Source organism: Sitophilus oryzae, unplaced genomic scaffold (assembly GCF_002938485.1).
Source record: "Sitophilus oryzae breed Bouriz unplaced genomic scaffold, Soryzae_2.0 scaffold_496_pilon_pilon, whole genome shotgun sequence".
Taxonomy (NCBI): Eukaryota; Metazoa; Arthropoda; class Insecta; order Coleoptera; family Curculionidae; genus Sitophilus; species Sitophilus oryzae.
This window is the reverse complement of record NW_022147080.1, coordinates 410,826-699,183: the sequence shown is the minus strand read 5'-3', so window position 1 is coordinate 699,183 and position 288,358 is coordinate 410,826. Positions and strand designations below refer to the sequence as shown.

Here is a 288,358-nt window from a genome sequence, read left to right as displayed (position 1 = left end):
TTTAGTTTGTTCAAAAAATGTTTCACAGTATGTTTCAGACTCTGATAATATCCTTTTTTTATTTTTTATTTCTTCTAATTCCCAAAATTGTAATATTTTATTATCTAAAAAAGAATCTTGAACGGTACTTAAACAATTCACTGACATATTAGTTTGATTATTATTTAATATCATATAACCTGCAGCTATCCATCCAAATAAGGTGTTTTGTAAAATTGGTAATTTATTTCCAAGCGATTTTTGCTCAGGCATTAAACTAGACCAAAATAGTTCGGCCCCTAGTAACAGATCAACTTCCTGAGACACATTAAAATTTGGATCTGCTAATTGAATATCAAACGGGATTTTTAAATTATTTTTATTAAATGTAAAAGGAGGTAAGTTATCTGTAATCTATTATTATCTATTTTTATATTAAAATTATTATTTAAATTAGAATTTATTTCAATGTTTACCTTTTTATTTATATTAGCTAAAGTTTCTCCAATACCTTTAACTGCATGCTTTACTTTAATTATAGGCAAATTTAATTTTTTACAAAAGTTTTCAGATATGAAATTACTCTGAGAACCATTATCTAGCAGAGCACGACATTTAAATTCATTATTATTTAATTTAATTTTAATTATTGCGGTCGACAGTAAAACTTGGGAATTATTAAAAGACGCGGCAACCTCGCACGGCCTCGCATGTGCCGAGAAACTCTCCGCCTGCGCTAGTGCACCAGCTGATGGCTCCGTCGCGTCGCCGTTTGAAACTTCGCTACGACGACGGTTTGCACCACTGGTTGTGGTCGCGGCTTTTGAATTATTATTTATTGTGTCCGAATGTAAAATTGTGTTATGAGCCTTTTGACATTTAGAACATTTATTTAGCTTACACTTCCAGGATGGGTGTGATGGCCTGAGGCAATTTAAACAAAGTTTTAGTTTTTTAACAGCATCAATTCTTTGATTTACTGCAAGATTTAAAAATGATTCACACTTAAAAATACTGTGATTTTCTTTACAATGATAACATTGATATTTAACATCATTTGAAATTGCCGTAAAACCATGACTACCAGGTCTTTTATTTTTATTAAATGAATTATTCTTATCTTTTAATGTAATTTCAATTTTTTCTAATGTTTCACACTTGGATTTAAGAAATTTGTTTATATCATTCATGCTTGGTAAATTTTCTTCGTATTTAAACTCTTCCTAATCGCGTCGTGTTGTTAAATCAAATTTATTTGCCAAGATATAAATTATTAATCGATCCCAAGAATCAGTGTTTTCTCCTAAACTTTTTAGTGAACCTAAATGTTTAGTTACTGTGTCGTATAAATGTCTTAAATCTTTGTGTGACTCATGAGTTAATTTAGGATGCTCAAAAATACTTTGAATATGATTGTGAATCATTAAGGCTTTATTCTCAAACCTATCCACTAAAATTTGCCACGCAACTTTATAATTATTGGCTGTAACTTCTACCGATTGAATAACTTCAAGAACACTTTTATCCAACGAGGATTTTAAATAAAAAAACTTTTGGGTTTCATTTAGAGACTCATTTTGGTCAATCAAACTTGTAAAGGTGTCCTTAAATTCTAACCAAGAACAATAGTGACCATTATACTTTGGCAAGGTTATGGGGGGCAATTTTATTGATGGTTTAATACATGCATTATTTGTTATACCAATATTATTTAAACTATTATTAATACTTGCTGATCCTGGAGCAAATTGATCTTGTCGGAATTTTTATCTGATTCATTATAATAAATTTTAATAATGGATTTTGCTTTACCCACTACTTCAAAATATTTTTTCTCATATTCGGCTTCTTCCAAATCAAGTTCCTCTACATTATTTATTAAAATACCTGATTGTAAAATAATTTCAGTAAACTCGTTTAGTCCAGGTTCAATATTCTCTAACCGAGTTTCAATTTCCCCGATTATTTCATCATTTAATTCATCTTTATTAATATTTTCAATAAATCTTTTAAATCTCGTTAATTTACTTTTTAACGGCGCTTTTTTAGCCTTTAAATTTGCTTCCTCGGACATTTTAAAATACAGACAGAAAAATACTTTTTATTAATTAACTTCTCACTAACCTCAATAGCCCTTCTTGAAGAACCCTTGGTGGAACAATCCAACTCCTCCGTTGCGTTGGTTTCCGATTCACAAGATGGCTTCTGCTTTTTGCTAATCGACCAACAATATCGATTTTACTGCGATTACGGCAGAACGTGGCAGAACTAGACCTTTTAAAACTGGCACTACTTATCCGGCTCGAAGGACCAATGTTTTGTTTGGGGTAATAAAACCCAAAGTGGACTGTAAACACTTTTTATTTTGACTTTTTGACGGATCGACACGAAGCACGTCTAATCTAGTTCGCCATGTTGGTTGAAGAGGACGAAAGGGTTGGCGTTCTAGACAGTGTTGCCAATTTTTTTTATAATTTTAGCAATGAGGCCTTAACAATTTTTATTTGCTATTTGCAATTTTATTTTTAAAACATATTATGTGAAACAATCACATAATATGTCTTAAAAATAAAATTGTAAACGGAAACAAAAGGAATTAAATAATCTGAAAATTTACAAAGTTTATTGATAAAAAAGTTAGGCAGGCCAAAGACTACAAAGACGGGACAGTGGGACAGAGAAACGATTTTAGAAAAAGACAGACGGGGTCGCATTTTAAAGGAACAATTTCCAAGCAATTACATTCTTGCCAAGTATAAAACAGATAACTGAATTCAATAAAGTATATCTTATTATAAAACGAATTATAATACTAAATATATAAATATCAATGCACTAAAATAATTACGTCTAAGTTATATTCATTTAGATACTATTATAAATGTAATATTTTTAGTGTTACTAAAAAAATTTTACTGTAGTAAATTATAGTTTCCTAAAATTCAGGTAAAATTTTTATACATGGCAACATTGTATTTCTATCTGGCAAGTTTATTTTCGCCTAATGTTTTGAAAGGTTAGATTACGAATTATTTCTTTAAAATTGCTTCGTTAAAAATTATTTTCCGTATGATTTGTGAACTTGTCAAGAATATATTGAATAGTTGGTGTTTGGATAGAAAAAATACCTTCGAGTCGTTTCGATCTACCCCCAAAGAATACAAAAATACTATTTTAAGAAAATATCAAGTAGGCGACAACAGGCAAGTAAAATTATCGATTTAAGTTGAATAGAAACACAGTTGAATTTAAATATTTTCGAAAGTGTAATAGCTAATTGAAGATTAAATTTTATTTAAGAAAACCAAGAATCATAGCTGTTATTTATGTACTTTATATGATGAAAATTTTCAGGAAATTATTTAAAGATGATATTTAATATTCAATATTTATTGATATTTATATGGGCTTGAAACTATAGTATATTAAATCATAAACATATTTTTACTATGGCCTTAATTTTTGTTTATATTTTTAGGTCTTTTAGTCTTAAAAAGTTAGGCTATGCAAATTGATAAGTATATTAAGTATAACCTCTTTGGTAACGCCCGGTCAACTGAACGGTGACATTAGGCGGTTCAAGCTGGTTCAAGCTCGTTCAGGGGTAGACATAACCTTATTATTTGACATGTTCCGCTTTTCGTTGTTTTGATTATCGTTTTGTTATTGTTCTTAAGATTTTTCGTAATGGATCCTTTATTAGGTGAATCAACTGACAACGAAGACTTTTTAGAATTAGTGAGACAACATGAACGGCTAAGGAGACCACAAACAGTACGATTTCGACCAAACAATTTCGAAAAATGGAATGACGTGGATTTTAAAAAAAGATTTCGACTTGCTAAACCTATTGTGAATTATTTAATAGAGGAAATTTCCGGTTTAATTGCATCTAAAACAAACAAGTAAGTTTAATTATGTATATTTACTGTATCTTATTTAAGCTTTTTTTAGAAATCATGCTTTTAACACCAGCTGACATGGTATTTATCACATTACGGTTCTTAGCAACAGGATGTTTTCTACAAAGTGTTGGTGATATCAGTGGTGTAGACAAGTCTACTACGAGCCGCGTGATTACAAAAGTAACTAGAGCTATAGCATTTTTAAGCAAGGACTTTATTAAAATGCCAATGGGAGTGGAAGATAGAAATTCAAAGGCACAAGGATTTTATAATATTTGTCGCTTTCCAAGATGCATAGGAGCAGTTGACTGTACGCATGTGAAGATACAATCTCCTGGAGGGGCAAATGCAGAGAATTACCGCAATAGGAAAGGATTTTTTTCATTTAATGTCCAAGCAATTTGTGACAGCGATTTGAAAATATCTAACATTGTGTGTAGATGGCCTGGTTCTACACATGATCCAATGATTTTTAGAAATTCTAGAGTAAAGGCTGAGTTTGAAAATGGAGTATATGGAAATAATTTATTACTAGGGGACAGTGGGTATGGAGTAAAATCCTAATAACCCCTTTGGCGAATCCAACAACGAGGGCTGAAAACTTATTTAACGAAGCTCAGATAAGGACAAGAAACCCAATAGAAAGGTGTTATGGTGTACTAAAAAGAAGATTTCCTATATTAGCGAAAGGAATCCGTTTAAATGTTGATAAAGTAGAAGCAATAGTGGTTTCCGCTGCTGTTCTTCATAACATAGCGTGTCATTTTGCAGATCCAACACCATTAGTAACTGATGAAATTGAAGCGGAAATAAACATTGGAAATAATATAGGAGATGACTTGGGTGGTATAAATAATAGTGTTAGATATAGTTTAATTAATGAATATTTTGAATCATTGTAAATATGTTATTTTACGATATAGAATATATTGCTGAGTATTAATTATTTACATCTAGAATTAATTATTTACGTCTAGAAAATGTTTCAATATTATTTTACTAAAACATTCTTAAAATGTCTTAATGTTTTAAAGTCAAAATAACTTGTTAATTAATTAAATTGTGATTATAATTACCGTAAAATAAATTACCATTACATACTCTTGTATATATTTTGATTTATGTATATAATATTAATATTTTTTATTGTATGTATAGGATTATTTTTATATTTTTGATAATTCTGATTATAAGTAGATAATTAAATAACAATAATTAATAAATGATATTAAATTAATACAATTCAGTATACTTGTTTGTACTAGATATGTAATATGTAAAAGAAATAAAACGATATAATATGTATGCATATTTTCAAAATTCATATATATTGTGTGTTAAGTGTTTATATAATATTTTTAATAATTATATATTTACAGAGTATTTATTGGTCAATTATTTTTTTTATTAGTTCCTTGCTAAATTTTAAAAATTGAATTCTCTCATCATGCTCCCTTTCTTGCTGCCTCATAAAGGCTTCTTGCTTTTCTTGCATTTGAGACATTTTTAAATTGTGCTGCTCTAGGAAACATTTCTTTTGAAGCTCAGCTAGTTCAATTTTTGAACTACTCCAATCTGTTAATTTTTTTGTTAAACCCCTTACATACCCTCTAAATATAGATTTCACTTTATATAATAATATAATATAAAAAATTCACAGTCCTTTACAAAGATGCAACCGGGGGGGCATTGAAAATGATGAATAAAAACGTAAAAATATGATTAGTGTTAATATGAGTGTATTACATACATATGTTTAAATAACGAACTTAACAAAAAACAAGAGATTTAAACATTCACTGAAAAAGTAGTAATGTTAACAGTAAAAAAAACATTATCAATAATCAATAATAATTATGCGATCGCATCTATCCGTAAAACAAACAAGCAAAAAAAGAAATTAACATACAAAACATCAGGTTAACATGATGACAGATCATGATCGATGATAGATAAAGAATTCTTACGGAAAGTTACACTTTACGATATAATTTTAACTGTTAAAGGCAAACCTATTTAGTTGATGAATTTCAAAAATCTCTTCTTATTCTTCTTTCTGTAGAATTTCATTCTTCTAGACCAGATAGTAAATGATTTTCATACAACAAATCGTTCGACATAATTTTACACTCTAAGAGGATGAATTTTCTAAAATCGCTTTGCATAACTAATTCACTAATCACTAATGTCCTTTAAACGAATCTTTGTGCTAATATTGATGTATCTAAAGCTGGTGGTAAGAACTGACCCTTAAAATATCTAAAAACTTGATATATAATCTCTATAATCTAACTGACACACCACTGACAATGACAAATAATTGATTTCTGGAGGTATTTTGTGTAGATGTTTTTCAGGTATGTTTTAATATTTATTCGTTTTACATAATGAAATACCCATTAAACGATGTAATAATACTTCATAACAAATCTAGACATATATACCTTTCATTTAAAAAAAGAATCATCAAGATTGGTGAGGCTGTTTCGGCGGGATGGATGTAACAAAAAAACCCTTTGAGATTTTATATATGTATCCCACTTCGGTCTCACAAGCTGAATTTTTCAAGGAAGGAAGTACCAGTATGTGATATGGGGACCCTTATTCTAAAAGTAGAACAAAATTAGACCGGGAAAAAGGACACTGTCATCAAAAATCGATATATTAATACCACCGTATAGAGAAAACAAATACTTATTTTTTGATCCAGTACAAAATAAAGTCTTCGTAGGGAGTAATTTTTTATAATTATTTACAAAAAAACATTTCCATTAGCGCTTATGACCGAAAAAAACTTTAAACATGAATAACTCATTTCAATCATGCGAAAATTTGGTTTAAAAATGGACTTTTTAAATATAACTTTCATTTAACGAAAAACGAAGGCCTAAATGAAAAAAAAGAAACAATTTATAAGTTTCGCTTATGTCTTGACAAGGTAACAAAGCAAACCCCATATTTTTTGCTTTTAAACTAATAAAGATATATCAATAAACAATTAGCGATGTAATGGTTTTTGCGCGCGCTGGCCGACTGCCGCCGCTGCGCCGAGATTTCCTATACCCTTGTATATATGACGTCATGGTGTGGCAAATGTAGCATTTTAATTCGATTTGGGCTCCCATATATAGGATAACAGAAACATTTTCAATGTTAAAATAAGGTATGATGTACAGATGTATTAGCTAGAACGTCTAAAAAGTAAATGAACGAATCGGTCAGCCGCGAACAGGTATTAAAAAGTCGTATTTTATGGCAACAGAAAGGAAAAAAGGTACCATAATTTATATTTTGGGAGAACCCGCCAATCAATAAAACAAACTCTTAAAAGCATTAACGCCAACTTATATAAAAACTCCAAAAGTTACTGTGAAATTCAATACCAACATAAGAAACTAAATATTGATCGACGTTCTACTGAACGCGAGTTGGTGCAACGCAATCCAAGTTCAACTTTGCCCAACAGATCAGTTGAACTCTCGTTCAGTTTATTTTGGTACAACCGGGCCTTAAGGATTTTATACTAAGGGTCGGCATTTTTATTCTAAGGGTTCGACATTTCGGTACGAAGAGTACGGTCAACAGGCTTAGTAAAATAAGATGTACTGAATAAAGACAGAAGGCGAGTATTTTCCCAAGCGCATGGAATCTAGCGTCAGATTAAGTAGTTATGTAATAAATACTTCGTATTTTTGCTCACTCCGACTTACTAGATCGTCATAACGACTCACTCCTATACATATAAACGCCGACCTAAAGGTTCGCTTGCCAGCGGGGTATATTAGCATAGATGTTATTCAGGTTTTAATATACAAATAGATATATAATAATGACTTGCCATTATAAACATATTAATCTATGAAGGTTGTTTACTATAAAATAATAACAAGAATTTCTGTTTAAATATTAACAATATTCTAATGCTACGTAAAAATGAGTTTTAAAATATCTGCTCATTTCAAGAATATTGTTATGCAGATATGCGATGCACTATGGTTTTCAAAATTATAAGTACCTTACTAATTAATTATTATTTCATTATAAGGTACTGTGAGTGTTCTTTAAAACATATTGAAAACACTGAAACAGAATTACATGACTATTTTAAAAAACAAATGATTTATTTACAAGGATATACACATATTGCTGTATCAAATACAGAATTGCCAGGAGCCAGTGATATTATTTATGGTAAACATTATGCCAGAGCTTTAGAACATACAACTGTAGAAATTATTAACAAAGAAACTATAGAAATTGGGCACAGTAATAGCACTTTTATTCATATTTTTGTGTTTGCTCAATATTTCATCGATATTGAAGATATATGTTCTTGGTTATTGGATAAGCCTCAGTTTTGGTATAGTATGAAGAAATTTCATTTTATTATTATTGATAAAGTTAAGGAAAGTAACCGTGAAATAGCAGTTTTTCTCAAGCAATTTTGGAAGTCACAGCAAGTATTAAATTATGTTTTAGTATATCTCAACAAAGATAATGCTTTAGAAATAATATCTTTTCACCCGTACAAAAATAAAATAATGAATTTTTCTCGAGAAACTCTTTTAAGCGAAGATATTTTGTTTCCATATAAATTAAAAAACTTGTACGGATATCCAATAAAAATAACTATGTTTTATATGGAACACAGATGTGTAATTTTAAACAACACATGTATATTAGGAAGAGACTGTGATGCTATGAGATATTTTTTGAAAAAACTAAATGCTACAGGAAAAATCGTTTGACCAAAGAACAAAAATTTCAAGAATAATTATTACAGGACTATAAAAGATATTGATAATGGTGTAACAGATATGTCTTTTATGGGTATCCTCATAAATTCTACTCGATATGGTACTTTTACAACAAGAATGGTTAGATATAACATAATAACACCGAAGGCTAGACCAATTCCCTTTATGGTCAGCTTACTATACATGCTCGATCCATTGACATGGTTGCTATCTCTACTTTTATTTCTTTTGCATAAAATTTTGGTGAATTTGTATCAAAACATACTGATAAAAAGATTCACGTCTGAATTAAGCAGTTTTAAACTAGTCTTACTTTTAGGCAGCTATTACCTCTTCACATTTAGCAGCATTTTTCAAAGTTTTATCATTGAAACTTTAACCATTCCTAAGTATCACAAGAATATTGACACTGTAACCGACCTTATTGACAGCAAACTAAGGATTTCCGCTGTTGTGGAATGCACTTCTAACATAAAAAAAGAGTTAGTTCCGTTATTAAATAATAATACTTCTTATATATACCAGATGAAGATAATAAAAGAACTCCAGTTAGACCAAGCTTATCTTTGTCCATTATGGTGGCTAGAGATATTATTTCGAAACAAAACACCAGATGGACAGTACTATTCAGAATACTATCACCTAATGAAAGAAAAAGTAGTTGATTTGAGATTTTTAACGTATTTGATGAAAAGAAATTCTCCTTATCGTGAATACTATCGTGATGTTAGTTTAAGTGTGTCTGAGTATGGATGGGACTTGGAATTTGGTGTAAATCATCCAGTTATAACAAAGAGCAATACGTTAGTTAAACTAAATAGAGATCATTTGGAAGGCACTCTTATTCTTTTAACTCTTGGAAAAGTGTTAGGAATTATTGTGTTTATTATTGAATTACTTTATAAAAAGTATTTTGAAAAATAAAATAACTTAAAAAATTACTAGAGCAAAAATTGCAGTAAATACAGAATAAAAATATTAGAGAATATGAAGGTTTTTATTCTTACCATCCCTCTTGACAAATCATTTATCTACATCATTATTTTTCATAGTTTTTAACTGTACAGGGTGGGTCAAATTAGACGCTTTTAAAGTGAAACAAAAAAAAAGTGTTTTTCAAAAATGTGGATTTTAAACAAATCGCTCTGCTTTTGCTATGAAAATTTTTTATTTTTATGAAAACATTTCCAAAGCACCCTAATCTACGTAAAAACGTGGAATTTAATGATTTAAATATTTTTTTAATTAATAATTTACGAGTTATCCACAGAAAAATTGATTTTTTTTTGGGACACCCTATATATTTTTAATTAACTGAAAAGGACTTAAAATTACCTTTCCAAAAATATAGCACACTTGATATTTTGATATAATCCCCTTCGAAATACAGAATTTTTAAAAGTTCGCCACTTTTAACTAGTAGGCTTTGGACCCCTCATTGATCATCTGCCCCTAATGGAACTCAAAAACATATTTTTCCAACAAGACGAGGCACCGCCTCAGAACGCTAAAGTTATCAACCAATTTTTGCAGCGAATTTCGAGAATAATTGAATAGCTAACCAAGATCCCAGCCGTTGGATGTCGAGGTCGAGACCGCCGAAGTCGCCGGACTTAACGCCTATGGATTTTTATCTTTGCGGAACAATAAAGGTTCTTATTTTAAAATTGCCCGTATAATCTAGACAAGAATTAGAAGTACTCAGCGGTTATGCGAGAGTATCTTTCACACCTACTGAGTTAATGAATTCCGCGAGAAATGTTCAAAAACGGTCCCGTCTGTCCATAGCAGAAGACGGTCAACAGGTCGAACATCTGTAGCAATATCCTGGTTTGCTATTTATTTTTGTTGTTATTAGATATAGTTTGTGTGATAAAGAGGTGCCCGGTGGCGTAGAGGTACGGGCTCTCGTCTACCAATCTCAAGGTAGTGGGTTCGAATCCCACACCCGACATTTCATGTAGTTTGGGTACCTAAGTCGACTCAGCCTTAAAAAATGAGTACTTGAGATTCACAATCCTAAGGTAATAATAAACGGTTGAAGCGTAGTGCTAGCCACATTACCTTCCTTGTATACCGAACGGCTCTAGTATGGCAAGCTGTACCTTGCTACTCCCAAGGCGTCAAACGCTATATACGGGAGCTATTATTATTATTATAGATATAGTTTAAATATGTTGAGGTTGGTAAATATAGTTTAAATTGTTATAAAATTCTGCTTGTATATGCATTGCAAATATTATTTTCGTTTTAATTGCAGGTCACAACTAAATTTTTTTGCATTACGGCCGGCTGCGGCGCACAGTGGTCATTTTGTCTGTTCTAGGTGGACATAAATGTTCTTATTAAATTTCGACAAAGTTATTATTGCATATTAATAGTAAGTATTAGTGAATTCAAATAGTGGCCAATGAAGCACAAATCTAACAGTATTACCAGAAAACAATAAAAAAATATCCCCAATATACAGGGTGTTTTTTAATATTACCACAAAATTCAGGGACGTGTTCCTTGGATGAAATGAAGCAAAAAAGTTCCTATGAACATAGGTCCGGAAATCATCGGCATCGTTTCTTAGATACAGGGTGTTGAAAGTAAAAATGTCATATTTGTATATGATTGAAAAAAGGGTACGCCACTGCTTTTTTTAGAACATATATTATTTTAATAATCTCTGACCAGTTTCTAACAAAAACGGCCTCTTGACATTTTTCTGTCCGACGAAGGGTGTTTGCGTGAGAAAATAAAATAATATAATCTACATTCCTAAAGATGCATAGGTCATGTAGATAGGGTTATTTTATTTTTTTACGCAAAAACCTTTTGTCGAACAGAAAATTGTCGGGAGGCCGTTTTTGTTAGAAACTAGTCGGAGATTATGAATATAATTTTTATTCTAGAAAAAGCAGAGGTGTACCGTTATTTCGATCGAAAACAAATATGACATTTTTCACTTTCAACACCCTGTATCTAAGAAACGAAGCATTTCTGGACATATGTTCATAGGAACTTTTTGCTTCATTTCGTTTCAAGGAAAACATCTCTGAATGTTATCGCAATATTAAAAAAATACCCTGTATGCAAACAAACATACATGAAACTTCAAAAAGTATTCTACGGGTGACCGAACATGTCGATGAGAACAAAAAAATATTGATAAAAGTTGCAAATATAATCAAAACAAGACTTTAATATAAAACCCTAAGTATATTTATAAAGCCAGAATCAAAGCGGAAATCCGCGGGAATCGATTTATATAGCTTTTTGAAATTGAAAGAAGAATAAAAATAAATATTTTTGCACGGACCACAAAACAATTATCTATATTATTAAAACCTTTCAAGTTTGAATGTGATATATTTTTAATTAATAGTACATACCTTGATCTACAACTTCCATGTTTTAAAATTTTTGAAATCTTTTGAACTAGCCAACACAAGTCAATAAAATTCACTTTATTACTGCTCGGATTTGCAAAGCAGTCCATATCTGTTTTAAATTGCTCCACACAATATATTTTTTATCAAACATCAACTAATATAGCATATCTGTTGGTGCATATTTTCTTAGTATGAATTCTTATCTTTACAATATACATAAACAAATGTAAATTAATACACCTAAAGAAACCGGATTTTTATCCACCTATAGATTTCAAAAAATGACTATTGTGCGGCGGCGCGGCGCCGCGCCGTACTAAAGGATATTTAACCCAAAAAGTTGGCCAATATTCAAAAATCTAAATGCAAGATATCAACCAACCGATACCAGGAATTATTTGTATAAACATGAATATATTCGAGGGTGGGTGGTAGGGGTCAATGACCCGCCGTGTTACACTCCGCGCCAATCACAAATTGTTCTTCGAATAGACGGGTTGTGTCGCTGTACTTTTAGAAAATTTACTTAATAATAATTATCTCAGTTTTTCTTACTAATCGCGATCTTTTATTGATCTTATGTTAGTATGGAGGGTTTTTTTTAGAATTTAGAATGAGTGGGAGGGGGGTTAATCACTTCGACCTTACAGATCCATTGTATCCCCCTTTCTTGAATCATAACTCATCATACAGTCCCAGGGCTTTGACAAAAGCCAGTATCTGGGACGGTTTTATAGAGGGTAGTTCTCCATCTCCAATATCAGTCGTACCAAAATTCATGGCACGAATGGTTGTCGTCTCGGCGCACTCAGTGATGAGGTGTACTGGTGTTTCCCCATCTTCCCCACAGAATCTGCATTCGCCGTTTCTTCTTAGTTTCAATCTACTGAGGTGTTCATTGAGGAGACAGTGTCCTGTTAAAAACCCCGTAACAATCCGAAGATTGTTCTTACTCAGACCCAGGAAGATCTGTGATTTTTCTTGATCATAAGTCCTCAGAAACTTCTTCTAGTGTCTTAGACCATTGCAAAATTTCCATTCCAGGTTGCGGATGGAATCTTCCAAGTTCTTGAGTTCCGCCTTGAGTTGGTTACCACTTGGAAAGCAGAACGGTTCTGGTCCAGTTAGTGGAGTGTTCGCTCCTTTCCTAGCTAGATTATTTGCTTTTTCATTGCCTTCTATCCCTTGGTGAGCAGGCACCCAGTGTAGGAGGACTTTGTTTTCTTTGCCTAATTTGGAGGGGTTACCTACAGGTAACTCTGTTATTTTGTAACAATATTAATCTGCTAGTTCAATAATAGATATATTATTTCATTTATAACAGAATGTTTATGTAAACTTTCAGTATGTTATAGAACCTTATCAAGTATATCAATCTTGGTGGTTTTGTAGCTTAAGTATTCCTTTAGACGGCCTTGATAAAAAATTTTGCTAATTTTTGCGAGTTTGGCAGTTACAATTTTTTTTTAATCGAATTTCGAAAAATGTAGTGTTTTTCACTTTCAATACTCTGTATCTTAGAAACAATGCATTTCTGGACCTATGTTTATGGGAACTTTTCTCCATAAAATGACCTGAGGAATCACTCCCTCCAGTATTGACATGTTATTGAGAGACACCCTGAATAAACTTATGTATTTATATTATATAATTCAATCTTAATCTTGTCAATAAAAAAACGCTAGGTATAAATTAAAATTTGAAGCAATTTCTTTATTTTCTCACGTTTTAAAAGACGGAAGAATGCAAAAAAAATAAAAATATTATTTGCCTGGTTTTGAGGTAAAATACCCCATAGTGCGCCGCACCGTTCAAAGTCTACTTATTCAAAGTGGGAGAAAATTTAAAAAAATCTATATCTCGAAGAGAGAATCCAGCAAAATATCAAGTATGCTATATTTTTGGAAAGGTAATTATAAATTCTTTTCAGTGAATTAAAAATATACAGGGTGTCCCATATAAAAAAATCAAATTTTCTGTTAATAATTCTTAAATTATTAATTTAAAAAAATATATATTTAAACCATTAAATTCTACATAAAAAGGTATTTTGAAAATATTTTAATATATAAATAAAAATACAAAATTTTCTATAGCAAAAAAGTTACAGTGATTAAAATTTGTTAAAAATGCACATTTTTGAAAAAAAAACCTATAACTCCGAAACGGTAACAGATATCGATTTGCGGTTTTCACCATCATGTTTTTGACAAAAAATGAGCTAGTCACCGATATTAGTTTTTGTCTGTCTCCTATAGAAAAGGGTGTTTCCCTTTAAAAGCTTCCAATTTGGCCCAACCTGTACTTAAATTAACTGCCTCTTTTTTTCTATTCTATACATATTTCTTGGTAGATATCATAAAATTATTTATTATAATAAAAACATATCTATCATGTAAACGCAGGAATAGGTTGACTATTATTTAACAATATCTTCAGCATTTATATAAATATCTTCATGAATTTTTATTATAGAAATTGATATTAAAAAACTCATCATTATAAGTATATCAATATTGTGAAACAATTTGTATATAATAACTCCGCCGACCCTCTATTTTACATACCATTAATAATCTTACTATCTTATTCAAAAATGTGTCTTTTTATATGAAATTACTGACGAGTATCGTTGTTGGGCAATACATAATGAATTTCAAAGTTGTAAAGATCCTAATAATAAATTATCTCATTATAAGACACTATGAATGTTCTTTAAAATATATTGAAGATACTAAAACAGATTTACATGAATATTTTAAACAACAAATGATTTATTTAAACGGATATACACACATTGCTGTTTCAAATACCGAACTGCCAGGAGCCAGTGATATTATTTATGGTAAATCCTATACGAAAACTATAAAACATAAACCTGTAGAAATTATAAACAAAGGAACTAAAGAAATTGGACACAGTAATAGCACTTTTATTCATATTTTTGTGTTTGCTCAATATTTCATAGATATTGAAGATATATGTGTTTGGTTATTGGATAAGCCTCAGTTTTGGTATCATTTGAAGAAATTTCACTTTATCATTATTGGTACAGTTCAGGAAAGCAACCATGAAATAGAAGTCTTTCTTAAGCAGTTTTGGCAGTCACAACAAGTACTAAATTACGTTTTGGTTTATCTCAATAAAGAGAACTCTTTAGAAGTAATATCCTTTCATCCTTACATAAATAAAATTTTGAATTTTTCTCGAGAAACCTTTTTAAGTGAAGACATTTTGTTTCCATACAAATTAAAGAACTTATACGGATACCCGATAAAGATAACTATGTTTTATGTTGTGCAAACGACTGTGTTGATAAATAAAATATGTAAATCAGGAAGAGACTGCGATAGTATGAAGTACTTTTTGAAAAAACTAAACGCTACAGGTAAAATAATTCGACCAAAAACCAAAAATCACAACAATGATTATTGCCAAACTATAGAAGATGTTGAAAATGGATTAACAGATATGTCCTTTAATGGTATTCTCATGAGATCCACTAGATACGCAACATTTACAACGAAAATTGCTAGAATCCGCATAATAACCCCCAAAGCAAAACCAGTTCCTTTTTTGCTAAGTTTACTATACATGCTCGATCTAACGGCATGGTTGCTAGGTTTAAGTTTATTTTTTCTATACAAAATCTTGCTGCGTCTCTACCAAAATATGCTCATAAGAAGAACTACGACTACGTCTGAACTAATCAGTTTTAAAGTCTTCATTCTATTGGGCAGTTATTATCTCTTAATATTTACAACCATTTTTCAAAGCTCTATCATCAAAACTTTAACCATTCCTAAGTATCAGAAAAATATAGATACTGTAAATGACCTTCTTGAAAGCAAACTAAGGATCTCTACAGATGCAGAATGGACTACAACCATGAAAGAAGACTTGGTCCCATTAGTAAATAATATATCTTATATACAACAGATGGACATAATAAGAGATCTTAAGTTGGACCAAGCTTATCTTTGTCCACTATGGTGGGTAGAGATGTTATTTCAAAACAAAACACCATCGGGACAGTTCTATTCGGAATACTATCATCTAATGAAAGAAAATGTTGTAGACTTGAGATTTATAACGTATTTCATGAGAAAGAATTCACCTTATCGTGAGTACTATCGTGATGTCAGTGCAAGCCTCTCAGAGTATGGATGGGACTTAGGTTTTGGGATACATCATCCTTTTGAATCGAGCAGTAATAAATTTGTCAAATTAAATAGAAATCATTTGGAAGGAGCTTTAGTTATTTTAAGTACTGGAAAGGCGTTGGGGCTGATTGTGTTTATTATTGAGTTATTTTATAAAAAGTTTTTTGATTGAATTTACCTAAAGGAATTGTATAATACAATAACACACTGTCTATTAAACAAACACAGTAAATATAAAATAAAAAAATATATATTTTAGAATATTAATGTCTATTTATACTATCCTATAGTCATGATGCTTTGGAACAGGATCTGTTATTTTCGAAACAGGTTTGTTTTGGAACTGGCTTGGAACAAGTTCATGTGCTATCCTGTGCCAGTTCCAGTTGTTCCAGATGTTTCAAAACACTGCGGCCACAAATTAGCATAGAAAAATAAATATAAAGGCGAGTGTAACTCGAACTGTTTTATTCGTGTGGAACAGTTTGGGGCTTGAAACAGTTTGAGACGTGAAACAGTTTGGGACTTCGAACAGTTTGGGACTTGGAACAGTTTAGGACATGGAACAGTTAGGGACTTCGAAGACATAGTTAAGTAAAAAGAACTGGTTTGAGTTGAGAATTGAGGTCGTATATCGCTTTCTAAGAACACTTCTAAGAATATCTTCTAAGAAGATTTAAGTATGTAACAGAATTATAAAACTATATACTTTCATATACAGGGTGAGTCTTAAATAAGTGCACGTATTTTTAGTAGTGTTATATTTCCATTCTCATGAGGTTTTTTTCGCGAAAAAATGTTTTTGAAAAGTTTATATTACTCGAAAATTTGTTGTTTTTTTTAAATTTTTAGTTAAAAGACATTATATTTGCAATATAGCAACATAGATAGTAGATTAAGTTTAGAGGAACAAATAAACAAAGAAAAAATCCAGTAGTTCTTATTAAAGGAAAAATATTTTTTTAAGAATTTTTTATATAATATTGGAATATCCCAATATTCCATGGATATAGAAGTACTTTAATATTTAAGTTTAACAAAAGTCGAGAAAAACTACGGGAAGGGTGAATACTAGCCCCACCCCTACAATAAAACAACGCCTCATCGCAAAAACTATACGATGTGGCGTATACCGGGTGCGTCTCAAAAGTGGCTCACCCCTATAACTTTTATAATTTTTCAGATAAAACAAAGAGATTTGGTAGGATAGTATATGACATAAATTGGGATTGATTGACGTATTCAATTTTTTTGGTTACTTCCGGTTTCACCGGAAATGACTACAACTTTTGATTTTTAAGTGGCACTCTCGGTATTTTTTTACTTTATTCGATAGAAAATGACACTCTGAATCGAATAACATATCATATGTCAAATTTTGACATAGTCACTTAAAAACCAATTCTATTTTAGATTGAAAATTCTAAAATTCTACATTGAAAAAACTCTAGATTGAAAATCTAGAGTGCCATGGCTGTGTTAAAAACTATATGTTTTAATCAAGGAGCCTTGGAAAACTAGATCTGATCGTCTAATGTTTTTAGTGTCTTGTCCTGGCCGGTTAAAAGATGCCCAAATTGTATTTTTTATCGTATCTAATTTTTTTCAAATGGAAAGAGGGTGGCTCATTAGCATATTTGAAAAAAGCATTTTTTTACGAATAATTTGATACCACACACTTGGTATTTTGAGTCAAATTGTCGTTATGAACCGCATGTTACAATTTCAAATAAATCATATACCAAAATGTCAAAAGTTGACATGTGACATGTCATTCGATTCAGAGTGTCATTTTTTATCGAATAAAGTAAAAAAATACCGAGGATGCCATTTAAAAATCAAAAGTTGTAGTCATTTCCGGTGAAACCGGAAGTGACCGAAAACAATTGAATACGTCAATCAATCCCAATTTATGGCATATACTAACATACCGAATATCGTTGTTTTATCTGAAAAAATAAAAAAGTTATAGAGGTGAGCCACTTTTGAGACGCACCCGGTATAGTAGGTAAATTGTGTCCAATGATCTTATTTTGATTCCAAAAATATGCAGTAGTTCTATGTCTGCGGAATATTGGGACATCTTGTATATAGTATTTGTTAAAAGCATGTTTGTAATTTTTTATTTATAAGTTTTTACGAGTATTTTTTTTTAAATCTTCACTATAATGAGTCTTTAGTTTTGAGTTATACAATATGTCTCTTTATTTTTTTTCTATAAATTATTGTAAAAATATATAAAATAATAACAATTTGTAGAAAAAATAAAAACTACTATAAAATCGTAAAATGAATTAAATTGAAAATGATTTTGTTCTATATTTAAACTGATATATTGTTAGGAGTTACTGTCTTATTTATTTTTTAATAAAGAAATGGACATATACAAATAACTAGTCATTATAAATATATTAGTTCAACAGAACAGTTTATCATACAATATAGTAGGACCCTTGAAATTTTCCCTACAAACATTCGAAACTCTTTAATATTATTCATAAAAGATTTTCATTAAATATTATACTTAACAGAATTTCAGCTTATGGTGTGTATTGTACATACAATTCAAAATGATTTCCAAGGTTATATATGTCATAATAGTAAATTATTTCTTTATAAAGTATAGTGAATGTTCTTTGAAACCTATTGAAGACAGTGAAACAAAATTGAATGCGTATTTTAAGCAACAAATGATTTATTTAGAAAGATATACACATATTGCAGCATCAAATACAGAAATACCTGGAGCAAATGATATAATCTATGAAAGATATAACATCAATTTTATGAAACGTAGACCCATAGAAATTATAAACAAAGAAACTATAGAACTTGGATATAGTAATAGTACTTTTGTTCATATTTTTGTATTTGCACAGTTATTAAAAGATATCGAAGATATATGTTTATGGTTACTGGATAAGCATCACTTTTGGTATCATATGAAGAAATTTTACTTTATCATCATCGATAGAGTTACGGAAACCAACAATGAAATAGAAGTATTTCTTAAGCAATTTTGGCAGTCACAGCAAGTACTAAATTATGTTTTAGTTTATCTCAAACAAGAAAATTCTGTGGAAATAATATCGTTTCACCCATATAAAAATAAAATTTTGAATTTTTCTAAAGAAACTTCTCTAAATGAAGTGATTTTGTTTCCAAATAAATTAAAGAACTTATACGGATACCCAATAAGAATAACTATATTTTATTTGGAACAATTAGCTGAGTTATATAATAACAAATGTAAATCAGGAAGAGACTGTGATAACATGAAGTATTTTTTGAAAAGGATCAACGCTACAGGAAGAATAATTCCAACCAATACGAACAATTCCAAAGAGGATATATTTCAAGTTATAGAAGACATTAAAAATGATGTAACAGACATAACGTTCAATAGCATCCTCTTAAGTCCAGCCATTTTAAGATACTCTACTTTTACCACAAAAATAACTAAAATTAGTATAATAACACCCAAATCAAAACGAGTTCCTTTTATAGTTAGTTTGTTATATATGTTTGATCGAATGACGTGGTTTCTTGCTTTATTTCTATTTTTTCTCTACAGAATATTGCTATATTTGTATCAAAATATATTCATTAAAAAGATCCGGTTACGCTTAGGCAGTTTTAAACTTTTTTTGCTGTTAGGTAGTTACTATCTTTTCACATTTAGCAGCATTTTTCAGAGTTTTATCATAAAAACTCTAACTATTCCGAAGTATTTTAAAAATATTGATACAGTAAGCGAACTGCTGGAAAGCAAACTAATGATTTGTGGAGACCCAGGTTGGATACCAATGATCAGAAAGGATTTAATCCCAATATCATATAATTTGTCTTATATAGATCAAATGGACAGGATTAGAGACTTAAAATTAGACCAAGGGTGTCTTTGTCCATTATATTGGATTGAAAAATTGTTTCTAAACAAAACGTCAGATGGAGAGTACTATTCCCAGTACTATCACGTAATGAAAGAGAATGTTATAGATTTGAAATTCGCAACTTATCTCATGAGAAGAAACTCTCCCTATCGTGAGTACTATCGTGATGTTAGTTTGGGTCCGACAGAGTATGGCTGGGATTTGAATTTTGGCATAAAGCATCCCGATACATCAAACAATAACAAATTTATTAAGTTAAATCGAAATCATTTGGAAGGAGCTTTGTTTGTTTTGACTATAGGAAAAGCCTTAGGCTTGATTGTGTTTATTATTGAAATAATTTATAAAAAGTTTTTTGAAAAAATAATAACTTTGTAGCTAAAAATACTATATTAATAGAAAAATATCTAGCCCTATTTCATGAACTAAAATTCTAGAATAAACGAAAGAATGGAATGTGAATGTTTTTTTCTTGTCCCATATTATAATTCCAAACTTTTTTCAGAAATGTATAGTGGAGGTTCCTCAATAAGTTAACATGTGGTGAATCTGCAAATTAGAAGGAAAAAAAAAGAGAAATGATTGTATTTATTATTGAAATAATTTATAAAAAGTTTCTTGAAAATTAGTAACTTTGTAGCTAAAAATACTATATTAAGCCGCGTCCAAGCTACTCGAACAAAATGTTCGCGAATATATATAATTAAACAGATACTAAGTGAAAATTGTGAGATAGGTAGATTTATAAATAATAAAGCCAACAAGTACAGCTAGCCTAGGCCTATTAAGGAGCGCCGAACGGCTAGCTTGTACGCCAGAGCGTGCGTCTGCCTATGCTAGAGTGCGCGCGTTCTTTTTCCGACGGGTGTCGGTAAATCAAAAGGAGCGAACGGCTTGCATTTCGGCGGACATTGTACCGGACACTTGGAAGGGTCTCATTTAATTTCGGGCGTCCATCTGTGATTTTTATTTTTTACCGAGTATTCGACAATGGGAGACGCAATTATTGACTGAAATCGTGAAAAAAATTTACAACTAATTTGTTTACACATAGAAAAGATTTTATAATTTTAATTTTATTGTGGGTTGAGTGTGAATAGCTATGTAGCTAGACTTCGTCCATATAATTTAATTTTTGTTAATAAAGACCTTTATGATTATTTTTATTAAAAACCGGAATTATTATGGCATTCTGAAATTAAAAATTACTACTTAATAGGAAGTTTAACACCGGAAATGAAATTTTACCATTACATTTTTAGAAATAAATATACCGGGTTTTTCTGAAAAGTAGTTAAAAAAATTACACGATCAAATATATGTTTCCAAAGTTCTTTGATTACAAATTAATAGTTTTAACTCAGTCTTGGCACTCTAGATTGAAATTTAAAATGCTATTTTTATTTTTTTGGAATTGTCTAAAATTGACGTATGGTATGTCATTCTATTCAGAATGTAATTTTCTATGAAATAAAGTAAAAAAGTACTTAGGATACAATCTAAAAATACAAAGTTGTAGTCATTTCCGGTGAAACAGGAAGCGACAGAAGGTAATTGAATACGTCAATCAATCCCGATTTCGTTCTATTATCTGAAAAAATAAAAAAGTAAAAAAGTGAGCCCCTTTTGAGAAACACCTGGTAGAATCGGCTGAAAATGAATACAGGTCTTAAAAGTACAGTATAACAAATAATCTACCAAAAGACCCCTGTAACCCTCCGCCTGCTAAATATTGATTCTTCAACGACAAAAGTTCTTAAACTGTTTACCGGTTAATTTATTTAATAAATGCTTGCACTCGAAATCCGCGCACTCGAAAAAACAGCGACTACCTAAACGCATCCTAGATCTACCTGCTGCTACGAGTATATAGTGTGAATTATATATGTTCGCGAACGTTTTGTTCGAGTAGCTTGGACGCGGCTTTAACGGAACAGATAGTGCTCTCCTATTCACATACATGATATAATATTTTACGTAAACGGAAGGGAAACGGAAGGTAGCTGATACGGAAGGTATAGTAAGAATCAACCTTAAAGGTTAATTCTCACTATACCTTCCGTTTCCATTCCATATCCGTTCCGTATTTTTTATTGTATTGATGCTATACGTAAGCTTCCGTTCCGTATCAGTTCCATACTTTTTGATCTAGTAATATACTTTGAAATCTAGTAAATACTTTGAAATCTAGTAAATATTAGAGGTATCATTTTACGAAAAAAACGGTTCCCTCGGTGGAGTCGGATAATACTTTTAAATTATATATATTATATTAAAATTTATGTAGGGGTAGAGGTAGTTTTCACCCTCCTCGTACTTTTTCTTGAAAAGTCAAATGTTAAAGCATTTAGTAAACATAGATACCTAAAATCTCATTCAATTCGAAATAATGGTTCTTGAAATATCTGAAAAAATGTGTTTATTTTTTTAAAGTTTGATGTCCTCTAGCGGACAGACGAAGGACTTTTATACAGAGGTAAATTGTGTCCAATGAACTTATTTTGATTCGGAAAAGAAGTATTTCTATGTCTGCGGTATATTGGGACACCTTGTATATGTATTATGGTGCCGAGTCCTGGACATTGACAGAAGCGTCCACAAAAGAACTTGAAGCCTTTGAAAGGTGGTTATACAGACGACTTCTGAGAATCTCCTGGGTAGACCACGTATCCATCAAGACCGTTTTGGAAATGCTTCAAATGGAGAACGAAATAGTGGACATTAACAAACAACGGAAATTAGGATATCAGTGACACGTAATGAGGAACCAAATGAAATATGGTTTACTTCAGTTGATACTCCAAACAATACAAAACCTGAAAGGCACAGAATTTCCTGGGTGAAAAACATTAGAACTTGGTTTTCCCTTTCTACAGGAGAATTATTTAGAGCAGCAGCCAGCAGCATAGTTCAAATCGCTTTGCTGATCGCCAACATCCGGAACGGATAGGTACACTCAGAAGAAGTATATGTATTAATATACTGTTCAATTTGCGAAGTTTAAATCTTTCATCACAGATTGTCATTCTCTCTCTTATCCATGTTTATCACATAAAATGGCAATTTTGCGTCAAAAACGCAAGTCCTCCATTATATTTCTTACATCGTACGATTATTTTTTTTTTTTTACATACGGATCACCTTCATTGGATCGTACTTCCTTGTCTAATGGGCACGAATAGAAAAAGGTAAACATCGTATTTGTATTACCCGCCGAAATCGAACAAAACGAATCGCCGACTGTCAAAGTTGTCGTTAAATTTTAACGACTCCGATAGTTTCCCGTAAATTTTTGTGGGATTTTCTGTGTTTATTTAATTATTTGGGATTTAATTTGTGTTTAAACTGCCGATGCCGTCCCGTTTTAGTGATAAAGAACAACGGCTCATATTAAAAGTTATCAAGTATTTAAAACTCGAAAAAGATGCTGGAAAACCTCTTTAACCTGTGTCGGCTGTTTCCGATGTAACTGGACAACTACCGAGTTAATATTTTTTAAATCGAAAATATTTACGTGTTTTATAGAGAGCATCGGAGGCTTTAGGAATTTCATGCTCGACTGTGCAAAGAATAAGTTCCAAAGGAATCGTCAAAGATAAAGAACAAAAAGCAGCAAAACAAGTCACAACATTCGTTTGTCCCGTGGAATCCCTTCTTATAAGATCCATGAACATATTATTAGAGGACGTAGAATCGAATGGTTCCATCATGTATCAAACGTATCGGTCCTTGAGAAGGCTAACTGCAAAAGTATTGAAGTCATGATTACAAAGTCCCGCTTAAGATGGGGTGGTCACGTATGCAGGATGCAAGAAAACCGCATACCAAAATCTCTGCTTTATGGTGAGCTTGTAGACGTAATAGGAGGCCGGGTGGACAACTCAAAAGGTACAAGGATATTTTCCACGAAAACTTAAAGGGGATTAACAAGCAGAATGAGTGGGAAGACGCAACTCACAATAGAACGGAATGGAGAAGAATTGTAAACTCAGTTGACAGTGACAACAAAAAAGTAAAGAGGCAACAAAGCAATGAGATTTTTGGATGTCCAGAGTGCGGTATAACATCACGTATCAGGCTTTTCAGTCACACAAAAACTCATGAAAGAAAACGCCTTGCATGACCATCTTCTGATGCGTGTCAAATACTCGTCAGGGAGTAATGGCAGTATGTATGTATGTATGTATGTAGAGGACGTATTTATTCATTGTATACAGCAGGTAGGCTATAATAAATTTGTCATTGTTTAATATTTTGTTATTAAATTTGTTATTGTTTACAACCAGAGATATGAACAACTCATGGACCAAGTCAGGAAATACGTGAAAACTAATATGGCGCCGAAAATGATGACGAAAGTTTCAAACTTCGCAAATTGAACAGTATATTTTTTTTATTAAAATTCTGATTTTTTTAACGACGAGACGGCTATTAGGCAAAGGCGTTAAGCTTTAAAAAAATGATTTTTTATTTCGCACTAAAAGCTTTTAAGTAACTGTTGCCTCCTAATGGCCTATTTACCGCGCCTCTATTGTTGCATTCGCCCTTGTCTTTTGTGTAAAATATATACCACACCATACTCCGCTCGAGAGTATACAAAAAGAACGAGTGAGAGAGAAAAAATAACACAAAGAAAATCAAGCGTCAGCTGAAATTGTGCTGTTTTGTTACGGAACGGGGAGCTAAACTACGTCTGGGTTTGCGAAATCGATAGCAATGGGACGGTTTGCCTGATTTTCGGTGTGTTTGTACAAGGATTTTAAAACGATATAATCTACCGAAGTACAGAAATTTATTTTATCGGCAACCGGTATCGTGAAGTATGATTTATTGTCGAGATTTGCTAAACTACGGAGAGGTTAAAAGTGATTGAAATAGTTGGCAATACTGTTCAAATTTCAAATTGGTATTTAAATCTCTTTCTTGCTGGTTAGGATAATCTGGACGGGGTCTACTTCGAACGACGCTGAATCCAAACCGCGGTCGTCGGCCATATCATGGTCAATGGCCTGCCGACTTGACATATGTCTAAATTGACTCTTGCTCACGAGATATCCGATCTCATCCGGCCTAAACCGGCGTTATGAGCAGTATGTGTCAATAGATTTTACACTCTTGCTATGAAACAACAGCACGACCAAGTTTCCACAGGGTCACCAGTCCATCCGCGTCGTCTAACATCGGTAATCTATTAGAACCGGTGATTCTATATAGAACCGGTGATTCGACGTAGCTGGGCCGTTGCCTGGCAGTACTATGTTAGACGATTTCAGAATCAATGATTGGTTACAGTTGAGGGTTGGAACCTTTGGTGTTACACAGCAAAATAAAATTACACTAAATCACCACAATACACCAAAACACTTTTACTTTTACACTGGACGCGCGTTTCGCTAACCTAATGTTAGCATCATCAGCAGATGATTATAAACTAAAGTACAATCTACAAGTTAAGCGTTTATATACTGGCCCAGTAGGTACCGAGTGGGCATGGCAAAATCTAGCCAACCGAGTCAGAGCCCACTGAGCGTAACAGTTAATTTCCGCCACTAGAGTAGTAGGAACAAAGAACTTGAAGGAACAAAGAACTTAAAGAACTTCAAACATATTTCGGATTACAATCTTTACAAGAAATTTCATAAATACCTGACCTTTCCAGTGGAGGTGTTTTATCCTTTGGATTACCTAATAATTGTTGTAATTTATTATTAGCACTATACACAAGTTTATAATTGACATTCTTAAAAATTCCTTTTAGACCACGGGATAACTCTCTATCAAACGGTATTGAAAAATATTTAGACATATCTTTCTCCACTTGAAAAGCCCAAGTGTTCCAATTCCACATACTTTATGCTACTTGAAGGAATTACTGAACGCAAATGGTCTCGACAACAAAACTGTGATTGAATATATTGAGCTTACATCGTTATGTATGAAACAAAATTGTTTTCAATTTAATAACAACTTTTTTGAACAGCGGGAAGGTACAGCAATGGGTAATCCATTGTCTCCATTTTTGGCTAATTTATTCATGAGCAGGTTTGAAGTGGAGGCTAAGAATCAGTTTGAGTATTTTCCAAGAGTATGGTTTAGGTATGTAGATGATATTTTTGCTGTTTTTGACACACATTCAGACACCATAGATAATTTTATTTCTAAGTTAAATAATCGTTTTCCTTCCATGAAATTGAGAACAACGATAGATTACCATTTCTAGATGTATTAGTTATTAGAAATACTAATAATTGCCTGGAATTTGATATCTATAGGAAAAATACCACCACACGCAGATATATTCCTAATGAATCACATTATAGTGTTGAACATAAAATGGCTAGTTTAAATTTCTTAGTTCATAGGTTACTTAGTTTCCCACTTTCCAACGAAAGATATGAAATAGAAAGAGATTAATTACATTAGGAATGTAGCTGAGTGTAATGGATATTCTCCTTCACTAGTTGATAAATTAATTAGAAAACGTAGGTATAGGTTAATGATTTCTGAAAATTCGACTTTTCAAGTGGAGAAAGATAGTCTAAATATTTTTCAATACCGTTTGATAAAGAGTTATCCCATGGTCTAAAAGGAATTTTTAAGAATGTCAATTATAAACTTGTGTATAGTGCTAATAATAAATTACAACAATTATTAGGTAATCCAAAGGATAAAACACCTCCACTGGAAAGGTCAGGTATTTATGAAATTTCTTGTAAAGATTGTAATCAGAAATATGTTGGGAAAACTAGAAGATCAATATTAACTAGATTTAAAGAACATTTAGCTCAGATAAGATATGGTAGACCGGATAAATCTTGCGTTGCCGAACATATTGTTGATAAAGAACATTGTATAGATCTTAATAATTTGAAATTAATTAAACAAGTCTCAAATTACAGGCAATTAGATGCATATGAAAGCATCAGAATTAATAAATGTAAAGATAGTATGAACAGAGTCAACGGTCCAATTCCTTCAAGTTCTTTGTTCCTACTACTCTAGTGGCGGAAATTAACTGTTACGCTCAGTGGTCTCTGACTCGGTTGGCTAGATTTTGCCACGCCCACTCGGTACCTACTGGGCGAGTATATAAACGCTTAACTTGTAGATTGTACTTTAGTTCATAATCATCTGCTGATGATGCTAACATGGTTAGCGAAACGCGCGTCCAGTGTAAAAGTAAATGATTGGTACTAATGCTATGTCGCTATGTCATATACCTTTTCGAAATTTAAAAAAATAGAGCTAGAGTATTTTTTTCAATCCTCTGCCGAAAACACTGTGATCTGTGGCCTATTGTGTTTGTTCCCTTTCTATATCTGCACCCATTAATATATTCCTGTACCCTGCATTAACTTATGCAGGTCCTAGATAGGGTGGGTTCCTCCGGTTCTAGCCTAGCTTACCCAAATAAAAAGTGTCGTTTACGATCCAGAGCCTAGGTTCTTGGATAAAGGCCTTGCTGTACCTGTGCCCTGTTTCTCCAGTGGACATGGTGCCATATATTTGGGTATTCCCAGTACTGGCTCTGGACCAACTTGGGATGCCGATGATCCTTGTCTAACTAGCTCATCGGCTTTTTCATTACCTTTTCATTGCCTTGGATGCTGCTGTGGCCCGGCACCCAGAGTTGGAGCAATAGCTTGTACACTAATAAGCTAAACTAAAATTAATATACTAGATATATCATTATCATCAATTTTAGGTTATTCAACCATTTCCAATTATAGTGTAGCCTCTTTGACATATTTAGATAATCTCTTTGTAATTGCGCCCATTAATATCAATTGTTGGCACCCGTATGGCCACCTAACCAAGTTATCTCTGCTAATTTCCTAATATCATGGTCCTATCTTAGGTTTGGTTTTCTTCTAGGTCTCTTAAGGTAGAAGAATGACATTATTGAGCAAACCTACAGTAAGATTAGTCATGAAACATGGCTAAAATACGACTACCTATAGGCACTTAGTGTTGCTGCCTTCCGGCTTCATCAATAAATCGAGCTATGTTGAGGGCGCCGCCGCCGCGCGCCGTGTACATGCAGAGTAATTCAAATTGCCGAATTCAAGGTGTTTAGATTATGGTTCATTTTACATGATTGGGGCGCTTGGATTATAGGATTATACAGGGACGGCAACGCTCTTCGACTGGACAAAGTAACGTTGCCAACCGCTCTTACAAGAAGTAGTGTTGGTCAGGAAAATGTCGAAAATGTAAACAAATAAAAAGACTAGACCATAACGTGATCGTAGAATGGGAATAGTTAGATTGTACGTTCAATTTTGCGATTTCACTAGGACGCGTCACTCAGTCAGAGCTAAGGGTAGAGGGGCCAATCGCCCCCCCCCCCGTGCCCCCTACTACTGAGCTGATTCCACCCGTATTGATGAAGCCGGAAGGCAGAAACACTAAGTCTACGGGTAGTCGTATTTTAGCCATGTTTCATGGATAATCTTACTGTAGGTTTACCCAATAATTTAATTCTTCTTTTTTATTATAGTCCCCACGATAACATCTTTTGTTTGTCTTAAGGTATATATTATGTTGACGTTTTAAAATCTACAAAATATGCTGTTTACTTTATTTCGTAAGTTAATTCCCCTCAAATTCATTATTTCACTAGTAAACTTACGAAATCTAATATAAAGTCGTTTTCTTGCTATTTCCACCTGAAAAACAGTTTCGTAGCGAATGCACGCCTAACGAGAAATTAGAACAAAAACGAGCAAGACGTCCGCCCATTTCACAACAATCCAGTTTCTCGTCTGTCTCGTATGCAAGTTTAAATCTCATTAAATAAGGCCCTCTTGATAGGAGAGCGCCGCCATCAAGTCAAGTGAATGCGGTGCTTAAGAACGCAGATCTAAGAATCCATCTCGGCCGGAGGCGTTGCATAGTTTGCCTCAACGAAAAAACAATGAGGACGGGTAAGTGGAAACGTGGCCCAGATAATACGAGATGTGTTTGAGGATTAAGCGCTATAATATTGTTAATGTGCGAATTGGGCTGTGTGAGATTTTCGTATGAGCGTAGTTAGAATTTAATTCACCTTTGTGTAACGTTATTGTGTTAATGAGCAAAGAATAAAAATCGAATTATGAAGTGATTTTATTATCTTAGCCATTTTGTCTAGGAAAAATAGAGTTAGCTGGGAACACCGGTTCCCAATAGATCACACAGATCATAATAAATAGTTTAATATGATTTTTTTTTTATTTCAGGATACGTATTTAGGTATGTAATCAATCATCGAGGTAAAGCAACTGCGATCATAATTATATTATGGGTGACCAAATCTTTTTGTAGATTTTCTTAAACTTTTACTAATTTGTACAGGGTGGGTCAAATTGGATGCTTTTAACGGGAAACACCCTTTTCTATAGGAGATTGACAAAAACTAATATGGGTGTCTGGAGCTCAATTTTTATCAAAAACATGATGGTGAAATCCGCACATCGATATCTTTTACCGTTTCGGAGCTACGGGTTTTTTTCAAATTAAAAATTTGCCATTTTTAACTATTCATAGTAGGCTTTGGACCCCTTATTGATGGTCCCCCTGTCCCTAATGGAACTCGAATACATATTTTTCCAGCAAGACGAGGCACCGCTTCAGAACGCTGAAGTTATCAGCAAATTTTTACTGCCAATTTCGAGAACAATTGAATAGCTAATCAAGATCCCGGCCATTGGCCGTCGAGTTCGCCGAGGCCGCCAGACTTAGCGCCTATGGATTTTTATATTTGCAAAATATCAAGTATGCTATATTTTTGGAAAGGCAATTTTATTTTTTTTCAATTAATTTAAAATATACAGGGTGTCCCATATAAAAAAACAAATTTTCTCTTGATAATTCTTAAATTATTAATTTTTAAACCATTAAATTCTACGTAAAAAAGTGCTTTGAAAATGTTTTCATAAATATAGAAAATTTTTCATAGCAAATGCACATTTTTGAAAAACACCCCGTAACTCCGAAAAGGTAACAGATATCGATGTGCGGTTTTCACCATCATGTTTTTGATAAAAATTGAGCTCCAAACATCGGTATTAGTTTTCGTCAATCTCCTATAGAAAAGTGTGTTTTCCTTTAAAAGCGTCTAATTTGACCCACCCTGTACAGAAGAGAAAAATCTCTCATTGCAAATATTATTTTCGTTTTAGTTGCGGTTTTTACAGCTAGAATTTTTTTGCATTACAGTGTTACAATTATTTATTCAAGTGGGCGAATTTTTAAAAACTCTATATCTCGAAGAGGAATCGAGCAAAATATCAAGTATGCTATATTTTTGGAAAGGCAATTTTATTTTTTTTTAATTAATTTAAAATATACAGGGTGTCCCATATAAAAAAACAAATTTTCTCTTGATAATTCTTAAATTATTAATTTTTAAACCATTAAATTCTACGTAAAAAAGTGCTTTAAAAATGTTTTCATAAATATAGAAAATTTTTCATAGCAAATGCACATTTTTGAAAAACACCCCGTAACTCCGAAAAGGTATACAAACAGATATCGATGTGCGGTTTTCACCATCATGTTTTTGATAAAAATTGAGCTCCAAACATCGGTATTAGTTTTCGTCAATCTCCTATAGAAAAGTGTGTTTTCCTTTAAAAGCGTCCAATTTGACCCACCCTGTACAGAAGAGAAAAATCTGTAACCCGTATATTTTTAATTAAATCACAAAAAAACAAGGCCTTTATGCGAAGAACGGCGTGGTGGTCCAAATTTTGAATTGAGTTAACTGAGCTGTGGGAATTTAGGTGTGAGCCAATGACTAAAGATACAAGGACATTTAACACCCATATACGGGCTGCAGCAGCATTTGTGCCATTTTTTTGGACATAGCGAATGAGTCATCAGCTGGTCATCAGCGACAATTTTAGTGATTTTTAATAGTTGTTTGTATGTAGTGAACTTTGTATAAACTTTATTACAATGGTAATTTGTTCAGCTTTCAAGTGTAAAAGGCCGATAAGCAAAATGATAAAAAAGAGCCAGGAGTTACGTTTTATAGAGAAATAAACAGTCCACTACACCTTTTTAGCGTTTTTTTTGAATTCGATAATTATTTTGCTGATATTATATATACTTGATATGTGCTATACGTCGATACTAGTTTTGTACCTTTTGTTAACATTTTAATAACCATAGGCGTAGTAAAAATCATTTCTCAAAAATGGAAATATCGCTTAGAGCGGCTATGTTAAGAAAAAGATGTGCCACGGCACTGTTTGGAAGAATGGTCACAGTTTGGTCTTTGGTACTATTTGTCCTTGTATTCTTTAGTCATTAGTGTGAACTGTTAGTATAACCACAATTTCCTGTTAATAATTATAGGTTATGGAAACTGAATTTCGGGAACTCGATTCCTGAACTATTTATAATCTGTACCTAAATAAATATGTACGTAACCCTCGGTGAGCGAGTCCAACTCGCACTTGTCCGGGTTTTTTCTTGGTTTTTAATTTCCGACAAAGTACAAATTCGAGTGACAGTTTCGGCACAACTGCGCCATCTCGTAGCGATTTAATTTTAATTTCACCATGACCTCTTGCTCGTAACCTCGTCGGTAAAAGCTGCCGGTGCAGAGGAAGAGACACACTTTGCTAAGTATTCATATAAGTACGCTTCTAAATATCGGGGAGAATATTAAACTGGGGACGGGCGATGGTAATTTTGCGGCCTGACAACAACGTAATTGCTACAGAAAATAAATGGCTTGAATACGTATATACGTGTGTACGTTAGGTTACATTGTTGTGAAACAGTCAAAATTTAGTCCGAGTACCGACGAAATGTAACTGTATTTTAAGTGCACCAGGATAGTTTTGGCTGGAAACGTAAAAGTTCAGATTAGATTGTTTATATTAAGATATTAAAATTTTGGTTAAAGATATATTAAAAGAATATAAACACGATGGCTCAACTAGTTTTAATGGGAGAGTTTTATAGATGTAAAGCAAAATATATATCCCGGGTGCGTCTCAAGAGTGGCTTACCCCTATAACTTCTTTATTTTTTCAGATAAAAAAAAACGAGATTTGTTATATTAGTATATGACATAAATTAGGATTGATTGACGTATTCAATTGTTTTTGGCCACTTCCTGTTTCACCAGAAATGACTACCACTTTTGATTTTTAAATGGCACTCCCGGTGTATTTTTACTTTATTCCATAGAAAATGACACTCTGAATAGAATGATATCATATGTCAACTTTTGATATTTTCGCTTAAAAGTCATATTTTAAATTTCAATCTAGAGTGGCATCCATGGATGTGTTAAAAACACTAATTTTTAATCAAGGAGCCTTGAAAAAATAGGTTTGATCGTCTAATATACAAATCGTATTTTTAAATATATCTCAATTTTTTCAAACGGAACAAGGGTGGCTGATTAGCATATTAGGAAAAAGTACATTTTACAAATAATTTTGTAGCACACACATGGTATTTCGAGTCAAATTGTCATTATGAACCGCATGGTTACAATTTTAAATAAACCATATGGGAAATGTCAAAAATTTCGGAAGTCCCGAAAGCCCTTTTTCAGAACTATTTTAGCGAGACGAACACTACAATTAGGAGATACTACCGTACACCGATTAACCAACAGTATCTCCTGATAACCGCATCTACCTACCTATCTACCGTCCCATATACCGTCCTACCTAACGTCTTACTTACCGTCCTATACCAACCGTCCTACTTACCGTCCTGCCTACTGTCCCACCTATCATCTCGGCTGTACACCGTTTGTGCCGGCGATATATTTCAAGGTAATTTAAATTAATTAATTAAATAAACCGACCACACTTCTCTCTGATTTGTTTTCATTAATTAAATAAAAAGTTAAGACTGATTAACATTATTGATTACACCCCTCAGAATCACTTATTTATTGCTTTAAGACTGATAGAATATTTTAATTTAATTAATTAAATACCATTTGATATTTCCCTTTATTAAATAAATACATTTAAAACCACTTGTTGTCTTACTGGCTTTCACCCCAAGTTCCTGGATTCTCCACTGTCTAAAATTTACCCGTACTGGCAAGAGTGGTGCCTCTAAACCACTTTAAACAATTTAGAGGTGGCGCCCGAGAATTACATATACCATAACTACAAACCGTAAGAAATCTTGGCGTTAGTGAAGGCCACCAAAGAAAGATCGTCACAATTTAAAAACAAAAAGTTGTAGTCATTTCCGGTGATAAAGGAAGTGACCAAAAAAAAGTTGAATACGTCAACAATCAATCCTAATTTATATTATATAGTAACAAGTATAATAAATCTGTTTTTTTTTATCTGAAAAAATATAACAGTTATAGGGGGTGACCCATTTTTGAGACGCACCCGGTATATACAGATATTTGTGAATTCGAGCTATTTAAAATTAAAAAATGTCAAATTTTTCACTGTGTATGTAATTTTTTTTTGGTAATAGATTTTAGAAAGCCCTTCATATTCTATACCTCTTTATTTGACCAGAACGCTTCTGCTTCCTAAGTGGTAACCAACTTAAAACGGAAGTCAAGAACCTCAAAGACTCCATCTGGAACAGAAATTCTCCAACTACTATGCTGTTTCATATAACCATTCACATATAACTTTGATAAACAAAACAAAGAAATATACAGAGTGGTCCGAATTGTATTCCGAAAACTTCGGTAGCATATTCTGCAGATAAAAATGAGTAAAAAAGTTTTTGTAAATGTGTGTCCTTAAATGCTTAGTTTCGGAGATACAGGGTGTAGAAGTTTCATTTTTATTTCGATTTTTTCCAAATAATTTCTGAAGTAACGTCAATATTTGAATGAAAATTGGTGTCTGGGAGTTTTTTGACATGAGAAATTTGATTTTGATGTCAATATGACTCCTATTTGTAGGGTGCACCACCTACATGTGTTTTAACTGGTTTGAAGAGTTATAACTTTTCATCCGTACCTGTATAATATTTTTGTAATTTTAAAGAATTTGTATTGTGTGTTTTTTGTTGTTTGTATTTTTTTTGTGATTTTGTTGTTTGTGAGTGCTTTGTCGATGAAGCTGTTTTGGCTTTTTGCACAATAAAGCGTTGTTTGTTTGTTTGTTTGTTTATAAAACTACTGAGTGAAAAAATGTGCATTTCCGTGATTTTTTACGTAAAAAATATCTCTTGGTAAAAATCGCTACGAGTAACCGTTCTCAAGATATTTAGAATGGAAATAGTAAATACATGTCTTTATTGACAAAAAAATAAACGCGTTGAGCAGATAGTTATCTGACTGAAATAATAAATTTGGGAAATTTTTATTTTTTTAAATTAATAATAAATTTTTCTGCGAAAAAATGATGATAAAACAGTTTCTGTTGGACTTTTGACACAAAAACATTCCAAATTTATGATTTCAGTCTGATAACTATTTAGTCAACATGTTTAATTTATGTCAATGATGAGGTATTGATAATTTTGATTCCAAATATCTCGAGAACCATTACTCGTAACGATTTTTACCAAGAGACCTTTTTTACGTCAAAAATGTCGCAAATGTATATTTTTTACTCAGTAGTTTTATACAGGTACGGACGAAAAGTTATTAGTCTTCAAACCAGTTACAAAATATGTAGGTGGCGCCCTCTACAAGCAGGAGTCATATTGACATCAAATTCAAATTTATCATGTCAAAAAACTTCCAATATCACTATATATAATAAACTATCCAATTCACACAAATTTTCATCCAAATATTGACGTTATTATTAACGGAAAAATTATTTGGAAAAAATCGAAATAAAAATGAAACTTCTATACCCTGTATCTCCGAAACTAAGCATTTAAGGACATACATTTATACGAAGTTTTTTACTTGTTTTTATCTGCATAATATGCTGCCGAAGTTTCCGGAATACAGTTCGGACCACCCTGTATAGAAGAAATAAAAAATTTCGCAAGGTATACACCAATATAACAGGTTAAAATTTTTGTGAAAAATTAATAACATCCCAATTTTCAATTCGCTGACGGTCATTCGAACATATTTTTCATTTCAAACAAACTCTTTACTATCGACAAAACGAAACCGCCGCTTAATAGAGAAAAAGGTCCGGCGATTTGGAGGTGAGGAAATAAATTTCGTCCGCAAACGTTTGTGGCATCTGCACCTTTTTGTTAACTGTTGCCGGTTCTGCACGACCAAGAAAGCACTTTCTGGACCTTTTCCTGCCAAAAGCAAAGTAAATAATATAATTTTCGCGGTCGAATTCAATGGACCGGTGACCCATTCTTAGGTTTCCACGTTTTCAACTTTAAATTGGAATTTAAACGTAAATATTGCAGATTATAAAAATGTATTTACTTTAAATCGATATATTTAATTTCTCAAGATATATAATAAGTTTTAATTTATAATTATATTATGCTGATTACTTAGATGTACTCTGTAAAATTCCAATCTGACTAATCTGACCAATCTGCTAATAAATTCCTGTCTTTCGTGACATATATTTTGTTTTTATTGCAAAAACAGACACAGTTATATAGGGTGTTAGACACAGTTATACAGGGTGTCTCAGAAATAAGTGCAAGTATTTTAACTGGTAGTATAGTTTAACCCCAGAAACACGTCTATGAGGATTTTTTTGCAAAAAAAAAAATTTTTGAAAATTTAAAATTTTTCTTCACATTTTTCGGCAAATTTGAAAAAACTTTTAGTGCGACTTGTTTATTCACCTGAGATTTCTCTACGGTATATCTAAACCTTGCAATGTTTCAACCTCCTATGTTATCCACATTCCTACATAGTTCTACATTTATAAATTCATAGATAAATTTCTACTGAAAAAATTAGGAATGTTAAATTTAATCAATTATCAGTGCTCATTATTAATAATTATTATAGAAAAAAAAACATTAATTATTTTTAGTACTTAACCTTTTAATAAAAACTTAACAAAAATCACCGAAAATTAACTAAAACATTACTTTTATGACGTTTACGAAAATTGTTGTTATGCTGCGAAATAACTTTATTTTGAAATAAATTTAATAAAATGATTCATCATATTATTCACAATCAGGTCAATATATCGAAAATAGCCCAACGAATAATCGATTCATTTTTGTTTTCTTTCATGTTTCTCTGTTTTATTTGAACCACTGTTTTATAAAACACCTTGAAAAGCACACATTACTTTGAATATCTTTCTGAATGAATAAATGTTCAGAATTATTGTCTCTTACCGCCACTTTACAAACTACTTTCAATCTAAGAAAATTCGTGTTTCACTCAACAATTTTAAATACGTATTTTGTTTTTTCGCTATTTTTTCGATGTATTTCGACAATTCCATCGACAGCCCAACCGCCGGCCAAGAGTACCACATGTTAACTGGTTCTTTGAGCTTTGAAGCGCCGCGCCGTCGTAGCGGGCTTGCGTCATACGACGATGTTAAGCAACGTTGCCGTAGTTACAACAATTTCAAATTCAAGACATTCGAAGCAATCAAATTCGTATTAAATTTTAAAAATAAAACAGAGAAACATGAAAGGAAACAAACAAAACAAAAATTAATTGATTATTCGTCGGGCTGTTTTCGATATATTGAATTCTGAATTACAATAAACATTTTAGAAATGTCTTTTTTGTGACCTTATCAATAATCAATTCATTTGTGTTTTGTTTGTTTCCTTTCATGTTATTTTTAAAATTCTATAAGAATTTGATTGCTTGGTTTGGTTTGTCTTGAAATGTCTTGAATTTGAAATTATTGTAACTACGGCAACGTTGCTTAACATCGTCGTATGACGCAAGCCCGCCACGACGCGTACACACGAATTATATTACCAAATAAAATCAGCGGCCTACTGGAACAAACAATTTTTCTACTTTTAAACTACTAGAACAACTTTTTACTTCTCTGTATATTACTTTATTTTCTTCTTTTATTCTAGAAGGGTGCGCCACTGGTCGAGCATCAAAACGAATGATAAACTACGACTAAAACCTAAAGTAGCAGACTTCCCCTTTTGGAAATATGAGAGATCTGATAATCCCCGTCTTTTCGGCGCGACACGTACATATATAAGAAGAAGAAAAAAACATATATTTTCTTTCTTCGTTACGCCAGAAAGAAAACACAGCGTTACGCGCTGTTTTTTGCATTGCCAATTATATCAACGTCATGTCGGCTCACGACGGCAACGTCAGACATTATTTGGACGGTGATTAAACGTATAATGAAAACCATTTTGCTTTCGGCTTTTGTTACGTCACATTATGTCAAGCCAAAGAAGCACTGGTGGAATGTAATTAGAGAAAAACGAAAATGTTTTATTTTTATAAAAGAAAATGTGTAACAAAGTTATATAGATTATGCAAAATATACTATAGTGACGTATCACTTAGTTCGTCACTATCTGCGAAGTAAAACCTTAACGCATAAATAAAAGAAACAAGTTTAGATTGGAAAGTGCCCTTAAGGACAATGTAAATACTATTGTGCTATTCTTACAACCGTCGCTCTCCAAAGCTTTTGATAATTTCGGAGCGGTTCGGCTTTTTCCGGAATTGTCGCCATATATTATTTATTCAAATTTTAGTCCAATCAGTGGGGGGCCAGTATAGGCCTTTGCCATACAAAAGATGGTGTAGTAGTAATTTTTTAATATGTTGTTAAGGTTTAGGTCTTGATCAAAAATCCAAGTTTTCGACCTTGGGGTGCGACCGCTCGAGCCGCCATCTTGAATTAAAGACACAAAAAAAATTATTTTTCAAAATATATCCACAGCGGTTAATCTTACGATCAAAATGTTGGAATAAAGGTAGATATCGATAGTTTTTCGATGTATCAATACCTTTTGCACAAAGTTGTATAGCACTGTAATGATTTATTTGCGCACATTTCCGAAAAGTACGTTCATTATGTACGAAATCACTACGGTTCACATGCAGTCGTTGTTTTTTATGGATATCCGAGTGATGGAGCGAAAGGAATACTAAGGCGGAATACTAATGTCTGCGGATGCTCTCTTCGATGTAGTAATGCCCGTTCAAGTTTTCCAGGAATTATTTTTAGCCAACGAAAACAATAAAGGCCGTTTAATTTCGATGCTAACCAAATAAATGGAGCAGGCTGCTATTACTGTCAACCAGGCGGAAGAAGATGCTGATGTGTTGATTGTCAGAACAGCGATTTCCTTGTGCCCAAAATTTGATGCTGTTTTCGTAGTTGACGAAGACGTTGACCTTCTCGTCTTGCTGACAGCATTGATACCGTCTCAAGGAAACATCTACCTCCGCAAACCAGGAAAAGGCAAAATTGCTGAAAGAATATATTCAGCTAATAGTTTAAAACATTAAAAAGTAGCTGAGAACATTCTGTCTCTCCATGCTTTTATTGGCTGTGACACGACATCGTCAATCTTCAACCAAGGAAAAATGAAGTTTTGTTCGCTTCTCCAGAAAACAGTAATACCATTAGCATCTTTAAACATCAGGATGCAACACCAGAGGACATCGCAGATGCTGGAGCACACTTTCTCGTTGCTTTGTATGGTGGTAACTTGGAAGAAGATACCTTAGAAGAAATCCGCTACCAACGTTTTACTAGATCAACCACAAAAAGTAAATCCAATGTTGCTTCATTGCCACCAACGAAGGATGCGGCGCGGTATCATTCTTTCAGGACATATCATCAAGTCCAGAAACGGTATGGAATCGAGAATAAACCTGAAGACTGGGGCTGGAAACTGGGCAGCAATGGGCTTGTTCCACTCACCATGACAAAACAAGCAGCACCCGACAACTTATTGAAATTCATTTCATGCACTTGTAGAAAAGGATGCGGCGCAGCATGTGGTTGCAGGAAAGCTGGGTTGAAGTGTTCCGTTGTATGTGGCTTCTGCAGTGGTCAGTCATGCGAAAATGTCCCGGAGGTTCACATCGACATTGAGGACGAAGATGACCAAGACTTAACAATGGAAGAGCAATATATTCCCATAAGCACCGATTACGATGAAGTGCTCAAAACTTTATTAATAACTCAAAACTTTATTATAAACACAATACTCAAAACTTTATTAATAACCGACCCGGACCATCAAAGAAAAGAAAACACTAATAAATCGCCATGACACTACTTTATTTTTCAGTTTTTTTATGTTGTGCGTTATATTTCAATGAGAGATATGAAGGTTATAACATATTTTCGCTCCGTGGCACCGTGGCATTACTTCACCAGCCGCTGCTGTTTATACCTATGTAAAAAATAGCGAGAATTTCGGAAAAATTAAAAAATTGTGAAGTTTTTCTATTTTTTTGGAAAATATGTTCAACTTTTCATCACTGTACCTTCTATCCAAGATGGCGGCTCGAGCGGTCCCACCCCAAGGTCGAAAACTTGAATTTTTTGTCAAGACCCAAACCTTAACAACGTATAAAAAAATTACTACTACACCACTTTTTGTATGGCAAAACACCACACTGACTAGACTGTTTTTTTTTCTTAATTTTTTAAATAAAATACAGTGTGTTGCATATAAGAAACTTTATTTTATATAAGGACATGTATGAAATACCTATGAAACATTAGAACCCTATATTATGTCACCATGATGGCTTTTGCAGTTTACAGTTCACTCAGCTTTTTAAGTTTTTAACTTCTTTACAATTATCCCGGGTTTGAGTAAATAAAATTTACATTAAACTCACATATCAAGACAGCAATAATTACTTTGAAAATGGACGCTTTAAACACTTTTCGGAATTTTTTCAATGAGGGCGGTTTAAATTTTAAGAGAGTTTATAATTTTTGAAGATTCTGACTTCAACAAAATAAAATGGTTTCTGTTCTTGCTGGCGGTTGTTCTTAGCAAACGCTATAGCAGCGCCCTACAACGTATGCGCTCCAAAACAATTATAAGTTTTGCCGGCATGCCAAGCATTCCAATCTAAACTTGTTTCTTCAAAAGTGTGTCACTTTATTATAATGTCAAAATTAGAAAAAAGTCTAGTAATTTTAAGTATATTAGATCCAACCATGTTTAGTTGATATTTTAGAATACTACAGGGTAACGCCACTGCATTGTCGAGCCCTTTTTCGAACTCAAGATCACGAGATGTCGACTGGTGAGGATTAAAAAGTTTTATAGTATTGTTTTCATGCGCGTCGGATGGGAGAAGAAGACCGTAGAACTCCCTCTGTAGCAATTCTAGGGGTGCTTTCCTGTCCTGAATTAAAACAAAACATTTCGACGAGGCGGCAACAATGGGCTAGGCTTGCCGAAACTAATTAAAGGCGTTTTAAAAACAGTTCAACAAACTTTTCGGTTAGTCTTTTGATAAGTTCCACGATTTCGTGGCGGCTTGAATGCAAATCACTAAATTTACTAAAAAACAGGATTTTAGGCGCTCTTTTTACTGTCTTTGTTTCAAATTTACAAAAAAAGAGACCTTCAAAAATACATAATAAGGTAATTTAAGTTAACGATTCCAATTTCTAATTTTTGCTGCCTAAGGTAAACTCGATAGGGTCTATTTTGATTAGATGGATTCTTTCCACGTGCCGCACATTTTTCTCATAATTTCCTATTATATGATTGTCAAGTTTTTGTATGAAAAATTAATTTTGGTTTAATGCATTTTTTTACTGCAATGGCTAATTTGGACTAAATTTACTTAGATTTTAATTTACACCTCAAAACAATTGTGTAAAAATTCAAAAATATTTTGTAAAATTTCAAAATTAAAGTCAATGTGAATCCAGAAAATATTAAACTGTGTTATTTAAAAAATGTATTAAAGAAATGTCCACCTAAAGAGAATAACATCTACAGTGACTTAATAAAAGGGAATAGGCCCATCGGACTCAATTTCTTTCTTTATATTTCTTGCCGTCCTTCGACAAAGAACGGCCGAAAAATCATCCTTTATTATTTGAGTCGACGAAGTTACCAGCTCTTGACAAACAGCCCGCAGGATAAAAGCATTACAGAATATAACGGCGACAATGCTCGCATTTGATTCACCCTCTGAGTTTTAAACGGTCGAATTATTTGCCCTAATAAAGAAAGGAAGGAAATGGCGACAAGCTTTTTTTCTAGAATAGGCCTCGGGGACCTTTTAGGCCAAAACTTTGACCTTTGTGCCGGAGCGAAGTGAGTTATTGCAGGCTCGGGCTGAATAAAGTCTCACAAAGGAGGGGCTTTTTCGAACAGTTCGATTTAAAGAATTAAGTAAAACTGGTTTAATTACCCCAAGCCCTTTCTTTTTTAACTTCTCTTTTCCGGGACTGCTTTTTTTTCAATTTAAGAATTTTTAACTGTGTTTTCAATCTTTGTACATTTTTTCATAATTTTCTATTATATGATTAAAATATTTTTTGTATGAAAATGAATTTTGATTTAACGCCTTTTTTGCTTCAAGTGCTAATTTAGAAAGAGGCTACTTAGTTTTCAGTTTAAATTTGAAACTATTGCACAAACATTAAAAACCTTTTTGTAATATTTCAAAATTAATGTCAGTGTCAATCCAGAAAATATTACTCTGTGTTATGTAATAAAGAACTGTTCACCTAAAGAGAATAACGACTAGAGTGACTTAATAAAAAGGAATAGGCCCCATCTGACTCAATTTCTTTCTTTATATTTCTTGCCGTCTTTCGACAAAGAACCGCCGAAAAATCATCCTTTATTGTCTGAGGCGACGAAGTAACCAGCTCTCGACAAACAGCCCGCAGGATAAAAGCATTACAGAATATAACGGCGACAATGCTCGCCTTTGATTCACCCTCTGAGTTTTAAACGGTCGAATTATTTGCCCTAATAAAGGAACGGAATGGCGACAAGCTTTTTTCTAGAATAGGCCTCGGGGACCTTTTAGGCCAAAACTTTGACCTTGCTGGAGCGAAGTGAGTTATTGTAGGCTCGGGTTGAATAAAGTCTCGCAAAGGGCAGTTATTTCGGGCGACTTGATTTAAAGACTTAAGTAATACTGGTTTAATTACCCAGCTCTTTCTATATTAACTTCCTTCTTCCGGGACGGTTGACTTTTTATTAATTTTTTCTTTCAATTTAAGAAGTTTTAAGTGTGTTTTCAGTTTTTATGTTAATGTTTTTCTCATAATTTTCTATTATATGATTGTCAAGTTTTTGTATGAAAAATTAATTTTGATTCAACACATTTTTTTTACTGCTAATTATTAATATTAAATTAGTTATTATATTAATTTTTAAGAGCTAATTTAGACCAAGTATACTTAGATTTTAATTTACACCTGAAAACAATTATTGTGTAAAAATTTAAAAATATTTTATAAAACTTCAAAATTAAAGTCAATGTCAATCCAGAAAATATTAAACTGTATTATTTAAAAAATTTAATAAAGAAATGTTCACCTAAAAAGAATAACATCTACAGTCACTTAATAAAAAGGAATAGGCCCCATCTGACTCAATTTCTTTCTTTATATTTCTTGCCGTCCTTCGACAAAGAACAGCCTAAAAATCATCCTTTATTGTCTGAGGCGACGAAGTAACCAGCTCTCGACAAACAGCCCGCAGGATAAAAGCATTACAGAATATAACGGCGACAATGCTCGCATTTGATTCACCCTCTGAGTTTTAAACGGTCGAATTATTTGCCCTAATAAAGAAAGGAAGGAAATGGCGACAAGCTTTTTTCTAGAATAGGCCTCGGGGACATTTTAGGCCTAAACTTTGACCTTTGTGCCAGAGCGAAGTGAGTTATTGCAGGCTCGGGCTGAATAAAGTCTCACAAAGGCGCTTTTTTCGAGCAGTTCGATTTAAAGAATTAAGTAAAACTGGTCTAATTAACAAGTCCTTTCTTTTATTAACTTCCCTCTTCCGGGACTGCTTATTTTTTATTTTTATTTTAATTTAAGAAGTTTTAACTGTATTTTCAATCTTTGTGCATTTTTTTTTAATTTTCTATTATATGATTTATAATTTTTTGTATGAAAATGAATTTTGATTTAACGCCTTTTTTGCTTTAAGGACTAATTTAAAAAGAGGCTACTTAGTTTTCAGATTAAATTTGATAACTATTGCACAAACATTAAAAACGTTTTTTTTTTAATTAATGTCAGTGTCAATCCACAGAAAAATATTAAATTGTATTATGTAATAAAGAAATGTTCACCTAAAGAGAATAACATCTACAGTGACTTAATAAAAAGGAATAGGCCCCATCTGACTCAATTTCTTTCTTTATATTTCTTGCCGTCCTTCGACAAAGAACAGCCTAAAAATCATCCTTTATTGTCTGAGGCCGCGAAGTAACCTCTAGACAAACAGCCCGCAGGATAAAAGCATTACAGAATATAATGGCGACAATGCTCGCATCTGATTCACCCTCTGAGTTTTAAACGGTCGAATTATTTGCCCTAATAAAGAAAAGGAGGAAATGGCGACAAGCTTTTTCTAGAATAGGCCTCGGGGACCTTTTAGGCCAAAACTTTGACCTTTGTGCCAAACCAAAGTGAGTTATTGCAGGCTCGGACTGAATAAAGTCTCACAAAGGCGCTTTTTTCGAGCAGTTCGATTTAAAGAATTAAGTAAAACTGGTCTGATTAACAAGTCCTTTCTTTTATTAACTTCCCTCTTCCGGGACTGCTTATTTTTTTATTTTTCTTTCAATTTAAGAAGTTTTAACTGTTTTCAATCTTTGTGCATTTTTTGATAATTTTCTATTATATGATTTATACATTAAAAACCGTTTTGTAAAATTTCAAAATTAATGTCAGTGTCAATCCAGAAAATATTACTCTGTGTTATGTTATAGCGTTTTTTAAATCACTACCATTGCAAACGGCAGTTTTTCATCGGAGAGCAGTCGTGGATAAGGTATTTCACTGGAAAGAAAACTAATTAATAACAATAAACAAAAAAAATATATATTGGGCGCCAGACATGTACAGAGAAAGAAAACACAGTTGTATATTACTTAAAACTAATGACTATATTTAACGCGATGTTCTTTACGGTAAATAATATTGTAAAATTTAACCCCACTCAGTGGTTATATGTCGAGGAAAGTTATATTAAAAATAGTATTAAATATGTTCAATGAAAAAGACTTATGGAAAATTACAATATAAATAAAGCTATTGAAAATAATAAAAAGGTAGCATTACTTTAATTAATTTGCAAGCCGTAGATTCTAGAATCGGTTCGGTTATTCATTTGTCAAAATGACGCAATAATATATACAGAAAGTAATACTATTACAAAACGTAATGTTTGAAAAGAAACTAAGATCTAAATCATATTTTAAATACTAATCTGACATAAGAAATTTAACCACTAAACATAAAGTCTGTACGATATTATTCAAGATGTACTTTACTGTTTCAAGACTGAAAATCTAAATGTAAAACATAAAACCAGAACTTAAATCTAAACTTAGCTGCTCGTTCTTGAAGCAATCCTGTTTCAAAGAGTAGAAGCGTGAGGTGGGACTGGTTCTCTGTACTGTCTCTCGGCTATAATTGCTAATAATACAACAAAAGAGGCCAGACTGAGGACACCATGAACCACAGCCGTAACTATCGACTAGCCTTTAAAAATAGAATAAAGCAGCATTAAATACGCTACATCCATGATCCATGAGATAAACCAGGCAATATGGACACTCGTCTATGGGACATCTTGCAATAGGGAAAACTACTCCGGGTACATAGGGCATCCAACCATAAGGCCCTAAAATACGAAACCTTTTGTTTCAAACCAAACAAGGTCTAATAAACAAAATAAACCTACCGAAACACCTGAGGGCTCAATATCAAACAAAAGAAACTGTCCTTTCTTCCATTTAACATTCTGAGGACAAAAGAAAACTAACGTCAGCAAACACCAAATACGAGTTGAGGTGGGTCAATCCATAACTCTACCCTAAAAATATTCAATAATAATAACGAATAATATCTCATCTTTACCTGTTGCTTTGAAATAGCAGCCGATTCAGATTATACAGCAAGATTTAAATAATTACCATTTCTAAAAGCCGAGATGGTGTGTTGGTGATGGCTACAGAGCGACAAAAGCAAAAGTGAGTCCACAGCGCAGAGAGCGAAACCTTGAAGCGATGTTGACAGCGCCTCCACAGAGCAGTGAAACGATAACAGGGTTGTCGACTAGAGAATGTAAAAATTACGCCAAGCGCCTCAAATAAAATATCAAGCCTCAGCGATACGGGATCCGGTGACGATACGCCAAACATCATATATCATATACAAAAGACATGTAACGAACTAAAAACGTTACAATGTAATAAAGAAACGTTCATCAAAAGAGAATAACAACTACAGTGACTTAATAAAAAGGAATAGACCCATCTGACTCAATTTCATTCTTTATATTTCTTGCTAAAGAACAGACTAAATATCAGCCTATAATATTTGAGGCGACGAAGTAACCAGCTCTTGACAAACAGGCCGCAGGATAAAAGCATTACAGAATATAACGGCGACAATGCTCGCATCTGAATCACACTCTGAGTTTTAAACGGTCGAATTATTTGCCCTAATAAAGAAAGGGAGGAAATGGCGACAAGCTTTTTTCTAGAATAGGCCTCGGGGACCTTTTAGGCCAAAACTTTGACCTTTGTGCTGGAGCGAAGTGAGTTATTGTAGGCTCGGGTTGAATAAAGCCTCGCAAAGGGCGGTTATATCGGGCGACTTGATTTAAAGAATAAGTAATACTGGTTTACTACCCAGCTCTCTATATTAACTTCATCTTCCGAGACGGTTGACTTTTTATTATTTTTTTCTTTCAATTTAAGAAGTTTTAACTGTGTTTTCTGTTTTTATGTACTTTTTCTCATAATATTCTATTATATGAGTTACGTTTGGTTTAACGCCTTTTTTGCTTCAAGGGCTAACTTGGAAAGAAACTTCTTAGTTTTCAGTTTAAATTTGATAACTAGTTACAAACCGTTTAATAAAATTTTAAAATTAAAGTCAATCTCAATCCAGGAAACATTAAACTGTATTATTTAAAAATATAATAAAGAAATGTTCACCTAAAGAGAATAACATCTACAGTGACTTAATAAAAAGGAATAGGCCCCATCTGACTCAATTTCTTCTTTTATATTTCTTGCCGTCCTTCGTCAAAGAACAGCCTAAAAATCATCCTTTATTGTCTGAGGCGACGAAGTAACCAGTTCTCGACAAACAGCCCGCAGGATAAAAGCATTACAGAATATAACGGCGACAATGCTCGCATTTAATTCACCCTCTGAGTTTTAAACGGTCGAATTATTTGCCCTAATAAAGAAAGGAAGGAAATGGCGACAAGCTTTTTTCTAGAATAGGCCTCGAGGACCTTTTTGACCAAAACTTTGACCTTTGTGCTGGAGCGAAGTGAGTTATTGCAGGCTCGGTCTGAATAAAGCCTCACAAAGGGGAGGCTTTTTCGAGCAGTTCGATTTAAAGAATTAAGTAAAACTGGTTTAATTACCAAGCCCTTGCTTTATTAACTTCCCTATTCCGGGACTGTTGTTTTTTATTATTTTTTCTTTCAATTTAAGAAGTTTTATATGTGTTTTCAATCTTTATGTCGTCACAGGTAAATGTCTTGTTCTGTTATAAAAACTCTTAGTTTTAGGATTTATTTTAGTTCACATTTTGTAACACTCAGTGATATATCTGACCAAGATGTTGTGTAAGTTTAAAGTAAATAAAGACAAAAGAAGTCCAAAATTTTTTTAGTATCACAGACTGCTTTAATTAAAACTGGCATTACTCATTCTACATCATTATAGTATAATATCCTATATATTTTTAATTAAAAAAATTAACTTATACTTCTATTAGGTTTTTTATGAACTTATTTTTTTCTAGATTTATATTTTTTCACAACTTTTTAGTATACGATTAACAGTTTCTTTAGTTTTTTTATTATTATTAATATGTCATCGGTACATATAAAACGCTGTATATGTTTTTGATATGGGTTTGATTAACATCAAACGCATGTCTTTACCCATATCATTTAGGGTTTATTTAACGTACCAACTAGATAATAGATAAGTTAAGACAATCTATATTTAAACTTTCTAAAAAAAATGTCTGTTCTCTTTAACAAAATATATTAAAAATTATATCAGACAAAAAAAAAGATGATCCATATAACTTTAAGTAAATCAAATTTAAATAAACGCTTGATTTAAATAAAAGTTTAATTTGATATTTTTAAAGCTATTAGTTCTTTCTATAGGTATAATTCTGGCGCTCTTCCAATTCATTTTATGTCCGGTATCCAGGAAACAGGTTCTGTATGAAAATTGCTTTTTGCATATAAACAGCTACATATTTTTATTTTAAGTGCTTTATTTAATTGCTTTCTTTCCAGAAAAAAATGGGGCAACGGCTCAGCTACGTCGAAACACCGGTTCCCATTAAAACACCAAAGTTAAGCGATACTAGTGGATGGACGGGTGACCGATTCGAAACTCTGTAGCGTGCTGTTGTCCAAAAAAGGCAAAAGTGTAAAATCTATTGACACACACTGCTCATTCACGCCGCGCCGGTTTGAGGCCGGATGAGATCGGATATCTCGTGAGTAAGAGTCGATTTACACACTTGCCAAGTCGGTAGGCCATTGACCATGATATGGCCGAGGACCGCGGTTCGGATTCCGCGTAAACAAAGTAGGCCCCGTCCAGATTAGTCCTGGCAGCAAAAAGGAGACGTTAACTTGAATCTTTACTTTATTTTGTATCTGTAAAAGAAAACTTAAATTAAACAACATTTTTTTAACGTTTCGAGAAGTATATATTTTCCCGTCGTCGCGTCGGGAGCAAAAAAACACAAAAAACCAAGAAAACAAATATTTTAAAATATCTAAATACTAATCTACTTGTCTAATCTACTAATATTTTTCTTTGTTACAGACTTTTTGGCACGCTCTGTATGAACAAGACAAGCTGTTTTAAGAACTTCTGTGTATTTGGGTTCCGTCAGCAATATTTACATTTCATCTTTCGCCTTCCTTTCATCAAAACGTTTTACATTTCCAACTTTAAATTGCTTACTGTTCAATCCTCAACTTTCCTGATACTACTGCATAGTGCGCTATCCATTTTGAATGATAACTTTTACTTTGGATTTACAAACATACTTTATTTGGCATCTACAAAATCCCGAGAAGACTTTAACTACTTCGGTAAAAGAAAGTTTGCGTTTTACAAGTTACTTGTGTGGAATTTTAAATGATTTTTATTCAAAATAAACAGAAAAAGCAAATATAAGCAATACCAATTAAACTTTTAGTTACGTAATGGAGGGCCCGATTATTAAATTCACTGTTGCCAACCATGGACATAATCGGCGCCGGGCTATATAACTAACTGGAATTTAAATTTCCCGCTGGGGATTTAGGTGATAGTTCTGCTGTAAAAAATGCCAAATTGCCACATTTCTTGACGCTTTAGTTTTGTATTAAGAGTTTTTGGTTTATATAAATTGTGTTCTGATACTTTAAGCTTAAACATTTTTACTAGTAGACCTTGCAGTCGAACATTGTTCTTTTTAGAACCTCTTTTAGTGCGAAGGGTACAAGATAGCTCAATAACCAATGCAAAAAACTCTTTGCAACCTTATTAGAATATTTTGAACGGGAAAGTGGTCTTATCTTAATATATAATAGTGATCTTACATCGAAATAAATTTATTTAGAGGTCAGTGATATTTACTATAAATTAACTAAATATTTTTGAATATTATTTTAATTTTTTTTATTCTTTGACATTGTAAACATTTGTAAATGTTTATTTTAAACAATAAGACTGACAATATTATTTGTATAATATTTTGTATTATTTTTTATCTTTTGTTTGCTTTTTTGTTTACCTTGTATGTTTACTTCCTTTATTTAGTTTACCTTTGTCTACAAATTGTAAATTTTTTTGACAATAAAAATTTATTTAGATTTATTGGCCTTTTATGTCCCTTGAGTGCTGTTAAGGAGGTGAGGTTTGTTGATGTAAATTAAATAATAACTGTTATGTATTTATAATTAATTTATTTTTGTTTCATAAAATATTTTGATTGAAAAAAATATGTAAAAGTGAGCAACGCTCTGACGGTCAGGCTTAATCAGGTGACTAAATGTTTAATTGGAATGAACTATACAGGGTGAGTCTTAAATAAGTGCAAATATTTTCAGGACTGGTAGATGTCGATAACAGCAACATATTTTCTCAAATAAGTCCAAAATAACCGATTTTCTGCTTAAATTTTGAAAAACAACTAGATATATTCTGTTTTTCTTTAGATTCTAGAATCTAAAAAAAGATTTCTAGAATCTGTTTATAATTTTTAGCCGACCATACCAACAGGTTATAGTAGGTTATTAAGAGGTAGGCTATTAAGATCGGCAAAAAAAAGTTTTTTTAATTTCATAAATGACCTAAATACAAAATATTTTCATGGTGTATGTCTGTCTGTATGTCTGTCTGTCCGTCCGTCTGTCCGTCTGTCCGCCTGTCCGCCTGTCCGTCTGTCCGTCTGTCCGTCTGTCCGTCTGTCCGTCTGTCCGTCTGTCCGTCTGTCCGTCTGTCCGTCTGTCCGTCTGTCCGTCTGTCCGTCTGTCCGTCTGTCCGTCTGTCCGTCTGTCCGTCTGTCCGTCTGTCCGTCTGTCCGTCTGTCCGTTCTGTCCGTCTGTCCGTCTGTCCGTCTGTCCGTCTGTCGTCCGTCTGTCCGTCCTGTCCGTCTGTCCGTTCTGTCCGTTCGTCCGTTCTGTCCGTCTGTCCGTCTGTCCGTCTGTCCGTCTGTCCGTCTGCTCCGTCTGTCCGTCGTCCGTTCGTCTGTCTGTCCGTTCGTCCGTCTGTCTGTCTGTCCGTCTGTCCGTCTGTCCGTCTGTCCGTCTGTCCGTCTGTCCGTCTGTCCGTCTGTCCGTCTGTCCGTCTGTCCGTCTGTCCGTCTGTCCGTCTGTCCGTCTGTCCGTCTCGTCCGTCTGTCCGTCTGTCCGTCTGTCCGTCTGTCCGTCTGTCCGTCTGTCCGTCTGTCCGTCTGTCCGTCTGTCCGTCTGTCCGTCTGTCCGTCTGTCCGTCTGTCCGTCTGTCCGTCTGTCCGTTCTGTCCGTCTGTCCGTCTGTCCGTCTGTCCGTCTGTCCGTCTCCTGTCCGTCTGTCTGTCTGTCCGTCTGTCTGTCCGTCTGTCCGTCTGTCCGTCTGTCCGTCTCTGTCCGTCTGTCCGTCTGTCCGTCTGCTGTCCGTCTGTTCTGTCCCGTCTGTCCGTCTGTCCGTCTGTCCGTCTGTCCGTCTGTCCGTTCTGTCCGTCTGTCCGTCTGTCCGTCTGTCCGTCTGTCCGTCTGTCCGTCTGTCCGTCTGTCCGTCTGTCCGTCTGCGTCTGTCCGTCTGTCCGTCTGTCCGTTCTGTCCGTCTGTCCGTTCTGTCCGTCTGTCCGTCTGTCCGTCTGTCCGTCTGTCCGTCTGTCCGTCTGTCCGTCTGTCCGTCTGTCCGTCTGTCCGTTCTGTCCGTCTGTCCGTCTGTCCGTCTGTCCGTCTGTCCGTCTGTCCGTCTGTCCGTCTGTCCGTCTGTCCGTCTGTCCGTCTGTCTGTCCGTCCGTCTGTCCGTCTGTCCGTCTGTCCGTCTGTCCGTCTGTCCGTCTGTCCGTCTGTCCGTCTGTCCGTCTGTCCGTCTGTCCGTCTGTCCGTCCCGTCTGCTAAAAAATTTAAAAAATCGTAACTCCAAACTTACAGTAGCTAGCGAAACGCAGTTTTCAATTTAAGATTAGGAATAATATTTGCAACAAAATTTGTAATAACATCCAAATCGGTCAAAGTCGCAGTTTTTGAGATAATTGATTATTAACATATTTTATTATGGGCGGCTATACGTGCCCTCCCAGGCGCCAATTTTTTTTAATTAAAACTAGTAATAATCATTTAGTTTTATTATAAATTATCAGAAACTAAAAAAGGCTTTAGCATATCGTCATGCTTTATTTAACTAGAACCTTATTTGGATGTTTTTGTCTTGAGGAAAATTGCCGAACTGACTATTGGTGTCATTCATTAGCTGCCCATACACGGAAAGGCCCGGCCTCTGTACTTGGCCTTGGGGCCGGACCTTTAACTTAAAGTACCATAGGTTTGTGTAAAAAGGCAAAGTCCGCGAATATATTTCAGCTATGGTATTGGGTAAAAGACCCGGCCTCAAGACCAAGTCCGAAGACCGGGCCTTTCCGTGTATGAGCAGCTATTAATTTTTAAACTCAGTGCCTTTCGATGGAGTTAAGGTTTCAACAATTAACAGCAGCATACTTACTCCCACCAGCTCTAAAGCTCATAGTACTTGCAAAACCCAATTCTTCTTTTGAATGCTCTTCAATTAACCCTTTAACGAGTCTTAGTTTCGTATTTATACTATCCGATTGAACTGAAACTTTTGGGCATTCACCTGTTAAGCTTGAACTCCCTGTGACTGTGACTACCTGTGTTGGTAACTATTGGTAACTCAAAAGATCTACATCATTTAATATATCAATATTTGAAAAAAAATGGAAGTTTGATATCTGTAGAACAAAGGCACGAAGGATTTTAACAAAATACACATACATACATACACGTACATACCTTGGAAATCTTCAACATAATTTGGCTTTGGAATAAAATGTATAAGCACTTGTAAATATTTTGTTTTTGTATAACCTCTGCCTTGCTGAGCAGAAAACGACCAAATTTGGTTGATAAAAATGTATCGAAATGCAAAGAATATATACGACCAAAAAATAATTCATGCATTTTTATATCAATTGGAATGTCTACTATTTATTCTTATCAGTACACATTTTTTGGCTTATTTCTAACCCAACGGTTTTGTCCCGCTAGATTTATCTTCCGCCGCACTGCGCGCTCGTCCGTCAAACGCAAAAATAACTGTCACTGTCTGAAATCTTTAGCTTTTTTCGTTTTCCTGTTATTACCGATTCTGAACCGTCCTAGAACTCTGCAGCGCATGCGCAAATGAAATAATGTCTCCATATTTCCTTCTGCGCATACGCATCACAGTTCTAGGACGGTTCAGAATCGGTAATAACAGGAAAACGAAAAAAGGTTTTAGCGCGAACTTCAACTCGGTCCCTAGATGACGTAAAAAAACTGACAGTATGGAAAGATAGGAATCGAACTATCCTTATCTCTATAGAATCCTTGGGCTAGTGATAAAGTGTTTTAAAAATAAACCTAACCTAAAAATAACTGTGATCTAAAGAAACCGTTTCGTATATTCGTATAACACATTCTTTATTTTTCCACTCCAAAACTTCGTATGTTTATTTTAGAAATAAAATTTCTTTCCTAGGTCCTTCTGTGTCCGTCCCACGTCTCGTTTCCAACTTTATTTTAAAAATGGCGTGAAGATAAGCGAGTACAAGGGTCCCGATTGTAAATAGTGACCGGAGATTTATATTATCCCCGAGGATTCGACCGGTAAACCAACTTTATGACCTCAGGTGTTTCGACGACAAATAACACAAGAGACGGAAACTAGCACGTCTTGTCGAACAGGGCCGTACGAATAATATTTTACAGAAAATGTTTCAAAAATTTATAAATTTATAACTCTATTCCATGTATAATATCTATATAAATTCAATATTTTAAAATGCATTAAATACTAGTTTTAAATTTATTATACACGGTGGTCCGAACTGTATTCCGGTAACTTCGGCAGCATATTCTGCAGATCAAAATATGTAAAAAAGTTCGTATAAATATAATGTCCTAAAGTGCTTAGTTTCGGAGAAACAGGGATACAAATTTCATTTTTATCTCAATTTTTTCCAAATAATTTCTGAAGTAATATCAATATTTGAATGAAAGAAGGGATCATAGTTTCGTAGTTGTCGATTTTCGAAAGAAATCAGTACCTACATCTATATTATTTCGTATATTTTTCATTTTATTGATTTTATGGAAAGCACTGTTCATTAAAATGTTGTATCCTATGTTATAGGACTAGTTTCTGTCTACAATTTCCTGTCTCACAATGTACCGTTTGTGTCGGGGAAGGCATCATATTTTCATAGTTGTCGATTTTCGAAAGAAATCAGTACATGTAAATCAACAACAATATTTCGTATATTTTTCATTTTATTGATTTTATAGAAAGCACTGTTCATTAAAATGTTGTATCCTATGTTATAGGGCTTGTTTCTCTCTACAATTTCCTGTCTCACAATGTACCGTTTCTGTTGGGGAAGGGATCATAGTTTCATAGTTGTCGATTTTCGAAAGAAATAAATACATGTATATTATTTCGTATATTTTTCATTTTATTCATTTTATTCATTTTATGGAAAGCACTGTTCATTAAAATGTTGTATCCTATGTTATTGGGCTTGTTTCTCTTTACAATTTCCTGTCTCACCAATGTACCGTTTCGGGGAAGGAATCATAGTTTCATAGTTGTCGATTTTCGAAAGAAATCAGTACATGTAAATCGACAACATGTATATTGTCTGGGAGTTTTTTGACATGAGAAATTTGATTTTGGTGTCAATATGACTCATATTTATAGGGGGCGCCACCTACATGTAATTTAATTGGTTTAAAGAGTTATAACTATTTGTCCGTACCTGTATAAAACTACTGAGTGAAAAATATACATTTCCGCTTTTTTTTAAAATAAAAAATGTCTCTTGGTAAAAATCGCTACTAGCGTTCAAGATATTTAGAGTGGGAACTGTCAATACATGTCATTATCATGTCATTATTGAAAAAAATAAACGTGTTGAGGAGATAGTTATTTGACTAAAATGATTAATATGGGAACTTTTTATTTTTTTAAATTAATCATAAATTTTTCTTCAAAAAAATGATGATAAAACATTTTTTGTTGAACTTTTGGAGCCAAAACATTTGAAATTTATGATTTCAATCTAATAACTATTTAGTTAACATGTTTAATTTATGTCAATGACGACAGATATTTATATTTCTATTCCAAATATCTCGAGAACCATTACTCGTAGCGATTTTTACCAAGAGAGATTTTTTACGTAAAAAGTCATGGAAATGTATATTTTTTCACTCCGTAGTTTTATACAGGTACGGACGAAAAGTTATTACTCTTCAAAACAGTCAAAACACATGTAAGTGGCGCCCTCTACAAGTAGGAGTGATATTGACATCAAAATCAAATTTCTCATGTCAAAAAAATCCCAGACACCAATTTTCATCCAAATATTGACGTTACTTTATAAATTATTTGAAAAAAATCGAAATAAAAATTAAACTTCTACACCCTGTATCTCCAAAACTAAGCTTTTTAGGACATACATTTATACAAACTTTTTTACTTATTTTTATCTGCAGGATGTGCTGCCGAAATTTCCGGAATACAGTTCGAACCACCCTGTATATTTTACATGTCGTAATCAAAGAAAACAATGAAGCTTTATCTTTCCTCTTGTTTCCCACTCCTTTTTCTTATTGATAAAATCAAATTTGTCTTGAAAGCGACAGGGTGCTCCGTTACGTCACACCATCAATCCTCCTGTCTTATTGGCGGTTTCTTTTTTTCCTCTTATAGAATTAATTGAAACGTCTTGTAGGGAACTGTTTTTCCCCCGTCTTTTGCTGAATATACATGATTTTTTTTGGTTCCTTTTGCTTCAAATTCTTTTGTTAAAGATATCTGTTTTTTTTTCTATATCTGTCCGATTTTCAAAGACAACAATAATAATAAAATAAATCATTATAAGTCTGCACAAAAACATCCAAAAAAGCACTTTTTTAGGCTATCAAATCGTTCACATTAAAATGCCAATTAAAATGAGTTATTTTATTAGAAGAACGTACTAGCGCCCCCAATATCGCTTGTACGAACTACGGACTAGATTGTCACGTATGGCAGGAAGTGTAAAAAAAAATTAAAAAAAAATAATTCTTTATTTATTTTTAATTATGACATACATAAAAACACAAAAAATATACAATTTTTTAAAAATATGTTTAATATCAATATCAAATATACAACACAAATTAATTTCACCACAATAAATTAATAAAATTAAAAGAATAATGTTACAAGTAGATCAAGAGACAAAATTAATTATAACAGAACTGAAAAAAAGGGCGTCATAGATGGCTTAGAAATAAAGATACATACCATAATTTTGAAAGTAAAATTATATGGGAAATGTCATCGATCGTCATTTTTAAGCCAACTGGACGATTATTTCAAACATACAAGCTGAGTTCGTTCATAGTGCTCTGAGAAATCTAGATAAACAAAGACTAATAAATTAAAAGTATTCCAAGGGAAAAGAGAGGAAAACCTGTATCGTCTTTGATATCTGTCAGGGAATTGTTGAAAGTGTTATCTTTTTGCTCGAAGTTTTCAGGTCGATCAAAAAGATGACATTTACAACAATACTTTGCCGTAACTTTCACAAATATCAAAGAGAGTACAGGTATCAGTCCTGGGATGAAAAAATATAAAATTCAGTTTGATTTGACGATTCTTTTCTATCACCTAAATCAGGAGAATGACAATGACCATGTTAAGATGAAAAAAATTATTTATCAACACTTACCTAAACGTTAGTCCGAGGAGTTTTATCAAAAACCTATATTTGCCTAAATAATTTATGTTATTATTAATTTGCACAGCAAACTGCAGCGTGTAAACTGTAGTATTGTTATAAAAATAATATTTAAATATTCCGCCTTTACCATATGTAAAATAATATATAGTACACCATCCGTTTCCGGTAGATGTATGCGCAGGCATAAGGTACTGATGGTACGACATTGTAAATTCATTCTTTCCCTGAGCGTTGAAATAAAAGTATCAAATTTCAAACTGTGTTTTACTCAGCCTCAGCAAAGTTGGAGTCACGTGGTCCAAGACACCACAAATAAAATGGCGACAAGTCAACGTCAACGATCCGACAAGGAGAAAAGTGGTGTTCCAATGACAAATTATGGGTCACCAAAAATGGTTTTTGTCTCCTTTCAACGCACGCTTTAGAAAGAAAAAAAGATGAACTCAATTACTTAAAGTACGTCAAGGTTTTATCTGTCACTCTTGTCAATAATTTATCGGTAAGGAAGATTCCTAGAAAATCGCTTGTAGTCAAGTTTTGAACCATTGCCAGTTCTCCCATAAGAAGTGTCATCCACCTGTGTACTGTTTTGAGTAAAATCTCAAATGAATCGGATAACCTAAAAACTCAATTAGCTGATCTGTTTAAATGTAGATCAAATGTTGAGTATTTATTTATCTAATAGAGGGCGCTGATTCTGAACTGTTGAAAAGCTGATATAATTGTTCATTATTTAGTTTCATTATTTCAATTTACTAAACTGCAAAAAGGGTATTTAAAATATAGTAGATGTTGCACTATAGTTAAGTGTCCATTTCACTAATCCAACTAAGTATAAGTAAAAGTAGTAGTAAAAGTAGCAAAATAAGCGTTCGGCATTTAACGTTTTATGTAAGACTGGTTAGGTATTTTTACACAAATGAAGAAGGAAAGATAAAGGATTATAAAAAAAAGATAAAGGATTATACTATATATATTGTAGCACATTTTTAGAACTTCTTTATTTTTGAGATTTTGATGGTCAAACATCAACAAAATATTTTTTATGTTTGGACTAAATTTTCTCGAAAATAAAGACATAATTCAAAATTTTGTTACTATACGGAAATAGATTGAAGTTTTGTGATTACAGTCATATATAATTTATATGGTTTTGTAACAAATTGCTCCCTATTTTATAGCAAATGCTGAAGCTCGGCAAACCTTAATCAAGCCTTAGTCAAAGCACGTGTGTTTGGAATTTTGGATGTGGCTTAAAGGCGGCATCCCACGGCGTGTGTATCGGCGATCCTGGCTCGTGGTTTGAGTTCGTCTAGGCTCGCCTAGGCTTTTTGAAATTCAATACCGTTCGCAGCAAAAGTCAAGACGACACTGATACTGAACCGAATCTCCGTATTCGTTTCGAGAATCGTTGGATCGGGTTGAACACAACACGAGCCGAGCTCGAAGAAGCTCCCCTTCCTTTGAGTATCGTCAAATTTACCGATAGAAAGCGGGTACGTCCAAGCCGCGCCAAAAATGACGAGCTGCTCCATAGCTGCCCGGTCCCACGACTCGTGTATCGGCGTGTCTTGCTCGTGGCTTGCCGATACACGCCCCGTGGAATGCCGCCTTAACACGACACGATCGGGCTAAGCCGTAGGCAGATTTCTGAAGCAAACCGAACAGTAAACTGTATTAGACTCCTAATAGTAATCAACAATGATTAAAAAATCCACAGTGAATAGAAAATTAATTAAAGTATTTTTTTGGTAGACATTTAAAAATATGAACTTATAACCTATAAACATGCAAAATATGGATAACGTAGAATGTGACAACATTGCATTTTCCCGAAGCAGTATAAAGCAATTTCCGGAAACTGAGCAAGTGGCACTAAAAAGTTTTTCAATATTTTCCGCAAAATGTCAAGAAAAATATAAAATGTTCAACATGTTTTTTTCGCAAAAAAACCTCATGGGCGTATTTCTGGGGTATAGGTCTTTACAGGTCGCCGTCTACTAAAATTTATTGGCTTTAAATATTGCACGCTAATATCATTTTTATGTTTTATCCGTTAGGCAAATTATTTTGTCCATTACTAGTAATTGATTTACTAGTAAAATACCACTTAGAAATTGACCTACGTGGGAGTGGTATCTACCAAAATAGTTTTTTATTTTTTAGATTTTCTTCTAGTGGCGAAAACCCCAGAATACTTTTTCAAAAAATTAATCCACCACGAAAGTATAGACATTACTTATTAATTTTGATTATACAGGGTGTCCCAGAAATAAGTGCAAGTATTTTAACTAGTAGTATATTTCGGCCTATGAAATACGCCTATGAGGTTAGGTTAGGTATGGTTTTTGGATTTTTTTTTAGTTTTAAGTTAAAAAACATAATTTCTTGATAATATGGCAACATGGGTAGTAGATTAAATTTACATGAAAGAAAATCCAGAAAAGAACCAGTGGTTCTCAAATTTTAAGCAAAAAAGTATTTTTTGTTTAAATTTTCAAAGTAAAACAACTTGGTTATTTTGAACTTATTTGAAAAATGGTAGAGAGAAAAAGTGTTTCTTTTGACCAGATCTACCACACCTTAAAACACTTGCACTTATTTCTGGGACACCATCCTTGTTTATTAGTCAGTGGAAAATCTTGCGTCATTTCACATCACAAACTTTGTTAACTGGACGTGTCAAATAAATACCAAAAAATTCCGGTTTATTATTTCATGTGCAGGAAGTTAAATTACAGCGCATTACATTAACCCAACGAGCCAAATAGCATACTAAAACTCTATTAAAATCTCCACGTCCTCAGAATTCATTAAATCCAGGCAGAGTTATTTTCCTAATTTAAAACTTTCTTGTTCGGTCTGTACTCGAAACTACACATTAATTTAATCTTCGAGACTAAACGAGTATAACTACCGATTTTATAACGTAAATATAACGCGGGTAAACACAGAAATTTTCTACCAACTTTCGATACGGACTCTACAAAATATTTCTGGTTTGAAATCCGAGGTGGAAATTTTATTTAGAGCTCTTGCAGACGGCCATTCTCATTTTCCGATCCCTGCAAAACGGTAAATAGCTTGATAAATGAAACGGCTAGGTCCTCTAGCTAGAGTCCATAGTTTAAAGGATTTGGAGGTTTAGCAACATCGTCGCCTTATGAACACGTAGAGTAGCTGTGTGAAAAGGTCCCTAAGCCATTAGCTTAAAATTATAGACAGCGGATGCTTATCTGATGACGAGCGAGTGTCGCTGGTAGGAGCTGGGTCTTTGTGCCTTTTATTATACAGGGATTTTGCCGTTCTAAGTCTAATTTTTACTACTTCATTTCATTCTAATGAGCTTAATGTTATTATTATTGATAATAATATTATAAACTATTTAAATAAAAATATGACTCCTGAATATTAATACAAATACACTAAATTTAGGATGCATTACTCTGTTTTTTTTTAGGTAAGATTTCGACAGACGATGACAGAAGAAAAGCAGATGACGTCCCATACCAATCTATTTATTTTACTAATCAATCTGTTTATTTCAAAAATGGCAGATCATATTTCAATTTTATTGGTTTGACGAAACGATGAACGATAAACGGACGCCGGCGCCGATGCGTATGAATTCGCCTTTAGATTTTTGAGGCTTGTCAAAAGTCTTGCCAAAATAGGTTATCATTTTGTGTCAACTTATGTCAAATATCTGCGTTTTGTAAGATGATGCATTTTGATTCGTGTTATTACGTGTGTTTTGTGTCTTTTGAAGACAAGTGGAGGAAAAAATCGAGGGAAAATTAACTGTAAACCCAGAGTACAGTTTATAGTTAATAGTTAACACTCGCTGCCCAGGCAGAAAGTCTATAATACACCAATGGAAGTTACCATCAATAAAGTTTGTATACCATCTCGTCGTAGATAAGTGCATCTCGTATATGCTACAAGGATCGTACTAACCATATACTACTGGACTAACTGTAAAATATCGACATCACACGATAGGTAAATAATGGATTTTAGTATCTACGACAGAAAAATAATGTCAAAAAGTAACTGATTTAAAAAAATTAAGATTTAAGTTAATTAATCAACCTTTAAGGTATAAAATTTGGTAAGTGTTATTATCAATAAAATAGTTTATTTTATTTATGTTGTTTTATTTATTCCTGTGGAATATTGTAAACTTGTATTTGTACAATATATTGATAAATATAATAATAAATGCTGGAAGTTTTTTGAAGCTTGAAAGTAAGAAATAGTTCTTTTTTATATTTTTTTAGTACGTGGTCTTTTATTCTTGTTTATTTTGTATTAACACATACCGTTTTTTGTTAATAAAATAACTCGATTACATTTTTTCAGTTTTATACAATTTTTTTCACAATATTTTGAAGTAATCACTTATCAGTCAAATTTTAAATATATTAATTTCCTGCTATCAAAGAATATTATAATTTCTGCTATGCGTTCCAGTTGTACCAACTTATTTCTTTGTAAAATAAAATAAACTACTTTGAAATTGAAATGACAGACACATCTATCACTGTCAAGGAGCTTGTCGTTAAACAGACAGTACATTTTATAAATCTATCAGAAGACTAACAAAAAAATAATTTGCTACTAAATGACTCTCATGTTCTGATACAATTTTCTTGGTAAAATTGTTATAAATTAATTATATACACAATTGTTATATTTACCTTACAGTAAAGTTAATTGATAGGTAAATAAGTACCTACTACAATCCAAGCAAATTATTACAAGTTAATTATCAAAAGCGGGTCAGAAATCGCTTGCTTTCTTGATTTTGCCCTGTGATTTTTTTAATATTATTTCCGTTTTATCTCAACTACATCTGTTGGTTTCTCATGGTTGGAGGAGTGACTCGTCTCAACCATGATGGTGATAACTTTTCTGGTTTAGAAACGTTCTGGGTTATGTTACATAATATATAGAAATGACCTTGCTGTGTGGCAGGTGTTAAGGATTACAGATTATTATAAAAATTAAAAATTTCTAACACCTCAAAAAAATGTAGATAATTTGGAAATTTATATGTAAATATACACTAATCCCCTTATTGCATTTTTATCATTCTCGGTTCATTTCTACTGAAACTAATCTTCTCAATCTAGAGTGCTATGGCTGCATTAAAACCACTATTTTTTATCAAGGAGCCTTGGAAAATAGATTTGATCATCTAATGTTTTTCGTGTCTTGTCCTGGCCGGTTAAAAGAGGCCCCAATCGTATTTGTAATCATATCTCAATTTTTTAAAATGGAACAAGGGTGATTTATTAGCATATTTGGAGAAAACTTTTTCTACGAATAATTCGGTACCACACACTTGGTATTTCGAGTCAAATTGTCGTTATGAACCGCATGTTACAATTTCAAATAAACCATATGCGAAAATGTAAAAAGTTGACATATGATATATCATTCTATTCAGAGTCTCATTTTCTATCGAATAAAATAAAAAACGATGTACTTAAACAGCCGTTAAACGGTAGCCTACTAAAATGCCGTTAATAGATATTGTGACGTCGTTCATGTCGGCGGAAAGTAATGCCTAGCCTTAAGCTTTTTGCAAGAGCACCTGTGGGTCAGTGGCTGAGGCTATCGCTTCGTAAGCGGATGGTCTGTGGTTCAAATTTCACGCCGACCAAGACTTTTTTATTTTATTTTTGCTTATAGTGTGATCTTATTGCATTGGTTTCACTCTTTTTGGTTGGATTGGTTTAGTTTTGGCGGGTTGGTTAGCGTGGTTATTTGGAGGGTGTTAATTCATTGGTTAGTTGGTTATTTGGTGGGGTTGGTTGATTTTTACTAATTTATATTTGTTTTTTATATTTTTTATCAGTGTCGAGGTTAGTTGCGTTGGTTAAGTTGGTTATTTGGTGGGGTGGATAGCGTTGGTTAGTCCTTATAAAATTCCTATACTTCATAAAGCCGTCAAGTGCGTCACATCAACGACGTCCTACCTATTAACGGCATTTTAGTAAGCTACCGTTTAACGGCAGTTTAAGTACAGCCAATAAAAAAATACGGGGGCGTCTTTTAAAAATCAAAAGTTGTAGTCATTTCCGGTGAAACAGGTAGTGACCAAAAACAATTGAATACGTCAGTCAATTTATGTCATATACTAAAATACAAAATCTCGTTTTGTTATCTGAAACAATAAAAAAGTTATAGGAGTGAGCCACTTTTGAGACGCACCCGGTATAAATTTTATATATTTAAATTTGTTTCAAATATTTGATTACAATAACACTCTGTCTCTTTCCATATCTGCATTATTCTACTTCTATTCACATATACGCTTACAAACAAAATGTATTTATTTTTCATACATTCCTCCGCGTAATCTTGTTGCACATAAAATTTTCATATAACTTGACGTTAATTGAACAGGGCAAAATATAATCTGTGCGGACTATTAAGGACGCTTAGAATAACATTTTCTGCCGCAAAAATTTCATTACATTACTTGCACGTTGCGAGCAGAACATTCTTTGATGTTAAAGAGAGCGGTATGCAGAAATTGGAACTTATAAACATATTAGAGGAAACGCGTTTCGCTTGAGGTTATTCGAAAAAGGAGTGCTTTATATTCTACAAGAAATAATATTTCGAAATATAAACAGTAGTTTGTTAAAAACGATGTTTGAAAAAGGATTTATTTCTATTTAAGCATTGTACTTTTATCATTATCATTGTCAGTTTATTTAACAATTTCCAAGCATGATGTAGCCTCCCTCACATATTTAGATGCTCTCTTTGTAGTTGGGTCTATTGTTCCTCATTGCTGGCTAGGCGAGCCCAAGTTATCCCTTCTAATATTTTAATATCATGGTCCCATCTCAAGTTTTGTCTTCTTCTAGGGCTCTTAATTCCTCGTCCGTATCATGCTGTAATTGTTGTGAACCATCTGTTGTCCGTCCTTCTTGCCAGGTATCCTGCCCATTGTCATTTGAGGGATTTGATTCTATCCACTCTATTCTTTATGGTCTTTCGGGGTTATTCCCAGCATATTTCATTTCATTGGGCGTTGTGCGACCTACAGTTTCGTTATATCGTCCGTTTTATAGTATTCAGGCATACATAAATCATGACTTGTAGAGCACTTTGGTCGAAAGTCTTCTTGAGATAAAGTGCCATTCTAGATTTGATTATGATTGCACTCCTTCCAACGCTATCTAAGATCATAGAAAAGTTGGTTAAAAGAAGGCTGGTATCTTTTCTGTTTAAGCACAAAATACTTACTGAACATCAATTTGGATTTCTAAGCAACAAGTCCACAAATGACGTTATGTTTTCCCTCCTTAATAAAGTTTACTCCAGTCTAAATAACCATCATTCTACAGTAACAATTTTCTGTGATTTTTCTAAGGCGTTCGACTGTGTAAATCATAAGGTCCTAATTAATAAACTGCAGAACTATGGGTTCCGGGGAACATCTCTCGAAAGGTTTAAGTCGTATCTGAGCAACAGAAGTCAACTTGTGAGGGTGGATACCATGTTGTCTTCTAGCAAGCCAATAGAATGTGGAGTACCTCAAGGCTCAATACGAAGCCCTATTTTGTTTCTTCTTTTTATTAACGACATTGCTAACATAAACATCAGTGGTAAAATATGTCTTTTTGCGAACGACACTAGCTTTACTTAGAGCAACAAGGACGTCACGGCACTTCATAGGACTATATCAAATGACTTAATCACCATTAAATCTTGGTGCGATTCGAGCCTCCTGAGTCTGAACATTTCTAAAACTAAAGCTTTGTCGTGTAAAAACTCGCTGCAGCCTTGTTGTAGACAATTCTCTAAAATGGGACATGCATATCGACGCTTTGTCGAAAAAATCAAGCTCTGCCGGTTTTGCATTAAGATGTTTCTAAGGAGCTTAACGTGTCAGTGGCTAGAACTGTTTATTTTGCACTTTTTGAGTCGCACTTCAGGTATGCCCTTCCATAATGGGGTACGTGTTGTGCGACTCAATTTGACCGCATTTTCAAGCTCCAGAAGAGAGCCGTTTGATATTCACTGGGACAAAACAGCAGAACTCATTGCCAGGACTTTTTTAAAAAGTTAAAAATATTAACTCTTCCTTCCTTATTTATATTTGAATCCGTTTGCCTAATACGTAAACATGTATCAGCTTCTCAAGAAAGGCCATCTCACACTTATACACTCATGAACGGGGAGCAAGATCTTTATCTACCTACCCCACGCTCAGAGTTAGTTAAAAGTTCAATATTATACAACTCGAAAAAAATGCACAATCACCTGCCAATTGAAATCAAATACATAACATAATTTTCTTCATTTCGCAAAGCATTGAAATCTTATTTACTAGACAAAGCTTTCTAGGCCGTAAATGACTTATATTTTGATAATCGAATTTGATCTTGTAAACACTGGTCTAATATTTGCTATGACTATATTTACTATAAACTTACTAAGCATTTTTGAATCCTATTTTTATTTTTTTATTCTATGACATTGTAAACATTTATAAATGTTTATTTTAAACAATAAGACTGACAATGTAATTTGTATACTTGTTTTGTATTGTCTTTTGTTTGTTTACTTTACCTTTGTCTACAAATTGTAAAAATTTTTGACAATAAAGGCATTTATTTATTTGTTATACGTACTCCATGCTAACTTAATTCTTCTGTTGATTTCTGGTAGAATGTTTTTTCTAAGTTACTAACAGTGTATTGTAAGCTTAATAGGCTTTTAAAGTAAATGGGATTCACAGACGAAGCCATGTGCAAGTTTTGTCAATCTAAAGAAGAAACGGCAGAAAACATTTTATGTCGGTGAGACAGATGAGACAAATGTGGGGCTGTTTGTACTAGGCAATGATAAAGCCATTGATAAAGAGCTATATAGAGTCTTCACTTCTTAAGTTGATTAGATTTTTTAAAAAACATAGGACTGGAGAATGGAGCCTAAAGATCAGAAGAGGGATCACAATGAATCTGTAAACAATCTAATAATCTAATAGATAGAAAAATAAATAAAAATAAGCTTCATTTTTGTTTCTGCAAATTCTAGAAACTAGAGCGAATTTATATAACGATAAACAAGGGTGTTTTTAAAGTTTGTGGGAAAATACATCTGTAAATTAGTTCTTCTATGAATTACAATCCGAAAACTGCGAATTCTATATCCAGAAATTTATTAATAGCCACTGAAACCAACTTTCCTAATCTCCCTCTCTATTTCCGTCTCTCTCTTTCTCTCGCCTTTATTCCGCGGCTTCTTTCTCTGGCTCTTTGTTCTATATTTCGAAATTATTAATGTTCTTCGTCGACCCTTTTTAAAGTCTGCGCTTTTAATTAAGTCAACTGCATTTAGATAATTAAACCGATGACAAACAGAAAACTTTGCCTGGGCTTTGTTTGTTGCAAGTTCCCACTTATATTTGCACTATTTTTAATCATTCTGATTTATATGCTTGTGCTTTTACAAGAAAAAACATAGAAAAAGTGTTTTAATAAGTTTTTATATGGTTATTATTTCTGGAAATAGATAGTTACTATCAAAGGAATTTCGGATTTCCATTATCCTTATTTATTTTTTTTTCTGATTAACACAACGTTTCAAGTATAAACTAATCTAATTCCTAAAACTACAGAGCTTTTATACTAGATACAGCCAGGTATTCACCCGTAAAGATGTTGGGTCCAGTCCACCGTGAGGTTGTCCACTTTGAATGCCTGCATTGGTGCGTTTTATCAGTGGTTGCCATATCGTAGATATTTTCGTACTATTATTGCTAAAGATGTTATTATTTACTATAAAAACGGCTTTCTTAAGTTTGCGCTGTTTCCGATGAGTTTCCCTGTGAACAACCCGAACGTCCGACCACTTTATATTATGCTGTTTTCACCAAACACCAACCTGTTGGTATATGTTTTTTTGTGTTCGCTAAGTCCTATATTTAGAGAATGTTTAGTCTCTTCAATATACTACTCTCACCACTCACCGCATTCACAAAGTACTTGGTAAATGCACTTTTTCTCTTGTTTTAATGATTCCGGTCTTGTTTTTGTTAGGACGCTTCTTAGAGTCGATCCAGATTTAAAGACAGTTTTAATGTAATACTTTTTGGCTAATCGCCTGATCTTTTCTGACGTTCCTTTTACATAGATACACTGTGTCAATTTTAAAACTTCCCACCTTAATATCTTTCTTGCAGTTAAAAATATGTCATCAGAAGTCACGTCAATTTTATTTGTAAGGGGGTCACTTGAAATGAATATTTTTAGCCTTTTTCTTTTAACCCCCTAGGAGGGGTAGATGTCACCCTTACAATCTTAAACGGAAATGGGGGTCAAGTGGCACATCGTTTTAAAGAGCGTTTAATTCTTTTTTCAGTGGTATCCTATTTTGTTGCTTTTTGTCCAGAGGTTTCCGAATAATCGCGTTTCAAAGTTGCAGAAACAATTAAACATGCCTGTATTGAGATTTTCGTTTTCAGGCTAGTGTTTACACATAAAAATTATTCAATGGGTCTCCTTGTAGTACAAATGATTAGAAGATTAGTGGCAACATGGACGTAGCTATTACATTTTCCTAGTGGGGGTCGAAATCCTAATAAACAGAAAAGATCATAAACATTAACGTTTCTTTTCTCAAATTCCATTATTGGACGAAAACACGCACATTTTTCGAGAGAGGCACAAAAAGTTAACGTTTGGGCTGGTATTCTTGGAAATGCTATTGTTGGTCCTTTATTTGAAGGAAACTTGACAGGTGATCTGTATCTTAATATACTTCAAGAAACTATTGATCCTCTTATTACACAAGAGCTCAAATTGATGCAGAGGGTAATCCAGTTTTACAGCAGGATTTGTTAACATTCCAGAAGGACAGTGCTCCACATCATTATTTTTTTCCGGTCCGACAGTGGTTAAACGAGATATTTCCGGGTACATAGACTGGCAGAAGGGGACCAATTAAATATCCTCCAGGATCATCGCATTAACATCCTTAGACTTCTTTCTTTAGGGATATAAACTAAAAAGATAATTAAACGCCCTTTAAAACGAGGTGTCACTTGACCCCCATTCCCATTTAAGATTGTATGGGTGATATCTACCGCTCCTAGGGGGTTGAAAGAAAAAGGCTAAAAATATTAATTTAAAGTGTACCCCTCACAAATAAAATTGACGTGACTTTACGATTTTTTATATTTTTAACTACAAGAAAGATATTAAGGGTAGAAAGTTTTAAAATTGACACAGTGTATAGAATCGTCAAGAGAAAGAGAGAGAGAGAGCGTGCTCCTCAGGTCGATGAACCAATGAGTCAGTTTTACAAGTTGATATAATTTTATCTAGGGTCTTAAGCCGCGTATAAATATGCTGAGGCAAGTACGAGACAAACCCGAAACGAGTATGAAACGAGGCTATAGCAAATTCTTTCCAAAAGGCGTACTAATATGCCGAGACGAGGACGAGACGAGTCAACCTCAAGCGGAATTCGTCATATTATAGCCTCGAGCCGAGCGATTTAGCCTCGAGCAGTGTCCCTGCCCAGTCGAACGGCGTTGTCTCGCGGCTATCCATTTTCAGTGGAGCCTTTGGCAAACCCACAAAATTCTTCATAGGGCTGTGCGATACTGAGGCAGTATCGATATTTTGGTATCGGTTGTATTGAATATAAAGTATCGATACTTTAAAATATTGATAAATATATTAAAGTATTATTCGATACCATTCAATATTTTAAAAAATTAATTAATAAATTTAAGTATAATGTGTTTTTTAATTGGATTAGGATCGAAAAAAATCAACAGAAGTCCTTTGTTTTAAATTTGTCGACGTTTCGCAAAATTTATTTGCATCTTCAGGACACTACAAAGTTAAGAGAGCAAAATACAATCAAAAAATTTTAAAAATTTAACAAACAACTTAAAACACATATCAGTGGAATTCCACACATACACAATTGGTAAAACTACCCTAATGTTAACAATTAAATAAAATATATGTATATGTTATAAACTTAAGATCGCTTGTAAATAAAAATAATAAGGGATAGGGCCAGAATATAATCAGGATATTTTCTTATTCGCATTTAACGAAAAAAATCGACGATGGTGGCACTGTTTTATACAAAAAACTACCCGGATCAGAACTAAATCAGTCATCAAACGATCTCAAATTACTAAAAGCACTTGGAAGAAAATGATAAAACACTTAACCTAGGGTTGGCAACTTTGAAAATAAAAAATAGGGGCGAGAGGATAAAAAAAGGCACAGGCGAAACATTTTTGAAACGTCGCTCAAATGTCGAGAATTTACCAAAAAGTTATATAAACGGTATGCGATAAATATTTAAAATACACAAAAATATTTATACTCAAAACTTATTAAAATAAAGCAAACCATTGTCAACAAACTTTTTTTCAAGACATAAACTAACAGTAAGTAAACATAAAATTACATAAAAGACACAGATTAACAATTCTTTAAAGCATTGTGGCGATAAACGAATATTTTTTAGATTTTGAAGTTAGTATGTAACAAAGTTTTCAATACGTGAGAGAAAAGAGGACAATCAGATCAAAAAGAGGACTGTTTCTGGAATAGAGGACGGTTGGGAACCCTATTTTAACCCCCTGTAGCTACGAATCAAAGCAGAATTGGATTGGTTGATATAAAAAATAAATCTTATTTTTACGTGAGGAACTTCCCCACGAGAGATGGGACATGTTTTTTGAAACACCCTGTATATGTTTGTTTAATTTCAAAATAGGTAAAAAAACAAGCTAGATAAATGAAAGGAATTCATGATAAATTTAAATTATACTCGGGCTGTTTACATTGAAAAAAACTGGAGAACGCCGACTGAGATACCTGGAGATAACGGCACGGCAGCGGCGGCGGCGGAGCCTTCTGCCAGTGCCGTTTTTTTAAGTCTTTAATTATTTTATTCAATAATATATTTTGTATGTGGTTTGTATATCATTAAAATTTTTAAATAGAGTAACAGCGCTTTCAGATGGAGCGGACCGTACGCGCAGAGCGTCCGCACGGATGTTTTTTCAAGATAGCTCATCCGGACGGAGCATACGCGACCCAGGTGAAATTGTTCATATAAGCTCATGGTACTTGCTCGAAGTCGCGGACGCTCCGTTCCATTTGAAAGCGCTGTAAGATAAGACCTAATTCGACTTTATTTATTTAAAAAATTAGAAATTTAAGTAATTAAGATTTAAATTATTAATTTAAATCTACATTTAAATGCCAATAACTAACATATATTGTAAATAATATATCTGCATTTCTTCATTTCTAAAGTTGTATATTTTTTCAAGGTATTCAATTCGCTACATTATTATTCTATGGCTTTCCATCATTGCAGCACGCTTATTAATAATTTTTAAAATATTATTATGTATATAATTTTAAATCTAATTCCCAGTTTTTTAAACCTTCGCCGTAATGTGCTTTCTGAACAGGGTTTTTTTAAAGCTCGGAGAGTTTTTTTTAATTATTTCTATGGCGGGAACTTTATTATTTTCATATTTGCCTTAAATTAAGTTTCTTAGTAGTCTGGATAGTTCAAATTTCTGAATTTTTCTATATCGAATCGTTCCTTTCTTTGTCGATTCCCTTTATTTATGAAAGTACCGTAAGGAACTTCTGAGAGCATGGCCACCTTTTTCAACACACTCGATTTGCCTCTCTTATCTTCTATGCATCCTATATGTAAAGAAGCTTGTTTTACATCTTTAATTCCGTTCAGCAGAAATAGCGCATAATTTACGTTTGAGCCGTTAATAACTCGACGAAAAGTTCATTACGTTTATTCATTTTTCTTAAAATTTTCATGTTTTTATAAAAGAAATCACTAATAAATCTTTGTATATGAGATTTACCTACTTTGGCTAACTTACCTATACTATTTTAGAGAAGACAAAATTGCATCTTTCTAGTTAGGATGCATTATTAACATTATTACAAATAAGGAAAGAATATTTATTTTATATAAAAATGGGATGTGGAATCCGGAGCCCCTTGAGACTCGAGGCAATTGTTCCGCGGAGCCGCGGTGTATACGCCACTGGTTAAATAGACGCCCCAATCCTTTTGATGGTTCGCCAAAGGCTCCGGAAAAAACGGAGACAACGCCGTCCGGCTGGGCATAGGCTCGGCTCGAAGCTCAGACCCCGTCCCAATATGACGAGTCAACCTCAAATCCGCTTGAGGTTGACTCGTCTCGGGTGTCTCTCGCACTCGTCTCGACATATTTATACGCAGCTTTAGAGTAACCATTCTGATGAAAATCCGTTTTAAGATTATTTGTTTCAACATGTGTGATGCTTGGTCACTGCATATTATGGTGTTTGCTCCATGACATAAAGTTTTAACTATTCCTTTCTTAAGTGCTTCAGAATGGTTTGACTGAAAACTTAAATAATGTGTATAATATATGATCTAAGGTACATATCATTTGGTATTATATACTGTTCGCTAATAACGTTATCCATCCTTAGAAAAATATTATATTAAAGTAATCTATTGCAGTTTTATGTATTATAGGTTTGGTTAGTAATCTATTGTTTTGCTCAATATTTTTACCCCGATTTTTACTAAAAGTCAAAAAAGCATGTTTTTGTAAACAAGAAGAAAGTTTATTAAAAGTAAGATGTTCAGAAGAACAAATAAAAAGACAAGAAAAAAATATAAATCAAGTAAATATAAAGTAATAATAATAAATAACTTGTTTGTGTATCGTATTTTTCAGATATTTCAGTTAAGTTATAAAGTAAATAAAATATAAAGTAAATACCGGCTGAAGTATATGATGAACATTAAAACTTTTTTATGTTTATTTTTTTCCTCCAAACTTTCGTATTCTCCTGTAATTATTTTCTTTGTCTTCAGATTAACTTTGATGGTTTTTTTTGGTAAATTATATTTCATTAACTTTCTAAAACGTAATCTTTTTTTCATACTGAAAATAACAAAGTTATAAAAAATGTCTGTTTAGTCTTAAGTACTGTGTATTTAGTAAGAATAAAAATAAATTAGTTTAATAATCTTATCACACATCACTAGTATTACTAGTATTGGAGTTACTAATTTTGTAGATAGTGTTCATTATTGTAGCAAATATTTCAATTACGAATCAATCATTTTTGTCGGTTAAGCAAATTTATTTTACTAGTAAAACATTCGACGCAGTGGTAGTTTACTAAAAATACTCTTTTTTATTTCTTACTTTTCTATTTCAGTAGCGAAATACACAGGTTTTTTTTTCAAGAAAAAAAGACTTTTTGAGCATGCAATATTTTGATTGAAAATTTTAACTCTACCTCTTGTATCTTGTATCCGTTTCAATTTAAATCCATGCAATATTACACAGAAGCGCATTCATTATGACCGCCTGCAATTCCAATCCTGTCTATTTCCCTAATCTGTTGCCATAGCCGACCTAAAGTTCCATTTGCTACACCTAATTTACAATAAATTTATTATCGAAAGCAGTGGCGGCACAGCCTGGGTAACTTATGGATACATTATGACATCTATTACTCTTAAATAATAATAGTTATTTATGTATCAAAGGATAATAATAAGAGTTCATGCTTCAGAAGTAATTAAATAGTATTATAATAGAATAGTATTCACAAACATATTTTCAATTTGCCTTTTATTAGTCATAAAACTGCTCAACTCTGCCACAATTTGTTTGATCTCAATGGGACACCCTGTACAGGTGGGTCAAATTCGACGCTTTTAAATGGAAATATCTTTTTCTATAGGAGATCTGTTACCGTTTCGGAGTTACGGGGTGTTTTTCAAAAATATGCATTTTTAACAAATCGCTGTAACTTTTTTGCTATGGAAAATTTTGTATTTTTATGAAAACATTTCCAAAGCACCTTTTTACGTAGAATTTAATGGTTTAAGTATAATTTTTTTAAAATTAATAATTTACAACACATTTAAACTATTAGATAACAATAAAACTAAATAGCAAACCAAGACATAAGATTTTGCTACAGGTGTTCGACATATCGACCGTCTTCTGTTATGGATAGACGGGGCAGTTTTTGAACATTTCTCGCGGAATTCATTAACTCAGTGGGGATGAAAGATACCCTATCATAACTGCTAAGTATTTCTAATTCTGGTCTAGATTATACGGAAGAATAAGGAACCTTTATTCTTCCGCAAATATATCCATAGGATTAGATCCATGGGCACTAAGTCAGGCGGCCACGACGGCCAACGGATGGGATCTTGGTTAGCTAATCAATTATTCTTGAAATTGGCTGCAAAAATTTGCTGATAACTTCAGCATTCAGAGGCGGTGCGTCGTCTTGCTGGAAAAATATGTTTTCGAGTTCCATTAAGGGCATATCTTCAATAAGGGGTCCAAAGCCTACTAGTTAAAAGTGGCGAACTTTTAAAAATTCTGTATTTCGAAGGGGATTATAACAAAATATCAAGTGTGCTATATTTTTGGAAAGGTAATTTTAAATTCTTTTCGGTTAATTGAAAATATAGGGGTGTCCCAAATAAAAAATCAATTTTTCTGTTAATAACTTTTAAATTATTAATTTAAAAAAAAATATACTTAAACTATTAAATTCTACGTAAAAAGGTGCTTTGGAAATGTTTTCATCAAATACAAAATTTTCAATAGCAAAAAAGTTACAGCGATTTGTTAAAAATGCACATTTTTGAAAAACACCCCGTAACTCCGAAACGGTAACAGATAACGGTAACAATCAGTCCTAATTTATCTCATATAGTAACGTATCAAACCTCATTTTTTTTATCTAAAAAAATAAAAAAGTTATAGGGGCAAGCTACTTTTGACACGCACCCATTATAAAGGGTGATTCAAACATAGCGTTCTTGATAAATATTTTAAATCATTTTTTGTGTACCCAAAAAAAGTAATTTATGAACCGCTACTGTTGGATGGTGTATTATGTCCGGCTGGTGCTAGACAGCTTCAACTTGCTTTTCATTAAGTTATTATTTAGGTTTGTTAGCAATCTGTTTTGTTGTCGGTCCTCTCCAATGACAAGTGGCTACGGCACGCTTTAGACTTGTCAACTCTGTTAGAATAACCATTATTTTAAGCCCGTTTGTCTTTATTATTGAACATTGAAGCAGCTTCAATCAATTTATGTTTAAATGTTTTTGGCAATTATTTATTATTCTCTACTTTATGGAAACGCGCTACGCCATTAAAACATGATATTTGTGTTGTAAGTAAACACATTAAAATTTCATTTAAAAAATATAACCAGAAATCCATTTTAAGTGATATTTTTTTTATTTCTTATACAAAAAAAAACATTTATCATTTTTAAAAATATAAAGACAATTCGTTTTATAATAAAACGTCGTCAACTGATCCTCCTCGGATCAATTAAAATTTCGCTCTAATTAAGAAGCATTATTAATCGATGTCATAATTTTCTCGAAAACTATGCCATCAATTAACTTGTTTCCAGATTTGGCCCTAATTCGTATGATGAAGCACCTTCGGGAAGGGTTAAATGAAAATTAATAATCCGCCCTTTTGTGTTACCTTTCGTAGACAAAGTTACTATAGTTTACTCAGATTTTATCCAAGGAATAATACATTATACCTTAAATTTAGATGTTTATTAAAACCAGATATTAAAAACATTGTTCAGCCTGTGTTTGTTGAAAATATTATATTTCATTAAGTAACTAGCGTGTACCAGCGACTTCGTTCGCGTCGAATTAATCATTTGTAATGGTGATTATAAAGCAAAGCAAGAATTTCGATTAACATACAAACTAGATAAAATTTTCTCACATTTATGTCAGCATAAGAAAAAACAATATGGCGATATTATTATATAACTTGGTAATATTTGAGGGGTAGTTTCATCTCGTTGGAATTTGACTTTCGAAAAATCCGTTTGACAAAAATAAGCTTTTTACGTCAAGCAGTTTAAGCAAAATCGTGGTTAAGAAATTATCCAACTTTTTGGAACACCCTGTATCATTTTTTAAAAAATTTCAAAATATGTAAAAAAAACCAAATAAATTATGCTTGTCCAAGCATTTTCCCGAAAGACTAACCGTTTTTTTAATAACAAATATTATAATATTTGAGGGGCGTTTTCACCCTCTTGGAATTTGAGATTCGAGAAACCCCTCCTTATCGAGCCTCTACACCCCACAGTCAATCCGTTTGCCAAAAATCAGCTTTAAACGTCAAGCAGTTTAAGCAGAATCGTGATTACTCAACTGTCATATTTTATGAAACACCCTGTATAAATTTATAAAAAATCTTAAAATATGTAAAACGACAAAATAAAATATACGTGTTTAAGAGTTTTTTCGAAAAACTCACCGGTTTTTAAATAAAAAATATTTTAATATTTGAGGGATAGTTTCACCCCCTCAGAATTCGAGTTTCGAAAAATCCCTTCTTATCGAACCTCTACACCCTAAAGTCAATCTGTTTTCCAAACAATCAGCTTTTTACGTCAAGCGCTTTAAGCAGGATCGTGATTAATCAATGATCAGATTTTTCAAAACACCCTGTATACATTTTAAAAATCTTAAAATATGTAAAAAAACAAAATAAAATATACGTCTTTCAGCGTTTTTTCGGAAACTGGACCGTTTTTTAAATAAAAAATATTGAAATATTTGAGGGGTGGTTTCACCCTCTTGGAACTGGAATTTCGAAAAATCCCTTCTTATCGAACCTCTACACCCTAGAATCAACCTGTATGCCAAAAATGAGCTTCTTACGTTAAGTGGTTTGAGCAGGATTAAGTGATTAATCAGTATGTCAGTCACTTAAGGATTTTATATATTAGTATAGATATACAGGGTGATTATCTATTCTGAAAAAGTTCCAGTATAATTTTCTCCTCTACCGAGGTGTTCATTAAGGAGTCAGTGTTCTGTTAAGAACCCCGTAACAATTCGAAGATGTTTCTTACTTAAATCCACGAAAATCTTTTATTTTTCTCGTTCGAATGTACTAAAAAATTATACTAAAATAGATATAAAAATTTTGAATGTTTTAAAATTTATATTAAAGTAGCTGGATATGCTGATTATAAACTACTCAAAACAATTATCGCATATTTTCAAAAAAAATATTAATTTGAAAAACAAGACACTTTGAATTCCCTGACTTCCCGTTTTAAATAGTTTGGATACTGTGAAAGGAAATTCGAAACAATAATAAGCCTACGCGTGGATCTGTAATTTTTAGTCGGCCGACTATTTAGTTGCAAAAGTGAAAACAATACATACTTATGGAGCCGAACGGCCGACTATCTGATTGCATGTGAGCGCGGTTCCATAGAAATATATCGGTTACAAATATGCAACTAAATAGTCGGCCGATTAAAAATTGCCTGTCAAGATATAGCCTAAGGCTACGCAATGCAATCAAATATTGGGCCGATGGGCTCCATAAGAATGTATTGTTTTCACTTTTGCAACTAAATAGTCGGCCGACTGAAAATTACATGTCAGTGCCTACCATAATTATCCTAAAAAAACTCACAATAAAAAGGCCGAAAAATGCATGCTTCATCTAGAAATATGTAATAATTACTTTATTCAAATATGCGATAATTGTTTTGAGTAGTGTATTAAAAGTCTAATCAACAACTCTACCTAAAATAAAATATATTTTAAATATAATACTTTCCTAATCAAAATACCGTACTTTTAATTGAGGAATTGAATCATACCTCTCACGACTTGTGGCGACATCTACTAGCGTTTGTCTGAAGCTAATCAAACAGCGCAGATACAAATTCCTATTAAACGTACAGTAAAGGTGATTTTATTTAGATGGCGTCATAAGAAATTTTAAATGTTTAAATATTCAAAATATATTTTTTCTATATTAATAGATTGTAATAGATGGTAATGTATCGTTTCTTTTCTAGTCTGATGCAATAACAATGATGTAAGGCATTAAATTAAATACAATATGTTAAAATACGTTTTTTACCGTAATTTACAGATGTTGTAAGAAAAGCATATTCTATAATATTGTTCAAGAGTATACAGGGTGTTTCAGACCTGAAAGCGACGATTGTAGTTAAATTGTATCAAAAACTATTGAACCAATGTAGGCAATGTATCGTGGAGGTCATTCAGAAGTTTTGTAAAGAATGAATAAAGATTTTTTTTAAATGCATTAACTGTATAATTTCAAAAAAATCAATTCAAATTTGCCAATAAATATCCAAGAGAATTAGGAGATTTTTTCCCTGTTGTCATAGTAACAGAACAAAATGCAAACCATTATTATAGCTTCGGCGTTTTATATAGTCCATAAACTTCAGACTTTTTTATGCGAAGAAAAAATCATGATACTATCCTTTTTAAAAAACAAAAGTTTTGTCAGTTTAGTGTTTCCTTACAAAGAATACAGTTACATTGGTACCCTTGGCGCTAAAAAAAACAGCTAAGAAATCAGTTGTCAGATAAGCAATTATAACTTGTTTATTCTGATTTCCCATGAAGTATTCTTCACGAAGAGAAATGCATTTTTGCATCCGTTGCACCTTCAAAATTGCGTTCTTAAATTTGCTGACTGCAACTTCTCTGTACTGGAAGCTTTGACCACGCATTTCATTCTTAATCTTTAGAAAAGTAAAAAAGTCGTAAAGACTTAGGGCGGGACTGTATGGAGGATGGTCCAACCGTTCGATGTTCTCTTGCTTTAAAAATTCGATTGTTTTTCGAGCTGTGTAGGAACTCATTTATTTATTTATTCGTGTCCAACTCAGTATATGAAAAAAAAAACAAGAAATACAAAAATACATATATAAAATATACAAAACGGCCAAATTAATAAAAAAAGGTACATCATACATTTAAAAAAAAACATAGTCAATCAATCAACATAAATAGGAACAAAACTTGTACAGAATTAGACAAACTACAAAAAAATATATATGCACACAGCGGTTATATACAGGATGCCAAGTACTGGATCTTGGCACACTCCAGAGCGTTGGTATTTCCCTCCGCCAGATCACTCTGATTGCATATGTTTGGGAGATTTGGGCATACGAGAAGATGCCTCAAATTTTGTTCCTCTCCGCATTCACAGGATACAGGTCCGTCAAGGTAGCGCCACTGGTTCATGTTTGTCTTGCATCTGCCAACCTGAGTACGCAAACGGTTCAGACTCCTCCACACCGGCCATGCCTGTTCCGCACCAAGTGGTGGGCTCTCTTTTGGCCTTAGAGCAAAATCGTTTGGAGTTGTTGAAGTTGCTGACCACAACTCTAGTCTCTTTGCGGATGCCGTGCTGCTGTCAAGTGGCTGGACGGCAGAAAGAAAACTTTTTCGAGATTTCAACCTGGGTCCGGCGGCGTATTGTCCGAAGAGCGGGTGCCGGGTATCGGAAAGAGCTTGCTGTTTCTCTTTCATGCTGGAAACTTGTCTCCTTATGTGGGGTGGAGCTATCCCGCTGAGGAGGTTTAGCTGTTGGACCGATGTGGGTTTTAGGCATCCGGTCATTAGATGGCACGATTCTTCTAAAGCCATTCTATTGAATCCTCCAGCGGCTTCGATCACCACCCAATTCGACAAAAAAACGTCTGCTACAAAGCAGGGTGCGGATGACTTGTACAAGTTGATAGTCTTTCGTTATTTGATAAATCTTATATATCAGACGGTTGTGACTTACTGTGTCATATGCTGATTCTCAAAAGCCATTCTCAATATGTTGTGTGAGGTTCAGAACTTGAGCGGTACAGGTCTTTCCCGGTCTGAATCCCGCTTGCTCCGGTATTAGCTGATCGTCTAGCTGATGTTAAGGCTGATACGATTTAATAACATTCTTTCAAACAGTTTATAGAGTGTGCACAGTAAGGAGATGGGCCTAAAATGTTTGGGGTCGTCCAAACTCTTCCCGGGTTTGGTGGATAGCGATGACTTTGCTCTTCCTCCAGACTTTGGGGATCCTATTGGATTGAAGACTATAATTAAAGAGCTTCAGGATCCATTCCTTAGTTGCCGCACCAAAATTAATGATTTGTTCGTTTCTCAACTCGTCAACTCCAGCGGCTTTTCCTAATTTTAAATCGTTTATATAGCTGCATTTGGTTCAAATATTGCGAAAGGTTGGCTGAACTCGTTATTTTCCTGTTCTATTCTAGTAAGGCGGAGTGTTTTCTTCCCATTTGACTTACCGTTCACAATGAGTTGGTGGGCTACCTCATTCGCACTTACGCTTGGTATCTCTTTGGGGGCAGTTGGGTGGTTGTCCACCTTTCTTAGTGTTTTCCATGCTTGTCGACTAGAGTGTTTCATATCGATATTGGTGATAAGAATCTGTCAATTTTGACGACGACTTATAGCAATCTCTTCTGACAGTCTATTACCGTAGTTGAGATGATAGATATGATAAGATTAACTTGCATTGTCTTAGTGGAGGATCATACGTCGTTGAGGGTTGGTTTTTCGAAACTCGGCAATTACTTTGGCAAACAATGTGTGCCAATCAGCAGTAACAGTTCTTCGATCTTGCGAGGGATTGTTGCTACATGACCCGCTTTTGAGACAAATGTCCCCATCTTTTTGGAAACATTTGGAGAACGGACTTTTACCGGTTTTAGTTCATCTCGGAATACCGAAACAATCATTATTATCGGGTTCATAAGAGTAAATCCAGGATTCATTACCATTGACAATACTGTATATATTTTTTGTGTTTCCTGCGTTAAACAGGTGTAGATTTTTTTCATACCAACTGACTCTAATTGCTTTCTGTTAAACTATTTTTTACAGATTTCTTTATGTAAAAATTTTTGAATTGAGGTCTTAGAAATGCCCAATGATGCATTAGTTTCACGATATGTAACATGTCGATCTTTTTGGATCAGCTTATCTACAACGTCGACGTTTTCCTGGGTAAATGCCGTTGTTGGTGGACCTGTTCTTGGATCATCGCTAACACTAATCCGTCCACTTTTAAATGTTTTATACCAACGCGAAATTGTGGTACTTCATTTCTGAAGACAGAAACCAACTCGGCAAAGCATTCTTATTGATACAACTGTCTTTGAAGGTTGTAAAAAAATATTGCCCGAAAATTTTCTCGGCTGAATTCCATTTTTCGATTGGCTCGTCAACTTCAAAAATTTAGTTTAGTTATAGCTTTAAACGAAGCAGTCTAAAACTTTGGCGTTAAGTTAACTAAAGATGACAGTTAATTTTGAAATTTGATATCCAGTGTCCGACAATAGTGCGTCGGGCATCTGTACCTCCTAGAATCAAAAACTTGAGAAATTTTGTTTAATTGCATTGTATTTTAGGAAAATATTTTAACTTCTATAGGGTGGCTCAAAAAAGTATGAGTGGATCGGAATAACTTTTTTTAAATAGAACACCCTGTATATTATTGCATTTTTGGTTTCCTTTCAGATCACTTTACGTAATCCTAAAATATGAGTAAATATTTTTCTATAGTTTTAGAGACAGTAATAAATAAATTAAAAATAAATATTTTTCAGCCTTTCTTAAAAAAATTATTTAAAATACGAGAATTGTCCTGAAATCAAAAAACTATATTAGGTATTAGATTCTCTGTACTTACTTTGCTATAAATATGGTAATCATAAATCATACAGGATGTTCAAAATTCTACGCCAAACTTTCTAAAATATACAATAATTTTCCTTCGTTTCTTTTTAATGGAACACCCAGTAAATTATTTTTTTATTAGATGGAGAATTAAAAAATGGACATTTTTTGTATTTAGAGTATTTCAAAATTGTTAACGATTTCGGAGATAATCGTGGTTTTATATCTCATATGGCATTTTCCACAGTAAATTTTATCAAAGCCACCCAATGATTTTTCTCTGGTATTTACCGTTCCAAATGCAAATAATACTACGTGTATCTGCGAAACCATTAAAATTTTTAAAATACTTTAAATACAAAAAAAAATAATTTTCTAACTCTCCCTCTAATAGAAAAATAATATACAGGATGTTCCATTTAAAAAAAGAAAAATTATTTTATATTTTAGAAAGTTTGGCGTAGAATTTTAACCACCCTGTATGATTTTAGATTACGATATTTATAGAGAAGTAAGTATGGACTATCTAAAGTGAATACCTGATATAGTTTTGGTTTCAGGACAGGTTCTTGTATTTTTAATAATCTTTTAAGAAAGGCTAAAAAATATATATTTTTTATTTATTTATTAATATCTCTGAAAGTATCGATACATATTTACTCATGATCTAAAAAGAAGCCAAAAATGCAATTATATACAGGGTGTTCCGTTTAAAAAAAATAATCCCGATCCACACACACTTTTTTGAGCCATCCTATAGAATAAGTTAAACTATTTTCCTGAAATACATCCTCGTGCATACTTTAGGTTTACACTTACACAAAATTATCAAGTTTTTTATTCTAGGAGCTAAAGATGCCCGACGCACTATTGCCGGACCCTGTATATGCCAAATATAAAAAACAACCCTTGTATTAATGGCGAAAAGAAAATTAAATGTCTTGACATAAAATACTCAAAAAAAAACTCTAAAGTTATTGGGCTATCTAACCGGTCACACGAAAAGCACAGCAGCATTAAAACAGCGTGAGTTGCGCTGTTCTAACAGACAACTTCGTGATTGTCGTTGAATAAGAAAAAGTTTTCAAATCGAAGAACCGCGGACAGCAAACGGACGTAAGTAGTACGGATTAAGAGGGAGTGAAATGCTTGACCGTAGCAGGCAATCAGTTGGTGGTACGCTTTAGTAGTACGCCAATACCTGTCAGTACTTGGATTAACAGAAACGCGCGTTCTAGATTTACCTACGGCGCGAGGTTAGAACAATTTGAACACGGTATAAACAAAGAACGGGCTAAAGTTATGTGAATCTGTACAGGTGAAACGATAAACACCATGTTAGTGTTGTTGTGTTTGTGTTGGATAAACAGCTCAATGGACGAAGAGAAGGCTTTGCTAAGCCTTTAACGTATCTTGTTTTGCGTTCTTCATTTACAGGTAAATTAGAAAGTACATCATTGTCGTCTAAAAACGACAGTTATTTTTCTATAATGACATGTTTTGTATACAGGGTGTAAATGAAACTAGAGTTTCCATACAAGTTTTTGAAAAATCCGGACAAAAAAATGTATTTATGTAAAGTTTGTCTAAGGATGTTGTCTTGGATGTCATCTGAAGATATTCTTCCCTGACTCAATAGGCAGGCGGGCAAACTTCACTTTAGAAGAAAAATTAAAGATAATTATGAAAGTACTTAGTATACTCTTTTATCCTTTGTGAGCAGCACTAAGATTTTCACTGCATATACCGGGTGCGTCTCAAAAGTGGTTCACCCCTATAACTTTTTTACCTTTTCAGATTAAAAAAAAACGAGATTTGTTATGTTACTATATGACATAAATTAGGATTGATTGACGTATTCAAATGTGTTTGGTTTGGTTGACTACAACTTTTAATTTTTAAATGGCATCCTCGGTATATTTCTATTTTATTCGATAGAATATGACATTCTTAGTAGAAACACACATCATATGTCAACTTTTGACATTTTTGCATATAGTTTATTTGAATTAATCAATAGTACTAATTATGTATGCCACCCTCGCCTCGTTCCATTTGAAAAAAATAAGATATGATTAAAAATACGATTTGGGCATTTTTCAACCGGCCACAACAAGACACAAAAAATATTAGATGATTAAATCTATTTTTCCAAGGCTCCTTCTACAAAAATTAGTGTTTTTAACACAGCCGTGGCACTGAAGATTGAAATTTAAAATACGATTTTCTTAAGCAAAAATGTCAAAAGTGACAAGAATAAGCAAAAATTTTTAAAACGACATATCGTCCTATTGCTGCCAAAAGTCACTAACTAACATTTTTTCCGAACAACCAAATTCAATCACTAACTATGTTTTGAATCGGAGAATCGATTGCAAAAGTCATTAACTACGATTTCTGGCTATTTATGTTTTATTTTAATACCGAATAGTTACTAACTATAACATTTTTATGCAATGCAATTCATCTTTAGACGCATTTTTCTCGGAAGTAATAAAAAGTAAGTTAGTGACTTTTGGCAGCAATGGGACGATATGATATGTCGAATTATCATTCAGTTTCTATCAAATAAACTAGAAACATACGAAAGGTAGCATTTAAAAATTAAAAGTTGTAGTCATGTCCTGTAAAACAGGAAGTGACTTAAAACAATTAAATACGTCAATCAATCCTAATTTATGTCATATACTAACATACCAAATCTCGTTTTTTTAATCTGAAAAAAGTTATAGGGGTGAGTCACTTTCGAGACGCACCCGGTATACGCTACAAACGACATCAGAAGTGGATTATCTCTTTTTAATGGAACAGAAAACTTTAAGCATTTTATTGGTTACTATACACTTCGTTTTGGCATTATCAAATGCTTAATTTTATTGGTAAAATTTAATATTGCGATATCCCCAAACCAATTTAGCCGTTGCATATACAATTAGTATAGTTAAAGTCTGTCCAACGAATCAGGGAAGATTTTGACAGATGACGTTCAAAAAATGACGAAAAATACAATTTATTTGTGAACTCGTTGGACATACTTATTTTCATAGAGCGCACCTAATCATAACAAAAACAAATTATAGAAAAATTAATTCACGAGTACACCAAAAAGCAATAAAACTGCGATATAACATAAAAACTAATGAATATAAAAAAATTGGCGCCGGGAAGCACGTATAGCCGCCCGTAGTAAAATATGTTAATAAAAAGTTGGCAGGCAGTTCTTTTAGTTTCAAAGTAAAGGAATTTTTCCAATTTTTTTTTATCTCAAAAACTGCGACTTTGACTGATTTTGATTTTATTACAAATTTTGTTGCAAATATTATTCCTAATCTTAAATTGAAAACCGCGTGTCGCTAGCTACTGTAATTTTGGAGTTACGATTTTATAAAATTTTTAACCCCCTCCCATACCCCCCACCCCCACCAAAAGCTAATGGCCAGATTCTCGGGTGCCACAGTATTTTTGTGCCAAATTTGGTTAAAATCGGTTTAGCGGTTTTTGAGTTATCGTGTTACAGACAGACGGACAGACAGACAGACACCATGAAAATATTTTGTATTTAGGTCATTTATGACCCATATAACTCATTAAGCCTACCATACCTGTTGGTGTGGACGGCTAAAAATAACTATATGATTAAAAAAACGGCGTCAGAAACGGCTGGGACTGACAATGGATAACATTTTTGGCGAGGCTAATCTGTAGACGTAATTCACTAAAAATTAGCATGAAACTTGTCAAAAATTAACACTAATTATATAAAGATTAAAAAATGTCAAAACGTTTCTCGAAACACAAATCTATTTCGAAAAAAATATTTTTCTCTAATTTTAAACAACACCATTTGAAAATAATTTTTAATCAATATAAAAATAAATTATAACTTTCTTAAGGGCATCTGACAGTAGCAAATGACGGCATTTCTCCATTCGTTACGGCCAACATGACCTCTAGGGCTTGACCTTGCCAAAATTATCATTGATTGTCAATCCCCAGCCGTTTTTGAAGCCATTTTTTATCGTATGTTTATGCAATAGTTATAATAGGAATTAAAACCAATTTCAACTTTATCTAAAGATTGCCTTTAAGGTATTTGCTCGTTAGTTTCATTTACACCCCGTACAATAAGCGACCGGTTGATCTACTTATACACTTGTTAACTCACCGTGAGCAAGAACCGCTTCTGTATGCTGGCATTATTTCAGCGTGAATCGCCTTCATTTTATATAACAGTAGCCGATATACCGAGCGCCGATTTCTACGATCTACATAAAAAAATGCGAAGAGAGAGTTTAATGAGACAGCTAAACAAACAGATAATCGCCACGGTGCCATAGATTACTCAATTATTACAATAACCAGTGGCGGTACCTCAATAAGGGCACACGTGCACAAAAAAAAATCTTGATTAAAAAGATAAGATTTTCATTAAAAATTAGTGTTTTTAATAGCGATGGGAACTATCGAATGAATTAGACTATCGAATGGTTAATGAATGAATGATTTCAACTATCGAATGGTTTTATTCGAATAAAATCATTCATTCATTTGTATACTAAAGCATATGTGACAACCTCGCCGTGCGACTAAATGGTTATCGTTGAGCCACGGCTATCGAATGCTTTTGATAAATGAAATTTAGTATTCGTTTGATTTTTGTATGCGTCAGTGCATTATTAGTTCTTCCAAATTTTTATAACTTCGCCGTATAAATACTGTGCTATTTTTGCGTTTATTAAAATAGTTAAAATACTAAAATAGTAGTTATTTTTTAATTTTATTTATTGACGATTGTGTGCATGTGCAGGTGGTCAAAATTTTTCCGAAAATTTGTGTGGTTTTCCGTAGTCCGATCTTTCAATTATTTAATTTTATATGGTATATGGTCTATTTTTTAATGGGAAATTTTGAGAAGTATCAATTTTTAAGAGAGATGAGATGAACTTACAATTAATTTTAAAAATACATATTTGTATTTTAGATGTTTTAATAATATGAATTAGTTAAACTTAATAATCATATTTAAGTAATGTGGTTGTATAATCATGTTTAAGTAAATGGTTATCGAACTCAAACTATGGGGTGAGAAAATTAAAATGAAAGTTTTACACGTGCCAATTTAAAAAAAAAGTTAACGATGTTTGTATTTTGTTTATGCTAATTCTCTTACATGTAGTTTTTTGCGAAGAAAAAATATTTCATTTATTTTTTAAAGTAAATGCCAGTAAAAGTAAATATAATTTTTAAATAGTAATATAAAGCACCTAATATAAATAATTTTGATTTCTAATTTTTTATTTATATTTTCCTTCCATTACACTGCATGCTTAGAAAATTAATAAATGTTTATATTTCATGATTTTAAAATTTGTTGTTAATATAACAAATTAGTTCTGTAATTATTATTATTTAATAAACCAACGTTGCCAAAAAATTTAGAGACTATATTATTTTTAAATAGGATCTAATATAAATAATTTTGACATCTAATTTGTTAGATGAAATATACATCTATACATCTAATTTGTTAGATGATAATAATATAAAGAAAATATTTATATTAAATGATTTTAAATTTTGTTGTTAATAGGTATAACAAATTATTACTGTTATTATTATTTATTTGTCGATGTCTTTGCTAAAAAACATTAAAAATAATTTTCCTACATCCAAAATAACAAGTATTATTGCAGTGTAACAACAGAATATTAATAAAAGAAATGCAGAATGTATAGTATGTCTATATATTCCCTAATTAACTAAAGCCAAACATAATATTCTTTGCTAATATCAACTAATACCAAAATATGGCAACAGCGCCTTTCATAATGTATTTTCTGTGTAAATACCAGCATCTCAATAAAAAAAATAATGTGTCCTTATCTATATCTGACTCCGCAAAAAATCAAAGATGCCGGCTTCTTTCATAGCATTGCCACCGACCGCTGTCGGGTTTCTCGGAAAGAAACCTACGTCGCCGGGCGACAACTAAAATTCAGTTAATATTTTATTATAATCGATCCTGACGAATGAATGAATTTCATAAATGAATGAATTTTATAAATGAATGGTTTTTGCTGCCGAATTACTAGAATACAATATTTCAAGGCAGATGACGGATCTATTCGATAATTTTTATTCGAATAGTTTTCAACGAATGTTTTCTTACTAACTATCGAATTATTCGAATGAATTGCAACTATCGAATGTTTCGATAGTATTCATTCGATAGTTCCCACTACTAGTTTTGTTTTTAACACAGCCATGGCACTCTAGATTGAAATTTATAATACGATTTTTTCTAAGCGAGAATGTCAAAAGTTGACATATTATATGTCATTCTATTCACAGTGCCATTTTCTATCGAATAAAATAAAAAATATACCGAGAGTGACATTTAAAAATCAAAAGTAATTTCCGGTGAAACAGGAAGTGACCGAAAACAATTGAATATGTCAGTCGATCCTAATCTATGTTATATACTGACATACCAAATCTCGTTTTTTTATCTGAAAAAATAAAAAAGTTGTAGGGGTGGGCCACTTTTGAGGACGCACCCGGTATATAAAACAACCCCAGAGTTCCCAACTGGCAAAGGAGTAGGGTAAGTCCGGTAGAGATGCCCCACTTTTCTTTTAGGGCTAATAATTCATATTGGTAGTTAATTTTAAATGAAACTAATGATGCAATCCTAAACTATCTTTAATAATAATTCATAATAGGACTAAGATAGTAATATAATAAGTAAGTATATATATTTCCAACATGGGAGAAATACCCCGCAAAAAAATACATATACATACTGGTTAAATATTTAAGGTTATTTTTTATTTTTTTAACTAATATCCAAATGTTGAGGATGGCCCTATGCTTGCTTCTTCTGTGTTGTTGTTTACCTCCCTACGTCTCAAAGTCCTTATAGGGATTCCAAAAGCATGCATTATGCTTTTATGCCCATTTGGTCGGTATTAATGGCTTGCAAAGCAGCAGCCAATGATTTTTCAAAACACTGAGCGCTTTCGGGACATTTTATTTTATATTTAGTAGGCATGATTAAAAAAAGTTACTTTTTAGTAAATGAATTAGTAGGGCATCTTTACCAGCTTTCTATGTGGCATCTCTCCCAATACGATAGGAGAGATGCCCCATCGCAAGGTTTTAAAATGCAGCGACATATGATTAATTTTTTGAAGTTATGATACTTCACGAAGCATGTATTTTAATATAAAATGGCATGAAATACCAAAAACTTACATAATATTACGTTATTAAACTCACCCTGTATAAAAACAGTTCTTTGTAAAAACTAGCCTGTTTTTTTATTGACATTGAAATTATGTCAGACCATAATAGCAGCAGGTGAACTACTGCCGTATCTGGCGAGAAGCAACTGATAAGTCACATGATTAGAAATTTACACGCTGTGGCCATCTCACCCGGTGGGGCATCTGTACCGGACTTACCCTACGACAGGGAGACGCGATATCCTCAAAGCTGTTTACAGCAAGAAATCTTCCGTCAACTGAATTGGACCAACAAAGGATTAAAAATAGATGGAGAATATCTTAACCATCTACTTCGATACCATCTACTAACCATCTTATTCACTAATGACATAGTCCCAATATATATATTTGGGACAACTAATACACAGCTCGGGATCTTTTTATTGAAAACAATTTTATTGCACCCAGAATTCAAAAACAATACACATTAAGCTAGAAATTACTCATTGGCGTAACTACAGGGGTGCCCGGGGGTGCTGGTTAGGTTAGGGGCACCCCCCAGAGAAATCCTGAATTATGACTCTTGGCTACGAATTAATTTTTATTTGCTGGTGATGCAGTAAAAATTACATTTTCTTGATAGAGAAATTTATAAACGTTTTATTCAAAAAATGTGTTTTTTAAAATTATTTTTCATTTTTAAAAAACAAAAGCTCTTGGCCCCCACCCCTGAGTTCAAACCCAGCCCCCCGGCCCCCACCAGGTCCACCCCAGGATAAATTGCTAGTTACGCTAATGAAATTACTATTCTTTCCCTAATTTTATATTTCGGATTCTGTGTGTTCTATATACAGTGTGCTACAAATTCGAGGTACGAGCATTGGTATCTCGGTAACCGTAATAGATACGAACATAGTTAAATTGGGGCAAAGTTGCCGCTTTGGAATGTTCACACAAGATACCATAAAAAAAGTTTTAAAACTTTCAAGGATTGCTGAGTTTTTTGGAAAAAACGATTTTTTTTGAAAATGAATTTTATTTTTTCCTGTCGTTACTTTAAAGAAAATCAAAAAACTAATTACATGTTCTCATAGCCACTTTATAAGGGCTATTTGATAGTATTTTTAGATTTTCAAATTAGCTGATAATTTGTGAGATAGAGAGGCCAACTTATTTTTTTTAAATACGGACCTGCATTTTTTATTTCAGGTTTTGAAAGAACTCGGTCTCCTGAGTACAATGATATGCCATACTTGATATTTTTTACCTTAACAATAACAAAACTATTTAATTGTTATTTAAAATAATTTCAAATCCGGTTCTGTTTTTTTAATTTATTTAATCTGATTATATTCATCACAACAATATTGATCAGCGCTAATTAACATTGAATAAGTAAAATCATTAAAAATTGTTTTAGACATTTGAAATCAAAACATTTTAATATTAAGGGTACAAAAACAATTAACGAGTAATAAAAAACAATTAAAGAGTACAAAATGCATTAGGAAGTATAAGAAGATCTGTTCAAAGAGCTATAAATAAGATTGAACGAAAAACAAATATGTGCATTATGGAGGGTGGTAACCCTTTCTAACATGCAGAGCATTAGAAACTAGTTTGTAGAAATTGAATTATTTATAATAACTACGATTAATATTATGCATATTATTAGATCGTACACTGAGATTTAAAATTCACAATAAAAAAAGTTAAAAACAATAGATATCTTTATATAAATTGCTGACCTGGATATTAAATATTTTAATCATTCAATTGGCGTGATTTTTCTTATTCAATGTTAATTAGCGCTGATCAATATTGTTGTGCTGAATATAATCAGATTAAATAAATTAAAAAACCAGAGCCGGACTTCAAATAATTTTAAATAACAGTTACCTAAATAGTTTTGTTACTGTTAAGGTATCCAAAACAAAAAAAGTATCAAGTGTGGCATATCATTGTACTCAGGAGACCGAGCTCTTTCAAAATCTCAAATAAAAAATGCAGGTCCGTATTTAAACAAATTAAGTTGGCCTCTGTATCTCACAAATTATCAGATAATTTGAAAATCTAAAAATACTATCAGATAGCCCTAATAAAGTGACTATGAGAATGTACAATTATTTTTTTGATTTTCTAAACAGTAACGACAGGAATAAATAAAATTGATTTTCAAAAAAATCAGTTTTTTCCAAAAAACTCAGCTATCTTTGAAATTTTTAAAACTTTTTTGATCGCAACTTGGTGAACATGCCAAGGAGCAACTTTGCCCCAATTTAACCATCTTCGCATATATTTCGGTTTTCGAGATACCATTGCTCGTACATCTAATTTGTAGCACCCTGTATAGAGTATTTCAGTACAAGGTGCCACTGATTTCCACCAAAATTTCAAGATATTTGAACGTTTTCAGAATTTTTTTTTGCAAAAAATGTTCAAGCAAATATTCAGGCCATTATTACAATGAACTGTGTAAAAACAAAGTCTTAATATACACCAGTGTTTTAATTTTTTTATAATTATATGTTTTCCATTCACTGGTTCAATTAGAGTAAGCGTGTAGTCGTAATTTTATGTTCCAAGGTTATTACGTAGATATCTACGTAGTAATTTGTTTCTGCAAATATTGGTCAAGACGGTCATGTTTGACGTAATGTCATACAGTTCAAGATTATTGATTATCAATGTACCAAAATATCGTCCATTGGTCAGTGTCAATTTCATTCGATCATATTATGACACTGACAGTACCTAAAGTAGGATTGCCAACCGTTCTCTATTCCAGAGGACAGTCAGTCCTCTTTTCTCTCACATATTGAAAAAGTCCTCTTTTTACATACCAAACTCAAAATCTAAAAAATATTCGTCTATCGTCACAATGCTTTAAAATTTGTTAATCTGTGTCTTTCACTACTCCCACTCGTTTGTACAGAAAAGAAATCGAAGAAATATTTGTGTAAAAGAAATATTTGTGGAAGCGATAAACATGGTTTAACTATTTTATGTTTACTTATTTGTGGCTTACGTTTTGGAAAAAAAGTTTTGTTGAAAATGGTTTGTTTTATTTTAACAAGTTTTGAGTATAAATATTTTAAGAAAGTAAGAAAGATCATCAAATGCATACCATTGACATAATTTTTTGGTAAATTCTAGACATTTGGGCGAAGTTCCAAAAAATGTTTCACCTGTGTCTTTTTTTACCATCTCGTCCTCTATATTTTATTTCGAAAGTTGGTAACCCTAACCTAAAAAAGCGTCTTAACAAAATCAAGACAGGACACATCCAAACAAGATAATGAGTATATCTACCAGGTAGCTGGTGAATGCGGTAAGTCGACAAAAGCTAGTATCTGAGGTGGTAGAGGTCATGACTCTACATGACTGAATCATACGTCTACGATATCAGTCACAGGGTCGGACTGGTCATATAGTCAGGGTGGCGGTTGCCACCGGGCTCCAGCCTCTGCGGGTGCCCCTGTCTTAGGATCTACATGTAAAATAGTTCATTATTTATTCTTAAATACTGTATCTCTCGAAATTACTGCTGCATTTTGTGTTTAAAATGGTACTAGGTATCACGTTGTAGCTTTTATTTCTTTTACAAGGTCTCCAAAATAGTTAAATAGGTATGCTTGATTTTATACGAAAATGTGTGGTGGCAATTCTCACCATTTATGTCAGATAATATTCAGATTGTACTCATTGAAATTTAAATGAAAATCATTTTTACAAATTGTAGCACTACTAACTATTTTGTTGATACAGTTTGCTGTTACTAGAAAACTATTGTAAACTGAGTTGGGGAAGAATAATAACTCAGCTAATACAACAATTGTGTATCATATCTTTACAAAAATCTAAGTACAATCTGTGGTGCAAGGTTGTAGTTTTTTCTTTTTACATGTTTTTTTTTTCAATGTGGAAATGAAACGGAAAAAAGTGACGGTAATATTCTGAGGTTATTTCCAAAACTTTTTTTTGGATTAATAATATTTACATTTGCATTGCATTACAGGTAGCTTACTGATTTCAAATACTAACAACAAATCAATATGGGGAGCAATTGACCCAACCCTGATCACTCGTACCAGATTAACTGTTCTTGAGTCGTACCAAATTTATAGCAGTAATTGCTGTCCTCAATTAGCGAATTTCAAGTTCCAGAACTTTACGCCCTGGGCTACTCAGAACTGTGATGATCCACTAGGTACATCGTCAATCTTGAAGTTATTGATGTAAATTTGTTATTAATATATTCTACAGGTGATGTTTTATTAAAGTTTTACTCGGCTAAATGTTTGAGATTTCTGCAATAAAATTATTTATTTTTTGAGGTTAGAATACAGCTTTCCTTAATAAGTCTAATAAGAGTGACAAGGAACATGCAGATTTAGGTTTATTTGTCTTTTGCTCGCGTCTGCGTATATCGCTGGCGGTAACAATGAAATACTGAAAATCGGAATTTTGTTTTATTTATACTTTCCTATTAATTATGAAAAATAGCGGTAGCGATATTAAGCTGATAAGAATAGATATTATATTTTGATCTGTGTTAAAGGTTGAGAAGAGGATCACAATGATAAAAACGTCCGCCGTAACTGAGTTTTGATTGCATTGGTTACAACATTCTTTTTGGGGGGTTTGTTTTTGGTGTTATTTATGGACGATCCGCACTTTTTTGTTAGAAAATGTCATTATAAGTGTTCCTCTTATCAATTATGTATAGAAAATTTTAAAATTTTGACGTACCTAAAGTGGACCAGACCCCTCAGAACGGTTCTGAAAGAAGCTGTGCGCGATAGCTAGCCTGGTGCCTCCATATGGCGCGGAACAGTTCTGAACTTTATGACTCAATTGAATGAAGTGAGAGTTATCGAACAGTTCAGAGCTGCACAACTGCGTGAATGGAGGACAGTAAATGGCTGTCGTCTTCTCGGTGATGAGATGTTCTGGTCTTTCCCCATTTTCCCCATAGAATGTGCACTCGCCGTTGTTTCTTCTTAGCTTCAATGAAAATGTTCTTTGAGTGTCTTAGACCGTTGGAGTATTTCCTCTGGAGGAGCCCTGGGCTACTCAGAACGGTTCTGAAAGGAGCTGTGCGCGATAGCTAGCCTGGTGCCTCCATATGGCGCGGAACAATTCTGAACTTTATGACACAATTGAATGGAGTGAGAGTATCGCGTTCTTGAACAGTTCCCAGCTGCACAACTGCGTGAATGGAGTAAATGGCTGTCGTCTTAGCGCACTCGGTGATGAGATGTTCTGGTCTTTCCCCATTTTCCCATAGAATCTGCACTCGCCGTTGTTTCTTCTTAGCTTCAATGAAAATGCTCTTTGAGTGTCTTAAACCGTTGGAGTATTCTCATTCCAGGTTACGGGGGGAGTCTTCCAGGTTCTTGAGTTCTGCTTTAATTTGGTTTCCACTTGGAAAGCAGAACGGTTCTGAAACAGTTAGTGCAGTGTTAGCTCATTTTCTAGCTAGATATTTTGCTTTTTATTACCTTCTCTCCTTTGGTGAGCTGACACCTAGAGTAGGAGGACTTTATTTCCTTTGTCTAATTTGTTCAGCTTCTCCAGGCATTCTTTACCATCTTCGAATTGATGGTTACTGAGTTGATCGCTCTTAAAGCTGCTTGGCTATCCGACAAAATGACTATTTTATTTCATAATTCATTATTGTCCTAGCATTTTCAAACAAAAAAATCAATACTGGTAATTTTACGTTCCAATATAACGTTATTATGATATAACTAGATGTTAATCATCATTATCATTAAATTAATAATTTTATTAATGCCAAAATTGAACGAAATTATTGTTGAATCGATTAAATAAAATTAAGAAACAAATAATATACTGGCTATTAACTCCAATCGTTCCTTAATTATTGCAAATTACCGACAATTATCTTTCATTAAAATTTTTAACCGTTCTATGTCACCAAAGTTATTAAATTATTTATTTTCGGCCCTCAATAAATCATCAATTGCAACATTTCATTTGCACGATTTTATTTATAGCTTTAGAAGAGAGATACTCTTATATCTCAAAGCATAATAAACAATAAAAATCAATTAAGTTAATGTTTTTCTCGGCCTTATTTGTTTATGTTGTTGTGTTATTTTTGTATGTAGAAGGCCACAATAGTAAGCTTCCTCTAACATTGAAAAAGAAATTAACTAGGTCTATTTTAAAATGTCGTTAATTTATTCAAAAGATGAGAGATAGGTCAGTTGTTTAAAAAATACAATAAAGTATTTTGACGCGGCCCTGCATTAAGGTTTCCAACCGTCTTTTATTCCAGAGGACAGTCCTCTTTTTGATCTCACTGTCCTCTTTTCTCTCACGTATTGAAAAAGTCCTCTTTTTTACATACCAAACTCAAAATCTAAAAAAGATTCGTCTATCGCCACAATACTTAAAAAATTGTTAATCTATGTCTGTCGCTACTTCCACTCGTTTGTACAGAAAAGAAAATGAAGAAATATTTGTGAAAGATGTTTAACTGTTTTATGTTTACTTATTGTTTTGTTGGAAATGGTTTGTTTTATTTTGACAAGTTTTACGTATAAATATTTTTAAGAAAGTAAGAAACACCGCTGACATAACTTTTTTGTAAATTCTAGACATTAGGTTTCAAAAAATGTTTTGCTTATGCCTCTTAGGACGAGAGGGTAAAATCTCGTTTCTACTGATAGATACTTAATAAAAAAAATAGTTTCTACTGATAGATACTTAATAAATTTATTTATTCTATAAATAATAATTTGCTAGAACCTCATTAATTATTTTATTAAGTATTTTTCAAGCTTAACATTTTTTATTACTCACTAATTATTATCTGATTACAAATGGATGTTTACCAAACACTGTTTTATTTAACAATTATCGTAAAATTTACTAAACCAGAAGTTCCTTGTCACTTTGATTTATTATATAATAAAATTATCATTCTAGTACTGTTATTGCCAAATATATAAACTTTTATTTTCGTGTACGAACAGGATATACCGAAAGTTACGAGATAAAAACGAAATTTGTTTATACTACGAAATGCAAATGTCCTGTTAGGTACCACATTTCATCCTGTTAGCAATTTCTGAAACTCATTGATTCGCAATAAAAATGTAGATAAATATTTGAATGAATGCTATCGGTTACTTTATTTGATTTTAACAATTCTAGTAATTGTATACTTGATATGATGTTTTTATTTATAAATAGGCAATTTTATATTAATTAAATAAAACCAAAACTTTATCAGTACCAGCACCAGCTGGTCATAATCGCTTATTTTTGAAGCAATCTAACTGATAGTGGAGTGCTTTAAGCCCTTACGAGATACAAACCTCGGAATTAATTTACTGTGAACGAATTTTTATAAAACTTTTTGCATTGTATTGTTAATAAGATATATTACAAAGTTTACCCATTTAAATTCGTTGCTTTCACTTTAGTATTTAAATAAACACACATATACAAATGCATACATACAAGACGACTCCGTGTTCCGAAAAACATCTGTATCAGGATTCCTATTTGAGATTTTCACTCCAAACCTTTTACAAAATAAGCATTTAATGGTAGTTCACATTTCAAAAATATTTTTATAGGTATATAGGGTGAGTCAAATATATTTTTACACTTTTAAAGTTTCAGTTTTTCAAATGAAATCTTTATATTTGTTTAGTTCAGTAAATTTGCTATAAAATTCCGGGGTTCCAAAACTACTGAGTGGTTTTTGAATTATGACAACGTCCATGAGGACGTCAATCTAGACGTTCAGGAAACTTCGTATGAGAACTTCTAATCGAGGCGATCGACTTATTGTCAGTTTATCGCTAAGAAACCGCCGTTTGCCAGCTTTCAAATTTATAATGAATTGCACCTAGTGAACGTATGTATATACATATTAACTAACGGACTATAAGAAGAAGACCAAATGAAGCAAATCTTATCTCAAAAAAGATTGCTTCGGGATCAGAACGAAAGTTTACAGAATAAAACATAATATATTTTATTCTGTAAACTTTGCCAGAACTTACTAGATCTGTTGACTAGGACCAAAAGCAAAAACATGGTCTTAATGTAAAAATTACGAAAACATGTGAGCCTCAAAGTAATACATTTGAACCTTAAGGTACCTCCACCAAATAAATAGAACAGCTAAGATCAAGTGATAAGGATTTGGCAAGACTCACACATCAGATTTCCCTAACGGACTATAAACCTTTTCAACGCGGATTGCTACATGCAAAACACAACTTTCTATTATATATAAATTAAAATTAAAGGTTAGAATGATATAGATCCGGCAAAACTCTGGAACCTGGATATATGTCCACAAAGCTTGATGTAACTCCGGAACCAACTCTTTTAAAATATCGGATCTACCTATCTCTAGTAGAGTATTTTAGCGCTGTCTGAGAAGATGGCCACTGAACGGTGTGTTCTTTGAGGCCTTATTATTTCTTCCTCGCAATAATGGTTTGCGATTATTTCCGGCTAGAAAGTTGTGATATCCTTGGGTAGGCTTACGGGGAAAGCTCTTCCTTGTTTCGACCATACTATTCCAGCTCCCATTCGCCTTCCGACGTACTTGAGCCGTCTGTATATCAGGTTGCCTCAACTTGGATGGGCACAAGTGATGGTAAATCGACAGGCTGGTTATGATTAGGCTATGGTTCACACATATCTTAGCAGACTATAGGACAAAGGTACCTGTAATGAGATAAGTGTGGTAACATTATAAATAGAATGTTTTTGTTTTTATTATCCTATAAATAATGCCCAGTGACGTCTTTGTGCGTAAAAAGAAAACATCCAGTAAACCTGTTTCAAGATGACTTTTCATGTTTATTGTCATTGCGGGGGAATTTTAAAAAACTAATTTAGTTTTTGTTGACTTAGTCGCAGATAATTATAAAATATAATTAAATTTAACTGTTGTTTTAACATCTTAATTTATGTATCTGTAAATCAGAGTCTGTAGTTAATTTGTTCAATTGAAATATTAACTATTAAATTGATATATTTTCTCTATAATATAACTTAATACTTCATTCAAGTAAGAAGTACGAAATTTTATTGCTGTAAACTTTTACTTATTAGAATCTTTTATTGTTATGGGTTCTAACCTTGTCTAAAAGTCCGTCTACACGTAACGTTTTACCTGTCAGTCTTACTTGTTCAGTCAAGACGTACCAAGTAAAACTTCGTGTGTTTAGGTCCTCAACAGCACACTTATAAATTAGTGTTTATTATTATTATTTAGTCAGTGTCATTGAAAAGTCATATTATTATGGTTTATTTAAATTTACTCTAGTAGAGATGGTTTTAAGTTATAAAGTATCGGCTATTGCTGTCATATACTGCTGACTATATTTAATTGATCATGGTAGAGATTACAACATCTGGACTTAAAACCATATCTGCTAGAGTAACTCCCAACACAGACAATAATAATATGACATAAATCATAAATGCTATTTTATAGGTCTGTTGATCAGGACCAAAAGCAAATTCATGGTTTTAATATAAAAAATACGAAAAAATGACGACTTCTTCAAAAAGCAAATGTCTCCTAAAAATAAAGCTATTGAGATGAATCAAAAAACAAACTATCGAGAAAAGATACACCTAGATGATAAACTTATTTTTAAATTACTTGCTTTGTTAACTTAATGCACAGGGTGTTTCAAACTTTCACCAAAATATCAAGATTTTATTTTCCCTCGTATAATTTTAATTTTTTATTTAGAAGGCGGTACTAAAAAGTCAGATAGTTTAGCTACAAATTGCTTAAAAATAAACAAAATCAGTCCACTAGAACACAATATAATACTTTAAAATACATGAAATTTTTAAGGTTCCCGTTTTTCGGACCGGTGTGACTTAATTACAAAAACAACCCATAGCATTTAAAACAATTTAAATAAACTTTTAAAATATGAAACTGCCTTTACTTTGAAAAAAATATATTTTTTAACAAATCAAATTTACAGATCTTAAATCCGTTTATTGTATGCTATGCGGTCAAACATGGTTCTTATTAGTATAGCTGTGTCAATATGCATTGTTGACTCGTTTAAACATTTATTTTTAGATGCATATGAGATTTGAACCATATAAGACTATAATACGGATTCAAGATTCACTGTAATTGAACTAACAGAGAAAAAAAATCAATTATAGCAGCAGAATGTATAACTATATAAAATTTAATTACGGGTGCGTCTCAAAAGTGGCTCACCCCTATACCTTTTTTATTTTTTTATTAAAAAAAACGAGATTTGATATGTTAGTATATGACATAAATTAGGATTGATTGACATATCCAATTGTTTTCGGTCACTTCCTATTCGCCTTCCGGCTTCACCGGAAATGACTACGACTTTTCATTTTTAAATGGCACCCTCGCTATTTTTTTTTTGCTTTATTCGATAGAAAATAACACTCTGGATAGAATGACATATCATTTGTCAACTTTTGACATTTTCGCATATGATTTATTTCAAATTATAACTTGCGGTTCGTAACGAAAATATGACTCAAAATACTGAGTCTAAGTGTGTGATATCAAATTATTCTTAAAAAATACGTTTTCCAAATATGCTAATGAGCCACCCTTGTTTCATTTGAAAAAATTGAGATATGATTATAAATACGATTTGAGAATTTTCTAACTGGCCAGGACAAGACACTAAAAACATTAGATGATCAAATATATTTTTCCAAGTCTCCATGATTAAGAATTAGTGTTTTTAACATAGCCATGGCACTCTAGATTGAATTTTAAAATACAATTTTTTATTAAGCGAGAATGTCAAAAGTTGACATATGATATGTCATTCTATTCAGAATGTCATTTTCTATCGAATAAAGTAAAAAAGGTGCCCGGGGCGTAGAGGTACAGGCTCTCGTCTACCAATCTCAAGGTAGTGGATTCGATTCCCACACCCGGTATTGCATCAGCCGACTATTTTTATTAAAATAAAAACAGTTTGGGTACCTAGGTCGACTCAGCCTTAACTGAATACTTGGGATTCACAATCCTGAGGCTCTGCCTGAGGTAATAATGGAGCGGTTGGAGTGTAGTGCTAGCCACATTACCTTCCTTGTATACCGAACGGCTCTAGTATGGCAAGCTGTACTTTGCTACTCCCAAGGCGTTAAAAAATGTATATTAAATAATTACTAGCTTTAAACGGCAATAGCGTATTTAATTTAAATGGAACACCCTATATATTTTGCGTGAATCAGATGCACAATGTAATTGTTTATCAAATTGTATTATACCATTTTTTACCTATCTCTTCAAGTTTTCGTAGAAAATGCATTTTCTTATAATTTAGACCTCATTTATCACTATACCCATGGAATATTGACATTTTAGATTATTTTTAAAGATGTAACAAATTTTCCAAGAGTACAGATACTAATATTGTCGATATAGCTCGCTTATTTCATAAAAAAAATTAAAAAACTGTTTAAATATTTTTGTTAAAAAGGACCAATTAATATGATCCCAGTATTCAGACTACATTAATTGACTGTTTATGTTGATTAATAATAATTGCTCCAAATACTAAAAAACTGAATTTTGTGTGTGTATTAGACAGTGTGGTAAAAAGTAACGCCTTATAAATTTTATTTCATTTTTTGACGAATGCTGATTTATAAAAACAGAGACGTTTATTTTCATAATTTATTAATATATTGATTTCTGAGCCAAATCCACATTTATTTAGAATACTTTATTAATTAAAACAATTTAAAAGTATGTAATTAACTAATTTTTGGTCGGAAATAATGGTGGTATATTTAATTCGTATACTCCTTTATAAAGATTTAAATAGTTTTTTTGGTATACCAATAGGCTTGCAATATTTACCACTTGTACATTTTCTGCATATATGTTGCTTAAAAAAAATCTGAAATGTCAATATTCCATGGGTATAGTGATAAATGAGGTCTAAATTATAAGAAAATGCATTTTCTACGAAAAGTTGCAGAGATAGGTAAAAAATGGTATAATAAAATTTGATAGACAATTAAATTGTGCATATGATTCACGTAAAATATACAGGGTGTTCCATTTAACTTAAACACGTTATTGTCGTTTAAAGCTAGTAATTATTTAATATAAATTTTTGGACAGTCTGTATAAGGTAGTAAAATTTTTATTATTGCAACACAATAGCTGATCAATAAATAATCTTCAGTAAATAATTAGTATTAAAAACTTTGATACTCTTGGAGAAATGAAACATTAAAATTTTTACTGCAATTTCTTAAAATTGAAAATATTTCAAAAACGGTAAGGTTTAAGTGTGATAAACCTTAATCAAATTTACCATTATTTCAATCGTAGAATCCAAAAATAGAATAATATACAGGGTGTTCCATTTAAAAAAATACAACTATGATATTTTTTACTTATTTGGGACACTCTGTATCTTGTAAAATATTTTTAAATTGTAGCCCTAATAGTCCTTCAACGAACCCAAAACTTACAATTTGTAAAAATCTAATCGTTTAGCTACAATACTCCGTGTCGTATGTGGTGAACAACCCTGTATATCTGACAAAATAAAAAAGTTATAGGGGTGAGCCACTTTTGAGACGCACCCGTTATACAGGGTGTCTAAAAAATAATAGGGTACCAAACTTTAATAGTACTATTTCTACACAATAATTTTTAGACCAAGTTATGATTGTTCAACAATATTAACAATATTCTTTTGATTGCAGGTTCCCGATTGCGGTATGCCTGCTCTTCGCCTCTTTGGTAGGAAATGGTTAGCTGCATCGGATGACCTTGTCTTTCCTGGATTATTTGAAATTGCCCTTAGAGTTATATGGTAAGCTTTCAAAATAATAATACAGGGTGTCCCAGAGATAAGTGCAAGTATTTTAAGGGGTGGTAGATCTCGATAAAACAAACATATTTTCTCTTTATGGTTTTTCAAATATATGTAAGTCCAAAATAACGGAGTCCAAAATAACGGAGTTAATTTACATTGAAAATTTTCTAAAAAAAATGATTTTTCACTCAAATTTTGAGAACCACTGTATCTTTTCTGGATTTTCTTTCTTGTAAATTTAATCTATGATTAACCTATGTTGCCGTATTATCAAGAAATTATGTTTTTCAACTAAAAACTAAAAAAAAATCCGAATTTTCAAAAAAAAATTGGAATTTTTACTCGATTACGAATTATGATGTTTTCTGTGTATTTTTTATAGAATTAAATTCATTTAAATTCAGCTGTTCTTTTATTATGTTTCTGCAACATCATTATTAAAACGCTTTACTCTACTTTTCTACATATCAAGGCTTTGCAGTTTTTCGCATATTAATGTACTATTAACATAACAATAAGCTTGTCATTGTACTATCACATTTACTTTTATTTTCATTTTGTTTCAGGTTGATATTGGTAGTATGCGTTCATATAGAGTATTACGCGGATACATGGAATTGTACAAAAGGAGGAGACTATGTACGAGCTTATATTATAGGTAGTTTTTTAATATATTTTACATATAAAAATACAAGGAGTAGTATCACATGATTTTTTTTGCCACAGAATTAGTAAAAATTATCTTATAATGCAAATTCTGTGGTAATATCACAGGCTAGTCATTAGACAGAATCTGAATAATATACTGGGTGTTTATTTGAAATAAAAGAGTAATTTGCTCGTAAAAGTGACCAATGTTCAATATTAATTTAGACGCACCCTGATTACATTTGCGGGTCAAATTTTAATTAGATTTAAAGTACAAAAGTTATTTTAATTGTATATTAGCCCTAGTCTATACCGGGTAAATTCGAATTTATCCTTGATTGAAATTTAAAAGCAATGTCTACTTGGCAAACATAAAATCTGACGGCATTCCTAAAACTTTTTTTGTTAAGCAATCTTTAAATGTATTATACTGTAAAATAGAAACGCGTGTTCCAACAATAATTATTCTTTTTTAATTAGCAAAAACCACGCTGCTAATAACCTTGTTTCGAAATTAAAATTACTGTGTGCATACAATGTTGATGTACTTACCCGTTTAATAATGTTATTACTACCGTTAACAAATAATACTGCAGTGGATTTTGCTGAATGCACAAAAAACGACAAAGAGTTATTTTGTAACCCCGTTAAAAGCATAATATTTAACAATAATGTATAACATATATAAGAAATAATTCAAAACAAGTCTAATTATATTTATTTAATATACCTACTCCATTTTCTTAGAATTATAAATAAATCTAGCAACTATAAATAAACCGATTAAAATAGTTATACACTAAAGTCTTGACTTTTTTTGTGATTTTCAAAACAAAATTTAATAATTAAGCTTCATTCAGAACCTTGCAATTAGTGGAATAAATTAGTGGTTTCAATTACACTTTATACTATTTAGTTTACTTTATTCACAATGTTTAAAAAAACAATTAAAATTAATAGAATATCCTAGCAACAGCTTGCGTTAGTCAGTTGTATCCATAGAGAAAGCTTAATATTTAGCTCATAAAACAATCAACTTTTGATTTCTAACCACAATTTCTCTTGACGGAAGATAATCAAAGTCCAAAATGACATTTCTCGCAAATTTTGAAGTATAATTAGTGGAAAAGTTAAAAGTTTGATAACTTTTTCTACTAATTGAAAATGTCTACCACTAATTTTGACGTTCTGAATGCTTACATTGAAATTAAGAGAACAAACTTCTACGCTGATTGAAGCCACTAATTTATTCCACTAATTGCGAGCTTCTGAATGAAGCTTAAGCATTGAAAACGTCAAAATTAGTGGTAGTAATTGTTCAATTAGTAAGTGTAATAAGTAGTAATTGTTCAATTAGTAACAAACTTTTAGCTTTTACCACTATAATTACACTTCAAAATTTGCAAGTAATGCCATTTTCGCCTTAGCTTACCATCCGTTAAAAAGAAATTGTGGTTAGACATAAAAAGTTTATTGCTTTATAAGTCTTACATATAACGTATAATTGAAACCACTAATTTATTCCACTAGTCTAATATGACAATTGTCTGTCATTTTAAATCACTGTCATGTCAAAGAAATCACTACATGTCAAAGGCTTTCCTAACTAATTGGACAAACTTTATCAATAACATAGAAAGTATTATAGATCATATGTCTTATGATGTGTATCAATGTATCATAATGTCCGTAGGTATTATGGTTTAGTCTACATATTCGATATCCCAAGTAATGCATTAAAAGCTGAAATAAAGCTAAAATACAAATGAACAAAATACATTAAAAGATAAAATATGAAATAATGTTGATCTCTAGAGGAACTTAAATATGAAAAAGAGATAAGTTTTAAATTAAATGTTTTGATATACATACGTATATACACACACCGGAAAAGTCTAGGGATATTACAATTTTATCCACCCATCGTCAGTAATTTTATTATTTACATTTCTGATATAATAAAATTAAAATAAACAAATAGTTTACAGGACGTATTGGAAATAAAAATGCGAAATTTACCGAATTTTTCAAATTTAACGTGATTTTTATTGAACTCAAAAAAATACACACATTTTTTTTTATTCTAAACTGTGAATTAAAAAAAAAGATAAAACCATTTTTACTTATTACAGTTGAGGGTTGGAACCTTTGGTGTTAAACAGCAAAATAAAAACACTAAATCACCACAATACACCAAAACACTTTTACTTTTACACTGGACGCGCGTTTCGCTAACCATGTTAGCATCATCAGCAGATGATTATAAACTGAGTTTATAATTTTATAACTGAGTTTATCATCTGCTGATGATGCTAACATGGTTAGCGAAACGCGCGTCCAGTGTAAAAGTAAAAGTGTTTTGGTGTATTGTGGTGATTTAGTGTTTTTATTTTGCATTTTTACTTAATAAAGGGTATGGCCTCCTCTACTGTTCATTACAGCCCTACATCGTCTCTCCATGCTCCTGATCAGGTTGTCGATCTCTTCTTGAGGTACAGCCTGCCACGCTGCATTCACGGCCCGAACCAGATCCCTACGAGTTTCACGAGGCATACCCATTCTCAAAATTCTTCTTTGGACCGCGTCCCATACGTGCCCGATGGGGTTGAGGTCAGGAGATTGTGCCGGCCAGGGTAAGATGTTATGGCATATGGTAACACGACAGGCTCAAGAATTAAATCACGATATGTGATTCCTGTTAGAAACCTTTCAAGAAAAACGAGATCGGTTTTTCGGCCTAACTGGACTCCTCCCCAGACCATAACTGTTCCACCTTGATAAGGGTGCACTTCCTGAACATGATCCAACCGAATAAGATTTCCCGGTTCTCTCCATACCCTAATCCTTCTCGAATCCGGATGAATTCCAAAGCGTGACTCATCCGTGAAGAGAACATGGCTCATTGTTCATTCGACCACTGAACATGATCTTGAGCCCACAAATATCGTACCTCTCAATTTCCTCTCGTTAAGGGTTGAGCTCTCCAGGGGCGTCTGCTTCTTAAGTTGACCTCTCTTAATCTATTGCGAACAGTTTCAGGACTAACGGTTACATTATGTGTTTCCTGGAGAATTAAACTAAGCTCTGGTGCTGTAAGAGTCGGTCGGCGTCGAGCATTTAATTGTAAAAAATGATCTAGCTGAGGGGTAGTAATGCGATGTCGCCCTGTGTGCCTTTCAGCAACATCACCACTTTCACGGTAGCGTGCACTTAATCGCGATATTACACTTTGCGTTGTATTTAATGCTCTAGCTACGTCGATTTGGCGCATTCCAGCTTCGAGCATACCCTTGGCATTTCGTCTCTGTTAAGATGTCTACGCTCCATAATGTCGTTTAATACTAAACAGAGTTATTTGAATGAATTCTGGCCAGTTATCATAAAAATATAGCCAGTACAGGTAAAATTCGAACAATTGATGCTAGGTGCTTTTTATACATTTCACAAAAAATGCACAAACACTTCTGCAAATATCCCAAATTTAGAAATAACTAGTGTGACTACTTCGTTTCAATCGAAGTAGAAAGAATCGGCCTACAAATGAGTGGTTGTTTATTCAAAACATTTATTTTTAACTCTAATAAAATGATATCCCTAGATTTTTCCGGTGTGTGTATATAGTACGAGAGCTAGCAACGTCGGAACAACAAGTATTTTAAGACGTCTGGCTCTTTGATATATCTTTTACTATGCTCTCTAGAACAGAATGCGGCCCGTCTGGCTGCCGGTAAACATTGCGTTCCCTACTGCGCATTGAAAGAAGATCCTATATTTTTATTAGTCGTTTAAATTCTAGTATTGAATATAAATCGAACATGTCTCCATAGCGCATAGTGCGTAGAGTTTCCGACCATGAACCGAAGATTCAGAGTTCGAATCCGGGTCGGGGCAAAGACTTTTTTATTTTATTTTCGTTTATATTCTGATAGTAAAGTATTAAATATTTGTTTTTATTTAATTACCAGAATTATTTAATACTTTACAATCAGAATATAAACGAAAATAAAATAAAAAAGTCTTTGTCCTGATCCGGATTCGAACTCTGAATCATCGGTTCGTGGTCGGAAACTCTACGCACTGCGCTATGGAGACATGTTCGATTTATATTCAATACTAGAATTTATAGAACTAAATTAATAAAAAAATATAGGACCTTCCTCCGATGCGCAGTAGTGAACGCAACGGGTATCGGCAGCCAGACGGGCCGCATGCTGTTCCAGAGAGCATAGTAAAAGATATATCAAAGAGCCAGACGTCTTAAAATGCTTTCTCTAAAACTTTTCTAGCTCTTAGACTAATATATGTATATCCAAAATTGTAATAACGATATACAGGATGGTCCGAACTGTATTTCGGAAACTTCGGTAGCATATTCTACAGAAATAAGTAAAAAACTTCGTATAAATGTATGTCCTAAAATGCTTAATTTCGGAGATACAGGGTGTAGAAGTTTCATATTTATTTCGATTTTTTCCAAATAATTTTTGAAGTAACGTCAATATTTGGATGAAAATTTGTGTCTGGGAGTTTTTTGACATGAGAAATTTGATTTTGATGTCAATATGGCTCCTATTTGTAGGGGGCTACATGTATTTTAACTGTTGTGAAGAGTAGTAACTTTTCGTCCATACCCGTATAAAACTACTAAGTGAAGAAATATACATTTCCGTGATTTTTTACGTAAAAAATGTCTTTTGGTAAAAAACTCTACGAGCAACTGTTCTCAAGATATTTTGAATAGAAATAGTCAATACATGTCATGATTTACAAAAAATAAACATGTTGAGTAGATGGTTATTTGACTGAAATGATTAATTTGGGATTTTTTTTAATTAATCATAAATTTTTCTTCAAAAAATCTTCTTTTAGTACAAAAACATTTAAAATTTATGATTTCAGTCTAATAACTATTTAATCAACATGTTTAATTATTTATGTCAATGATGAGAGGTATTGATAATTTCGATTCCAAATATCTCGAGAATTATTACTCGTATAGATTTTTACTAAGAGATCTTTTTACGTAAAAAACGTCGTGAATGTATATTTTTTTACTCACTAGTTTTATACAGGTACGGACAAAAAGTTATTACTCTTCAAACCAGTTAAAAATTATTTAGGTGGCGCCCTCTGCAAGTAGGAGTCATATTGACATCAAAATCAAATTTCTCATGTCAAAAAACTCCCAGACACCAATTTTCAGCTAAATATTGACGTTACTTCAGGAATTATTTGGAAAAAATCGAAATAAAAATGAAACTTCTGCACCCTGTATCTCCAAAACGAAGCATTTTAGGACATTTATACAAACTTTTTCACTTATTTTTATCTGCAGAATAGGCTGCCGAAGTTTCTGGAGTACAGTTCTAACCACCCTGTATAATATAGAGTATAGAGATATATTTTTTGTTTTAGGAATGATGGTCCTGTTGTCACTTGTCATCCTTGTCCTAGTGGCATTGGTTAATCACAGCGCCAAAGGATCCATCACAAACGTGGATGCCAGAAAACTAGTTCCTTCCATACTGTTGCTCAAATTGTTCCTTATCGTTCCCGAAGTGATTCTCAATGTTTTCGGGACCATGTGGGCCTTCTGCAAAGACCTGGTGGTCTGCCCATATGAAGGGCACTTTTCCAGAACAGTCATTGAAGGTAAGCTATAGTGAAATTGTGTTAGAAAAAGCACAGATTAGGTATCCTATAAGTATACAGATAAAAATCTTGTCCCTAATTCGTGGTACGAAAATTGTTTTTTATGACGATGAGCAAACGAGTAAAATTTCCTGTACGCAAAAATAAACGCGCGTTTAACTTAAACAGCGTAATAACTGTGCCGGTCAGGCGCTGAGCACAATTTTAGAGGCCGTAATGGGCGTTCTATGTGCGCAAACTAGTAACCTAACTATAGTGTGCGACTCCGAAAATTGGAACCACGAAAAACAATGCTTTTGACGATAAGTTTATAATCTGGTGGAAAAAGTAACAAATATTAGAGCAAATCTAGTTTTCCTTATTTCTCTAAAGGTTGTCTAGTAATATCATAGGCATGTACAGGGTGTCCCATTTTCGTGTGTTTTGTATCGAGTAGAGATACAAAGATACGGTTTTCACATTACTTTGCTACTTTTTTATTAAACTAAGGATGCTAGACTAGACACAGCTTTGTTCTAGCCCTGTTAGTTCATGAAATACAGGGCAAAACAAATAAATAATAATAATAATAACAAAACAAAAATTACAAAATAATTAATTAAATAATTAATTAATAAATATTACATATCAATAAATAAAAGTCAATCTGTAAATAAAGTGTAGCAAAAAATATTTTATTGTTGAATGAGCTACTATAATCATTTATAATAGTCAAATATTATTATATAAAATTTATATCTGGCTTTATATATCTAGGGTTATTTATACAAGGTATTTTAGATAAGTGCAAATATTTTCAGCGCTAATAGGTCCCGATAAAAAAAAGTATATTTTCTCTTTGCCGTTTTTCAAATAGGTAAAAAATAGGCGTGTTATTTTACTGTGAAAATTAAAGAAAAATTGTTTGCGTAAATTTTGAGACCCAAAAAATTTCCGATCGAACCCCTAAAAAGATTTGCAGTTATTTAAGATTCACGCTGTATTATTTGTCTGAGGGTAATACAATTGTTTAATTAAAATATAATGCTTTAATTTATGAACTTTTAAAAAAAATACAAATTAAAGTAGCCATAAATGTTTATAGGAACACGTGTAATAAATATTTTATACATTTAATTTCAAAATTTGTGTGAACGTAATATTTTGTAATTGAATAAAATTGTATCTGACTAATATATTATTGCGTGTAATTTCATTAAACTTGTATCGACATAATACATTTACTATTATTCCATGTAAAATAGTAGTTTTTAGACTGAAATTAACCCGTTAATATCGATTTCTCTCAAGGTCGACATACAATACGCCTTTGAACTCTTTTAAATAAATTATTAATTTCCATGGATATGTCAAAGAAAAAAACAGTATTTACCTATTTCTACTTTAAAAAGAATATCGTGTGCTACGATACTAAAATATTAAGTATAGAACCACCCAATATTAGATAACGAAAATATTTTAATTAAACTGTGGTAATAGATAACTAATAAACTATTTTAAATAGATAAATCTGCAATAATAACAACAAAACCACAAAATTAGAATAGGATCAGAAATATATGAGAAATATTTTTTTTTAAATGAGATGATGTAACAAAATGTTTCACTGAATATTTTTTTTCTAAATATTATTAAACTTTGTCTTCCTTTACCACCTTACACAAATTAGTACAAGATCTCCAAATAAGTGTGTTAAAACAGAATTCCGATATTTTATGACTCAAAAATACGCGCAGACCTGCCATTCACCGAAAAATTATTATATAATCGAGACATTGAACAGCTTTCTTTTAAATAACATTAATTTCTCTTTATGGAATTTCAGTTGTGTAAAGTTACAGGTAAATAAAGTAATATGGATATTTTTAAAATAGGTTTTTGTGCTTTATCTTTTTTAAAGAGATGGCAGATCTTGAAGTTTCAAATTAATGTATAGATATAATAACTTACCTACGTTTTACAGACACCAGTTACTTTTAAATAATGCCTATACCTTTGTGGCGGCTTCATAAGGAGACCGAAATCGACAAAATATCAAGAGACAACTTTTAATCGGCATTAAACGATCTACACTATTTTGCATTCTTGAAAAAAGTCAGTGGCGTACATGTTTTTTTTCAGAAAAATATTCCATTGATAACCCACATGCACGTCCCTGGTGAAAATGTCGACACTTTTTAACATTAAAATATGTCGCACCTATAGTAACTATTACAGTCAAACTTTACATATATACATATACAGCCGTTACTCGCTGACGAGTATTCGACGCACATAAAGAAGATGGTCACGCAAGGCGTTTTCTTTCATGAGCTTTTCTGTGACTGAAAAGCCCGATACGTGATGTTATCTGCCTACCGCACTCCGAACATTCAAAAATCTCATTGCTTTGTTGCCTATTTACTTTTTGGTTGCCGCTGTTAACTGAGTTTACAACTCTTCTCCATTGAGTTCTATTGTGAGCTGCTTTTTCCCACTCATTCTGCATGTTAATTCCCTTTAAGTTTTCGTGGAAAATGTCCTTGTACCTTTTCAGTTCTCCCCACTCGGCCTCCTCTTACCGTCTACAAGCTCACCGTAAAGCAGAGATTTTGGTATGCGGTTTTCTTGCATTCTGCATACGTGACCAGCCCATCTTAAGCGGGATTTTGTGACCATGACTTCAATACTCTCGCAGTTAGCTTTTTCAAGGACCGATACGTTTGAGACATGATGAAACCACCGGACTCGTAAGAGTTGTCTAAGGTGTCTCTGTTGCAACTTGTTTAATGCGTTCATGTGTCGGCGGTACGGCACCCAGGTTTCGCTCCCATATAACATTGTGGGGATTATAATTGCTCGGTACACTGCAAGTTTTGTTTTTGTACCCAAGTCGTGATTGTAGAAAACCCTGTCTTTTAATTTCCAGAATGCTCTTGAGGCGCTACTAATCCTGTGCTGAATTTCAGAGTCAATATTAGCCTTTTCCGAAATCAAACTGCCAAGGTAATTGAATTCCGCCACATATTCCAATAGTTCTTCTCCGATTTTTATAGCATTGTTGCGATCTTCCGGGGGAGTGCACATGATTTTAGTTTTGTCGATGTTTAGCTTAAGGCCCAAAGCCTCGTATGCTCAGGTATATGTGTTCAACATTTCTTGTAATTGCTGTACAGTGTTTGCAACTAGAACGCAGTCGTCAGCGTATTGAAGTTCTATGATAAATTTTGTACGTGTTTTTGCCCTGAGTTTTTTTATATTGAACAGACCGCCGTCATATCGGTATCTAATGCCCAATCCTTCCTCCTGCAGTTTGCTGTCCACTATAATGGAGAGCGCTGCCATGAATATGTTGAATAGGAGAGGCGCTAAGACACATCCCTGCCTAACTCCTGTATTTGTTAGGAATGGGCCGCTCAGTGATCCATGATGTGACACTCTTGACTTGTTGTTATGGAGGCTTTTACACACTGTAAGAAATTTTTTGGGTACTCCGAACTTTTTCAACTCAACTCAAACTGTCAAACTTTATAGTAACTAAAACAGTCATTCAAATCGCTGAAAGCACTAGGAAGAAAATTATAATAAATCGAAAAAAAATTAAGACTTTAACCCCCTGTAGCTACGAAACAAAGCAAAATCGGACCTATCTTGATATAAAAAAAATTGTGTGTGCACTATGTGCGCATATCAGCGGCGCATATAGGGGAGGGGTAATGGGGGTAATTACCCCTCCCAAGAAGAAATTTATGAATAAGATAAAATGTGTGTTATAAATAAAATTGTCACAAAAGAAGTTAATAATACCAATCAAAATAGAAAATCCAAACCTATCAAGGTACAGTACGTCTGTCCGTTCTGTAGCTACGGGGTATCCGAAGAGAGGAAACGATATTTTCTCGATGTTTTTCGTAAAAAATTAGACGAAGCGTCTCATCAATAAAAATTCGACAAATTTACAAGCGGAGCGATTTGCGGTGACGCACTCGTCAAATCGACGTATAAAATATATTGCTGTTTATTTAAATGTTTTTTGTCCGCATTCCTTTCATAGACACAGCAGATGTACTGCAGATGTACTGTATATTTCTTTCCACAGTCACAATATCTGTCAGAGAAAATATTATTTAAATTTAGTAATTTATTTAAATATTGTCACTACCCCGCCCAGACTCAATCTCTAGATACGCCACTGGCGCATATTTGAAGTGAAACTTTTTACTAACATCTACAGGGTGATCCGAACTGTATTCCGGAAACATCGGCAGCATATTCTGCGGATAAAAATAAGTACAAAAGTTCGTATAAATGTATGTCCTAAAATGCTTAGTTTTTGAGATACAAAGTGTAGAAGTTTAATTTTTATTTCGATATTTTCTAAATAATTTTTGAAGTAACGTCAATATTTGGATGAAAATTGGTGTCAGAGAGTTTTTTGACACGAGAAATTTGATTTTGATGTCAAAGTGACTCCTATGACTCCTGTTTGTAGGGGGCGCCATCTACATGTGTTTTAACTGTTTTGAGAGTAATAACTTTTCGTCCGTTCCTGTATAAAACTACTGACTAAAAAAATATACATTCTCATGACTTTTCACGTAAAAAATGCCTCTTAGTAAAAATCGCTACGATCAACCGTTCTCAAGATATTTAAAATGGAAATAGTCAATACATGTCATTATTGACAACACAAAAAGGGCACACGTTGAGTATAGTTATTTGACTGAAATAATAAAATTTTATTTTTTTAAATTAATCATAAATTTTTCTGCGGAAAATGATGGTTAAACAGTTTCTGTTTATGATTTTAGTCTAATAACTATTTTCAGTCTAATAACATATGTTTAATTTATGTCAATGATGACAGGTATTGATAATTTCGATTCCAAATATCTCGAGAACCATTACTCGTAGCGATTTTTACCAAAGGACCTTTTTTATGTAAAAAAAGTCGTAAATGTATATTTTTTTACTTACTAGTTTTATACAGGTATGGACGAAAAGTTATTACTTTTCAAACCAGTTAAAAATATGTAGGTGGCGCCCTCTAGAAGTAGGAGTCATATTGACATGAAAAACAAATTTCTCATGTCAAGAAACTCCCAGACACCAATTTTTATCCAAATATTGACGTTACTCCAGAAATTATTTGCAAAAAATTGAAATAAAAATGAAACTTCTACACCCTGTATCTCCGAAACTAAGCATTTTAGAACATACATTTTTACGAACTTTTTTTTTCGAACATACATTTCTACGAACTACGAAGTTCGGACCACCCTGTATATTAATAATAAATAATTAAAATATAAATATTTTTGATAAACATGTGAACTGTGACACTTTTCGTCTCGCTAGCTTGTGTGTCACGACCATGAATTTTTACTCCCAGCGCCCGTAAAAAAGTTTCACTTCAAAAATAAGGAGAGGAATACACAAGAGGTGGTACATGTTTTTTTAAACACCCTGTTTAGCATGGAAAAATCCTAAGCTGCATAGAAACAACTGCATCAGTACTTACTTAAACTTAATTATTTAATAAGCTCAATAGGGTTAGACGATTACCTTGACCAGGAAATTTTATTAAATTACTGATTCATTCGGCCATAAAACAATACGCTGTTTTGCAGGCTTTCTTTGCTCATTATATTGGTAAACCATAAAAAATAATTTGTTTAACAGTAAAAAATTATTAGATGCGTTTTTTTGTTTGTTAAAAGTAAATTTAGTATGAGAATTGGTTATGTTGGAAGTATATTAAATCAAATAATATATTTTGTTATATATCAAATATATTTTGTATACTATAGTTGTTACTTTTAAGTTTATCATAAATTATAATAATAATATTGGTCACCAATGTTATATTGCTGTTCTTTTTTGGGAACTAAACATTTACAGTTCATACCAAATAAACTTTTAGTCACGTGATTAAATTTGACCGGCACAGCGTTGTCCACTTGTATATATTTTCTTTTAATCAAAATATTTTAGGAAACAAAAATAAATTAATTATAAATATACAAACAGTTATTATTTACATCAACAAAACTCATTTTCTTAACAGCACTTAAGAGACATAAAGGGCAATTACTACCGCTTTCCCGTTTAAAATATTCTAATAAAGTTGCGATGAGGTTTTTACGGCTATTAAGCTATCTTGTACACTTCGCACTAAAAGAGGTTCTAGAAAGAACAATGTTCGACTGCAATGTCTGCTAGTAAACATTTTTAAGCTTAAAGTATCACAACACTATTTATTAAAACCAAAAACTCGTAATACAAAACTAAAGTGTCAAAACGAATGACAATGGCAGGAAATAAATAAATAAATATGGCAACTTGACATTTTTTACAGCAGAACTACCACCTGAATCCCCAGCGCGAAATTTAAATTCCTCAATGACTAAAGAATATAAGGACATGTAACGCCCCTATACGGGCTGCAGCAGAATTTGTGACCTTAGACGCCTTTTCTTTTGGTGGCAAACAATGATTCATCAGTTGGTCACCAGCGACAATTTTAGTAATTTTTAATAGTTCGTGTGTAGTGAACTTTGTATAAACTTTATTACAATGCTGATTAGTTGTTCAGCTTTCAAATGTAAAAGCAGCAGTGACAAGAAAGAGCCGGGAGTCAGAGCGGGAGTTACGTTTCATAGGTAAATAAACAGTCCGCTCCACCTTTTTAGCGTTTTCTTAAGTTTTCTTATTGAATTCGATAATTATTTTTCTGATATTATATGTACTTGATGTGTGCTATACGTCGATAGTAGTTTTGTTACTTTTTGTTAACATTTTAATACGTTTTTTTCGTAATTAATTTGTTTGAAGCCGCCGCCTACACCATAGGCGAAGTCAAAACATTTATCAAAAATATAAATATCCCTTCTACTAGCTAAGTTAAGAAAAAAATATGGCCATGGCACTGTTTGGTGCCATAGTAACAATTTGCTCTCGGGTGTTATTTGTCCTTGAATTCTTTAGTCATTGAAATTCCTGTTAGTCAGCACGGCGCTGCGCTGAATATGTCCATGGTTGGCAACAATGAATTTAAAAATCGCGCCCTCGATCACGTTATAACTAAAAGTTTAATTGATATCAAATATATGTAGAAATTACGTACATGAAATTTTGACTTGGTACGTATAAGAATAATTGAAGCCCTCTCCAGCTAGTTAAACATAGCCAGTTCAAATAGTTTTTTCTGTATTTTTTTGTCATTTTTGTTTTTGGCGATGCTTCGTCAGAGGAGTTATATTAAAACATGACTAAAAATATTTGCTGGTTTTATTTCGCATTATTATACCATAAAAACTAATTTGGAAGTATAAATCACACCCTTAACAGATTTTAAAACAAAACTGAAATTCTATCTTCTTTTTCAGCCCTTGTGATCTTCAACTGGGCTCTATTTGGTCTGGCTGTCTTCGGTTTAGCCATGGTATTCGATCCACTGGGTTCCAAGCGATACCACGAGGTCCAAGAGACGCCCAGTGCAGGAGAGTCCCTACGTCACAGGAAGGGAACCAGCATATGGAAGAGACGGTTTAAATGGGCTTTTTGCTGGGTCAGATCAGATGAACATGGTCATGAAGCCTTTCAACAAGTAAATTTAAATTTTAGTTATGTTTGTCTTCCAAGAAAATAGTGTTGTGTTAAAGATTTCGTGGATCCTTATATTTAGACACACGATATAACACCTAACTAGTCTATAACTGTGGAAATTTAATAAACAATTTTTATGTCCGCCTATCGAATTATATAAAGGTTTACCATGTTTATGGCAAATAAAATTCATGAGTACAGCGATACTGTAATACTGCTATTTTTACTGTAGAAAAAAAATGTTCTTAAACTATTAGTGGGTGTGGGTACACTCAGTTAACTGTGCTATAAAACAGCGTACGTGCACGACATACACTAATATAGGTCATATTGTGCAAACTTGCCTGCACAATCAGCCTGTGCTACAGAACTGAGCATCTATGGGGGTTCTTAGGCTTGTTCGCTTCGTACATTATCGAGAGATGTCGCTAGTAGTCCGTAGTCAATTTAAATCAAATCAAATTATCTTAGAATAAGTGCTAAATTTTTCAATTTTCTAAGCATAAGTAGAATTGCATTTCTTTATAGGTTGCCGCTTTACTGAGTGCTCTATTTCGAAGTACTGACCTGGTTCCATCAGACATTTTAGCTGGATGCATTCTTCTGCGAGTCAAACAAAAAAGAGAGACTAGAGAAATGAGACGAATTTACATGCTATCCGCCGATGAACCAAAATACTCTACTGGTAAGGGTTTCAGAAAATTCTAAAAATAGAAATATTTATAGTGAGTATTTATACTATTGGTTTGTTTCCAGATATCAACAAGGTGTTTTCCATAGCACCCAAATGGATGAATCTGGAAAACGCTAGACATTTCCTAAGATTGTCAATGGCGGCCTACGGTTGGCCCCTGGTCATGTACCTTCATTGTGGAACTGGATTTTTTCGACTGCTCAACAACATTTCATGTTGTTCGTGTTTCGGGAGACCCGAGTACACTTTGGTCGTGGATGACAATTGCTGCTTTTGTCACATGGCCGGTGTCAAGTACATTTCCAAAATCAACGAGCAAGATATCTTGTTTGCATCGTTCAGGAATCATGTTTTTGAAGTGAGTACATACATAAAAATAAATATTGGCCATTGACAGCCAGAAAATAATACTATAATTTAAGAACAGTCAGGTAAATTGAATTTTCTGTCATTTTTTGGATGTCCTCTGTCGAAATCTTTCCCTACTCATTGGACAAACTATAGTAACAGGTTGTTTCAGTTCCTTAAATTAATTTGGCCAAGTTAATTCATTATAACTGGAAATTTAAATTTTCTTTATTCTTTTTTGATCATAATTGCAAGATATCAATATTACTCATATTTTTTGTCCTTATTTTATTAAACGTAGATTGTGCTGATAAAGCTTTGTTAAACGCAATCCAAAACAACCTTTTATATTACGTAAGTCTTTCTACGTTCGAACAAAGCGGAAATAGTATATCGAATAGCAAATAATGGAAATTTTTGCAATACGGTTTTATCGTTTATATGCAAATTGCTTGTTTAATTTTGCATAACGCAAAAATTAAATAAAGCTCTAGTCCATTGAGGAATGTTTGAAAACAAAGAACCTTAAATTTGTAAATACGCCTAATGGTATTTTATTTTTACGGAAAGATTATACAATTATTAATAATACAATATAATGAATTAATATCATACTAGGCGAAGGAACTAATATTTTAGCTTTTGTTTTTGAATGAGAGTGACATAAGCTTTGTTCGGGTTCTTATTATTACCGATTCTGAACTGTCCTAGAACTGTGATGCGTATGCGCAGAAGGAAATATGAAGACATTATTTTACTTGCGCATGCGCTGCAGAGTTCTAGGACGGTTCAGAATCGGTAATAACAAGGGTTATATTTTTGGATTCTGAACTGTCCTAGAACTCTGCCGCGCATGCGCTAATGAAATAATTTCTCCGTGTTTCCTTCTGCGCATGCGTATCACAGTTCTAGGACGGTTCAGAATCGGTAATAAGAAAAACCCGAAGTGAGCTATAGCTATAGCTTACTTCGGGTTTCTCTTATTACCGATTCTGAACCGTCCTAGGACTGTGATGCGTATGCGCAGAAGGAAATATGAATACATTATTTTACTTGCGCATGCGCTGCACAGTTCTAGGACGGTTCAGAATCGGTAATAACAAGAACCCGAACAAAGCTCTTAATTGATGTTCGAATGGAAGTTTGACACTACTACTACCATTACTCGCTGACGAGTATTTGACACGCGATACGCATCAGAAGATTTTCTGCGACTGAAAAGCCCGATACGTGATGTTATCCTTAGATTATATTAATGTTATCTGTCTTCCGCACTCCGAACATTCAAAAATCTCATTATTTTGTTGCTTTTTTACTTTTTGGTTGTCGTTGATAACTGAGTTCTTCTCTATTGCGCTCTATTTTGTGCGCTGCTTCCTCCCACTGATTCTGCATGCTTATCCCCTTCATAAGTTTTCATGAAAAATATCTTTGTACCTTTTGATTGACCACCCGGTTTCCTCTTACCGTCTGCAAGCTCACCGTAAAGAAAAGATTTTTTGATAGGCGGTTTTCTTGCATCCTGCATATGTGACCAGCCCATCTTAAGCGGGATTTAGTGATCATGACTTCAGCGCTCTCGCAGCTAGCTTTTTCAAGGACCGATACGTCTGACATATGGTAGTACCATTTAATCGTTTCGGAAGTTTGATACAACAATTTTCTATCAATATATTTGTCTTTCAGTAAACTATGCGCATAATTAATTTTAACTGCTTTATTATTTTCTATAGCTTCCGTTCTGTGTGATTGCTGATCACAAGACATCGAACATCGTGGTGGCGATACGGGGTTCCATATCTCTCAGAGACATCTTCACAGACCTGACAGCAACTTCTGACAAATTTGAAGCCGAGGGACTTCCACCAGATACCATGGCCCATAAGGGCATGATTGCTGGAGCAAATTATATAGCGAAGAAGCTTAAAGAGGTACTATAACATGCTGTCTATTAAGCAAAAAATGTGCTACACTGCTACATGTGCTCCTACCAAAGACTTAAAAAAAAAAATTACATACCACATATAATCGAAAAAAAAACAGCGTCAAAGACGGCTAGGAATGACAATCGATGATAGTTTTGGCGAGGTCAAGCCCTATACGTCATTATTTGACCCGTACTCTTCTTTATTTTTTAATGGCGCTTACTGGCAGTTTGCCTAACAAGGTTGCAAATTATTTTTATACTGAGTAAAAATCATTTTTAAATGGTGTAGTTTAAAATTCGAGAAAAAACATTTTTTTGGAAATAGATCATTTGTGGGTCTGGAAATGTTCTATCCATTTTTAATCTTTCTATAATTAGTGTTAATTTTTGACAAGTTTTTTGACAATTTTTAGTAAACGACGTCTAGAGACTGACCTCGCCAAAATTATCATCGATTATCATTCCCCAGCCGTCTTTGACGCCGTTTTTTTCGATCATACGGTACTGCTTTTACTATAAAACTACAAAACTACAATAATAATAAATTTCATGAAATCTAATAAAAGATGTTATACACCTTCTAATAATCTAATGTTGATAACCTAGATATTTTGGTTTTAATTGAACTTTTAGGCTGGTATTTTGGAAAAGTCTCTGGCTTCCTATCCAGATTATGGATTGGTGTTAACAGGTCACAGTTTGGGGGCCGGAGTGGCATGTCTACTGGCCTTCAAGGTTAAGCCCAAATATCCAGATCTCAAAGTCTACGCTTTTGCTACTCCAGGTAGGTAATTATTTATTTTTTACAACTTTTATTTTACATGCAATGTTTTTCGCATGTAAGTTTTTTTGCAATGCCATTTTTCAACTACTAAGAAATACAGGGTGTCCCTAATACATAAATGCAAGCTTTTTTATAATATTATATAAGGGTTTCTTATAAATAGTCTAAAAAAATTAGGGTGTGATTCCTTATATTTTTATAAGAAAAAAAATGTTTATACGGAGACTAAAGTATTTAATTTTTAATCTAAAGGGTGTTAAAATTTTAATTTATTTAAAATACTCTAAAGAAAATAATTTCTGGTTCTTGGTTATCAATACTTTTTTAACAAAATTGATCTCTTGAGTTTTTCTTTTCTTTTTCATTGAACGGTTTTCGAGTGGTGAGTCTTAAACATGTCTTAAATAAGTGCAAATAATTTTAGGGATGGTCTATTTCGACCCTAGAAACACGTCTGTGAGGTTTTTTTTGCTAAATTTCGCATTTTTCGAAAAATTGTTTGGAGTTTTTTTTAGTTTTTTGTTAAAAATCATAATATCTTAATAATGTGGCAACACAAGTACTATTTTAAATTTAGAAGAACGAAAACCCAGAAAAAAATCCAAAAATAACATTTTTTTAAAATGGTTTTTCATCATTTTCAAATCATTTTTTTAAATTTTCAAAGTAAAATAACTCCGCTGTTTCAGACTTATTTGAATAATGCTAAAGAGAAAATATTTTTTTTTATTATCAGCTCTGAAAATATTTGCACTTATCTAAGACTTACTCTGTATATGTAATTTACTTATTTTTGTTAAATTTATTTATTCAGTTAGAAATATATTGGTTTTATTAGCATGAGTTGACTCCACGTAAAACGAGACTACGATATTACTGAGTGTATCTTATTTAATATTTTAACTTATTAAAATATTAAATAAGTAAAAGTAAAATGGAACGCCACTGATCATCCGGAAGTGAGAACAGCCATATTGAAACCCCTTCAAAGTCTCGGCAAATTCTTTTTTCATACTCCTTTCCATTTTTTTTATTCGATATATGGAATACTAACGAATATTCTTTATATATTAGAGCGCCTCTTAATTTACTAATTTCGCTGTGATCCCACTTATTCATGGTTTACCACTGTCTGGTTTTCAGCTGGATTACTTAGTAGAGAGGCTGCCCGACTGACGGAAAGCTTTGTATTCACGGTTGGACTTGGAGACGACTTTGTCATGCGGCTTGGAGTTGACAGCATAGAAAATCTGAGGACTGGAATTATCCAGACACTTCATGCCAGTAGATTGCCCAAAGTAAGACACAATTTTGTTTCTCTAACTCCTTTAGCAGCTTTTAATATTACATTAAAGTAATATATAAACTGGAAATTATTTTAAAAAAAGTACACATCGATTATAAACATTATTCTACTGTTATGTAAAGATTTTTTTTATTTCTTTATTAGTATCGAATTTTACTGAATGGTTTTGGTTACGCTTTGTTCGGTGTACCTCCGAGAGACCTGGAATCAACCTGGAGGGACGAAATGATTCCAGAGACTGGAAGAGCTCCTCTTCTGCTATCCAGAAACATTCCAACAGTAGCCGCATCGACAGTAAGAACCTATATACTCCACCAAAATTGGTTTAATCTTATGTTTTCTCTATATTGTAGGAAGCAGCACTCTTATCCAGAGATTTAAGTGTCAGAAGGTTTTCAAAAACGCGCTTGTATCCTGCTGGTAGGATTTTGCACATAGTGAGCAGAAAAAAGTCAAAAACAGACAGGTAAATACAGAGCGCCACTAAGAAATTTGAAAATTTTATAGTAAATAGATATTTTATTATAATTATATTAGGCGTCTGCATTTATTTTTATTTTTAAAGTATTAGTTTTTTAATAAAAACATAATATGATACACCTTCTCAATTCTCTAGAAAAACTGGTAATGGGGCTTCTAACTACGAAATGCGCTGGGCTGCGGCTGAAGACTTCATGGAGCTAAAGGTCATGCCACGCATGTTACTCGACCACTTGCCAGACAACATTTACAATGTGCTAGACACTATTTTAAGAGAACAAAAAGACAATGTTAGTGAAATTATTTAAACGTTAGTTTATTTTTTGTGTATTTGATTGTAATTATCTTGATTTAATCTTCAATCGAATTTGTTTGTCTCTCTAAGAAACTTTTAAATGTACATAACGAATTTTGTTTTAGATTTAAGACCAAATAAGATATTGTAAAAAGGCATTTTAAAGTATTATCGGGTGATATTTTTTATAAACATTCCAAGTAGAGTAGTCTCCTTAAACACATACATATATAAAACCAAATTATATTTATAGAATGAATAAATAAAAACACTGACTGATAAGTATGTTGTTTTATTTGTTGAATTCCTGATTTTGCGTTTTGTTTGGTTATTACTATTATTTTATTAGCGTACAAAACGAAAACAAATAATTTAATACATTTTACATTTATGAAGAACATAATAATTACTGTGATTATACATATTATTGTGATTACATCGCTAACGTAGACAAAACGAAGGTCCTACAAATTGACTGTAAGTTATAAGAATCTTTATCTTTTTAATCTTTTTATGATTTGAATTTTCGTGCTTTATATTTTATAATAGACTCGAAATGTTAATATTTTTGCAAATTCTTGTGAAAATGTGAAGTTTATGTTTTTGTTTTATATTTGAAAAAGTTTTATATTTTTAAGATGTTTCTTGTTGTTCCTATTATTAATATTATAATATACATAATTATTTTTTTGTACCTTTTGAAGAATAATGCTTTTATTTCGTTTACCATAACTGTTTTTTTTATCATCTTTTTTGTTATTTTAATAAGAGAAATACGTTTTCGTTTATTTAACTTTTGTTTTTATATCTGTTATGTCCAGAAATTATTGTTTATTTTACCGATGGAAATAAATTTATTTGATTTTAATAAACGCTTTTTAATTAAACATCCTTGTCTAAAAGGCTACTACAAAATACACAATCCATAAGTAAACCGTCCTCGTCTAAAAGGCCAGTTGACGCAAGCGCGGTAATAAACTCTTATCAAACTTGTTACCGTTTTGCAGTACAGCGTTGACGCGTCTTGCTTTTGTTAGTTTGTCTATGGTTTTAGATTTAAGACCAAATAAGATATTGTAAAAAGGCATTTTAAAGTATTATCGGGTGATATTTTTTATAAACATTCCAAGTAGAGTAGTCTCCTTAAACACATACATATATAAAACCAAATTATATTTATAGAATGAATAAATAAAAACACTGACTGATAAGTATGTTGTTTTATTTCTTTTATCCCTTGTAAAGTGTTTTAATTGGATTAAAAAATTTGAAAACTCTTTTGTTACCGATCCTTTCGCTGCTAGAGAGGAACCCAGAGAACCTCTTTGGGGAACCTACTTTGTTTACGCGAAATCCGAACGGCGTTCAAAGTAGCCGGATGCAACTCAGCACCAAAACTTAAGACCAAAACGCAACCGTTCATTCGTCAATATGATCCTAGCAGATAAGGCCTTTAATTTAGAAAGGAGGCCAATTTCAATATGAACTGTCATTACCAGCCTTATAGTCCTGGCAGCTTAAGCCGCAAAACCAATCAACAAAGAAATAAGAAAAAAATTGTCATCTGTCACCATCAAGCTTATTTATTTTGTTTTGAGTTTTGAACAGTTTATTTGTTTTGATTTCCAAATCTACAATTTTTTGTTAAGTTTAAAAAATTGAGTATGTTTTGATCTTAGGTGTTGATAATGTCTGTAGATTTGTTAGTTTCTGAACAATGTGGTTCTACAGAAGATGTAATTTCGTATATAAATGGTAATATTGCGTTTATTTTTTAAATTTTTTCTACACATGATGTAATTTCCTATATAAACAGTAATAATACGATTACTTTTTAAATTCATAGTTAAGTAGTATCCATATTTTGAAATGATTAATTTAATTATCTTTAGATAACAATGAAATTCGGTCGGTGCATCAAGGTGGAAGTTTTCTCCATAATTTTCGAGGCATAACTGAATTTTTTAAAGAAGTCCTTCTACCATACGGATATCCCGAATCAGTTAGCGAGGATTATTTAGAATACCAAATATGGGACTCCTTGCAAGCCTTTTGCAGTACGATTATAGGAGCTTTCACTACCCGAGCTGTTTTAAAAGGCGTAGGAGTAGGTGACAGTAATGCTAATGCTTTGTCAGCAGCTATTACTTGGATCATGAAAGAAGGTACTGGAATGATTGGTAGGATACTTTTTGCATGGTGGAAAGGGTATAAAAATAATCTTTTACCTTACCTAAAAAAAATATTTTGTTTTGTTTCTGTTTGCAGAAGCGGTTTAGATTGTGACTGCAAGAAATGGAGATTTTTTGCAGACATTTTAAATGACTCAGCAATGCTAATAGAATTAGTTTTACCATTCTTTAAATCATACTCAATGCACATTTTATGTCTTACATCGGGTATGAAATCGATTGTAAGTCAAGAAATTGGAGGATTAAACAGTATCTTTCATGCAAGATATTTCAGGTTGGAATTACGGGTGGAGCAACTAGAGCTTCTATAACCCACCATCAGGCTATTAAAGATAATATGGCAGAAATATCTGCCAAAGATGGCAGCCAGGAAACAGTTGTAAATTTGATTGGTAGTTTTGTCAGCATTTTTCTATTAAATTACTTCACGTCATCTGTGTATGTTAGAACTAAAAAAAAAGATATATACATATCTTAAAATAATATCTAATATTTTCAGATCAGAATGGGCCTTACTCTTATCTCTCATGTGTCTACATCTATACACAAATTATTTAGCAGTAAAAGCACTCATTTTTAAAACTTTTAACAAGCAAAGATTGGCACTAGTATTGAGAACATATTTTACAATTGGTACAGTTTTAAATCCATATAAAATAAATGAAAGAGAAGCAGTTCTGTTAGGACATGGTTTAAAAGGTATTAGAGAATAAAACAATTTATAAAATTGACTTTGTATTAAAAGTAACTTGGTTTCAGTGAAAAGCATATGTGGATTTGATGTAGTACTGTGCCATTCATTGAAGAAGGCTCTGAAATATTATAAGGCTGTTGATGTAAAAGAGCTTTGTGATATATACATGAATAAAAATTATTTACTATTCGTCTGTGGTAAAAATAGAACCATATATGTTTCATTAAAAAATCGGGAAACCACTGAAGATGTCGTAGCAGCGTATTTCCATGCTGTTTGTCTTGGTATAGCGACCAGTATTTACAACACAATTGAATTAGTAAGTAAGTCTAATAAAAAATATATCTTTTAATATCTAAGAACGTTTAGGATATATATTCGAAAAGACAGTTACATCATCCCACTCCTATAACCAGATTGTTCACTTATATGAAATCATATGAAAAATTCCAGAATAATTTTAGAAACATTCCATATCATTATTTGAAAAGTTTTTACGAATTCGTCAATCAAGAAAATGCGATGTTTTTTACTGCTCTACGCATCAACGGTAAGTTTTCAATCTTTGAAAAACAATCAAGTAATTTTTTTTTTCTGCAGGCTGGAGTATGAATTCCCATTGTTTAGAAATTGGAAAATATCGGGTGGATTGGGAAAATAAAAAGCTTTTATAATTTATTTAATATATATTTATTTTTGAATAACTGGATCTATAATTTTTTAAAAGTAAAAAAGATCTATTGTAAAAAGTTTCATTTCAATTATAAAATATTTTTGCAGTTTTAGAAATACGATAATAGTTAATACCTTTTTATGCTTTCAGTAACTTATTTAATCTGCTATCCTGATTTTTTAAATATATTTATTTTAATCCTAAAATTCTTTTGCGAATATTATGATTTTTTTTATAAGAAACTGAAAAAAGTTTTTCAATAAAAATAAATATTTTTTAATTATCTAGAAAAACTGGTATTATAGTAGGGTTTCTAACATGCTTCTAACTACGAAAAGTGTTGGTCTGCCGCAGAAGACTTCATGGAACTTAAAATTTCTCAAAATTTATTTAAATTCAGTCCCTAATTATCTCTGCCTATGGAGTGTAGAGGTAAGGAGAAATAACTCTTACGGGACTTTTATTGAAAAAGTGGTCACAAAATGGGAAGAATAAGGGTTCGCCAAATAACCACAGTGGCGCTAAAAACGCATGATTCTAAAAAATGAGACTACACTATTTACATCTCAACGCGGACAAACAACCTTTTTTGTACACATGTTTACTTCTGGGTACAGTCGACCGAGCCTTCCTCATCCAGCCTATGTTGTCACGTCTTTAATATTATCAATATTTTTTTCTTGTTATACACATATATTGAGATATTAATACTACAGTTTAATAAAGTAGGTTTTAATATTCCATAGATGTATTAAATAGTCCTTATACTACTAAATTATAAGTCGGATACTGTTTAAAAAGGATAAGTTCTTTACAATATGATAACACCGATTAGAGGCGAGGGAGCCTATTCATTCATTTATTACCTTGTAGTACGCGTGGCAAGTGTGCGGTAAAGCTTTGATGCCGCTATGTCCCCGGCTGTATTAACGCATTTTCTTAGTTTGTAGTCCTTAAGTGTTTATTTTATTGACTTTTTCTGTTCAAGAACTATAAAATATGGTTCGCCAGTGCCAAATTTGCAAGAAATTTGACTTAAATAATCCATTTAAGTCTTGAAACGACTTTCGACCGGTAGACAACTCTCAATTTGCCCATTGGGAGCCAGTGGCGTTGTTGTAGAAAGGCGCTTATTTAGATAATATTTTAGTAAAATGTAAAATCTGAATTTTTTCTCATTACATTATTTACTTACTTACATTGTAACAAAGTCATAATTATAACCCTGTTAATAATTAATAATGATTTTATTAAAAATATGGTTTATTCTAAAATTATCTTGAGCATATAAAATAACATACAAGAATTTTAAATTGATATTACATTATGAAACAATATTTTTTAATATACCGGGTCGTCTCAAAAGTGGCTCACCCCCTATAACTTTTTTATTTTTTCAGATAAAAAAAACAGATTTGTATGTTATAGGTATATGACATAAATTAGGATTTATTGATGTATTCAGTTGTTTTTGGTCTCTTCCTGTTTCACCGAAATGATTACATCTTTTTATTTTTAAAGGCAACCTCGGTATATTGCTACTTTATTCGATAAAAAATGACACTCTGAATAGAATGACATATCATATGTCAACTTTTGACATTGTCGCTGAAAAACAAATCGTATTTTAAATTTCAATCCAGGGTGCCATGGTGTTGTTAAAAACACTAAGTTTTAATCAAGGAGCCTTGGAAAAATAGTTTTGATCGTCTAATAGGTTTCGTGTCTTGTCTAAGTCGGTTAAAATATGTACAAATCGTATTTTTAATCATACATATGTCAATTTTTTCAAATGGAACAAGGGTGACTCATTAGCATATTTGGAAAAAGCATTTTTTTATGAATATATGATACCACACACTTGGTATTTCGAGTCAAATTGTCGCTATGAACCGCGTGTTACAATTACAATTAAACCATATGCGAAAATGTCAAAAGTTGAACCATATGATATGTCATTCTATTCAGAGTGTCATTTTCTATCGAATAAAGTAGAAATATACCGAGGGTGCCGTTTAAAAATTAAAAGTTATAGTCATTTCCGGTGAAACAGGAAGTCAATCAATCCTAATTTATTTCATATACTAACATACTAAATCTTGTTTTTTATTTGAAAATATAAAAAAATTATGAGGATGAGCCACTTTTGAGACGCACCCGGTATAATAAAGACAGTACCGAGTTAAATAAATGTAGTTTTATTTTATCCACTTCCTATCACCTTCCTTGCTTTAATGGAACCGATTTATGTTTTCTCTAATTTACATAATAAGACATCACTTAACCAGAAAAAAATTACAACAATCATATTTTTTTCTCTCTCCTGTCGCCGATTCTATTATATCTGTGGAATAGATCCTGTTTTGATTAATATTAGGGGTTGTAAATGTTTGACTAAAATTAATAATTTATTATTAATTTCAAAAATTACCTAATTTCGATTATAAAATTTCTTCTATAACGTGTATTTTATTATTTTTATCCTTTTTGGACTCTAAGATGTTTTTTCTAAACTTTTATTTAAAAAACCTGTTCTAAATCTTAATAAAATATAAAAAAGTTTAAATACGATATATTTTTAATTTAATTATAGCTTCATTAAAATAAAAAAATTACCCGGCTATGATACAGAGAGTTCAGGTGTACTTGAGAAACGAAAGACAGTGTTGTGTTTCTCGGCAGAGTCGTCAGGGAACGACCGTTACGACAGAGACAACCTATCTATCGCTCGTGTCGCACTCGTTATAACCTAAAACAATAACAAGACAGTGTCTGACCGCATGTTCCAGCTATTTATGAATGAGATGCTCAGTCTATATTTTATTTTAAGTCTATGGCTCGACCGCTCGACCCTCTCCATCATCTCTCCATCCTTTGTTACCAGTTGCCATGTGAGTTGCCACGCGTGTTACCTCCAGGGGGGTGACAGTAAACCGGAAAATTGGAAACAGTTGTGGCGCGGTTCTACCCATGTTCTACCCAGGCAGAAAATGGCCTTCTAGACTGTCCTAGACAAAAATCTGAATATTTCTATATGATTTCTGTCAATTTCTGCTACGGAACATTTTTATGCACGTCGGCGTCCTGTTCTTTTGTCTTTTGTCTGTGTGTCAGCGTCAGCTCCCGAGGCCTCTGGCAACATACTATCTGGCAAAGTCGGGCGCCATTTTAATTTTTGCCGTTTAGATTTGATTGGAAGTTTGTTTCTGATATTTCGGCTGAAATTTATAAGTACAAAGATGTTTTTTGATATAAAGTTCCTTGTTAACACTTTAATAAAGTATATATGATATTAATTACATGAAGAAAATGATGAAATCGACGTTTCTGCGTGTAATAGGTATGGGCCATATTATATGTAAAAATAGATAATATGTTAACTGTTTTTATATTTTTTTAGCTTTAAACCCAAGGATTTTGGGATATTCTTTGCCAAGGATTTTTCCGTATCTCTCCTTTAAAGACTGATCGGTGATTTGAAAGCAATTGAAAGCAAGTTATACAAGGTAAATTATGATTATTGAACTATTATTAGCCTATATTAATTTTCTACAAGATGAACAGAAATGCGTGATTACATATCACATAGGTACCTATTATGTATTTTCATAGCAATAATGCTATAAATCTATGTATGTAGATTATTTTTAAAATACAAATGAGGTATTAGATGTATATGTATTATATTTTTTATTCATTTTATTTTCATTCAAGTCCTGTTTGATTTAATTCACAAAAGTCTTATGTACCTATATTTATGTTTTTTACATATTTTTTTTGATTCCAGGTTTTGTGTGGGTTCCTGGTTACCTTTTTCCTGCTTCCAGTTATTCAGTTTTATGCCCGTGAAGCTGTGAAAACATTTATTTATCTTCAAGTTTCTGTAAGTCAATGCACTTAATTCACTTTAACACAGCATCTCTGATATTATTTAAATATTTGATATTGATACAGTAGTTTATTGGTTTATAGCTCTTTAATTGTGTTGATTTGCATATTTACATTGTTCTAAATTCCAAATAAATATTTTTGAGTAATTTTGTTGTATTATTTAGTACTAGAAAGAGTAAAAAGTATATTAACCCTCATTTAAACCTCCTGAACAGCCCGCCATTAAAAACCGGAAACGGAAATAAATTTCATAAAATTGAAATTGTCATGTCTATGTCATGTCAAATGTCCCAGCCGCCATATCTAAAAATTAGTTACCCAGGCAGCCACGCTGTTTCCATAATTTAACATTGACTTGACACTTCTTGTATTTATTATTTTATGGTTACCTCTACCTAACACAGGTCTTAACATGCAACTCACTACCCATACTCAACCGTTCAGGCGTTGAGATAGTCCTAGCAGCTTAAGACCTTAAATTAAAAAAGAAGAACATTTAATGAACTGTCACTGTCAAGGTTATTTATTTTTGTTTTGATTTTCAAATTACAACCGTGTTACAACGTTCATAATTTTTGTTAAGTTTAAGAAATTGAATATGTTTAGATAATGTCTGTAGATTTATTAATTTCTGAACAATGTGGCTCTACACATAATGTAATTTCATATATAAACGGTAATAATACGATTATTTTTTAAAATTCATAATTAAATAGTATCCATATTTTGAAGTGATTAATTTAAATATCTTTAGATAACAATGAAATTCGGTCGGTGCACCAAGGTAGAAGTTTTCTGCATAATTTTCGAGGCATAATTGATTTTTTTAAAGAAGTCCTTCTGCCATATGGATATCCCGAATCAGTTAGTGAAGATTATTTAGAATATCAAATATGGGACACCTTGCAAGCCTTTTGCAGTACAATTATAGGAGCTTTCACTACCCGAGCTGTATTAAAAGGTGTAGGGGTAGGTGACAGTGATGCTAATGCTCTGTCTGCGACTATTACTTGGATCTTAAAAGAAGGTACCGGAATGATCGGTAGGATACTTTTTGCATGGTGGAAAGGGTATAAAAGCAATCTTGTAATTTATCTAAAAAAATGTGTTGTTTTGTTTCTATTTACAGAAGCGGGTTAGATTGTGACTGCAAGAAATGGAGATTTTTTGCAGACATTTTAAACGACTCAGCAATGCTAATAGAATTAGTTTTACCATTCTTCAAATCATACTCAATGTACATTTTGTGTCTTACGTCAGGTATGAAATCAATTGTAAGTCAAGAAATTGGAGGGTTAAACTGTATATTTCATGCAAGATATTTTAGGTTGGAATCACGGGTGGAGCAACTAGAGCTTCTATAACCCACCATCAAGCTATTAAAGATAATATGGCAGAAATATCTGCCAAGGACGGCAGCCAGGAAACCGTTGTGAATTTAATTGGTAGTGTTACCAGCATTTTTCTATTAAATTACTTCACGTCATCTCTGTATGTTAGAACAAAAGAAATATATATGTTTTAAAATACTTAATGTTTTCAGATTAAAATGGGCCCTAATCTTATCTCTCATGTGTTTACATCTGTACACAAATTATTTAGCAGTAAAAACACTAATTTTTAAAACTTTTAACAAGCAAAGAATAGCACTAGTATTGAAAACATATTTTACAATAGGTACAGTTTTAAATCCATGTAAAATAAATGAAAGGGAAGCAGTTTTATTAGGACAAGGATTAAAAGGTATTATAGAACAAAGCACATTAAAAAATTCACTTGATATTAAAATAACTTGGTTTCAGTGAAAAGCATATGTGGATTTGATGTAGTACTATGTCATTCGTTGAAGGAAGCTCTGAAATATTATAAGGCTGTTGAGGTAAAGAACCTGTGCAATATATACATGGATAAAAAGTATTTACTATTAGTCTGTAGTAAAAATAAAACGATTTATGTTTCGTTAAAAAATCGAGAAACTGCCGCAGATGTGGTAGCAGCGTATTTCCACGCGGTTTATCTTGGTATAGCAACCAGTATTTACAACAAAATTGAATTAGTAAGTTAAAACTAATAAAGAAAATATATTTTAATATCTAAGAATTTGTAGGATATATATTCAAAAAGACAGGTACATCATCCCACCTCTATAACAACATTGTTCACTTTTATGGAATCTTACGAAAAATTCCAGAACAATCGTAAAATATATATTCCCCCGCTTAATTATTTCAAAGGTTTTTACAACTTGGCCAATTCAGAAACTGAGAAGTTTTTTACTGCCCTTCGCAGAAATGGTAGGTCTAAAGGCCCCCATATATCTCAGTTATTTTGCTTGGTTTTAATGGTGCAGTTAAAAAGGCGCAAGTAGAAAGAACCGGCAAGCAACCTCCACACATTGTCTCGCGTTTTGTCTTTTGTCCAGTTTATTTAATCGTGTCATAGACAAGAACGATGGATTCGAGAAAGAGATAGCTAACAGTGGCGGCATTAATTGCTATAAAAAGCAAGCCTAAAAAAAGTGGGCGAGCACCTTAAAGAGTCAATTTTCCTCTTTACACTTGGTGAAGACAAATATTGAACGAACGGGCAAAATAACCAAAGTATATGGGGAGCTTCAAATCTTTGTAAAACAATTGAGTAAAACCATTTTTTTTCTATAGGCTGGAGTATAAATTCCCACTGTTTAGCAATTGGAAAATATAGAGTGGATTGGGAAAATAATAAAAAACTTCCCTAAAATTATTTTATAATTTTTATACGTTTATTATTTAGAAATAAGTTTCTATTTTTTATAAGTAAAAAGATCTATTGTAAAAGTATCTTCAAAAAAGCAAGTGAGAAAAACAAAAATAGTTAATAACTTTTTTGCTTTCAGTAATTTATTTAACCTGCTATTCTTATTTTATTTTTAAAAATATTTATTTTAATCTTTTGAGAAAAAAATTATATTTTTTTTATAAGAAACTGAAAAAGCTTATTAATGTCAAAGCACGAAGCTGTCCAAGCGAAGGCGTCCTTCATTTTCTGTAAGAAACATTAGATCGGCCATTGTTTGTTCACAAATTGCTTCTTCTCCTTTTTCAGACATCTAAAAAAAAAACATTAATTAACAATATACAGGGTCACCCAGTCTCAAAAACCACTTGAAAAGTTGACCTTTTCGGAGACATTGAGCAAAAAATATACACCATTTAAAAATACAGTTTTTGTTTAAAAATATATTTAAATCACACTGTATACATCTAGGTTACCCTGTATAATATTTATCTTATAAAATTCTTACCGGTCTCCAATTATATTCATTTGTGGAAGGTGGATACTTAAAATTGGGTCCAAAATTTACAGATACAGTTACGTTTCTATGCAAAGATAGAGTAGGATAATAAGACCCTTGGTATAGCTCTTCAAATGCCACTCCCTGGCATTCGCCATTTTTAAAATGGACAATCTTACTTTTAGGCAATGGAATTAAAGTTTTTAGTCTTTCTTGGACGTTATCCTTTTCCTCGTAGTACAGATGACTTTTAAATTTAACTAGAGGCTAAAAGAAATATTTAAGGATAATAATCAATAATAATCAATGACAGAGTATCTGTTATACAGAAGTGGCAGTAAACGTCGGCTTCTTTAAAGTATCTAACTCAATTTTTTGACAAAACATAAAAAAAAAGAAATTAAACTCACTGGTACAGTGAAAAAAATTCTAGAATTTTACTCTACTCAAAGAAATTTTTAAAAACACTGAGAAAAATAATTTCCGTATATACAGGGTGTCAAAAAGATTGTGTACTAAATTTCAGTGGACGATTCTACTGATAAAAAAACAAAGTTCCTATAAATATACAGGTTGTTAATTATTCGCGGCAAGAGCTTTATGGTTGAAATATGGCAACCTCGGCCCGCTCGTCGACAGACTACGCGACGGGACGAGTCAGCAGAAAACCCTATAAGTGCATGCGTTCTCAATAGGCAGTGTTGCCATTCTGTTCCTCTATAAGTAACTGTCCAGTTAACAACCTGTATAGTCAATAGGTTAAGTATGAGTGGCTCATAGAACCAGACTTCGCCTTTTAATAAGGGAATATGTATGTATTTCTGTTTTTAATAAAGTTCTTTATTATTATTATTATTATTAATATATGCCTTCAAATAGTTTCTTCTGGAAGCATTTGAACGCAGAAGGTGTAAGGTATACATTGGTATACATAAGGTAATCATTGAGGAATATTGTAGATTGTATTGAGATATACCCGGCATATTCCTGCTATTTTTTATGCGGTATTATATTTTTTATTGTATGCCGAATTTAATAACATATTATTAAAATTTGTTGGAGTACCTTAAATTAACAAAGTATACTGGTCTATATAGCGGATATAATGGTTTGTACCCAAATTAAATATACCCTGTATTTGCATTGTGTGAAAGACCTTGGGTATTTACCCAAATTTCAATATGCCGGGTGTTTATCACTATATTTAAGTGATAGCTGTAAGGGCTGTAAAAACTATCAAGGGATGTAACTTCCTCTGAAAGCATTTTATGACATATGTTCCTAGGAACTTTTTCTTTTTTTTATCTGTAGAACAAGTTTGGTACACTATTTTTTGACATCTTGTAGGATGTGATGATTTTGTAACGCATTTTATTGTGAAGTTTTATTTTTTACTAATTATTGTAAATACTAATTTAAAAAACAGCAATTTAAATAATCTTAAAATTTGATCCACTAAAAAACGCCCGTGTCGCTTCTATACAGCTAGGTAATTCTGTACCTATAATACAGAGTAAAAAAAATGAAAAATATTACTTAAACTTACCCTATCCTTGTAAGTATTCGGTACAAGTTTTGTTGTATTATTCTGTGGTAAAATTATCATGAAACCCACTGTATCTCCTTCGCCGTAACCTTTACCATAGCGTTTACCGTGCGATTCGTGAAACTTTGTGCCTTTTTTCGATCTCCACGAGTACCCGAACTTATCGTACCCCAGAGGCGCTTGCAAATTAGCGTAATCCTGACCCCAGCCCAGTCTTGTAGCCGAGCCTTCAGGCATCTCTTCTATTGTCGCTTCCCAGTACCAACATCCTTTTGTAACACCTGTTTGAAAAAAGTAATTTTTGAACAGTTTATAACAAAGACTAATAAGGACACATAACGCGCATATACAGGCTGGAGCAAAATTTGTGAAATTATAGGACGTTATTATTTTGTGCCAAACAAAGGACAATTTTAGCGATTTTTATGTGTGTTGTAAACTTTATTATAATGGTGATTTGTTCAGCTTTCACCTTGTAAAAACCGCAGCGAGAAGATAGAAGAAAACACATTTCTAGGTAATTAAACAAAAAATTAATTTTGTGCACTCCACCTGTTATTGGTCCTTGTATTCTTTAGTCATTGGTTTATAGCTTGTTTTATGCATAACTTACAATGTGTAGCCCTAATAGTGGAGTAACCCTTCTCTCCTGTTGTCGCCAGACGATCTTCTGATACCTTCAATTGAGGAGCTCGATCATGCAAAGCTAGAAGTACTGTACTTGGTATGGATGTCCGGTATAACCATCCCGGAATAGGCTTTCCAGCCCAATCTGAACTTTCGTCGAACTCCTGTCGAAATGGGGCGTGTGGATCTGGTTCTGCCAGCAAATACCTGTATCCATCTTTGTTAAATGGGTGATCGAGTGGATAGCCGTGAGCTGGTAATTTGGGAGTGGATAGATCTAAGCTTCGGCTCTTTTTACCTGGACCACCCAATTCGCCAGGGAATTTTCTTTTTGTATTCCTAGACTTTATCCCTGAAGCTTGAAAGATAAAATTTTATAGTATATAGTAGACATATAATGTAAAATACATTTAAAAATAATCACAATTGTTAATTTTACTTACGTGGTGGTCGATTTACAACTTTTATTTTAGCCATTGTATTAATAAAACGCCAATAAAAATAACAAATGAATAACACAAACTAAGCCTACATGATGACAAATATAATTTGACATACCATGTTGAATGCCCATTTCAGTAACTTTTAATGTTCCACCTTTTATCATTGCATCATAATTTGGTTTAATATGAGTCAAATCAGTATTTATCAGGCCATACATATGTCCTTCGGGACTGTCCTCATACACAAATATCACACGAATATCCTTAATCAATGTTTTGGTTACTGTAATATGCCAGGACTGAGTCACTCTCCTTGAAGTTGTTGTCAGTGCTTCCCAGTGATACTCAATGTAAGGAATAATTTCTTTATCTTTATTAAACATGTATTTTTTAGTTCCGTCTTTTGCACTGGCCTGCTGTAGATTGGCTATTGCAGTTATACACATTTGAGTTATTTCTAAAATATAATCAATGGAAAAGGGATTACAAGAGAGAAAGTCTTAATACTAACGCGCTTGGCTTTTTCTGAATGTTTCTAGACCTGTGGTTGAACAATTTTTACAATGAAAGATATAATTTGAAAGAAAAGGTACAAGTTTCCCCAACTGGTAACCTATGCATGATTCATGATACCATTTAGAACAATTTGCACACAAAAGCTCCACAATATTAAGATTCCTGTCTTTTCCACTAAAAAGGAAAGAAAAAACATACTTTTTAAGAAAAAATAACAAACTTTATTACCAATAGCAGTGTCCCTGCTCATTCATTTTATCTCTTTTTTCATCATCAGTAGATTTAATGCCGTTATCTGTTACGTTGGATAACATAGTTTCGCTATCAGTCTCGCTATTTTGAGGTCTATCGTCTATATCTAGTTGAGTTGAAGATTCAGTCTCATTACCATTTTTACTAAAAACATATTTAAACTACCAATACGAAATAATATATTTATTACTGGTACCTAAAATTATCCTCGGACATTGTTCAGTATAAAGATAAAGGTATATAAAGCTTTTGGGAAAAAAAGATGTAAATATTTATTGTAAATTCTAGTTGGTGATTTTAAACTTTCCAATAAAGTTTCCAATACATTGTTATAAAAATAAAAGGGTTACGTTCTCATTTCTCATCTATCTTCTTAAAAATATTTGCTATATAGCAGCCGACAGTGTAACCAAGATTAAATATTATGTGCTAACAGCAGCTAACAGTCACAATTTGCAAAAGAAGAATATTTTTCTTCTTTTAAAAAATTGGGTCAAAAGTAAAGAAACTGACGCCGGATAGCCTTAGCGGCTGTGGTGAATGATTTGAATTTGTAAAAAGAAAAATACATGTTAACCTATTTGCGTTATTCTTTTTTTTTAGAGTAAATAAAATAAACGTTTGCAATGGCGGATGCTGCAGCAAGACAGCTCCAATACGAATACAAAGCCGTAAGTATATTATTAAGCCTTTTTAATTGTTTGAAAAGTTTTTAAAGCTTACTAAGATTAAGACTTTTTCGTAGAACTCCAATTTAGTTCTTCAAGCCGATGTTCGTCTAATCGAACGTAGAAGTCGCGATGAAGCCACCGGAGAAGTTATGTCCCTTGTGGGCAAATTATCAAACACGAAAATGGGCGATAGGGCTCAAAGAACCAAACCGGGTAAAGCGGAGGAACGTAAAGTTAAGTAAGTATCGTTTGGTGTAATATTGCATAATTTGGGAAAGCTCTACCTTAGCGTTCATTATATTTATTTGAAATTTTAGACGCCAAAAGCGAGATGAAGCTCAATATGACTTTGCAAGAATGAAAGGGGCAACTTTGTTATCTGAAGGCGTTGATGAAATGGTTGGGATTATTTACAAACCAAAAACACAAGAAACCCGACAAACTTATGAGGTTTTGTTAAGTTTTCTACAGGAAGCTTTAGGTGATCAGCCTCGGGATATAATATGTGGAGCTGCAGATGAGGTTCTCTCAGTTTTAAAAAATGATCGACTAAAAGAAAGAGAAAAGAAAAAAGAAACTGAACAACTGATTGGTAAGAAATAAAATATTTGATATATTAAAAGTAATATATTTTTATTTTTTTTAGGGCCTATTGCTGAAGAAAGATTTGCTTTACTAGTGAATTTAGGCAAAAAAATTACAGATTTTGGATCAGATGATGTAAAAGCTTCCGTTGGTGAAGAAAATATTGATGAGACTTATGGAATAAATGTTCAGTTTGAAGAATCAGAAGAAGGTATGTTTTTATATTTAATTAATGGAAACTTATATATAATAAAAATATACACTATTTTAGAGGATGATGAGGACATGTATGGAGAAGTCCGGGAAGAGTTGGATGAGGAAGAAGGTGAAGAGGCTAGAGAAGATGGGGCTATACATGCAGAAAATGTAAATATTCTAAATTTTTTCAAATAAGTTAGTTTTAATAAATTACTATTTTTAGCTTGGAGTGAGTGTTGAAGAATTGAAAAAGGAAAAGGCCCTTCACCCCATGGACATTGATGCCTATTGGCTTCAAAGGAAGCTGTCAAAGATTTACGATGATGCTATGGTGTCTCAAGCTAAAGCTACAGAAGTATTAAATGTGCTTCGTGATGCAACAGATGACAGGGAATTTGAAAACCAACTGGTTTTGTTATTAGGTTATGACTGTTTTGATTTTATAAAACAGTTAAAAAAACACCGCAAAATGAGTAAGTATAGAGAATTCAATAAATGTTGGCTTGCAAGCCATTAAATTTCTAATAAATATTGATTTGTTTGAAACTTAGAGCCCACTTTTTCCTTCTTCTATTCTCATATCCTTGTTTAAAAAGGACAGCACACTGTTGCATTGAGTCAACAAATTGGCTTATGTTGGTAGTCATGGCAGATTTTTCTTTTTAAATCTGATATTTATCATTTTCTATTTCATTAAATTTTTTTCTAACCTGACATTTTCAATTTTATTTCGATTTTTCATTCACAAATTTGTAACTAAATCTGCTTTTTGTTTAGTTAAAACAATTTTTCATTGCAATAAAATGTCAAGACCACTAAATACTCACAACTTGTCTTGTCACTACTCAATTATTTTGAACAGGAAAGAGTCATGGCGAGTCCATTTTGCCATTAAACAGCGTTAGAGAGGTTTTGTGGCATTTATTGAATATACATAATCTGTCAACGTGTTTCAGCTCCTCTCAGTTTCTGTTTAGTCTTTAGACTGAGTAGAATCTCATAAAAATTGAAGACTAATGTTAACCAATTAGAATTAACATTAACATTTTTATTAACATTACATTTTTCATTCAGAAAACTTGCTAATAACTTCATTTAATTAGAATTTGAGTAATAATCATAGACAAAGTAATAATGTATGTAGATATAAAAAAAATTGTATATGTATTGTGTCTAAAAGTGAAGTGAAAAATAAAAAATGAAAAGTCCAAGTAAATAGACTAGCCGTGGCAACATTGCGACGTGCATTCGTCGAATATTTTAATGACGTCTCCGCCAACTTTTATTGATTTTCCTATATTTGTATTTTTTAATCAATATTGAAGTATTAATTTTAATTTTAAAACTTGTTTTTAGTTTTGTATTGTACCCTTTTGGCAAAGTCTCAGAGTGAATCTGAACGTCAGAAAATCAAAGACAAAATGTCGGAAGATCCTAGCCTTAGTCGCATATTAAAACTTTTAGAAACAGGCAGAGGTAGGTTATTAGAATTATTTATTAAATAAAAATAAATGTATTATATGAATATTAATTATTCGCAGGTGAAGATGAAACTGGTGATGACGAAAAAACTTCCAGATCCAGAAAACGGAAACACAGTAGCGACGATGACGATGTTGATGATCATGAAAAGAAACAAGTAGCTGGAAACCGCAAACTTATCGATTTTGAAGATTTGCTTTTTGCTCAGGGTTCACATTTTATGGCGAATAAACGTTGCCAACTGCCAGATGGTTCTTTCAGAAAACAAAGAAAAGGTTAGTACATAATGATAATATTCTGTGTAATGTAAATTTTTCTCTTAATAGGTTATGAAGAGGTGCATGTCCCAGCATTAAAACAGAAACCTTTTGGCGAGAATGAGAAATTGCAGGCAATTGATCAGCTTCCAAAATATGTGCAACCAGTCTTTCATGGATTTAAAACGTTGAATCGTATTCAGAGTCGATTATATAAGGCTGCCTTGGAAGGAGACGAAAATATATTGCTTTGCGCACCTACTGGAGCAGGTGAGTACTAGGGATGGGACTTTTCCCCGATATATCGATATATCGAATAGCAATAGTTTTGTCTTTAAAATTATCTATATATCAAATGAATTTGAATATGTGTCGGTTGAATATTATAACAGTAGCGGAACGCAGCTCATAGTGGATTTTTCGATATATCGAATAACAATAGGTGGCTTCGAAATTATCGATACCTATTCATAGGTATCGATAATTATCGACATATCGATAACTAAAATATATCGGTGAATTTCGACAACTTATCGATAGGTATATCCGTTATCGGTCATTTCTAGTGATTACTAAGACTCAAGCTCCCATAAATTATTTTCGTTTTCATTTTACAGGAAAAACAAACGTAGCTCTGCTCACTATGATGCGCGAAATAGGCAAACACATCAATTCCGACGGTACGATCAACGCGGACGATTTCAAAATCATCTATATCGCCCCTATGCGCTCGCTCGTACAGGAAATGGTGGGAAATTTCGGTAAAAGACTGGCCAGTTACAACATAACGGTGCACGAACTGACCGGCGACCATCAGCTGACCAGAGAACAGATAGCCGAAGCTCAAGTGATCGTTTGCACACCCGAAAAATGGGACATCATTACCAGGAAAGGGGGAGAGAAAACGTTTACTTCGCTGGTACGGCTGATCATTATTGATGAAATCCATTTGTTGCACGATGAAAGAGGTCCGGTTTTGGAGGCTCTAGTTGCTAGAACGATCAGGTAGGGACGTCAAAGAATATCGATATATATTTTTTTAAATCGATATTTATTTCTAAAATGTCTATATTTTTCTAAAATATCGATACTGAAAGTATCGATATTTCGCATTTTCGGAAATTTCTTAAGCATATGAAGTACGGATATCAAAAATCAAGCATAAAAGTTCTTTAAATTTGAATTTTAAGATTGTATCAGTTTTCGTAAAATACGAGGATTTTATTATCGATGTTTTGTAAATTTATCGAAAATTAATTTATAAAACCAGAGGTTTGGTTTTAGAAACTTTCTAATAGGGATGTCAAAAAATATCGCCATAATAAATACTGGAAGTATCGATATTTGTTGTCTAGTATTAAACGTATTAAGCATAAAATTCCTTTAAAATTCAATTTTACGATTGTGTCAGTTTTCGATCAAATTCAAGGACTTTATTATCGACGTTTTGTCAATTTTTCGGGAACTTATTTGAAGAGAATTAAGAAATTACAGAGTTTTTTAGAAATTCTCTATAGAACTATGAAGTATAGATGTGAAAAACATCGACACGAGAAATATCTATATACGATATATACAATATTTATTTTTGACAAATAAATGTATTGAACATAAAAATTCTTTAAATTCGAGTTTACAAGTGAATTTTCGACAAAAGATGAAAGAACTTTAAAAAATTTTCAATGTTCTATCGGTTTCTCCGAAATTTAATAGAAATACTAGAGAGGTTTGGTTTTTGACGCCTCTATAGGACAATGAAGTAGGGAGGTCAAAAATTATCGATACTGCATGATGTGACTATTTTTTTCTGAAAATTGACATTTTACTATTAGGACTATCGAATCTACTCAAGAAGACGTCCGTCTAGTTGGATTATCTGCCACCCTGCCCAATTATCAAGACGTTGCCGCTTTTCTTCGCGTCAAACCTGATTCCGGACTGTTTTATTTCGATAACAGCTTCCGACCAGTGGCTTTAGAACAGCAATACATCGGCGTCACAGAGAAAAAGGCCACAAAACGCTGTCAAATAATGAACGAGATCGTTTACGAAAAAACAGTGGAGCACGCCGGAAAAAATCAAGTTTTGATTTTCGTCCATTCCAGAAACGAAACTGGTCGGTATATTTTGATAAATTAACAATTTAAAGTTAATTACATATTTTTTAGGTAAAACTGCAAGAGCTATTAGAGATATGTGTCTAGAAAAAGATACTTTAGGTCAGTTCCTTCGCGAAGGTTCGGCCTCCATGGAGGTACTACGAAGAGAAGCTGAACAAGTAAAAAATAATGAACTCAAAGATTTGTTACCATATGGTTTTGCTATTCATCATGCCGGTATGACCAGAGTGGACAGAACGTTGGTGGAAGATCTGTTTGGAGATAGGCACATTCAAGTAAGAATTTTCTATATTTCTTATGATATTTTATGATTATTGTTGTTTAAAAGGTCACTATGATGCCGTTTTTTTTTCAAATATAGATTAATGTTTCTTAATCTTTTAAGGTACTTGTATCTACCGCCACACTAGCCTGGGGTGTAAACTTACCAGCTCATACCGTAATTATCAAGGGTACTCAGATATATGACCCTACTAAAGGGCGTTGGGTGGAATTGGGGGCCTTGGATGTTTTGCAGATGTTAGGTAAGTTATTTTTTATTTTCATTTTAGCCTATTTTATGAAATAATAGAATACTGCATGATTGAATAAAAACAAAGTCAATGTAGGCATAGAAATAGCATTTATGCTCACGCCTTACTATCTATGAAATTCTTGATGGTGGCGATGGCGTTGAAAGTTTTTATTACAATTTTTTTATTTTTCTATTGCGACGTCTTTATTTGATCATAAACAAACATTTCTACATAATGCAATGGATACTATATATGTTTAAATTATGCAAGTAACCAACTAAAAATAATTATAATAGCATTTGATCGAAAAAAAAACGGTGTCAAAGACGGCTGAGGAATGAAAATCGATGATAATTTTGGCGAGGTCAATCCTCAACGCCAATTGACATAAAAATTGTCAAAAGTTAATTATATTTTAGACAGATTAACCCTCAACTGGCGTGGTGAATTTTTGTAACGCTTATGGCATGCTGGGGTCCGACGGAGCCCAATTTTTTTTTCGTATTAAAATACATTATGAAGAGATTTTATAAAAAGCTTGTTATTTTAACACTGTTTACAATATATTTAAACTTGTGAACAAACAGTTTCATTAATTTTCAACAAATTAATAAGAACAGACACAAAAATAAAGTAAAACGCATTTTTTAGGATTTTTTGACAACAGAAAATATAACTTAGCTAAGGAACCCATAGAAATTAAAAACATATATATTTTATGATTTTACCGTATCATTAAAAGTACAAACAACTGAAATGTGAAGCTAAAGTAATAAACATAAATTATTTTCAACAAAACTGCAAACCTTGAATGTGCATAACTTTTTCAAATACAGTTCATGCTAATATAGGATCTGCATTTGCCGCACATGGATCGTGCACATTTGATTCATGAGATTTTTGTTTTTTTGTCATTTCTTGACATATGGTTGCCATATACCACATCTCTTCCTTTTCTGGTATTAGATTATTCAATTTTCTCTTTTCTATAAGTAAGAGATTCAGAATCAGAGTTATGGTTACTCTTCGGAGAAAAATCAATGTCTCGATGGTCTTCATCTCACATAAGCCTCTTTAAGTTCATCAAACCACTTAATTAATGCTTCCTCAAAATTAACGTCCCAGTGAGGCACACTTTTTAGACTACCCACCATCATAATAATGTAACATTCTTGGCGTGATGGTGGCACACAGACCCCAATTAAACTTTAGTTTAGCCTCCGCTGATAGGAACAATAATTGATAAAATCAAGTGCGCCTTTAACAGTTGCATATTGGTACCCTAACTTAAAGGTAAATGGCGCGGCGAGGCCTAATTCTTAAACGTAAACATTTTACAGAGGTTTAAATAGTGCTTGGGGTTCGCTGGACACCACCACGCCAGTTGAGGGTTAAAAAAGGATAGAGATATTCTAGACACACAAATCTTTTTCCAAAAAAATTGTTTCCTGGAATTTTAAACTACAACATTGAAAAATTATTTTTACACAATATAAAAATAAATTACAACCTTAGGCGCCATTAAAAAATTAAGTAGAGAACGGGCCAAGTAACAGGCTGAGCTGACGTCTAAGTCTTGATCTCGCCAAAATTATCATCAATTATCATTCCACTGCCGTCTTCAACGCCTGTTTTTCGATTGTATGGTATTTGTTATATACTCTAGCGTATATTTTGGCATCACGTAGATTGCGATGTGTAATGTTATAATGACATGAAAAGACCTAAACTTATTAATTTGTCAATTTCTAACCTTACAAAATTCTAGGTCGTGCCGGTCGACCTCAGTACGACACCAAAGGAGAAGGTATACTTATAACTAATCATAGTGAGCTCCAATACTACTTGTCTTTACTCAATCAGCAGCTTCCCATCGAGTCCCAGCTTGTATCCAAACTACCCGACATGCTTAACGCCGAGATAGTTCTCGGTACAATTCAAAACGTTCGCGACGCTGTCACTTGGCTGGGATACACCTACCTTTACATCAGAATGCTACGTCAACCGTCACTGTATGGTATTACACATGATCAGATGAAACATGATCCATTATTAGAGCAGCATAGGGCTGATTTAGTACATACAGCCGCTATGCATTTAGACCGAAGCGGATTGGTGAAATATGACAGAAAACTTGGACAGTTTCAAGGAACGGAATTAGGAAGAATAGCTTCACAGTATTATTGTACTCACGAAACTATGATGACGTATAATCAACTTTTAAGACCCCATTTGAGTGACATTGATTTGTTTAGAGTGTTTTCTTTGTCAGGGGAGTTCAAAAATATAGCCGTTCGTGAAGGGGAACCCGGGGAATTACAGAAATTGATGGAAAGAGTCCCTATACCAATCAAGGAAAGTATGGAAGAGCCTAGTGCTAAGGTTAACGTGTTATTGCAAGCTTACATATCGCAATTGAAGCTGGAAAGTTTTGCGTTAATGTCCGATATGGTGTACGTCACTCAGTCTGCTTCACGACTTATTAGAGCGATATTCGAGCTTCCAACTTTGGCGTTAAAGTCTCCCATCACGATCATCATGTCTGATTTTTTTATCGCATTAAGGGTAGTGTTCAGTGTTTCATAAAATATGTCTTTGTCTTCATCGGTGGAGGGTTCAGTTGGAGCATAGCACTGTACAATTGTAAGATTTCTGACTTTGGTTTTGAATCCTGTTATCAGGATTCTGTCATTTATTGGATTCCATTCTATAAGGCTTTTGGTGAGGTTTTTAGTTATGAGAAGAGCCACTCCGTTTGCATGTTTTTCATTAGGTGGTTTACCAGAGTATAATAGTAATTCTCCTGAGGCTGAGTGATGTTCTCCAAAGCCGTTCCGACGCGACTCGCATATTCCCAAAATATCTAGACGATAGTTGTTCATTTCATGAATGATTTGTGCCAAACGAGTCGCTTCCAGCATAGTTTTGACGTTCCAATTACCAATTCTTGCCCGTTTTTTCGCGCCAATGTTCGTCATCGTAAGATCAATCCGGTTTTCTCTCTTTTCAGTTTCAGGAATCAATAGTTTTAAGATGGGCAGGGGATTAGCCTTCCGCATCCGGACGTCTAAGTCTTGACCTCGACAAAATTATCATCAATTATCATTCCCCTGCCGTCTTCAACGCCTGTTTTTCGATTGTATGGTATTTGTTATATTTGACATTACCGCGATACACATATAACTGTATACTCTAGCGTATATTTTGGCATCACGTAGATTGCGATGTGTAATGTTATAATGACATGAAAAGACCTAAACTTATTAATTTGTTAATTTCTAACCTTACAAAATTCTAGGTCGTGCCGGTCGACCTCAGTACGACACCAAAGGAGAAGGTATACTTATAACTAATCATAGTGAGCTCCAATACTACTTGTCTTTACTCAATCAGCAGCTCCCCATCGAGTCCCAGCTTGTATCCAAACTACCCGACATGCTTAACGCCGAGATAGTTCTCGGTACAATTCAAAACGTTCGCGACGCTGTCACTTGGCTGGGATACACCTACCTTTACATCAGAATGCTACGTCAACCGTCACTGTATGGTATTACACATGATCAGATGAAACATGATCCATTATTAGAGCAGCATAGGGCTGATTTAGTACATACAGCCGCTATGCATTTAGACCGAAGCGGATTGGTGAAATATGACAGAAAACTTGGACAGTTTCAAGGAACGGAATTAGGAAGAATAGCTTCACAGTATTATTGTACTCACGAAACTATGATGACGTATAATCAGCTTTTAAGACCCCATTTGAGTGACATTGATTTGTTTAGAGTGTTTTCTTTGTCAGGGGAGTTCAAAAATATAGCCGTTCGTGAAGGGGAACCCGGGGAATTACAGAAATTGATGGAAAGAGTCCCTATACCGATCAAGGAAAGTATGGAAGAGCCTAGTGCTAAGGTTAACGTGTTATTGCAAGCTTACATATCGCAATTGAAGCTGGAAAGTTTTGCGTTAATGTCCGATATGGTGTACGTCACTCAGTCTGCTTCACGACTTATTAGAGCGATATTCGAGATTGTTTTACATCGGGGATGGGCTCAGCTTGCTGATAAAGTCTTGACCTTATGTAAAATGGTTGATAAGAGGATGTGGCAGTCCATGTCACCTCTGAGGCAGTTTAAGAAAATGCCCGAAGAAATAGTGAAGAAGATCGAGAAAAAGTACTTCCCTTGGGAAAGGTTATATGATTTGGGACCCAACGAAATAGGCGAATTAATCCGTGTACCGAAACTTGGCAAAACTATCCACAAATACGTTCATCAGTTTCCTAAACTTGAACTGTCCACCCATATACAACCAATAACCAGGTCCATGTTGAAGGTGGAGTTGACTATCACGCCGGACTTTCAGTGGGACGAGAAATTGCACGGTAACGCTGAGGCCTTTTGGGTTTTCGTCGAGGATGTCGACTCGGAGGTGATACTGCATCACGAGTATTTCTTGCTGAAATCGAAATACTGCGAAGACGAGCACTTGATCAAGTTCTTCGTGCCCATTTTCGAGCCGCTGGCGCCTCATTATTTCCTCAGGATCGTCTCAGATCGTTGGATTGGGGCGGAGACGCAGTTACCGGTTTCATTCAAGTGAGTATTGTTTTGGTACATTTGAACTACTGCTGTTTAAAGGTCTGTACGACGATCGTTTAACGTTACATCATCGTTATTTGTCAAAAATATGTTTTAGAGTGTGTCTGAGATCACTTCATATTGTTTAAAAAATTTCAAGTACGTTCCGAAATTAGTAATAGAGCGCATTCCGAAGTTAGTAGTTTTAAATAGGTATATTTGGTCTTTATTCATTTTTGTTGTGTTTCAATTTAGAATTTTAGGCGCACGTATCAGTTTTGTCTACAGTTTATTTTGTCACGTTTGCAAGTGAGAGAAAGAGTACGACAATGTATGACTGAACGTTGAACGATCGTTGTACAGACTATATTATGTATAAAGCGTTGAACAAAAAAAACAGGAGTATATCAACAAGTTGGCAAGACAGTGTGACTGATTAGACTTATTGATCAGTGGCGATTTCTTTTAAATCAAGATTTTTCTTTCAAAATACAAGCTGTATAGAAAAGTCAATAGTTGACATGCACATGATTAAAATATTTAAAGACTGAATGTTGCAATGTTGCCACTTTTTTAACTCTCACTTATACAAAGATTTTTTTATATCTACATTATTACTTTATGTAGATATAAAAAAATCTATTACTATTATTACACAAACCATTTTTAATCAAATGAAGTAATTTACAAGTTTTCGGAATGAAAGCTGAAAAATGTAAAGTTCTAATTGGTTAACAATAGTCTTTTAAGAGGTTCTACTTAAAGTCTTACAATATTTTTACCTCTCTAATGCAGTTTAACGACAAAAGGGGGTCGATATATCTCTTTCCTCTTCAAAATAATTGAGAAGAGACGAGACAAGTTACTGATTCCGACTATTTCGTGGTTTTGACATTTTATTGCAATAAAAATCTATATAACATTTTTAACTAAACAAAACGCAGATTTAGTTTCGATTTGCCAAAGAAAGCTCAGAATCAAATTGAAAATGACAAATATCAGATTTACAAAGAAAGATCTCTTGATAACTGGCAACATTAGCCATGACTACCAACATAAAGTTTTTTTATCGGTCAAATCATTAACTTGATGCGAAAGCGTGCTGTCTTTTTTTAACCAGGATATAGGATTATAAGAAAAAGGAAAAAGTGCGCTCTCTAAGATTTAGACGAAATTTTATTTATTAGAAATTTCATTTGGTAATAATTTCGACGTATTTGATGATGTGCACGCATACTTTTATTGATTTCTCTGTAGTTTCCGTCTTTATCCTTCGAATATAAAAATAATACTTGACTATTTTCTCAGTTTTTTTTTGTTCACTGATTATACAACATACATAAATGTTTTTTTTTCTACTTAGACACTTGATTCTACCCGAGAAGAACTTCCCTCCCACCGAACTTCTCGACTTGCAACCTCTACCCATCACAGCCCTAAGAAACGAGAAATACGAGTCCCTATACACCGATAAATTCCCCCAGTTCAACCCCATCCAAACGCAAGTCTTCAACTCGGTCTACAACGGCGACGACAACATCTACATAGGCGCTCCCACAGGCTCGGGCAAAACCACAATTGCTGAATTTGCAGTTCTCCGCCTGTTCGAGAAGAACCCCGACGGCAAATGCGTCTATTTGGTGCCCAAAGATGCCCTGGCCGAACTCATATTCGCCGATTGGCATCACAAGTTCGGACAGAACCTGGGCAAGAGGGTGGTGTTGTTAACGGGTGAGACGGGTACCGACTTGAAGCTGCTGGCCAAGGGTCAGATCGTGATTACGACGGCGGAGAAGTGGGACGTGCTGTCCAGGAGATGGAAACAGAGGAAGAACGTGCAGAATGTGAATTTGTTCATTGTGGACGAGTTGCATTTGATTGGTGGTGAAGATGGGCCTGTTATAGAAGTCGTCTGTTCCAGAATGAGGTATGTTAGAAGCTTACTTCGTTTTTTTTATTGCTGATTATTTATTTTTCCAAAAATACATAGAGGCACTATTATGAGTATAGAAACAGTGTCACATAATCCAAAACAAAAAAAGTATTAACAGTTAGCAGCATATACATACCGGGTGTTTTTCAAAAGTAACTCGCTCTTATAACTTTTTTAAATAAAAAAACGAGGTTTGGTCTGTATGTATATGATATAAATCTGGATTGATTGGCGTATTCAATTAGTTTCGGAAAACTTCTTTAAAAATTTCAACTAACTTCCTGTTTCACCGGAAATCACTATAACTTTTGATTTTTAATTGGTTCGCCCTCGGTACATATTTAATTTATTTGATAGGATCATATGTGAACTTTTGACATCTTCGCCTGAAAAACAGTATTTTAAATTTCAATCTAGAGCGCCATGGATGTGATAAAACCACTAATATTTAATCAAGGGGCCTTGGAAAAATGGATTTGATTGTCTAATGTTTTTCATAACTTTTCCTGACCAGTTTAAATATACCCAAATCGTATTTTTAATCATAACTCAAAATTTTAAAATGGAATGATGGTAGCTTAGTAGCATATTTTTGGAAAAAGCATTTTTCAATGAATAATTTGGTACCAAACACATGGTATTTCGTGTCAAATTGTCATTATGAATTCAGCCATTGCTCTGTAGATTGACATTTTAAATACAATTTTTTTAACCGAAAATGTCAAAAGTTGACATATGGGATTATTCTGATTGTCATTTTCAATAGAATAAAGTAAAAAATATCGAGGATACCTTTTAAAAATCAAAAGTTGTAGACATGTCAGATAAAACAGGAAGTGACCCAATAGAATTGAATACGTCAATCGATCCTGTTTTATGTCATATACTAAACTACCAATTCTCGTTTTTTTCGTTTGAAAAAATAAAAACTTATAGGAGTGAGCCACACCCTATTATTACTAGTTGAAAAACACCCCGTGTACAGAAATACAAATATATAAATAAAAAATTCTAGACCTGGCAACTATGGATTATGTATCAAGATGTTACTTAACGCTCACAGAATTACTTTTTAGTAATTTATAATAGCTTACTTCGTGTGTTTCTTATGACCGATTCTGTACCAACCTAGAACTCTACAGTTCATGTGCAGATGAAGAAAATTTTTCCAAAAAATGTACTTTTTTATAGATATATCTCGTCTCAAATCGAGAAACCAATCAGAATCGTAGCCCTCAGCGCTTCACTCACCGACTACAAAGATGTAGCTCAGTGGCTGGGTTGCAACACCAACGCCACCTTCAATTTCCATCCCAGCGTACGACCGGTACCACTCGAATTCCATGTGCAAGGCTTCAATTTAACCCATAATGCCTCAAGACTCATCGCCATGGGTAAACCAGTGTACAATACTATCGTCAGGCATAGTCCACATAAGCCTGTTATAATATTTGTGCCTACTAGGAAGCAGGCCAGGCTTACAGCTATAGATTTATTGACTTATGCTGCTTCAGAAGGTCAGTCCAATAAGTTTTTCCATGCTGAAGAAGAGGACATCAAACCGTTCTTGGATAGGATGACTGATAAAGTAAGATAATGTTTTTATTATTTTGTTAAAGGTTGAAATAACCTCTTGTACATTTGAACTACTCTCAGATAAACATCTTTTTATATATGTCTACGATTGCTCTAACATCTTGTACGTTTACATAAGTTACGCTGTTAATACTACTGTTAATAATCAAATTTATTCTTTTTCTAGACTTTGAAAGAAACTTTATCACAAGGAGTAGCGTACATGCACGAAGGTCTTACCGCTGCAGATCTACGTTTAGTGGAACAATTATTCGACTCTGGAGCAGTGCAAATAGCCGTAGTCACTCGCGATTTATGTTGGGCAGTCAATATATTCGCTTATTTGGTCATCATCATGGACACGCAATTTTTCAATGGTAAAATCAAATATTTTATATTTTTTTCTCAATTTAATAACAATTTTTTTTGCAGGAAAAATTCACGCCTATGAAGATTATCCTATCACTGACGTTTTACAAATGGTCGGTAGAGCAAACAGGCCTCTGGAAGACGACGATGCCAAATGCGTGCTGATGTGTCAGTCCTCAAAGAAAGATTTCTTTAAGAAATTCTTGAGCGATCCTTTACCTGTGGAAGTAAGTCTTTCAACATTTTTTATGATCAAGAACAAATAGATCAAAGTTTTTTTAACAAATTGTATAACTTTTAATATATAGTTTTTCTCAAATAACTATTCCCATTATGGCGGAACACTGTTTTTTAATGTAATACCAGTATTACCTCAGAATTACCTACTACTTACTGTCGCTTCTATATAGCTAAGGTATTCTGTGGTCTATTCAAGATATCAAATGTTAAAAAGGGAAAATTTTAGTGATTTCTTCATTAACTCATCATAAATTATTTTCAGAGTCATTTGGACCACAGATTACATGACCACTTCAACGCCGAAATCGTAACAAAAACTATCGAGAACAAACAGGACGCTGTCGATTACCTAACCTGGACGTTCCTCTACAGGCGTCTCACGCAGAATCCCAATTACTACAATTTACAGGGCGTCAGTCACAGGCATTTATCCGATCATCTCTCTGAACTGGTTGAGAACACTCTGTCAGATTTGGAACAGTCTAAATGCATCAGTATCGAAGAAGAAATGGACTGCGTGCCTTTGAATTTGGGCATGATCGCTGCCTATTATTACATCAATTATACTACCATTGGTAAGTCAGATATAGTTGGATTTATTAAAAATACTGCATGATAATAAGTGAGATAATAAGGTACGTTCAGAAATTAGTAATGAGCGCGTTCCGATTTTATTACTTCGGTATGTTTGATTTTTATGCATTTTGTGTTTCAAGCTATAATTTTTGGCGCACGTTAGTAATAAACATTTGTTACAAACGAGTTCGAATTTTGTTTGACAGCGCAATTGATTACTGATCTTGACACTAATATCTTAAAGGTTCATAACAACAAAAATCAAATGTCAGTTGCTAGAAGCTATGATTGTTGTACAAACTTTAATTTCTAATTAGTAAAAATTTAAAGCTTAAAATAAAATAATCTGTAGAGTTTAGACTATTTTTTTACTTGTTCTGGTTTGGTCTAATATTATAGCTGAGTATTTTTCACATGCAACAGCAGTTAAAGTCTATTCAATGAATCAGGGAGGATTTTGACAGACGACATACAAAAAATGACAGAAAATATAATTTGCCTGTGAATGAAAATGACAGACACCACTGTCACCGTCAAGGATCCTCCCCTTGGGCGGATTATACTTTGCTAGGCGATCCCCAACATTAGGTTGTATCCTTGTTAATATGTTAACTAGTTATTCAGCGTGAGTTAGCTCTGGGAGTTCACTGATAAATGGCTACGAGAATTGCATCGCGGGTCTTTCAAAAATTTAAATTACTAATTAAATGGGACAATCGCAAGAACGGTAAACTAATAAGAATTAGTAACCTATAGTCTGTCCAACGAGAAGATCCTTGACAGTGATAGATGTGTCTGTCATTTTAATTTCAAAGTAGTTTATTTTATTTTACAAAGAAATAAGTTGGTACAACGTTGGTACGCATAGCAGGAAATTAATATATTATGTATTTAAAATTTGACTGACAAGTAACTTCAGAATATTGTGAAAAAAACTGAATAAAACTGAAAAAATGTAATCGAGTTATTTTATTTAATAAAAAACGGTATGTGTTAATACAAAACAAACAAAAACAAGACACCACATACCAAAAAATATAAAAAAGAACTATTTCTTACTTTCAAGCTTTATGAAACTTCTCGCATTTATGATTATATTTATCAATATAACTTATGTACAAATACAAATTTGTAATATTCCGCAGGAATAAATAAAACAACATAAATAAAACAAACTATTTTATTAATAATAACACCAAATTTTATACCTCACAGGTTGATTAATTAACTTTAATCTTAATTTTTTTAAACCAGTACCTTTTGACATTATTTTTCTGCAGTACTAAAATCCATTATTTACCTATCGTGTGATGTCGATATTTTACAGCTACTCCAGTGTTTAGTATGGTCCTTCTACCATACCATATTCGAGATGCACTTATCTACGACGAGATGGTATACGAACTTTATTGATGGTAACTTTATTGGTGTTTAAGACTTTCTGCCTGGGCAGCGAGTATTAACCATAAACTGTGCTCTGGGTCTACAGTTAATTTTCACTCGATTTTTCCTCCACTTGACTTCAAAAGACACAAAACACACGTAATAATACTAATCAAAATGCAGGGTATTTAACAAAAGTTGACACAAAATTATAACCTATAATTTTGCAAGACTTTGACAAGCGTCAAAAATGACAAAAATCTAAAGGCGAGTTCATACGCATCGGCGTCCGTTTGTCGTTCATCGTTCCGTCAAACCAATAAAATTGAAATACGGTCTGTCATTTTTTAAATAAACCAATAAAACTAGATAAAAACAACAAGACACGACGCATGACGGATTTATATTTAAACCCATCCATAGATAACTTAAAAATTATTAGAAACTTTTTTTAGTAAAATAAATAGATTGGTATGGGACGTCATCTGCTTTTCTTCTGTCATCGTCTGTCGAAATCTTACCTGAGAAAAAAAACAGAGTATAATAAGTTTACCGTTCTTGCGAATTAGTTTACCGTTCTTGCGATTGTCCCACTTAATTAGAAATTCAAATTTTTGAAAGACCTGCGGTGCAATTCTCGTAGCCATCTGTCAGTGAACTCCCAGAACTAACTAACGCTGAATAGCTAGTTAATATATAAACAAGGGTTATATTAATTTAAATCGGAATAGTGTAATATATTAATAGTGAATGAATAAAGTATTATCATTATTACTGATTACGACTTTCAGAACTGTTCAGCTTATCGTTAAACAGCAAAACAAAGATAAGGGGGCTGTTAGAAATCATATCATCGGCTGCAGAATACGAAGACATTCCAGTAAGACATCGCGAGGATAATATTTTGAGACAGTTAGCTCAAAAGTTGCCCAACAAGCTAACCTCGGTATCTGGAGGACAACCGAAGTTCAACGATCCTCACGTTAAAACCAATTTACTTTTACAAGCCCATTTATGCAGGTAATAAAATATTATATTATTATTAGGTTATGCTGTTGTAATGAGTGATTCTTTGAATGTTTCTTTCATATATATGTGATTGATTGTTGTATTATCATTTATATAGGCTACAGTTGAGTGCAGAACTACAGGGTGATACGGAAATAGTCTTAGCCAAAGCCATAAGATTAATCCAAGCCTGCGTCGACGTACTAAGTTCAAACGGTTGGCTATCACCAGCTGTAGCCGCCATGGAATTGGCTCAAATGGTTACGCAAGCCATGTGGAGCAAAGATTCCTATCTTAAACAACTACCCTACTTCACACAGGACATTATCAAAAGATGTACAGACAAGGTAAACACATTTAAATAATAAATTAACGATTTTTTTTCATTTAAAATTTGATTATAGAGCGTGGAGACTGTTTTTGATATAATGGAACTGGAAGATGAAGACAGAACGAAACTTTTGGGTCTGACAGATAGTCAGATGGCTGATGTAGCGAGATTTTGCAACAGATATCCTAACATTGAGCTGACCTACGAGGTGTTGGATAAGGATAAAATCCATTCAGGATCGTCTGTTCATGTAGCCGTTCAACTAGACAGAGAAGATGAAGTCAATGGCCCAGTGATTGCACCATTTTTCCCACAGGTATTGTATTTTATGGTTTAAAAATTGGCTGTGAATTTTACCTTTTATGATAATTTACACGTTTAGGTTATGCTGTTGTAATGAGTGATTCTTTTCACAGTTAACCTGTCCGTGATATTTTAATTACTGCCACTTTTAACCTTTGGTTGTCATGCTACTCTTGTAGTTTTCTATATTAACTAGGGAATTCTTTCTCATAGATATATACTAATTTAAACTCACGATAAAATACTTAACGAATTTATTTTTTCTCACTCTGTACACACAATTTATGCAATACTATTACTCTAACTTTTCTGGCACCTTCGCCAATTAATTCACATTTTAAAACGCGGTATTATCAAGCTTCAAACTGTCTTTGAAGACAGTTGACTGCCGAGCGCGGGCTTTATATACTCTACTGACTGTTTCTCGAACCTTCTGTAATTTTCGATACTTTTCTGCCATCTACTAGTAAATTTTATTGTCTGATTCGCTTACTTGTCGACTTGATTAAGAGATGGCGCCTAAAAATGTCTTTTACTTTCTGGTGAATTCGCCAGGTTTCTCAATACACGCTGCGGTTTAGTTTTCCACATACACCTTAACAAAATTATCTCTAAATTTTTTTGTTTTTTAAATTAGTGTTTAATCGTAAATACATGATTAATAGATAAAAGTAACTTCTACCACAGATTAAATAAAATTGTTTTTTATGACAATGTGCAAACGAGTAAAATTTCCTGTGCGCAAAAATAAACTCGCGTAAAATAACAATAAACAGCGTAATAGAGAGATATCGCTAAACCGAATAGCGTGCATGAACGTTAATAAGGCCAGGTGTTATTTCCTTTACGTGAGGTGGTATTAACTCTCTTCATTTATAGTTATCGGATCGGAAAGAATTCTGTTCGCGTCGCGTCCGCTATTTAAACTTAACCTAACTTTGAATTTAAAACTTTGAAATTGTTTTGTTTACTAGGTATTTTAAAACTAAAGGGCTAAGTGCTTATTTCCAGTGCTTTATTGTTCAACGTCTGCCAGTGGGTTTAGGGCAACAAGCAACAAATTCTCTTAGAAGGGCTAAGTCGTCATCTGCTGTAAACCTAAGCCTCTTTGTAGGTTCTTTAATATTGGAAGAGATGGAATCCATATTTTGGGCCATATTTATTTAATTAAAACTAATCCCAGCTACTTAAATATCAAATTACCTAATAAAACTAAAGTAATAATTCAAAACAATTCAAACATAACCTAAAATAAAAGATCTCGCCGGCCGGTCCCGGTTGTCAAATACCCGCACATGTCCATTTAAGCAATTTTTAAACGTTATTTAGAAATAGCGCTTGGTGTAATTGATCCAAATTACGTCAGGCGGTAACGTTATTAGCGGGCGTTGCGTTAAAAATTGACTCGCGCATATCGTAACCATGATAAGGTACGCATAAATACTGCAAGACGCTATTCGGTTTTCCGATATCTCTTTAATAACTGTGCCGGTCAGGCGCTGTGCACAATTTTAGAGGCCATAGGTGGGCGTGCTATGTGCGCAAACTAGTAACCTAATTAGTGCCCGATTCCGAAAATTGGAAGTACGAAAAACGATAAAGAAAAAACAAAGTTTATAATCTGTATAATCTGTGCTTCTACTCACTCTACTAACATTAAAAATAATAGATAATATATAAAAGAAAGTTAAAAATCACAAGATTGAACTAGAAGCATTCTACTTGAACGAGCTAATTCTGTGCATACGGCGCGTAATAGTACGAGAGCTAGCAACGTCTGGAAAACAAGTATTTTAAAGTTTACTCCGAGCCGGTATTGAACTCTGGACTTCTCGCTTTATAGGCTGAACGTTTTCGCGCCACGCTATGGAGACTTGTTCGATTTATATTCAATACTAGTATTTAACGGAATAAATAGAAAAAAATGTAGGATCTTCTTTCGATGCGGAGTAATGAACGCAACGTCTATCGGCAGCCAGACGACTCGCACGCTTTTCCAGAGAGCATAGCAAAAGATATATTAAAGAGCCAGCTTTCTTAAAATACTTTCTCGAAAACGTTACTAGCTCTTAGACTATAATGCAATACTGCCCATGTTAATCTTATGGTGTTATAGGATTTTCGACTTCACGACTAATGGCGGATGTTATAGCCATTCAGAATTTTATTTTTAAACTGTTAACAGCTTTGACTACTTTTATTTCACTGTGACACTATTAGAAGCAGTAATTTTCGGCCTATTCTCTACATAATACATTTTGTCAGTATCTAATATAATAAATTAATTTCAGAAACGTGAAGAAGGTTGGTGGGTAGTTATCGGTGACCCAAAAAGCAATTCTCTCTTATCTATCAAAAGGCTGACGTTACAGCAGAAGGCCAGGGTAAAACTGGACTTCGTAGCACCCAGTCCGGGCCATCACAGCTACACCCTGTATTTCATGAGCGACGCTTACCTGGGATGCGATCAAGAGTACAAGTTCTCCATCGAAGTTGGCGACTTTGAGTCGAGCGCCAGCGACTCTGACTAGTTTATTATTTAGAAATTAAGTGAAATATATATGCATTTGTATTTTATTTCGTTCTTTGTAAACTAAAAATATATAAGAATATAGGGATAGTAATTAAGAAAGCCGTTTTTTATTTTATGTGTGTAACTTACAGTACGTTTGTCCGTTCTGTAGCTACGGGATATCCGTGAGAGGGGAAATGATATTCTCTCGATGTTCTTCGTAAAAAATTAGACGACGCTTCCCATAAATAAAAATTCGACAAATTTGCAAGTAGCCAATAAAATGAGTGGGCGGAGCGATTTGCGGTGACGTACTCGTCAAGTCGACGTATAAAATATATTGCTGTTTATTTAAATGCTTTTTGTCCGCATTCCTTTCATAGACACAGATCCAGCAGACATACTGTATCTTATAGCCATGGTATTCTATAATAGGCGTAGATTTGACAAATGCTGACAAATTATGTTGCGTTACTTTTATTTATTTTTTATTTTTGAATCTAAAAAAATATTTTTTTTTTAGTTTACCACTCATAAATGTTTTCTAAAGCTCATACAGATTATTTTCATTGGCCGACTCAAAATCTGTTCACTTTAGCCTACTAAGACGTTGGTCTCTCTCAATAGTCAATCACACAAAAACAGTCGTTGTATGGATATGACATAAATAAAAGTAGTTTATTAAATTTCAACACCTTTTGTTCAACAAAAAAAATATTCTGTAATAAAAAATTATAATATCTATTAACTGTTACCTAAACTTGAGTGAAATCTCATATATCACAACTTGTGCCTGAGTTCTTGTTCTTCAGGCAAATTGGCAAAATAACTATTAACTAATTCATCTGTAACTTCTTTTAAAGTTGAAGGTTTCCATTTTGGATTCTGGTCTTTGTCTATAAGCAACGCTCTTACTCCTAAAAATTTTGTATTAGATTTTTCAAAAGTAAACTAATATTAGGTAAAGGTGAGTTTACATACATCCTTCATGCGCTGTCCGTCGTTCCGCCACGTTAAAGGTGTGATTTCCTAGTGAGGCGCCCGCATGTCGCCGCACACTGGTTCGTTTTTACGAACGTACGTGGCTAAAACCTGTATTTATTTTATCAATGAAAGGTAATGTACCGTTTTATAGGGAAACAAACCAGTGCGCGGCAGACCGCAGGTGCCAGATGTTGCTAGAAAATCGCATCTTAAGCCATTAATTACTCCCCTCAATACCAGAAAAAGACATTTGCCTAGTTTCTGTAGATGGCGAACAGCCAGAAAAACTTCGCTTAAGAATATCGCCAGGCTAACGGCGGTATATACGGGACACTGGCCAGTTAGTGTTAGTGAACATGCTTCGTGAATGGGCATCCCTTTTAACTAAGGTCGCCGAAGCTGGCAAGGATTCAAAAGAGGGGGAAACGGTCATACATTTACTATACCGACGACCGGATTTGTATAGGAGCTTACGGGTCAGTAATGCGACTACGAACTATACCCGATTTTGGCGCGTTTTCCATTCATTTTACTAGACTGCGTTAGAGACATCTTTACTGTTGAACTAAGCCTGTGGGCGGGGCTTGGAGACCTTATGCTCTCTACATAGTATATTATGGAAATACGGGACCCAGAATTGTTTCTATAGTTTGGTATATCTTGGAGATGTTGCAGAGAAGAGCATAACGGAAGTCATCCGTTTCCTCAATGCCATGAATAGTTTTAGACACTTAAAAATATACCATACCTAGGCACAGGGTTCCAGACTGAGTGCTATCAAAACGACAATTCTGCTAATTATAGTTCGACAGGCCGTCATATATGCCAGTTTGACCAATCAACCATGATCCGATATTTTGAAAATAAACCAAGAAGATTACGTAGAAATATTGACTGACGACGCATTACGGATGCATGTAAACCCACATTCAGTCTATTAAACATGTCTGGAAAATATTGACAGACAACATCCAAAAAAGACAGAAGATACAATTTGTCTGTGACATATGTCAGTTTGTCAAGTAATTAAAACGACAGGTAACGACAGGCTAGTGCCATGTTTCCCCTAGTTAGACGGACTAAAGGTGGGTTTATAATCTTGTTTATATGCACGCGTTATGCGTCGTCCATGACGATGCGTGACGGATGCATATAAACCAATGCCTATACTATAAGTTTCTATTAAGTTGCACAATCAAAAAATAGTCATTACCTTCTGGAAAATCATGATTGTTCACACAGTTTACAGCTATTCGATATTCCATTCTTAAACAATCAAGTAAATTCAAATTTTTTCCAATCTCCAATTCTTTATAAGCTATCTTCATACTGGTAGGCGACATCTTGTTTAGAGTATTTATTGTTTCCTCGGCCCACTTCGATCCATCTTTTTCCAATCTCTCATAAACCTCCTCCACTGTTGGAGCCCCAAAACAAAAATTAATTTTTTCTAGATATGGTGCTAGAGAAAATTCACTTTTATTATCTTGATGGAACTTCGCCAATGCACTGTTGATATCATTATTTTTACACTCTAATAAAGCTTTTTCCACATTTTCTATATCTTTACTGTTAACGATATGTGTTGCTACACCAGCCCGTAACACATCAGTTCCCTTTAATCTGTATCCAGTCAAAGCTAGATACCATCCGAGCCTGCCCTGTAACCTAGACAAAAAATGTGAACCACCTACATCAGGGAATAGGCCTATTTGTGTCTCAGGCATGGCAAACAGTGTTTTTTCCGTTGCTATTCTATAGGGTCCGTGTACAGATAAACCTACTCCACCTCCCATGACAATTCCGTCTATTAATGCTATATAGGGTATTTTATAATTTCCTATGAGTCCGTTATTGGTATATTCTGCACGGAAAAAATCGTGTCCAAGTTTGTCGCCTTTAAATGCTGCTAGGGCTATGGCTTTAACATCACCTCCAGCACAAAATGCTTTACCTCCAGCACCTATTAACGTGTTTTAACATTTAATGTTAAAAAGATAAGGGTAAGTATACACAAACCTTTTATAATCACCAAAGACTTTTCTGATTCCCATTTCTTGAGAGCAGGATAAATTTTGTTTACCATCGATAAATTCAAAGAATTTAAAGCTTTCGGTCGATTCAGTATTATTATTCCTTTGTCTCCTACTTCTTGAGTTATAACGTCGCTTTCCTCGGTGGACATTTTTCGAATAGTTTTGAGGAGGCCTGCGAATTTTGGTGTTCTAGCCGAAAATATTTGTCTGGACAACTAAAAACAAATGGAATATTTAACAAAAATTATTCAAAAGTACTTGAAAATGACAAACCATCATGAAGGGTTTTGACTCTATTGATAATTAACTTAAAACATTAATATTTATTTTTCTTTCATTAACCTTCGACCATTTCAAAATTTGAGGCACAGATTTGAGGTTAACATTTTAATTGTTGTATATCTTTTTTATGACGGTCTGATGTAATTTTTAAAACAATTTGGGTAATTTATATTTTAAATACCCAATATAATAATAAATGTTACGTAAATAATATAATGTTTTTCTCATATAATCAGTTCAGATTTGATGTAACAAATTAAGCAATATTTTATTTCATTATCTTCTAGCAAAATTCTATATTACCAGAGATATTACCATATTACTTACTTTTTCTAGCTAAACTTTTATTAAAAAACTTTCTGATTCGTCACCAATCATGTAGTTAAATATAAATAACTTCTGCCCTAGTTTTTTAGGTAATCAATGAATGAGTTAATATATTTTTTTATAGGTAATTTCTATTTTAATAAGCCTTGTTTATATAAGATGTTAATCGATATTTTTGTGTCGAAGGAAGTAGAATTCTCCTACATTTATTAAATATAGAAAGAAAAACCCAAATTTACACTTCACACAAACTGCCTTTATTTTAAACTTAATAGAAAAGTTAGATTACAACAAACTTAAAGTACGTCTCTTAAAAGCTAATTAATATAAAAAAAACAGTATAAAAATAATTTATGACTTACAAACTAAACAAAATGGAAAATATATGAACTTATATTAACGAAGGAAACAGCTCAGAGACGCTCTGATCCCACTGGTCGACATCAGAACAACTCTGAGGCGAATCTATCGATTCATATCCCAGATCGGACTTAGGTGACAGATCTCCTTGGTCGTGCCGTGGAACAGTCAAGAGAGTACTCTCATTTTGAGGAGTATTTCCTTGACTCAACACCGCAAAATCATCACCGATCACCACTTCGTTTAGAGGAATGCTGTCTTCATTGATCAATATTGTAACTGGTTGTAATGTTCCATAAAGAACTTCAGATTCGACAGGCATCTGGACGATTTTCCTATGCTTTGGTCGGATAGTTTTCAGTTTTCTTATACTGGGTGTTGATTTAGTGCATCGAGACGTACTTTTTGACTTTCCCGTTGGTCGGGATTTGGCGTAGTTATGGTGAAGCAGTAGGTACTCTGAAATATCTCGTTCCAGAGTGCTTTTCGACTTGCTGTCCTCTAGCTTTTTACTTCTACCGGGTTCCAAGACTTCTGATGCCGTCCCCACCATTTGCCCAACTTGATTTTCTGATCTAATGGCATTTGCTGTGTGTTCCTGCAAAAAATAAACAATTAGTTTATGATTTTAATCAAAAGAATTACTGATTATTATTACTCAGTGACTGTTTAGAAAAAATACAGTCTGTCCAACAAGTCGGAGAAGATTTTGACAGGTTTAGATTTGACAGACATACAAAAATTACACAAAAAAAAATTACCTGTGAAGCCTCTCAAGCCCCGTTCTCAGAACAGCGATTGTCGCCAGCGACACGTCAAAAGGACCAATGAGATTTGTACAAAATTCAAACAGCTGTCAATTTTAAATTTAGTACAGCTCTCATTGGTTGTTTGAAATGTCAAACTGTGTCGCCCAACGTCATTCTGAGAACGGGGTTTCATTTGCTGTCCTCCATTAGCGACTTTCAAGTTCCAGAGCTTTACGCCCTGGGCTAATCGAGAACAGTTCTGAAAGGAGCTGTGCGCGATAGCCTGGTGCCTCCATATGACGCGGAACAGTTCTGAACTTTATGACTCAATTGAATGGAGTGAGAGTATCGCGTTCTTGAACAGTTCAGAGCTGCACAACTGCGTGAATGGAGGACAGTAATTGTCAGAGCTATTTTATGTCGACACTTCAAAGGACCAATGAGATTTGCACATAATTCAAACCGCAGTCAAATTTTAATTTAGTACACCTTTTATTGGTTCTTTCATGTGTCGCCAGCGACAGAACGTGTATTAAAATTACAGACACAACTGTCACTGTCATGGATCTCTTTCGGACATACTATAATTCACAAAATCTGTATACAGTATAATTCATGCTTATACAAGAACAAAAACAATAAAAAAAAGTGTAATGTGTTTGTGTAATAGACGAATACATTATGTGCAACTTTTTGATTTTAAACTTAGTTCTTATTTGATTCTTTTACCTTTCCTTAAAAGGATTATTTATACCGTCAACACATCTAAAAGAAAAACAAGAAATAGCAGTGTTTTATATGATTGTGTAAACTGTAGGGTCTTATACTAATGGCCCCCATAGACTTCAGTTATTTTGCTTTGTTTTAACTATGCAGTTAAAACTGCGCAGGTAGCACAAGCACGGGCAAGCAACCTCCACCACTGTTAAGAACAATAGATGGCTAGAAGTGGCGGTGGTAATTGCGGTAAAAAAAAATCCAAGACAGAAATAGAAGAAAATGGCGCAATGCGCTGAAAAAAAATATCAATATCAAAAAAATTTGTATCGGGTAGGAACGACTGGGTCGAACCGCATCGCGTGGTTAAAACATCTGGCGAAGACAGGTATTGAGGGAATGGTCAAAACTGGACCAAACGCTCTCCTACACGACGTTTTTACAACAGTCCAACCCTTTCAGTTAAAATTGTGCAAAATAACTGAAGTGTATGGGGGTTACTGAAAAAAATAGAGAATATAACGAACCTGTTGAGCTGCTTTTTCTGAAGCACTTTCGAGATCCCTCGCAATGTCTTCGAGCAGAGTCTGTGTGAGCTGTTCGAGGGCGTTGAGATCGACCGACTCTGTGTCGAGCTCTTCGAGGAGGTCTGGTAGAGAAGGCAGGCTGCCAGGATCACCTTCAATAGGGCCGCTTTGCGTCGTCTCTGCTGCGCCAAAACCGCTGCTGTGTGCATGACCGTTCCTCTCGGCCGAAGGAGGGACTCTGTCGATCCTCTCTCGGTCTTGCACACGACAGGCCGGTTTTGGCAGTGACACTGTTCGATACCCTGGAAAAAATAAAACAATAAATATATACCATCTTGGATACTTTGTACTTGTAAGCAAAAATAGGCAAAAAAAATCAACAGAATATTTTTTAAATCAGTGTGACAGCCTGGCAAATATGTTTTTTTGTACATACTAGGCAATGACAGGTGATTAACAAAGATCTATATGGAGAGTTCACTCTCCAAGATCCCGGACTTTTTGAAAAGGATAAGACTGGAAATGCAGGAAAAGATCAGAAAAAAACCACAATAAATCTGAAAAGGTTGCAGTGGAACAGGCTGATAGGCACCTTGAAAAATCCTATCTAACTTTTACCTGAAGCCTTGCCTTCAGCTCTGCATTCTCTGCCTGTAACCTCTCGTTGGCCAATTTGAGTTGCTCACATTCTGCCAAAATTGTCTCGTTCTTGCTGAACAACTGTTGAATAGCACCTTCCATCTGTTCTAATTTCGCTTTCTTTCTGTCTCTGGATGTTTGAGCAGCTACTCTGTTCTTCAGTTTCCTTTAGTAACAGATGACATGATCAATGACTTTAGTAAAGAACATGACACCAATAACATAATTAGGAAATTATAAAATCAGTTTCACACTCACTTTCTTTGTATTTTTTCCTCCCAGCTAAGATGATCTAGGCGTCTTTTTCTCGCCCTTTGAGTGGGTCCATCCATATTTTCGTTCATAATGTAGTTATTATTATCGTCGTTCAAGATGTTTAAAATCGCAGGGACAGGTAAAACATTGCCTGTGTTCATCATGGTTCTGAAATATTCTTTTAAATTTCCACTATAACACTTCTAAAATTAATCGAACAATAAAAAAAGACAATATAAGGACTATTTCTTTGGCAAAATTAACTTTAATAAAATACGCTCTTGTCCTATCAACGCAAATTTTCTGACGCAACTGAAAAAAAAACAATAATCCTCTTCCATAAATCTGACGTAAACTAGTAAACCACCGTGTTCTATTCTGATTGGCTGAAAGGGAATGGTTTCAGTTATTTCAGCCAATCACCTAACGTTTCTAAGGCGGGACAATTGAAAAAATCAATTCCTATCGATCCTAGCTGGCTAACGACGCGACGCATATATTATGAATTGCACCATGTTGAGTCACGTATAATAGTAGTTTCGTTTTGTTAACTTACGAAATAGATTGAACGGCTTGAAAAATATGGTAAATTGGTTGCGTGTCGCGGGGCGTAGCCTTGGACTGACCCTGTGACCTCCTGGGAACGGCCGGAGGTCCATAATAATGACACCAAAGGATTTCGGCAACATATAATTAAGAAGATAAAAAGCCGAAAAGGTACCTTTATCGGTCGGAGATATTGGGGGATTGTTGGGATCGATATAATAAGTATTTTGGGATATCTTCATCGCGCACCGTTATTTCTTTGAGCGTTTAAAAAATAAAGATAAACGAAGCTGTATTCAAAAAGTGTCAGTTTGAAAGCTATCGCAATTGGCTTTAAACAATAATTTAATTACCAATTAAAATTAAAAGAATTTGAATTCAAATTATCATTTTTTTATTTGCTTATCAAACTCGAAATATTTTTTTCTGTTCGTATTGAGATTAAAGTTGAAAATTCTTAAGAAATTGATATCATGTTTATAAAATTTCCAAAAATGTAAGTGGCGCTTTTTGTTATCCTATTAAAAAAGTACCTCTTGGGACGCTACTGGACCATATCATTAAAAATATGCATTTTTTAAATAAAACGCTAGATATATATTCTTTTCGCCTGTTCATGCAATTTTCATTCCAAAAAAACCTACCATCATATCATTATCTATATCGATTGGTTTCTAAAATATTGACTATTTTTTCATTCAATATTCTATATACATTTAAAGCAACTTCAAAGTTAAAAATATAATAAATCGCTAATAATTATTGATGCTTTTTAACTCGTCGACTTTTTTAATACCTATATTTATACTTCTTCATAATAAAAACAAGCTAAATTTGTTATTATATGCAATCAAACCTAGACATGATGTTTTTCTCCGACACCTATGACCTATATTTTAAATAAAACACAAAATTTTATACTTATCAACAATGAACACAGCTTTTATCCAATATCACATTTAGGGGTTGGAACTTTTGGTGTTACAACAGCAAAATAAAACACTAATTTACCACAATATACTTACTTTTACACTGGACGCGCCTTTCGCTAACCATTTTAGCATCATCAGCAGATGATTAAAACCACAGTTATACTCTGTTATCTTTGTAAAACTGTGAGAAATGAAGATGATGCCGAAACGCGCGTCCAGTGCAAAAGTAAAGTGTTTTGGTGTATTGTGGTGAATTAGTGTTTCATCCAATATTTGTATATTTTTTTAAGTACTAAGTTTTCTATCTATACTGGGTGTTTCAAAAAATATGTGCCAACTCTCTTGAATAGATTCCTTTTGTAGAGATAAGATTTATTATTTTAGATCAACATAGGTTCGATTCTGCTTTGTTTCGTAGTTGGGTGTTAAAGTCTTAATTTTTTTAGATATATTATAATTTTCTTCAAAGTGCTTTTAGCGAATCGAATAAAATTTTGATGGTAAAAATTACTACCCATATAACACAACACAATCCTATAGATATCTTGAGGATATCCACCAAGGATATAGTAAATATCTTAGAGATATCCAAAAACCAGAGAGGAGGATATTTATGGGATATCCAGATGGGACAAAAAAGTCATCTTCAAGACATCCCTAGGCAAGCCTTTTACGATTATTTAGGATATTTATAGGATAATACAAGGATGATGTTGGGAGCATTAAAGAATATTTTTAGGACATTATATGAAGACTGTTATTTGACAATACTTACTTCATCCTTAGTTTATAGTAAAAACGTTCGCGATTTAGTTATATTTAGCCACATTTTGACGTTATTCATTGGATATTTTTATTAACAGCTCTAAAATATACCTACATATTATGTCAATGAATTTTGCGTCAAAATTTAGAAGTTTATTTGTATGAGTTAAGAGCTTTCAATTTATACTGTACCATCGAGAAAAAAAACGGCGTTCAATTGGCTTGAAAATTACGATCGATGACATTCCCCATATATTTTTACATACAAAATAACAGCAATCTTCATTGCCAAGCCACCTCTTACGCCGTTTTTTTCGATCGTTTGGTATTATACCAGATTATACTACCCTTTATGGAGTCTAGCAGTTTATGTCTAGCAGCAACAGTTTACATCAAAGTTAGCACACAAGATACAGGTATAATTTCTAACACCACACATTCCAGAAACTCACAATTTAAACACAAAAATAGGATTTCTATTTGAATACATCAAACACGAAAATGGGCTTAGGGATGAAGAACAATTGAAGCAAGCGTAAGAAAAAGAAGCATGAAAAGCGCTTTTCAACAAATTTTCATCTATAATTTTGTCACAAATTTTTCATTGTGAGACCCTAAGTCGTTCGTCGTTTTTCGACATTAGTTGAGGTTAGGATAGAATTTCTGCTAGAACAACGCTAGAACTATGAGTATAAAAAAAACTAAGTCAAACTCAACTAGTTTTGTTAGTTTGAGTCATTTTTAAGCCCATTCAATATCGACAAACGACCTAATTCACCTCGAATTTCACTAAATCAAAGAACTGAATAATACACGATATAAAAACAAACAACTGTCGAGATGGATTGTGGGAACTTTTTTGCACGGGCGTTTTAAATTCTCTGTATTACTGGGAGTGGCCAAGCTCATAAATATCCAGATTATCCAGAAGATACCAACAGGATATTGTGTTGCCTTGATGTAATATATATCTATCTGTATGATTTATTGCATTTTATGTAATATAAAAAGTAGTACATTATTTATTTTTCCTAAATATCTAGACGATATTGTTAGGATATTTTATTATGATGAGCATGTTTGGATATCTCAGCTGGATGTACATTAGATATACAACAGAGATATCCATAGGATATTCTATTCTGAGACATCTACAGGATTTCAGGCTGTCTGGAGGATATCCTATAGATGTCTTTATAAGATGATCTTATAATGGGACATTCCGACATTCTATGAATATCCTGCGGATATTGTGTGTTATATGGGATATATTCACAATATTTGCAAAAATCCACATTATTTCCATATTTAATTGAAGATGAACTAAAAATTTTTCAATATGAACCATGAAAAATTTGCGAACTTTCTTAGCATATTGAGTTTCTAAGCTCCTCTTCGGCTACCTACGTAGAGTGGAAGGAATTGCGTGTGACGTCAGCAGCACTAGCCGCATTTATCGAAAATCATTCTGGCCCAACAATGCTGGCCGCATTTTCGTCGATGCAATTCGTGCGGCTCTGGATAGTATGCGCACCTTCATTGAAAGTAACACAAACAATATTTTTCTTCCTTCGATGCGGCGCGTGCGGCTCTGGTCAGTGTGCGCGTACCTTAAGTGCGACATATTTTAATGCTAGAAAAATGTCGACATATATTCACCAGGGAAGTGCATATGGGTTATCGCTGGAATATTTTTCTAAAAAAACATACGCGACACTGTCTTTTATTGCTTTTGTTAGTGTTAGCAAAATTGTGCAGATTGTTTAATGGCGAATAAAAGTTGTCTATTGATATTTTGTCGATTTCGATCTCCTTGATGAGGACCAAAATGGGGAAAGATTTTTAGTAGCCGGGTAGTGTCTTGGGTAGTTTTTGCCACTAAAAGAGTTACTATGATGTGTTACTATTAAGTAGCCTACTGGTGAATGCAACTTATCCGTTACGAAACTGCCTAGTCGCAGGTTCGTGGCAGCCAGAGGCGGATACAGAAATTTATTTTAGGGGGGGCCCAAAATAAAAAGTAATGTAGAATATGCTTTTTAGGGCGCCATTTTTAACAAAAAAGCCTAATATTTAACACAATTTACAAATTTTAGGGGGGGGCCGGGACCCATGGGCCCACCCTCTGTATCCGCCACTGGTGGCAGCCAAGTGTTAGCCACCGACAAAGCCACCGACATGTGGAACTTTCGTTAAACTGTTGAACTTTATTCGCAGCGACCTCTTCATGCAATTTCACATTTCATAAAAATAAATGTCATGATGGAAAATAATTATGGAAGCCATTATTATTTATTTATTATATTATTTGTTATTTACCGTGCGATTTTAACGCCTTTTTTAGGTAAATTCCAGAACGCAATCAACTTTACTGAATAAAATAGTTGGTTTATATAACAAAATTTTCGAGCGCTTCTCAAAATATTTCAAATTATTATATTATTTGCAATAGAAACTCATGTTTGTAATTCAAATATAATAATAATTTGCTTGAAACTGGGGTCAAACTTTAAAATATTAGTCCACCGTCAGAAATAACAAAATAACTAAGGAAAAAAAGTTTTAATCTAGGTATATTTAGCTTAAAAATGCATAATGTTTGAGCCATTTGACTGTTCGTCTAAAAATTCATGAAAAAAATATGGCCGTTTGAGTTCCATATGCTTCCACAAAGTACCGGGAACAATAAACATATTAGGCCAGAGATTAGGCCAACGACCCTACCTGTTTGGACCTTTAGAATCTTCGGATTGATAAAGTGACAATTGTAGCTATCCAAAGGCGACTTTATAAAAACAATAACTTTTTTGGAACTACATGGTCAACGATTCTTTGGAACCATAGAGTGATTTTTCCAAGAAAGTTCCCTGTGCCACCAAATTGCCACTTAATTGGAGCGTTGCTACACCGATCGCGGTGGCGGCGACTATACATTCCATTGATGCCACTATAACGTTCCGCCTTGCCCTTTGATGTTATTTTTTACTTATTGTGCATTTTCTATTATTAGTGTTTCTATATTATTCAGAGCTACATGAGGTATATAGTATTTTAACGCCCACTCTTTTAGCTCTTGTTTTATATTGTTGGTTCTCAAATTAGTTCTCCTCTGAGATTCAGTTTCAGATGAACTAACACTACACTCATCTACAGAAACAGCTTCAAAAATGCCTCAGTCACTACCTGATTTATGATGTTCATAAGTAGGATTATAGGAGAATGTAGTTTTTGTTTCTGATGTTGATGCATCGGCTCGCAGTGATTCCTTTTGTTTAATTCTTCGGTAGAAAGTACTAGAATATCTAAATTCCTTTTTATTCAACTTAGGGAATTTACAAAATTTTAATAAAGCTTAAAAGCATGTAAAAGAAAACATTAAAACAGAGCAGCACACGATGCAATCTGAGACAATTACATTTATTAGGGTATATTAAGTTACGGTCACTATAAAGTAGCCGTTTTTGACTCCCGTGACTTTTTAGTGGCAATGGATGAGCGACGGCTACTTTATAGTGACCTAGGAAGGTAGCAGTAACCATTTTGCTACTTTCAATGCTACTATAAATTAGAAGTAACTAGGTGTCGTGGCCGCGACTACCCCGTAACTTAAATTGTTACTATAAAGTAAAAAAAAACTTAATGGAGGCATTATGGTAACACTTGTTGGTAACCCCTACTTTGAAAAGTTACTATAAAGTTTTTGGTCTTTTATGGTGTCATATTCGAAGATTTCGATAGTTCCAGCCACTTCTTTAAATTACATGTTTGCGACTTGCAATCGGGGTGTTTATTTTCCACTTTTATGGTAGGTAGGGATAATATGGTAGTTTTGATAATATGGCAACATAGGTATTAGATTAAATTTACAAGAAAGAAAATTCAGAAAAGATTCAGTGGTTATCAAAATTTCAGCAAAAAATATTTTTTTTTGAAAATTTTCAAAGTAAAATAACTATCCGTTATTTTGGACTTATTTGAAAAACGATAAAGAGAAAATATGTTTTTTTTATTAACCCTTAAAATACATGCACTTATTTCTGGGACACCCTGTATAATCGTTGATTTTTTTTGAATATATATGTATTGTGTCACAGGTATATTATATATTTGTAAAAAACTGTGTTATTGTAGTATTTTAAAGTGGTGTTACCAAAACTATTTTATTACTTTACTCTAGTTGCAAATTGTAATTATTTTTTAAAGCTTTTTTCAATGCGGTTCAGAGACCTGCAAAGAATTGTTTTTTTTTCTCGAAAACAGTTCTAGATAGCCATATGGTACAAGAGAAAAAAAGAAAATTAGATGGATATGAGGGCGTCAAAATAAATAAATGTAAAGATAATATAAACAGAAGTTAATGGTCCAATTCCTTCCAGTTCTCTCTTCCCAATATCACAGCTATTACTCTAGTCTAGGAATTATGTAATTCTCTCTTCCCAATATCACAGCTATTACTCTAGTCTAGGAATTATGTAATTGTTAAGCTCGATTGATTTTGACTTGCTTGGCCAATTCTGTCACGCTTCGTCAGTACCAACTGTGCGCCTATATCGGGTGCGTCTCAAAAATGACCTACTCTTGTAACTTTTTTGTTTTTTTTTCAGATTAAAAAACGAGATTTAGTATGTTAGTATATGACATAAATTAGGATTGATTGACGTATTCAATCTTTTTCTATCACTTCCTGTTTCACCGGAAATGACTACAACTTTTGATTTTTAAATGGCACCCTCGGTATTTTTTTACTTTATTCGATAGAAAATGACACTCTGAATTCCGAATAGAATAACATATCATTATATGTCAATTTTTGACATAGTCGCTCAAAAACAAATTGTCTTTTAAATTTCAATCTAGAGTGCCATGGCTGTGTTAAAAACACTAATTTTTAATCAAGGACCCTTGGAAAAATAGATTTGATCGTTTAATCTTTTTAGTGTCTTATCCTGGCCGGTTAAAAGATGCCTAAATCGTATTTTTAATCGTGGCTCATTAGCATATTTGGAAAAAGCATTTTTTACGTATAATTTGGTACCACACACTTGGTATTTCGAGTCAAATTGTCGTTATAAACGGCACTTTACAATTTCAAATAAACCATATGCGAAAATGTCAACAGTTGACATATGATATGTCATTCTATTCAGAGTGTCATTTTCTATCGAATAAAGTAAAAAAACACCGAGGGTGCCATTTAAAAATCCAAAGTTGTAGTCATTTCCGGTGAAACCGGAAGAGACACCGAAAACAATTGAATATGTCAATCAATCCTAATTTATGTCATATACTAACATACCAAATCTTGTTGGTTTATCTGAAAAAATAAAAAGTTATAGGGGTGAGCCACTTTTGAGACACATCCGGTATAAACGATCAATTTGTAGATAATAGTAGTTTTAATCATCTGCTGATGATGCTGTTATCCTTATTTTATTATGGGGAATCAGTCCCTGAAACTTGGTCATGTATTTCTCTAATACCATAGCAAAGATTAGCGCCAAAATCCCAACCTGATATGAACCTTTTTTGGTACATTGTGCCATCCTGTATAGTCTCTCTGTGATTTTGTCCAAAAATATCGGACGAACCAAAAAAAAAATGACTAGCATAAGCAGCGTGATAGCATGTTACGTCCATCAATCGTGGCCATGGTGGCGTATTCGACGGTATGGATGCTGATCCGTCGACGGGACGATAATCTTCCGCGAGTGTGGGAATTCTGAAAAGAGTCACGATCAACGAGGACGATCGAGAGGCTGAGCTGGGACCCTCAGTCGGCGACTACCCGTCCGCCGTAGCGATTGGGGCCCCCGTTTCGGGACGCCACTGACATTTACCCGATTAGTTTGCGCGCTTTTCCGAATTTCCGGTACCAGTGATCACAGTGGCATTTTTTTAAATAAATATGGGTAAGTACACTTTTTGTTATTTTACCAACTACATGTTTTAAAATACTATTACGATCTAAAAAAAACGGTGTCAGAGTTGGCATTTTGTATGTAAAAATATATGGTAAATGTCACGGATTATTATTTCAAACCAGTTTGACGCGGTTTTTTTGGCCGTATACGTACTAACAACTGAAATAAAATTACTTCTGTTTATTTCAAAAATAACGTTATTAAACTACTATAGGAGCAAAAAACAGCGTCACGGTAGCCTCTTTAATATGACAATCGAAGCTAAATTCTGGCGTATAGACCTCTACAGGTACATATATTATTTATTAATATAAAAATTGTCAATAAATTCTGTGGTGTAGATATTATCTATTAACATATTATTAACAAAAAAATATTTTTTCTTGAAACTTTTTACTTTTCTGTAAATTAAATATTAATTTTTGTCAATTTTTCATGACAATTTTTGATAAATGACATTTGTATACAGATCGGCCCGTCCGAAACTATCATCAATTTATCGTTTTAAAAGCCACTCTGACACCATTTTTTTTTATTACACGATACAACACGATTAAATACTAAATAAACGTATAGCAAAAAAAGCATTAAATTGGCTTGTAAACAACGATCGATGACATTTGCCATATAATTTTACATATAGGATGATAGAGGTCGTCGTTTCCAAGCCAAGTCCACGCAGTTTTTTTAACCGTGTGGTACAGGGCGAGTCTTAAATAAGTGCAAATATTTTCAGGGTTGGTAGTTCTCGATAAAAGAAACATATTTTCTGTTTACCGTTTTTCAAATAAGTCCAAAATAAACGAGTTATTTTACATTGAAAATTTTATAAAAAATAATGATATTTTGCTTAAATTTTGAGAACCACTGGATCTTTTTTGTTTTTTTTTTCGAAAAAAAACACATTATAATCGTGTTTCTGGGGCCTACACCCTGTATTTCTCCATCCGTAATATTTTTAAAACAATAACTTTTGTGTTAGAATATATTTGAATCATCCTGTATAATCATGAACCTAATTTTAAGCTTGCGCCACTATTGTCTACATGCTTTATAAAATGCATTGAAGTAAAAATCTCATACAGAAAACTAATATGATGCTTTTTCCAAACAATGGTTCGCTCTGTATAAATTTCGACCATTAAACTAGGAAAGAATAGTGTTCCCAATTCCATCGGTCACAAGAAAACATTAGAACGTCTCTAGATATTTTCCTGGGCTCTTTTTTCGATATTTTAATTGAAAAATTCCAGTATTTTACGACCATTCTAGCAGTGGCGTAGGAGCTAGGTTATCAAAGGCGACGCGACGGGACTAAAAAACTGAGGCTCTATAAACTGTATTCATATAAAAACATAATATATTGTAACTTTAAAGTATTTTTTCTACGACTAGCCCAGAAAATGCAGTTGAACACACGGAAAACTCGATCTGAAATTGGCGTTTTGCAAACTGTTGCGTGCTAAGGATTTAGCGCACGACATGTGTCATTTTGCACACGACATGTGCCAATTTTAACATTTTTAACCTTCAACGCAGCCGTCAGAAAAGTGTCATCATTACATCGCAAATTATTTCACAAAACTGGCAAAAACTGTGTGAGTCTGCTGCTAATTTGTAGTCGTAGAAAAAATAGCGTAAAAAACTCGTTTGAAAACTTCTTTGTACACTCGTTCGACTTGTGGCTCTTGCCTGTTGCCTACGGCTACAAAACATCCCCCTTTAGAACTTTTTCTTTAATGGCAACGATGGCAATAAGCGGGAGTAAAAGCCCAACCGCCCGAACAAACACTAGAGGCGCCACCGGTCATCCAATGGTGTAAAAATTGCGAAAATTTAATCATCTAATTTTGACACAAGGGGTCGCGCTTAACTTTTTCAATTTTAATTCAATATTCATTGTTTTCAAACTATATTATTAGACCTCCTTCTGCGCATACGCATCACAGTTCTAAGACGGTTCAGAATCGGTAATAACAGGAAAACGAAAAAAGCTAAAGTTAGTTATTGTCCTACGGGATACCTACTGATACTCTGTGCGAGCTCCCAACCGTGCTTCACTGTTCACTCCCAACCAAGTTAGATAAAGATACTGAAGATTGCAGCCTTGAGTTGGAGTATGGCAAGGAGTATGGAGTTAAATAAATTATTATGTTCTTACACAGTATATTATTTATAGTTTTTAATGCTTTAAAGTCTAATAATAAATTTTCGCTGTCAACAAAATAAACTAAAAAAACTACGAAGATTTCTTACTATAAACTTGAAAGATTAAGATTCGGTTCAAATATACATTTAGATTTTTGGCGCCAGTATATAGGTATGAATGCAACCTACTATATCGATAATGCGCTCGTAGTTCGGGTTAGACGCCAAAGGCCGCGCCACTAACACAGTCTTCAAAAATTAACGTGATCGGTCCAGTGCCTTCTATTAAAAGATCTTTTAATAGAAGGCACTGATCGGTCTCTCTCACTTTAGTTATTAGTGTTCTCTCTGGTTATTGTCAAAAGTAGTTAAAATCATATTAAAATTTACAAGTTATAATTAGATATTTTATATTATTTCAACAACAAACACATAATAGTACAGCGTAATGTTGATATGCAGGTCCAAAATAAAAAGTGCCGTTATATTTTTCAGTTTTCGTTGTCAGCCGGGGAAGTTTCAGTGATTTTAGTGTTGTCGGATATTTTTATTTGTGAAATAGAAATATTGCGTTTGGATTGCCAAACTAAAAGTGGAAGTTTTATTGCAATGTAAGTAAGCGTTTGTTCATTTTATATTTTAATTTTTTCATACCTACGACAAATATACATATATTGAAATTTTATAATTCGTTTTATTTAAGAAATGTTAGAAAACAAGCTTGTAATCCTGTAATTGACATAATTGTTATGTAATAATATTCCATTTAAATGTAATATTTTACTTTACAATTAAAAAAAAGTAAATTTAAAAAATATATTAAAAATATATACAGGCATTAATTGAAATTTTTTGAGTGCGAACAAACACGAGAGGCGCTTTATTATTTACTTTCGTTCCTTAACATGACAGAAGAAGTTCTAAAGGGGGATGTTTTGTGCCTGCGGCTCAAGCCAATAAACTGTCTCGCTCGTGTGCCATAGCTCGTGTGCAAAACGTCGTTTTCGAAACTCGTTGTTTAATATATTATTTAGGGCTCCTATTTTATCATCAGAATTTTTACTAAAAAATAAAACTAATTGAAGGGTCTATAGGGGAAAAACTTGATAAGCACCAATTTCTTAATTTTAAGATTTTGCAATATTATAATAGGTCTAACTGGTCCCTACAAAATGTATAAACTCAGGCAGAAACTCTGCAGGACAATTAGTTGTTAAATCCTATGATATATGCCTAGTAAAATTCTAGAATACACGGAAAGAACCTGATAAAATGGCGCTTATCACTTATCATGTTTTTCCCCTGATGGATCCTTCCTTATCACTAGATCTCTGGTTCAATTATTAAACGAGTTATCATTACGCTCATTGACAGGCAACATTGTCCCAATTTTAGCCATTCTGTATCTCTTACCGTTCCCAAGATCCCAATGGGATGTGAGTCGAATTTTATGTTATACAGGGTCCGGCAATAGTGCGTCGGGCATCTGTAGTAGCTCCTAGAATAAAAAAATTGGGAATTTTGTTTAAGTGTAAACCTAAAGTATGCACGAGGATGTATTTCAGGAAAATATTTTAACTTCTATAGGGTGGCTCAAAAAAAGTGTGAGTGGATCGAGATGATTTTTTTTAAATGGAACATCCTGTATATTATTGGATTTTTGGCTTCCTTTCAGATCACTTTGCATAATCCTAAGATATGAGTAAATATATTTCGATAGTTTCAGAGATATTAATAAATAAATAAAAAAGTATATTTTTTTCAGCCTTTATTAAAAAAATTATCAAAATACAGGAACTGTCCTGAAATCAAAACTATATCAGGTATTTACTTTAGATAGTCTATACTTAGTTTGCTATAAATATCGTAATCTTGAATCATACAGGGTGTTTAAAATTCTTCGTCAAACTTTCTAAAATATAAAATAATTTTTCTTTCTTTTTTTAACCGGAACATCCTGTATATTATTTTTTAATTAGATGGAGAGAAAAATACAAAAATAATTAAATACAAAAATATTATTAAAAAATAATATTTTTGTATTTAAAGTATTTCAAAAATTTTAATGGTTTCACAGACACACGCAGTATTATTTCATAAATATGGCGTTTTCAACGGTAAAATACGAGAGAAAAATCATTGGATGGCTTTGATAAAAATTTACTGTGGAAAATGCCATATGAGATATAAAACCGTAATTATCCGCAAAACCATTAACAATTTTGAAATACTCTAAATACAAAAAACGTTAATTTTTTAATTTACCATCTAGTAAAAAAATAATATACAGGGTGTTACATTAAAAAAAAAACAAGAAAAATTATTTTATATTTTAGTTTGGCGTAGAATTTTGAAGATGTTCAATTATGTATGATTTTCGATTACCATATTTATAGCAAAGTAAGTACAGACCATCTAAAGTAAATACCTAATATAATTTTGATTTCAGGACAGTTCTTGTATTTTTAATATTTTTTTTAAGAAAGGCTGAAAAATATATGTATATATTTTCTATTTATCGAAACTATCGAAATATATTTACTTATCTTAGAATTAGGCAAAGCGATCTGAAAGGAAGCCAAAAATCCAATGATATACAGGGTGTTCCATTTAAAAAAAATCATCTCGATCCACTCACACTTTCTTGAGCCACCCTATAGAAGTTAAAATATTTTCCTAAAATGCATCCTAGTAGGTATGGCTATTGGCTATTCTTTAGGTCTGCACTTCCCAAGTTTTTATTCTAGGAGCTACAGATGCCCGACGCACTATTGCCGAACCTAGTATATATTATGTATTTTTTTTAATTTCAACACCCGGTATAGCCCTTCGATAGTTACGCCACTGCATCCTCGAACATACATATATAGTGGCGTCAATTAAAGAGACGAATGGCCTGCGCGGCTTATCGCCTAGAATTAATTCGAATTTTCTTTTTTAAATAGTCGCCTGCTCGTTTCACGGAATGCGTTGAAATGGGTAAAAGCTGGCTTTTATAGTGAAGCAGCAGCCTACCAGGCCTACCTACTGACCGGACGGGATCTAGGATATAAATCGAGCGGGTTTTCAAATATATGCGCGCGTGTTGGACCTCTTTTCTCCAACCTGAAGTGACCAGCAAAATATACAGTCAAAGATGACAGAAAAAAAAACAATTTAATTGCATTCATGGGATCAAAATTTGTGAAAAAAACGATAGTTTTTTTTCTGTGTAGTTCTTCGTACCTTACTGTCTTAAGGTTTGTTCTCACAGCGTGTTCCCTACATGTTTGTGACTTCTTCCAAACCGGTGTTAATGCGCAGGTCTCAAATAATGCAGTTTCTTGTCGATTTCAAACTGTCTCTCTGTGCGAACAGCGAATCCCCTACTCTTCTTTTTTTATCTAATAATACCACTAATTTTAACTCCTACGTAATACAGAATAAAGAAGAAAACGAATAGGGAATTAACCAAAAACATCTTTTAATGTTTTTGGTCTTGTTCTTTTTAATGTTTTGTAATTTTGACTCTTGGGCCTGACCCGTTCCTCCATCAGCTCTTCTAGGTCTGTGTCTGTATCCGAAAATTCGAACGCCTCAGATTCTTCGGAAGGTTCAAAATCGCTCATTTCTTTTCTTTATTTTTTGAAGAAAAAAACACTAAACAAAATCAACACACGTTTTGTATGTTAATGTTAAGTTTACCAATTAATGACGTCGGATCGCAATACCCATGAGCCGGACACTTTACTTGCAAAAGATCCGCGAACAGGTCTGACTGTCAGCTAACAATCAGAATTTTCTGTGCGAACAGCGTACTGTTGGTTGGAAACCAATCAAAAATTTCTGTGCGAACGCGTTTTACCCTATTGCGCATGATTATCTGTTGGAGATATGTTTCTTACAGCTGTGAGCACAAACCTTTAATGGTGCGTTTAGACTTGAGCACAACTTGAGCTGAGCGTACGCGCACGGCATTCGTTCGCGCTCTCGTCTCCGTTTAAATTAAAAACTTATTTTTCGACGAATGAAGTGATCCATTTATGCGCGAACAGCAGAGTTGTGTTGATGAAGGCATGGACGCACGCAGACAAAACAAATTGCCACACATAAAATCCCTTTGAGCACGGACCAAAAACCGACACCAAATGGCTCACGTTCGCGGCTGCTCGCGCACAGACAGATTCAGAGTGAGCCGTTTACACTTGAGCATTCGCGAAGGATCAGTGCGTGCGTGCTCAAGTCTAAACGCATCATAAGAGTCTATTTACGCTCTACTGTTCGGGACGCTCTCAGGGGTCGGGTAAAGCGGGTGTGTGGCCGAAGGAGATATACAGGTTGTTAACTGGACAGTTACTTATAGGGGAACAGAATGGCAACACTGCCTATTGAGAACGCATGCCACTTAGGGTTTTCTGCCGACTGGTCCCGTCGCGTCGTCTATCGACGCGCGGGCCGAGGTTGCCATATTTCAACCATAAACCTCTTGCCGCGATTAATAAAAAAATTAACAACCTGTATATTATATTTCAGATATCTGCCTAAGGCTTAGCCCGATCTTGTCGTGTTAAGCCACATCCAAAATTCCAAACACACGTGCTTACTGCTTGGATTTAGGTTTGCAATGCTTCAGCATTTGCCATAAAATACCGAGCAATTTGTTACAAAACCATATAAATTATATATCACTGTAATCACAAAACTTCAATCTATTTCCGTTATATAACGGAATTTTAAATTATATCTTTATTTTCGAGAAAATTTAGTCCAAACATAAGGAATATTTGGTTGATGGTTGACCATCAAAATCTTAAAAATAAAGAAGTTGTCTAAAAATGGGCTACAATACGGATATATTATAATCCTTTATCGTTAATTTCCTTCTTTATATGTGTAAAAATACCTTGGCAATTTTTCACATAAACGTTAAATGCCGAACGCTTTTTCGTACTTTTGAAATGGACTCTTAAGGTGCGTCCAGACCTGACGAGACGAGAGCGAGACATCTTCTATCCATTTTTTGAGGCAAGCCTGCCACGAGACAAGCGAGTTGGATCATAGTGAAAGGAACCCAAACACATATTAAATTGTAATTGAATATAACAAACGATAGTCAAATAATAACGTAATTTTTCAAATAAAACGAGGGTGGCTCATTAATAACACAGTAATAAATTTTTGTATCTTTAACATGGTATTTTGTTCGTCGTATTTTATTCATCGTCGGTTTTTTCCCTTTTGGTTGTTTTTCCCTATAACCCTTCCTTTGTTTCGAGACACGACATCTTTTACAAAATACGTTTTTAAAACAAAATGTTATATAGAAAAGTTATAGGGAAGGTTAAGCACATTTTAAAATTACTGTAGAGTATACAAGGTACATAGTTCAAAAAAGTGTTGCGCATATAACATATATTTTTTAATGGTATATAATACCCTATTTTTTATTTGATTATTCTACGTACAATTCGGTCACTTTTTTGCATATGATATTATACCGGGTGCCTCTCAAAAGTGGCTCACCACTATAACTTTTTTATTTTTTCAGATAAAAAAACGAGATTTGATATGTTACTATATGACATAAATTAGGATTGATTGACGTATTCAATTGTTTTTGGTCACTTCCTGTTTCACCGGAAATTACTACAACTTTTGATTTTTAAATAGCACCCTCGATATTTTTTTTACTTTATTCAATAGAAAATCACATTTTTTAATAGAATTATATATCATATGTCAACTTTGACATTCTCGCTTAATAAAAAATTGTATTTTAAATTTCAATCTAGAGTGCCATGGCTATGTTAAAAACACTAATTCTTAATCAAGGAGCCTCGGAAAAATAGATTTGATTGTCTAATGTTTTTAGTGTCTTGTCCTGGCCAGTTAGAAAATGCCCAAATCGTATTTTTAATCATATCTCATTTTTACCATATTTGGAAAAAGAATTTTTTTACAAATAATTTGATACCACACACTTGGTATTTCGAGTCAAATTTTCGTTAATAATAATAATAATAGCTCCCGTGTATAGCGTTTAACGCCTTGGGAGTAGCAAAAGGTACAGCTTGCCATACTAGAGCCGTTCGGTATACAAGGAAGGTAATGTGGCTAGCACTACGCTTCAACCGCCTATTATTACCTCAGGATTGTGAATCCCAAGTACTCATTTATGGTTGAGTCGACCTAGGTACCCAAACTATTTTTATTTTAATAAAAATAGTCGGCTGATGAAATGCCGGGTGTGGGATTCGAACCCACTACCTTCAGATTGGTAGACGAGAGTCTGTAGCTCTACGCCACCGGGCACCAAATTTTCGTTACAAACTACAAATAATAATTTCAAATAAACCATATGCGAAAATGTCAAAAGTTGACATATGATATGTCATTCTATTCAGAGTGTTATTTTCTATCGAATAAAGTAAAAAAATACCGAGGGTGCCATTTAAAAATGGAAAGTTTTAGTCATTTCCGGTGAAACAGGAAGTAACCGAAAACCATTGAATACGTCAATCAATCCTAATTTATGTCATATACTAACATACCAAATCTGTTTTTTTTTAACTGAAAAAATAAAAAAGTTATAGGGATGAGCCCCTTTTGAGACGCACCCGGTATATCTAAAATTAATACATATTGTAATAATTCAATTTGTTTAAAGAAATTTTAGATTTCGGTACGGTAAAAATCGTGGGTAAAATTTATCAGTGACGCAAAATTTGTACATTCTATCAGAACAAACGATAATACATACGGCGTACCATTTAAAAAATTTGAGATTATTTAATTTTAAATAGTCGAAATTCATAAATCAGAGCTAATATCTCGCAGTCGAGCGAGCCAACCAAAAATACGGCCAGACCGTGCCGCGAGCTTTCTTTAATCGGCCGTCGCAAAACCCACAGAGGAAGGATAGCAACGAGGCTCCATGGCTTGTCTCGCGAGGCTCTCGCGATACACGTCCACACTTAGCGAATTTGGAATGTCTCGCGCTCGTCTCGTTAGGTCTGGACGCACCTTTATAATCGATACATTGATGGTTTACATTAGTAGAACAACGATTTGTGGCATAAATATGTCATTCAATTAACAAAAAATTCAACAATCATAGTGAATTAACTTTTCTATTGTTTTTTTTCTGTGTACCTAGACCGTCCAATCAAAGTATCGAGAATTTCCCGATGAAAGTGCGATAAATTACTGCTAATACTTATTCAAAAGTACAGTAATTGTTCTAATAGACTCGATCGGATATGAATAAATAACATATTAAAACAGCTGCAGTTAAAATTCTTACGATGTGTTTAATTACGGCTGTTCAGTTATATCCAACTGGTTTTTTTTCTTCTTGTTTCCTCTAGCTTTTCTCCTCGTTTTATTTTTTGTGTCTTTCGTGTGGATTAAGTCGGTTTCTAGTTTACGCTCAGTCGCAATCGAATATACAGGACGTAAACCGACAAATTAGCTCGTAATAACTGTCTTATTTAACGTATAATTAATTAGTAGTATTTTTTATGTCGTGTGTAAGTTATTTTAAAAATAATTGATTTCCTAGTTTAGAGAAGGAAATCAATGAAATAAGATCTGTTACAAAGTAATTATTAATAGTGATGAGCAAAAAAGACTCCCTTCCTCTTGTTCTTGGTCTTGCAATCTAATCAGTAGTCTTGGTCTTGCTGCAAGGCTCTTGTAAGTCTTGCATTTTTAATAGAGTTTTACTAGAGGCTAAAGGCACATTCTACATAGAAAATCTTTGAATAAGCAGTATTTTAAGAGTCCATTTCACCAGTCCGAAAAAGTAACAAAATAAGCATTCGGCATTTAACGTTTTATGTAAAACTGGCTAGGTATTTTTACACAAATGAAGAAGGAAATTGAAGATAAAGGATTATACTATATATGTATTGACTGTATTGTAGCACATTTTTAGACAACTTCTTTATTTTTAAGATTTTGATGGTCAAACATCAACAAAGTATTCCTTATGTTTGGATTAAATTTTTTCGAAAACAAAGACATAATTAAAATTCCGTTACAATACGGAAATAGATTGAAGTTTTGTGATTACAGTGATATATAACTTATATGGTTTTGTAACAAATTGCTCGCTATTTTATGGAAAATGCTGAAGCTTAGCAAACCTTAATCCAAGCAGTAAGCACGTGTTTGGAATTGTGGGTGTGGCTTAACACGACAGGATCGGGCTAAGCCTTAGGCAGATTTCTGAAATATAATATACAGGGTGCTACTAATTCGAGGTACAAGCATTGGTATCTCGGTAACCGTAATAGATACGAACATGGTTAAATCGGGGCAAAATTGCGTTTTGGGATGTTCAACAAGATGCCATCAAAAAAGTTTTAAAAATTTCAAGGTTTGCTGAGTTTTTTGGAAAAAACGGATTTTTTTGAAAATTAATTTTATTTTTTCCTGTCGTTACTTTTAAGAAAATCAAAAAACGAATTACACATTCTCATAGCCACTTTATTAGGGCTATCTGATAGTATTTTTAGATTTTCAAATTAGCTAATAATTTGTGAGATACAGAGGCCAACTTATTTTTTTTAAATACGGACCTGCATTTTTTATTTCCGTTTTGAAAGAACTCGCTCCCCTGAGTACAATGATATGCCACACTTTATACTTTTTTTTTGTGTTGGGTACCTTAACAACAAAAAACTATTTAATTATTATTTAAAATAATTTCAAGTCCGACTCTTGTCCGACTCTGTTTTTTTAAAATTATTTAATCTGATTTTATTCATCACAACAATATTGATCAGCGCTAATTAATATTGAATAAGGAAAATCGAGCCAATTGGAAGATTCAAATAAATTATATATCCAGGTCAGCAATTTATACATTGTATTATTTTTAACTTTTTTTATTGTGAATTTGAAATCTTGGTGTGCGATCTAATAATATGCTTAATATTCATCGTAGTTATTATAAATAAATCAACTTCTACAAACTAGTTTCTAATGCTCTACATATGTTCGAAAGGGTTACCACCCTCCCTATTGCACAAATTTATTTTTCGTTCAATTTTTGTTTATAGCTCTTTGAACTTTCTACTTATACTTCCGAAAGCATTTTGTACTCTTTATTGTAAATGTTGAGATGTATTGATTTCACTTTTCTAAATGACGTGAGGTAATAATGTATTCATTTCTATATTATTTTTTATTATTTTATTGCCTTTGATTTTCCATACTCAATGTTTTACCCCACGTCATTGTTAAATTTGAAAGCTTATCAATATTGTAACGATGAATAGATTAAATATTTAAAAAAAAACAGAGCCGGACTTGAAATTAGTTTAAATAAATTGTGCAAATGACCGAAACAAAAAAATATTAAGTGTGGCATATCATGGTACTCAGGAGGCCAAGTTCTTTCAAAATCTGAAATAAAAAATGCAGGTCCATATTTAAAAAAAATAAGTTGGCCTCTCTATCTTACAAATTATCAGCTAATTTTAAAAATCTAAAAATACCATCAGATAGCCCTATAAGGTGGCTATGAGAATGTGCAATTAGTTTTTTGATTTTCTTAAAAGTAACGACAGGAAAAAATAAAATTAATTTTCAAAAAAATCCGTTTTTTCCAAAAAACTCAGCAAACCTTGAAATTTTTAAAACTTTTTTGATGGCATCTTGGTGAACATCCCAAAACGGCAACTTTGCCCCAACTTAACCATGTTCGTATCTATTACAGTTACCGAGATACCCTCGGAGATACCAGTGCTCGTACCTCGAATTTGTAGCACCCTGTATATTTCCTTCGGCCACACACCCGCTTTACCCGACCCCTTAGAGCGACCCGAAAGTACTGCGTAATAGACTGTTAAGATATTTAATGCGAATAAAACTTTAAAGAAAGGAACATATTTATTCGACGATTTTTTTATTTTTCAATATACAGGGTGTTTCAGAATAAGTGTCCAAAAATTCAACTAATGGTAATTTATGAAGTATTTTTAAGTAAAAAAAATGTGTTCTAAAATGCTTAGTTTTCGAGATACAGGATCCCCATTCATTCTAGAACAAATTATGTATCTTAATTTCTTGCCAGAGGAACGGTTTTCGCCTGAGAAAATAAAAAAAATATTTCAACGCATGGGAAAATTGCAAAAAATCGATATGATGTTAAAAATTTGAACGGTATTGGAAAAAATTTTAGAAAATATTTTTGAAACGATTTTTTTTGTTAAAACTTTGACATCCTGTATCTCAAAAATGAAGCATTTTAAAACATATATCATCCCCTTAGATTAGAACTAGTCTATGCCCATTTTCTTAAAAGTTTACATGGGCAGAACTATGTAATAGGGACTTGTGGATTTAATCTAGAATGTAGAATGTTTAGGAGGGGAGTTAATCACCGTGACCTTACACATTCATTGTGTTCCCCTTTCTTGAGTTATAACGAACTATAATTCATCATACAGTCTCAGGGCTTTAACAAAAGCCAGTATCTGAGACGGCTTTACAGAGGCAGCTCTCCATCCTCGACATCAGCCGCACCAAAATTCATGGCGTCTCGGCGCACTCAGTGATAAGGTGTTCTAGTGTTTCCCCATTTTCCCCACAGAATCTGCATTCGCCGTTGTTTCTCAGCTTCAGCCTACTAAGGTGTTCGTTGAGGAGACAGTGTCCTGTGTAAACCCCGTGACAATCCGAAAAAATTTCCTTAAATTAAGCAAAAACTTTGATTTTTCTCGGTCGTAAGTTCTGGGGAACTTTTTCGAGCGTCTTAAACCGTTGAACACCCATTCCAGGTTACGGATGGAGTCTTCCAGGTTCTTCAGTTCCGCTTTCAGTTGGTCCCCGCTTGGAAAACAGAACGGTTCTGGTCCAGTTAGTGGAGTGTTCACTCCTTTTCTAGCTAGATCATTTACTTTTTCATTGCCTTCTATCCCATGGTTAGGAGGACTTTGTTTTCCTCGCCTAATTTCTTGAGTTTCTCTAGGCATTTTTTGAGCAACTTCGAATTGATGGTTACTGAGTTGATTGCGTTTAGTGCTGGTGCTTCCTTGGTCTTTTTGTTCAACGAATTAGTCCTAAGGACTTTACTACTGTATCAAATTTAAAATAAAATAATATATTAATACAAAATTTTTCGTGGGACACCTTGTATTTATACTATTTATTTCTCTATATCCTGTAGAATTAGCGGAAAGTTTACCTGACATAGACTTGTTTTTATTTTATTGCCAATAGAAATATTACATTAACTGTTATTTTATCTAGATCTAGCTCGTGTAACTGACGCAAAAAACTAATAATGTATATAATTTCGCGACATGTTATTACTTTTTTACTTTAGATATGATTAAAAAATGCATACAATTATACAGGGTGTCTCAATATTCCGTAGACATAGAACTACTATGGATTTTTGCAATCAAAATAAGAACACAAACCTCTATACAAAATTGCCTCGTTTGTTCGTTAGAGGACATCAAAGTTTTAAAAAATAAACATAATATATTTTGTAATATATTTCAAGAACTTTATACATGTAGATGTAAATTTTGTGTATTTTGTTAAATCTCTTTTGATTCTAAAAATACGTAGTAGTTCTAAATGTCCACAATCATACAATCAAAATAATAGATTTTATCCATACAATAAACTTTTTTCTATTTTCAGAGTATTACAAATCCCAGCTCGTGGGTAGATAAGCACCATTTCCAATGATATGGGCCAGCAAACGTCAAGCCACCCGAAAAATCTCTTGTTGCATCGAAAACTGTCAGCGTTCCTCTTGTCCAGGTCCCGCAGGACCACGCGTACCCCTCACCCCGCTCAACCCATCAAATTCCAGTACAAAACTGCCCGGAACAACAACACCAATGGTGTTACTACCATCAAAAACGACAAGCAACAAATTAAACCCATTGACAATTTGGCCTCTGTTAAAGACAAAAATATTTTGGCGGAAGAAATCAAAAATACTGAAGAAAAGAATGTTAAAGTCGGTGTGAGATTGCCTTTGAGAACCAAGAGTGAACCGAATATAGGATATGAGAGACCTAGACATAGGAGGAAAAGTAGGAAAGTTAGTAAAGGATGTTATGAGAGTAAGGTGGTGCAACCATTTGGGTATGAAATACAGGATGTGGATGCTTTCTTGGCGAAGGTAAGTGAAAAAAAAAACATTAAGAATTTTCTTTTCTTTTTGGCAGTTTAACAGTAAAACAATTAATAACAAAAAACGGTACCTGTTAATTTAAACTATAATTTTTAAATATTACTAAATAACAGTGGAACTTATTAGAAATAACAGTTGGTACTGTAATTTAGAACAATAGTTTAATACACTCTCCGTTTGAGTAACCTGTTAAATTAAGCCAATAACTTTTATACACATATAGTAGTACCTAAATAACAGTGGAACTGTGTATCAAAATAACAATTGAAACTCTTATTTAGAAACAACAGTTTAATAGACATCTCTCTTTTAGTAAACTGCTAAGTTAAGCAATAATTTTTATACATAGGTATAACAGTACCCCCTAAAGAACAATACAACTGATACCTCAAAATAGCAGTTGAAACTGTTATTTACAAATGGCAGTTCAAATTATTATTTAGAAATAACAATTATTTGTACTGTAGTTTAGAAACAACAGTTTAATACACATCTCCGTTTGAGTAACCTGTAAACTTAAGCAATAATTTTTATCCACTGCAACCAAACTGTAACCTAAATAACAGTGTAACTGTTATATCAAAATAATAATTGAAACTGTTGTTTAGAAATAACAGTCGAAACTTATTTATAAACGACAGTTCAAATTGTTATTTATAAAAAACAGTCGGAACTGTTATTTCTAAATAACAATTGGGACTGTAAATCAGAAATAATGGTTCAACTAGTTATTTCGAAATAAAAAACAGTGGACAGTGTTATTCCGAACAGTCGGAACAGTTATCTAGAAATAACAATTGAAACCGTTAATCAGAAATAACAGTTGACACTGTTATTGAAAACAATCGGAACAGCTATTTAGAAGTAACAGTTGACACTGTTATTCAGGAATAATATTTGGAATGGGTTTTTCGGAATAACAGTTGGAACTGTAATTTTGGAACAACAGCTTAATACACCTCTCTTTTAGTAAAAAATCACAAACAATAAAAATATATTAGCATAACATTTCATATTGCGTGAATAAGTACTTAAGACGTACAATTTCCATTTTAACGATCTAGGTATGTTCCTCTTAAGCAATTAAATTCTACTCTAATTAATTAAACAATCTAAAGGATTTATAATTAGTTACTTAGTAGCTCCGCTCTTATCTTGTCTTAAATAAAATAACTAAACTAATAAGAAATATCGCTGTAAAGATCGTTGTCCTTTTCCGATACAAATTCGCTTGGTTAAGTAGCGATCTAGTTGAATTTTTGCAGGTTCTTGGGTGAAGATACAGTCATAAAGGCACCGGGAACGAGTAGCGCGACATTCTTCCTAGTATATAATCGTCGCTATTACGGGGAATCTAAATTATTTCAGCTCGTTAGCGACATTTTCGGTACCACACGAAACAATTAACTGTGGAATGGTCCCCTTCTGTGGATAACTCTATCCGGAACCGTTAACATTCCAATCGGTATAGGTTCAGACACTTTTTGTAATGTTTTTTCTTAATTACTAACATAAGAAATCGGTATTTTGCATCATTCCTCCTATCCTTATCTGTATTTTCATATTTACTTCAATTTTTAAAGTAGCGCTCATTTTAGAAATAAATAAATAGATACATGTACTAAGTGATACAAATATACAGGGTGAATGCAAGTAATTTTAGGGGCAATATATTTCGACCCTAGAAACAAGTCTGTGAGGTTTTTTTCAAAAGTGACTCGTCCCTATATCTTTTTTGTATTTTCAAACAGAAAAAAACGAGAATTGGTGTGTTTGTATTTTGTATATGATATAAATCAGGCTTCATTGACGTATTCAATTATTTTCGGTCACTTCCTGTTTCACCGGAAATTACTACAACTTTTGATTTTTAAATGGCACCCTCGATATTTTTTTTACTTTATCCGATAGAAAATGACATTTTGAAGAAAATTACATCTCATATATCAACTTTTGACATTTTTGCTTAATTTTTGTTATTTGTATTGGAGATAATTGGTAGTTATGTAATATCGTTATTGCGCTTATTTAAAAATAGTATTTCTTATACAGGGTGGTCCGAACTGTATTCCGAAAACTTCGGCAGCATATTCTGCAGATAAAAATAAGTAAAAAAAATTGTATAAATGTATGTCCTAAAATGCTTAGTTTCAGAGATACAGGGTGTAGAAGTTTCATTTTTATTTCGATTTTTTCTAAATAATTTCTGAAGTAACCTCAATATTTGTATGAAAATTGGTGTCTGGGAGTTTTTTGACATGAGAAATTTGATTTTGATGTCAATATCACTCCTACTAGTAGAGGGCGCCACCTACATGTATTTTAACTGTTTTGAAGCATAATAACTTTTTGGCCGTACCTGTATAAAACTACCGAGCGAAAAAATATACATCTCTGTGACTTTTTACGTAAAAAATATCTCTTTGTAAAAATCGCTACGAGCAACCGTTCTCAAGATATTTTGAATGGAAATAGTCAATACATGTCATTATTGACGAAAAATAAACACGTTGAGTAGATAGTTATTTCATTGAAATAATAAATTTGGGAAATTTTTAATTTTTCTAAATTAATTATAATTTTTTCTGCAAAAAATGATGATAAAACAGTTTCTGTTGAACTTTTGGCACAAAAACATTTCACATTTATGATTTCAGTCTAATAACTATTTAGTCAACATGTTTAATTTATGTTAATAATGACAGGTATTGATAATTTCGATTCCCAATATCTCGAAAACCAATATTCGTAGCGATTTATATCAGTAGTTTTATACAGGTACGGACGCGAAAATTTATTACTCTTCAAACCAGTTAAAAAATATGTAGGTGGCGCCCTCTAGTAGTAGTAGTAGTCATATTGACATCAAAATAAAATTTCTCATATCAAAAAACTCCCAGACACCAATTTTCATCTAAATATTGACGTTACTTCAGAAATTATTTGGAAAAAATTGAAATAAAAATGAAACTTCTACACCCTGTATCTCCGAAACTAAGCATTTTAGGACCTACATTTATACGAACTTTTTTACTTGTTTTTATCTGCACAATATGCTGCCGAAGTTTCCGGAATACAGTTCGGACCACCCTGTATGATTAAAAATACGATTTGGGCATCTTTTAACCAGCCAGGAAAAGTCACGAAAAACATTAGACTATCAAATCTAGTTTTCTAATGCTCCTTGATTAAAAATTAGTGGCTTTATCACAGCCATGGCACTCTAGATTGAAATTTAAAATAATTTTTCCTAAGCAAAAACGTCAAAAGTCCAGTGAAAACGGAAGTAACCGAAACTAATTGAATACGTCAATAAATCCCGATTTCTGATATATACATAAATACAAAATATCGTTTTTTTATCTGAAAAAATAAAAAAGTTATAGGGGTTGAATCACTTTTGCAAAACACCCGGTAGGTGTATGGATAATTATCCGGCGGTATAAACAGGAAGACCGTTCAAAATCCACATTTTTTCCGGTGTTTGTTTAATTTAAGGGATTTTATTAAATTTTAATTAAGCTGAAAAACGACGGGCTGACACGCTAGTCCCCGATAGTTTATTGCTAGCCGACCGAGTATATACTTTACTTTGTAATTAGCCATTCGAAATCCCCTTCCTATAATTACGGTATCGGCGAGTCTAAATTATTTGCGAATAAATTGTTTTTAGCGTCGGCCGCATATCATTCAGTCAGTGGCGTAACGTAGATCGGGGGAAAACTACCAAGAATAATTAAAAAAAAAATTAATTTAATTTGAATGGATCCAGCTTTCAATAAAAAGGAGAATTAATCACAGCGACCGGATACACGGTGTTTTAAAAAACATGTACCACCTCTCATGGGGGAGATTTTGCTTTGTTTCGAAGCTACAAGGGGTTAAAGTCTTAATTTTTTTTCGATTTATTACAATTTTCTTCCAAGTACTTTTATCAATTTGAATGAAATTTTGAGGGTAAAAGTTACTATAAGTGCTACATATTTTAATGCTAAAAAAGTGTCGATAAATTCATGAGGGACGTGCATATGGGTTATCACTTGAATATTTTTCAAAATAAAAAATTAATGTGCGCCACTGACTTTTTTCTTTTGATATCAAAATTGTGTAGGTTGTTTAATGCCAATTAAAAGTTGTATCTTGCTATTTTGTTGATTTCCATCTCCCTTATTGAGATAAACGCAATTTTATTCAATTAATTTTATTAATAAATTATATATTTTACCTAATTTATTATTAAATATTATTACTATTAGTTATTGTAATATATTTGAATATTAATTTGGATAAATCTTAAAATGAAATATATTAGTTTGTAAATCGTGAATGTTTTTTATAGATTTAAGAAATTTGGCCTGACTAATTTTTATATGTACTATTATTGTATCGATATATTTTAAACCAGAATAAAGCACCTCTCATTTTGGCCTTCATTGTGTTAATGCCTATAAATATAAATTATTTAATATATAAATTAGTTCAACTAAATAATAATAAATTACATAAAACCTAAGTATTTTACAGTTATTATTATAAAAAAATTTTTATTTAAGATAACTACAAAAGACCTAATTTAAAAAGTTTTAACATCCTGTAACTCTAAAACTATGCATTTCCATACCCATGTTTATAAGAATTCTTTTCATATTTTTTTGAAATAAAATAAACTTGAAAAGTCCAATTTTCAGAAATCATTAACCTATACCTACGTTTTCTAATTATTTTATCAACTAGTGAAGGAGAATATCCATTACACTCAGCTACATTCCTAATGTAATCTCTTTCTTTTTCATATCTTTCGCTGGAAAGTGGAAAACTAAGTAATCTATAAACTAAGAAATTTAAACTAGCCATTTTATGTTCAACACTATGATATGATTCATTAGGAATATCTGCGTGTAGTGGTATTTTTCCTATAGATATAAAATTCCAGGCAATTATTATTATTTCTAATAACTAATACATCTAGAAATGGTAATCTGTCGTTGTTCTCAATTTCATGCGTAAATTTAATGGAAGGAAAACGATTATTTAACTTAGAAATTAAATTATCTATGGTGTCTGCATGTGTGTCAAAAACAGCAAAAATATCATCCACATACCTAAACCATACTCTTGGAAAATACTCAAACTGATTCTTAGCCTCCACTTTAAAACTGCTCATGAATAAATTATTTTCTAGATGTATTAGTTATTAGAAATAATAATAATTGCCTGGAATTTGATATCTATAGGAAAAATACCACTACACGCAGATATATTCCTAATGAATCATATCATAGTGTTGAACATAAAATGGCTTGTTTAAATTTCTTAGTTCATAGATTACTTGTTTTCCACTTTCCAGCGAAAGATATGAAATAGAAAGAAATTACATTAGGAATGTAGCTGAGTGTAATGGATATTCTCCTTCACTAGTTGATAAAATAATTAGAAAACGTAGGTATAGGTTAATGATTTCTGAAAATTCGACTTTTCAAGTGGAGAAAGATACGTCAAAATATTTTTCAATACCGTTTGATAGAGAGTTATCCCGTGGTCTAAAAGGAATTTTTAGAATGTAATTATAAACTTGTGTATAGTGCTAATAATAAATTACAACAATTATTAGGTAATCCAAAGGATAAAACACCTCCACTGGAAAGGTCGGGTATTTATGAAATTTCTTGTAAAGATTGTAATCAGAAATATGTTGGGCAAACTAGAAGATCAATATTAACTAGATTTAAAGAACATTTAGCTCAGATAAGATATGGAAGACCGGATAAATCTTGCGTTGCCGAACATATTGTTGATAAAGAACATTGTATAGATCTTAATCATTTAAAATTAAGTAAACAAGTCTCAAATTACAGGTAATTAGATGCATATGAAAGCATCAGAATTAATAAATGTAAAGATAGTATGAATAGAGACAACGGTCCAGTTCCTTCAAGTTCTTTGTTCCTACTACTCTAGTGGCGGAAATTTAACTGTTACGCTCGGTGGGCGCTGACTTGGTTGGCTAGATTTTGCCACGCCCACGCGGTGCCCACTGAGCGAGTATAAAAACGCTCAACTTGTAGATTGTATTTTAGTTTATAATCATCTGCTGATGATGCTAACATGGTTAGCGAAACGCGCGTCCAGTGTAAAAGTAAAAGTGTTTTGGTGTATTGTGGTGATTTAGTGTTTTTATTTTGCTGTGTAACACCAAAGGTTCCAACCCCCAACTGTAATCCTGCTTTTGTCTCAAAATCGTGTTTACTTTTTGTCGCCATGGTCTGGACCCGGCATTAGATCCAATCTTCTGAGGTGTTCAGTGTTCACTGAGGAGACAGTGTCCTGTTAAAAACCCCGTGACAGTCCAAGATTGTTTTTTGTTAAATTATGGAAAATCTCTAATTTTTCTCAATGGGAAGTTCTGAGAAATATCTTCGAGTGTCTGAGACTGGGTCTGGAGTTCTACTTTAAGTTGGTTCTATAATATACAAAACATATGGCACATTCCAAAGCAGATAAAATAATGAAAAAAAAAAAGAAAACGGGAAAAAATGCCGGTGAAAATTGGTATTAAATGAAGTGGGTCGAGGCAAAATACAACCCACGGTATAATGATAGAGCACGTCCGTCCGAGTGTCTCCCCCTCTCCCCTCTTCTTTCGGGTCCCACCCACGATCTGGGGGCCGCGACTTATCGATATTTATTAATCTAAATTACATCTTGGAGCCGACATCAGCGATCGGATGAGGGGTAAAGTACGAAATTGCCCAAATTAGTCGGCGAGGGGCCGTACCACTTCATTACCTTAGGAATGTCCACGATAAAAATACATCGATTTTTTGTGATATGTGATGCATTGTTATACAAGGTTCGTTTACAAAGACCGTTCTTTTTTGGATCTAAGTGTTTAAAAGATTTTTAATTTCATATGGTCTCAATTTGCTTATTTTTAAATACAGGGTGAGTGTTAAATACGTGCAAATAGTTTTAGTGGTAGTATATTTTGACCCCAGAGACATGTCTGTGAGGTTTTTTTCGCGAAAAAAAAATTGAAAATTTGGAATTTTTTGAAGATTTTTTTTTTAATTTTTAGTTAAAAAACACAATATCTTTATAATATAGCAATATAGGTAGTACATTAAATTTACAAGTACAAAGAAAATCCAGAAAAGATCCAGTGGTTCTCAAAATTTAAACGAAAAAGCAATTTTTTTGAAATCTTCAAAATAAAATATCTGGGTTATTTTGGACTTGAAAAAGGGTAAAGAGAATATGTAGTTATTTTTTATACAAGACGAAAAATGGTATTTTATCGTCGACCGAAAAGATTAATTCACGAGCAGTGAATTAACTTCGGGAGGCGATAATGCAATTTTATCGTCGTGTATAAAACAATATTTTTTTCCATAGTGAGTTACGTTTTAAAAAATATTCAGAAATTATTATTTCAAGGAATTTATTACGAGTAGAAAAAATATTGTGCTGGGTTGGCGTTGGTTTCTATGTAATTTGACAAATAAATAAAGCTGTCTCTTGTTGTCAGTTTTGAGTCAATATTTTTTAATTCTCTTTCGTGTCGATTGCTGATTGAATTGGAGCCAGAAATGGCTCAAAACAAAATAAGTAAATTACCAACAGATATTCAGGCTGAGGCGACAAAACCCATATCCAAACTACTTCCATTTAAATTCCTAAAAATAATTTCCTGGAATACATCCTATAATACATGATTTTTTTTATATACTTTATATCTGCACTTAACAAAATTTATCTACCCCAAAGAATATACCTAGCTAGATTATCTACCCTTGCGGTTAAAGTACATACTATTTTTGATAGATATAAGTCAATTTTAACAGTTGCTATGGAAAAAAATATATTTATCGAGATCGACTAGCCTTGAAAATATTTGCACTTATTGTAACTCACCCTGACTCATCCTGTATAAACATCTATAGAGGGTGTCCTAATATTCCGTGGACATAGAACTAGTACCTACTACGTATTTTTGCCTCTATACAAAAGTGCTTCGTTTGTCTGTTAGAGAACATCAAACTTTAAAAAAATAAACACAGTTTTTAAGATATTTTAAGAACCGATACTCCGATTTAAATGGTATTTAGGGTGTCTATGTTTTGCTAAGCGCTTTAATATTTGACTTTCACAAAAACCAAGAATATGTACGGGAAGGGTAAAAACTACCCCACCCCTACAAAAATGTTAGTATAAATATTTTCCAACTCCACTGACGACTGATTTTTTTTTCGCAAAATGGTCTTCTAAGTATTTACTACATTTTTTGTCTCTAGTAAAAATAAACGCCACATCACATCGCATAGTTTCTGAGAAAAAAAAATTGGAGAATGACCAATTAAACATTAACAGGTTAATGTTTGGGTTTGGTTATGTTTTTGATTGTTTTGTTTTGTATTATTCTCGAGATTAACCGGTTAATTTCGACATTAACCGGACATCGGACTTTAACCGTAACATATACACAATTTACATACAACTAACAATACAACTGACAATTAAAACTATCTTTTGGCACCTTCGCCAATTAGTCCACAATTTTTCTATTACGGAGCACTATCCAAAAACTGACTGCCCGGTCGAGCGCGGGAAGCGCCTTATATACTGTAGCGGCTGCTTCCAGAACTTTCTGTAATTTTCTATAACATTCTGCCCTCTACCAGTAAATTCTGCTGTTTGGCTCGAAATTACAAAACTCGCTTTTCCTCTATTCGCTCGTTCCCCGACAGATGTCGCCATACACCTTGACAATAAGATAATTGCACACAATTTACCTTTATATAAAAGTACTTCGTTTGTCCGTTAGAAGGCATCAATCAAAAACAAACCAGAACATCAATTAATTTAAAATATAATTTGTGATACTAACGTAAAATTCCATATTCCACTGTACACACCACAAACCAAATCTTTTTTTTTCTTTTTAGCTTCTAATTTAGTAAATCCCCAATTAGCATCTTGGGCTTCGCTACTATAAGTCAGAGAATTAATAGTATTTAGTACTATGACTTTAATCTTTTTTTTAGGCGACTCTACATAAACCAGCAAATATACCGGTAGTCCTAGCTTTCCCCAGCGTGCTCTACCAAACTAGAGTGGGGGGCTATCAGGCAGAAATTTCCCTTCCTTTGGGCATGGTAGTCAATGCCATATTCAAGAACCAAAATTGGCTGTATGTCCAAACACCTCACGCGGAAGAAGGATATGTTAGCTACTCCGCTTGTCTACCTCTAGGTGAGACCACATATTTACTTATTTTAATAATAGAAGAACAGTTAAACTTCCTTAAATTAAAAATACATCTTTGGTTATTACGTCACAGATTCCCTCCCTCTTCGAATTTTTTTAATTTTCAAAACTTCATTTTATTGGACATAAAATTGCGAAACTTTGTCTCCTCGAATTTGGGATAGCTTATACAAGGCAGGTACATACAGGGTGTTAAGAACTTTTTGTCATACTTTTAGGTATTATACCATCTCCTGAGGACGACAAATTATCGCCATGTTGGGAAAAATCAACAGACGTATTCCCGAAACCTTCCGGCAACATGACAGACACAGAAAAACTTAGTTGTAAGTCCGAATGTGGCGCTGATGTCGAGAAAAGTTACTGTAATAGGGAGAGATACAGAAGTGCCTTTAGTGCGTGTGGAGAAAGGAGCGTGGATAGGCTTTATCTCAGAGCTACTGCTATCGCGAAAGGTATAATTATTATTTACAAAAAATAAGAAACTAATTATATTATACAGGGTGATCCGAATTGTATTCGGGAAATATTCATTCATAAATGTATGTCTTAAAATGCTTCGATTCGGAGGTACAGGATGTAGAAATCACATTTTTATTTTGTTTTTTTCCAAATAATTTCTGAACTAACGTCGATATTCGGATGAAACTTGGTGTCTGGGTATTTTTTGGCTCGAGAAATTCGATTTCAATGTCAGTATGACTCCTACTTGTAGAGGGTGACAACTACATGTTTTTTAACTGTTTTAATGACTAATAACTTTTTGGCCGTACCTGTATTACACTACTAACAGGAAAAATGAATCAATTTTTTTTTCTAGAAAAATTCATAATTACCTTAAAAAGATAAAATGTTCAAGAACGATAAAAAAAATCTCGAGTACGATTAGCGATTTTTACCGAGATATATAAATAATAATATAGAATATATTACCGAAGTTTCCCAAATACAATTCGAACCACCCTGTATATAGGGTGATTCAGAGTGCATCCACATCATCCTCGAAAAAGCGGAACGGCCGGCGTATCGGCGTAACGACCTTATCGATTTCCAGCAATTCTATTGGCTGACATTTTTCGACAATTCGTCTGTCAAAAATGTCAGCCAATAGAATTGCTGCAAATCGATTCAAGGTCGTTACGCGGATACGCCGCGCGCCGTTTCGCTTTTTCTAGGATGGTATAAATGCACCCTCAAGAGTGTTCCATTTAAAATAACAAATGCTTTTATGTAATAAACTTAATTTTCCAAAAAAATTATCACAAGTTCTCCATAAAACTCTAACCTGCCATCGCCGTGAATCACCCTGTATAAACCTAAACCAAACCAAATCCCTAACCAGAGCGATTAGGGATACTTCTTGGGATAAAAGTATATGGATAAATATTCCTAAAATACTTTTTTTACAGGAAAAGGAACAAGACATACCTTGCTAGTAATAAATGAAGACTATGAAGGCTCAGGTAAAGGAACCATATCAGTTGAAAAAAATGAGGTTGTGTTCCTTCTCAATGCCAGCATAAAAGGCTGGTTCTATGTGAAAAACAAGGACGGATCAGAAGGGTTCATCCCATCTGTCATAGCAGGACACGGATTTTTATAGAAATAGTATTAACTTAATTTATTATTTAAAAAATTGTAACATAAATCTAGATTGTTAGAAATACAAACACAATTGTTGATCTTTATAAATAAAATTAGTGGATATATCGATTTTTGGACTAGAACCCGCTATACACATTATTTTATAAGGGTCCACCTGTTTTACCATTGAATATGCTGTGGGGCCACTGATGGGAATCTCACTTATTACATTACCATTTAAACTTGCTTGGTAAAATAATTTACATCGACCTCCGGCAAGTACTTTGTCATCATGTATTTGAGCCACGTGAATGCCTTTATCTTCGAATGGAAAAATGGTGGATTGAGCTAGAAAGCGATAGTGAAACAAAGATAATCTTGGACCACCTCCACATAACTAAAAAAAAAAACAACAAAAAACTAGAGACTCAAAAGATAAATTAAAGTTACTTACAATGTAGTCTTCATTACAGTGTACAGCACCTATCCATTTTCCTAAATCAGGTCTTTCAATTTCCTTATATTTAAATGGCTCAATTTTATTATGGGCTTTATTAGTTCTTAAGTCCCAAATATTAACTACTCCATCTTCTCCACTACTCAGAAGATCAGAACCACTAAAATTTTTGATAAAATAACTGTTTTTGATCTCTATATAGTAACAAATTCATACTTTTTTGTGAGACAATGGATATAATCACTATGACCACTTAAAACTTTCAGTACATTTCTGCTTTCTATATTCAAAATATAGATATTATTATCTCCACACCCTGCAATAAGATTTCCATTGTCTTCATCATAAATTAATGCATTTACTTCAGCTTTATTCAACTCTTCATGACCGTTAGGAATTTCTATGGACCAGGCCACGTGAATACTTCTACTGGATCCTAAATATAATTTATTAAGTAAATAACTTTACTGATGTTGAAGTGATGAATGAAAATACCTTTTATACTTTTCCATGTGTAAGCATAAATTTCTCCAAATCCACCAACTAAGAGATGGTTTGGTGTAGTAACTAGGCTATTTATTTGATAATCTGCTTTTACTGTAATTTTTATTTTAGGAGTTAATTCCTCTTTTGAAAAATTTACATCAGGAGTTAACACTTTGGATACACTAAAAATAATGAAGAAATTACATGTACGTGTACCCCTTTGTATAATTATTCAAAGGTGTACCCTGTAATTATTTCATTTATATTCAAACTGCAACACTTACTTGAAAATCGCTAAATTTCCATAAATGTCCCCTGTGACTAAATAATTTCCACAAGGACTGAAAGCCTGAGCCAAAATGGTATTATAAAAATCTTTATTTATATTATTTACCATTTTTAATAAATTTTACAACAAGCAAAGCTTTCAAAAAATTAACTAACCTCAATAAACAATGATTCTCTTCTTTTTTATTTGACGAAAAAATATCATCGAAAATGTAGGTCTGTGGTTGAATGAAAAATCGATACAAGCAAAAAGTCATCACAAAAATTAAATTGTTAATACTGGCCGTATAGTCCTGGCAGCTTAGGCCGTAAAACCAATCAAGAAAGAAAATGTAAATAATGAAAATCTCTTCTATGGTCAAAGGTCGCAGATAAATGTTATTTTGAAGTTCAATATGAGTTATCAGATAAATTTTATCTAAAAATGTTTTAAATTTTAAAGGTATCCATACCTGAAAAAGCCTAAAAATGCTTTTAAAAAATATTTTGGCCACATCAGCTTCTATCAGTACCATTTTACAATTTTCAACGGGTTTGTAAGTATTCTTATTTTAAGATCTTAGAGGATTTTGTATATTAATTTTAAAATATTGTAATGTTTTTTAGGGTAACTGCTAGGAAAATTGCTAAAAATAAAAGTACAGGAGATATTTCATCTTTTCCATTTATAAGTGGTTTGCTCTCAACATCCTTATGGTTAAAATATGGATTTTTAATTGAAGATAATTCACTAGTTTTAGTGAACACTATTGGGGCATCTATGTTTTTCTTTTGCGTTGCTGTCTTTTTCATTTACAGTATTAAAAAGGTATATTTAAACCAAAGGCGTCTAAATATTTAAACCCATAATATCTAATCAATTTTTTTGAGGGTCAGATAACAGTATTTTATACATATTTTTAACAAATTGAATATTTTTTAGGCCAGTATTGCCAGACAATTTTTATTATGCTTAATGATCTTGATAATAGTCCTAATGAGAATACACCGTATTGATAATCTTGAAGAGAGCAGAAAATCATTAGGTCTAATAAGTAGTGGAGTTACCATTTTATTTTTTGCATCGCCATTCACATCACTTTTTCACGTAATTAAAGTGAAAAGTACTGAAAGTCTACCCTTTTACTTAATTGCTTCTACATTTGTGGTGAGTCTACAATGGCTAGTTTATGGTGTTATTCTGGAAGACTCATTTATTCAGGTATATACCCATATTTAATACGTGTAAATTTATTATTGTTAATTTCTGTTTGTTACAGATTCCTAATTTTATTGGAAGTTTATTGTCTCTAATTCAATTGAGTTTATTTGTGATATATCCTAGTAAAACTCCTAGTAAGAGTTACCCCAGTAACATAATATAAGTTTTATTTTTTGATGTGGATTGAGTAACAAGTATATTTTGCATACAAACCAGTTAAATTTTTGAAATATTTAAAGACTGAATGGTATTTTTAAAGTAACCATTGTATGTGTCAATTCTGTGTTAACTAAAGTATATAATATCAGATTGTTGTATGGATATATGTGATTAATTTTAGTATTATTTTTTAAAAACCAAAAATAATATATTTATTTATATTTCTTTAAATAAAATTCATAAAATATAAAGTCTGTTGCCCGCTATTAATTCCTAAAATAACTATTGATATCTGAATTAGATGAGGACATATACAAAGTATTCCAAAAATGCACAGCAAAAGGAGGATTAACCCAAACCTGTAGACTTTGTGCATTTCAGTTGATTTCAAAATTCCGACCGCAGCGCTCGATATAGCAGAAATTAGAAGTGCCCGACTTTATTTCACTCAGTCCCGTTACCGTTCATGTCTATTTCATTGAAATAATATTGAAATCGTGGTTTATCATAATATTTAAGTATTTTAGTTTTTACTAGTGCAGTTATTGAAACTATAATCTTCTCAGGGACGAGATTTGTGTGATGTAACGCTATCTCGGATAGTAAAAAATAATTAAAAAATAACCCCAACTGGACGTTCTGTTGTGACAATTTCAAATGTTAATAAACTTGGCAAAAAAATGTTAACACGTAAAGGAGGGCGTAAATATGTGATTGTTGGATGCAGTAACATTCAATAACTCAACTTTTCCGGATATTCAATTCTCCTGAAACAACATTTTATAGCTTCATAGTTCCTCAAACCGATTTGATCAAGAGCAAAAATGGATTCAAGCAGTTCGATGAAACAAGTGAGTAAACAAAGTGCCCATTACATAATCAAAAAATTAAAGAAGCATATGAGATGTTAAAATATAATTTGCAATATTAATGGTATACTTTTTTTAGTCAACTAGTGTGTTTAATTTTTAATGAACATCTAAAATTATAAAAATGTACCTTTAAAAAATTACGTTATAGCCGAAAACGCCCGTAAATCGAATGATCTATGATTGAAAAAAAATAGCGTCCAGTTGGCTTGGAAATGACGATCGATGACATTCCCCATATAATTTTACATATAAAATGACAGCGATCTTCATTTCATAGCCATCGCTGACGCCGTTTTTTTTTAATCATACGTTACTTGCTATTCCTAACACTTTCGCTATTTAAACCCGTGTATGTGTCCGCTGTTTACGGTAGTTTCTGATGGTGGCAGCACCGACGGAGAATGCACCAATAAATAAAAAATAAACAGTTTTAAAGCTATTTTTCATTTTATATTACAAACTATCAACTATATTATACAAACTGTTGCATTAAATTTTACACATGTATTTATTTACAACAAAAAATAAAACAGGAAATAAGAAAATTTATCATAGAGAAGAGAGAAAATTCTATCAACATAATTAAATAAATTCTATTAACAACTATTTCGACTTATGAAAAAATAGGAACAAAATCAAGCAAATTAGAACATACGTAGGTATTCTCCTTTTTTTTCAAGTATGTAACTATTTAAAATATTGAGTTTCTTAACTATACAAACTGAAAATAACACACATGTATAAAATTCTATCTTTAACGTTGAAACCATGCATTGATTTATAATAATAAGACATCCATTTTTGTTTGTAAATAAAAGAAACCGATAAATTCATTTCTGGGATATTGCCGCATTATATCTACGCAATAAAAATAATTTTCTAAAAATTTAACAATCTTTTCAATCTCTACAGGAACTGTCTCTGATTTTTCTCCCATTTTCTAATAAAGATACAGCAATATTTGTAACAGGATCATTATTTTTATTTGTTTATCTTTTAATACATCAGTTGATAAAAATTCGATATTTGGCGAATGGAAAAAAATCGATACTCTTGATCATCCCTACTTGTAACCATATTTTCACGATATTTGGCTGCTTTAACGCCTAAAATTCTTTAAGGAAATATGACAGGGGAAATATTTTTTCTGTTAACCTAAATGATTGAATTTTTTGCTCTACGAATATTTTACTACAAGTTACTAGTATACAAGTCTACAAATTAACGTCTTAGTGGACTTTAAAAAAATAAAAGGATGTCAGTTACATCCCCCTGCACCACAGCGTCATCAATTATTAGTATTATCATGGTTTTTTCTATACAAACAAGTGGATATATGTAATCCCTAAAATTTTTATAGTTTCGCTCATGTTCAAAATAGTGATTAAAATTGAGAATTGTTAAAATATTTTAGATAAAAAAGTATCGATAGTTGGCATCGTCCCTTTTCTAAAAATCGATTATTAAAAATATCGATACTTATGACCATCCCTACATTGAACCGCCATCGTTAAAAGAACCATCGATAAAAACTAAGGAATACATTGTAGATGAAAGCTAAGTCTTGCCGCTATTTTGAAATACCATTTTTGTCACTTTTAATCAAATTTTATGTTGACATATTTAAATTTTCGCGAGTTTGATGTGCTTTTCAATGTTTATCTTATGTTGTTTGGTTTTATGCGAAGTATTTCTGGAAAGACATCATGTCAGACTTTGAATTGGGATTTGCTTAAATTTTGAGTAACTTTTCTGGGTTTTCTTTCTTGTAAACTTAATCTACTTCCTAGGTTGCCATATTATCAAGAAATTATGATTTTTAACTAAAAAAAAAAAAGATTGAAATTTTTTTTTCGCGAATAAAACCCTCATAATCGTGTTTCTGGGGTCGAAATATACTACCCCTAAAAATATTTACACTTATTTAAGACTCACCGTGTATATTTGAATTTAACAAAACAAGAATATTAGTTAGTGAATCTTATTTTATTACATGTAAAAAAGGTAATCTCAATAGTTTTGTCGATATACTCCTTCCTTAGTTTTGTGAATTCAACTGCCACGATAATAAAAAATACATTATGGATAATTATAAGAAAAAATATCGATACTTTTGACCATTCCTACCAAAAAATCGACACGTTAAGGCAAACTATTTGCTGATAATTATTTATTAGAAAATGACGACAAACCAGAACTGAATCTTCCTTTTCTTTCAAAACAGTTTGAAAATAGAAAATTAGTGTTTTTCGATTCGGCTGTCCACCGAAATATAGAGAAAATAATAGTAATATGTGTAATTTGTTGTTTTGACTCGATTTTCACAACTACCGCGAGATGGCGTAACTTGTATACGTCTCAATCGATACGCTGACAGACGCATTGGTGTGTGTAATAATTTAAAATGGGTTTTAACAATTATTAATTGGTTTTTGTAGTTGTCTAGAATTGAAAACCGCCCATCGGCACCGATTGGTCCGAGCTGAACTGGTACTGGTCGTGGTTCGCGTCGATCGCGGGCGCTATGTTAGTATCTTCCTCTTCCGTGCCGAAATAATGTTCGATAATGTCGAAAGCTTTTTGGTAGATCTCGATATTTTCGTGCGATTGGAGGAATTCGATTTTGTCCAGACCTGCAACAATGAAAACATATACAATTAGAGATAATAATAATAGTAATAATATAGTTTATTGTCTAAAGTAGTGATAAAAAAGTAAAAAGTAATCGTAATCGTTGTCTAGTGATTTGTAATTTTAATAATATCTCAATTTTTTCAAATAGAACGAAGGTGACTCATAAAATTATTTTAAAAAAGCATTTTTTAAGCGAAAATGTCAAAAGTTGAGATATGATATGTTACTCTATTCAGAATATACTTTTCTATCAAATAAAGGAAAAAACACCCAGGATACCAAGTAAATTTCCGGTGAAACAGGAAGTGACCGAAAATAGTTGAATACGTCAATCAATCCTGATTTATATCACATACTAACATACCAAATCTCGTTTTTGTCCGAAAAAATAAAAAATTATAGGGGTGAGCCGTTTTTGAAAAACGCCCGGTATCTGTCTGGGCCACAGATGAATTAAACTCAAATCTTACCATAGCACTCCTCGATCAGCACGGCGTAAGGATTGTTTCCACTATGAGCCCTGGATTCCTGTTCGCCAAGCCTGAGAATATTCTCCAAACCGTTCAAGGCCACCTGGACTATCTTAGCGTCCATTACTGTCAATAGATTGCACATGGGCCCTATACATCCCTGATTCACTAAATATCTGCAACAAATTAACAAGAAATAATTTAATTTTCTTTATTCCATTTTTTTAAGAAACGAACCTTATTTGGTCTGGTGTGCCGCCGCTGGTAGCGTTAGTAATAGCCCAGGCTGCCTCTTTTCTGGTTTTGAATTCGGCATTGCACAGGACTTCTATTAAAACGGGGAATATATTGTGATCGATGACAGCCTGCGTTTAAAAGAAAAAAAAACATTAAAAACTTCTGTAAACATTAAGACTGGATGCACACAGAAAGAGTTTTGCACTGGCCAGCCTTATTCTCCGCTTTTTGTGAAAGACACCAGTAGTACACTAGTAGACACCAAGAGTACCCAGTCTCGCTCATCACTAAATGTCTGTCCTTACCTGAATTTGTGACCTATTTCCGGCAGTTATGTTACTAATAGTCCAGCAGGCTTCCTTTCTCACACTTTCCTTGGTGGATGACAGTAAGTGCAGCAAGCAGGGCAGAGCCGCACAATTCAGGATAACCTGAGTCTGTACGTCGTCACCGGTGACGATATTTCCTACAGCTCTCAGTGCTGCTGAAACTACATTGGGCTGAGGTGCCATCAGATGTTCAACTAACCTTCTACACACGCCCGCATCTATAACTGCCTAAAATCAAAAATAATTTTAAAACAAATTAATTTATTTCCTTATATTCGGTCTTTTTGTTGACATTGCATATTTTTATTTAGTACAGAAATCAAAATTTATGCCAAAATAAATGAAATCATATGTTATATGGATAGGGAGAGAAACGGTATTTATTAATTATTTAATTATTTCATCAAAACGTAAAAAAAGACACTTGGATGCCCATTGCTGGTGAATATATCCCCTTTTAGTCCCTTGTAATCACGTTTATAATTTAATTTTAAATTGTATTTTTTTCTCATTTGTATTCATCAAATTTAGTTAAAAAGAAACTATTAAAAAAATATTTTCTTTAGTATATTTAGATAATTCAACAAAATGTATGCATTTTTTTCAGTGTGCATTTTTCAGTTTTGAGTTTTCAGTGAGCTTGCCAAAATATGCGACTTCAATATAAAGGAACAACCCTTAATACTGGTTTACACTGGTTATCCTCTACTAGAATAATGTAAATAGTTTGTGCTAGTGACAGCATATGTGAAATAGTACACTCTACACTCTACATGTCCACTAGACTAGTTTTAGCAGTGGAGAGTGTAGACTTCTTCTTGTGCTTGCCCATCTTTTTGTTATTGAAAGTAAATTATTCAAATTACTGGAAACGTGTTTACTGTTACTCTACCAAAATGGGCAAAATAAGACCATTTTAGAAAAAAAAGTATGCTACGTAACTCTACTACTATTAAAACCCATGTAAACAGGCCTTTACTGTCGCTTTTATATAGCTAAGGCAGTACACGACTATAGTATTATATATACAGATTGTTAACTGGATGGTTACTTATTGGGGACAGAATGGCAACACTGCTCACCCATCCAATTCCAAATGAGTACTGAGCTAAGCTGCTGACTCGGAGCGGGCCGAAGTTGCCATATTTCAACCATAAAGCTCTTACCGCGAGTAATAAACAAATTAACAACCTGTATATAGTAGGGTTCCCAACTTGAGCATCGGCGATTCCGGGACAATTATTTTTAAGTTTTTAAATAATTAAAACAAAACATTAAATATTAGACATTCAAATATATTATATGTAAATGTGATTTTTTTGGTCCCGGCCAAGGCAAAATTTTCGCCGGGACAAACTTTCTGATTCCTGGTTAATCCCGGTCAAACCGGGACGGTTGGGAACCCTAGTATATAGTGTTGTATAATATTTCATACCTGTATTTTTTCATTTGGTCCATCTGATAAGTAACTTAATGCCCAACAGGCATCGGAAAGCACGTCCGGATCAGTGTGAAACAGTAACCGGGATAAAACAGGAAGGCAAGGAGACACCTTGGAGAATTCCGGGGGAGGATTTTTGCCTCTGCACAGATTTGACAATGCCCAAACTGCGTTCCTCATCATCGTAATGCGAGAAGATTTAGCCAGTAACCTTAAAAAAATAAAAATGAATATCTTCTAAAATACAAACAAATAAAACTTACTGAAGTAAAGGAACTAGAATGCCCGAATCCAGAACATGGTCTCTACATTCCGCCGAGTCTCCTGCGATATTTCCAAGTGCCCAAACAGCTTGTTCCTTAAAAAATAAACATTAAACAATGTAGACAATACCGTCTGTTGCATCGCCGAGTTGAAAATAGGAAATCTCATGTAAATTTAAAAAAAATTATAAATATAAGTTAGCCATTTTATTTGACAGAAAAATGTATTTGAAAATGTTAAAAGAACTTGTTAAAATGGACCAAAATTCTTAATTTTCAATAACTTAATTGAGAAAATAATTGGGCCCTGATTGGAATCCCAAACATGCCTTCAAATTAAATTTTTTAAAGTCAAATTAATATTATTGTTGGCAAAAAAATATATGAATTATACAAATAATGAAGAAAACATTGTAGTTAAGTGGTATTATGGAGGAAATAGTCGACAGGCTGTAAAAGGTTTACTTTCTGTAAGCTTATACTGGTGCAAATCAACAATTAAAAATTTATATGAAGCAACAAAAACGGTTAATAAAAGACTGTAAATATAAAAAGAATGATATTGACTGAGATCATCGAAAAGTAATGAATGAAAATAAATATTCTGTCACAAGTGGAAGAAAAAATACTAAAAGTTTAAAATACCAACTGTTTAGTGTTTAATAAATTTTCTTTTTTGAAAAAGTGTATTTACTTATCTGTAAAATATATTTAATTTTTTAAAGATTTTATTATGTTTACAATGTACTCTTTGTAACTTTTCATGGAGAAGTTTGTCATATTGTTACATAATTTGTGATTGTTGTTTATTTGACCAAGACAAGATTATTTTAGGTTTTCGGTTAATTTAGTAGTTTTTAGTAGTTTAGTAGTATCTCTCATAACTCAAAAACGAATTTGTAGAAATTATTCAAAATGAACATTTTGCTTCATTTTAAGGAGTTCTTTAAAAAGTTTCAAATAAGTGTTTCTGACATTCATTTTTTAAATTTACATGGTATATCCTGTATCCTGTGTTCAGGTTGTAGAAATTCAGGTAAATGTTTAGAAACTAACCTGAACATCCTCATACTGACTGCCTAACAATGCAATAAAAATTGGAACCGCTCCTGCATCGATTACCATCCGAGTTTGCTGAGATGTCCCAGAAGCAATGTTAGTTAATGCCCATGCTGCTTCAAACTACAATATTTTAAAACATATCATAGTAAAATAATTACAAACTTTTTGGTTGAATATTTTATTACTTGTAGCGTGCAATTGGTAGTGTTTTGTAGAAACTCTACAAACCGAGGTACAATACCAGTTTGAATAACTTCATCGATAGGAGGATTAGGTTCACGACTCAATAATTTCCTAAACTTCTGTGTGGCAGCTAATTGTAATTCAGGATCTGAGCTATATAAATCCTGTACCATTTCTTGAGATATTGCCGGAACTACAGGAGAAGACATGTCTCCTTCAACCTACAATCAATATACAAGGTAAACCAAACAATATTTTCACTTCAATCTTTTTAATTCCCTTTTAGGAAACCCTTATCAGGAAATGTAATATGGGACTCTTTGGGACACGTACCAAAAAAATATACTTTTCTCTTACCTGCAACGGGTCATCTTCAGGTAGTACTTGATTAACATTAACATTTCGCCGTTTACTCAACTGCTGATCTCTTTTCTGCTTTCTGAGCTGTATACCCTCCTCTTCCCTACGTCTTCTTAGTTCAACACTATCCAAAGCAGTGTTCTTGTAGCGATGCTTATGTCCTGAGCCAGACATCTGTAAAATATATAACATCACAGCTTTAATTAGTCCATACAGAACAATTTAAAACACATATTGCCTTATCTGAAACGAATACTATCCAGTTTTGAGAAATGCAAATGTTAAAATTTGCAGGAAATGTACTAAATGAGAAGGTCAAATGATTCATTCGCAGTATCCTTAAATGCCTTAAAAAATTGTTATTTTTCAAATAAATTGTGAGATTTCATCTTTTACGTATCTTTTATGATAATTTTACAACGAAATAGATAGGAACTGCTGACGATCACTCACAAAAATGTGGACATACCATAGTTCAAGAACAAAGTTTGAATATGTGTAAAAAGTTTGTAGGCAAGTATGGCTCAAAATAATTAGAATTTATACCTTATTTTAATTATTGTGACTAATTACAAAGAATTATTACCTCGAAAAGAATTTTTTCCTGGAAAAAAATTCGTTTTAGAACCTACAATGTCAATTGTCATAAATTAAGTGACATTTGTCATTTGTCAATTTTTACAGGATACCAATTTAAAAGTAGCGAAAATCCCTAGAATATTTTTAGAATTTAGGATTTCGATCAATCAAATTGTCGCGGATTTATATTACAGGAGCCTGCAGGTGCAAAATTTGACTTTCAATTTTGACACGAGATGCTGGACGTTAAACAAAAAAGGGAAAACAAGAACAACAAATGGCACGGTGATTTAAATACAAAAGGCGCACTCCAGAAAATCAATAGCGGCAATAAACATTTTATCAATGATAGCAGAGGAAATAAGTGTTTAATATATTTTTAATAGTGTTATATAACCTTTTTTTACACCAGAAATAAAAATGACCTCAGAAGCTAGCGAATCTAATTCTACAGATGTGAGTACAAACATTAAAAATATCCATTTAGTTAAAAAAAAATCTTGTTAGTGTAATTTTTGCGATTAATACAAACATTAAAATTTCAATTCTTTCAGAAATTATCGAGTAACGAATCCGTACAAGTTATTGTGAGATGCAGACCTTTAAGTCTTCAGGAATTGCAGCAGCAGTGTACAAGTGTCGTAAAAATATACTCAAACAGGGGTGTTATCGAGGTAGAAAATCCAAAAGCCAGAAGCGAAAATGAAAGGAGTAAAATGTTTACGTACGATGCCGTGTATGACGAAAAGTAAGTCAATAAATTCATAGAATTTATATTTTTCATACAGCTCTACATCATTTTAATGGGAAACCCAAATTTTATTTTTTTGGCAGCTTAATTTGAATATGTAAATCATTTCTTTTCTTTAATTTAAAATACATATGTCCCCCAATATATCAGTAATTTATTTATCAATATATATAACAATAACAGATGAGATTACTACAAATACAATAGATTTTATGATAATTCCTTTTATTTATCTCATATCTGTCTTGATAAGGCTAAACTATAAGCTACTTAAAAAAATATTTATTTTATTTAATCATCTCTTAATCAAGCGGAATCCTTGAAAATAAACATTAAGGTGACATGTTTAAATAAACAATACAAGGCGCGCTGTGTTTCCTCTGGTTTCCTGTTAATTTTGGTTAGCAGTATTTATTTGGTATAAATTGACGGAATTAAGCCTATTTAATTCTAAAAGATTATGCATTAATTAGGACTATATACAGGGTGTAGACGAATAATAAATGGGTAAGCAAGGATGGGTTTTGTCTTATTTTTCGATTCGACGTTTTCTTACATTTTTTAGGATCTAAGATATTATTGAATGTGTTTTATTAAAGTTATTTCTAGAATAGATGCAGTTTTTCTTAAATTTTAAAATCAACTTGTCCAGAATTGTTTTAATTTGGCATGTGTATTCAGCATATACGCAGAGATTTTTAAAAAAACCTATTTACGGTTTAGCTGGGGCAAAATTTGCATGGATTTCCTTTGTTTCAAACGACGGACGATGCACCACCCGCTATACAGGGTGAGTTTCCTACGATGTTCTCTATGGGTATCTCGGAAACTACTAGAGATAGAGAGTCGGTTAAATGAGAAAAGAAGTGCATTTGTGGGGTCATAAACATGCGCTTTTCAGATTTTTGAAAAAGTTCATGATTTACTAGATACTTCGAAAAAAACAAATTTCGCTTATTTCAAAAATTGTCCCTAATTCTATTATAATCTATTTTAGACAAAAAGTTTTCAGATAAAAGTTGTAGATAATCACATTCTTAATGAGATTGTGTCCTGCGTTTTTTTCTAAAGCCTGGCGTTTTTGACATATGACACAAACATATTTTTTTTAAATGGAAACCATATTTAGCCATGACTTCATAAAAAGCGCCATTTTTTAAGCTTTTCAGCGATATAAGCTATAATATGTTTCTTTCGAAAAATTACTGAGTTATAGCCAATTCTTATAATTTTTAAACAATTTCACTTAGTTAGCCATGGGAACAAGTTCAATCGTCGTTGCTTCAGTAATGTGAAACTGTCACATCCAAACTTTGTAAATTAAAATAAACAATTCTTGTAAATATGAATTTTTCAGATAAAGAAAAGCGTGTAGGATTATTGGTTCAACTTTTCTTGGCCATACATTTTCGACAATATGTTGACCGGTGAACGTTACTTTCGTTTTTTAAAATTTAGATACTCGCGCATCAATAGAATGGTTCCAACATGATTTTCATTATGACACTCCCCCTTATAATGAAAGAAATGTTAAAAATTATATATATCATAATTATGCAAACTCAGGGATAGGAGGAGGTGGACCAATTGCATGGACCTCCTCGATCACGACCTGACCTATCCATTTTAGATTTTTTTAACAAGGTTTACAAAAGAACTTATGAATTAAGAGAGGCACTTGAAGAGGCGGTAAGGGAGAAGTTTATTAAAGTCGACCGGCCGTTCTGTGGGAAAAGCTTGTAATTCAGTTTTAAAAAGATGCATTTTATGTACTCAAAACTCAAAACAATGGCGGTTTTTTTAACATTTGCTAAAATAACTTAAAGTGTATGTAGTGATATTAGTTTTTTAAGTTTTAGTTTGTGTAATGTAAATTGTAATGAGCCGTTTAATAAAATATTCTGTCTTTTTATAAGTTATACATCATAACAGGATAAGAACACCATGCCAACTAAGTGAAATTTGTCAAGAAAGATAAGAATTGGTTATAACTCGAAAAAAACATATGTAATTTTTCGAAAAAAAACATATTATAGCTTATATCGATAAAAAGCTTAAAAAAATGCCCCTTTTTATGAAGTCATGGCCAACTATGGTTTCCATTTAAAAAAAAATGTTTGTATCATATGTCAAAAATGACAGGCTTTAGAAAAAATCGGAGAACACAAACTTATTAGGGATGTAATTATATCTACAACTACAACTTTTACCTGAAAACTTTTTGTCTAAAATAGATTATAAGGGAATTAGGGACAAATTTAAAAAAAACCCAAAATTTGTTTTTTTCGAAATATCTAGTAAGCCATGAACTTTTTCAAAAATCTATAAGTCGCATATTTATGACTCCACAAAACTGCAATTCTTTCCTCATTTAACCGATGACTCTCTATCTCCAATAGTTTCCGAGATACTCATAGAGAACATCGTAGAAAACTCACCCTGTATATTACGTTATCTAAATTATAAAAAAATCGATATTTTTTAAAATAAAACTGTATTTTCTGTCGTTTTTTTGATGTCTTCTGTCCAAATCTTCCCTTATACAATGTGTGTGGAATGGCTATAATATTCTAACTAGACATGGCGACAAAAACATTCTTTTGATTTAACCAGAAGTAATTAATACTTTTGTCACTTATATTGAGACAAAAAAAGAATATAAAAAACATGTCTATTATAGATCCACACAGCAGGCCTTATACGACGAGACTATTCGACCACTGGTCGCTTCTGTGCTGGAGGGGTACAATTGTTGTGTGTTCGCCTATGGTCAGACGGGCACTGGCAAAACATACACGATGGAAGGTAAATTAATAGAAAAAGCATTAACTAGAAAACCTATTTATTAGTCATGATTACAAAAATACCTCGCAATTTAATGCATCGCTTCACAAGAAGGTTTTTTCAATTTTGTTCTATTGCATATTCGGACAAAATTCGTGTTTAAACATTTTTAAAAAGAGAAATTTATATAAATTCTAATTTTGATTGTTATTTAATCAATTCAGGAACGGAATTTGTCCATTTTTAAACTAATTTAAAGATTTTTATATAGAGATAATACCATATGAGCGAAAAAAAAACGGCGTCAAAGACTGCTAGAGAATAACAATCGATGATGATCTGTGTCCGGAAATGTATAGTATCACAGAATATACAGGGTCCGGTCATAGTGCGTCGGGCAGCTGTAGCTCCTAGAATAACAAAACTTGGTGATTTTGTTTAAATGCAGACTTAAAGTATGTACTAGAATGTATTTTGGCAAAATATTTTAACTTCTATTGGTGGCTCAAAAAAGTGTGAGGGGATCGGGATGATTTTTTTTAAATGGAACACCCTGTATATTATTGCATTTTTGGCTTCATTTCAGATCACTTTACATAATCGTAAGATGAGTAAATATATTTCGATAGTTTCAGAGATATTAATAAATAAATAAAAAATATATTTTTTTCAGCCTGTCTTAAAAAACTTATACAAAACTGTACTATATCAGGCATTTATCTTTGATGGTCTGTACTTACTTTGCTATAAATATGGTAATCGTAAACCATACAGGATGTTCAAAATTCTACGCCAAACTTTCTAAAATATAAAATAATTTTTCTTTGTTTTTTAATGGAATACCCTTATATTATTTTTTCAATAGATGGGAGAATTAAAAAAATAACATTTTTTAAAAAATGTCTATACCCAATCAATACCTATGTGGCTATATTAACATTTTTTGTGTTGTTTAGGTTTGCACTTAAACAAAATTCTCAAATTTTTATTCTAGGAGCTACAGATGGCTAACACACTATTGTCGAACCCTGTATAGCGTAGCTATATATTCTGTGGTAGTATCTATTAAAGATACAGGATGTGAAAACTTAAAAAAGTAGTTTTTTTAAGTAGCACTGAATATCAATGACATAAATTGTAGTTTGTTATCAAGCATTTTATTACCTGAATTATTTTTTTAAATTTTGTGTAGCATCTTTAGTTTCATAAAGAAGTAGGACAGTGATGTGAAAACCACATCTTTGTATTTTTACTCATAAACGAGAAACCCCATAAAACACAGGAAAATGGGACACCCTGTACTCTCTAACTTACTGTAACACACAAAAATCGGCACCGAAAACCAGATTTTGCTGACTCTGTATATTTCAACTGAACCTATTATATTGAACTTTATTCTCTAAAATATTATTACAGGGTGTGATGGAGAGGATATTGGTATAATTCCAAGAGCATTTGATCAGATATGGTCTCACATAGCCAGAAAAACAGGCGTTGAATTTTTGGTGAGCGTCAGATATATGGAAATTTACATGGAGGAAATAAGGTATTGAACGCAAAAAATATTGTTTAAGTGTGTTGATGAATATGCAACCAATCATACAAGTCCTAAGAACTCTATTTAATTTTCGACTTCATGTTGACTATAGGCTTGGTGCATTTCAGTTGATTTCAACAAATACCGACTGCAGCACTTCAACGGCAAAAATCAGAAATTAATAGTACCTATTTCACGCCGTCGCCGCCGTCATGTTGATCGCATTAAAATATTATTGAAATCGTGGTTTTGCCATAATATTTAAGTATTTTAGTTTTTTGCTAGTGCAGTTATTGAGATTATAAACATTCAGGTACGAGGTTTGTGTGATGTAACGCTGTTTCAGGTAGTAAAAAATAAGTGAAAAATAATTCGAACTAGGGGTCGTGTTGTGTTGTGACAATTTCAGATGTTAATAAAACTGCCGAAAACATGTTAACGCGTAAAGAAGAGCGTAATTAAGGCGTTGTTGGGTGCAATAACATTCAATAACTCATCTTTCCCGGATATTCAATTCTACTGAAACAACATTTTACAGCTTCATAGTTTCTCAAACCGATTTGACCAATAGTACAAATGGATTCAGGCAGTTTCGACGAAACAAGTGAGTAAACAAAGTGCTCGTTACATAATCAAAAAGTTAAATAGACATATACTATGAGAGGATAAAATATAATTTGCAATATTAATGGTATACTTTTTTTAATCAACTATAGTGATTAAATGTTTTATGAACATCTTCTAAAATTATAATTATGTACCACCTTTAAAAAATTTCGTTATAACCGAAATACCCCCAATTACCTATGCCCCACTAGCAAAACCGGTGATTAAAACTATGCTCGCTACCGTAGTTGAACTCATCTAAAAAGTTTTTTTTAACTGGAATAATAAATTATAATAAAGTTAGACCATCTAAAGATATCAAAATATTTACTTCTTATTTTTATTTTTAAAATTTTCACATATATACTTCCTAACACTTTTAGAATAATTATATAATACATTTTTCATATACTCGCTATTTAAACCCATGTATTTGTATATACTAGTTGTTAACGATATTCTCCGATGGTGGCAGCACTGGCGGAGAATGCACTAAGCCTATACTTAAGGTTGAAAGCACAGTTGAAAGTAAACGTTCAAATCGATAGGACTCTGTGTAATGTTGGTTGCATAAATTGTTACATTATTAACTGGGTCTTTTATTTTATTTTTCAGAGATTTGTTAAAAATAAAGAGCACCAAAGTACACGAATTAAGAGAGATGCCCGGCGAAGGAGTGGTGGTTACTAATTTGCACTCTCACAACTGTCAAAGCGCGAAAGACATGTTGAAAGCGATGAAAACGGGGAACTTTAATCGAACTACTGGAGCGACGAATATGAACGAGCACAGTTCGAGATCGCACGCTATTTTTCAGGTTTAAAATCCAAAAAAATTGATTGAATAACGAAATTTTCTAAAATTTGTCATCCTAGATAATAATTGAGATGGTGGAAGGTCACTCAAAGTCTATGAAAGTTGGCAAATTGAACTTGGTGGACTTGGCAGGCAGCGAGAGGCAATCCAAGACTGGGGCGACAGGAGATAGACTTAAAGAAGCTACCAAAATTAACAAGGCCTTGTCCTCGTTAGGTAATAATGATAAAAACAAACATTCCTTATTTGCTTTCGGCTCATTTTATTGATAGAAAATCGTAAAGCGTAACAGGTGTAAATCCGCGGTTATTTGTATTGGAGATAATTGGTAGTTATGTAATGTCGTGATTGCGCTTATTTAAAAATAGCATTTCTTATATAAATATAAGCTGACGTGTCATACAATAATAATAGTTAATATTTGCGAATATTAGCTTAAGTTATTTTTACACTTAAACAATAAAATTTTAAAAAAATATTTACCAGGCAAATATTTTTAACATTTTTTTAAACGAACATGTCCAAGCCTATTCAAAACATTATGTACCTATTTTTAGGTAATGTCCCCTCGATTTGAGGACATAAAAGTACCTAATTTTAGTTAATGTTAACAATTGCCTAAATCTTGTAATTCTATTACCTAATTAAAAAAAAGTAAGTAACATTACCAAATTTAGGAAGTATTTGAGACATTACTACTATTTTAGGCAATCCTAATAAATAAGTTGGTAATATTACCTAATTAATGACATTGTCTAAATTAGGTAATGTTTGAGGTATTACCTATTTTTAGGCAGACGTTTATGTATTATTTTATTTTAGGTGATGTTGGCTAATGAAGGCTAATGTTAGCATCATTAAGCAATTATTACAGTTAAATAGTCAAGTTATAAAATTTAGGGTATATGGATTTTTCTACTTATTAATTTTTCAGCCTAATACCATAATAATTATTTTAACTATAACAGATATAGATAGAAAATAACATATAACTAACTTAATGATTTCTGAGTTTTGGATATTCCATCTTGAAAAGGATTTGATAATTTAATAAATTTTTCAAACAGTTAAAACACTTCTCATGCTTTTTATATGGGGTATGGGTAAATATCTGAATTTTTCAGTATCATTAGATACTGGTTTCCAATACACGCTCAAGATTACTACATCTTGAGTAATGTTTCGATTGGTTAAATGTTACCTAATTTTGGGTAATATCTAATAAAACAACACTTTATTGGTATTAGCTTAATAAACCTTATCTAATATTAGGTTTTGTTTTGGCTATGCGATTCAATAGAATACTACCCGGTGTAGGTAATATTCTAATGAAATAGTATATAAATTAAATTTTGGCCTAATTTTAGGCAATATTATAATGATTACATAATTATATGTAATGTTTAGTGACATTACTTAAGTTAGGTAATGTTTTTGCTGGGTGATTCAATAACAAACTACCTGATGTAGGTAATATTCTAACTAGAAACATTACATAATTTTAGGTAATGTTTTATTGTCATTACTTAATTTTAGGTAATGTTATCTACGCCCTGGCCGAAAACTCCGCCCACATTCCCTATCGCGACTCCAAACTCACCAGGTTGTTGCAAGACTCCTTGGGCGGTAACAGCAAAACGATCATGATAGCTAATGTGGGCCCGGCCAGTATGAACTACGACGAGACTATCGTTACTCTGAGGTACGCCTACCGCGCCAAGAGTATCAAGAACAAACCGATCAAGAACGAGGATATTAAAGACGGAAAATTGCTTCTGATGCAACAAGAAATCGAAAGATTGAGGGCTCTGATCAGTGAAAAGAGTAACGGGGTCGATATGAACGGGTAGGTTTTTTTCGTAGTAGGAATGTGCATTTATATCGATGTATTTAAATATCGATATACACTGGCCGACACCCATCTCTATTAGGGATGTGCCAAAATGTCGATATAAAAGATATCGATAAATTTAAAAGTTTATCTCTTTGAATAAGAAGACTAAGGAAGGAGCATATCAAAAAGCTTAGGTCCACCGCGATGGGCCTCAAATATGGTCGACTTAAATTCCGGTTTATCAATGCCGTTCTAATTTTATTTAAAAAATGTAAAACTATGATGTAGGGTAGACGTGGGGTAGACTCAATAATATGTTGTTTTATTTGACGTTGTGAATAAATGTTGGTAGTTATTAAAATTGTTACAAAAATATATAATTCTTATAAAAATAGATAAGTTATAATAATTATTTATTAACACAAACATCCGATACGCTACTGAAGCAGGTAAATCTGGTAAATCAAATTGACGTATCTAAATTCTTTGACATCTAATCTTTGACAAGTAGTAAATAAAAGCAAAAATGCAAGAAAAAATATATAATTAGTTAATTTAAGTGAATTTCATAAATGATTGGTTTACTACTCGTATGTATATTATATAGTCATTCACTCAATTTTTGCCGAGATCTACCGCACGCTACACAACCAACTATTTTAGAGTCTTTTTCGATAAATCACGATAGTGTTACTGTTAATTTAAGTTCTGCCACAATTTCCATCTAGATTTACTACCTTTATACAACTATCAGTAGTAGAATAAATAATAAATAACATAAAATAAGCTCCGTAAAGACTGACAAATCCATAAAATTTCAAATCACATTCAAATGTGTCAAATGAATCGTCAAACAGAACTGTCAAGGATCCCCACCCTAGAGTGCTTTTTCCGCCCACCATGCATGAATACAATATTACATAGCAATATGCTCCTTCCTTAGTCTTCTTATTCACAGGTTTATCTATATTTCAACCCATACCTATTAGGTAAGTGTCAAAATATCGATGTAACAGATACCTGATGTTACAGATACAAAAATAGGCATCTTAAAATTTTCATATATTTTAAAGTTCGATTTATTTTGTTCTGGGTGGGCCAATTTTGATAATTGTTTAAGCAGTTTGTAGGGAAATTATTTGACTTTTTAGTAAAAAAAGTTAATGTCCACATCTGTATATTATACGAGGAAAAACAAAATGTTAATATTTTAGCGAACGTTTGAAACTCCTAATGGAATAGTTTAACAAAGTAAGGACTTTAAAAACCACTTTATCATTACGGTGCATCTTTTTTCGATAGTTTGTTTTTTGATTCATCTCAATGGCTCTATTTTTATTGGAGATATTCGCTTTTGAAGAAGACTGTAAGGATTTACAGCAATTTTGGGCATTGAAAGCATGTCTTTGCTGTCCTCATCAACACACCTATAAAATAAGAGTTTATTGTTTTTCTAATGATACTGTCACGAAGAAGTCATATTATTATTATTTGTTGGCAGTTACTCTAGGAGAGATAGATTAACTCCAGAAGTTGATCTTTACCATGTTCAAATAAAGCAAAAATATCCAATAAAACTTCTGGACTTAAAACTGTCTGCTAGAGTATCTATCAACAAAGAAGAATAATATGACCTTTCAATGACTTTACAAAAACAATACAACAATATACACAATTTCATAGGTGTGTTGATAAAGATCCAAACAAAGGCACACTTCTAACGCTAAAGTCTTCTTCAAACGCGAATATCATCAACAAAAAAAGCTATTGACAATTCTAATAAGGATGAGCTGAAATATCGACGTGTCTTTAAAACTATCGACAATTTTTTATATCGATATTTTGAGACATGCCTAATAGAGATGCCTTAATTACTCGATTCTTCGTTGTTTTTTATTCTTACTGAGCAGCTTGAATGGACAAAACGCGGAAGAATCTGATAGTGACGAGAGCGATAATGTCGAAAAAGAAAAGCAGTTAGAGCTGGGCAAAATGGAAGTCGATGAGCTGGCTAAAAAACTTAAAACCCTGGAAAAGCAAATGGTTCATGGAGGAAAAGATATCGTGGACAGCGTGAACGAGAACGAACTGAAATTGGAACAACAAAAAGCCGAAATTGCTGACAGAAAAGTGAGCTTAATATATCATTAATACCTAGGAAAATGAATAAAAGTTGACATGCATTACCAACATAAAACTTTTTTTATCGGCCAATCTGTTTACTTGATGCGACAGCTGCTTGCTGTCTTTTTTAACCAGGATATAAAGATTATAAGGAAAAGGATTTTCAGTCAAATATCTTTTGACTTGAAAACCAGTCAAAAGATATTTGACTGGTTTTACGTGGTTACCTGTTCAGTTTTGGTTTAAAAATAGATGCAGTTTTTCTTAAATTACTTAAAATCGGCTTGTCGAAAATTGGTCAAATTTGGCATGTGTTACAGTATAAGCAGACCTTTAAGAGTCTATTACGCTCTACTGTTCGGATCGCTCTCAGGGGTCGGGTATAGCGGGTGTGTGGCCGAAGGAAATATATATTATCTATATTTCAGAAATCTGCCCAAGGCTTAGCCCGATCCTGTCGTGGTAAGCCACACCCAAACTTCCAACACACTTGCTTCGATAAATATAAAATAGCGGGCAGTTTGTTACAAAACCATATAAATAATTATATATCACTGTAATCACAAAACTTCAATCTATTTTCGTATTGTAACGGAATTTTAAATTATGCCTTTATTTTCGAGAACATTTAGTCAAAATATAAGGAATATTTTGTTGCTTTTGGACCATCAAAATCTTAAAAATAAAGAAGCTTTCTAAAAATGTGCTATAATACGGATATAGTATAATCCTTTATCTTTAATTTCCTTCTTCATTTGTGTAAAAATACCTAGCCAGTTTTACATAAAATGTTAAATGCCGAACGCTTATTTTGCTAGTTTTTCGGACTAGTGAAATGGACTCTTAAAAAACCTATATGTGTGACTCAGCTGTAAAATTAATAGGGAAGCCAATATTGGACAGTTCAAAATTACATCCGATTTCCTGTTTCCAACGACGATACACCACCCGGTATAACTGGTTTTTTATAATATTGATAAATATTTATGATACCTACAAAAAACGAATTTCTTAAAAATTTCACTCATCGCTAGTCGACATGCGTTTATAAAAGCATAAGAATCATTTTTAAAATGAGTGAAGCATCTAACTCAATAAATTCACATATGGATATTATAAAATCTGATATTCGTCATTTAAGAGAAGGATTGGATTTATTAAAACAACAATCTCGAATATCTAACCTTATCCTAGACCTAAAAATGCAAGAATTAAAATTGGAAAATTTAATTTTACGCCAAAAAATATGGCATTTTGTAATTATTACTTTTGAGCATCTAAATGCTTATAATTTAGTATTTTTTATTTGTAGAAAAAGAAATTGAGATGCAACAAAGGATCGAGCTTGAGGAAGAGACTTGCAGCGAACTGAAACAAGTTTTCGCTAGTTTACAGCAACAAGTTGACTTTAAGAGAGATAAGTTGAAGAGAATTAATAATAAATTGCAATCAATCAGACAGGAAATTAAAGATAATCACGAGGTGTATCTTAAGGATAGACAGGAAATTGAGAATGCCAACGACGAAGCCACAGTGTAAGTAAGAAAGGTTTACACAATTTTGCTAACAAGAGAGAAAAAAGTCAGTGGCGCACATTTTTTTTTAGAAAAGAATTCTCGTGATAACCCATATGCACGTCCTTAGTGAGTCTGTCTACACATGTTTAGCATTAAAATGTCGCACTTATAGTAAATTTTACCCTCAAAATTTCATTCGAATCGCTAAAAGCATTTGGAAGAAAACTATAATAAATTGAAAAAAAAAACAAGACTTTAACCCCCTGTAGCTACACTCACTACAAAGCATAATCGGACCTATTGTAATCGCAAAACATTTTCCGATGCACGTCATCAATCATATCGACATTGACACTAAAGTCTATAAACCTGACTAAATAAAATTTTGGCAAAAATGTTTAAATTTGTTGTATAATTTGAGATACCGAGCCGCTCTTTCTTTTACTTTATAGAGCAAATGATTGTAACAGATATTTAATTTAGATTAAAGCTGCAACTGCCCTTAAACCAAATTTTATTATCGCTATGTTGGTCACATTGCGCCGTGTTCAGCACTAAATTTTCGAGTTTTTGTATTGCATTTCTTGAAATTGTGTGTTGAAAATATGCTGAAGCATTTAAACAGTCGAAGCAAGGGGCTTGTAGCTTCCCTGTTTTTTTAAAACTATTTTAACGAGAATGTGACAATAAAGGTTCTTTATTACCCTTGACTGCAGCCAGAAAAGTAAGTTTGATTGATAAGCACATTATACCACTTTCAAAGTTAGTTTTTATTAAATCCTGTGATTTTTAGTTTGTGCATTAATAGCACCCCCATACTTGTTATTACCACTTATGGCGTTGTAAGATGAAGATCAATAAATAAATAACCCATAATAACGTTTATAATAATCTTCCTAATGGACTAGTTTTTGCCAATATGTAATAAGTAAAATAAGCTATAAAACAAATAAATCAATCACTAAAATATTAGTTATTAAATTAAAAATAAATCGTAAAACTCCTCATAAATCCATCACAATCTGACAGCGCTGTCGCCATCGCTTGTCACTAAAAGTTGATCGCGTGCATCGGAAATTGTTTTGCGCTTACCATATGACCCCGCGAGAGATGAATAATAAATAACTATTTTTTTTTGTTAGAATTACATAAATCTAAGTTAAAGTTAAAACCGACAAGAACAATTAATTATTAATATGATAATTTTAAAAATAAAAATGCTTTTAATATTTTTTTGCAAAAAATAATTATAGGCCTGTTATTGGGGTATAAAAAATAATTTTGTTTGTTAGAAATCTGAGACAGGCTTTTCTGATCATCGACAATTTCGTACCCTCTGAAGAAAGGAGCAGGATTATTAGTTTGGCTCAGTTTGATGAAAATTTGGACAATTGGATCATTAAGAAAGAAATCGAGAAGATATTACCTTCAGAGAGACCGAGGGCACACAATTACAGACGTCCTATATCAGACTATGCCATACAACAGGGCCAACTCAATCCAAAATATAGAGTAAGTACTAACATACGATTGAAAAAAAGAACGGCGTCGGTGATAATTTTGGCGAGGCCAAGTTCGATTTTTTTAAATGTTGGGTAAAAATCATTTTTAAATGGTGTAGTTTAAAATTTGAGAAAAAATTATTTTTTTGGAAATAGATTTTTGTGTCTGGAAACGTTCTATCATTTTTTAACCTTTCTGTTAATTAGTGTAAAAATTCAAAACCACAGAACCCCTAAAAGAATATCTAACATAACCTCACTTCAGTAGAAAATTATATAAAATAATTATATTGACAACGTCGCAAATAGCATGCGAAGGCCGTCGATCTGAACTGTCAATCAAAAAGTCAATGGTTGCTAGCTCGGAATATTGTAAATACATATATTTTCTTAATTTTTACGCTTACAAAGAGGTTTTCTTGACTTTTTGTGCTTAAACTAGGTCAATCCACATCTATATAATGTAGTAAAGTGCTAATATTAATGCTAAGGGTGTTATTTAGCATAACACCCTTAAAGGAAAGGAGGCAGTTCAGTGATGTGTCGTTTGTATTTAGTATTATTCACCAATGTGTTCCTGTGCCGGACCTACTTGGAATGATTTATTATGTAGTACCTGATTGTAGACTAAGGAAAAGGCATGTAATTTTTAAGATCTCGTTGGTTAGTTCACCATTAAACAGGTGCCTAGAGGCGGTGAATCAGTTTGCCCTAGATCACATAGTTGTTAATATTATTGAGAGTTCTTCTTTTTTATTGTATATTTATTTTTGTATTTTTTAATTTGTATTTACTGTACTGTTGTCATGGGAATATTTTTCTGTTATAAGTGCAGTCTAAATAAATGATTTTGATTTGTTTTTTTGATTTTGAATATTCGATGTTTCTACCTAATCTGTATGGAAAATTTAACGTTTTTAGTGTCCGTAATATCGACTGTAACCGTGTTAATATTGAAGTTTTATATCATTTTTTAGTAAATGACGTCTAGAGATTGACCTCGCCAAAATTATTATCGATTGTCATTCCCCAGCCATCTTTGACGCGGTTTTTTTTTCGATCATACGGTATTCTGCTATATTCTGTGATATTTGTTTTATTGTATTATTTACTTATCTACGAGATATTTATATTACGAGATATTGTATTATTTTACTTATCTACGAGATTTTTTAAAGATTTTATTACGGTTTCTGGGGTACTTTTTGTAAGTTTTCATAGAGAATATAATTTAGGATATTTTTGACAGATTTGTAGAAGAAAATCATAATAGATTTGTCATATTGTGACATAATTTATGATTGTTATGTTTGTTTGACCGGGACTGGATCATTTTAAGATTAAGAAGAATATTAAAACTATTCAAAATGAACATTTTGCCTAATTTAAATGCCTTTAAAAAGTTTCAAATAAATTCATTTTTCTCTAGTGTTTCCTATGTTCTGGTCGGCAATGCAACACACGGTATACAGAGTGTTCTATAAACACAGGCTAATATTTAAGGTAGTGATTCTTGGACCTTTTCTAAGAAAAATACTTCATATGAATGTATGTCCTAAACATTAACTTCTGATATACCTCTGATGTTATTATAGATCAAAATACCTTTTTTGATGTACAAACAATTTTTTTTAATTTCAACCAGTGGCATCTGTACTGGTTTTACATTGAATAGTTGAAAAAAGAAATGGCACGCCACTGACTTCTCTTAAAATAAGCATTATTTTCAAAATCTTTATTCATTCCTGAACAATTTTCATCTCTTGATTTTTTCGGCTGGCGCATCTTGCTCAAAAAAAAGTAATCTTCAGGATCAAATTGCTAAAAATTTCGACGTGGTGACTGTTGTGTGGAAAGCTTTTCTGCGTCAGCTCGAAGGAAATTAAAGGATACAACATTTTTTTTGTACATCAATATAATAACAATAACTAACTAATAATAGAGTTACTGTGAAAAAACTTTTTTTTATAAAATTTTACCAACCAGTATCTCAAAAGTTAAGATGTTAGGACATACATAAGTTTTTTCTTAGAATAGGGCCAAGAATCAGTCTCTTAAATATTCGCATGTCATTAAGGTACACCCTGTATATTGTAGACCGTGCATATTTCATATACCCCGTATCTACAGGGTGAGAACGTCTTGGACCTAAAACTGGACATGCCCTTGAGAACGACGCAGGACTACGTCCCTCCCGCCATCTGCCCTCAGATTAAAGCTCTAGTCAATGACGTCATAAAGAAAGAGATGGACAACTGCCACGTCACTATCAAGATGGCGCCCCATTCGATGTCTCGAAGCGCGGGAGGCGTGTCCAAGTTGGAACAGGAGGGGAAGTACAAACAAGCTCTCAGAAGTTTGGTGGATGTTAATAGTCTCAAGTAAGTTTACAGAAAGAGACATTATTCTTTCATTTTCATTACGTACTTTTGCCATGATATTGGGAATGTCGAAAAATATCGATAAGAGTGTATCGATTTGTTTCACTACACAATTACCTGACTATAGAAAAATAAATAAAAGTTATCAATAACGTCATCAAACTAAATCAATAACGTCATCAAAAATATCGAAATGATTACTAAATTAAATTTCTAATAAATAAAAAATCATTTGAAACTTGGAGCGCACTTATTCACTTTTTTCATAATCTTTATATCCTGGTTAAGAAAGGACAGCACGCTGTAGCAGCAAGTATCAGAATTGTCTATAAAAAAGGATTTATTTTGGTAGTCATGGCAAATGTGGCCAGCTGTCATGAGATTTTTTGATGAGTATGAGATTTACAAATCTGATACTTGTCATTTTCGACGTTATTAATTCTTTCTAATCTGACATTTGCCAATTTTTATTCTGTGTTTTCTTTGATAAATTTGAAATTAAATCTGCGTTTTGTTTAGTTAAAACTGCGATTTTCATCGCAATAACATGACAAAATCACTAAATAGTCGGAATCAGCAACTTTTCTCATCTCTACTTGATCATTTTGAACAGAAAAATTATCATGGCAGGACCCTTTTGCCGTTAACATGCGTTAGAGAAATAAAAATTAATGTTGTTTAAAATAAAATCTTCAAAGCAGCCGACGTTTTCTGTCGCTTCTATATAGGCAAATATTCTGTTAGTCATACATTTAGGGATGTCCAAAATATCGATAATTTTTAAAATATCGATATTGTATCGATGCATAACTCGATAAATATGCTTTTTTTAAGTTGACATGATGATATTTCCGATCTTAAAGAAATAAGTGAAACATAGAGGAGCTGTAACATAAAAATGAATACAGGGGAACTGATTTTGACTACTTTTACAACTCTTGACGTTTTTAATAAATTAATTTAACATGACAAAATACTTTCATATCCCTCTAAGTTTACTTATTTCTCTGACGATTAAATTGAATAAAACTTGAAAAAAAATTGTTTTCAGGGCTTCAAATAAACCTGTACCGCCAAGGTCAGCAAAGTCAGCCTATCACTTGAAATAGTAGGCCTCTAGTTGACACTTTTAGTTATTTTTTTTGTGATATTTTTTATTGTTTTTTTATTGCTTTGTATTTATTGCTACGTTCTATACAGATTTATTTTTTATACACAATTTTATTTAAGTAGCGTTGTTAGAAAATAAAAGAAAAATTGTGATGATATTCGTCGAGCGCCAAACTTGATTTAATTATAAAAAGAAAAAAATGTTTTGTTAAAGCTTTTATGAGTACATACTCAAATTTCAGTTATTTTACGTTAAACTGTTTAAAAATGCATTTTTGAACTGCATTTTAGTGCAGAAGAATATTTTTTTTCTGTTCAATCTGCATTTATGCTTGAAAATTTCAGTTTTTTATGCACAAATAAATATTACATTAAGAATCTTAGTCGAATCTTATATTTTCCAAGCTAATAATAGAATAATTCTTAATACAAGTCTTGGAAAATCAATATTTGAAAATTTAGAACTATTACAGGGTGGCATAGTGTTGAGGAAAAGAAATATCTGATATGGAAAATTTTAGGCCACCCTGTATAAAACATAAAAACAAGATTACCATTTTGTTGTCATTTTGAAACGTTCTAGTCTTTTCTTACGTATTATGGAAATGTTCCTGTGATTTAAAATAGAATGTAATAGTTTATTAAAATAAATAGCTTAAGCGAATATCATTTGTGTTTTATTGTTTCATTTACCTTTTCAGGATAATAACAAAATAAATATTCAAATTGTGATTCATTTTTTAATATTTTCACCATACACACCAAGTTGAACATTAAGCTAATTACATTTAAATAGCTTTAGAATTGCCTCATATTTATCAGTCCTGTGTTTAAACTAAACAAAAGCTATGTAAAATTAAGTTTTCACAAATGGAATGAACATTTTTTTTTATTTTCTGTGAATACTTTAAAACAAAATTCAACATGAAAAATCTATCATACCTCTCATCTAAATAAATTATTTACACAGTACTCCTAACTCCTTGGAACCAATTAAAACGTTAGCGACCAGCCACAAACGGTTTTCTATCATTGAAAAAGTTCTTTAAAATATACACCTGAGTCACGCCAATAGTTATCATTGCTACTGTTTCGAATATAGACCACCACTGCACTCTCTCATTTAAATCCTCCGCCCTTTTTCTACCTTGAGCTTCACGCAGCCTATGATGCGTCTGTAGGTCTATTATTAAATTTAAGTATTTGTGGATATCGACAGCTGAAGATTCCATCTAATAAAAAAAATGTAAGAGACTAGCCTAATAAGATAAGAATTATTTTATACCTGTGTAAGAGCTGTTACATGATCACCTATACCCGGAAGTGGTGATTCTTCACCGACTTGAAAGTCCATGTAAACAATTTTATGTGAAAATGTCGAGAACTCATTGCTAAAGCACGCACTGTATATTCCCGTTCTTTGGGCTGTAAAACTGTGCGAATCGAACTGCATTTTGGCTTGCTGATAGATTACTTGCTTCAAGGGGTCTTGTAAAGTAACATCAACATCGTACTGGCCTCCTGTAACAACCTATGAACCAAGTTAAGAATATATTAAGATATCGCCAGTATTATTACTAAAGCAAAGACAAAAATTGGTCCTGTAATAAGGTATACCTGAAACTCTAACGTGGCTGTGGTATTGGCTTTAATCTCCTGGAAAAAACATTCTTTTCCGTTATCGGGTAGTTCGAAAGTTATTTCGGAACTGAACACATTTAAAACGACTAATAGAAACGTAAGTAAAGTGAAATACCAATAAATCATGTTGCGATAGTCCTAATAATTATTTTCAAAAGCCTTTTACTATATTGGTAATATCATACCGATAAAATTTATAGTTTTTGAAAATTTTACTGACGTATCTATTCGATTAACAATACATAACCTAAAACGATGATGTGGATGTGTCAGAAAAAATGGGGTTTATATTATCGAAATCCTAAATTTTAAAATTCAAGAGGAAAAACTAATAGCTGTGCTAATAGGGATGGGCAGAGACAAATTCAGGCAATGAAAACTTTAGTATGAAAAGAACCTGGGCGTAAAAAACTAGTTTTTTACATACCCTGTCCTGCATCGAAGAATAGCAAGGAAATATTAAAAATTAAAACATCTTTTGCTGGTTAGATATTTTTATTTAACAATAACAATTATTATAAAGCTAGTAAACTACAAAAATACATAATATATTTTATTGTTTCACATCTAAATTTTTAGAAACAGTATAAAGCATAGAATTAGATTTTTTTTTACTTTTTTTTTACAGTTAAAGAAAAGGTTTTTATTTCACTGACGACGCTAGGTATATATAAATAATTTAAATATAATATAAATTAAATAAAATTTAGTGTTAATATCAAAAACTAACTAACTCTAAAATTAATCTACTGAAATAATTGACATATTTGTAGTAAATGAATCATTTTCTAATATACAACTTTAAATCTACAATGTGCCGAAAAAGTTTTATAATCAAGCGCGCATTGTATGATGATGGATATTTTCATTATTTATAACTGTCAAAGTCAAAGCCTACTTGATCACAAAACCTTCTTATCAAAAACACGATTATCTGTCAAAAAATAGCCCTATTGTCAAAATCTTAATAAACTACTTTAAGCACCTTAAAAATTATTCGTGTTTAAAACAGAATGATTGTACTACACAATTCTTTCATCTTAAGTCAATAAGATTAATATAATACACAAAAAATACAATAAAATCGAATTTAGTTAGAAATAAATGCATTATATAGAAATTGATTAAATACATTAATAGAGAAAACTTCAAGCTTATGAAATATTATTAAAAAGCGTTATAAATACAAGCTTGTATTATAATTATTTTGAATTAGGCACTTTTAAGTTATTATAATGTATATAAAACTACTAATATCTATATAGAAAGGCCTGTTAAAAGGCAGTAATTACATAATATAGGGATGTCACTAACTATGCAACCAGCAATACATTAAATCTTTATGTCTAATTTTAAATGTTGAGAGCTCAAAATAAGCCAAGATTTAGGATTCGTTGTATTTTCAGTTGCATATATTGCCGCTAAATGTTCAGATCCAATATACAATGTCGTATTTAGACATGTATGTTTGTAATAATATAATAAATTGGAGAAATTTTACCTTTGAATAAAAATAATTTTATTGATTGCTGCCTATCAACAATCTGGTGTTTCAAAACGTTTTTTTTTTAGATTATTCGACTGGAGTAGGTGCTCTTTTTGTGCTAGCTTCATGCTGTCTCCTCAAACGATTTCTCAGCTCCTTGGGAAATCTTTCGTAGCACTTTTTGCAAACCGGTTTCAAATCACACTCATAGAACTTGGTCTTCTCGGTCATTTTTTGGTCGCAAATTGAACAGGCGAAATGGTGGAAGCACCAGGCCTTGTTCAGAGCCATAAAAACTGAAAATTGTAAAAAATTCAAGTAGGTAAAGGGGTAGAAGTATCGAGATATGAATAAATTTACCGTCGCCAGAGATGACTTGATTGCAGGAGTAGCATAAGTTTCCAAACAATTGATGGTAGTGAGTTTCGCAGTAGGCCAGGCCTTTTTTCTCGTAGTGGCGATGACCAAAAAATGGTTTCTCGCATTTGGCGCAGACAAAATGCTAAAAAAATACTGAATTTTTTACCTCATTATCAAAATAATTATAGAGTATATCATCTTTTTAGAAAGCTCACAACAAGACAAATAACATAAAAAATAATATAGAGGGTGTTCCATTAAAAAAAAATTGAGTCACAGTTTGAAAACTACAGCTCGCAGCGAAAAACTAGTTACATCACTCGACTGTACGTAAAAAGATCTACAATATTCAGTTTTCAACTTTTCAATAAGTTATAAAAATAAGTTAGAAATAATAATAATTGCCTGGAATTTGATATCTATAGGAAAAATACCGCTACACGCAGATATATTCCTAATGAATCATATCGTAGTGTTGAACATAAAATGGCTAGTTTAAATTTCTTAGTTCATAGATTACTTAGTTTTCCACTTTCCAGCGAAAGATATGAAATAGAAAGAGATTACATTAGGAATGTAGCTGAGTGTAATGGATATTCTCCTTCACTAGTTGATAAAATAATTAGAAAACGTAGGTATAGGTTAATGATTTCTGAAAATTCGACTTTTCAAGTGGAGAAAGATACGTCAAAATATTTTTCAATACCGTTTGATAGAGAGTTATCCCGTGGCCTAAAAGGAATTTTTAAGAATGTCAATTATAAACTTGTGTATAGTGCTAATAATAAATTACAATAATTATTAGGTAATCCAAAGGATAAAACACCTCCACTGGAAAGGTCGGGTATTTATGAAATTTCTTGTAAAGATTGTAATCAGAAATATGTTGGGCAAACTAGAAGATCAATATTAACTAGATTTAAAGAACATTTAGCTCAAATAAGATATGGTAGACCGGATAAATCTTGCGTTGCCGAACATATTGTTGATAAAGAACATTGTATAGATCTTAATAATTTAAAATTAATTAAACAAGTCTCAAATTACAGGCAATTAGATGCATATGACAGCATCAGAATTAATAAATGTAAAGATAGTATGAACAGAGACAACGGTCCAATTCCTTCAAATTCTTTGTTCCTACTACTCTAGTGGCGGAAATTTAACTGTTACGCTCGGTGGGCTCTGACTCGGTTGGCTAGATCTTGCCACGCCTACTCGGTGCCCACTGAGCGAGTATATAAACGCTCAACTTCTAGATTGTATTTTAGTTTATAATCATCTGCTGATGATGCTAACATGGTTAGCGAAACGCGCGTCCAGTGTAAAAGTAAAAGTGTTTTGGTGTATTGTGGTGATTTAGTGTTTTTTATTTTGCTGTGTAACACCAAAGGTTCCAACCCTTAACTGTAATAAGTTATAAGATAACCAAGATACAAAGGGGGTCGAAAAATGCAAAATTTTAAAATTCGCCCTGTACTTCAGGAACTAAAAAGGCTAGGACAAATCTTTGTGTAGCATCTTAGTTTCATAAAAAAGTAGCAAAGTAATGTGAAAACCACATCTTAGTATCCATACTCATAAACAAGAAACCCCATAAAATACACGAAAATGGGACACCCTGTACAGACTCTACCTACTTCTACATGCCAGTGTTTTCCCAAAGCAGTAACCACTCTCTCCTCTATGGGACGTCTACAAGCTCCGCAAATGGGCACGCCCATTTTATCGTGACAGCGCAAGCAGTACAGCTCGTTGGTGTCGTTTTTGGCCAATCCCGGCCTGTTCCTAACTTCGCGCGCGTTAGCGTCAAGCTCGACACCGCACGCCGTACAAGTGAAGTGGTAGGGATGGTACACTTCGCCCCTAAATCTCAAGGGTTGATCGTCGATAATGGCACTGAATAAATAAAACAAAAAAAAATACAGTCTTCAGATACAGTTCGGATACATATCAAAGATTTGTACACTCAGATGCAAAAAAACACAACGGAGACATTTTAATTGGTAAAATGGTCAAATTTATTGAAAGTGTTATATTTTTGTTATTGTTAGCCCTATTTTCATGAATTTTTCAGCAAACTGTATATAATTATATCAACTTTAATTCGTAAACTAAGTTTAAATTAAACTTTAGTATTTTGCATATTAACAGGGTTAATCGAGGGGTTGTTTTTTACCCATACTTTAAAACACCCTGTGCAATAATTTCGTGTGTATATTTTCCTAAAATATAATTTTACGATCAGACCCATGACTCCTGAGCATCTTGTTTTTTCATGTCAATACATGCTTTGGTTAATTTTTAAGAGCGGAATGAATTGATCGCGATCAATTTGAAGTTTTTTTTAATTATCATTACTTTTTGATGTAATTTTTTAATATGACGAGATGGTTTTTGTGACTATTGTCGTAACGTCATATTACGCCTGTATTGGATACTCTATACTAAATTAAAAAAAAACGTTAAAGACTAACGATACAATCCTGGTTTAAATAAACATTAATAACGATAACAGAACTAACGATATTAAAGAAAACATCTGTAATACTCAAGTATACAAACAGAAAAAAAATTGTAAAATATACTGCCTGTATACGTCCGTTCATACTGTCATTGAAGCTGAATATATCATATTGCGTTATGCTTTCCCATTCTTCTTTAAGAACCAAGTGAAGTTCATTTAATGAAGCTGGTACCTCTCCGCGACCTCTTACCCTCCTGCCAAGCTTTTCCCAAACGTCGAACATGATGGGCAGTTCATAGTAGTATATAGTTCACAACAATCACCAAAGCGGGCTTGTCATATTGAAAAATAACTTCAAAAAGAAATAATAATTGAAAAAAATTGCAAGTTGTTGGGGGCAAGTTCGTTCCACTCTTGAAAATTAACCAAAGCATGTATTGATATGATTTAAAAAATAAAATGCTCAGGAGACATGGTTCTGACCGTAAAATTATATTTTAGGAAAATTTACACACGGAATTATTGCACAGGGTGTTTTAAAGTTAAGGTAAAAAGCGACTCCTCGTTTAATCCTGTATAATATGCCAAATACTAAAGTTTATAAAAAACTGAGTTTATGAATTAAAGTTGATATAATTAAACACAGCTTGCTAAAAATTTCATGAAAGTAGGGTTAAAAAATAACAAAAATATAACACTTTAAATTTGACCAAAAATTTCTCCGTTGCGATTTTTTGCATCTGAGTGTATAAAAACTAGAAGAAAATACACTTACTGACACTTATGACAAACGTATTTGCCCAGCCCTCTGGCCTTGACCTTGGCGTTACATTCATGACACAAGGCCCTTCCTCCATTTTTGATAAAGCCTGTATCGGCCAGCTCCAAGTTGCACATTTCACATCTGAAACAGTCGGCATGCCAAGAGGCGTTCATGGCTTTTATTACTCTACCGATGATAAAGGTGTTGCATCGTTGGCAACACGGCGCGAACAAGACATGGAAGTCATGCTCGCAGTATTTTCTACCGTCGTATTCGTAGAAGACACCGTCGGCAAACTCACGAAAACATTGAGCACACCTATAACAAAAAATGATAATTAAAATAATTTTCCCTAAACTTTAAAGGGTAAACTTAAGACATAAAAAAACGGTTTTAAAAAGTGTCATATTATTTTTCTATACTTGGCGTTAGCTGTCAAAAATTAATTTAAGAAAATTTCATGAAAATACTCACACAAAACAGTGTTGATGCCACAACTGTCCAGTTGAATTTACAATCTTCTCTTGAGGTTCAAATCCTTCTCCACATTTTGAACAAAACATGGTATCTCGAGACATGTTGGTAATCCTGCAAAAAATAAAACAGTTACTTTGAAATTCAAAAACAAACAAATATCCTTCAATGAATCACCCTGTATATTACTAACAATTTGGCTAATAATAAAACTATGAAAAACACTATAAACATTTAGTTACAAACATACCATTGGAACTTAGGAATAGTTTGACTAACAGGACTATCATTATTTCGAATGTGCAAAGGCACATTATCATAAATCTCAAATCTAACATAGCTCTCTTCAGTTCTAGAGGCCCGCCTCTGAGCCAGTCTACTATTTTTAATGGCCCCAATAAGAGGGATGTTAGGAGACCTATCGGTCGGATTCATTTTTCACTAAATTATAAAAGCTATTTGATAGGTGTCCTACTAGCCATTAAAGTATTGACAATTCTTATCTTTATATCATTTATCTCTTGATTACATTCAATTTTTTGCAAGATAAGAAACCCTACAAACATTGATAACTAATTTTGTCTAGATAAATATTGCCAAGCAGTTTGTATTACTAGAAACAGATAATCTTATTCAAGATACCTAAGAAAAATGTAAGTAAAGATTTTTGTATTTGTTCTTATCGTGTATGAAACTAGTTGATTACATACTAATCATATGTTAAGATTAAGCCCTAAAACTGTAAACACTGCAAGCATTTCCAAGCAAGCACAAGCTACAAGTAGAGTTTGCTTTAACTTTAACTTATCCAAACACCAAGAATTTTAGTTAAAAATCTGTAAAACAATAACATGCTTACCCAGGCATAGGCAAAGGCGTCGGTGACATAATAGAAGATTTGGTAAGATTTTTCTGCGACCCAAAAAAGAAGGAAAAGCTAATTCAAACTGAAAATAAACAACTCGGTTTGAAACTGGCTATGTACAAAGAACCAAATGCTTTAACAGTTAAATATACATGAATGGTACAAAAAAATCTAAAAAATGACCTGGAAAACTCACCAAAATTCGATTAAAATGAAAAATAAAAAAATATTTTTCACTCAACACACCCAATTTCTGAAGAAACTTAACCTTCAAGAAGAAAAGTCAACATTTATCAATGGTTGACAGTGATTTGTTGCCCTCTTTTTCTTTACCAAGTTTTTAAAAAAAGCGAGAAACATTTGTTGACACATCGCGGACAGCTGGTGACCAATCACAAAAGACTTTACCATTTAAAGGAAGCACAGGGCTGTATTACAGATATTTATTTATGCAATGTTGGGAGTAATTTGAATAAAGAAATTATAAACTGTTTTATATTATTTTATTTACACATCTTATAACACTAACAAAAGAAAAATTTACATATACAATTAAATTATCACTTAAACATCATTTCTATAACACACAAGGTGTAAATCCTCATTTTTTTACAATATTCTAATGGAATGATGACAAAAAGCATTTGCAAAATACGAATTGTGACAAAATTGATTCAATTAAATACATTGAGCTAAAATTCTTGCGCTACAATACTGAAATTTTAAAAATTTAATTATCTTTCTTCATCCTAGTGCTTGTCATCCTATAAATAATTGAATCACGACCTGGATCCATAGTAGCAGTAGCGACACAAATGGCGAAAATTGAGAAAAAAATAACCACGCAAAGCCAAAGAATAATGTTGAATATGACGGGAAAGTCCTTGTTGTACTTGGCTGCCAAATTGTATTTATTTTTCTAAAAAGAAGATAAAAAACAGCATTATGATAGCATTTAACACTGTTTATTAACTCACAAGTTCTTGTTCTTCTTCGGTGGCCAAAATGTTCCTCCTAACTCTGGTGTGACTAGCATCACTTGTCATCACATTCACAAAAACATGATTTCCGTATGCTTTGGAAAATACATCGCTTAGATGAGTAATAGTGTCTTGAAGCAGCTGTTTAGCTTCTTGGGTTTGGGTTGAATTTTCACCGTGAAGATCAGAGAGAGCATGCAGGGATGCAATACGGAACCAGTATACATCTGGTACAAAATCTTCCTTCACAACACCTTCGCTAACCTATAAATATTATTATATTTTATTTTTTAATAATATTTATTTTTTAATAAATATTAATATTCTGAGTAGTTTAAAGGGCGTTTCTACATACTCTACATACCTTTTGTGCAACTTGGTTGATAATCGCTATATCTTTTAAGAAATCTCTGTCTTCTTCAACATCCAATTTCAAATGCTTGTGACTGACATGCTTAGGACTGTCACTTTTTATGCCATCAAAAATGCTGTATTGTTTGACCTAATAAAATCAAAATTTAGATAAAAAAAATAGTAGTATTAAAAAGACTTACATCATCTAAACCATTGGACAGATCGATTCTAACTAGTGTAGGTTCTTCATTAGGGAATCTTTCAGTGATTCTTTTAGCCAAAGACCTGAATATTCTTGCTTCATCGTCGTTAGTTAACAGAGGGTAGTGGTGTCCTTTATTTTGACCGATATCCTTGACACCGTCTACAGCAATTGTAACGATTGCTTCAGGGATATTGAAAGGGTTTTCAATATAGAATCCCTGCCAGTGCGAGAAGTGTTCAGTGGAGAACCCAAGGGCTGCAGTGTAGACTTCGGGAAGGGTGCTTTGTTTCACTGAGTCGTGTCCTCTGAAAACTATACTCCCTGGATGGTGAATTATAGAGAATTCGCCAGCTCCATAAACTGAAATGTTTCGTTGTTAAAAAGCTGCTAAATATAATTAATAAGGAAAAAAATTACCTGTTGTAGCCAAAAAGAATAGAGGTAATATCGACCACATCGTTAAATGGGTAAAATCGCTCCAATATTTGCAGATGACCGAACCTTAAAAATCATATGACGACGATCGATCTGTCAAACTCACATGGGGTCATGTGATTTAAACAAGAGCTGCGTTCAAAAATTACTCTCATATTCTAATTTTAAGGATACTTTATCTCTATGCATTTTTATAATACTTTTTAAGTATTTTCCTCAATAAATACCCTTGTTTATAAATACATATGCAAGACCAGTACTTTAAACTCTAAAACACGTTTAAAAAGAAATAAGTTGTCAATAGTCAATCTTCTATTTAAATTTGTTTTATTTTCAATTCGTCATGTTTATATAAAGTAACTAACTAAAAAGTAGTGTAGATGTAACAAAAAAGTTTAATATTTGAATAAAAAGACTATCAAAGGGTTACATTAGTTATTTAACTAAATTAAATAATAAAATACAAATCTATGTGAAAAATTAAAATTGACTGCTGTAACTATAGCTGTAACGTAGTGTCAACCACAGATCATACTCATGATACAAAGAATACAAGGTATGATATTGCGCAGGTTGGTCACTACGTCACAGGTGATAAACGGTACCATTGGTCGGCAAGCTTTACGCGCCAATTTCAATTTGTCAAACAGATTGTGTCATCTGTGAAATTTGATTGTGTCAAAATATAAAAATAATTTTTCAAATGTCAAGCTCGATGATTTGACATAACTTTTGGGGTTATGTCCTAATTCTTCCCTATTTTAGGTCTTTTTTTATTAGTGGCGATTGAACAATATGGATATTTTTTGTATGGCGTATGACGTCACAGGTGGTATGCGCAAACTTAACGAAATTGAAGTCGCTATCGATCATACCTTGTTTTCTTTGTACCATGGATCATACTTGTAAACAATTTTTTGTTTGAATCAAAGCGTTGCCAAAGTTTACGACTTCGGCGTTGCCATAGACGACGTAACCAACGTAACAGCGCTTTCGGATGGAGAGCGTCCGCGACTGTGTCCGCGACTTCGAGCAAGTACCATGAACCATAAGTTATGAGTTCATATGAATAATTTCATATGGGTCGCGTATGCTCCGTCCAGATGAGTTCGTCGACGGCTATCTTGAAAAAACATCGGCGCGGACGCTCCCTCTATCTGAAAGCTCTGTAAAATGGCAAATAGAGAAAAAAAAATACACGAGATGAGAAATACCTACTATTACAATAAAACAGACTACCTTATTTGAATATTTTTATTCCATATTCTTGTTTAAATATCGATTATAATAAAAAAAAAACATAATTTTATGTTATTTAACGACCCTGTGCACTCTTCGCAATCTGTTCCTTCAGCACCAAAATGCTATTCCTTTGTTCCAGAGGTAACATAGCGATCTGCTCATCAGATAATTGAAGAACTTGCATAATAAGAGCAGCCTAAAACGCAAAAAACACGATAATCAAAGTAAATATTTTCATAATAACGCAAAGAACATACTTTTTCTTGATCAGAAGTACCCGGATTGGTGGCCCCGCTGACAGCTGACGCTACGCTGGCTCTCGAAGGCTGGTTTGACGTGGGCGATGACGTAATCGAGGTGACAGGAGGCGGTCTGACAGATGGAGGAGGCACGGCCGTTGGAGGCGGAACTATAAAAATAGCAAATAAATGGTATAAATTAGTGTAAGGTAAATCAATCAAAAGTCCGTCGAGCAAGAGAAAAAAATTGACAGAAAATACAATTTACTATTGAATTAAAATGACGGACAGACTATAAGTGCTTACCCATAGTTTTCTGTCTAGGATCAGCTCTTGCTGCTTGTCTAGGATCAGCAGGAAATGACTGACCAACTGCTCTTGGATCGCGTGGATCTCTTGGTTCTCGCGAAAAACTAGAATATATATTATACTTGTAGGATAATCAGTAAAAGTTGGTGGACACATCATCAAACTACTTTTTTACATTGACTTTTGGCAAGTGTCAAATTATATTCATAATTTTGTCACCGATTTTTCAATTCATTTTTAGACACCATATATACATGATTACTTTGTCTATGATTATAACGAATTATAATAAAAATCGCAGTTTTAACTATACAAAACGTAGAAAATGACAAATGTGAGTTTAGAAAAAATAATAAAATTGAAAATATATCAGATTTGCAAAGAAAAATGTCATGACAAATGGCAAAATTTGCCATGACTAGCAACATTAAATCCTTTTTTTATCGGCCAATTCATTTACTTCATGCAACAGCGTGCGGTCTCTTTTTGACCAGGATATAAGAGTTCAAAAATTTCAAAAGAATTTTTAATTATTAGAAATTTGACTTTGTAATACGTTTGACACCTTTGATGACGTGCACGCCAACTTTTATTGATTTCTCTATATGCACTTATTTTATTCTATGTGATAGCTGATTGGTATGAATATGGTGTATATGCAACCAACAATACCCTAAGTCATATATTAATCTTTAAAAACATATAAATGTCGCACCCACTTAGCGTAATTATTGTCCGTTTCATGTATGGAGTCTAGAGGTTTCATGAAATGGATATCCACTTAACCACACACCTAACCAAACCAAATAAACTTTTATTCCTCCATCTAGTACCAGTTCGTGAAGTGGATATCCATCAAGAACAGTTAACCTAATAGGACTGCTCATTCAGCCAAAAGTGTCCGCCAGGTGCATGCGAAAACTACTCGCTTTGTGACGTCATTGTAGCCCTTGTCATGGTTATTAGTCCTTATCCGGCAACCAATAATACACACACGTGCATTATTGGTTACCGAATGCAAAACGTTCATTATTTAGTTTATTTATTTAAACACCTTTATGTATGCAGTATAGAAAATTAACTGTATAAATCGTATTAAATACTCGGATAATGCATTTTTAAGAACAGCAGTTCCCAGTGTATCACCTTTTGCAAGCATTCTTTTTAGAGTACTTCCATATTTTGCTTTAAAATAATTAATAAACAAAATCGTGGGCACTTAGTATGCACTTTGTCACAATCCACAACACAAAATGAACGTATTTATACACTCCATAGCTCTAAAAACTTTAAAGACACCTTTTTCACATTTAAAATTGACAAAATAATTAACTCAAAATTTCTCAGCTGTTATTTTTATAAGTTTACCATAGGCAACTAATAATACACACTATCATGACAAGGCCACGAACGCTTTGACAAGGGCTACAATGACGTCACAACTGTCAGCTGAAGCGCGGGAAGAGGCGAACGTACGTCTTATGAGAATGAGCAATCCTATCAGTTTACCGTTCTTGGATATCCATTGGGTGCGACATAAATACAAAATCGACTGGTGATATAATATCATTCTCAATCTTATGTTAAAAATGTTTAAGGTTGAAATTAATGGAGCAAGAAAATCATTAGGGTTAGGAGTATAACTGGTTGCATACCCTGCAGCGCCATTGATACTAATTCAAAAAATCAACTTTTTACCTGTCTTTAGTCACATCCGGTGATTTGAGTATAGAAAGACTGCTTGTAAATAAAACATTTAACGCAAAAAAAAAACATAAATATAAACAACATTTATACTTGTATAACATACCTTTCAGCCACAGGTGGAGGTAAAGGATTAGTAAGCTGAGAGGGTGGAGGTAACTGTCTCATATCCTGATCTGCCATTCTGCCCAGTCTTGGATCTGAGGTACCACGAGGATCTAGAGATCTTAAGTCAACATCTTGGCCTGTAAATACGGGGGCGTTATGGGAATTTGGGTGCATAATTGGAGCAGGAACGGGTTGGAACTCTTGTCTGGGAGGTGCAACTGGAGTTGGAGGCTGTTGGAACTGAGCACTAATTGGTACCTGAACAGGAACATTCTTGTCTCCAGGCATCAGAGTAGCTGGCACTTGGTTTACTGGATGCAGAAGTGACTAAAAAATATGATATATTTATTGAATGTTGCTTAAAAAAATTGGTTATAACTTACAGCTGCTGTATGAGGGTCAATAATTTTCATAACCACCTGAGCTTGTAGCAAAGCATATGCAAGTTGTGGATTTTGTAATAGCATCTGTCTAGCCTCTGTAGGATTATTCTAAAAGCAAACAATAATTTTGTAATACAAATTATAGGTTTTTTTAAAACATTCCCTGAATAAAATATAAATAATAATTTACTTGAATTGTGCTTTTCATTTGCTTCATAAGTTCAAACATTTGTTCAGGAGGTAGTGAAGCCACAGCTTTGCTGATAGCCTCTGGAGCTTTTTCAGCTTGAATAGGCTCTCCATAAGGATTTTCCACTGGTGGCTGATTGAGAAGATTCTGCATTTCCATTCTTGACTTCTCTGTACAAGCATTATCAACTCTTAAGTTTCTACCGCCTATTTCGTAGCTGTTTAAGTTCCTCATGGCACTAAGTGCCGTTTCCTGGTCACGATACTCGCAGAATCCATATCCTTTGGGTTTGCCAGTCTCTCGATCAAAAACAAGTCTAAAAAATGTTGTGTTTTATAAAAATGAAACTGGTAGCTACATTATTCATACTTGAACGACAAAACTTGACCGACCTCACCAAAGATATCTTTGAGTTTTTCTTCGGTGGCTTCATAGGGAATATTTCCCACTAAAAAAAGTTTGTGAGAGAACATATAGAAAAATATTAAGCAATATTCTTACCGAAAACGGATCTCATAGACTTGTCCATGATATTGGCTTCTAGATTGTCCATGTTGAATTTGTTTCAGGATTTCAATAAACTTTAAAAAATCTAGTCGGCTTTGGTACTTATTGAATTTCAAACACAGATTTAAAAATTAAGGACGCTTTGAGGTTAGGAAAACATCTGTCAAAATTTTAATGAAGTGCTCGACTGTCCGCTAAGCGGATGAATAAAATAAATTAATCGACCGTTTATGTAAAAAAGATGTAAAAGACGTAGCTCAAAAATACTCAAAAACTAGCCCTGAGCAGCTTGAGTTAGCTTCAGTCTTAGTTCTTATTATCATTGAACACATTCAATACTAGAAGCAGTCAGAATATGAGACATATTTAAAATCAATCAAATTCAAATGTAACCGGACGAATAGCCATATCCAGGCCATATCAAAAAAGACATTTAAACTTTTTACCGGTTAAAAATTAAAATTTGTTTATGATTTAATTTTATACTGTTGTAGATTTTTTTGTGTGGTATTATGAGTCAATAACAACTTACAATACGAAATTGGTTGTATGGAGTTTAGTTGAGTAAACATTACTTTTAAATGTGTTGTCTCTGGTGTTGTTTAACAAATGACTTTGCATAGTCTCTGTATTCTTTTGGTACTATCTTATAAATTATTTATTGTTCGACTTCCTCCTGTTTTGTTTTATTTTTATATTTCTGTATTGTTTTTATTCTATTTTATTTTCACTTTATTTTGTATATGAAAACCTCCTATACATGTAACCATGTCAAATGGAAATAAATTAATAAATAAATAGTCATTGAAAAAAAACCTTTTAATATTAATTAATATATACAAGTTTAAAATACAGTTTAAAAATAATCAGACATTTTTTTATTAAGTTTGCCAGCATCAGCAGAGAGTTTCCTCAACTTTGTGGAAGAAGGTAATTTATTGGTTTTGGTACGTTTAAAGCCGGAAGAGATTTTTCTAGGACTAGGAAATATATCTTCTTTACTAGAACTACCCAAACCATTATAACACATACAGTCATTTAGTTTGCGCTCCATTTGTAAGGGTTCTAGTTGTGATGTAGATTTATTTTTAAAAATTGAGAACTTATTTTCGTGAGAATTTGGTACTAATGGCTTAGTTCTTTGAACTCCAAAAGGTGCTAAACTTCGGGCAGGTAGAGGTGAATCATTAGGAGGATTCACCAGCTCTACATGTCTTATCGTACGGGAACTTTTTTGTTCTGGATGTGATGAAATAAATGATACTTCTCTTATATCTCTATCTTTTGGCTCAGTAACAGGCACTGGTGGTGTTCTATGACAATTTACCGGACTCTCACTTACAATTCTTCTAATACTAGTATTTACAGAATCATTTAAATTATTTCTAGACATTTTTTCTTCCAGCTGGGTAAATTTATTTTTTAAGAAATTAACTTCCCTCTCATAATTTAACTTTAAAGCTTCTAATTCCCTTTTTAAAGATTCATATTCACATTTTTTCTCTTCCATATCTTTCTTATACCTGGTAAAATCAGTTTGAATTTGTTTAACTTGAAATTGTAACTGTCGTTTCTTTCTGTCAGTCTCTACAAGCGATTTCTTTAAAGTTGCTGCCAGCAAAGCCAAAGACTCCATTGAGTTTTCGTTTCTAATTATATCATCAACATAGCTCCTGCTAGCAGTTACAGCTGCTTGTACGTGTTCCAAATCTTTCAACTTATTTTTTAACTGACTAACTTGTTCGATCAATGAATCACAATTTTGAGATTTAGTTTTGAAGAATTTGATTTGATCTTTTAAGGCTGCTATAGCTGATTGGTGTGTTACTTCCTCTAATTCCAATCTTTTTATTTCTGATCTTAAGGCCACATTCTGTTTATTTAATTCTTTTTTCTTTGCCTGAAGATTGCTTATGTCTTTGTCTTTTAATCTCATCTGGAATTCCACACCATCTAACTTATGTTGCAGTACAGTGGCATCTTCAGAGTTATCTGAACTCGTCACATTTATATATAGCCTCAAAAGGGAGTTTGTCGTGGTTTTAGTTCTACATTGCGGACATGTTTTAGAATTATCTAACCAATGTATCAAACAGTGATAATGAAATATATGGCCACACGGTGTTGAATAAATATCAGAAGTTGGTACAAATAAATCACTACATATTATACAACTCAAATTCATTTTTCCTTAATATTTATGGATCCAAACAAACCCCTATAATTAAGGCAAAAAATTATTTTAAATTAATAACAATTTTGAACTTAGTTAAATCCTAATAGTCAGCTCACCAGGGTTGTTCCTTCTTTAAAGAATTTAATCGGCTTCATAGGTCGGCTTTGGTACTTATTGGTACATAATATACTTTGGTACTTATTAAAAATTTTTAAATTTGAAATGCAGTTTAGAAAATCAAGGACGCTTTGAGGTTAGGAAAATAAATATCTGTCAAAATTTTGACGCAGTGCCAACTGTCTAGCTGTCCGCTAAGCGGATGATTAAAATAAATTAATTGACCAACTATTGAGAGATCAAAAAGCTTACGGCACCCTGAGCAGCTTCAATTGACTTCAATCTTTAGTTTTTATTATCGTAGAACAAATTCAATAATAACTGAGAAAAATATTGGAAGTTGGAAGCAGTCCGAATATGAGATCAAATTCAAATGTAACCGGACGAATATATTCATTATTCATCCGTTTAGCGGACGATTACTAACAGCCATATGAAAAAGTTTGACAGATAACCAAACATGAACCTAACTTTTTGCCGGTTAAAATTAAAATTTAAAATTGTTTATAATTTAAGTTTTTCACCAAGAATATAGTTATATTCGTATTTCCTACCTCTGTAGATTTTTTGTAGTAGTTTACTAGAATAAGGAAAGGTATTATGAGTCAATAACAACTTAATCTTTGATTAAAATTTGGAATCTATCTCACATTGAACAAATATAAATATATATTACCCCGGATCTGTAGTTGTCTGTAGTATAACGTTTTTCTAGGCTACAGTATTTTTACAATCTTCAAGATGTCTCACACGATAAAACAATTAGAGGAAAAAAATGTTGTTAGCGAAATTAGTTGTATGGTATGGAGTAATCGAATGGACTTAGTGGCTTTAGCAAACATTAAAGGTATTTTGTGATACTCATTTCTACTAGAATATTTAAATGACTCAATGTCTATAGGTGAAGTAGCCTTACACAGACTGACATGGACTAAAGCGTGGGTGTTAAATCCACCAAAAGATGTCAAAGCCCAAACAGTCAAAGGAATATCTTGGAGGCCCGATGGAAAAGTATTGGCAGTAGCTTACAGCAATGGAACCGTCCTACTTATTAATATCGAAACAAAGGCTATTGTTTTAAGCTTCAAAGTAAATGATGAAATATCGTTTTTATCTTGGGTACAAGAAAAAACTGAAGTTAAGCAACAAGATGTTTTTAATTTAAACGAAGTGGAATCTGAACTTTTAAAATCAATTGTAAGTTGACAAATATTTATTTAAATTGTTTATTGATGTTTTATTCTAATACTAGGATTTATCTAAACCATATCTTAGAGATCCTCCACCTGTATCTCCTTTGGAGGATTCAATAAACTTTGAAGACATCAAAGGTTTAACCAGCTTTTTACAAGAACAAGCTGAATTTAACTTGCTTGTCATTGGAACTAAAGAAGGACTAGTGCATTTGAGAGTATTCGGCTGTTGGAAGTGTCTAAGTTTAAAAGTTAGCGATTACTTTGGGTATCAATGTTCAATAAAAAATGTCCACTTCACTGAAGACTTGAGTAAAATGTTTATTACAGTAGAAGACAAAGAAAATGTTACAACAGTTTTATTTAATTCTGAGATATTTAAAACCCACAGTACTGAATTATATCACGTTACAATGAAGTATATAAAATTGTACGAGCTTGTATTGTATTTAAGTAAAATTATAACAAATATCACAGAGACTTGGGAAAGTATATTGTTGCAATTTGATCAGAAATTGTCAAAGTACGCTAGTCAAGTACCGGAGGGGGGTGTTACGGCGGATTTTTTGGAACTGCTCATGTTTGGAACGTTTACTGAACAAATGGAGGAATTCCTGATGCATGATTTAACTAAAAAGGGACTGGAAAAATTCGGACAGACCATGGAATTTAGTTATTCAAATATACAGTCGTATTTGATTAAGCATATTATTAAATATGCGCAGAATGGTACATATTACTTGGCTGAATTGAAGGGAATGTCTCAATTTGAAGAAAGATATGGGGTAAGTAAAAAAAAATCAACATTTCTGTAAATTTGTCATATTTTTAAAGCTAAATAGCTACTGATTGCGGCTTCATCATCAATGATTTAAAATGCCTTGAAACTCAGTAAATTTATATTTATTGATGATTTATTGAGTTTAAATATTGTGGTTTTCTCACTTTAAAAAAAAATATGTATATAAGGAACCAGCCTCTTAAATTGCGTACTGTACTTATTAAACACCCTGTATATATTTTTTGCAGTATTGTGATCTGTGTTCCTAAAAATATACAGAGTTAACCAGTATAAAATGATATGAGGAACAAGGGGTGGAACTCAAATAGCGATCGGTAGCGATGAAGAATACTGTGCTTACTGGCTGTAGAAACTTAGAAACTAAACAGCAAGCGACAGTATTCTTCATCGCTACCGATCGCTATTTAGTTACAGAGTTTCTCCTCAGACTAAACTTACTACCCATACCTATACGATGTACTACCTGTACCATACTTATGAAACACCCTGTATTGTATAAAGGTGCGTTTGCACCCGCTGCGCTGCTCCGCGCCGCGCCTCGCAAATCATTTTTTTAACATATACTTTTGTGCGCGCTAAAAAAAATACACTTCAAAAGTACAAGTTAAAAAAATGTTTTGCGCGGTGCGGAGCGGCGCAGCCGGTATGCACGCACCTTATTACTACTAACTGTTTAGGCATTTATTTTCAAACATTTTATCGACAATTACATCGTGATATGGAAGCTTAAAATAAAGGAATTTCTATTGTTCAAATCAAAGGAATTTTGACGTTTTTTTATTCTTTTTTGGGGATTCCCAAAAATCCGCGTTTCACTCTATTTATTTCGGTGCTTGAACACCTACAGAATTAATTCTAATAATGATCCTAAGGCAATTCCTAAAAAAATATACAGGGTGGACCAGTATTAAATCTACCAATATCCGAAAAATTTTCTGTATGAGATTTTTACTCCTGTTTTGTTTACAAACCTACGAGGAAGTTAAAAGTATAAACAATACGAGGTAGCGAACAATTTAAAAAGATTTTGGGCATATACAGGGTGATTCAAATATATTTTACACTAAAGATATAAGTTGTTAAATGCAGGGTTGTATGCCCAGTGTCCCATATAAAATCACACTACGGGGATCTCATAACCCGAAAGTATGATGTCCCAAGTGGAATGATCATATTTTTACCGAAAAATTTGGATTATTTCATAATTAACAGGCAATATGTTGAAGAGAGATAAATATTTGAATCACTTTGACAGTAAAAATATATTAAATTTTACTGTTAAAATATACCGGGTGTTTTTCAAACTTTTTATTTTTTCAAACAAAAAATCGAGAGTTGGTATGTTAGTATAGACATAAATCAGGATTTATTGACGTATTCAATTCTTTTTGGACACTTCCTGTTTCACCGGAAATGATTACAACTTTTGATTTTTAAACGGTACACTCTAGGGGATTCAATCCCGGGATTTCGGGATTCCGGGATCCCGACGTTTTTTATCGGATTTTTTCAATCCCGGGATCCCGGGAAAATAATAACAGATCCCGGGATTTTATATAATATAGTAAAACGCTATTTTTAAGATTGTATATGCAAAAACTTTTTAGTTGAATTTCTTATAGGGCCGCGGCACTAACATATACGTATTATTTACAAATATACTCAGCCTAATCTCCAAAAAGTGAAGCCCAAACAGTGAAAGAACAATATGGAATTCTGCATAAGTCTATTTCACCCGGATATTTATTTAACTGCGCATGCCTCACCTGAAGAAGTTTTCATTGGTCGATGTTTTTAAAGGGAAGTGGTTGACTGACATTTCCCCTAACCTTCAATTTGATTTATATTTTTATTATTTATAACACATTATCATGGAGTTGGAAAAATATAAAAAAATAGTTGGAAACAATAAACTAAACAAAATCACTCTTTTACGCGCACAAATAAAAAGTAATCCAAACAGAACTAAAACAACAATCAATCGGAGTTTGGCGCAATCGCAGTTCAATCCATATCCGGGTGAAATAGACTTATGCAGTTTTAATATGGAGCTGGGTTATGTTGTCTTTTTCTTACGGCACAGAAATTGCACACGGGGTTAAATAGGGAACCCTGAGTATATTTGTAAATAATACGTATATGCGCACTAAGGGGTATTTAACCCAAAAAGTTGGCCAATATTCAAAAATCTAAATTCAAGATATCAACCAACCAATACCAGGAATTATTTGTATAAACATGAATGTATTCGAGGGTGGGTGGTAGGGGTCAATGTCCCCCCGTGTTACAATCCGCGCCAATCACAAATTGTTCTTCGAATAGACGGGCTGTGTATCGCTGTGCTTTTACAAAATTTACTTAACAATAATTATCTTAGTTTTTCTTACTAATCGCGATCTTTTATTGATTTTATATTAGTTTGGAGTATAATATGGAGTATTACTCTTTAGTATAACTGTTATTTTGTAGTTAGAACAATATTAATCTGCTAGTTCAATAATAGACATATTATTTCATTTATAACAGAATGTTTATGTAAACTTTCAGTATGTAATCGAACCTTATCAAGTATATCGATCTGGCTGGTTTTGTAGCTTAAGTGTTCCTTTGGAAGACCTTGATAAGAAATTTTGCTAATTTTTGCGAGTTTGGCAGTTACAATTTTTTTTAATTGAATAAAAATGTAGTGTTTTTCACTTTCAACACCCTGTATCTTAGAAACAACGCATTACTGGACCTATGTTTATGGGAACTTTTCTCTATAAAATGACCTGAGGAATAGGACATTCAATCCCGAAAGAAATTTTCAATCCCGGGATTTCGGGATTATAATTTTTCGATCGGGATCGGGATTCACGAAAAAATTAATTACGTTGGAATTATATTACATTTTCTTTCTTTACAAAATTTTATTGAACAAAAAAAACATTAACATAAATTAAACGTCATCCCCACTACAAAACAACATAACATATAAGTTTATATAACAAAAAAAAAACATAAAAGGAACTAAAATATACATTTTTTATTTAATTTACATAATCAATCGAATACAGCATAACACAGGATTACTAAGAGATACTAAAATAACAACTTATGCAGTAACAAAGATGAGGATCTAAACATGGTTTTTTTGGTTTTTGAAGAAATTTCTTAAAAAAAACAAGCCGATCAAGAGTATTATCACTCAAACTAGATCTTCATCATCTTCAAACTTGATCAAACATTCAGGGTTGTTTATAAGCGCATATTGTACTATCATGAAAAACTTGTGTACGATTTAAATTAAGGAAAAAATGTAATGATGAATCCCGAAAATCCCGGGATTAAAGAAAAGACAATCCCGGGATTTCGGGATTGAAAAAATGTCCGGGATTGAATGCCCTACTGAGGAATCACTCCCTCGAGTATTGACATGTTATTGTCAATACTCGAGGGAGTCTCGACTTAATCTTGTCAATAAAAAAACGCTAGGTATGTATTAAAATTTGAAGCAATTTCTTTATTTTCTCACGTTTTAAAACGCGGAAGAATGCAAAAAAAAAATAAAAATATTATTGGCCAGGTTTTGAGGTAAAATACCCCATAGTGCGCCGCCGCGCGCCGCCGACAAGCGATACGTCGGTGATTCCCGGAATAATAAAAAACTTTTGAAACAAGAAGTAGCAAACCTCTTGAAACGACTAGATATAACAAGTAAAATCATATTAGATTCTTCAGATAGTTCGGAATCGGATGAGGATTTGCTAATTGCTACTATTCAGAACAGGTACCAGGCCTTAAATGATGACGTGTCATTTTCGGAGAGGCTAGATGAAGCGTTAACCAAAAAAATGTCAAATCGCATGACAGTGCCACCAGTAACAAAAACTGAAAACTTGAAAGCCCAAATAAAAAATGAAATGGATACGTTCCAGAAGAGTGGACAACGTGGAACAAACTTACAACTAGCTTTTGATTTTTTAAGTACAATGCCGCCTACAAGTGTAGAATCGGAAAGGGGTTTTTCGTCAGCAGGCTTGATAGTTACAAAATTTCGTTCTGCTATGGGAGATGACACAATAGACAATATTATATTTTTGCGCTATTTTTTTTTAAAAATATGGAATAATATTATCAGTCCAGTTTCTTTTTTGTTTTGTTTGAGATTTTTAATTTTTGTTTAATGTTGTTTAAGAAGAATATTTACTTATTTTTGTGTTCCAAAGACTTTGTTTTTGTTTTAACTAATTAACGTTAATTTTAATAAAATGTTCTTTGAAAGTAACATTGGTAACATTATTACTGAAATCCCGGGATTGAATCCCGGGATCCCGAGATTCGGGATTAAGAATCCCGGGATCCCGACAACATAAAATTGTCCGGGATTGAATACCCTAGTATAATCGGCTTCAATCGTATTTTTAAGGATGGCCCATTTTAGAAACAGCAGTTTAGAAAAAGCATTTTTAACGGATAATTTGGTACCAAATATTTATTGGTATTTCGAGTCAAATTGTTGTTATGAACACAGCCATTGCACTCTAGTTCGAAATAATTTAAAATTCTATTTTTTAAGCAAAAATGTCAAAATATGATGTGTCATTCTATTCAGAATGTCATTATTTTTTATCGAATAAAGTAAAAAAAATGCCGAGAGTACCATTCAAAAATCAAAAGTTGTAGTAATTTCCAGTGAAACAGGAAGTGACCGAAAATAATTGAATACGTCAATCAATCCTGATTTATATCATATACTAACATATCAAATTTCGTTTTTTATTTGAAAAAAAAATTATAGAGGTTAGCCACTTTTAAAAAGAACCTAGTGTTTGTATCACCCCCTATATATTATATATATATGAAAATATTCTAAAAGTACGTGTTGCTATTGACCGTATATTTGTTAAAAAAAGAGTAAAAATCTGACACAGGAAACCTGATAATAGAGTTTTCTTATTGTTATATATTTATTATATAATGTCATTGTTTGATCACTCTGTATAGTAACAGACGAAAACACAGACAATGCGGAGCGTTATTACAATAATAATTCACAATGAAAATGGTGTTATTTTATTTACTACAAATCAAGGATGCCTATAGCTTTTAAAATAAAGTAAAATACTTTTTTTATATTGATGCTCGCGCAAATTCTCTGAAACGTTTTATTCGTGAATCTCTTTTCATATATAAAGAGGGAAAAAGCTTAGCTTGAACCATTACAAAATGAAGACTCTTTTTTACGGGTTCATTTTAACCTTCATAGTGGTCAAGGGTGATGAACCACCCTGCAAGAACCCCAGTCTATCAAGTGTAAGTGGTGATAGTGTTAAAAACAAAAGTCCTTGCTCCGGTGATTTGATTTTCGACGAAGATTTCGACAGTTTTGACCTCTCAAGATGGCAACACGAAATCACACTGTCAGGTGGAGGTAATTGGGAGTTCCAGTACTATGCCAATAACAGATCAAACAGTTATGTAGAGAATGGAACCCTGCATATCAGACCTACGCTGCTTTCTGATGATTTTGGTGAGAAGTTTTTGTGGTCCGGTACTCTGGACTTGAATGCTGGTACTCTGGCTGATGCTTGTACCGATCCGTCCTTTTATGGTTGCGTTAGAGCAGGTACAGGTCTAAATTTTCTGAACCCTGTTAGAAGTGCGAGGATAAGGACAGCTGAATCATTTTCGTTTAGGTAAATTTTCCCTTATGTTTTTTGTTCTAAAGTATATTGCCGGATTGTCTTAACAAGAGGAAAAAACTTTTTGAGAAAAATGCATTCTTTATAAAAATTTTTGCTTGTTTTAAAATGGTTAATTCCGTTTATACTTTTCCAAATTTCCATACCGTTTTAGAGAAAAATAAAAAAATATCAAAATATACTTGAATTTTTTTGAAGTGTTAATTTTAAAATGTTAAAAAAACAAAATTTTTAATCACCTTTTTAGTAACATTGAACTATCATTGAACTAAATAAATTTTGTGCTTCTCTAACATATTAAAACAGCAACAAATATGACCTTAATCAAAATTATTAATAACCATTTATCAAAGAATGAAATCGAAATTAATATATTACCACAGAAACGCCTTTTTATTTTTAGGACTTATATTTTCATGGTTTTATTGATTTGGAAAACTCTAAACGGGATTAACCATTTTAGAACAATCAAAAATTTTTATGAAGAATGCATTTTTCTCAAAATATCAATAGTAAAAGTAAGTAAATAAGAGAGAGAGTCTCTTGTAAAGACAATCCAGGGACATACTGTAAATGTTAACAATAATTTTTTTTTGATCTAGAAATGATTAGTGTTTAATCAAAAAGTGAATGTTATCATGATGTTATCGTTGTGAAAATTAGTTTTTCTAGTTTTCTATATTCTAAAAATACTGGTAAGGGTTCTAACTCACTGACGACCAGGTCGCAATGACCTGGCCGTCGGCTGGCCGGATGTATTGCGTTTATAGCTGCGGCCAGATGAACGACCAGTTTCAACAGAGTTGTCAGATCTAACGATTTTTTACGTTTTACGAATTAGAAAATATTGTTTCAGAATTTCATTCGCGGAGGATCAGTGCGTGCGTGCTCAAGTCTAAACGCACCAATAGACGTGTTTCTGTTCTGGGTTCTATTATTAAAACTTACCCTGTATATGTTTCATATGTGCGCAAGCGCATACTAGAATATTCTAAAGACAAGTAGAAGAAGTAGAAACGACATTTTATTAAGGTTCTTAAGGTTTTTTAGGTTGTTTCTTAGGGTTAATGTTAAGGGTAAGGTTAGGACTAATACGAATTATGAACATTATATTATATAATTTCTTAGTTAAATAATTGCAAATTCTTCAAAATTGGAAACTTAATGAAATTTACAATATTTCTTATTTCGGATCAGGTATGGACGTGTCAAGTTCCGCGCAAGAACACCTAGCGGCGACTGGTTATGGCCTGCAGTCTGGCTGATGCCACGCTACAGTGTCTACGGAAAATGGCCATCTTCCGGAGAAATCGACCTCCTCGAAGCCAGAGGCAACAGAAACCTTACAAATACTCAAGGCACTAACGTAGGAACCCAGCAAATATCCAATACCTTACATTGGGGCCCTTATAATGAAGCGAATAGATGGTCTAAGACACATTTTGAATACAATGATCCCAAAGGCTTTAACACAGACTTCCATGACTACGAATTCATCTGGACTCCATCGTATATAACTTTCAATGTTGACGGTGAAGAAATAGGGTCAGTAACGCCACCTAGCGGAGGCTTTTGGGAACTAGGGGGTTTTGACAGCGCCACCACTGATAACCCTTGGAAGGGGGCATCGAACATGGCCCCCTTTGATCAGGAATTTTATATTATTATTAACTTAGCCGTGGGCGGTATCTCGTTCTTCGACGACAGTTTTGTGAATCAGGGTGGTAAACCTTGGTCGAATAAGTCCCCTGTGGCTTTTAGGGATTTTTGGAGGAAGAAGGAACAATGGTTGCCGACTTGGAATATGACAGATGACAGTACGCATTTAGTTTTGGACTATATTAAAGTATTTGCTTTGTAAGACTGATATTTTATTGTTATTTATATACAGAGTGTTTCTGTTTCATAAATACTTTTTTTTTCAGTTTTTTAACCAGGGCTATTCTTATGGATAATACTATGGGGTTTTAAGAATTTTCGAACTAATATTTGACATGTTTTTTTTTTGACGGATTATAGAAGTTAATATTATCCATATTTTTGGACTTGAAATGATTAATTTTTATTCACAAACAAGTGAATGTCATTTTGAAAAATAGTCTCGCTAGTTTTAAAAATTTTAAAAATATTTGTAAAGTTAGGTTAACTGAAAACATATGCTTCATATGAGCGCAAGCGCATACTAGAATATTCTAGAGATAAGTAGGGGAAGTATGAACGTTATTTCCTTAAGTTGTTAGAGTTAATTTCTTAGCTTATGTTAAGGGTAATACTCGAAGTATGGACCAACCATAAGACTGTTACTTTATTGTATATAAAGGGTGTTTCATAAATAAGTGTCAGAAGTGGTAGATTTGGATAAAATAAGTATATTTTAAATTTTAATTTTTTTATACCAGTCTATTTATACCAGTTAAAATATTTGAACTTATTTAAGAAAGACTCTGCGTAATGTCTTTTTTTAAAACCTTAGTTTATAACACTAAAATATATCATAAATAAATACTGCATTTATAATATTTTTTGAAGTATACAAATTTAAAAAAAATCTTAAATAACAGATTGTTTTTTCTGCTTTGATAGATTTTTCACGCTATGATTAAATAATAACTGACAGTATAATAATTATTGTTATTTTTAATTATAAAGTATAGATGTTTTATGACTAAACAATATTTTTTGTTGCGCTACAAGCAAACAGTTTTGATATGTTTTGATTATAAAATTCATTTTTTAAGTGTTTTTCAACTAATTTTACAAGTGGGATTTAAATTTTTCTCAATGATTATTATTCATTTATTCAATTATCTCTGAAATGCTGTAAATAATATTTTATTTATAGATAATAAAAGTAACATCTTCCTGATTTTGATTGTTTAATTTTATCTGAAAGTAATAATTGTATAATTCGACTTTGGATTATATGATTCTAAAAATAGATTTTTTAACGCTATCAAAAAATCAGAAATAATTGCTTTTCTAAATAACCTTATGCATGAATGGAAAGTTGTATGAATTCTAAGCTGTTGTTTTGCCAAGTGTTTTGTTATGCACCATTTTATATGTTCTCAATGATTGTTTAATTGTTTTTCAAGGGCTCTTAACAATAATTATAAATAACACCTGGATATTATTTTTTTGTTCGAAAGTAATATTTTCTTCTGATTATTTCATTATTTTTATCCTGAAATTTTCTATTTACAAATCATAAACCTGAACGTAATCTATAACAAAGTTAGTATTATCGCCACTCCATGTTGGTTCCCATTGGCTTTTTCCCACCCATGTCCTTAGCTGACGTAAGCGAGGTGTTCGATCATGGTTTTCTTCATCTGGGAAATGGTGCACTCCACCAATTGCCAAATTGATGATCAAATAGAACTCTTGATCGAAAGGAGCCATTTTAGTAGCTCCTTTTCAAGGATTGTCTATATTTGTCTGTGCAAACCCTCCCCAAACCAAAACACCCAAAAACCTCCAGCAGGTGGCGATACCGACCCAAATTCTTCATTGTCCAAGTAGAAAAAAAAACATCAGGGTTCTGGAATGGTTCCGGACTAACTTATAGGCGTGGAAGTTGCTGTCGAATCCAAAAGCTTTGTTTTTCTCCTAGTGGGTCTTCATGTATTGGTTAGAACCCACTGCAGGTCCCCAATGAAGAGTGCTACCCATTTGTTGTGACCCAGTGTTCACTCCTTAAGCACTAACCAGGTTTTTGTGGCCTCTGCTTTTCAAATTTTCTTTCTATTTCTCTAGAAAATGCTCAAGTGCTTTACGTATCTTAGCGAGGAAGAAGCCAAATAACAGACTAGATTAGTTATTAGTTGCATCCAGGTGTTTTGACAACCGTTAACTGATTATCTATTGGTCTGCTTCTAGTGTTTTTGAGTAGGTTAAAGGAATAGACTTATAAAAAAGTATCAAATTTTAATGAAAAAGGTTTTATTCTATTACATAATTCCTTATTTACAAAGCATAAACCTGAATATAATCTATAATAAAGTTAGTATTATCACCACTCCACGTCGATTCCCATTGGCTCTTTCCTACCCAGAAATCCTTAGCTGACGTAGGCGAGGTGTTCGACCATGGTTTTCCTCCAGGATTCGTAGCATCATCCGGGAAATAGTTTACTCCACCCACTGCCAAATTGATGATCAAATAGAACTCTTGATCGAAAGGAGCCATTTTGGTAGCTCCTTCCCAAGGATTGTTTACATTTGTCTGTGCAAACCCTCCTAACTCCCAAAAACCTCCAGTAGGTGGCGATACCGAGCCAATTTCCTCATTATCTACGTAGAAAATGAACCCATCGGGGTTCCAGACTACTTTGTAGACGTGGAAGTCGCTGTCGAATCCAGAAGCGTTGTTTTTTTCCCAGTGAGTCTTCATGTATTGGTTAGAACCAACTGCAGGTCCCCAGTGAAGAGTGCTACCCATTTGTTGAGACCCAATGTTCACTCCTTGCGCACTAACCAGGTTTTTGTTGCCTCTGCTTTCCAAAAGGTCGATTTCTCCGGAGGATGGCCAGGTGCCGTAGGTATTGTAGCGGGGCATAAGCCAGATGGCAGGCCATAACCAATCACCGCTAGGGATTTTTGCACGCGTCACTACAGAACCGTACTTGAAGGAGAAGGAATCTACTGTTCGGATTCTAGCGCTCTTGATGGGGTTGACGTAGTTATCTGCGGTGCCTGCAAGGGAAATTGATATTTAGGAACAATGTCAGTATATTACAAACTATCGATTCTAGTACCTGTTCGGCTGCATCCATAATTGGCCCCATTGGTACACTCATCAGTAGGATCATCTCCGTTAATATCCAGAGTACCAGAAGACAAGAACGATTCACCGTAGTCATCGGATAAATATGTGGGCTTTATATGCAAGTTTCCATCTTTGGCGAAACTGTTGGTACGATTATTGAGGTAGTACTGGAACTCCCAGTTACCGCCACCTGATAGTGTTTTCTCGTGTTGCCACTTCTTCAAACTGAACTCCTCGAAGTTGTCCTCGAAAATTAACTGTCCAGAACATAGCTGACCGGTAGGCGCGAGGGTACCACTGACCGTTGTTTGACTTTCTGTACAGTCTTGTGAATAAGTTGTACCGATTAAAGCAGCGCAAGTACTGAGTAAAAACAGAAACCCTTTCATTGTCGCAGTTGTATTGGAACTACTACGATATTTCGCGCATTTTGTTTTATATACCTTTGTTATAAATATTTTATATAGCTATCTTGAGTGTCACATTATTATCTTGGAAAACCTTTTAACACAGTACATTATTCATTTATTGTTGATAGTTTTTTGTAATTATCAATTGCATAATTGTATTGTATTTTGTGTACATTTTTAGAATTCATGATGGATTAGTAATATTATAAGGTGATTGTATTCGTTAATTTTTTTAATGAGATTTGGAATTTTATAACAATTTCATTTAATACATATTATTATTGTATTTTATGTTAAAAATAAATGTTCAATCTATAAAATATCGATAATTAGTTACTGTCCATGTGTGTTTTACAGGGTTTCTCGTATATGAATGAGATACATAGATGTTGTTTTCACATCACTGTGCTACTGTTTTATGAAACTGCTTGAAGCAGATTTGTCCTGACCCTTTTAGTACCTGAAATACAGGGCGAATTTGAAATTGTTGCATCTCTTCTCGTATCTCTTGTTACTCTCCTCGTATCTCGGATGACTATTAACTTATCGAAAAGATGAAAACCGAATCCAGGTACGGTCAAAAAGTAATAACTTTTCAAACCAGTTAAAAAGTATGTAGGTGGCATCGAAATCAAATTTCTCATGCCAAAATACTCCCAGATACCAATTTTCATCAAAATATCGAGGTTAGTTCAGAAATTATTTGGAGGAAATAAAAATAAAAATGAAAATTCTACACCCTGTATCTCCCAAACGAACCAGTTTAGGACATAAATTTATACGAACAGTTTTACTTATTTTTATATGCAGAATATACTGCCGAAGTTTCCCGAATACAATTCGGACCACCCTGTATATTTTCAGTCAAGAAAAATCCAAAAAATAATAATTTTTACCTAAAAAATACGTACAGAATCTCATATGATGCAGTCATTAGACGAACATTTTTGTTTTAGGTCATCGGATTGAACACTGATGAGATCCAACAAGCCATCCGTTCGAATGGGGCTTTCATAATCAAAGCAGGCGAAATGCAACAGATCATAAACCATTCCGTCATCAACTACAAGGCCTTCTTCCGATGGCTGTACGGCTCCATTTTACGTCTCATGGACGAACACGTGCCTTCAGAAGTGCAAAAAATGACACAACAAGACCTGTCCTGCATCGCAGAATTCCTACAACACTTTGACAACTACGGTAAAGTTGGCAACAAGAAAGGCAGCACGTTTATTATGGAGAGAATCAGACAGTATATGGTCGATGATGACTTGACCATTAAGCCAGATATGACTGGGAACGAATGGACTCAATTCCTTGAAGAGAATAACTGTTTAAAGTCTAACGAGAACGTTCTATGTCATTATCTCGACAAATCTCTTGTGCAGGTGTTTAACGAAATGAAGAGAAGCGTCGAGAAGGTTTTTGAAACGCCTGTTCAGAAGATTTCAGAGAAAGTTCAGCCAGTTAATACTTTTTGTAGCTTGAAGTTGCAACCGATGATTGCTAGAGTCTCCTCGATTAACATTTCGAAGGATATACTCTTGATGGCGTTGCAGAAATCTCCAAAAAGCTTGTATTTTTTTCAGATAAACATCGATAACTCCTGTCAGTGTCTAGTTCGTTGTGGAAACATATTTTTCACCAAAAGTCCATTCCAAGAGTGTGAATTCGACGAAATACTCAATATTATCGATGTTAAATTCTATTCCACTTCCATTCTGTCTCTATTGCTTCAAGAGGGACCCAATTCAGATAGAGCAGTGCTTCTGCAACTTCCAATGTCTCCAGTTTTGCAGCAGTTGGCCGAAGTCGATATTTATGCAGGCATAAATGAATCTTTCGTTCCTGACATCAACGGGTCATCAATCGAACAGAAAGTGTTCAGGAACGTAGATATGCCCGTTGCTGAGTTTTCAGTGTCTGGAAGCAGGAGGGTGAGCATCGTTCTGGGTGAGAACAGGAGGAAAATTAAGTTATTTGAGATGGAAAGTGAGGAGGACGAAGAGGAGGACGCGGAGATGACCAGTATGATTAAGGATGATAGTATGCAAGACAATTTTTCTAATGTTTCAGTTGAGTAGTATAATAAAATAACTTTAAGTAATAATAATAATATGCTTCTTTATTTTAAATCCAAATGAATATAAGAACCAACGGATGGAGTCAGTTTCTGAAAAATAGTAATTGTTTAAAATATTAAAAGACCGTTCTATGTCGTTATCAACCATTCCGTCATCGACTACAAGGCCTTCTTTCGATGACTGTACGGCTCCATTTTACGTCTCAACACTTTGACAACTACGGTACAGTCGCAACAAGAAAGGCAGCACATTTATTATGGAGAGAATCAGACAGTATATGGTCGATGATGACTTGACCATCAAGCCAGATATGACTGGGAACGAATGGACTCAATTCCTTGAAGAGAATAACTGTTTAAAGTCTAACGAGAACGTTCTATGTCATTATCTTGATAAATCTCTTGTGCAGGTGTTTAATGAGATGAAGAGAAGCGTCGAGAAGGTTTTTGAAACGCCTGTTCAGAAGATTTCAGAAAAGGTTCGGCCCTGTCAGTGTCTAGTTCGTTGTGGAAACATATTTTTCACCAAAAGTTCATTCCAAGAGTGTGAATTCGACGAAATACTCAATATTATCGATGTTAAATTATATTCCACCTCCATTCTGTCTCTATTGCTTCAAGAGGGACTCAATTCGGATAGAGCAGTGCTTCTGCAACTTCCAATGTCTCCAGTTTTGCAGCAACTGGCCGAAGTCGATATTTATGCAGGCATAAACGAATCTGTCGTTCCTGACATCAACGGGTCATCAATCGAACAGAAAGTGTTCAGGAACGTTGACATGCCAGTTGCTGAGTTCTCTGTCTCTATCGTTCTGGGGAGAACAGGAGGAAAATCAAGTTGTTTGAGATGGAAAGTGAGAAGGACGAAGAGGAAGACGCGGAGATGACCAGTATGATTAAGGACGATAGTATGCAAGATAATTTTTCTAATGTTTCAGTTGAGTAGTATAATAAAATAACTTTAAGTAACAATAATAATATGCTTCTTTATTTTAAACCCAAATGAATATAATAACCAACGGATGGAGTCAGTTTCTGAAAAATAGTAATTGTTTAAAATATTAAAAGACAGTTCTATGTCGTTATCAACCATTCTGTCATCGACTACAAGACCTTCTTTCGATGACTGTACGGCTCCATTTTACGTCTCATGGACGAACACGTGCCTTCAGAAGTGCAAAAAATGACGCAACAAGACCTGTCCTGCATCGCAGAATTCCTACAACACTTTGACAACTACGATACAGGTCGCAACAAGAAAGGCAGCACGTTTATTATGGAGAGAATCAGACAGTATATGGTCGATGATGACTTGACCATCAAGCCAGCTATGACTGGGAATGAATGGACTCAATTCCTTGAAGAGAATAACTGTTTAAAGTCTAACGAGAACGTTCTATGTCATTATCTTGATAAATCTCTTGTACAGGTGTTTGGTTTGGTTTGGTTGTGAGTTTTTATGAGATGAAGAGAAGCGTTGAAAAGGTTTTTGAAATGCCTGTTCAGAAGATTTCAGAAAAAGTTCTGCTAGTTAATGCTTTTTGTAGCTTGAAGTTGCAACTGATGATTGCTATATAGGATCTCCTCGATTAACGTTTCGAAGGATATACTCTTGATGGCGTTGTAGAAATCTCCAAAAAGCTTGTATTTATTTCAGATAAACATCGATAACTCCTGTCAGTGTCTAGTTCGTTGTGGAAACATATTTTTGAGATGACCAGTATGATTAAGGACGATAGTATGCACGATAATTTTTCTAATGTGTCAGTCGAGTAATATAGTCAATAATTATAATCTCCTTTGTTTGAAATTTAAACCAACAAGAATCTAGTAATTTTTTTTACATAAAGCAGGACAATATTACTGGATGATTGCGTTAGAAATATACGTAGAAATTTAATTTATTGTGGTGATAACTTTTGTTGAAATTTGTTGGTAATTTTTTACTAATGTAAATTACCCAACTTTTCGTATAGAAATTCTAGTCACTAATATTTCCGACGAAATTGAAAAGCTTTGGAAAATACTATCACGTAATGTCAAATGTTTGTACATTTGATAATCTCTAGTCTTGAAAATATAAAATTTTCAATTTCTGGAATTGGCTAAAATAATCCTATAATTTTCACTATTTATTTTTTAAAATGTGGCTAGAATTTTGATATTCCAATGTGAATCATGGATCTACTAAGAAATATGTATACGTTGTTGTAAACATAGGTATTTTAATAATTTTTATGATAGTCAAACCAAATAGATCGTAAATGGAATCAATATTATACAAGGTGAGAATCGGTTATTGATTTTTTTTTTTGAAAATTTGCTGAATCTTACATAAATGCATCTGCTCCGTTAACGCCAATTAGTTCTAGAGTTACAGTGTTGCCATGTTATTTGAAAAGGTGTAGCATCTTTAATTTTATACACCCAGTATAATTGTTCTATTACATTTAAAAATAATAATAAATCTTAAAAATAGATCTTGAATAACTATATATTGGTAAAATCCATTGTTGTCATAGCTACCCCATTCGGTATTTGTAAAACAATCTAACTCGCTCTGGGTAACAATCTGTGCTATACGCGGCTAAGAAAATCACTATATTAAACTTGATACTGTAACTGTGTACCAATATCATCTGTTGTGTGGTAAGAAGTAAATTTGCATCGATAGGTTTGTAGCTTCTGAATAACAGTCTAGGTAAAAAATCTAGCTCATTTGCTAGCTCAAAATTTACTAAAAGAATTAGAATTATTAGAGTTAAGCAAATCGCATTTTCATTGGAGAACATTGACATATTTATTTCAAACCAATAATCAACGAGAATATTCGTATAATTTAATAAAATTACTAAGGTTCGACCGAATCTGGATTTTTAGTCTCGGTCGAGATCGAGAGAAAAAGAAGTTCTCGGCCGAGAACGAGACCCAGACACGATGCAATATTTATTTAATAGTTTATTATATGAAAAAACATCTGATAATAATGTAATAAAAACGTCATTTTCGTGCAGAAACGGTTTTATTGGCATTTAATACTATAAAATTAGTAATACTAATAAAATTACTTTTTTAGTCTATGTTATTGGCTAAAAAAGTTTTTCAGCATTGAATCCCTTCAAATCATGCAGTGTTTTATCATACTCTTTCTAAATAGTTGTTTGCTAGAGACGTTTGTTGGTGGTGCAGACTAGAAATTTATAAGCTGCTGGTTTCAGATCTGTGTATGGTATAATTACACACAAAAATTTTACTTATTAGTAGGATATACGAGTAATTCATATAAAAGGACAATTTTGTTAAATTTGTAAAACTTACATTAATAAGACACTAACATTTAACATTTCGTTCATTGTTTACTCATCGAAATACGATAGCGACTCTTCAGCCGTCCGGGAAATCCCTTTCGTGATTCGATCAGATCATATATGGATTCTTTTTTTTCGACTTCAGACGAGTCTTTCATTCATCCACGCATCGATAGGTGGAGCGATATGCTCAAAAATAAGCTAATTTGACGATCGTGAGTAGTCTCGGCAGTGGCCGATAATCTCGGATCTCGGCCTTTTTATGCCGAGAACGAGACCGAGATCTCGGCCTGATTTTAAGCCGAGAATTACTATAACCGAGACCGAGATCTCGGTCGGACCTTAAAAATTACTGTAAACCACTATAAATACGAATTGTTGGCTAGGTTCAAAATTTTTTCTCTTAAATAAATTTAAGCGTTAACATTATTAGGCATTTGCATAAAAGTGTGTATTTTCGGTGGTATTCCTCAAAATTTGCAGGCTATTGAAAAAACAGAAAATGTACAGATCACAGAAATAAACTGAAAATAATATTTATATTAAAACAGCATTATATGTCACTTTTTCAAACATGTCCTTCAAATCCTTCAATTTAATAGATGTTAGTAAGAAGTTTCACTTAAAGCGGCCCATACATTATCAAACAAATTGCGCAACAAAGCGATGCGCAACGTTGCGTTGCAGAACTGATTCAGCGGTCCATACATTATCAAACAAGTTGCGCAACAAAGCGATGCTAAACGTTCCGTTGCACAACTGCCCCGCCCATGCAATTAGTAAAATTTTGATCAAACTTTTTATTAAAAGTTGTGCATTGTTTGAGAAACAATCATGTCCTCAATTTCCATTGCGTCAATTATTATCGTGTATACCCTAGATGATGTCAATGATACCAAAAAACGAAAAAGAAAACAAAGAATTTGGATGAAAGAACTAAAATATTGCACAACGAAGAGCAACACACACATACACTACAAAACGCGATGCGCAAACGCCTCTGTTGCACAAAAGAATTCAAACATTCTTGAAACTTATCAAACAATTGCGCAACGCATCAAACGTTACCATACATTGGCAACTCGATGCGCAACAGCATGTGTTGCGCAGTTTGTTTGATAATGTATGGGCCACTTAAGATATGCACACATAGTGCACACACTGTTTTTTGTCGAGAACTATTATAAAAAAATAGAAATGACAGGGTTGTCAAAATGGTAATATGGTTTTCAAAAATGTAATAATACATGTACTGGGTGTTTCATATTTAATATAATAAAGATGCTTGATTTGTTTTCCCAAAAAGAGGCATTAAATTTAGGGTGTTCACGTATACATATTGAGACACAAAATAAGTAACACTAAATATTATTTATTGAAAACGTTTAATAAAATAAAGATATTTCAACATTCATATTGGTAACTATTTCAAAATCTTCTAACAAGTTTAAATAGCCATATAGTAAGTAATTCCAAGAAATTCTCAATAACAATTTTTAGCTTCTCAACACCAGAACTTCGTAGTTGCTGTGTCCAACTTCTTTGCCATCGAATGGTACGTAGCACACTCCATGACTTGGATGGACCTAATAATAGAAAAATAATAATGAAAGAGATGATTAAAAAAGTTGCATATGCTTTGTCGTACTTTTCCTATGGATAAAGCACCGTCATGGTAAACTCTTCCGATGAACAAAGACTCGCCGTCTGCAGTTCTGCCTCCTTCTACGGCACCGGGAGGGATGTTTCCACCTCCTGAGGGAAGCCAGTCAAATCTTTGTTCACAAAGAACCTAAAACACAGGGTGTTATTAAGAATATGATCAACTAGGACAAATAGTAGAAGAAGGGGAGCACAAAATCAGGGATTTTGGGATTTACCCAAGCGCGGAGAATAACATTATGAGGGAAACCTTGCACCCTGTTAAGTATCCTCTCCAATATATGAAACTTTTATACAGGGTCGTGCGTGTAGGGCACCCGACCAGAGTAGTAAAAAAACTGATCGTTAGAAAAACTCGAGCAAGGTGAGTTAATTTCATGCACAAAGGTGTCCATTTAAATAATCTGGCGATTTAACCGTGACATAAGGAAATTGGAGAGTCACAAGTTGCAAAAAGTACATCACTTCGACATTCTCGAGCCTGGTTATACCGTATGATCGAATAAAAACAGCGTCAGCGATGGCTATGAAATGAAGATCGCTGTCATTTTATATGTAAAATTATATGGGAAATGTCATCGATCGTCATTTCATAGCCATCGCTGACGCCATTTTTATTCGATCATACGGTAGTTTTTACTTTTGAAGGAAATCATTCAGAAATCACGGGAATGACATAATCTGCTGATTTCCACATTTGGCTGAAATCTCTAATAATGTGTGGAGCTGAGAACTATGCATTTCTCTCTGTAATACCAACAATTTGTAATTAATTAAACATTAGGTATAAAAAGTTAATATAAACACATTTTTAATGTTATTTCCCAAGAAAATAGGATTACAAATGTGAAAGTAAACTCACATGAAATTTTATGTCAAACCTAAGTTAGTCACACTGTTGTAAATCAATAGGTATCTAATCACACAAAATCCCTATGCATATTATGATGTTTACAAAAATCAATTATCAGAAAGTAAATATATTTTTTCTTGTTCTATTTTTAGAATATCCTATGTTATTATTATACGTAGAAACAGAGCATATTTCAGATTTTTTAATTATATTATATCTATATTTAGAGAGGCGTTCAAAGATGACACTTGTTTGATCAATAAAAAAACATCTCTATCACTTGCATAGCGTTGGATCAATATTTAAGATGTGTCATAAATAATTTGTCATTAAACACAACTTCTTAATTTAATATGATTAAATTATAATGAATAAAATGATAAAGCCGGTTAGGCAATATTGCAAGACTCAGGAGAGATACTAAAAAGTTTATTTTAAAACTTCCCACGAAATTTACAGTTCTAATAAAACCCAGAAAAGGAAACAGGAATATTGTTTAATCAATAATGACCCTGTCTGCCCTAATTTAGTACGTTTGGTCAATAATTTCTTAAACCTACTCCATAATTCACATGTTCTCTTAAAAAACTGCAATTTTTTCGTAATGCAACAACGAAGTAAAACAGGCTTAACTGCCAGTCCGACGAAAAAACTACCCTACAACCCTCACCGACAGATTCAAATTCAACTAAAAGCCATCGCAGTACCCGCGCCCTTCAATTGGAAACCTTATTCAGGTTTCTTTAATCCTTACGCCCCTGGATGTTCATTATTATGCAACCATCCGATCGACCAACAAGCCAAGGAGTTACTTAGAAAAGCGAAGGATAGCTGGAAATGCAGCAAAAACGAAGAAATCGAAAGCTTACGGTCAGGACTGAACCAGCTCAGCCACAGAGATAAAAATGACGAAAACTACTGTTCACAAATCGAAAGCGTACCCGAGGAACTGTTCCGGAGGTACACTGAAACCGATTCAAGACCTCTAACGCCCGCACCTACTTTGGCTAGTGCAGCGACAAGAGCCTCAGCTACCCGAAGATGCGTCACTCCGGAAGCCAGTACCGGAAACGGTAGGGCGAGGTTAGTTTTGGATCTGCGCAGAACACACAGCCAGGAAACCATATCTTACAGCGCATCGCTTCAAGAACCGCCAATAATTCGAATCCAGCACGTACCTACTAGGACTGTAAGTCTGGAAAATTTACCCCAACCGAAGGTATCACCATCCAGAAGAAGTTTACCTGTACATTCGCCGAGGAAAATCAAGTCAACTAATGCTAGCGTCAGATGTCAGGTCGCAGAGCCTATAAAACTGGACGGAGAAGAGAAACACGAAGAAGATGATGAGGATATTGTTAAAAGAAGAGGTAAAAAGAAAAAGAAGAAAGGACGAGATGCTTCTAGAGGTCCGCCAGCTTTCCAGGCTTCTTTGGATCCGGAAACGCAAGTAGCTACTATAGGTAACGATTCTAACAATCCAAGTGCGAGGGCTTCTCTGGTACCTGGACAAGAAGCTGGTGAAGGTCCCACTTCTGCCTCTTCCGAGCACAAAAAGAAACATAGGTACCATAAAAGCTTGGATATAGATTCGTATCTTGATGCTGAAATCCTGAAACACCTTCGTAGGGAGCTGAACGAAGAAATAGTCGATAGCGAGTTAAATATAAAGCGTCGCATGGCTTTAATAGAGGCATTAAAAGCAGTGCCCAAGGAGAGAATTGATTGCGACGAACTCGTTACTCTACAGAAAGAATTAAAGGTGCCTCCTTTAAACAGCGAAGTCTGGATATCTTTACCCAGGATATTCACTAGATCCAGTGCCAGATTTGAATTGCCCATGGACAGTAGATCTCTATCAACAATAACCCCACTGATTTACGCAAAAGAACACGTCAGTATCACTTCAGGAAGAAAGCTTCTCTTCAATTGTGTATTCAACAAATTCAAAATGGAAACCGACATCGATGACGCCTATGAAAGAAAGATGTCTGGTGCGAACCTACAAGAAGCTCTGGATCTTTTGATGGGCCGTCCAATGACAGTGAAGGAAACTGAATATTTCAGGAATTTGGTTGGTTGGAAAGACTGTGACGTGTTTGATTTTAAACTATTTTGCGGTGTTGCCGCTGTGTGCGAGAGGGTAATGGCGCCATGGTATCAGCCCAGGTTGCCAGATCGGAAGGAAGATCCTTGTCACGAGATAGAAACCGCGGATTTTGAAGTGTTGGAAAGGAAATTGTGCAAGCAGAGTGTGGATGAAAATGTTTTGGAATTATTAAAATGTATTAAAACTTTATGAAATACAATTTATAATAAAATATTTTTCTTTTATTCTATTTATACCTGATACTGAGTGAGTTCATGTTCCGAGCCTCCATAAGCTACATAAGCCACTTGCTTATTAGGAACGACTTTAGCGGGTATCCAATCGTTTTCGTGGAAAGCTCGACCAACATAGATTGCATCCCCATCGACGTCGTGTCCTCCTAGCAACGCTGTTGATGGTATTCCCCCAGGATGATGGACATCTACCCAATAATACGCTGAAACAAAATTAATTTAGTCTAATATTTATTTGCTCTACCTTTAAAACAAGTTGGATACACAAGTTTTTCAATATGTTTAACTTGGGGTTTCTATACGTTCGGATTTTCCAGGACATGTCGGGAAAGTATTTGAAAAATGTCCTGGAAATCTAACAGTAAAAATGTATAGTACTTACATTTGTAGCCACCCATCGAAGGAGGTGCATTAGGAGGTTTAGACACTACATATGGTTGTGGTGTATAACCATGATTAGAATTACAAAATTGAGGATTGTTGATACTATCTGAATAATGATGATGTGGATCAGATGGGTACAGTAAAGGAGGTGATTTCCAATGAACTGTTCCAGTGGGACTGTTGATGCATTTGGGACATTGCTGACGTGTTATAAATGTGTTGCTGTGACATATGCATTGCGGAGGTTCTGAGGTGGGTGGAGGTGGATACCACGTGTCCTTGAAACCGTATCCAGGTGGCCCTGGAACGGAAATTAAAGGAAAATTAAAATTTTTATTTGGATATAATTGTAAACCTCCGCAATACAACCTCTTTTCTCAACGGGAGTTTGGCATAGGATATTAGATATAGAGAATGTATTGGAAATAATACGAAATTAATAATTTCAGGCTTTATTATCTGTCCTTGTATACAGGGTAGCCTATAATATATGAATACACACTTCAGAGGGATCTCGTAAAACAGGAGAGATACAAAAATAATTAAATCACATAAATAGGAACTATCGGAAAAAATAGGAACTATCGGGAACAGGAAATAACTATCTTATCCGATAGTCAAGCAGCACTAAAAACGATCAACTCAGTAACCATTCGAAGTTGGCCGAAGAATACCTAGAGAAACTGATCAAATTAGTCAAAGAAAATAAAGTCCTCCTACTCTAGGTGCCCGCTCACCAAGGAATCATAGAAGGCAGTGAAAAAGCAAACGATCTAACTAGAAAAGGAGCGAACACTCCACTAACTGCACCTTCTGCTTTCACAATTTAAAGCGGAACTGAAGAACCTGGAGAACTCCATCCGTAACCTGGAATAGGAATCCTCCAACGGTCTAAGACACCCGAAAAAGTTCCTCAGAACATACGCCCTAGAAGAATCAAAGATTTTCCTTGATTTAAGTAAGCACAATCTTCGGATTGTCACTGGGTTTCTAACAGGACACTGTCTACACTGTAACACCGCAGTAGAATGAAGCTGAGAAACAACGGAGAATGCAGATTCTGTGGGAAAAATGGGGAAAGATGGAAACCCCAGAACACCTTATCACTGAGTGCACCGAGACGACAACCGTTCGTGCCATAAGCTTTGGTACGGCCGATGTCGAAGATGGAGAGCTGGCCTCTATGAAGCCGTCTCGGATAGTTATAACTCAATAAAGGGGAACACACAATAGATCTGTAAGGTTAGGTTAGGCCAACACTCTACTAACCGGACCAGAACCGCTTTGCTTCCTAAGTGGAAACCAACTTAAAATGAAACTCAAGAATTTTGGATAACACACAAACTAGAGATAATCTACACTTGGATTCCTCCCAGATGATCATTAAAAGTATAATTATATAGCAAATGAACCTCTTAAATTTAGTTTTAAAGCAAGAAACTAGATATGGAATATGGAACGTTTTAGGAACATCAAATCACTCAATTATATAAGTATATTGTACATTGTACTGTCATTTCTTAATCTTTGTTAGTTAATCTCATAATCTTAAGTGTTTTTAAAAAATCAATATTGAAAAAATAAACAATTTTGAGAGTTCTGTTGTTAGCTGATAATTTTGAGGTGTGTATGTACTTATAAAATATTATATTTAACCTTTTATCCCGAGAAAATATATTAATTCCTTAGATCATTTGCCATTTATTAGTATTGATTATGGGACATTTTTCTATGAACTTATCTCAATGCTTAACTCAGAAAGATGTTAATTTCTCTGAATATATAGGGTGTGTCCTATATATAAGTATTGTAAAAGGTTGTAGATCTGAACAAAAAAAAACGTATTTTCTATCCATAATTTTTAAATAAATTGAAAATAGGTGAATTGTTATAGCAGAAAATATATGTTTTTTTCCCAAAAATACGATTCTATTGTGTCTGGGATCGAACTATACAGGGTGGTCCGAATTGTATTACGGAAACTTCGGCAGCATATGCTATAGATAAAAATAAGTAAAAAAGTTCGTATAAATGTAGGTCCTAAAATGCTTAATTTCAGAGATACAGGGTGTAGAAGTTTCATTTTTATTTCAATTTTTTCTAAATAATTTCTGAAGTAACGTCAATATTTGGATGAAAATTGGTGTGTCGGAGTTTTTTGACATGAGAAATTTGATTTTGATGTCAATATAACTCCTACTAGTAGAGGGCGCCACCTACATGTATTTTAACTGTTTTGAAGCGTAATAACTTTTTCCGTACCTGTATAAAACTACCGAGCGAAAAAATATACATCTCTATGACTTTTTACGAAAAAAATATATCTTTGTAAAAATCGCTACAAGCAACCGTTCTTAAGATATTTAGAATGGAAATAGTCAATACATGACATTATTGACGAAAAATAAACACTTTGAGTAGATAGTAGAAATTTATATTTTTTTAAATTAATCATAAATTTTTCTGCAAAAAATGATGATAAAACAGTTTCTGTTGAACTTTTGGCACAAAAATATTTCCAATTTATGATTTCGGTCTAATAACTATTTAGTCAACATATTTAATTAATGTCAATGATGACAGGTATTGATAATTTCGATTCTAAATATCTCGAAAACGATTACTCGTAGCGATTTTTACCAAGAGACCTTTTTTATGTAAAAAACGTCGTAAATGTATATTTTTTACTCAGTAGTTTTATACAGGTACGGACAAAAAGTTATTACTCTTCAAGCCGATTAAAAAATATGTAGGTGGCGCCCTCTACTAGTAGGAGCCATATTGATATCAAAATAAAATTTCTCATGTCAAAAAACTTCCAGACACCAATTTTCATTCAAATATTGACTTTACTTCAGAAATTATTTGGAAAAAATCGAAATAAAAATAAAACTTCTGCACCCTGTATCTTCGAAACTAAGCATTTTATGACATACATTTATACGAACTTTTTTACTTATTTTTATCTGCAGAATATGCTGCCGAAGTTTCCGGAATACAGTTCGGACCACCCTGTATACTACCTAACTGAAATACTTCCAGTTATTTGAGAAACATCCTTTATATCATTATTTATATAATATTTTAAGGTATACTAAGTAAGGCACTGATACAGCACTATATGTATTTAAATTAAAAATACAAAACTATTATGCTAGATTACCTTAACGTGGCAAAAATTTTATCTTTTTTATTAAAATTTTAGGAACTGTTATTGCACATTATTTAAAATTCGCGTATTCTTGTACCGTAATTCAAGGGTTGAATTATAATTATTTATATTCATTTCCAAAAACTAACTACGAAATATGTAATAACTAAAATAATAATATGGAGTTTTAATACTTACCGGCCATTTTTTTTTAAATTTCCTAGCGATCTTCTTTCCCAGAAATTTGAAAACCAAATGTTAAACGTATAATAAATCTTTTCATTATATTTTATCTTATCTCATCTTCGTAACAACTATCTAATATTTACTAATAAAATCTGTCATAGGAGCAAGAATTAATTAATATAAAGCATATAAATCACATGATCGATACTATAACCCGTCTAATACAATGTGTTCAAAAATTTTGACATTTTTTTTTCTATACATATTTTCACCCCAATCGTTTTTTTCAAAATATGCTGGCACAGTAAAAAAAATCGTCGATATACAGGGGATTCAAATATCTTATCTAATTATCTTATTAAAATATTTTTAAATTATATATAGATTTATTAGTTTTTTAAATGAAATGCTGTATATTTTTATAAATATCGATCATTTTAAACTAAATTTTCTACATTTAAAGCTCTTTCAAATTAATAAATTAGCAAAAAATCAAGATAGCTGTGAGCGTCAAGATGCCTTTGTGTCGATGTCAATGTCAATCTTATCGAATTCATAATAATTTTTAAATGTATGTGTACTTAACTTTTTTTTATTATTTTTACCGATATACGTGCATTCAAACACATAATCAATTAAAAAAAATGTGATAAGTGTACAAAATAAGTTATACCGTACGATCGAAAAAAAAACAGCGTCAAAAACGGTTGGGTTATAGATGATAATTTTAGATGATAACTTTAGAAAGATTAAAAAAGGATAGAACTTCAGACACACAAATCTCTTTCTAAAAAATTATTTTTTCTCGAATTTTAAAAATCATCTTTACCACAGCTTTACTCATATAAAAATAAATTACAATCTTCTTAAAACCAACTAAGCGTCCTTATAAAATAAAGAAGATTACGGGCCAAGTAAATATCGTCTTGGACTTGAGCCGTCTTTGACGCCGTTTTTTTTTCGATCGTGTGGTAGTTTTAACCGAGTTCAAAACTAAATTTGATAATTAAGACAAGAGATTTTAGGAGAATGAACCGGTGGAATTATTTTTTTAATTCCCCGGAAAATGTAAAAATAAATTTAAAATTATCTATAATTTTTTTGCCAAAAAAGAATTCATGGACGTGTTTCTGGGGTAGAACTATACGCTGTATCTATAATAAAACATTTTATTTCATAGATATAACGAGAGTATCTAGGACAGTGACAGTTGTGTCTGTCATTTTTTGGATGTTATCTGCTAAAATCTTTCCTGATTTGTTGGACAGACTATAATTACAGACTATAACTGCAGCTTACAAAATATATTAATAACATATAAATATTAGAAATAAGCAATTAGTGACGTTGAACTAGAACTTCGTAGGTCTTTTAGAATGTTCCTGTCCTCCAAACGAAATGTAACATGTATGATGACTGGGATGTATCTAAAAAAAATAAAACAATTTATAAATGAAATTAGTGTTGTTTTTAAAGCATTTAATCCATTAAAACAATTTGTGTTATGTAAATAATTATATTTTTACTAGTCGTGGGAACTATCGAATGAATACTATCGAAACATTCGATAGTTGCAATTCATTCGAATAATTCGATAGCTAGTAAAAAAACATTCGTTGAAAACTATTCGAATAAAAATTATCGAATAGATGCGTCATCTGCCTTGAAATATTGTATTCTAGTAATTCGGCAGCAAAAACCATTCATTTATAAAATTCATTCATTTATGAAATTCATTTATTCGTCAGGATCGATTATAATAAAATATTAACTGGATTTTAGTTGTCGCCCGGCGACGTAGGTTTCTTTCGAGAAACCCGACAGCGGTCGGTGGCAATGCTAGAAAGAAGCCGGCATCTTTGATTTTTGCGGAGTCATATAAAGATAAGGACACATTATTATTTTTTTATTGAGGTGCTAGTATTTACACAGAAAATACATTATGAAGGGCGCTGTTGCCATATATTGGTATTAGTTGATATTAGCAAAGAATATTATTGTTTGGCTTTAGTTAGTTAGGGATAGTATGTCTATATATTTTGCATTTTTTTATTAATATTCTGTTGTTAGGTTAGGTTAGATAATAAAATATTTTGGATGTAGGAAAATGATTTTTAATGTTTTTAAACAAAGACTGGTTTAATAAAAATAATAATAACAGTAATAATTTGTTATACCTATTAACAACAAAATTTAAAATAATTTAATATAAACATTTTTTTTACGTAGTAGCAAAATATAAACAACAAATTAGATGTCAAAATTATTTATATTAGATCATATTTAAAAATAATATAGTCTTTAAAATTTTTGGCATCGTTGGTTTATTAAATAATAATAATTACAGAGCTAATTTGTTATATTAACAACAAACTTTAAAATCATGAAATATAAACATTTATTAATTTTCTAAGCATGCAGTGTAATGGAAGGAAAATATAAATGAAAAATTAGAAATCAAAATTATTTATATTAGGTACTTTATATTATTATTTAAAAATAATATTTACTTTTACTGGCATTTACTTTAAAAAATAAATGAAATATTTCTTCGCAAAAAACTACATGTAAGAGAATTAGCATAAACAAAATACAAACATCGTTAACTTTTTTTTTAAATTGGCACTTGTAAAACTTCAAGTTCATCTCATCTCTCTTAAAAATTGCTACTTCTCAAAATTTCCCATTAAAAAATAGACCATATATACCATATAAAATAAAATAATTGAAAGATCGGGCTACGGAAAATCACACAAATTTTCGGAAAAATTTTGACACCTGCACACGCACACAATCGTCAATTAAAAAACTACTATTTTAGTATTTTAAATATTTTAATAAACGCAAAAATAGCACAGTATTTATAAGGTGAAGTTATAAAAATTTGGAAGAACTAATAATGCACTGACGCACACAAAATCAAACGAATACTAAATTTCATTTTTCATTTATCAAAAGCATTCGATAGTCGTGGCTCAACGATAACCATTTAGTCGCACGGCGAGGTTGTCACATATGCTTTAGTATACAAATGAATGAATGATTTTATTCGAATAAAACCATTCGATAGTTGAAATCATTCATTCAGTAACCATTCCATAGTCTAATTCATTCGATAGTTCCCATCGCTAATTTTTACGTAGCTTTAAAATCACATAAGAAATTCGCCGAACTTTTTGTATAATATATATTTTTGTATGACGAATCGTTTTCTGTCAGTCTGTTCCATAAATTTAATATCTATGACCAATCGTTTTTTGAATAAATAGAGTTAATGAAATTCCCGGGATTGGATTATATAAATACCGATTTTTCATGCCATAGAGTAAATTGCTTAATTTCGGAACTAAATAACTTAATATTTCCCTAATTAAATCAGAAATAGAAAAGCTTGTAATCAGACTAGAGCTCGACAATTCATCAGATACTTCTAGAAGAGGAACCAGCAACGACAGCGAAGAGGATGAGCTTCCCATTGCCGAACTTCTGAGAAGAGAAGATAATGATCCTTTTAAAGGTTAAACTGCAGAAAGCATTACAACAATCTTCAAAGCCGATAAAAACCAAAAGAAGTAATAAGACGCGATTGTCCGACATTATTGCCCAAGAAATTGGATTATTTTCAAATGGTGGTAGTCGGGGACGTAATCTCCAAAAAGCTTTTGAATTTTTATCAACCATTCAGGCACAGAATATCTAGCTACGCAACAGAAAAATACTCGAAATGAAAGAGCTGAAATTGCACAAATAAAATACTAGATGGCGCGACAATATCATAATCTGAATATAATTGGAAATTTTCGGTTTTGGATCAACGACATGTCGACGGCCTTGAAGCTCGGCTAAATATGCACAGTTGCCAGATTCAAAAATACTTTAATTGGCATCCCATTCTTTTTCTGGTGTATAATAATTTCTTTCTATTCTTCGTTTCTTGTCAGATACACTTATATTAATTATTCGTTTGGCTTTTAAAATAGTTTTAAGTTTAAGTATATTATTAGAAAACATATGCTTACAAAATACATTTTTAATATATGTACACTACTTTATTATGTTAACTAAGAAAATAACTTTACTTACCTTTAAAATTAATATTATACAGGGCGATTGATAGTGATATTTATTAATGCTGAAACGTTAGTAATGAAACTACCGCATCAAAATATCTGATTTGGAGACAGGCTTTAAAAGCCTGTCTCCTTTTGATACCTACGATTTTATACGTGTAACGAGGCTTCTGTTGCGTAACTAGATATTCTGTGATTCAGGCCACCAGCGTGGAATCTGAAAGATGTTTTTCTTCGGCAGGGATCTTGTGTAATAAGATACGTTCAAGACTGGGGGATGAAACTTTGGACGCATTAATATTTTTGCGCTATTTTTTTAAAAATTTGTAGCTATAATTTGTTTGCTAAAATTTGTTTGGTGCTCATATGATTTTTTTAAAGAGTTTTTTTGTTAATTTTCGTGTTTTGTTATATTTATATTAAATTTTTTTATGATATTAGGTATTTCATTGATAATTTTAAACCCGGGATTTGCCGTTCAAATCTCGAAAATCCCGGGATTTTGAATACCTTTCGGGATTGACATCCCTAAAAAATACCGAGGATGTCATTTAAAAATAAAAAGTTGTAGTTATTTCTGGTGAAACAGGAAGTGACCGAAACTAATTGAATACGTCAATTAATGCTAATTTATGTCACATACTAACACACCAAATCTCGTTTTTTTTATATGAAAAAATAAAAAAGTTCTAGGGTTGAGCCACTTTTGAGAAACACTCGGTATATAAAGGAATCAGATGATATATCTCCTAGTAACTCACCTTTCCTACGGTTAGAGAGTTTCCATGCCTTGCTCTACCTATGTAGAGATTCTCACCCGAAGAAGTCCTACCACCAATCACAGCATTTGGAGGTACTTGACCATTAGTAGATGGTATCCAGTCAAACTTTTGCTCGCACAAAACCTACAAAAATGTAATAATTGTATCGAAATTATATTATTTGATTTTCTCTAATGTATATACCGGATGCATCTCAAAAGTGGCCCACCCCCATAACTTTTTCATTTTTCAGATAAAAAACGAGATTTGATATGTTAATATATGACATAAATTAGGATTGATTTTCGTATTCGACTTAAATACGACTTTGGTCACTTCCTGTTTCGCCGAAAATGACTACAACTTTTAATTTTCAAATGACTCCCTCAGTATTTTTTTACTTTATTCGATAGAAAATTACACTCCGAATAGAATGTCATATCATATGTCAACTTTTGACATTTTCGCATATGGTTTATTTAAAATTGTTGCAATTAAAATACAGTACATAACGACAATTTGACTTGAAATACCAAATGTGTGGTACCAAATTATTCGTAAAAAAATGCATTTTCCAAATATGCTAATGAGCCACCCTTGTTCTATTTGAAAAAATTGAGATATGATTGAAAATACGATTTGGGCATATTTTCACCGGCCAGGATAAGACAGGAAAAACATTAGACGATCAAATCTATTTTTCCAAGGCTCCTTGATTAAAAATTAGTGTTTTTTTTGAATGTGTTTTGTGAAATTTAAAATACGATTTTTTAAGCTAAAATGTCAAAAGTTGACATATGATATGTCAATCTATTCAGAATGTCATTTTCTATCGAATAAAGTAAAAATATATCGATAGTACCATTTAAGAATCAAAATTTATAGTCATTCCCGGTGAAACAGGAAGTGACCGAAAACAATTGAATACGCCAATCATTCCTAATTTGTCATATATTATATCATACCAAGTCTCGTTTTTATCTGAAGAAATAAAAAAGTTATAGAGGTGAGCCAGTTTTGAGGGGCACCCGGTATATTTAAATATTCAACTATTTTCGTAGTTTGTAAAAAACGCCTATTTTATATAGGAATGTGGTATGTAAAAAATTAGTTTTTTTCATATTGTTATTTTTGTTAACTTTATAGTTAAGACCAGAATTAAAGCCAGTTTACAGTACATTTGCTGGATCTGTGTCTATGAAAGGAATGCGGACAAAAAACATTTAAATAAACAGCAATATATTTTATACGTCGATTTGACGAGTGCGTCACCGCAAATCGCTCCGCCCACTCATTTTATTAGCTACAGTTCGTCTGCTGGATCTGTGTCTATGAAAGGAATGCGGACAAAAAACATTTAAATAAACAGCAATATATTTTATACGTCGACTTGACGAGTACGTCACCGCAAATCGCTCCGCCCACTCATTTTATTGGCTACTTGCAAATTTGTTGAATTTTTATTGATGGGACGCGTCGTCTAATCTTTTACGAAAAACGTCGAGAGAATATCGTTTCCCCTCTCACGGATACCCCGTAGCCACAGAACGGACAGACGTACTGTACTTGCAAATTTGTTGAATTTTTATTGATGGGACGCGTCGTCTAATTTTTTACGAAAAACATCGAGATAATATCGTTTCCCCTCCCACGGATACCCCGTAGCTACAGAACGGACAGACGTACTGTAATTTGAATACTCAACTAACAGCGCTTTCAGATGAAGCGGACCGTCCGTCGTGTTTTTTCAAGATAGCCGTCGGACGAAATCATCCGGACGGAGCATACGCGACTCATGTGAAATTGTTCATATAAACTCATGGTACTTGCTCGGACGGTCCGATTCCATCTGAAAGCTCTGTAAGTGGTTTTATTTCAAATAATAAATACCAAATTATTACAAGAACATTACGAATAAACAATAATAATACCGTCGGTTGCATCGCCGACCCGAACACAGGAAATCCCATGCAAATTTTAAAAACGATAAATAAAAGTTCTCTATCTCATTTTACAGGAAAAGATTTTTGAAATTTTTTAAAGAATTTATTAAAATGAAGAAAATTGTTCATTTTAATAGCTTCTACGAATTCCTTCTGGAGTCGGGATAAAAAAAATACTAAATTCAAAAAATAATCCGATCCTGATTGGAATAACAAATTATATCAGCTTACTTGGTATTTACTGACACAGATTTCTTTGCCAGCGTAGGATAGGTATGCAGATCTTCGTCCTGGGACAATTTTAGCTGGTATCCAGTCGCCGTCATGGTATGCCCTGCCCACGTAAATAGGTTGGCCATCTACATCAGACCCACCCAATACTGCAGAGCTTGGAAACGGACTATTATGAGTACATTCTACCCAATAATACGCTAAAAAATAGTTTTAGAAACCTAATGTTATTCTAGGAATATTTCACAATTAATAAAAGTACAAAATAATCTACTACTTATCTAAATCTTATACAGTATGTCCCCGGATTGTCTTTACAAGAGGAAAACCTTTTTTATTATTGACATTTTGAGAAAAATGTATTCTTAATAAAAAATATTGCTTGTTCTAAAATGGTCAATCCGTTTATACTTTTACCAATTTCCATACTGTTTTAGAGAAAATTAAAAAAACAATATGAAAATATAGTTGAATTTTTCAAAAAGTCATAAAAATCAATACGCGTGCCTATTTCGTGTTCATCCTTTAATTGATTGTTATTGATAGAATTTTAATTAACGTCATATTTTTAGCTGTTTTAAAATGTTAAAGAAGCAAAAAAATATATAGTTCAATGCTACAGAACGAGTGATTATAGTTATCGAAAAATGTAATACTTTAACCATAACAACAGTAGAAATATGACTTTAGGGCAGGGGCACATATACAGGAGGGGTAATGGGGGTAATTACCCCTCCCAGAAAAAAATTAATTTATTTTAATTATTACTTTCGAAAATCGACAACTATGAACCCTTCCCGCACACAAACGGTACATTGTAAGACAGGAAATTGTAGAGAGAAACAAGCCCTATAACATAGGATACAACATTTTAATGAACAGTGCTTTCCATAAAATAAATAAAATTAATAATATACGAAATAATATACATGTACTGATTTCTTTCGAAAATCGACAACTATGAAACTATGATCCCTTCCCCGACACAAACGGTACATTGTGAAACAGGAAATTGTAGAGAGAAACAAGCCCTATAACGTAGGATACAACATTTTAATGAACAGTTCTTTCCATAAAATCAATAAAATGAAAAATATACGAAATAATATACATGTACTGATATCTTTCGAAAATCGACAACAATGAAACAACATCGACACAAACGGTAGGTACATTGTGAAACAGGAAATTGTAGAGAGAAACAAGCCCTATAACATAGGATACAACATTTTAATGAACAGTTCTTTCCATAAAATCAATAAAATGAAAAATATACGAAATAATATACATGTTCTGATTTCTTTCGAAAATCGACAACGATGAAACTATGATCCCTTCCCGAACGCAAACGGTACATTGTGAGACAGGAAATTGTAGAGAGAAATGAGCCCTATAATATAGGATACAACATTTTAATAAACAGTGCTTTCCATAAAATCAATAAAATGAAAAATATACGAAATAATATACATGTGCGGATTTCTTTCGAAAATCGACAACTATGAAACTATGAACTCTTCCCGGACATAAACGGTACATTGTGAAACAGGAAATTGTAGAGAGAAACAAGCCCTATACAATTACCCCTCCCAGAAAGAAATTAATTAATAAGGTAAAATTTGGTATAAAAGAAAATTGTTACAAAAAAGTTAATAATACAAATTAAAACAGAATATCCAAACCAATCCAAGTAGATTTTTTCCACAGTTACAATACCTTCCAGCAAAAATTTAATTCAAATTTAGTACTTTTTTGAATATTCACACTACCCCTCCCAGATTCAATCTCTAGATGCGCCACTGCTTTAGGGTGTATTCCGTTGCTTACCTTGGTTATGGTTTTATGTTCCATTTCTATCGGTTTCCTGAAAGTTTTTTTTATTACGGAACACGGTTCCTGAAAAAATTGGTTATCACTGTCACCAAACTAACCAGCGCGAGAAGGCTGGTTTTTCTGGTTTTGTTTGTCAATCAATGTCATTTATGTGACAGAAATCAAGCAAATATTGGAAGTTCGAGTGAAATTCTCATTTAATTTCTAAAATTTGTAATAATATTTTGTATTTACATCCAAAAGCAATGGAGGTAAGGTAAATAAATTTCATTAACTAAATAGAATTACTTTTTAGTACCATTTAAACTTATCATGCAGCCATTGTTTCTTAAAGTCAGGAACATTTAAAGAAAACAAGAAAAACAAGACAACAAGTAATCGTGAATGTTTTGTAAGCTATAAGAATATAAATGTTGATTAGATTTGTTTATTTATTATTGATCTGTTTTAATATTGGACCTGCAAATCTTCTCTTGAGTCTAACGATTTAACAGTTTATTAATAAAGTACTTTTCAATATTAAAAATGCATAAAAGATACATTTTATAATAGAGGTATTGAAATTTAGAAAACGTCAACATTTGACGATGATTTGACGTTTCCAGTATTTTACCAAACCGTTCCGTATCAAACCGATGTTTTTCAGGAACCGCTGTTCACCGTAATTTACCGGTCTGGTTCGCCTGGTTTTGCAACGGAATACAGACTTAAGCCGGAGTCTCATGCATCCGAAATCCGATGACACGACGATCCGACGGTGCTCCTATTGGTCGAAATATTTTGACAACAATTTTTATCCGATAATTTTAACTAATCATCCGACGTCGTATAAAGTTAAATTTTGTTTAACTTTTCTGCGATATCGTGTGTTTTTTAACCTCACTTTTTTTGAAAACATTTGTTTTTAAAAACAAGTTTAGTGGGAAGTGGGCAATTTCGGGATATTTGGCGAGGAAGTTATTTTTATAAGTGTTTCTCTAATAAAACATGACATGAATCTCTATTCAGCGCAGCAGAAAAATGTTAAAACTGTCAAATTTCGGAACGAACTTTCGGATGTATGTGACAGGCTTTTTTTATTTCACACGATAACTTCAAATTTCGGATGTCGTACCATCGGATTTCGGATGCATGAGACTCCGGCTTTAATCTAAATTAATAATAGCCATCTATCAATGAATGAAATTGAAATTGTATTACCACAGAAACGCCTTTTAATTTTTAGGACCTCCAAAAATTCAACCATATTTTCATGTTTTTCTTAATTTTCTCTAAAACGGTATGCAAATTTGGAAAAGTATAAACGAGACTAACCATTTTAGAGCAAGCAATTTTTTTTTTATAAAGAATGCATTTTTCTCAAAATGTCAATAACAAACAAGTTTTTCCTCTTGTAAGGATAATCCGGGGACATACTGTACATTAAAATATACAGGGTGGTCCGAACTGTATTCCGGAAACTTCGGCAGCATATTCTGCAGATTAAAATAAGTAAAAAAAATCGTATAAATGTATGTCCTAAAATGCTTAGTTTTGGAGATACAGGGTGTAGAAGTTTCATTTTTATTTCGATTTTTTCCAAATAATTTCTGAAATAACGTCAATATTTGGATGAAAATTGGTTCTTTGACATGAGAAATTTGATTTTCATGTCAACGTGATTCCTACTTATAGAGGACACCACCTATATATTTGTTAACTGGTTTGAAGAGTAATAACTTTTCGTCCATACCTGTATAAAACTACTGAGTAAAAAAATATACATTTGCGACTTTTTTAACATAAAAATAAGGTCTCTGTAAAAATCGCTACGAGCAATGGTTCTGGAGATATTTGGAATCGAAATTATCAATACCTGTCATCATTGACATAAATTAAACATGTTGACTAAATAGTTATTAGACTGAAATCATAGATTTGAAATCTTTTTGTGTTAAAAGTTCAACAGAAACTGTTTAATCATCATTTTTTCGCAGAAAAAATTATGATTAATTTAAAAAAATAAAAATTTATTATTTCAGTCAAATAACTATACTCAACGTGTGCTTATTTTTTGTCAATATCGACATGTATTGATTATTTCCATTCTAAATATCTTCAGAACGGTTGCTCCTAGCGATTTTTACTAAGAGGCATTTTTTACGTAAAAAGTCATGGAAATGTATATTTTTTCAGTCAGTAGTTTTATACAGGTACGGACGAAAAGTTATCAGACTTCAATTCAGTTAAAACACATGTAGGTGGCGCCCCCTACAAATAGGAGTCATTTTGACATCAAAATCAAATTTGTCATGTCACAAAACTCCCAGACACCAATTTTTATCCAAATATTGACGTTACTTCAGAAAATATTTGAAAAAAATCGAAATAAAAATGAAACTTCTACACCCTGTATCTCCGAAAGTAAGCATTTTGGGACATACATTTATACGAACTTTTTACTTGTTTTTATCAGCAGAATATACAGCCGAAGTTTCCGGAATACAGTTCGGACCACCCTGTATAAGATTTTTTTAAGATGACGTTTTTAAATCTTGGAGGAATACAATTACCGATTGGCTATATTATCAACAATAAATGAAATAATTATAAACTGCAAACGCTACTTGATATCAAGAGGTGGTTAAAATTCAATTTAATTAGAATTAGATAAATTAAAGATGGTAATAAAGATATATTTTTAGAGTTACACTAATATATAATGCATTATAGATAACAATCCAGATAAACCATGTAATATACTTATTTATTATATATATATTACTTTATTTTTGTTTGGATATGTTATACTTTAATGCTTTTATCTTTTTATCTTTATATAGGCAGACATATTTGCCAATTTCTAATTAGTTGTGTTATTTCATAGAAAAACAAATACTCCTAATATAATAGAAATATTTGACAGATGGAAAAATATATTTGAAGCTTTTTTAGAAAGCTAAACATGTTCTTGGTCAAAGTATCTGCAATCAAGAAACTATAAATTCATTACCTATATAGCCTATCTGGTAAAAAAATACATAATATTTATTTCAAATGTAGATTGTTTTTTGACTGAATATTTTAATTTACAAACTCATTATGATCTATTTTGTAGTTTTTTTTAAGCAAAATATAATATACTTAGGTTCCCTTACCTGCCATTACTAGGACTCTCAAAAAACTCTGGAAACAAACTCAATGCGACAAACTGAATGATATATCTATATAATCGCTTTCTCCTTTTTATTTATTATTTTATCTTATCATCACTATCAATACGTTTACCCTTATTTTATTAGTGCGAATTTCAATCTAAACAAACCTACAAAACGACAGTAGTAAAACGAAGTAGCCAAGATCTGCCAAAATAACTAGATATAAAGTACGTCTACTGAATCTGTATGAAAGGAATGCGGACAAAAAACTATATATTTAGAGTTAGGTTAGGTTGTAGTTTTATTTTCAACAACACAAAAATATTGTTGTTTCTCCATGTAGTAAATTTTTGGCACACCCTGTATAGATAAATGGTTAGTAATAAAAATATTTAGGTTGATAACAAAAATATCTATAGGTACTTAGGTAAAGCGTTTAATAAACAAAATTTAATAACAATAAACAAAAAAAAAATATAATGATAAATATACCTTACTATAGAGAAATAAATTTATTTATTCTTATAATCTAATTGGTTGATCATAGACGATATTTTTTGTAAGAGTTGAGACTGGCCCGAGGCTTTATACTGAACGCTCGTTAAACTTGGAATGTCTCTTTGCTGAAAAGCGATTTCAGCTGCTTCTTCTAGCAAACTGAAATAGAAATCAAACTTAAATTGTTTAATAATATACAGGGTGGTCCGAACTGTATTCCGGAAACTTCGGTAGCATATTCTGAAGATAAAAATAAGTAAAAAAGTTCATATAAATCTATGTCCTGAAATGCTTCGTTTCGGAGATACAGGGTGTAGAAGTTTCATTTTATTTCGATTTTTCCAAATAATTGCAAAAGTAATGTCAATATTTGGATGAAAATTCCAGTGAAATTTTAGTGAAATTTTTTTTCTTGTGGGCACCCAACAGCGAATTATACTGGAAATTTTGACGTTTGCATAATGACAAGAATATATCTTTTTGAGAGTCTGGTTTTTATTTGTGTACATGATAATTTTGATACATTTCAATTATAAAGCTGAGATGAAAGTTTGTAAACTGCTTCCATACGCTTGACTTCGGTTTCCTAGTATTCGCGGGTATCAACTGCTTAATCTCCTGGCGAATATTTTCTTTGCTTTCATGACCGAAGCGTACGCCACTGGATTGTGCTTAAAAAAGTGCCTTAAGAACGTCTAACGAATTTTATTATTCCGCAAAATAAAAAAGTTATAGGCAATTTTCAAAATGGTAAAATATTCAAAAAGACCTCGTATCTCTGTTGGCAATGAAAATATCAACAGGCGGTTTACTCCATTAAACGTATCGCAGTAATCGAGCCCATGACATCTATGTGGGTTTTGCTCTATCTAGTCAGGAAATAGGTTTTCTCTGTTAAAAGAGACCAATTTCGACCACCCTGTACATCACTTTAGTTTTTGCTAAATTTATTTTGAGACCCACTCTATTGCTGGCTGTATTTAGTTCATTATATTGTGCTTGTTGTTCTTCAGGACTATTGGTAAATAGGACTATGTCACCAGCGAATCTTAGATGGTTTGGTTTGGTTAAGTTTAAGATATTCTCCATCTATTTTTAATCCTTTGTTGGTCCAGTCCATTTGACGGAAGATTCCTTCTAATGTTGCTGTAAACAGCTTTGGGGATATCGCGTCTCCCTGTCGTACTCCTTTGCCATTTGGGAACTCTGGGTTTGTTTTATATACCATAGTTCAGTCATTGGGGATTTTTGCTTGGAAAAAAGTCCGGAAGTTTTGCAACTTTGCAGGTTTATAGGTTTTGGGGTCCCTAACTAAAATCCATAAAATGCACACCTTCAGACTTGCCGCCGGCCCCGCCATCTTGCCAAGATGGCGCCCAAAATCGGTATTTTGTGAATATCTCGAAAACTATGCGTTTTTCGCGAAAATTTGAGGAGAGCAAAATTAAAGAGAATAAAATTTTCTATAAAAAAGGTTTTATGAAAATTTTCGCAGTCAACCGTTTAGGCACAAAATCCCTGGAAATTTTACAATTTTGCGTAAAATATGATATATTATGTATAGTCGATTTTCCGAAATCAAATGTCGATTAGGGTTTACTAAAACTAGATTTAGTTTAGTTCCTTCAATTTTGTTATAAAACAGTGGCGTATCATTAATTTGCTCTTTAATTTATGAATAATTAATTTTAATTATTGAAAATGTGTACTTGTTTCCATACCACCCAAGAGGTAAAGTATATGGCGCGTTTATTTTAACGTGGTCTCCCCGGAGGCCTACTCCACTAGATAAATTAAAAACTTTAGCTTATCTGCACAAACCCGACGGATCTGCCTCATTGATGTCAAAGTCGATCGTGTCAGCTGTGCTAGGCTCATCAGGGTGGTCTCTCAATACGTCCAACTCTTCATTTTCAGCCGCCAGAGGGATATCTACAGGCAAGTCCAACTCCTCTTCATCGGATTCGTCGAGTGACACTTCAGTGACGTTGTCACGGGATTTCCCATTGCAGTATGCACAAATTATTGAACATTTTAATCCAGCTTTTCTTCCAACCCCATTCTTCGGCATCTTTGGTACAACCAGACCAATGCTGAACCTCGTGGTAAGTTCGCAACGAATGCTGTCCAGCACGACAATTAATTATTTATAAATTAATGAGCGAATTAATGATACGCCACTGTTTCATGACAAAATTGAAGAAATTAAACCAAAACTAGTTTTAGTGAACCCTAATCGACATTTGATTTCGGAAAATCGACTATACATAATATATATTTTACGCGAAATTGTAAAATTTCCGGGGATTTGGTTGACTTTAGCGAAAATTTTCATAAAACATTTTTTATAGGAAATTTTATTCTCTTTAATTTCGCTCCCCTCAAATTTTCACGAAAAACGCATAGTTTTCGAGATATTCACAAAATACCGATTTTGAGCGCAATCTTGGCAAGATGGCGGCGCCGGCAGCAAGGCTGGGAATGTGCATTTTATGGATTTTAGTTAGGGACCCCAAAACCTATAAACCTGCAAAGTTGCAAAACTTCAGGACTTTTTTCAAGCAGGCCCCTTTTTTGATCCCCAGTGACTGAACTACCATTACTCTTTCTTTAGCTTCTTTGTAAATATTGGCGAGAGTTCCTATATTATAGAAACACCCTGTATGTTAAATTCAAATACTATTATTTTTATTATATTTTAAACGTCAATTGTCGAAATAAATGGGTCTGGCGTTCCGGCAAAACAAACCACCAAATTCTATGGAATTAATTAGTAAATTTTCCGGATCGCAGGTAAATTCGCAAATTGTTATGTAAATCTCCGTGTCATTCTAATTGAAATTTAAATAATTAAAAGCAAAGTCAAACAGACAGTAAATAAAATCGTCCACAATACATAAAATTCAAACCAACAAGTCAGTGACAAATAGAGCGGGCGCCTCCTATATCGGGAACCAGGCCATGAAATTCACCAAGCCATACGGTTCTAATAAAAAGATGAAAACTTCACAATTACTCTATTTCTTTTATTGTAACCTGCGCTGCGTAAATAATTAATATTAATTGCATCTGACGGTGTACATATACACATAAAAATTAGAATATGCATTTTAACTAGTTTTGTTGAAATCTTTTTCTAAAACTCGTAATTTTTCAAAATGGCAAGATACTAATAGTTTTATTTCTGGTTAGTTTACGAGATGATAAAATTGTAGAGATAAAAGTAAAAAAATCGTATTATGTCCTAAAATACTTCAGTTTCATTTTTATTTCGTTTTATTTTAAATAATTTGTGAAATTAATGTTCATATTTGGAGGAAAATTATATTTTAGTATTTTATTAAAATCTGATTTCTCTTTGGGTCTACGCAGTGGAATTTTACAAGAAACAAATTCCTATATTTTTTAGATTTCAAGTTTAGTGACTAAATATCTCGCCCCGCAGTTTACTAACATATTAATAATTATTGATTGCTGTGTTGAATTTTGTAAGGTTTATATACCGGGTGCGTCTCAAAAGTGGCTCACCCCTATAACTTTTTTATTTTTTCAGTTAAAAAAACGAGATTTGGTATGTAAGTACATGACATAAATTAGGATTGATTGATGTATTCAATTGTTTTCGGTCACTTCCTGTTTCACCGGAAATTACTACAACTATTGATTTTTAAATGGCACCCTCGGTATTTTTTTACTTCATTCGATAGAAAATAAAACTCTGAATAGAATAACATATCATATGTCAACTTGTGACATTTTCGCATATGATTTATTTGAAATTATAACTTGCGGTTCGTAACGAAAATTTGACTCGAAATACCATGTGTGTGGTATCAAATTATTCGTAAAAAATGCTTTTTTCAAATATGCTAATGAGCCACCCTCGTTTCATTTGAAAAAATTGAGATATTATTAAAAATACGATTTAAGCATTTCCTAACTGGCCAGGACAAGACACTAAAAACATTAGACGATCAAGTCTATTTTTCCAAGGTTCCTTGATTAAGAATTAGTATTTTTAACATAGCCATGGCACTCTAGATTGAATTTTAAAATACATTTTTTTTATTAAGCTGTAGCGTTTTTTTTTAAACATTATCACTGCGAACGGCAACTTTTTGTTGGTAGAGCAGTCGTGGATAAGGTATTTCACTGGAAAGAAACTAATTAACAATAATAACTCGAAATTATAAATATTGGGCGCCAGGCATGTACAGAGAAAGAAAACACAGTTGTATATTACTTAAAACTAATGACTATATTTATTCATGATGTTCTTAGATGGTACATGACATTGTAGAGTTCTAATAAATATATAGTGGTTTATGTCAAAGAAAGTGGTGGTAAGAGTCGTACTAAATATCAATGAAAACAACTACGATAAAATACAAGACATGTAAAGTTTAAGAGAATATATGAAATGTAGCATTACTTTAATTAATTTGATATATTCCATATGATGCTAAATCGAAGATGTTGCAACCTGTAGATTCTAGAATCTATGTTTGGTTATTCATCTGTTAAAATAGTGCGATAATAATATCTATAAAAGTAATACCATTACAAGATGTAATGCAATGAAACCTAAGATCTAAATTATATTTAGTATTAATTATTATATTAAATATTAAATCGACATGAATGTTCTTAACAATCTAACCACTAAACATAGTCTGTACGATATTATTTAAGATGTACGTTATTGTTTAAGACTGTAAATGTTTTAAATGTTAAATGTAAAACTAGAACTTAAATCTACACTTAGCTGTTCTTTATGTAATCTTGCTTTAAACAGTAACAGCGTGAGGTGGTCTCGCATCTCTGTACTCAGCCATCCAACACAACCAAAGGGGCCAGAATGAGGACACCATGAATTGATACAGCCGTAACTAACTAGCTTATAGCTGGGAACGAAGCAGCATGGGACTCAAGCTACATCCACGCTGTGGCACTTATATGTAAGAAAAAATGCTTACTAGGGACACTCGTCCACCAGGACATCCGTACATAGACACTACCCGTACCTTGGACCCTAAAAATGAAACTCTTGTTTAAAACCAAACAAAGGTCTAATAAACAAAATAAACCTACCTCAAATACTTCCCAGGGCTCAATAAATATTAAACAACCTGTCCTTTCTTCCATGTGACATTTTGGAGGACAAAAGAAAGGACGCGCATTGCCAGCAAAATACAAGCCTAAGTTGGGACATCGTAACTCTACCTAAAAATATTCAATAATAATATCGAATCTATAAAGGTAATAATATCTTTACCTGCTTAGCCTCGAAATAGCAGCTGATTCAAATTATACAGCAAGATTTAAATAATCACCATTTCACAAAAGCTGGGATACAACAGAGCGTCAAAACAAAGTGAGGTTAAGCACGGAGAGAGTTATTGCAGAAGCGATATTGACAGCGCCTCCTCAAAGCGATAACAGGGTTGTGTCGAAGACGATAACGGGGTTAACGACTAGGGAACGTAAAAATTACGTCAAATAAACTATCCGGCCTGAACGAGAGGAATCCGGTGATGATAGGCCAGACATCATATATTATATATATAAAAGACATGTAACGAACACAAAACGTTACAAAGCGATAATACCGAAAGCGGACATATAATATGTCACTCTATTTAGAATGTCATTTTATATCCGAATAAAGTAAAAAAAACCGATAGTTGTTTAAAAAATCAAAAGTTGTGGTATTTCGGGTGAAAAAGGAAGTGACCAAAAACAACTGAATACGTCAATCAATCTAATTTATGTCGCCTTACTACCACACCAAATTTCGTAGGGATAAGCCACTTTGAGACGCACCCGGTATATCCAGTAAAATTAAAGTTACATCTAAAAGCTGGTGGTAAGGCAATTAGAACGTGTTATTCGTATCCAGATATATTATGTAAAATTCGGAAATTGCAATACAGGTATTTTAAAATCGTCACCCTGCATATATATTATAACTTCGCCTATTAGTCTAGTAGGCCCAATCATTGGTGCTTTTTCACTAGGCCGCATCCGTCTCGTTCGGATTAAAACTGGAAAATAGAATAGGCAGAGGACGTGGCGTCGCGTCGCGCGTAATGAATGTATTCGCCGCTCTCGCAATTACATAGTTTAATTTGGTGTAATTTATAATTCTGCATTGTCATGCATGTGATGCGCGCTGCCCGCTAAACGACGCACGGATATTTGGCCGTGTGCACGGCGGAGGTAAATTGTAGGTACGGCCGGTACCTTAAAAAACACACGCCGGCGGACCGTGAGCCCCTGCTCGTGCTCCGCTCTCCGCAGACTCTGTTGACAAATGCATGCGAGCTGGGTTTCAGAATAAATTCGTTCGTTCGGTGTTTCTCTCGTAACTATTACAATTTCGGACTGTCGGTATATCAAATCAATAACTAAAAGCAAAATAATGAAACAAATTTACCACCGGGTGAAAGACCGAGGATATTACATAGTTATAATTGGTCGACCAAATGTCCAGTTTTGGCCAAAGCCGAGCTGAAGGTTTAATAAGACTTAGTACTACTTAATATCAATGTTGAGTGCTTACAATAAATAAATTACATTTCCAAAAACGATAACTCAGTTTTTATTTTTTATTCAAAATATGTGTTTATTAAAATATATAAAGACATAACATCCACCACACAAGCAAAACCTGATTTCCTGATTTCTAAAGTAAATTAACCGTCATTAAGCAAATTATAAACAAAAAAAACAATTGTAAATAAAATAATAATAGCTATTCCAAAAATCAAACAACCTAATGTTAATGTAATGTGAATTAGCTCTTCTTTCGTCATAGATTTGCCCTGCAGAACTGAACATTTATTCACTAAGAACACTAATTGGGAGGAGATTATAAATATTTGGTTGCTATTGGTTTAAGTGAATATACGGACTGGAAGCTCAGTACTCAAAAAATGTTAGCAGTTCCTAAGCAGCAAAGGCGTAATTCGTAAATATTTCGTTCGGTTTCGGCGGCTGGCTTGGATTTAAACTATCGGCTTCGCTGAAAACCTTCCGCTATTCTATTGGATAGGAATCGGAATGCTATTCCGATTTCCGAATATCGAATTCAGGCTAACCGAAGTTTTGGTCGGACTTTATTTATAATATTTCATAAATTAAATATCTAGCTTCTTTCTGTATAGTGTTGTGATCTGAGTTGATTCCACCGCACCAATGTTAAGAAAACTCGCTGCCACCAATGTAAGAACTCGCTGTAATACCAATGTAAAGGAATCTGTCAATGTTGCAGATCTGCTTCTTATGTTGAGGATGAAACTGCTTCTTTTAGTATTGAGATTCTTCTACTGCTTGTTGCCTTTTTTGTAATAACTTTTCTTAAATACTTTGTACTTTATTTTTTGAGGAAACTTTACAATTAGTTTGGTTTGGTAACAAGTAAATATAGAAATTGCCGAATGTAGCTGTCAAGAATACGTCAATAAAGAGAGTATATTTGTTAAGGATACATCTTGGAAGAATTTGAGAGTGAACAAACCATATCTGCTAGAGTAACTTCCCAACAGACAATAATAATACCATTTTTTAAAAAGACTGTGAGATTACACAAATCATAAACACTATTTGATAGGTCTGTTGACTAGAGGACATTAATTTAAAAATTCAAAAAAATATTAGTGAGTTCTTCAAAAAAATAATGCTATTAAGATGAATCAAAAAACAAACTAACAAGAAAAAGACCTAGATGGTAAGAGTATTTTAAATTTCTTGCTTTATTATCGGCTCTACTCACAGGGTGTGTCAAACTTTCACCAAATATCAGCATTTTGTTTGCCTCGTATAATTGACAGATGACATTTCATTTTTAATTTAGAAAGGGATATTACAAATTCATCAACAATCAGAGAAACAGGAAGAACGAAGCCAGTTACCACAGTAAGATATAATTTAGAAAGTCTAATGCATGACAGCGTCAAATATCTTTACCAGAACAGGCTTGATGAAAAACTTATAGAAGATTCGGAAAGGGCCTTTTCACCTAACATACAATAATATAATTGACAGTATTCATGGAGCCGCAGAGGAAGCATTAGGAATAAAAGCGAGACGAAAGAGCAGAAAGTTGTGGTGGACTGATGAACTTGAAAAACTTGTAGAGGAAAAAAAAGATACTGTATTTGAAATGGCTAAATTCGAAATCTGATCTAGACAAGCACACTTATAATGACAAGAAAAATGAGGTGAGGAGAATGATAAAAGAAGAAAAGAATAAAGTATGGGATGACAAATGCAAAGAAATTAATACGTATATAGGCGGAAAAAGGAATACAGAAGTATGGAGATTTATAAAAACAACAACAACTGAAAAACAGGAGTCAGCCCCTATAGAAATAATAACCAACAAAGAATGGGTGAAATATTAGTCCAAATTGTTGTCAGAGAACAGACCTGAGTATCAAGAACCGCCACAGCTACAAATAAACATTGAAGGAGAGGAAATCTACGTGGATACCAACAAAATAAAGACCGCTATAATGTTTTTTAAGAATGGAAGAGCATGTGGCCCAGAGGGAGTATATGCGGAACTCATAAAATCTGGAAGCAAAAAACTGTTTAGAATGTTAACAAACATAGTTAACCAGTGCTTAAATGGTCATCCAGTATCTGAACAGTGGAAAAAAGCATATATCTCCTCCATATATAAAAAGGGCTCAAGGAAGGATCCCAATAACTACAGGGGAATTTCGGTCACCAGCACTATGAGTCGCCTCTATGGAAGGATACTGAGGAACTTAATTGAAGAGGAATACTCCAGCTACGAAGAAGGAGAGCAGAATGGTTTCAGAAGCGGAAGATCATGTACAGATAATATCTTTGCATTGAAACAGATCATCGAGAAGAAATCTGCAATGAACCAGGAAGTTCATATAACATTCATCGATCTACAAAAAGCATATGATACAGTGCCAATAATAAAATTACGGGAAGTATTGCACGAATCAAGAATTAACGCAGCTCTGATAAAAGCTGTACAAAATCTTTACCATGGAGGAAAATCACAAATAAAAACGGCCAACGGTCTCTCAGAGGACATTTCTATCACTAAAGGGCTCCGACAGGGTTGCTGTATTGAAAATGTCTAAGTATGACATGGAATATATGGGCGGAAAATAATTGAAGAATATGCTAAATGGGGTCTCACAGTAAATGCAGAAAAAACAAAATACCTTCCAATTGGAGCTAATACAGGAAATCTTATTTTAGACAATAATATGGAAATTAGGGCATGTGAAGATTACAGGTACCTGGGATCGATATTTACAGGAGATGGAACGGACGATAGAGAAATAAACAACAGAGTAATACAGGCACGAAGAGTTTTATCAGATGCGTAAATGGCATTCTATGGAGCACTGATATTACAAAAAACAGGAAATATAATATATACGAGACACTAGTTAAAAGCATATTACTCTATGGATGTGAAACATGGCGACTCACTGAAAGGAATAAAAGGAAATTAGAGACAACAGAAATGGGCGCGATTAGAAGAGCAATGAGAATTTCACGGAGGGATCAGATCAGAAATGAAGACATTAGACAACAGATGGGAATAGAGGGAACAATAGTAAACGATATAGAACAAAAACAATTAATATGGTACGGCCACCTTCAGAGAATGCACAATGAAAGAATTCCAAAACAAGTGATTCATTGGATACCACCTGTAAACGAAAGAGAGGTCGTCCCAAGAAAACATGGATGGAAGGAATAAGAAGGTCGATGAGCGAGAAAAATCTGACCGAAGATCAATGGGAAAATCGCACAGGGTGGAAGTTAGGCATCGGACAACGTCGTATGACGTTCTGACCTGAATTTATATATATTAAAAATTCAAATAATTTGGCTACAAATTGCTTAAAAATTCATCAAAATCGGTTCACTAACACGGAACATAAAACAAACATAATTTCTCTTTACCGTTTTTCAAATAAGTCCTAAAAACCGAGATATTTTACATTAAAAATTAAAAAAAAAGGATTTTTCGCTTAAATTTTGAGAACCACTGTACTTCTTTTTCTGAGTTTTCTTTCTTGTAAATTTAATCTACT

The 288,358-nt window shown here is 33.0% G+C and overlaps 22 protein-coding genes across 30 annotated transcripts; 9 read left to right on the top strand and 13 right to left on the bottom strand.

The window, feature by feature from the left end:
• Positions 1–80,308: 80,308 nt before the first annotated feature.
• LOC115886783 (sn1-specific diacylglycerol lipase beta-like) lies at positions 80,309–119,335 on the top strand. Its single transcript, XM_030906068.1, has 13 exons — positions 80,309–80,674; positions 99,220–99,329; positions 99,899–99,990; positions 105,396–105,632; positions 113,000–113,220; positions 113,748–113,904; positions 113,976–114,271; positions 115,995–116,192; positions 116,822–116,972; positions 118,116–118,270; positions 118,423–118,572; positions 118,632–118,744; positions 118,895–119,335. Exons 2-13 carry the CDS (start codon positions 99,235–99,237, stop codon positions 119,064–119,066), a joined length of 2,037 nt encoding a protein of 678 aa, XP_030761928.1. The 5' UTR covers positions 80,309–80,674; positions 99,220–99,234; the 3' UTR covers positions 119,067–119,335.
• A 1,287-nt stretch (positions 119,336–120,622) lies between these two features.
• On the top strand, positions 120,623–129,413 carry LOC115886782 (RUS1 family protein C16orf58 homolog). 2 transcript variants are annotated; one of them, XM_030906066.1, is made up of 14 exons: positions 120,623–120,808; positions 120,946–121,261; positions 121,322–121,466; positions 121,520–121,683; positions 121,745–121,944; positions 122,005–122,258; positions 122,309–122,489; positions 127,258–127,573; positions 127,633–127,777; positions 127,831–127,994; positions 128,047–128,246; positions 128,306–128,559; positions 128,611–128,797; positions 129,164–129,412. In XM_030906066.1, exons 1-14 carry the CDS (start codon positions 120,742–120,744, stop codon positions 129,238–129,240), a joined length of 2,670 nt encoding a protein of 889 aa, XP_030761926.1. In that variant the 5' UTR covers positions 120,623–120,741; the 3' UTR covers positions 129,241–129,412. The 2 variants fall into 2 exon arrangements, with proteins under 2 accessions (XP_030761926.1, XP_030761927.1); XM_030906067.1 differs by lacking the exon at positions 120,623–120,808 and having other exon boundaries at positions 121,101–121,218; positions 129,164–129,413.
• Positions 129,414–129,460: 47 nt separating this feature from the next.
• Positions 129,461–133,506, bottom strand: LOC115886784 (set1/Ash2 histone methyltransferase complex subunit ASH2). Its single transcript, XM_030906070.1, has 8 exons — positions 133,358–133,506; positions 133,138–133,305; positions 132,905–133,083; positions 132,509–132,850; positions 131,937–132,308; positions 131,324–131,604; positions 129,787–130,044; positions 129,461–129,591 (listed from the first exon to the last, which is right to left on the bottom strand). The coding sequence occupies exons 1-8, from the start codon at positions 133,375–133,377 to the stop codon at positions 129,487–129,489; spliced, it is 1,725 nt and encodes a 574-aa protein (XP_030761930.1). The 5' UTR covers positions 133,378–133,506; the 3' UTR covers positions 129,461–129,486.
• A 238-nt stretch (positions 133,507–133,744) lies between these two features.
• On the top strand, positions 133,745–153,915 carry LOC115886781 (putative U5 small nuclear ribonucleoprotein 200 kDa helicase). Its single transcript, XM_030906065.1, has 23 exons — positions 133,745–133,832; positions 133,907–134,070; positions 134,150–134,424; positions 134,479–134,628; positions 134,689–134,783; positions 134,839–135,088; positions 135,972–136,091; positions 136,157–136,372; positions 136,424–136,624; positions 136,972–137,359; positions 138,187–138,470; positions 138,523–138,749; positions 138,860–138,998; positions 142,288–143,587; positions 144,933–145,496; positions 146,694–147,090; positions 147,265–147,454; positions 147,510–147,673; positions 147,949–148,261; positions 150,437–150,665; positions 150,772–151,000; positions 151,058–151,300; positions 153,579–153,915. Exons 1-23 carry the CDS (start codon positions 133,788–133,790, stop codon positions 153,816–153,818), a joined length of 6,423 nt encoding a protein of 2,140 aa, XP_030761925.1. The 5' UTR covers positions 133,745–133,787; the 3' UTR covers positions 153,819–153,915.
• Positions 153,916–154,456: 541 nt separating this feature from the next.
• LOC115886785 (3-hydroxyisobutyryl-CoA hydrolase, mitochondrial) lies at positions 154,457–157,447 on the bottom strand. Of its 2 annotated transcripts, none has more exons than XM_030906072.1 (4): positions 157,429–157,447; positions 156,803–157,034; positions 155,997–156,746; positions 154,457–154,716 (listed from the first exon to the last, which is right to left on the bottom strand). In XM_030906072.1, the coding sequence occupies exons 2-4, from the start codon at positions 156,966–156,968 to the stop codon at positions 154,580–154,582; spliced, it is 1,053 nt and encodes a 350-aa protein (XP_030761932.1). In that variant the 5' UTR covers positions 156,969–157,034; positions 157,429–157,447; the 3' UTR covers positions 154,457–154,579. The 2 variants fall into 2 exon arrangements, with proteins under 2 accessions (XP_030761932.1, XP_030761931.1); XM_030906071.1 differs by lacking the exon at positions 157,429–157,447 and adding an exon at positions 157,093–157,401.
• A 621-nt stretch (positions 157,448–158,068) lies between these two features.
• LOC115886788 (X-box-binding protein 1) lies at positions 158,069–161,010 on the bottom strand. The gene is made up of 4 exons (XM_030906075.1): positions 160,679–161,010; positions 160,400–160,586; positions 159,782–160,083; positions 158,069–158,386 (listed from the first exon to the last, which is right to left on the bottom strand). The coding sequence occupies exons 1-4, from the start codon at positions 160,837–160,839 to the stop codon at positions 158,290–158,292; spliced, it is 747 nt and encodes a 248-aa protein (XP_030761935.1). The 5' UTR covers positions 160,840–161,010; the 3' UTR covers positions 158,069–158,289.
• A 7,554-nt stretch (positions 161,011–168,564) lies between these two features.
• LOC115886786 lies at positions 168,565–194,100 on the top strand. Its single transcript, XM_030906073.1, has 5 exons — positions 168,565–168,827; positions 182,628–183,117; positions 192,171–192,378; positions 192,612–192,848; positions 193,803–194,100. The coding sequence occupies exons 2-5, from the start codon at positions 182,677–182,679 to the stop codon at positions 193,994–193,996; spliced, it is 1,080 nt and encodes a 359-aa protein (XP_030761933.1). The 5' UTR covers positions 168,565–168,827; positions 182,628–182,676; the 3' UTR covers positions 193,997–194,100.
• Positions 193,997–195,374, bottom strand: LOC115886787 (THO complex subunit 6 homolog). Its single transcript, XM_030906074.1, has 5 exons — positions 195,205–195,374; positions 194,930–195,102; positions 194,651–194,870; positions 194,432–194,594; positions 193,997–194,374 (listed from the first exon to the last, which is right to left on the bottom strand). The coding sequence occupies exons 1-5, from the start codon at positions 195,315–195,317 to the stop codon at positions 194,051–194,053; spliced, it is 993 nt and encodes a 330-aa protein (XP_030761934.1). The 5' UTR covers positions 195,318–195,374; the 3' UTR covers positions 193,997–194,050.
• A 204-nt stretch (positions 195,375–195,578) lies between these two features.
• On the top strand, positions 195,579–196,808 carry LOC115886743 (sugar transporter SWEET1). The gene is made up of 4 exons (XM_030906016.1): positions 195,579–195,744; positions 195,815–196,016; positions 196,131–196,409; positions 196,468–196,808. Exons 1-4 carry the CDS (start codon positions 195,677–195,679, stop codon positions 196,570–196,572), a joined length of 654 nt encoding a protein of 217 aa, XP_030761876.1. The 5' UTR covers positions 195,579–195,676; the 3' UTR covers positions 196,573–196,808.
• A 1,523-nt stretch (positions 196,809–198,331) lies between these two features.
• LOC115886748 (importin subunit alpha-7) lies at positions 198,332–205,093 on the bottom strand. Of its 4 annotated transcripts, none has more exons than XM_030906022.1 (10): positions 204,658–204,826; positions 204,417–204,593; positions 204,062–204,280; positions 203,871–203,996; positions 202,815–202,909; positions 202,546–202,762; positions 201,087–201,338; positions 200,782–200,909; positions 200,545–200,720; positions 198,332–200,073 (listed from the first exon to the last, which is right to left on the bottom strand). In XM_030906022.1, exons 1-10 carry the CDS (start codon positions 204,745–204,747, stop codon positions 199,883–199,885), a joined length of 1,671 nt encoding a protein of 556 aa, XP_030761882.1. In that variant the 5' UTR covers positions 204,748–204,826; the 3' UTR covers positions 198,332–199,882. The 4 variants fall into 4 exon arrangements, with proteins under 4 accessions (XP_030761882.1, XP_030761884.1, XP_030761886.1 ...); XM_030906024.1 differs by lacking the exon at positions 204,658–204,826 and adding an exon at positions 205,006–205,093 and having other exon boundaries at positions 199,882–200,073; XM_030906026.1 differs by lacking the exon at positions 204,658–204,826 and adding an exon at positions 204,966–205,062 and having other exon boundaries at positions 199,882–200,073.
• A 93-nt stretch (positions 205,094–205,186) lies between these two features.
• On the top strand, positions 205,187–222,250 carry LOC115886752 (kinesin-like protein Klp68D). The gene is made up of 13 exons (XM_030906032.1): positions 205,187–205,454; positions 205,553–205,746; positions 208,430–208,554; positions 209,950–210,079; positions 211,292–211,493; positions 211,552–211,708; positions 213,029–213,338; positions 215,237–215,456; position 215,789; positions 216,763–216,985; positions 218,260–218,479; positions 220,600–220,850; positions 221,902–222,250. The coding sequence occupies exons 1-13, from the start codon at positions 205,419–205,421 to the stop codon at positions 221,957–221,959; spliced, it is 2,127 nt and encodes a 708-aa protein (XP_030761892.1). The 5' UTR covers positions 205,187–205,418; the 3' UTR covers positions 221,960–222,250.
• A 430-nt stretch (positions 222,251–222,680) lies between these two features.
• Positions 222,681–223,872, bottom strand: LOC115886751 (transmembrane emp24 domain-containing protein 7). The gene is made up of 3 exons (XM_030906031.1): positions 223,578–223,872; positions 223,246–223,491; positions 222,681–223,192 (listed from the first exon to the last, which is right to left on the bottom strand). Exons 1-3 carry the CDS (start codon positions 223,725–223,727, stop codon positions 222,962–222,964), a joined length of 627 nt encoding a protein of 208 aa, XP_030761891.1. The 5' UTR covers positions 223,728–223,872; the 3' UTR covers positions 222,681–222,961.
• A 216-nt stretch (positions 223,873–224,088) lies between these two features.
• On the bottom strand, positions 224,089–230,427 carry LOC115886749 (LIM and senescent cell antigen-like-containing domain protein 1). 3 transcript variants are annotated; one of them, XM_030906028.1, is made up of 7 exons: positions 230,213–230,427; positions 230,011–230,098; positions 229,152–229,265; positions 228,690–228,995; positions 227,088–227,346; positions 225,448–225,589; positions 224,091–225,383 (listed from the first exon to the last, which is right to left on the bottom strand). In XM_030906028.1, exons 2-7 carry the CDS (start codon positions 230,037–230,039, stop codon positions 225,175–225,177), a joined length of 1,059 nt encoding a protein of 352 aa, XP_030761888.1. In that variant the 5' UTR covers positions 230,040–230,098; positions 230,213–230,427; the 3' UTR covers positions 224,091–225,174. The 3 variants fall into 3 exon arrangements, with proteins under 3 accessions (XP_030761887.1, XP_030761888.1, XP_030761889.1); XM_030906027.1 differs by lacking the exons at positions 230,011–230,098; positions 230,213–230,427 and adding an exon at positions 229,402–229,619 and having other exon boundaries at positions 224,089–225,383; XM_030906029.1 differs by lacking the exon at positions 230,011–230,098.
• Positions 230,428–230,502: 75 nt separating this feature from the next.
• On the bottom strand, positions 230,503–232,132 carry LOC115886750 (renin receptor). Its single transcript, XM_030906030.1, has 5 exons — positions 231,973–232,132; positions 231,551–231,915; positions 231,361–231,498; positions 230,994–231,260; positions 230,503–230,935 (listed from the first exon to the last, which is right to left on the bottom strand). The coding sequence occupies exons 1-5, from the start codon at positions 232,010–232,012 to the stop codon at positions 230,747–230,749; spliced, it is 999 nt and encodes a 332-aa protein (XP_030761890.1). The 5' UTR covers positions 232,013–232,132; the 3' UTR covers positions 230,503–230,746.
• A 1,107-nt stretch (positions 232,133–233,239) lies between these two features.
• LOC115886734 (cleavage stimulation factor subunit 2) lies at positions 233,240–237,073 on the bottom strand. Of its 2 annotated transcripts, XM_030906006.1 has the most exons (9): positions 236,667–237,073; positions 236,535–236,613; positions 236,166–236,481; positions 235,976–236,083; positions 235,591–235,919; positions 235,479–235,517; positions 233,778–233,884; positions 233,490–233,641; positions 233,240–233,428 (listed from the first exon to the last, which is right to left on the bottom strand). In XM_030906006.1, exons 1-9 carry the CDS (start codon positions 236,716–236,718, stop codon positions 233,306–233,308), a joined length of 1,305 nt encoding a protein of 434 aa, XP_030761866.1. In that variant the 5' UTR covers positions 236,719–237,073; the 3' UTR covers positions 233,240–233,305. The 2 variants fall into 2 exon arrangements, with proteins under 2 accessions (XP_030761866.1, XP_030761867.1); XM_030906007.1 differs by lacking the exon at positions 235,479–235,517 and having other exon boundaries at positions 236,667–236,860.
• Positions 237,074–237,472: 399 nt separating this feature from the next.
• Positions 237,473–239,126, bottom strand: LOC115886733 (E3 ubiquitin-protein ligase TRAIP). The gene is made up of 2 exons (XM_030906005.1): positions 238,965–239,126; positions 237,473–238,890 (listed from the first exon to the last, which is right to left on the bottom strand). The coding sequence occupies exon 2, from the start codon at positions 238,855–238,857 to the stop codon at positions 237,529–237,531; it is 1,329 nt and encodes a 442-aa protein (XP_030761865.1). The 5' UTR covers positions 238,858–238,890; positions 238,965–239,126; the 3' UTR covers positions 237,473–237,528.
• Positions 239,127–239,353: 227 nt separating this feature from the next.
• Positions 239,354–253,932, top strand: LOC115886731 (anaphase-promoting complex subunit 4). Its single transcript, XM_030906003.1, has 5 exons — positions 239,354–239,560; positions 239,681–239,812; positions 239,867–240,162; positions 240,218–240,943; positions 252,778–253,932. Exons 2-5 carry the CDS (start codon positions 239,707–239,709, stop codon positions 253,903–253,905), a joined length of 2,256 nt encoding a protein of 751 aa, XP_030761863.1. The 5' UTR covers positions 239,354–239,560; positions 239,681–239,706; the 3' UTR covers positions 253,906–253,932.
• Positions 246,132–249,253, top strand: LOC115886735 (beta-1,3-glucan-binding protein-like). The gene is made up of 2 exons (XM_030906008.1): positions 246,132–246,638; positions 247,842–249,253. The coding sequence occupies exons 1-2, from the start codon at positions 246,169–246,171 to the stop codon at positions 248,503–248,505; spliced, it is 1,134 nt and encodes a 377-aa protein (XP_030761868.1). The 5' UTR covers positions 246,132–246,168; the 3' UTR covers positions 248,506–249,253.
• On the bottom strand, positions 250,559–251,857 carry LOC115886736 (beta-1,3-glucan-binding protein-like). Its single transcript, XM_030906009.1, has 2 exons — positions 251,401–251,857; positions 250,559–251,338 (listed from the first exon to the last, which is right to left on the bottom strand). The coding sequence occupies exons 1-2, from the start codon at positions 251,798–251,800 to the stop codon at positions 250,611–250,613; spliced, it is 1,128 nt and encodes a 375-aa protein (XP_030761869.1). The 5' UTR covers positions 251,801–251,857; the 3' UTR covers positions 250,559–250,610.
• A 4,636-nt stretch (positions 253,933–258,568) lies between the features above and the next one.
• On the bottom strand, positions 258,569–265,923 carry LOC115886738. The gene is made up of 5 exons (XM_030906010.1): positions 265,804–265,923; positions 262,453–262,755; positions 262,074–262,273; positions 258,861–259,004; positions 258,569–258,798 (listed from the first exon to the last, which is right to left on the bottom strand). The coding sequence occupies exons 1-5, from the start codon at positions 265,808–265,810 to the stop codon at positions 258,709–258,711; spliced, it is 744 nt and encodes a 247-aa protein (XP_030761870.1). The 5' UTR covers positions 265,811–265,923; the 3' UTR covers positions 258,569–258,708.
• LOC115886732 lies at positions 259,011–262,064 on the top strand. Its single transcript, XM_030906004.1, has one exon. The coding sequence runs from the start codon at positions 260,332–260,334 to the stop codon at positions 262,027–262,029; it is 1,698 nt and encodes a 565-aa protein (XP_030761864.1). The 5' UTR covers positions 259,011–260,331; the 3' UTR covers positions 262,030–262,064.
• Positions 265,924–267,047: 1,124 nt separating the features above from the next.
• LOC115886739 (natterin-4-like) lies at positions 267,048–277,869 on the bottom strand. The gene is given in 5 exon segments (XM_030906011.1): positions 267,048–267,164; positions 267,167–267,218; positions 270,623–270,766; positions 272,797–272,996; positions 277,767–277,869. Coding segments are annotated over 5 exon segments (438 nt in total). The 5' UTR covers positions 277,774–277,869; the 3' UTR covers positions 267,048–267,129.
• Between the last annotated feature and the right edge of the window lie 10,489 nt (positions 277,870–288,358).

Coding starts and splice junctions, on each gene's coding strand:
- LOC115886783 (XM_030906068.1), top strand. CDS start 99,235: ATGCCTGCTCTTCGCCTCTTTGGTAGGAAATGGTTAGCTGCATCGGAT. Junction 99,330..99,898: donor ATTGCCCTTAGAGTTATATG/GTAAGCTTTCAA, acceptor ATTTTGTTTCAG/GTTGATATTGGTAGTATGCG. Junction 113,221..113,747: donor GTCATGAAGCCTTTCAACAA/GTAAATTTAAAT, acceptor ATTTCTTTATAG/GTTGCCGCTTTACTGAGTGC.
- LOC115886782 (XM_030906066.1), top strand. CDS start 120,742: ATGTCTGTAGATTTGTTAGTTTCTGAACAATGTGGTTCTACAGAAGAT. Junction 121,262..121,321: donor CTTTTTGCATGGTGGAAAGG/GTATAAAAATAA, acceptor TTCTGTTTGCAG/AAGCGGTTTAGATTGTGACT. Junction 122,490..127,257: donor TACTGCTCTACGCATCAACG/GTAAGTTTTCAA, acceptor AAATATCTTTAG/ATAACAATGAAATTCGGTCG.
- LOC115886784 (XM_030906070.1), bottom strand. CDS start 133,377: ATGTCCGAGGATAATTTTAG. Junction 133,084..133,137: donor GAGCAGGGACACTGCTATTG/GTAATAAAGTTT, acceptor TTTCCTTTTTAG/TGGAAAAGACAGGAATCTTA. Junction 129,592..129,786: donor ATGAATATAATTGGAGACCG/GTAAGAATTTTA, acceptor TTTTTTTTTTAG/ATGTCTGAAAAAGGAGAAGA.
- LOC115886781 (XM_030906065.1), top strand. CDS start 133,788: ATGGCGGATGCTGCAGCAAGACAGCTCCAATACGAATACAAAGCC. Junction 136,092..136,156: donor ACTTTTAGAAACAGGCAGAG/GTAGGTTATTAG, acceptor AATTATTCGCAG/GTGAAGATGAAACTGGTGAT. Junction 136,625..136,971: donor TTGCGCACCTACTGGAGCAG/GTGAGTACTAGG, acceptor TTCATTTTACAG/GAAAAACAAACGTAGCTCTG.
- LOC115886785 (XM_030906071.1), bottom strand. Junction 156,747..156,802: donor GTCTTTGGTGATTATAAAAG/GTTTGTGTATAC, acceptor ACACGTTAATAG/GTGCTGGAGGTAAAGCATTT. Junction 154,717..155,996: donor CAATCATGATTTTCCAGAAG/GTAATGACTATT, acceptor CAAAATTTTTAG/GAGTAAGAGCGTTGCTTATA.
- LOC115886788 (XM_030906075.1), bottom strand. CDS start 160,839: ATGATGAACACAGGCAATGTTTTACCTGTCCCTGCGATTTTAAACATC. Junction 160,587..160,678: donor GAGGAAAAAATACAAAGAAA/GTGAGTGTGAAA, acceptor CTGTTACTAAAG/GAAACTGAAGAACAGAGTAG. Junction 160,084..160,399: donor AGCTGAAGGCAAGGCTTCAG/GTAAAAGTTAGA, acceptor TATTTTTTCCAG/GGTATCGAACAGTGTCACTG.
- LOC115886786 (XM_030906073.1), top strand. CDS start 182,677: ATGGGCCAGCAAACGTCAAGCCACCCGAAAAATCTCTTGTTGCATCGA. Junction 192,379..192,611: donor CTCCGCTTGTCTACCTCTAG/GTGAGACCACAT, acceptor TCATACTTTTAG/GTATTATACCATCTCCTGAG. Junction 192,849..193,802: donor AGCTACTGCTATCGCGAAAG/GTATAATTATTA, acceptor CTTTTTTTACAG/GAAAAGGAACAAGACATACC.
- LOC115886787 (XM_030906074.1), bottom strand. CDS start 195,317: ATGGTAAATAATATAAATAAAGATTTTTATAATACCATTTTGGCTCAG. Junction 195,103..195,204: donor GGAAATTTAGCGATTTTCAA/GTAAGTGTTGCA, acceptor CATTATTTTTAG/TGTATCCAAAGTGTTAACTC. Junction 194,595..194,650: donor ATCCATTGTCTCACAAAAAA/GTATGAATTTGT, acceptor CAAAAATTTTAG/TGGTTCTGATCTTCTGAGTA.
- LOC115886743 (XM_030906016.1), top strand. CDS start 195,677: ATGCTTTTAAAAAATATTTTGGCCACATCAGCTTCTATCAGTACCATT. Junction 195,745..195,814: donor TTACAATTTTCAACGGGTTT/GTAAGTATTCTT, acceptor AATGTTTTTTAG/GGTAACTGCTAGGAAAATTG. Junction 196,410..196,467: donor TGGAAGACTCATTTATTCAG/GTATATACCCAT, acceptor TGTTTGTTACAG/ATTCCTAATTTTATTGGAAG.
- LOC115886748 (XM_030906022.1), bottom strand. CDS start 204,747: ATGAATCATTTGACCTTCTCATTTAGTACATTTCCTGCAAATTTTAAC. Junction 204,594..204,657: donor TAGTATTCGTTTCAGATAAG/GCAATATGTGTT, acceptor TATATTTTACAG/ATGTCTGGCTCAGGACATAA. Junction 201,339..202,545: donor GACCAAATGAAAAAATACAG/GTATGAAATATT, acceptor TTTTGATTTTAG/GCAGTTATAGATGCGGGCGT.
- LOC115886752 (XM_030906032.1), top strand. CDS start 205,419: ATGACCTCAGAAGCTAGCGAATCTAATTCTACAGAT. Junction 218,480..220,599: donor AACTCAATCCAAAATATAGA/GTAAGTACTAAC, acceptor CCGTATCTACAG/GGTGAGAACGTCTTGGACCT. Junction 220,851..221,901: donor GTGGATGTTAATAGTCTCAA/GTAAGTTTACAG, acceptor AATTGTTTTCAG/GGCTTCAAATAAACCTGTAC.
- LOC115886751 (XM_030906031.1), bottom strand. CDS start 223,727: ATGATTTATTGGTATTTCACTTTACTTACGTTTCTATTAGTCGTTTTA. Junction 223,492..223,577: donor CAGCCACGTTAGAGTTTCAG/GTATACCTTATT, acceptor CTTGGTTCATAG/GTTGTTACAGGAGGCCAGTA. Junction 223,193..223,245: donor ATGTAACAGCTCTTACACAG/GTATAAAATAAT, acceptor TTTTTTTATTAG/ATGGAATCTTCAGCTGTCGA.
- LOC115886749 (XM_030906027.1), bottom strand. CDS start 229,586: ATGAATCCGACCGATAGGTCTCCTAACATCCCTCTTATTGGGGCCATT. Junction 229,266..229,401: donor ACTATTCCTAAGTTCCAATG/GTATGTTTGTAA, acceptor TATTTTTTGCAG/GATTACCAACATGTCTCGAG. Junction 228,996..229,151: donor TGGCATCAACACTGTTTTGT/GTGAGTATTTTC, acceptor TTTTTGTTATAG/GTGTGCTCAATGTTTTCGTG.
- LOC115886750 (XM_030906030.1), bottom strand. CDS start 232,012: ATGTGGTCGATATTACCTCTATTCTTTTTGGCTACAACAG. Junction 231,499..231,550: donor TGTCCAATGGTTTAGATGAT/GTAAGTCTTTTT, acceptor TGATTTTATTAG/GTCAAACAATACAGCATTTT. Junction 231,261..231,360: donor TCAACCAAGTTGCACAAAAG/GTATGTAGAGTA, acceptor TAATATTTATAG/GTTAGCGAAGGTGTTGTGAA.
- LOC115886734 (XM_030906006.1), bottom strand. CDS start 236,718: ATGGACAATCTAGAAGCCAATATCATGGACAAGTCTATGAGATCCGTT. Junction 236,084..236,165: donor AAATGAAAAGCACAATTCAA/GTAAATTATTAT, acceptor GTTTGCTTTTAG/AATAATCCTACAGAGGCTAG. Junction 233,429..233,489: donor GTACTTCTGATCAAGAAAAA/GTATGTTCTTTG, acceptor TTTGCGTTTTAG/GCTGCTCTTATTATGCAAGT.
- LOC115886733 (XM_030906005.1), bottom strand. CDS start 238,857: ATGAATTTGAGTTGTATAATATGTAGTGATTTATTTGTACCAACTTCT.
- LOC115886731 (XM_030906003.1), top strand. CDS start 239,707: ATGTCTCACACGATAAAACAATTAGAGGAAAAAAATGTTGTTAGCGAA. Junction 240,163..240,217: donor CTGAACTTTTAAAATCAATT/GTAAGTTGACAA, acceptor TTCTAATACTAG/GATTTATCTAAACCATATCT. Junction 240,944..252,777: donor AATTTGAAGAAAGATATGGG/GTAAGTAAAAAA, acceptor TTTTTGTTTTAG/GTCATCGGATTGAACACTGA.
- LOC115886735 (XM_030906008.1), top strand. CDS start 246,169: ATGAAGACTCTTTTTTACGGGTTCATTTTAACCTTCATAGTGGTCAAG. Junction 246,639..247,841: donor GCTGAATCATTTTCGTTTAG/GTAAATTTTCCC, acceptor ATTTCGGATCAG/GTATGGACGTGTCAAGTTCC.
- LOC115886736 (XM_030906009.1), bottom strand. CDS start 251,800: ATGAAAGGGTTTCTGTTTTTACTCAGTACTTGCGCTGCTTTAATCGGT. Junction 251,339..251,400: donor TTATGGATGCAGCCGAACAG/GTACTAGAATCG, acceptor TTTCCCTTGCAG/GCACCGCAGATAACTACGTC.
- LOC115886732 (XM_030906004.1), top strand. CDS start 260,332: ATGCAACAACGAAGTAAAACAGGCTTAACTGCCAGTCCGACGAAAAAA.
- LOC115886738 (XM_030906010.1), bottom strand. Junction 262,274..262,452: donor TTCGATGGGTGGCTACAAAT/GTAAGTACTATA, acceptor ATTTTGTTTCAG/CGTATTATTGGGTAGATGTC. Junction 258,799..258,860: donor GTGCTTTATCCATAGGAAAA/GTACGACAAAGC, acceptor TTCTATTATTAG/GTCCATCCAAGTCATGGAGT.